Raw genomic sequence first — 286,081 nt, 5'->3', positions numbered from 1 at the left:
GAGGCACTGAGGAAAGATTTTGTCATTGACTCAGGTATAAGCTGAGTTTCTCAGCATAGCTCTGGAGGACCCGTCTTCCCTTGTTGTCCTTTCGGAGCAAAAGTCCTGGCTGGTGGGGATCCCAAACATCACTGTTCTGATCCTTTTGTTCTGTGTACACCGCAGTCCTGGTTGCACCTAGTGCCCTTTACCTCCTGCCTTCAGCTATAGGGCAGTATAGTTGCCTGACAGTCAACAAACTTCAGCCTAGCCCTGGGCAAAATGGTGCTAATGTACAGGGTAGCGCAAGGGTCCTTTCCTGCACCCACTGGCACTGCCCCGAGTACAGGATTTACTAAATCTGACAGGCTCACGGGGCTGCAAATGTGGATAGCAGCCATGAAATTATCACATTCTTTATTAAATCCAGTCGCCACGCAGAATGTTTGAGTCAATGATCTTCTGTGGCACTGAATTATATCAGAAATTCCTTCTCTATCCACTTCATCCTCCTTCAGTTGGCAGGAGTACCAAGTGACATCTGCCATTCTGCAGCCAGGAACGTCTCACACCTGCTTTACTGCAGCATGTCAGTCAAAGAGGTTTTCTCATTGTTCTTGCTGGCCCATTTTCCACATGTCCAGACTGGGCTGGACCCTGTAAAGCTCGTCTTGTCCCGTCCTCCTGACCCCACTACATCTAGGTTTGCTCCCTAGCCTTGGTACAGACTCTTACTGAGTTTTTCCAGAAGCAGCTCTTCACAGCAAGCCATGGTGGAAACGAGTTCTGCACAGCCATGGCAGGGATCAGACTGGAGACAAACCTGAGCAAACATAAACAGACCGCCTGTTCTTGCAGAAACAAACCAACAGCATTTCTGTCCCATTCAGTACTAGCACACATTGACCTCTTGGCTGGCTGCTCACAGCCTGATTAGCTAGAGACCCAAGAACAACCTGAGGCCATGCATGGTGTTCAGCCAGTCTGGCCTTTCAGCTGCATGTCTAGGGGAAATAAGGCCAGGAAGAGTTTCTCTTGTGACTTCCATCTAATGAGAAGAGGCAGCAGGGACTGCCTGTATTTGAGCAAAGTGACATTATACTGGTATGAGCGAAGACTGTCTTTTTAATGTAGGTGCTAACAGATGCTTAGACAGTTTCGGGTTGCCAGCACAATAGTATACAATGGGTTTGTTAAACTTGTTCCTAATCACTTTAATATGGCTAAAAGCAAGCTGCTCCTTTTTGAAAACAAGCATCCACACTACCTATGGCTCCTGTTCAGCTTCAAGTCTCATGTTGTACTCTCACCATCATCCTCACGCAGACAAACCCATAGTCTGCCTTACAAGATCTCAGCAGCATTTGGCCAATCCCTCATCAAGTGACCACTGCCTTTTCCTTTGCTTTCACCCAACCCTGCTGCATGACTTGGTACTGTCACCCAGCCTCCTTTAGTTCTCAGCACTTGAGGGCATACAGTGAATGTATCGTTCCCTCCTTATAAAATACCTTTTAAACCCCAGCAATACTGGCTAAGATGATAAAAAGAACCCAGAGAGATCTGTATGGGAACCACCTCAGATTTTTTTTTGCCCTGTGAGTATGCAGCCCCAGGTAGGAATATTATCACAAGCCACGTTCACAGGAACTGACTCCCTCTACTTTCCTCTTGAAGGGAGCACAGACCTCAGCTGGCGTTCTGCAGTGCACACACAAGTCAGAATTTATAGAAGTCTCTCACAACAACTAAAGCTAGCATTTCTCTGCTTTTTCCTTTTTTTTTTTTTTCCCTCTTCCATAAGAGAAGATACCTATACCCTCCCCGTACTCCACTGTCTTTTTTATTCCCCTGTTCTTTTCACAGTTCCTGTGCTGGTACAAGCATTTGTGTTTGTCTTTTTTGATATCTTCTCCTAAGCTCCTACATGTATAAGAAATAGAAGTTGAAGCTGGATAATCTGCCTAGCAACAAATTCGTTAGGCTGCTGCATTGGGGAATCTAGCTCGGATCATTGATCTTTGCATAGTCACATCCAGCAATACTGAAACCTAGGGAAGAATGCTCTTTTCCACCATATGCAGTCTGATTGCATTATCTGCATTACTTTGTGCACTGAGCCTTACAGGCAAGTGAAGGAAGCCAACAAGCAGAGAACTTCAGGGGTAAGACACCAGCAGTGCAGAGGGGAGAAAAGGCATTGCTCTTTAATCACAAGCTTTCATTTACGTAAAGTCAAAAAAGTGAGATGCTGACAAAACATAATCACTACATTTAGGAAGGGGGGGACGGACCTCTGGGAGGAACCTGCATTTTAAAGCCACCTCTGCTGGCCTTATGGAAACTGGGAGAACAGCCTAGATACCGGAGAACTCTCATTTACAGCAGAAATCTCCCATCACAGCCAAATTCTGAATATATTCTGGACCATCTTTCAGCACTGATACTCATCAACAGGAGTATCAATGTATCTACAAGGCAGGGAAGAGCACACCATCATCGTATATAAGCCACCCCACTCTTAAAGGAAAAACACATTATTCTTCCCATTTCCTTTAAACCAAAGTTTCTGGGGAAATTTCTTTTTGACACAGAAAATAACTTTGACCTTGTGTTTAGCCAGAGTTTATTTTATACCTACATGTATATTTGTGTGTGTGTATATGTATCTCTCAAACAAGACTAGAACCCCATAAAATTCCTGTATAAACTGAGCTTCATTGTGGATTTCAATGCAAATGAAGCATATGGAGACAAAGTAACTATATAAACGTACTCATTTTTTACTAACCTGTAAGTTAAATGAGAAGTAATGAGAGTAAGAACAGCTTTAGCTGAAGAACAAATTTTGCTCACAGAAGTTGGAAATACTTTGAACTGGACTGTGGATCATTCAGAATACTTGCCTGTCCATCCAGGTGAGTCATCCATCCATCCAAACATCCTTGCGCACACTGGCAAATAAACAAATGACCAGCTCCCAGTGTTGCTTTTGCTTATGAACAGAACATTTAGGATGGAAAGAACAATTCTGTAACATCCTGTATACTATACCATGTCTTTAGACCAAGGCTTCTCATTTCAGTTGAGGAGACGCAGTGAACTGAAGTTCTTCTAATTAATCCATACTTACCACTACAGCAACCAGAATTCTCTGCCAGTTACGCACATGAAAAGTATAACCTTTATGTAATAAAAAGGACACTGCTGTAAATCTACACACACACACACAAAACACAGGTTAAAACATCCTGTTTGGGTCTTTACTGCTTTTCTATAAAATAAAAACAAAGAGCTCTGTTTAGGACGAATTAAGTTGAAAGAAGAAAACATTTTCAAACACTCTCCAAGTTTTACCTTGCCACAGAGTAGACTTCAGTACTGATCCTGTATAGGCAAGGAAAACTCTGCTCAAAATACACAGTACTGTGCTTGCTTGAAATGTCTTTTTAAAGACATCAACTAAAGCAGTTCAGTCCTTACAGAATCATCATCTTCCTTTGGCTGTAAATATCCCCATGGTAACAAGCGATGGTATCAGACAGACAAATGAGCAGAAGCAGAGGAGGCTGAATGAAATCCTTCAAATACAGAGTCTCCAGAAACAAAATGGGATAGGACAAGCCAATCAGAAAACATACACTCTGCAAACCTTATCACAACTGCTGCTGGAACTCCCCATCCCCTAATTGTTCTGATCTATTCATTCATTCTCCACAAAATTTTTCCTTTAAGTATTTTTAACAGACAAGAAAAACAGCACAGGTAATTCAGGGATATTAAACATTCCTGGGACCTGAGTATGATGCAATGACCCATTTGGACACTGTCCAGGGCACAGATTGAGCTGGCAGAGGTCTAAGTTTTCCCACAAGGCAGTTGAAACCACAGCCAACCCCCAGATCCCAGGAGCAGAGAGAGGTGTAAGATTTCTTTGGAGGCCGGACTCAACAGACTTCAAGATTTGCAACTGCAAAGAAGTATTTTCAGATATGGACTTGCAGTTTTCAGGTGTGGAGCAGATGCCTTTCAATGTATGTGAGTGTGTTCACTGAAAGAGGTTAAGTAGCATTGCCACATGACTTATTACATACACAGCCAAAATTGCCTGCATAGATGGCTAACACTGCCCTAAATTGAGAGAAAGTACTTAGCACTAACTTCCTGCACGTGCAAAACGACTGAAGTTAAGGAAAATTAGGCAATTCATGTGAGCTGTCAGAGGGCAGTGACAGAATGAGAGAGAGAAGCCAGGAGCTCAAACCTCATTTCATGCTACCTCACTTCTAACATGATGTTTAAAAAGTTGTCCTCACATATCCAAGTATTAAAGAGCACACAGACCTCATTTGCTCCAAATCGTTTACAGGTTCCTTTAACAAAACAACTTTTAAAGATCTTCTCTTGCCTGTAAGCAGCAACACTTTGCCAGTCACATTTTGAATGTCTAATAATTTGATTTGTTTTCACTTTTAACTTTATATCAGTTTGAACAAATAGAAGTCTGAGCTTTTGCTCTGTTTGTATACACATACGCAGTTTCTGGATTTTGAGCCGTGACAAGCATGTTTATTATTGCTGTATGGGAGGAAAATGCTTCTATTCAAGAGATACTTCAGTTAAAAAGTGCTGTAAACTATTTCTATTGACAGTGGAGTTTGCCATTTCTCCCCATCTTCCTTATAGAAGACATAGACACAATTGGCCCTGACTGCTACAGTTACAGCCTCACAGTCTTATTAATCTCACACACAATAATTCAAAAGCAATTAAGATCCCAAAAGATTTCCTGGTAGTGCCCTAATTCATGCAGAGAAAGCAGTTCACTTTACTTCAACACAGGATCAAAAATCATTATGAGCTGCCCAAATACACAGCCTCTCTGAACAAGGGACACAGTTCAGGTCTTTTGATTTCTATCAAGATCTTGCTGTCACTACCCTCTCCAAGACACTTTGGATGAATGAGCGTTCTTGTGCTACTTTAGATACTTTGTGTTTCACCTCACAGAGAACAGTCACACTTACTTAGCTTCTACTTTGAAAACAGACAAACTTACAGGTTTTTCATTTTTATTGGATGCTTCCAACTTTATATCTAATAATATACAGATATTCGTTTTTCATTGTTCCATTCATATCCTCACGTAGTTCAGCCATTCTGTCACATTAAAATAAAAAAAAGCACAACTGAAATAAAATAAATTTGTAAGCTGGAAAAATACATTATAAACTTATATTCAAGAAACATTCTCTTTATAATTAAAAACCTACTTGTAATAATTAAAGTAGGACTTAAAGAAAAACTTGATTTTCATTTTTAAATAGGTGGCCTTTGTGTATACTTCTAATCATCTCATATGTACAACCCCAACCAGTATCTCTGCCTACCTGTGACAGAATACCTGAAACAAAACAAAAAAGACACTGAAAAGGAGTTTTTAAACAAAAAAAGATCAATATTCATTTTCCAGGAAAATACAGTATAATCAGAATTTTAAACACATGCTTCCCTCATCTGTATTAAGGCCTAAGAGACAGATGTGCTTTAATAAAAGCAGACAGTATGAAGAAAAGTCCTTCCACTTTTCTCTTCAAATTCCTGTAACAGCTCATCTATTTCATTTTCCATGTCTTCTGTGTGCTGTATCTAGAAGAGAAAAAATACTAAGCAACTGGACTCCAAGGATATGATGTAGTTTAGAAAACTGCAATAATTCAATGCTTTCGGCTTACTGTGATATCTAAACCAGCAGGCTGTACCAAATAGCGCAGCACTGGGTGCTTTATTGAGATTCCCAGCATTCCCAAATGTACATATATTCTGCATCATGTTTATCTGCATATCCTTCCTTCTCCAACCCACTGAACTGGCACTTAACTAGTACTTTGTTGAGTAGGCAAAATCCATCCTCACTAGATAACAAATGGAAGCTTCAGAATAGCTACAAGCACACTGAACAGATGGCTAAAATTTCAAGTCCTTGAACCCTCTTAGGCTTTTTGAATCTGGAAAGGATTTAAGACCAGAATAGATCACACAGGCTGGAGTAAAAAAAAGCCTGTTGCGACACTGGAATAGGTGAACTCATCAACTTGCACACTGTAAAAGGACACAGATCCTTTCTCTGTTCTCTTCACAGTTACATCGACTGTTTTGAGTGCAGCTTATTTCAGTCTTACTTCAAGGGCTAGGGCCCCTGAACATGGATGACAGAAGGCACCTTTTTTTTCTTCCACATCATACACACAGCAGGGTGGTACTATGAAATACACCAACATAGGATGTTTTTCAAGTATATTGTGATTCAGAATGCAACTCTGATGTTTAAATCCCATGTATTACAACTGCTTTTGAAATGGACGTTTTTGCCGTAAACAGTGTTTTGAGTATGGGCTCAACACGTGTAATGGTTATGTGCAGTGCTTTGCAATACTGCTTTTCATGTAAGCTATCAACGCGTTGGTTTTGAGCACACACACAGAGAGTCCACTCTGGAAACCAGGAACTCAGTTACAATTCATCTGTTTGCAAAACAGCTCCAAAAAGAACCGCAAGAATTTGGAAACTTGTGTCTCTTGACATGGATTTTACTTAAACAACTTTTGCAATATGCAGCACCTTTAAGGAGTACTAAGCAAACCCCAACCCCTGTGCAGTCAGCTGGGTCTAAGGTACCCACAGGCAATGAGCCCTCTCTACTTACACACTGGCAGAGCTCACAGATAAGGAAAGCACCCAGGGTTGCCTCCTCATGGTTATCCTGAATGTCCACATTGATCACATGTACTGGCTGACATGTCTCCTGCTCTCTGGAATTTAAATCTATTTGAAAACAAAACACACGTAACAGCAAAACTTTGGGTGGAATGGTATCATATTTTACACAGAGTATTCATAAGATTTTTAAAAATACATAGACATTGTCCACCTCTGCCTTCTCCAAACTTGTTTTTAGAAAATTGTTTATTTAAAGTTGTCTTAAACAATAGTCCCTCTTATTTCAAAAAGAGGAGATGGATTTTGGAAACAAAAGAATTCAGTTTTGTGAAAGGGTCATGACAGTTTATTTGCCCTGGACAAGAAAAGTTACTGCTCATCTTACTCTGACAGTCTTTAAAGACCAAGATCAAGACTCTCAAAAGTCAAGAATGACTTTGGGCTTCCTCACCTGGAGAGTTTTAATTGCCTGGTTTTTTTTAAAAAGCACTGTACATCCAACACTCTGGAAATTAAACTGCAAGGTGAACTCCTACAAGTTAAACACTGATAGTCACATTAGACAATTCTAGCTTTAATGTGTTCCGCTTATTAACAAGGGGTGAAGGGGGAAAAATAAAACATGTTTTTCCTATTAATCCACCCATATATTATTGTTATGCCTCTTTAACATAACCTTCCTATTACAGACACTGTTTTTAGGCGACAAGTTGTTCTCTTCTAACCCTATTCTGCAATTTCATTTTGGCAAACCTGTTGATGCCTCCATTTTAGAATTTCAGCTTCCACATCTAGAGCCATTTGGTAGCACTCAAGCCTTCTTCCTTTCATTGGTCAATTATGAAGAGCATTACCATGAAGTTAGAGAGATGCAGAACTGGAAAATTAGCAAGTGGTTGCTCTTCACCTCCCTTCCTCAGGATACTCACCTAGAACACTGAAGTGAAAGCTGCTTTCTATATGAGAACATGCTGAACTTGCTGAAGGTCCATTCATGTACCAGGGCAGTTGCTCTCAGAACTTACCATTTCAAACACTTCACTTAAACATCCAGAACACTAATTGCTCAGCTTGCAGAAGCCCAAATGTATCATGTTCTGTATTGCTTGTGACATGACCACTGAGGACTGAAAAGGCAAGGCAACAGCCTTTTAAATTATGTGTATGATACTAATTCAGTTGGCTGGTCTTTCAGCGTAAAGGAAACGCCTTATACCTCACATAAGCCTGTATCCAGCATTTCCAGAAAAAGGCAGGGTTCTCAGCCCAGGAGCTAACTGAGTCATTGCTGAAACCCCATGACTTTCAGTGAGTTCACATCAAGCTTGCTGCATTGTGTTCATGCAGAACCCAATCCCCAACTGAGATTCTTCTGGTTATCTCACTTTGACCCATTTAAGGGCAAAGCTGTAGCATGTCTGCAGTGTTAACCATGCTCAAGAACAGTTTCTCCACCTGTACAGGAGGTATTTATTGTGGATAAACTGCTTGGTAGGTCACAGGAAGTCTTCTGCAGAGAAGAGAAGGGAAGTTGCATAAAGAAGACAGCTTAGACTTTGTTTCTCCATCAACCCAGGGTGAAAAAATGCTCACCACACACAACTCGCTAGTTTTCTAGATACATGAACATTTTCAAGCCAAACATGCATTTGAGTTTCTCCAAATACTTGCTATTTCCTTACGTCAGCCCTTAAAATTGCTATACAAACACATTCTCTTGTAGCTGCCAACACCAGCATCTTTTAGAAATAAGTATTCAGCCATCACTTCTCTGGTACATAAAGTCTACGTCAATGGACTGTGAGCTCTTGTCCCTGCTGGTGTTCCAGCAGCAGTAGTCAGAGGAGAGAGATGTTTCCAGATTTGTGAAGGACTTCATTGAAGAGGGGAAAAAAAGCACTCAAAGTTAACTTGGTTTATCAGTTCAAGGTCCTTACCTTCTACTACTTGATCATAGACTCTTTCTTCACACGTTAGGATCAAATCAAAAACATCTTTGCAGTTCTGGAATCTTTCTGGTCTTGGCTTGATTCTCTTATTTCTGTCCAACATGTGTAAAATCCCATTCTGTGTGTATCTGAAGTTGCTTGAGTTAAGTACCTTTACTTTAAGAGAAGTCATGTTTTTGAGCAAATGACCAGTACAAGTTAAATTATTACTGTATCTTTAAAATAAGATTCTTTCTGTTTGCAAGTATAAAGATCAGTGACCACTAAATAGATTCCTAAGGTGGCAGCATGATCCCCATCAGGGTAATTCATGCAGCTTCTGGTTTTCAGAGACCTGTCACTGTCACGAGTACAATGGCAGAGACAGCTTTAAAAGGCCCTCATAAGAGCTGAGTTCCTCAGAAGGACAACTTCTTTTGGGCAACTATTTTTATACCCATAAAGCTTAGAACACACAGACTTAGCTGTTTGCGTGAGCAGAATGTCCTACATTCACTTAAGTCACTGCCTCTCACTCCAGGAGCCTCTACCTTGAAAGTCAATTATATGGTGTTTCTAGTGTCAACTGCACATCTGCCTGAGGTCCTACTCAGGCCTCAGGTTTATGCAACTGAATTTCAAAAGGAAGTTAAATAAATCACAGAAGCATAATCCCTTAAAAATATCCCAAGATACAGAAATGGGAACGAAGAAAAACACTGATTTATGCCTGTCAGAATTTCAGTCACTGTGTGAAAGGAATCTGTTATGCTGCTTGGTAGCTATATTTATGCTGGTACTGTAACCTTGAGGCTTAAATTTACATCCTGTATCCCCCTTTCAGGCAAGATTCACTAATCCCACTGTCTTCTCAGCCTTCTGGGACATGCAGTTTCATTAGGAGCACACCAGGCTTGACTGTCACGTAAATCTGCTCACTTGACTAAAACCAAACTCCCTCTGAAGGCAAAGTTTTATGGGTAAATTAGGACTACCAGGAAAGATTTGAATTAAGAAAGCCTGGAAACTGATGCATCTCTTCCTTGCTTTGAAGCAGCAGTATTTTTAGCCATCTAAGTATGTATTTTTAAATTAAAATAGCAGTAAGGATAACAGTCTATGATTTCTTGAGAGAACAGAAGAATTCCAAGCAAAAAAGTCTCCATCATTAGTAGCAAGTATGTAAGAGGTCATCTCGGCTTATTTCCTTGTTGAAAAGGTCATATACATACCTAGCAGGTATCCTAATTCTTTTCAGAGAACAGTGCTAATCTTTTTTAAGAAAAGACCAACAACTTTGTCTACCTTTTTGCAGTTGCCCTCTGGTATCTCAAGTTTTACTGCCCTAGGTAGCCAGATCTGCACCTGCTAATCTATATGCTTCAAAGTGTTCTTGAACAGTTTTCAAGCAAATGGCCTCCAAAGCTTTGAAGTCTTTCAAGTGTTTAAGCTATACTAAAAATTAAACCCACCTTTCTACCTGTAAGAGTCTACTTTATATGGAAAATACGTTCAGTTCTCTTCTGTGTCTGCATCGTTACACTTTAACTACTTGACTAAAGAGAATTTCAATTTTGAATCACAAACTGAATGATACATTGTTTATCACAAATATATGTTGTCAATTCTTTCTCAGCCAACTGACTTCTACGGCATTTCTTTTCTTCAGGTCACCCCCAAGCCTTTTACCACTCTTCTTTCCCAAAAGATTTCTCCCTATATAATTAAAGAATTGTCCCTTTATAGCCCAAAGCTACCTCACAAGCAGCTCTTGTACACCAGCACCCACTGCTTCCTCACAGCACCCCTGTAAACTGTCCTTGGGTTTGTCATACTTGGAAAAAAATCCACATCAATATAGCCATTTCAGACCTCTGGTTGTTTGCAAAACATGAAAATGACTGCAACAGCCATTTTCAAAATACTTGTAAACATATGGTTGCATTGCTTTGTTCAGTTTGAAGGTGAGCCCTTTCTGGGCTCTACAGCATTCATTTCTACATCATGCAGTTCAAAGAAAAAAAAAATCCACAACATCCCACACACTTTTTTGGTTGGGTTTTTTTTTTTCCCCCTTTCCAGGATAAAATGTTGCTGGCATCTGTCCCCTAGCTTTCCTGACTGAGCTTGGAGACAGAATTACGCATATTCAAAAAAACCCACACAGTCAAGCTTTCTGCTTCACACAGTCGAGCTTTCTGCTGCCAACTTACAGCTATTTTTTTTTTCCAAGGGTCCATCTGCCTACAGAAGGAGGCTGAAATAAGCAGTTAAGATTCATGACACTTTCATATTTGGTTGTCTGAAATCTTTTTCACCTGAAAAACACCAACATACCATCCTTTCAGCAAGCGGGGGAAATGCGATCTGCATGATTGGTTTCAATGCATAATCATAACCCAGCTTCTTTCTCTTCATGAGCTTAGGCAAACGCAAAAGATATTACAACTTATTAATGGTTTCCACGATACTGCCAGATGTTGAATCATTTAAGTCAGACTTTGCCTTCCTTCCAACAGATTTCAACTCCATGCTCCCTATCCTATGCATCTCTGTTCTTTCTTTTCAGCAGTCACTTCTTCAGAAGGTACTCACAAAATTTTCACCTGGATTTCAGTACTGTTATGTTGTCTGGCCATAGCAGCCTTCTTAACACTACCATGCTCAGAAAGTCAACACCACCACACACACATTTATCTAAGAGGCCTTCACCTACTGCAAACTATTGGTATAGTAAATCCATCACATTTTTACAGTGAGTCCAATTCAGATATCACCTTTATTGGAATAACTATGCTAAACAGATCCACAATATAATGAAATTTATGCATGACAACTCAGTAATGGAAAGGCTTGATATAAAAAGGAGATGTTGCAATACAAGTTGAATTTTTCCAACAGATACAGCATTGTTGCTCATTCTTATGGAGATAGCTATAATCCAGCTATTTCCATTGTTACTGACATTCTCTCCATTTACTTAAGGATATCCCGTAACAATGTACTGATGAAGATATATGTGTATTTTTAAAAAAATAACACGAGTTATGTGTGTGTTTAGATTAAACCCCTAAAGCTTTCATAGCTTCTGCTACCCAAATTTAAAATTCCTGTCAGACACCAGAAACGCCTTTTACCATCCACTCGATATGTCTCTGCCCAATACACATGGCTAACCATCCTTTACCCCTCTAATGAGTTTCAGTAATTTTTTCACTGACAGGACCCAGAAAATACTTTTAGCTATGAGCACGAACCGAAGATCCGTATAGCCAAGACAGTACAGTCTCTTCCCCCCTTCTTCAGCACAGCATAGCCAGCAGTGACTGTACTTAACAGACCACACAGCGCTCAGTCTGGTTTTGTTCAGAAACCTAGATCATTGACAAAGCAACAAGCAGGTTCTACCAACTGCCTGAACATCAGCAAGTAATACTGATGCATTCTCTCTTCTCACATTCAGTGTTCGCTTTTGCAGATGTCCTTTCATGCGAGTGTTTGCTTTGAATTGGGCACTACAAACTTCAAAACCTGTGGCCAATATTACGTGATAAACGGATGGACACAGGAAGTCGTTCACTGCAACAATAACACAGAAAATACCAGTGATCCACAATATCCTCTCTAAATGCCTTTCCCCCCCTCCCAGGCAGTTTAAAAGTTCTAAAATACCAAAATGTTTCTGAGTTAGTCAAGTCCTCTCCAAAAGTCTCTACTGAAAGCAATTTCAATTAAAGATACTGTATAAACTATTCTCCCCAAACACTAGAATTATTCAGAAGTTGTACAGAACTGAAAGTCTATTTGCTGGTTTTACCCATCTTCCACCGCTGCACTGAAGTAACTGTTTTAACAGGTCCACTTCACAAAATATGAGTAAGTCTTGGTAGAAATTGTGAACAGGAGCTTTTGTTGAAGTGAAACTGGCATATGGGAGAACATCCACAGAATAATGCAGATAATCCTGAGAAGCAGAAGTGTTTTCTTGTTCAATATATTCTCATAACTATCTTCACACATTGATTATGATTAATTCCTTGCTCTCACCGCCCCAAACCTGCACTGTATGTCTTAAAACCTACAATGACGCTAAAATTAAAAAAATTAAAATCTTCCCTACCCCAGAATACTATTTTTCAATGTCCATATGCACCACTCCCATGTTGAAGATTACCATAACAACTGCATTGCTTTCACAAGTGTCCAACTTCCTGTTTTGCTGACAGTGTTTCTTGTGTAGTTGAACAGAGTGGCAAAGATTTGGAGGTTACCAGACTATGAAATTCAATAAAATGTAGATTGCTGTTTTTGTTAGGAAATTGGATCCTTACAAACCTGAAAGATATTTCTGGCTATAATTTTGTGAGAACTACTGTTGGAAATTCATTAAGAAAAAAAATCTAGGGGAAAAAAACGCATGTAGCTTTTTCAACATCAGTCAGCCCCTTAACACTGTATGATTATCATCTCTGTCAGAGGTCAGCTGGGTAAAACATGTTAAAAAGAAGTAACAGGCAGACTTAGAACAACGATGACAACAAAAATTTCTCCTACGGATGCTACATGTTATTCCATTCAGGTACTATGAAAATTAACAGAAAAAACCCAAAACACTCAAGCACACGCTCTTGCCTATTTACACTCTCTCCTAATTAGGTCTTCCAGGGTCTGGTCTGTATTTTTGTAATTTTTGAAAGTTGTACTGAATATGCTCATACAGTCATATAAAAAAAATCACTCATGGTGTAATTAATTTTTTTTAATGACTCAAATGTTAGCGCTATCTCCCCATCTATGCCTGTTAACAATACACTCATTCCTCTGTTTAGCTATATTTGAGAACAGTAGTTATTCCAAGTTCTATTTCAGAAGCCAACTTTTTAGGAAACTAAAGAAGGTCTTTAGAACAACTTGTAAATCTGTCTATGAAGGATTAAAGGGAGTCTAGGCATTCTCTTCTTCACACCAAACAGCAGAATCTAGTAGGAAAGTGACATGGAGTTTCTCTGCAGGGATAGACAGCACCTTTTTTTTTTTTTTTAAATAGCTCCTGGATAAAATATGGCATATTCCCTCAAGAACTACACATTGAGACTAATTCCCCCAATACATCAATATTAAGTGGACTGCCAGCACCTGAAAGAGTACTAAATCTGCATTAAAGTAATAGCCAAATGCATCAGATTTGACTTCCCATTAATCAGAATTCTGCCCTCCTTGCCCCCAACATGAAGTGCTATCTATGTGTCACACCTTACCCAGCCTTAGACCTTCTATCACTTCCAGACCTCAAGGTTTTATGTCGAATACACTTCTCAAGTAGAAGCACAACAGGACAGCAAGAAGAAAGCAAGCTCAGAAACAGAAGACAAGATTACAATAACATACTGGCTGGAACTTGAGCATTTTTATCACCAAACAATCTTATAGAAAGTTACGTAAGAAAACCAAGTTTTATTTGCATTAAATAAAAACAGATACTCTTGTTAGGGCACAAAGCATATGGCAAGATACAGGGTACAGAAAGCAACTAGTCTGCACAGAAATTATTATGAATTATGTTTAGATAACCTGTACTTGAAGTTGACGAAAAGCAACAGATTAGCAAAGAAAAAAACAGGAGGCTTTGAAAAATCCCAAGATCAGACAGTTAAAGGTTGAAAGAGGTACACTGCACAACAGTAGACACATTTGAATCTGTCAGAGTACAAGATCACTGCTTCTTTTCCCAGAGCAGTAGGAATCAAGAATAGCTATTAAATTCATTGGGAATAAAGCCAGTTGATGGTGAGGTTTTTTTTCCAGTAACTAGGATGATGGGGCCTCTACCTGCCATCTCAGTTTTGAGATACAAGACTGCAAAATTCTGAATGAGAAATTCAGGAAAACGGGATGGACCAAAATCAGAGTTGGACATAGCCAGATGAGTTCTGTTTCCCACTAAATTATTGTTTTGCAGAGCTCAGCAGCCAACTGCAATCAGAATGCTCCATTAATTCAGCAGGGAGATTTCAACAGTAGTTCAACCTCAGAGCTTGATATTCAGGAATGGATAGACAGGAATGACCATCACCTTAGGCCATCTAAGTTGCATGTTTATAAAGGAATGTGTATTTCAGAACTTGTAAAACACCACCTGGATACCAAGCACCATGTAAGAAATGCAAGCAAGCAAACTAAATTTCACGCCTACTTCTTTACACTAACATGTTTCAGCACATGATGCTGCATTTTAAGACAAAGGCTTCTTTGTTTTCATTTCTTACCGCTACTGCTTACAGAGTGGCATTTTAGTGGTGGCAATCATTGTACCTAGACAATTTACTTTCAGAAGTATTTTTCATACCTTAAGAAATTTAGATTAATTCAACCACGCAGGTTTAGAAGGCTGTATGTAAGCATCTACATCTAAGGTCATCGAGGCAGAAAACTTTCCTTCATAGTGGGTGAAAAAGAATCTGGTGTATCTGTAGCCTAGCTACTTTGTTTCAATTCTTCCACCCTCCATGGAAAAAAAAAAATCATCTAAAACATCGCTTTCTCTCCTCTTGGCATAAGGGCATCCAACCAGGTCCCATCAACACTACTAGTTTGCAGATGACTGAACTTAGGTAAGTGTTGCCTTATACAATTTATATACCAATATATTGACCTATTTAAGTTAAAATCCTGTATGATAAGAGCAAAATGATCTCTTACTGATTATTCAGTAAGTTTCATTTTAACTCCCAGGTGAAACTGAACATGAAACTCAGACATGATTTGAGCTGAAGTTTTTGAGGTATATAAATTAATTACATAGTCATCTAAAGTATACTAGAGACCAATTTATTAAACATAATTGGGCAAGCTATATTTGCTAAAATGTATACACACTTTTTAGGAAAAAAACATCTTTAAAGTAATGGCTGGCACCCAAAGCTTCTACATCTTCAAACAAATCTGACATGCTGATTATTCATTTTGGTGCAGCTGTCATCATACTCAAACACTGCAATTCTTCTTTGTGAAAAAAACAGCAGCAGAGCAGAATACTTCTCACACTAGTATGAATGGCATTTACAGGTCTCTTTTCCATATCATCTTAATTTATTTATTAGTATCTGCATTATAAACAGAAAATACATTGTGTTAAACTCTGCTTGGCAAAATGCCTAGGACCTGTATTTCCTTAAAGAAAGTGTGTGGGGGGGATAAGACTGCCCAACCTTCTTCCACCTTCAGAATCAGTTCCTTTACAGGGAATAAAAGACTAAAAATGGGCATCAGCACTACGAATTCTACTTTCCAAGCAACTGTGATTATGACTGCAAGAACTGCCTACATTCCACATCCAGAGCGCAAATTGCCTTTCATTTGGAATTGAAATTGTGTGGGTTTAGTACAAACCAGAGTTTGTTCACAAGTCTTTTGTGGCATTGTGTAACTTATAGTCTTAACACTGAGGATACGGCATCCCAAAATATCACAAAAATACTAATTTGGGTTAAATAACATTTCTGAGAACATTTGTGCCTGCGTTAATGACTTGCAAAGAATTGAAGTGTCACTTGTTTTTCATTGCTAAGGACAACTACATAGCATTTCTAAGCTACAAGCTGCACAGATAAAATCCAGCTGAGCATGCTCACAGTAGTTGGTCCAAATACAACAACATGCTAGCCATGCTCATTTCCTCAAGTCTGGTTGAGCCCTAAAGCTGAGGGCTACATACCCACACATCACTGAAAGAAGGAAAAATCTTTAGCCTAGAGCTCAAGTGCCAGACTGACTTCTCGGTGCTGAACAGCTGAAACTATATTTGAGGATGAAACTGGACAGATACAAGCTGTCAAAGGGGAAAAGAATGGGAGCAATGGCAAAGTCCACTGCCAAAGAGCTGGAGAAAGGATCTCACAGACATACTGAAGGGACTACCAGAAAGACAAGGATACCAGAGACAGAACACAAGATAACTTCAAAGATGTGGCCTTCAAAGATGTGCCATGTTTGACTATGCCATCAAGCAGTTGACTATGCACTTCATCCAAATGTGTACTTCAAGAGGAGTTTGATTTTGATTGTTGGAATCAACGATGTCTTGGTCACTTGGCAAGACAGCTCAAACTACTCATAAGTCCAGTACGTGTCATGGACATGTAACAACGGAATACAGAAATCATTATCAGGACCAGTAGGCAAGCAAGAGGGAATCGTAAGAGGATTCGTAAGTTTCTTTTGTATTTGAATCATTACTTTTGTATGCTCTTCTCAGGCTTAGAAACAAGTGCCAGATTTCAGATGAGCAGCAAATGTAGGATTGGGTGGGGGGGAAGTACTTTAAGGTAGCTGTGAGGAGAGAGGGCTGTGAGAAAAACATCAGTCATTCCATTTAATGTCTCAGAGAAACAGGGTCTGCAACAATTATTTTCAAATTGGTTTCCGTTGTTGTCATTGCTTTGTACTGTAAAACTCAAAGGTAATTTTCAACTAAATAGAGTTATGGCTGGATAGGGTAACTCAGATAAAGCAAAACGCAAGTATTACAAAACTTAAACCAATTAAGCCATTTCATTTAACACATTTGGGAAATCTGAGAACACATTCATAAAGACAGCAGGACCACTTTTAAACAGCAGCATGCAGAGCAAGAAGCATGCTGGATGAGGTCTGCAGTAAACATTCCTTAGTGCAACACTACAAACAGGATACTGAAGAAGAGAGGGATACGGTTAATCCACAGTATGATTAACAACCAATTTTGCAAAGCTTACATACACACAACTTGTGTGCCTTGGGTAAACACTTCTCACAATAAGCCCTTCTCACACTGGTCATTAGTATGTCTCCATTCTTGCATTAAATTCCAAAGATCCTGAAGACTGCCAATTCTGCCACTGGGCAGCAACAAAGCTAGAAGACCTCCTCCCCCTGACCCCAGCTTACTATCTTCTGAAAATACAGTACTTTAATCACTTTGGGTTTTTTCCTGAAATGTTATCTATGCTATGCCAATTAGAGGTATATGGCAGCAAGACAGTCTGAATTTCTTTCACACATCCTGAAAACGGACTTCAGTAATTCATACGACTTCTGATTTTAATGCTACTTTCACTACCTTGTATCAAATCAGTCAAAAGTAACCAACCCCTAAAGTAGCAGCATCACGTTTGGGAAAGTTAAGCATCTACATGCATATTTCTATTAGATTCCCTCTTTCGCTGACTTTCAGAAGTTTATTGCAGATTTTTTTTGAAAAAAGTTCTCATGTATATGAATTTCTCAAGGCTGACTGAGCTGTATCTGGGATATGAAGCCCTTCAGACACTTCTTGCATGTACACTAGCAGCATACATGAACAAGATCTTCCAACAAGAATTCCATGCCAGCAACTGTTCTCTATATTGAGTGGGATTTTATAAACACAGTTGTGTCAGCCCACTTGTTTCTACTGAGATGGAAAGTAAGAAACTGGCACACACCTCTCCTGCCATTCCTATGCTAGACTTCTAATGTGTGCTGCTAAGTACTTCTTTATATGTTGGTCCATTGCTGAAACCTTGCTATATTTACCCTAGTTGAATAAATCTGGCATCTGGATCCCCAAGTGCCAGAACAATTGTATTTGAAATACATAGAAGGATATATGCTATCCTTCACAAAACACCGTGATCCAAATAATTCCGCCAATGCTTGAAGCACATGCCTGCACACACTCTCGTGTACTCTAAGAGTACAAGGAGTATGACCAGTGTAAAATGATAACAATGGCCATCTTACTCAGATTTCTCTTACCTTTCACATTTTTCTGATCTTCCTTCTATCAAGATGTGGGTTATTGATCACGTTTCCAAATGCATCCAAAGTTTCCAAAAAATCCAAAGTTTCCAAAAAATCTTTCATTTCGATCTGTTAGAAGTTTTCAAAATGCTCCTCTATAAGTAGCTGAAAGATGTTTTATGCCATACTACGTGGACATGGGGCAAGCTACACAGAAGTGAGTTTTCAAAACGCTTCATGGAAGCAGGTGACATATAAGCCATCTCAGATGTAAATTATCAGAAACACTTGGCACAGTTCAGTCGATTTCTACTATTCGTACCTCTGGCAGTATTGAGAAATTTTTAAGATCAGACTCCTTAAACAAAAATGATGAAGCATCAAACTTCCACTTGCTCTTCCATACCCAAAAGTGGTTTGTCTTGCACGAATATAACTTGATCACTCTAGAGTCAAAAGCATCAAAATTAATTGCTAAAACTATGAAGATTTATTTCTTCCCAGTAAACTAAATCGAATTTCTTTCTTCACAGTAGTATTTTTCAAAACCATCTTCTATAACTTAAGCTGTTGGTTTTGCTGCAAGTTTCTAGATGCTTTAGTAAAGGTAGAAGCTGTGATGCCACAAGATTCAATTAGAGCTGCTTAACTTGGAGCTTTAGTAAGAAGCAATGGTGGTACCAAGAGAATGCTAACTTTGCCTAAATGGAAATAAATGTGATTTATACCTAAAAGGTCTACCATTTTAAAAGGTGGCAGACATGACACTAGTACTCCATACACAAAGTTTAAGTAGAAAATGCTGCAAGATAAAATGCTCCTGCAAAAAACTCCCTATCTTTAGTTACAAATACAAGAGCAAAGAACAAGAAGTGGTAATACATATTTGCAAACTGTGTGTGGAAATATGCCTTCAGTCCATCTGTTAAATGTTTTCACTATCTTTCTGCATATCCAAGAAAAATGGCATAAACATCCCAGAAGTCAGGCACAGAGGTTTTACTGTCTTGCAACTAATGCTAGTTGAAGAAATTATAGTCACTACCCTGAAGATGGAAATTGTTTTGGAATCAATATAAGAAAAAAATATGTATAAGCATCCCTTATGTTGGCACAGAATAAATTTTGTGTTAGTCTGAAGCAATCTCTTCAAGGCAAGAAACAGTAGTCTACTGTCACTTCTCTCCCCTCATTCAAGTCCAGGATGAAATTGCCAAACTAGGACCAAACATAGCTATGCTCATTTTTATGCTGCAGACTGCTTTTAAAGTTTTATCAACTACAGATTACAAACAGGACTGAGTAGGATTTAAGCCAATGCCCAAGAGCAGAGGCAGCAAAATTTTTTTACTTACCCTTATACAAAAGTCCCTTACAAAGATGATAGTCTATAAACAAAGAAAACCCATGCTAAGAAGTTAGCTATGCAAAGAGCAAACAATATGAGTGTCTTGCTGCATTTACTGCTAACACTACTTATGAAAGCTTCCTGTGTTATATCACAAGCAACAGAGCCAATGCATTATGATCTGCTTATGCAGCAAAACATTTCTAAGCAACGCTAATTGTGCATGGTGCATTCAGGAGGCCAGCAGACTGCAAGGACATATTTTGGCTAGACATTCAAGTAGCCTTATTTTTAACATCCATTCAAATATGTGAAGTCTCAGATCCAAAGTGTCACCTTTACTTCCAAGAATGCCCTTTTAAAGACACTTAAAGATTCAAAAGTATGTGTTCATTCATAGAGTTGATACATTATGACTGAAACACAGTCAATGAAATCACTCAAATTCTAAATGGATTTTACAATAGTTATCAGCTTCAGACAGGATCCTTTAGGCAGAATTCTTTCATCTGTTCAGGACTCACCTCGGTTAACGAAATAAACCTTCCAAAGACTACCTAGAAGACAGACAGGATGGCAGAGGATGTTTTATATGCTGAAAAACATTTAATATTAGACTGGAGTCTGTAGTTTCTACCATGTCCCAGAAGTTCAAATACAGAGGAAATAATATTTAAATAATGTAATTTATATGTTTTATGTATTTTTAAATAATTTTAAATATTTCCTTTTTAATGTGAATGAAAAGAAGATTAATGGCAGTCTGATCAGAAGCCAAACAAAAAGTACTGAAAACTGCTGCCTCTGAAAGGCTGCCTAAGATTTTGTGAAGTGTTTTGGTCTTATGATCCTTCATGGAGAAAAAGGGATTGGAATTCAGCTTATGGCTGGAAGCGTATAGATTTGCAGAAATGTGCCTCTTAAAAGATTGTTCAAATCCAGTTTAAACACTGCTTTCCATCCTCATCCCTTCCCTCTATTTCTAGGAGCATTAAAGTACTTCAAAAGACATGTTAAGAAAGAAAATGAGACTTGTGCTGCACTGCATTCAAAAGAAGTTTTGCCACTGACATGCAGCAGGCCATGATTTCAACCACTTTTAGCTTTTGCAAGGTCAGGCTTCAAAAAAATGGAAAAAACCAACAACAAACCAAACCCCCAAACACACCTAGACCAAAACATTCCAAAGTGGTTTACAGAGATACAGAAACTATCCCACTGACCACTGGAATGACAGCTCAGAACAGAAGCTGACAACTGTTTATCGGTTCAAAATCCATGAAGAAAACCAAATGAAAACGTAAGATAAATACATGCATGAAGAGCTTACCTGAAGTGGAATTTAATTAAGTTACTCCTCAAGATTGAGCTATATGGCCCCAACAAGCAGGGTGCAGATGCTCTGCAGATCTCACTAGTCCTCCTGTGCACCCATGCAGTGGTAACTTTCCCCATTAAGCAACTCAAGGTTGCTTTGTACAGCCTCCAGTAAAGTGGTCCAACATAAACGCTCCATGTATTAGGGTAGTTCATTAATGTCAGGAATTACTACTCAAGTATTATGGATCCTACAGCTTTAGTTACAGGTGGCAGAAGTTTCTGCAGCAAACAAACGGTATTCAAAAGAAACTGGGGAAGTGGTTTAGAGCAAGATATTCCTGTCACTGCCAACTTTTCCCACAACTTTTCCCCATCAATGCCTGCACAGTCATAAGCTCAGGCCATGAATCATCCGGCTATCAGTATCATATGCCACTTTTTGAAAGTGGGAAAACACAACTAAGCGGCAAGATCCAAGATACCATTCGATACTACACCCCCCTCAAGAAAATGAAAGTTAAGCCCAACAGAAGGAAGGTCTTGCATAAACAAACAATTTAAGAGATGTGAAGTGCAGAAAAACTTCTGGTTTATGCTCTAGATAAACTATATCAGAAATGGAAATCCTTATATCTGGTCCCTTACTTACCAGGCTAAGAAAATGGAATAAAGCCACTACTTATTAACTGGCTTCTCCACATCAGTTTACTCCAATGTTAAGAAGATATATTGGAGCAAACTGATCAGTTCAAAAGCAAGAATTCTCAAGAACCTGACTATATGAAGCCAGGAATTCTAAACAACTAAGACCAAGGCTTCAACAGACAGACGCTACTATGCTCATAGCTAGGAAAAGGTGGTAGATGTAATCCTGGACTAGCTGCATACTTACAGAATTTTAGTTTATTAGCAGGTGTGTTACGACAATTCCCTTTCAGTTTTAGTCCCCGATTTAAAAATATTAATCTCTTACTGACTCCACCCTTCAGACTGAATAGAGAATGACTTCCTATTGACCTGTAAGATAGTCTGACCATGGTCCAACAAGCAATTCTATTTCTTGCCTTGACCAGAACCCAGCAACACACTCACACTACAATGGATGTGCAGTATTTCGCAGCCAGCTTATCAATCCTGTAGCTGATGCCAAGTAACTTTCTACTATAGTTGAGAGACACTGCGTAAGAAACTGATTCCTTTCTTCCAGTACTAGTGTTAAGGGAGAGCAGAGGAAACCTTCTGGAAGGGCTGACTATTAATACCCAAACTGTATTGTCCCATGAAGCTAAGCTTGACTCCCAAGGCAGGAGATGCAGTTTTTCTGCAAGAAAAGCCTAAATGCAGTGATGTCTGACTAAGATTTCAGCACTAAAGGATCCTCCTTCATCACCACCCTACAAAGACAGAAAAATTACTCCTCAATACAGCCTCACTGTTTCTGGATGCCCCCTCATCTCAGCCAGTCCCGATCCTCTTTGTGTTTATTCCTCTTCATGGGCACAGGAGATGGTGTCTCAAGTGGGACTGAAAAGTTTTGGGAAAGGCACAGAATCCTTCTCCTACACAGTTCTACAGTGAAGCCAATTTAGGTCAACAATATACTTCTGTTGGCCTTCCTCATCTTCTGTAGGGAGATAAAGATTTCAGTTTTGTTCATCTAGACCCTGTGAAGATCTTGTGCATGCCAGAACCTGCTTCAGACTTTCTTCCCCCCTTCAATTCTGGAACTGCTATACATAATCCCTCAAGCCCACACTTGCTCCAAAGCCACCACATTTTCCTCTACTGATGTTCTACCACAATGCATCTTACCAGTTAATAGAGCACATCTTCTTAGGCAGATGGAAGACTGGGGGATAAACCAGGGATAAGCGTCAGCTATGGGGAGACCATAATGCTACAAATATTCACTGGCAAAGACGTCTGTATATGGCAGAAGAAACTGGTTCCACTTGTTCTGAATGTGAAGGGTATTATTAAAAAAACCCAACAACCACTACATAGCAGCAATAGCACAAAATGTACCATATGGCCATCCAGCTTAAATATGGAGTTCGGAGAAAAAACTAGATCCCAATCACCTAGACTATCCTTTTTTTTTTTTTTTGACAGAAAAGAATCCTTATGTCTTTGAGTGATATGTACCAAGCCAGTTTTTCTTCTTCATTTTTGAAACATTTTCCTTTCTAACTGAAGCACACCTTCAGTAATTTCTTGAGGACAGGTTCTGGCCCCCCTCCCCCCAATTTTATATCATCATATAACTATGGAGCTAAAACTGGAATCCTATCTACAGTTAGAGAGCAGGTCAAATTAAAAGAGGAGGTCAAAAAAGTAGGAAACAGAGCAGGAGGCCAAGCTTGCAGAGTAGAGGCAGGCTGCCTAGAAATCCTAATAAAAAAAACCTATCTATGGAAATCATTAGGTATCTTCCATCTGAGGGTCACAGATACATCAGTGTTGAGAAAGGGAAAGAAACAATCAATCATGGAGTTAGTTAATATTGATATAAAAACCAGGAGCTACAGCGGCAGAATTTTGGTCAAATTTCCATTTGAACAGTTCCTATCCCTGGGCATAAAAATCAACTGCTGTTGCAGATTTAAATTGGTGTTTAGAAAGTTTCATCCTTGACTAGTTTTTGTGTTCACTTGAAGGCAAGACTGACCAGTTTTCCTCTATTTTTGTTTCATCTTTAAAGTCACCACCATATAATTAGAACTAAGTCCTTAAACCCCTTCACACAGCTGTAAGGGGCAAGTAATCCTAGTGGCCTATCTTTGAGAGGTCCAGTTACACATGCAAATACAAGGTAGTGTATCCATATTATGCATGCATAGCCCCACAGAGGTACCACAGACCATGGTCACGTCTCCTACAGATTAGTAGTAGAACACTCTACTGTTCTCCTAGAAATAAGAGTAATATTTTAAAAAGCAACCAAAAGCCACATTCAGAACAGCCTTAAATGGTTTTGTTGCAGCCCTCTATTAGGACTCAGGGAGTTTAAACACTATATTCTAAAAATGCAATGGTAGATGTGGATACTTATTTTAACTATAAGGTTTAACTACCACATCTTAGAACGCTTTGAAGTACTTCCATTTTAGATATACTGTAACCACCTACTCAACTGAATCTGTATGCCTGGCTCCATTAATCCCTTATTCCTGTGCTTCTGAAATGCAACATATGCCTTCAAGGCATGTGAGCTTGTGCTCTGTATTTCACTAATTAACTGCAATGAAGGTGCTTTTAGTCTCTGCAGAGTGGGTTTTTGATAGTTCCCCCCCCTTCCACAAGTGAATAAGAAAGTTTCAATGGATCTTTTCACTCTAACACATTTGTAACCTTGCTCTGACTGACGTCCCAACACTTCAGAAAGCAGTAGTCTCAAACAGAAATGAGCTTCTGCAACAGGGGTCATTTACTTGGCTGGCCAGAGAACGTTCTAAGTTCCTTACAGCCACAATTTTACTGAGTATCTAGTGTCCATAATGCTTTGGACCCCTGTTGGCATACAGAACTGGAGGAAGGACATCACTCTTAAGTGAGGCAATATTGAATCCTGAGCACTCAAACTTCATGTGTCCCATCACTGAATATGGGAACAAGATACACTATCTCAAACCTCATGGAAAGGCTACAGATGACCGTCATCTCCACTTAGCCGATGAAAGCAAGGCTGGGGAACAGAACAAGCAGCTAAATCATATGAAGAACCACACCTTCTTTTGGTTCCCCATACCAATTACACTCAAAGCCCATCAGAAGAGCAGGCCCTCCCACCCTTCAGCAGGTAATGTCTGCATGCCCATCACCTCTATGAAGCAATGCTCACCCCAAAAACCCGAGAGCCCATGCGACCCTGGTTCACAAAAAACTACTCCACAACTCTGACAAGAGTAGGTCTGGTTTTGGTTACTGTAAAAGTCTTTACCCTCAAAACCCATTTCTGGAAACGGAGTTGCCTTCTGCACTGACAGTCTTCACTCTGAAAATCTTAACTTATATTATCAAAGAATCAAAAATGCAAAGATGTAGAGGTAATTGTTCTTGCCCTATTTCCCTTGCAACGGCTATTGTTTAAACTTGCTTTCTTTTATCTTGAGAAAAGGTTTAACTGTAACACTGCAAATACATTTGAGGAACAAATCTATTTTGTTCCAGCATGGAGCAGAACCAAAATGGTAACTCCAAACTATGCTGAATGGCGGGGACTAGGTAGGCTTTCTGTTGGTTTTATCTTAAAGTATTGCCATACTCAGTACAGCAGCAATGTGGAATGCAACAAGGAACTCGCAAGTCATTAGTGCTTGTTAAAATTACTTCTCAATTCAAGTAATTTTCTTTTGAAGCAATTATTTTTTAATCAAGACATGGCATACCTTGTTAAGATTGGTTTGCAAGATTTTCCTTTTCTCTATAGGCAGAGGGATAAAAAAAACCCCAGCACATCACACGTGATTCATTAAGACTATACCCTACATTTTGAATTTTTTTTAAACAAGGACCTCTAATTAGATATTAGGAAACCAGTACCCCTGCAAGGGATACCATTTGTGTGGCACACCATGCAGAAAGGTATTCCAATGTTTGATCAGTTCTCACTGTGCTGTATAGCTTTAATCAAACAGCCCAGCCCTTCTTAACAAAGTCTTTCAATGCCCAATGCAAAAGAAGCCACCACTCTTGGGGTCTCAGGGAGCTCAAATTTACTATTTCTGGTCAGCAAATACAACAAAGAATTTGCTGAGCAGTAGCAAGCCATAGTATAATCTGTACGACCAAACAACCGTAGAGCTATCTTTCAAAAAGTTGTTGAGTTTGCTGACGCCTTGGCTAACAGCTTGAACTGTTTTCTACCATGTTCCAAGTTTTCTAGTCTCTGACAACCTGTTTAGTCTTATTCCAGTTTTTTCAAAAAGATGCAAGAAAACTGGGCTGTTTGAATAAAATTAAGACATTTAAACCATGTTGACATTCCTGTTGGATCTTCAGATGGCCATATCCAAGATTTTAGGAAAAAAACCTTATACCACTAAAAAGTGCAAAGACTGCTCTATTAAATTACCAAGATTCATTTCTGGGATACTTCACTCTAAAGGGTCCTCTATCTTTTAAGCAGAAATTCAGCATATACTGAATCCCTTATTTAGGGTAAATTTTCTCTTTCATATTTAACATTAAAAAAAATCAGATCCCTTGTTGAGAAAAGAGTATCTAGAATGAGTACCCCAATTTTCTAGGTTTGTGGGTTTTCTCAGAAAGAAATGAAAAATCAACTTTAAATATAGATGTTCTAAAATCATGCAGTTTGACATCAGTCATGGTTTTAAGGAGTGTGCATAATCTTGATCACCTCTGCTCTCCAGGATTAAATATGTTATTGGGCTCTCCTATGTCCATTCTTTATAACATACTATAGGATTTTTATTTTTTTTTTTCGGTGCACAGATCAAATCATGTATCAAGAAATTCTCAGTAAGAAGGGTGAGCTCTTTAATGAAACGTATCCTCTCTCCCAGAGAAAGTATACTGTAAACCTTACCTGTCAGTTTGTCTGAGCTAAATACAACATTAATGTCGAGGTGGTCGCTCTTCGCATATCCATTATCAGGACAGTCCTTGCACTGAGAAAATATGGTCCACAGTGCAGTGGAGGTAATGGACAATCGGTGGTAGTATTAATGTGTTTTCATTCAAGAGCTAAACATGTTAACACACTACAAAAGAGCATTTTGAATGTGTGCATTGTAACTCAATAGCAATTTACAAGGGAGCACTAGAGGCCCATTGTAAAAAAACCTCCTATAAACTTAAAACATTTTAAGTTCACCAGTCAAGCAACTATATATTCCTAATGCATAATGCCAAATAACAAATTACACCTTTCAAGGATGAACCATATTGGATTTTTTAAAAAGGCCATGCCACAGGGATACAGTTCTTTGTCTTTCCTAAGCAGATCATTGTACATCTGATCATATGTTGTTTTGAAATCATAAACATTCGGCTTGTCCGGTGCTGGTCCTGGCAGTTTCACATGAGTCCCCGTTCCAAAGGATCGGACACTGAATCCTCGTTTGCTGAAAGACAGAGGGGAAGGGAGGAGGGGGGAAAGGCAGTTAGATTGGATGGACTTTAAACACCAAAGTGCTGAAGAACACGTACTGAATTTTAAAAACACCTCTTAGCAACCAAATAGTTGGGCAACTCTTAACTAAATTGCCAAGCGTACCCAACAGGCATATTTCCTTGCAGTTCCAATCAAAACTCATACACCATTTCTAAAGGAGCGCTTATATTTTATATGAAATTTTCTTAGAATTATGGTACATAGCATTTTGGATATTTCTTTTGTGCTTTCAGGCATCCTGGATTTGCAACAAGCATGTGTTCTGTATTCACTCTTGGACAATACAGTATAGGCAGAGATGTTTTTGTCTTGATATAAGAAAGTAGGTAACAACACAAACTGATCAATACACATGTATTCTGCTAAAGTTGCTGGGCTAACGACATTATTCCCCTCACTATGTTGCCAAAACTACCTCTAGTGTAATTTAATTAGCCTAATACAAACATTTATGTGCCTGGCACTTGAGAAAAGTGGACTGAAAAACATACTGTGTAATTACCTTTACAGAAGTGGGGCAGATATTCTGCTGGCTGGTACCTAAAACTCTTGGGTAAGCCAAGGATAGCTTCATTCCATTCTTATGAACAACTACTTGTTTAATAATTATAATTAAAAAAAAAAAAGGCAGGAACCTGCTTGTCTTTAGGGGTAATGCCAAAATGTTCCGATTAACCTAAATACACCTACTTGAACCTCAACAAATCCTTCAGTAATATTAAAGAAACATTACAATATATTTGTTGAATAACAGGACCAAAAAGAGATTGCTTTCTGGTGGTCTAATGGACAGAGTTACACAGTAAAATACTGTTGCTACCGTCCAGAATGCTGAAACATTTGGCTTTATAATGACAATCTAACTTCTGAAACAGGCCATGACCACAGCTCAATATAATTTTTTTAAGGATGCACACTTTCAGCTTCAATGATTTAGCAGAGACTGAATAGAGCGAACAATGTTAAAACAAAAAGCAAGTAAAGAACCCAACGCCTGCCCTCCTCCCCCATTCCCCCCCCCCCCCCCCCCCCAAAAAAAAAAATCTGTAGAGCCTTCTTCTGAGAAGAGTGAGCAGGAGACTGGGAACCAGTGCAAGAGTCACACCTTGACTTCTTGGTCTTCACATACAAGATAACAAAGAAATTCAGTAGAACACACCAATTCAAATTGCATGTTTGCCTTCAAATGGTGTCTTCGAAGTGATCCAAAAAGCTTCTACGCAGAGACTAACTGTGATCAAACTTTGTCCCAAGCTCAAACACTGCTATGCCACTATCCATAGTGTTATTTCCTTTAATTCATCCTATTGGAACATAGCACCTCCTTTCTCTTTTCTTGCTTCACTACACTTTTTCTTCCACCAACTATTTATAGGTTCCTATTTCTGTAAACAGACAGGATACATGATGATTCTTTGCTTCTTTCTGCAGGACTAATGACTGAAAACGGATACAAGTGGAAAAAAGTGCAATTCTTTCCCCCTCCCAACCCTCCATCACATTAACAGTGACTCATAACTGCACCAGTTACATTTAGTTTATTTTCCCTGCAATAATTCCAGACCCAAATTTTTATTCTACTGCTTCTACTGGACATGAAGAGAGCCATAACATGTACAGAAGAAACTGCAGTGCTAAAATACTAATGTTTCAAATTTGATCTTTTTCCAGGTGTCTCACCCTTCTTTCCTTTCTATATCTACCACTTGAAGCTATTTTTGCTAAGAATTTTAATACCAACTGAGAAATAGTGGCACCTTGCATTTTCTGCCTTTCTTTCTCTCCCACGTTACTGCAAAGCAGTAACGCTACAATGGAAAATATTTTCTTCTGTACTTTCCTCCTAACTTTTAATTCTTCCTTTAATATTATTCTCTGAAATACATCTACTTGGGTCACACACATTAAGCGGCCCATCTCCAACTGTCGGAAGTGTCCCTGAAGTTTGCACGATCTCATATAAAGCAAAACAGAAATTTTAATTTGAAGTTCCAGACATCAAAAATTTGTGCCTCTAATGCACACAACCCATTGAAAATTACTTCCTTAATAGCTGGAATATGCATTTCTCACATGGAGTTTCATGCTTTGACACCAGCAGTTGCCAGGGTACAGCTTTTACACTATTTATGCATGTGCTGGTTTTGGCTGGGATAGAGTTAATTTTCTTCATAGTAGTTAGTATGAGGCTATGTTTTGGATTTGTGCTGAAAACAGTTTTTATAATACAGGGATGTTTTAGTTATTGCTGAGCAGTGCTTACACAGAGTCAAGGCCTTTTCTGCTTCTCAGAACACCCCACCAGTGAGCAGGCTGGGGATGCACAAGGAGTTGGGAGGGGACACAGCTGGGACAGCTGACCCCAACTGACCAAAGGGATATTCCATACCATAGGACGTCATGCTCAGCTTATAAAGCTGGGGGAAGAAGAAGGAAGGGGGGGACATTCGGAGTGATGGCATTTGTCTTCCCAAGTAACCCTTACGCGTGATGGAGCCCTGCTTTCCTGGAGATGGCTGAACACCTGCCTGCCGATGGGAAGTAGTAAACGAATTCCTTGTTTTGCTTTGCTCACACATGCGGCCTTTACTTATTAAACTGTCTTTATCTCAATCCATGAGTTTTCTCACTTTTACTCTTCCGATTCTCTCCCCCATCCCACAGGGTGGGGGGAAGTGAGCACGCAGCTGTGTGGGGCTTAGTTGCCAGCTGGGGTTAAACCACAACAATGCACCAGGTGTACTACTATGAAATAGTCAGAAAATGTTTCAACACATTTCTTGCAACAATTGGGGGGCGGGGAAGAGGGAAGAATGCCTGCACAGAACCATTATTCAACAGAGCCTGCTTTTACTAAGCAGCTGGACAGATCTAGTTTAGTGAGTCATCGAGTATCTGTTGTAATGTGGCACAGCCTTTTAACAATGAACATTTTCTACAAGACAATGTGTATCGAATATTTGTTCTTGACCTAGTAAAACTACCCAGAAGATGGAAAATAATGAGCTTCAACTTTACCATGAACAGTAAAGGGTAAGATATACTAATATACTATCCTAGCACTGATTTCTGAAAACGTGAAGCTTAAACATTAACAGACCTGCAAATGTTGTGAAATTTCAGGAAGCTGTTTCTATTAATACTATTAAGACCAATGTACATAAACTATCAATATACTAAGTACAAATATAAGCCAGTACATAGATCTCATTTTCAGCAAGTATGCTCACCTCAGTTTAAATCCAAAGCTCATTACAATGAGATCACATACACTACTCATGTGCCCATGAGTTTACAGACTTTTAACTGAAGAACCTGAAAACAGTCATTGCATTTCCCTCCAAAGAATCTCAGAGCTCACTGCAAATACTACTTCTCATCTGGGACACAACTGCTGCTGAAAGCAGAGATCAACATGGGACTACACTAACAAAGCACTAACACATGACAGAGTTGTTATCACTCAGTTTCAGGTACTGAGAGATGATATTAATCCATGCAGATTGAAACATGAACTTTTATCCACACCTTTCTTCTATTCCATTGTTATTTTGGGATCTCACACATGCTTACTAGATTAAGGTATTTTTCAGCTTACTGTAAGGTCATAACAGTACAGCTTCTCTTCTTACAATGGCCAGTAATAAGTATTACTAAACATTAAAGCAAATGCAATAAATCCTGTAGTACCGCTGCAGCTGGTAGTGGTAAAGACTTTCCGGGGACAAATCCCCTGATTTTTAATACCCCTGTAATTTTAATACATCCCCTTCCACAACATGTAGCAGGAAAATAACTAGTGACAGTGCCCTCCTTGTAGACCACTTCGAAAATATCTTATGCCATTCAACCAATATAAAAAAAACCAAACAACCCCCAAAAAATCCCACACTGTTAAACACCAGGAACACAAGCACTGTTAACTAATTTTGATTACAAAATTTTAACAACTTGTTGTAATTTGCATTATCACTGATAAGCTGTCAAATGAAAGTGCTATAATATAAAAACATTAAAACATATCCTTCTTGAGGGCTTATTAATACAATTTAAGATTTCTTAAATGAAGCAATACAAATTTCAATACTTCACTGCATTTGGCTGCTGACAGATAATGCCAGTATTAAAGCCACATCAAAGCTGTGACTAGCAACTTATGTAAACTGCAAGGGTGCAACTAACATCAATATGAAATTTAAGTTTCAGCTAGGAGCGTTTCAATATTTAAATCTGTTTACTGCCACTAAGATATCTCATATTCACACTCCTAATTTCTTAACACACTTAGTTTCCTAAAACAAAGGAACATATATATAGCTTAAGTGCGTATCAGTTCCTGTAAGTTTTCATTATCAGTAGTAACACAGAGACCCTGAACTCAGGAGACAGAGATAGGATATCTATAACGTAAGAGCCTGAAAATACAAAGTTACCAGAGCACCTCCTATACACTGGGAGAGTTTGAAACGATAACTTCCTTTTAAAGGCCATCAGTGTACTACCAAATAAATATACCCAAATGGAAATGTCAAAGTTGCTGCATAATGAAGTTTGGTAACAAGGGAAGTGTTACCCTTCCACCTTCCTCTTCTATGTTTGAAGGAGAACCATGGCCTAAGTCTGCATATTCTATGGCAAAAAAAAAAAAAAAAAAAAAAGACCTATACACAAATTATATTTGTAAAAGCAAGAAATGTAGGAGGAGTAAGATTTGACCTAGGGACTGGTTACACATGAACATCCAGTTTGACAGCTTTTAAGGAAGGATTGTGTCTTTCTGCATAGTCCTTATTGCTTTTCCTCTTTTCCCTCTGCTTTAATGTCTCAACATACCCCTATGGTGACGGTAAGTGTTCTATCAACAAACTTCAAAAGACCTTCAGTCTGACTGCTGTTGGAAGATTAGAACAAAATGTTTAAAACCTGGTTAATTAGAAAATATGCAAGCACACTACAAAGCAAACTTTGTACTGAACCAAGATAACACCAGAAACTGGTAGATTGATTATTCAGATATGAAAAAGATCTAATGGATACGTTTGTTTTCCAGAGGCACAAGTGGCAGCAGAGAGATATCAACTACAGTAAGGATGAATGAGAAATTCAGGTTGGCAACTAAGACTCACTGCAAACCCCTCTGGAATGAACCACTACAATTTAAAAGGACAAAAAGTTTGTAAGTGTCCAAAAAAAAGTAACTCTTACTAGCTAGTACGTTAAGTTTAAAGAAAGAAAAATAAACCCAAACAAACACACACCACCACCATTCCCCAAACCAGTGAAGTGTGCGAAGAAAGTATGCACTACAATTTTGCTTTTCTGAGTCCAAAAGAGAGAACACCAGGATGCTACAAAATGTAAGTACATTAAGATGTTAAATCAAGCCTGCTTAAAGCACTTCATAATTTCATACATTAAAAAGAAGAAACATAAAAGCAAGAAGTGATGGACTGCATGTACTTCCAACAAAAACCTACCAAGTAAATCAAACACTTCACCTAGATGTTATATGTGGAGGGCTAAATTTTATGTTTTACAAATGTATCAGAAGTTAAAATTCAGACATTTCTGCAAGATCATTTTTGCTTTAAAAGGAAGTAGCATACAATTAAGTTCAAGTTTTAGTAGGCACTAGGTAGGCCTAACATCTGGAAAGTAAAATAAGCTTGCCTTACTGATAGATATTTTTCTCTATAAATTGAAGAGTGGAACAAGCACAGTTACTGATAAAAATTCTACATGAAAAATTTGCCTTAACTAAAACCTGTAATTCACTAAAACACTGAATAGACTACAGAAGTTAATTCTGAAACCTGACCTACAGCATTACAAAAATCTAAAAGACTCAAATATAAGACAAACACATCAACAAAAATTTTAGTTTTTATACATTTCCTAGCCGATTTTCCAAAAAAGCCTATATAAAATACTTATGCAAGATCTTAGGCTACACATTACAAAGCGCTATTTATGAATGTTCATTAAGATGTTCAACATTGAAGGCTGGACTCCAGATTTTGTTTCCAAATAGTCACCTACTGTTCTATAGAATCTGTATCCTTCAAAGTCTTGTAATCCCTTAACAAAATACCTTGAAGTTTCATAATACCTCAATTTCTTCCTAACTCTTCTTCCTCTTTTAATCATGTGTTCTTTCAAACTGCAGTGCAACATATAGCAAGACATTACCCTGAACTGGTAAAGCAGACTGGCTTTGAGCCAATGCAGACGTTTTCCTGAAGTTTACTGGCACATGACCATTCTCATTGCATGGGGTAGTTATTTCTTTAGAACAGCATCAGCAATTCACCTCTATTTTGCCATTTATGCTATCGTTGCTATAATTACACAGGATGTTGCTGAAAATAAATATTTTCCAAATACATACATTTTGTTAATTTTTAATTAAAATCTTAAGGAAGAATAGACTTTCAAAAAACATTTCCCTGCCACATTTGCCAGAAGAACATCAGTCACACCGGAAGTGATTTATTTCTTCTGCAAAAACAGAGAGGAAGAAAATGGCTAGACATTAGAAGTAAATTTAACTTTGTTCTTAGTACTCAGATTTCAATTAAAACTCAGTTCCAGTATTATTAGCAGAAAAGCAACAGAAGAATAGCATCCTTCCACCCCAAGCAGCTATTGGCAATAACATGTTTTCATAGAACTGCCACAGGTAACATCTGATGCCAAGTTTAAGCATTAACAGCATCATATGCTGCTCACAGTAAGATGGCTGCCAGACCAGATACTTCTATTATTTATTCCTTTCAAGGCTGTTGTTTTTATTTAAATGTAGCACACAATTTACACATAGTTGTTTGGCTTACTATGCTAGCAATATGTACCTTTTAATGTGAATGTTACTTTGCATAACTTCAACAAAAAAACCCTTTATCATGTTCCTGCAGTGCATAGGGAAGATTTAGGAACATGATTTCAGGCAGATCAGGTCTCTCCTGTCTGTCAGTCCATCCCCAGTCTCCCATCTCCCCTTTTGAATTCAGCCAAACTGAAAATACTTGCAATGCCAAACAGATGAACCCTCATAATCTCAAAGATATTTAACATTCTGAACCAAACACTTTGTCCAGTTTTCCTGCAGCAGGAAAAGGCTCCCTTTCAGTGCATAGAGCAGTTCCAGTCTTCAGATGCATTAAAGGGGGAAAAAAAAAAAAGAAAAAAGAGAGAGAAAAGGAGCATTTAAGTTTTCAGATGCCGAAACACGGGAGCTGTTCTGCGCCTGTCGAATTTGCCAGCTCGTGTTTTGCACCACTGGATCCGGAAGCCCGCCAGCGACGGTGGAACAGACCCCACCGCACCGGCCACTCCGCCGAACCCAGCCTGGAGCAGGGTCCGGACGAGACAGGATGCAAACAGGATGAAGTCCCCAAGCCCGTGGGCCTAGCAGGGTCAGGCGCAGGCCCCGAGCACGGCCTCGGACCGCAGCCGGCGCGGCGCCCCGCTGCCCTGACAGCCCACTTGAGCCCAGCTCCAGGGCAAGCAAGGCAGCCAGTGTCCGCACTACAGCGGCCAAGGAAGGGCCCCTGATGCGGTCCGGAGGGGCGGCCCGCGACGGAAGGCGGCCGCCAGGGCCTAGGACGCACTCGCGGGGCCCGGCAGCAGCGGGCCAGGCCGCGCCGCCGCCGGCCGGAGGAAGGAAGGGGGTCGGGCAGGCCCTGGTTACCTGAGGATGTTGTGCGCCTCCATGCTGCGGTTCTGGTTGCTGGAGCACACCACGGCCACGCGGAGCGGCGAGGAAGGCATGGCGGCGCAGGGAAGAGCCCAGCTCCCTCCCCACGGCTCCGAAACCCTCTCGGCCCCGGCCGCGGCTCGCACAAAATGGCGGCGGGAGCCCGGCGGCGGGCGGTGCCGGGACGTGTCACCAGGGCCGCGCCGCCCCGCCGCGGCCAACCGCGGAGCGGGCGTCAGGGGGCGGAGGCCGCCGCCTACCATCGAGAGAGAGGCGGAGCCGGCGGCGGCGGAGGTAGCGCGCCGCCAGCCATAGAGCTGGAGGCGGGGCGCGCCGAGGGCCCGACCCCGGAGCTCCCCCGCGCCGCCCTCGCCCCGGGCGGCTCTCGCCCGCGGCGGGGCCGGTCCCGGTCCCCAGAGCGGAGCGACCGTGATCCTCTCTGCCGCGCCGCGGAACCGGCTTCTTGGCGGGGTTCACGGGCGGCCTGCGCCGCCGGGTCCCGGACCGCCCCTCTGTGTGTCGCGCCTCTGATACGCAACCTAGCAGCGCTCGACAGGCCCCGGGTTGTTCTTAAGAAACACGGCTTGCTCCGGAGCCCGGGGCTTCCCGGGCAGCACCGGCGAACCGGCGGGCGCGACCCGCAAGGGCTCAAGTGTTTACAAAAGAAAACAGGTCATTTAGCGTGAATTCGTGAATCTTGCCGATTGCTTGGGCTGTTAAACTAAAAATGCCACCGAACTTGGCAGCCGCTTATTGAGAGAGAAGAGCCACCGGGAGAGTCACGGATGTTCCCCTGGCGCTCGGAGCCAAGCTCGGCACAATTTATTTCCTCCCATCCAACTGCATTTCCCAGTTTTCTAAGCAGAGCAAGTGGCTGGAAACAGCGCTGCACGAACGGTTTGTTTCTGACCCAAGTTCTGATTTCCCACGGGACAGCCCGCTATCAGCACGCAGCCTCTTATTCCTAAATGGTAAAGCTTTGTCCTGATGGACTGTTCAGCTAACAGATGTTTTCCTCTGGTGCAGTTCCAACGTTAGGGGAAACTGTGAGGCAGAGAAAGGCACTTGAATGAAACTACCTGAGGGCTAGTGCAAAACAGGGAGTAGCTGTGAGAAAAGGTCCAGCTTTGCTATGAATCACCATTGAATGCTGTGGATTTGTACTACTCTACTGTAAACAAGGACACATATACAATATTTTACTGGATAAACATCCACATCCCTCATGTAAATTAAACCTAGGGATGTAGAAAATGTCCGATGACATAGCCGTCTGGGTTAGCACTTTCACAACTAGCCATGGCCTTGTACTGTTACTGTATAAGCAAGTGGCTCTTTCAGAGTCGAATACAACAGCTAAAAGATCCCAGCAGAGACAACAGCAGCTTCTCTATTTAGTACTTCTATAGTTCTGAAGAGTCTCAGGCACATGTACACGTACGCATGTGCCATTAGGTTTCATCTACACATGCCAAACGGAGAGACAGAAATGTAATAATTTGCTGTGACCTCAACAGCTGATACATTCTAATCATTCCCAGCTCCACGTCCCCTAACTTAGCTGCTAGACAACCCTGTCTCATTTAATATACAGGCAATTTTCCAACATCCAGAAATAAATTACTCCAAATTTACAATGTAAGGTCTTGGGTCTTCCCATCTTCTTCCCAAATACACCCTACTTCCATACTTCACACTCATATAATTCCCATTTGCCTGGCAATGTAAGCCACATACTCCATCATTTTGTTTTCAGAAGAATGTGATTCAAGCAATCACTTTTCTCCTGAAAAGCAGTCTTCTGGCTAGTTGTCTTTTCTCAGCACCAGGTGGCAGCCAAATGTTGCAGTGGGTGCACTGAGCTGGGCCATGGACGAGAGATCCAGAGAAGTGTTTGGATGAAGAGCTGAATCACCCCTAAGAAGTAAATTGGGTCTGACACCCTGGATCAATCCTATCTCCATGTCTGTGCCCAGAACACTCTGTGCTGAGGACTCTGTAGTGAAGATGAGGCAGACATATGCTTTCTGTTATGCTTAGTCATGGAATTCTGCATTTTAGGAGTAAACTCTCATGTTTTTACTGAAAACTGTTCAAAAAAGAATGGCCAAAACTAGGAGTTATTTATGTACCCATGGACTGGCAAAATGCACTGATTTCAGAATTGTTTTGCTTGCACACAAGTCAAAATGATGATGGCACTCCTTGCTCAGCCCAGACCAATTCCATTTTTCTCTGAGGCTTTCATCTTTTCCCCTTTCCATATCATTGTGCTTTTCCACCTTGGTTTACTTGCACTATTTCAGCTGACTCTAATACTCTTCAGTGCTTGAGAAATGAGACAGCTAGGAGAGATGAGAAACCAAGGCTTCAGCAGGACATAGAGGTTTCCTCCTTCATTCCAGAAAAGGTCCTTTTAGAGCAGTGAGAGGACATTAGCAGATTGGTGAGGTGGAAGCCTATCTCTTGGAGTATACAAGGACATTTTTGCTGTCAGTGCAGAATACAAAGGAAACCAACTCCAATTTGAATGTGTATAGACTCCAAGTACAGAAGATGTCTGTTAAAATTTGACACCATGACAATGGCCACATGCTCTAAGCACAAGTCTGGTCCATCTCATCACAGGTCCTACCCTAGCAGTTCCACGGCTGAGTGTGGAGCTGAGAAGCTGTTTGGTGCCACTATGATTAACATAATTGGAGGCAAGTGAATAGTGGTAACAAGAGAGATTGTATTAAGCAGACACCTGCTCCCCAGCTCCTGACAATTCTATAATGTTGAAAGTGAAAGAATGCTCGTACCTAAAAATCTCCCATTGATGCTACTTTGTGCCAGATTTGGTTGCATAGGCCCTGAGCTGCATCACATCCAGGATAAATGCTCGGAAATGACTTTTTCTCATAGCCCTCTAGCCCTATTTATCTGGCCTCAGACAGCTAGAATGAATTTCTTATCAACTGCCTACTATGAACTGTGATCTGAGAGCAACTGTGACAAAATCAATTTGATATTAAAATGGGTGCAAGTTAAATGGATCCATCAAGATGCTAAGTACTTCCTGCCATGGGAAAAAGCATCTTACATTCTTGCTGACTTCAATATAGCCATTGGACAATGAATATTTTACAGGATGGGGTCTTAAAAAGTACTTATGAAATTTGGAACTATATTAAAATGGCAACTGGGGCCTCATCTTCTTTCTACCTTGCACTGAATACAAGATGAAACAACTAGTGGTGTAATTAAAAACTTTTTGATTATCATGTGGGAAGAGCTGTCTAGATCCCTGGTCTGTTCTTAAGATAGTTGCTTACGTCATCACTCCACACAGACCTCAGAAACTCCAAGAGCTCTGGCCCTGAAGTTGGATCAGTTTCCCTCTAGTTCTGAGATGATTCATATCAGGAACGCACAGTTCACAGGGTAGGAAAGGCATTAAAGATTTAGATTCATCAATATCGGGTTGCAGCTGGTGTGGCCTCTGGGGTTACCCTTTTTGTGGCACTGCACAATATCAGGAAGGGAAAGTTTTTATTATTCTGTAACTGTAAGTTTCATCTTTAGGGGTGTCGCGAATAGCGTGGTTTAGATCACTTAAAGAATCACCATCAAAGGTATTAGCAAATGATTTTAATGTGAGTTTGTAAAAGTGCGACTTAATAAAGTTCGATGGCAAGGTTCACTCTATTACTTACTACATGGAAGAAACACACAAAGGAAAATCAAGTTAGAATTGATTTAGAAAGATTTACACAGAGACCGGAGACGCAAAAGGGTAAAGGAGGCCCTCCTGTTGAGTCATGAGGTTCAGAGTGGACCCCCTTGCTTTCTAAACTCCTGATGGAGCTTAGGTGTGGCTAGATCCAACCTCAGTCCCAGACTTTGTCAACCATTTATGTCTAATGGAATTAATACGAGCGTAAGGAAAACCTCGCATTGAGTCACAAGGTTCAGAATGGACCCCCTTGCTTTCTAAACTCCATCTCAGAGAGGAGTCTAGGTGCAGCTGGATCCAATCTTAGTCTCAGACTTGGACAATGGTTTATGCCTAATCGAAGAGATACAAAGGGTAAGGAAAATCTCCCATTGAATTACTATGCCAATTTGTCAGGGAATGAGTGATTATGGGTCCTACATGACTTTGAGGTAGCAGCAATTTAAGATTTATTAACACTGTTATGGTAAATCACAAGATTAGGTTATGAGATTTTTAACAATACTTAATCATCAGCCAATTATCAGAGTGATTTAATAAAGTTTGCTATCAGCGCTACGAAGTTTCCTAAATCAAATCACACACACACCCACAAACACACACACACAGATACAGAGGTTAACCTATAATCAAGATTTTTCTCTCTTGGCCAATTGTAATAAATTATTGGTACCAAATGATCTTTAAAAACCTCATGAAATCTAATTGTAGTGAATTACTCACTATTCTCCTTCGTCAGCATTTGTCAGCAGACGATCTTTGACCCCTTCTTCTTCATCGGCATCTATCAGCAGACGATCTTGGAAAACCTCGTGAAATCTACTCTTTAAAATCCTCGTGACATCTACTACTTAAAATCCTCGTGAAACTACTGTTAAAAATCCTCGTGAAATCTGCCCTGAGAGGTGTCCCAACTCAGGGGGAGATAGTGGGTCACAGCATGCTGTGATCCCGGAGAGCTCAAAGGGTCTCACTTAGGATCACTATTTGTAGTGTAGTATTTGTAATGATTTGCCCACAATCATTTTATAAAAACATTTCCAGAAACCTTGCTCCAAAGACAAAAGCTACAGATATACCGCTAATATTATTGTATGCTGGAATTAACAACTGAAAACACAAAGCTTGCAAATGTGAGATTAGCGAGGGCAGAAGTATTTAGGACATATATATTCCAAAAGCAAGAACCAAAATAACCATCTCCTGCTGTGTTTATCCCAGGAAAATTTTTATTGCAATAGAGCAGAAATCTGGGACACAAAGACCCAAGATAATTAAACATTGGTCCCAGTACTCATATCCCTTTGCTTGCTCTTAAAAAGTACCCCTAGAGAAACAAGGTCCAACAAAGGATATGTGAGCAAAGTACCTGCACATTTATGTGGGGAAATGAAAAAATGACAAAATTCATAACCTGAAAATTCAGAGACAGCTGGAATACAGTGATTAAAGAAAGGAGAAGATAACAGGCCATAAACCAAAATAACGAGCTGAATATATCTCAGGAATTTTTCTCATACATAACCAGAGCTACAAAAGATGCAACATCTACAGGCATGTTTTCACACATATCTTGCAGCTACATTATAGAATAAAAGGAAATACAGAAAAAAAGACAAAGACTAATGACAAATAGAACAAAAGTGGAAGACAAAGGAGACTAAAAGGAGAATAGATCTTAAAAAAAGAAACTGGTGCAGACACCAGCAGACAAATTTTATTCTTGGTGAAAAAGTATTTTATTGTTTTTGATGTCTGAAAATCATAAAAAACCCCTATAGCTGGAGTTAGGAAAAAAATATTAAAAAAGAGACATTAAACAAGAACAAAAACCACATGTCTTCCCAGAAGAGAAAAAAGACCTCGTTGCAGCACCAGCTCCAGCCAATCTCAAACACTAATGCCTCCTGTTCTCCCAAAGGGAGAGAGGTACAAAACTACATCCAGCCTACCGCGAGGTGGCCGATACTTTGACCCTAGAGGCCTTCACAGCTCCTCTCCACGTGCAGCACACGGCACGCACCGAGGCCATGAAGCCTCGGGCCACGCACCCGAGGTACAGGCGGGCCCTGCGGAAATAACTGCCGCCCGGGCATGAAGCCCCGCGGGCAGGCACCTCGACCCCGATTACCGAGCGGGCTCTCGCCTCAGGGTAAAGAGGGCCTAGAAATAGGTAGCTCGCGGCTTCCACCCTGCTGACAGGGGAGCCACGCCACGCAGGCTGGCATCGCGTGGCATAGTGCCACGGGTGCAGAGACCGGGACCCCATTTACTGGGCGGTCCTACGGCCCAGGCCTCTCAGGAGCTCCCTCTCCCCAAGAAGACGGACGGCAGCATGGTGACTTCCACCCTCCTTACAGGGTCGTCACTCTCAGTGGCCACAAAGAGCTGCAGCACAGCAAAACGCCAACTGAGCAGAGACCACAGCCCTCGTTACAGGGAGGCCTCGCTGCTCTGGGCAACAAAAGGGCTCGGGAGCACCAGGGAATGCGGATCTGCATCCCAGGCCCTACCTTCAGAGAAGTGCCACTGTCCAGGGTCCTTCTCCACCATCTTCTGGGACTTGCATCATTGGCCTCGTGAACAGCCTGCAGATTCTTCTCGCTCGTTGCTTGCAGTTTCTCCAAAGCCTTCCTCATCTTGCTCACTTCTGCATGGCAGGAGCGGGAAACCGGGAGCAAGAGAAATACAGGAGACAAGATCAGGACATCGAAGAAACAAGTCTATTCCCCAGCCCAGCTGAACTTGTGAGTTACCTAGTGAGGCAGGGCTTTCCCTGCCCAGCCAGTGCCCGGCCTGGCGCTCAAACTCCGAGGCCCCCTCCAGGACCCTCCCCTTTCCACTTCTCGGGGGGTCTTCGGGCTCCTCTTAAGGCCCGCCGCCGGGATGAGAGACCCACCAAGAAGCCCACCCAGCAAAAGCCCACACTCTCCCCGGGCAAGCCGTTCTGAACGCACCCGGGGAAAAAAACGGAGGCCGATGGCGGGCAGGCAACGTTCACCCAGACCTGCTCCAGAGACCATGGTCTGGTGGAGGTCCCGCCAGGGCATCCCCTCCGGCCTGCCAGACAGGCCGGTCCTCCTGCCCTTACCGGCCCGTGCTGCAGGAGCAGCAGCCTCCTCCAACAGCGTGTCTGCGCAGAAGGCTTGAGGCTTGGCCAGAGAGGTTCGGGTGGGCTGGAGGCCAGCGTGTGAGGGCTGGGGCTCTGGGCACTGAAGACTGGGAAGGGGCCGGGCAACGCACACGGGAGAGTCTCACCCGTCACTTACACAGGGGGCTCACTTTGCAAGAGGGCTTGGAAAAGCGGCCTCTCCTCAAGAGGCTGAAGGAGTCAGCTCGGCCCCTGCACTACAGGGAGCCCATGGTCCTCAGGACAACAGATAGCCGTTGGCGTCTCAGAGAGGCAGCTCGTGGGACCTTCACCCCGGCTACTGAGCTCTCCCTCGGCCGAGGTTGTCGGCAGGGCTCAGCGCCATCAAGGCAGAGGCCCGAGCCCAGGGTAGTGGGAGGGCAGGGCTCAAGAGAGCTCCATGCCCGCCCTGGGGGTCAAGAAGACCACCAGCATTATGCTTGGAAGGTGCTTGGAAGGTGCGCACCCTGGGCGCCCAGCGAAAGCACCAAGAGGCCACTGCGGCATCGACCCACTCCCTGCCTGCAGAGAGGCCAGGTGGGTCTTCCCCTATGGGCCTTTAACTAATGGGTACTCACAGCGCACTGACTGCCAGCCAGGCACGAAGCCCAGCGGGCAGAGACCTCGGCCCCGATTACGGGGAGGTCAGTCAGCTCAAAGACATAAGTCTTGCATGCGCATACAACCCTTAAAGGGAAGGCTCGTGCCACGCACGCTCCTTACAGCGCTGGCACGCCAAGTGTAACGTCAATCGGCCGCAATAGTCAAAGCGGGCTGACCTGCTCCTGGGTTACTGGCAGGTCACGCCTCAGTATCTGCCGAGGGGGCTCATAAAGAGCCTGCCTTGTCCCCAGCAGCAAGGGGATGTGGTCTGTACCCACAGAAATGCCCTTTGGGGGGAACACAGGAGCATCCTCCTTTGGTTCGTGCGCACAACGTTTCTTGTTCTCTGCTTCTGTGAAGCGTCAAAAGCTAATACTGCAGCGATTTCAAACAAAACCATGCAAAAATGCAATCCACCACGCTCAAGTCACCCCATGCATACCAACACACACACAAGACAGCTTCCCAGAAGAGAAAAAAGACCTCGTTGCAGCACCAGCTCCAGCCAATCTCAAACACTAATGCCTCCTGTTCTCCCAAAGGGAGAGAGGTACAAAACTACATCCAGCCTACCGCGAGGTGGCCGATACTTTGACCCTAGAGGCCTTCACAGCTCCTCTCCACGTGCAGCACACGGCACGCACCGAGGCCGTGAAGCCTCGGGCCACGCACCCGAGGTACAGGCGGGCCCTGCGGAAATAACTGCCGCCCGGGCATGAAGCCCCGCGGGCAGACACCTCGACCCCGATTACGGAGCAGGCGCTTGGCCCAAGGTACCCCCGAGGCCACAGAGAAACAGGCAGCCGGGCCACGGGCCATGGGCCACGGACCTGACTTACAGGCGAGCCCCGCTGAACTTTAACTGCCACGTGGGCCTGAAGCCCCGCAGGCAGGCACCTCGACCCCGATTACGGAGCGGGCTCTCACCTCAGGGTACCGAGGGCCTAGAAATAGGTAGCTCGCGGCTTCCGCCCTGCTGACAGGGGAGCCACGCCACGCAGGCTGGCATCGCGTGGCATAGTGCCACGGGTGCAGAGACCGGGACCCCATTTACTGGGCGGTCCTACGGCCCAGGCCTCTCAGGAGCTCCCTCTCCCCAAGAAGACGGACGGCAGCATGGTGACTTCCACCCTCCTTACAGGGTCGTCACTCTCAGTGGCCACAAAGAGCTGCAGCACGGCAAAACGCTAACTGAGCAGAGACCACAGCCCTCGTTACAGGGAGGCCTCGCTGCTCTGGGCAACAAAAGGGCTCGGGAGCACCAGGGAATGCGGATCTGCATCCCAGGCCCTGCCTTCAAGGGGGACCCAGCCTTCAGGGTCCCCTTTACCTTCTCTTCTCTTGTCTGTGACTTGAACCTGTCTCTGGCCTCGTAACTAACTCACAGAGTCTTCTCTCACATTGCTTGCAATTTCTGCAAAGCTGCCGTCTTCTTGCCCACTTCTGCCTTTGCAGGAGTGGCAAACTGTGAGCAAGAGACAGAGACAATACTGTCTCTGGAATTAAAGGCCCACTGAGGAGGAGGAGGACACCTCTGGCCTCCTTCTAATCAGGGTGTGGTCCACCAGCGGCCTCTTGTCTTGATGGTGCTTCCGCTGCGCACCCAGGGTGCGCACCTTCCAAGCAGGATGCTGGCGGCTTTCTTCCTGCTCAGGGAGGGCACGGAGCTCTCTTGAGCCCTGCCCTCCCACCAGGCTGGACTCCAGCCTCTGCCCTAACGGCGCTGCGCCCTGCCGAGGGCGTCGGCCAAGCGAGAGCCCTGTAACCAGGGTGAAGGTCCCAAGAGCTGCCTCTCTGGGAAGCAGAGAGGCCTCTGGTGCCCTGAGCACTACGGGCTCCCTGTAGTGCAGGGGCCAAGCTGTCTCCTTCGGCCCGTTGAGAAGGGGCGGCTCTTCCAAGCCCCCTTGCAGAGTGAGCCCCCCGTGCAAGCGAGGGGTGAGGCTCTCCCGCGTGCATTGCCCGGCCCCTCCCCAGCCTTCAGCGCCCAGAGGTCCAGCCCTCACACACTGGCCTCCAACCCACCTGCGTGTCTCCGGGCCAGCGTCAAGCCTCCTGCGCAGTCACACTGTTGGAAGAGGACGCTGCTTCTGCAGTACAGGCCGGTAAGGGCAGGGGGGGCGGCCCGTCTGGCAGGCCGGAGAGGAGGCCCTGGCGGGAGCTCCTCCAGTCCACGGTCTCTGGAGCAGGCCTGGGTGAATGTTGCCTGCCCGCCAGCGGCCTCCTTTTTTTCCCCGGGCACGTCCTGAAGGGCACCATGGAGCAGGTGCCCGGGGTGCGTGTGGAGCTGGGCTTCTGCCAGGCGGGTTCCTTGGTGGGTGTGTCATCCCAGCGGGGGCCTTACAGGGAGCCCAAAGACCCACCAAGAAGCAGAAAGGGGAGGGTGTTGGGGGGGCCTTAGAGCTCGAGCTCCAGGCCATACACTGGCTGGGCAGGGAAAGCCCTGCCTCACTAGGTGAAGTTTAGCTGGGCTGGGGAATGGAGCTGTTTCTTCGATGTCCTGATCTTGTCTCTTGTCCGTCTCGCTGACTGGCAAATTGCCACCTGGGCACGAAGCCCAGTGGGCAGAGACCTCGGCCCCGATTACGGGGAGGTCAGTCAGCTCAAAGACATAAGTCTTGCATGTGCCTACAACCCTTAAAGGGTTGTAGCACGTGGCACGCACGCTCCTTACAGCGCTGGCACGCCAAGTGTAATGTCAATCGGCCGCAATAGTCAAAGCGGGCTGACCTGCTCCTGGGTTACTGGCAGGTCACGCCTCAGTATCTGCCGAGGGGGCTCATAAAGAGCCTGCCTTGTCCCCAGCAGCAAGGGGATGTGGTCTGTACCCACAGAAATGCCCTTTGGGGGGAACACAGGAGCATCCTCCTTTGGTTCGTGCGCACAACGTTTCTTGTTCTCTGCTTCTGTGAAGCGTCAAAAGCTAATACTGCAGCGATTTCAAACAAAACCATGCAAAAATGCAATCCACCACGCTCAAGTCACCCCCATGCATACCAACACACACACAAGACAGCTTCCCAGAAGAGAAAAAAGACCTCGTTGCAGCACCAGCTCCAGCCAATCTCAAACACTAATGCCTCCTGTTCTCCCAAAGGGAGAGAGGTACAAAACTACATCCAGCCTACCGCGAGGTGGCCGATACTTTGACCCTAGAGGCCTTCACAGCTCCTCTCCACGTGCAGCACACGGCACGCACCGAGGCCGTGAAGCCTCGGGCCACGCACCCGAGGTACAGGCAGGCCCTGCGGAAATAACTGCCGCCCGGGCATGAAGCCCCGCAGGCAGACACCTCGACCCCGATTACGGAGCAGGCGCTCGGCCCAAGGTACCCCCGAGGCCACAGAGAAACAGGCAGCCGGGCCACGGGCCATGGGCCACGGACCTGACTTACAGGCGAGCCCCGCTGAACTTTAACTGCCACGTGGGCCTGAAGCCCCGCAGGCAGGCACCTCGACCCCGATTACGGAGCGGGCTCTCGCCTCAGGGTAAAGAGGGCCTAGAAATAGGTAGCTCGCGGCTTCCACCCTGCTGACAGGGGAGCCACGCCACGCAGGCTGGCATCGCGTGGCATAGTGCCACGGGTGCAGAGACCGGGACCCCATTTACTGGGCGGTCCTACGGCCCAGGCCTCTCAGGAGCTCCTTCTCCCCAAGAAGACGGACGGCAGCATGGTGACTTCCACCCTCCTTACAGGGTCGTCACTCTCAGTGGCCACAAAGAGCTGCAGCACAGCAAAACGCCAACTGAGCAGAGACCACAGCCCTCGTTACAGGGAGGCCTCGCTGCTCTGGGCAACAAAAGGGCTCGGGAGCACCAGGGAATGCGGATCTGCATCCCAGGCCCTACCTTCAGAGAAGTGCCACTGTCCAGGGTCCTTCTCCACCATCTTCTGGGACTTGCATCATTGGCCTCGTGAACAGCCTGCAGATTCTTCTCGCTCGTTGCTTGCAGTTTCTCCAAAGCCTTCCTCATCTTGCTCACTTCTGCATGGCAGGAGCGGGAAACCGGGAGCAAGAGAAATACAGGAGACAAGATCAGGACATCGAAGAAACAAGTCTATTCCCCAGCCCAGCTGAACTTGTGAGTTACCTAGTGAGGCAGGGCTTTCCCTGCCCAGCCAGTGCCCGGCCTGGCGCTCAAACTCCGAGGCCCCCTCCAGGACCCTCCCCTTTCCACTTCTCAGGGGGTCTTCGGGCTCCTCTTAAGGCCCGCCGCCGGGATGAGAGACCCACCAAGAAGCCCACCCAGCAAAAGCCCACACTCTCCCCGGGCAAGCCGTTCTGAACGCACCCGGGGAAAAAAACGGAGGCCGATGGCGGGCAGGCAACGTTCACCCAGACCTGCTCCAGAGACCATGGTCTGGTGGAGGTCCCGCCAGGGCATCCCCTCCGGCCTGCCAGACAGGCCGGTCCTCCTGCCCTTACCGGCCCGTGCTGCAGGAGCAGCAGCCTCCTCCAACAGCGTGTCTGCGCAGAAGGCTTGAGGCTTGGCCAGAGAGGTTCGGGTGGGCTGGAGGCCAGCGTGTGAGGGCTGGGGCTCTGGGCACTGAAGACTGGGAAGGGGCCGGGCAACGCACACGGGAGAGTCTCACCCGTCACTTACACAGGGGGCTCACTTTGCAAGAGGGCTTGGAAAAGCGGCCTCTCCTCAAGAGGCTGAAGGAGTCAGCTCGGCCCCTGCACTACAGGGAGCCCATGGTCCTCAGGACAACAGATAGCCGTTGGCGTCTCAGAGAGGCAGCTCGTGGGACCTTCACCCCGGCTACTGAGCTCTCCCTCGGCCGAGGTTGTCGGCAGGGCTCAGCGCCATCAAGGCAGAGGCCCGAGCCCAGGGTAGTGGGAGGGCAGGGCTCAAGAGAGCTCCATGCCCGCCCTGGGGGTCAAGAAGACCACCAGCATTATGCTTGGAAGGTGCTTGGAAGGTGCGCACCCTGGGCGCCCAGCGAAAGCACCAAGAGGCCACTGCGGCATCGACCCACTCCCTGCCTGCAGAGAGGCCAGGTGGGTCTTCCCCTATGGGCCTTTAACTAATGGGTACTCACAGCGCACTGACTGCCAGCCAGGCACGAAGCCCAGCGGGCAGAGACCTCGGCCCCGATTACGGGGAGGTCAGTCAGCTCAAAGACATAAGTCTTGCATGCGCATACAACCCTTAAAGGGAAGGCTCGTGCCACGCACGCTCCTTACAGCGCTGGCACGCCAAGTGTAACGTCAATCGGCCGCAATAGTCAAAGCGGGCTGACCTGCTCCTGGGTTACTGGCAGGTCACGCCTCAGTATCTGCCGAGGGGGCTCATAAAGAGCCTGCCTTGTCCCCAGCAGCAAGGGGATGTGGTCTGTACCCACAGAAATGCCCTTTGGGGGGAACACAGGAGCATCCTCCTTTGGTTCGTGCGCACAACGTTTCTTGTTCTCTGCTTCTGTGAAGCGTCAAAAGCTAATACTGCAGCGATTTCAAACAAAACCATGCAAAAATGCAATCCACCACGCTCAAGTCACCCCCATGCATACCAACACACACACAAGACAGCTTCCCAGAAGAGAAAAAAGACCTCGTTGCAGCACCAGCTCCAGCCAATCTCAAACACTAATGCCTCCTGTTCTCCCAAAGGGAGAGAGGTACAAAACTACATCCAGCCTACCGCGAGGTGGCCGATACTTTGACCCTAGAGGCCTTCACAGCTCCTCTCCACGTGCAGCACACGGCACGCACCGAGGCCGTGAAGCCTCGGGCCACGCACCCGAGGTACAGGCGGGCCCTGCGGAAATAACTGCCGCCCGGGCATGAAGCCCCGCGGGCAGACACCTCGACCCCGATTACGGAGCAGGCGCTCGGCCCAAGGTACCCCCGAGGCCACAGAGAAACAGGCAGCCGGGCCACGGGCCATGGGCCACGGACCTGACTTACAGGCGAGCCCCGCTGAACTTTAACTGCCACGTGGGCCTGAAGCCCCGCAGGCAGGCACCTCGACCCCGATTACGGAGCGGGCTCTCACCTCAGGGTACCGAGGGCCTAGAAATAGGCAGCTCGCGGCTTCCGCCCTGCTGACAGGGGAGCCACGCCACGCAGGCTGGCATCGCGTGGCATAGTGCCACGGGTGCAGAGACCGGGACCCCATTTACTGGGCGGTCCTACGGCCCAGGCCTCTCAGGAGCTCCCTCTCCCCAAGAAGACGGACGGCAGCATGGTGACTTCCACCCTCCTTACAGGGTCGTCACTCTCAGTGGCCACAAAGAGCTGCAGCACGGCAAAACGCTAACTGAGCAGAGACCACAGCCCTCGTTACAGGGAGGCCTCGCTGCTCTGGGCAACAAAAGGGCTCGGGAGCACCAGGGAATGCGGATCTGCATCCCAGGCCCTGCCTTCAAGGGGGACCCAGCCTTCAGGGTCCCCTTTACCTTCTCTTCTCTTGTCTGTGACTTGAACCTGTCTCTGGCCTCGTAACTAACTCACAGAGTCTTCTCTCACATTGCTTGCAATTTCTGCAAAGCTGCCGTCTTCTTGCCCACTTCTGCCTTTGCAGGAGTGGCAAACTGTGAGCAAGAGACAGAGACAATACTGTCTCTGGAATTAAAGGCCCACCGAGGAGGAGGAGGACACCTCTGGCCTCCTTCTAATCAGGGTGTGGTCCACCAGCGGCCTCTTGTCTTGATGGTGCTTCCGCTGCGCACCCAGGGTGCGCACCTTCCAAGCAGGATGCTGGCGGCTTTCTTCCTGCTCAGGGAGGGCACGGAGCTCTCTTGAGCCCTGCCCTCCCACCAGGCTGGACTCCAGCCTCTGCCCTAACGGCGCTGCGCCCTGCCGAGGGCGTCGGCCAAGCGAGAGCCCTGTAACCAGGGTGAAGGTCCCAAGAGCTGCCTCTCTGGGAAGCAGAGAGGCCTCTGGTGCCCTGAGCACTACGGGCTCCCTGTAGTGCAGGGGCCAAGCTGTCTCCTTCGGCCCGTTGAGAAGGGGCGGCTCTTCCAAGCCCCCTTGCAGAGTGAGCCCCCCGTGCAAGCGAGGGGTGAGGCTCTCCCGCGTGCATTGCCCGGCCCCTCCCCAGCCTTCAGCGCCCAGAGGTCCAGCCCTCACACACTGGCCTCCAACCCACCTGCGTGTCTCCGGGCCAGCGTCAAGCCTCCTGCGCAGTCACACTGTTGGAAGAGGACGCTGCTTCTGCAGTACAGGCCGGTAAGGGCAGGGGGGGCGGCCCGTCTGGCAGGCCGGAGAGGAGGCCCTGGCGGGAGCTCCTCCAGTCCACGGTCTCTGGAGCAGGCCTGGGTGAATGTTGCCTGCCCGCCAGCGGCCTCCTTTTTTTCCCCGGGCACGTCCTGAAGGGCACCATGGAGCAGGTGCCCGGGGTGCGTGTGGAGCTGGGCTTCTGCCAGGCGGGTTCCTTGGTGGGTGTGTCATCCCAGCGGGGGGCCTTACAGGGAGCCCAAAGACCCACCAAGAAGCAGAAAGGGGAGGGTGTTGGGGGGGGCCTTAGAGCTCGAGCTCCAGGCCATACACTGGCTGGGCAGGGAAAGCCCTGCCTCACTAGGTGAAGTTTAGCTGGGCTGGGGAATGGAGCTGTTTCTTCGATGTCCTGATCTTGTCTCTTGTCCGTCTCGCTGACTGGCAAATTGCCACCTGGGCACGAAGCCCAGTGGGCAGAGACCTCGGCCCCGATTACGGGGAGGTCAGTCAGCTCAAAGACATAAGTCTTGCATGTGCCTACAACCCTTAAAGGGTTGTAGCACGTGGCACGCACGCTCCTTACAGCGCTGGCACGCCAAGTGTAACGTCAATCGGCCGCAATAGTCAAAGCGGGCTGACCTGCTCCTGGGTTACTGGCAGGTCACGCCTCAGTATCTGCCGAGGGGGCTCATAAAGAGCCTGCCTTGTCCCCAGCAGCAAGGGGATGTGGTCTGTACCCACAGAAATGCCCTTTGGGGGGAACACAGGAGCATCCTCCTTTGGTTCGTGCGCACAACGTTTCTTGTTCTCTGCTTCTGTGAAGCGTCAAAAGCTAATACTGCAGCGATTTCAAACAAAACCATGCAAAAATGCAATCCACCACGCTCAAGTCACCCCCATGCATACCAACACACACACAAGACAGCTTCCCAGAAGAGAAAAAAGACCTCGTTGCAGCACCAGCTCCAGCCAATCTCAAACACTAATGCCTCCTGTTCTCCCAAAGGGAGAGAGGTACAAAACTACATCCAGCCTACCGCGAGGTGGCCGATACTTTGACCCTAGAGGCCTTCACAGCTCCTCTCCACGTGCAGCACACGGCACGCACCGAGGCCGTGAAGCCTCGGGCCACGCACCCGAGGTACAGGCGGGCCCTGCGGAAATAACTGCCGCCCGGGCATGAAGCCCCGCGGGCAGACACCTCGACCCCGATTACGGAGCGGGCTCTCGCCTCAGGGTAAAGAGGGCCTAGAAACAGGTAGCTCGCGGCTTCCACCCTGCTGACAGGGGAGCCACGCCACGCAGGCTGGCATCGCGTGGCATAGTGCCACGGGTGCAGAGACCGGGACCCCATTTACTGGGCGGTCCTACGGCCCAGGCCTCTCAGGAGCTCCCTCTCCCCAAGAAGACGGACGGCAGCATGGTGACTTCCACCCTCCTTACAGGGTCGTCACTCTCAGTGGCCACAAAGAGCTGCAGCACAGCAAAACGCCAACTGAGCAGAGACCACAGCCCTCGTTACAGGGAGGCCTCGCTGCTCTGGGCAACAAAAGGGCTCGGGAGCACCAGGGAATGCGGATCTGCATCCCAGGCCCTACCTTCAGAGAAGTGCCACTGTCCAGGGTCCTTCTCCACCATCTTCTGGGACTTGCATCATTGGCCTCGTGAACAGCCTGCAGATTCTTCTCGCTCGTTGCTTGCAGTTTCTCCAAAGCCTTCCTCATCTTGCTCACTTCTGCATGGCAGGAGCGGGAAACCGGGAGCAAGAGAAATACAGGAGACAAGATCAGGACATCGAAGAAACAAGTCTATTCCCCAGCCCAGCTGAACTTGTGAGTTACCTAGTGAGGCAGGGCTTTCCCTGCCCAGCCAGTGCCCGGCCTGGCGCTCAAACTCCGAGGCCCCCTCCAGGACCCTCCCCTTTCCACTTCTCAGGGGGTCTTCGGGCTCCTCTTAAGGCCCGCCGCCGGGATGAGAGACCCACCAAGAAGCCCACCCAGCAAAAGCCCACACTCTCCCCGGGCAAGCCGTTCTGAACGCACCCGGGGAAAAAAACGGAGGCCGATGGCGGGCAGGCAACGTTCACCCAGACCTGCTCCAGAGACCATGGTCTGGTGGAGGTCCCGCCAGGGCATCCCCTCCGGCCTGCCAGACAGGCCGGTCCTCCTGCCCTTACCGGCCCGTGCTGCAGGAGCAGCAGCCTCCTCCAACAGCGTGTCTGCGCAGAAGGCTTGAGGCTTGGCCAGAGAGGTTCGGGTGGGCTGGAGGCCAGCGTGTGAGGGCTGGGGCTCTGGGCACTGAAGACTGGGAAGGGGCCGGGCAACGCACACGGGAGAGTCTCACCCGTCACTTACACAGGGGGCTCACTTTGCAAGAGGGCTTGGAAAAGCGGCCTCTCCTCAAGAGGCTGAAGGAGTCAGCTCGGCCCCTGCACTACAGGGAGCCCATGGTCCTCAGGACAACAGATAGCCGTTGGCGTCTCAGAGAGGCAGCTCGTGGGACCTTCACCCCGGCTACTGAGCTCTCCCTCGGCCGAGGTTGTCGGCAGGGCTCAGCGCCATCAAGGCAGAGGCCCGAGCCCAGGGTAGTGGGAGGGCAGGGCTCAAGAGAGCTCCATGCCCGCCCTGGGGGTCAAGAAGACCACCAGCATTATGCTTGGAAGGTGCTTGGAAGGTGCGCACCCTGGGCGCCCAGCGAAAGCACCAAGAGGCCACTGCGGCATCGACCCACTCCCTGCCTGCAGAGAGGCCAGGTGGGTCTTCCCCTATGGGCCTTTAACTAATGGGTACTCACAGCGCACTGACTGCCAGCCAGGCACGAAGCCCAGCGGGCAGAGACCTCAGCCCCGATTACGGGGAGGTCAGTCAGCTCAAAGACATAAGTCTTGCATGCGCATACAACCCTTAAAGGGAAGGCTCGTGCCACGCACGCTCCTTACAGCGCTGGCACGCCAAGTGTAACGTCAATCGGCCGCAATAGTCAAAGCGGGCTGACCTGCTCCTGGGTTACTGGCAGGTCACGCCTCAGTATCTGCCGAGGGGGCTCATAAAGAGCCTGCCTTGTCCCCAGCAGCAAGGGGATGTGGTCTGTACCCACAGAAATGCCCTTTGGGGGGAACACAGGAGCATCCTCCTTTGGTTCGTGCGCACAACGTTTCTTGTTCTCTGCTTCTGTGAAGCGTCAAAAGCTAATACTGCAGCGATTTCAAACAAAACCATGCAAAAATGCAATCCACCACGCTCAAGTCACCCCCATGCATACCAACACACACACAAGACAGCTTCCCAGAAGAGAAAAAAGACCTCGTTGCAGCACCAGCTCCAGCCAATCTCAAACACTAATGCCTCCTGTTCTCCCAAAGGGAGAGAGGTACAAAACTACATCCAGCCTACCGCGAGGTGGCCGATACTTTGACCCTAGAGGCCTTCACAGCTCCTCTCCACGTGCAGCACACGGCACGCACCGAGGCCGTGAAGCCTCGGGCCACGCACCCGAGGTACAGGCGGGCCCTGCGGAAATAACTGCCGCCCGGGCATGAAGCCCCGCGGGCAGACACCTCGACCCCAATTACGGAGCAGGCGCTCGGCCCAAGGTACCCCCGAGGCCACAGAGAAACAGGCAGCCGGGCCACGGGCCATGGGCCACGGACCTGACTTACAGGCGAGCCCCGCTGAACCTTAACTGCCACGTGGGCCTGAAGCCCCGCAGGCAGGCACCTCGACCCCGATTACGGAGCGGGCTCTCACCTCAGGGTAAAGAGGGCCTAGAAATAGGTAGCTCGCGGCTTCCGCCCTGCTGACAGGGGAGCCACGCCACGCAGGCTGGCATCGCGTGGCATAGTGCCACGGGTGCAGAGACCGGGACCCCATTTACTGGGCGGTCCTACGGCCCAGGCCTCTCAGGAGCTCCCTCTCCCCAAGAAGACGGACGGCAGCATGGTGACTTCCACCCTCCTTACAGGGTCGTCACTCTCAGTGGCCACAAAGAGCTGCAGCACGGCAAAACGCTAACTGAGCAGAGACCACAGCCCTCGTTACAGGGAGGCCTCGCTGCTCTGGGCAACAAAAGGGCTCGGGAGCACCAGGGAATGCGGATCTGCATCCCAGGCCCTGCCTTCAAGGGGGACCCAGCCTTCAGGGTCCCCTTTACCTTCTCTTCTCTTGTCTGTGACTTGAACCTGTCTCTGGCCTCGTAACTAACTCACAGAGTCTTCTCTCACATTGCTTGCAATTTCTGCAAAGCTGCCGTCTTCTTGCCCACTTCTGCCTTTGCAGGAGTGGCAAACTGTGAGCAAGAGACAGAGACAATACTGTCTCTGAAATTAAAGGCCCACCGAGGAGGAGGAGGACACCTCTGGCCTCCTTCTAATCAGGGTGTGGTCCACCAGCGGCCTCTTGTCTTGATGGTGCTTCCGCTGCGCACCCAGGGTGCGCACCTTCCAAGCAGGATGCTGGCGGCTTTCTTCCTGCTCAGGGAGGGCACGGAGCTCTCTTGAGCCCTGCCCTCCCACCAGGCTGGACTCCAGCCTCTGCCCTAACGGCGCTGCGCCCTGCCGAGGGCGTCGGCCAAGCGAGAGCCCTGTAACCAGGGTGAAGGTCCCAAGAGCTGCCTCTCTGGGAAGCAGAGAGGCCTCTGGTGCCCTGAGCACTACGGGCTCCCTGTAGTGCAGGGGCCAAGCTGTCTCCTTCGGCCCGTTGAGAAGGGGCGGCTCTTCCAAGCCCCCTTGCAGAGTGAGCCCCCCGTGCAAGCGAGGGGTGAGGCTCTCCCGCGTGCATTGCCCGGCCCCTCCCCAGCCTTCAGCGCCCAGAGGTCCAGCCCTCACACACTGGCCTCCAACCCACCTGCGTGTCTCCGGGCCAGCGTCAAGCCTCCTGCGCAGTCACACTGTTGGAAGAGGACGCTGCTTCTGCAGTACAGGCCGGTAAGGGCAGGGGGGTGGCCCGCCTGGCAGGCCGGAGAGGAGGCCCTGGCGGGAGCTCCTCCAGTCCACGGTCTCTGGAGCAGGCCTGGGTGAATGTTGCCTGCCCGCCAGCGGCCTCCTTTTTTCCCCGGGCACGTCCTGAAGGGCACCATGGAGCAGGTGCCCGGGGTGCGTGTGGAGCTGGGCTTCTGCCAGGCGGGTTCCTTGGTGGGTGTGTCATCCCAGCGGGGGGCCTTACAGGGAGCCCAAAGACCCACCAAGAAGCAGAAAGGGGAGGGTGTTGGGGGGGGCCTTAGAGCTCGAGCTCCAGGCCATACACTGGCTGGGCAGGGAAAGCCCTGCCTCACTAGGTGAAGTTTAGCTGGGCTGGGGAATGGAGCTGTTTCTTCGATGTCCTGATCTTGTCTCTTGTCCGTCTCGCTGACTGGCAAATTGCCACCTGGGCATGAAGCCCAGTGGGCAGAGACCTCGGCCCCGATTACGGGGAGGTCAGTCAGCTCAAAGACATAAGTCTTGCATGTGCCTACAACCCTTAAAGGGTTGTAGCACGTGGCACGCACGCTCCTTACAGCGCTGGCATGCCAAGTGTAATGTCAATCGGCCGCAATAGTCAAAGCGGGCTGACCTGCTCCTGGGTTACTGGCAGGTCACGCCTCAGTATCTGCCGAGGGGGCTCATAAAGAGCCTGCCTTGTCCCCAGCAGCAAGGGGATGTGGTCTGTACCCACAGAAATGCCCTTTGGGGGGAACACAGGAGCATCCTCCTTTGGTTCGTGCGCACAACGTTTCTTGTTCTCTGCTTCTGTGAAGCGTCAAAAGCTAATACTGCAGCGATTTCAAACAAAACCATGCAAAAATGCAATCCACCACGCTCAAGTCACCCCCATGCATACCAACACACACACAAGACAGCTTCCCAGAAGAGAAAAAAGACCTCGTTGCAGCACCAGCTCCAGCCAATCTCAAACACTAATGCCTCCTGTTCTCCCAAAGGGAGAGAGGTACAAAACTACATCCAGCCTACCGCGAGGTGGCCGATACTTTGACCCTAGAGGCCTTCACAGCTCCTCTCCACGTGCAGCACACGGCACGCACCGAGGCCGTGAAGCCTCGGGCCACGCACCCGAGGTACAGGCGGGCCCTGCGGAAATAACTGCCGCCCGGGCATGAAGCCCCGCGGGCAGACACCTCGACCCCGATTACGGAGCGGGCTCTCGCCTCAGGGTAAAGAGGGCCTAGAAACAGGTAGCTCGCGGCTTCCACCCTGCTGACAGGGGAGCCACGCCACGCAGGCTGGCATCGCGTGGCATAGTGCCACGGGTGCAGAGACCGGGACCCCATTTACTGGGCGGTCCTACGGCCCAGGCCTCTCAGGAGCTCCCTCTCCCCAAGAAGACGGACGGCAGCATGGTGACTTCCACCCTCCTTACAGGGTCGTCACTCTCAGTGGCCACAAAGAGCTGCAGCACAGCAAAACGCCAACTGAGCAGAGACCACAGCCCTCGTTACAGGGAGGCCTCGCTGCTCTGGGCAACAAAAGGGCTCGGGAGCACCAGGGAATGCGGATCTGCATCCCAGGCCCTACCTTCAGAGAAGTGCCACTGTCCAGGGTCCTTCTCCACCATCTTCTGGGACTTGCATCATTGGCCTCGTGAACAGCCTGCAGATTCTTCTCGCTCGTTGCTTGCAGTTTCTCCAAAGCCTTCCTCATCTTGCTCACTTCTGCATGGCAGGAGCGGGAAACCGGGAGCAAGAGAAATACAGGAGACAAGATCAGGACATCGAAGAAACAAGTCTATTCCCCAGCCCAGCTGAACTTCACCTAGTGAGGCAGGACTCTCCCTGCCCAGGAAGAGGTGCTTTCTCTCTCCTCAGGGCTTCCTAAAAATATTTTCTGCCCTCCCATTAATACTTTTTTCCCTCTGTGCTTTTTGAGAATTTTTTTGCCCACTATTACCTCAGCACTTCCCGAGAAAAGCTTGTCCTTTCTCTCCACTGAGCACTTCCCACAAACGTCTTTCACCTCTTTCCCTTCAGTGCTCCCCAGCTAACTCTTTCCTCCCTCCCCTTGTGCTCTGTACAAAAGCCTTTTCCCCCCAACGCTTTCCACAGAAAGCCTTTCCCCACTACCCCCTTGACATTTCCCTACAAAACGTCTCCTCCCTCATACACCCGCCGCTTCCTGACAAACCGTTTCTCTCTCTCTCCCCTCAGCACTTCCAGCGGAGCCCTTTATCGCCTGTCAGCATCTTCAGCACCTGCTCACACAACCCGTCGCTCTCCTGTCAGCACCTTGCACAAAAGCCTCGCCCTCCCCCAGCGCGTCCTGGTGAAACCTCTCCCCCTCTTCTCTTGCATTTCCCATTAAAAAACCCTTTCTTCACTATTCCCTCGACTTTCCCGACAAAATATTTCCCTCTCCCTCCCCTCAGCCCTTACGGCAAACCGCTCCCCTCTCCTCAGAGCTTCCCGCCTCACGTCTCGCTCTGGCGCGTGCAGATGAAGCCCTTCTGCCACCCAGCGTTTCCCGCCTAAACGCGTCCCCTCTCTCTCCTCAGCGCTTCCCGAGAAAAGCCTTTCCCCCTTCCTTTCCTCAGCGCCTGCCTCCCTCCCGGCAAAACGTTTTTTTTCCTTCTTTTCCTTCGCTGCTCTTCGGCATAGCCCGCCCATGTTTCTCCCCTCTGCACTCCTCACTGAAACCTGTCTATCTTTCTGCCCAGCCCTTTTTGCAAAAACTTCTTGCCTTGGGTCTCCTGTCAGCCATTCTTGCTAAACCTGCCCCGCTGGCTGCAATGCCTGCTCTTTTGTTACTTCTTATTCTGCAAAGGCACCCTGCAAATCACCTGGTAGTTCTGGGATATCTGGTTTGTGAATGAATTATCTGAATGTGTATGTCTGCTTCTACAACAAGTCTATGGGTCAATGCCCAGAGATCTCCTCTGGAAAAGTCTTCCACCAAAATCACTTTTGGAGGGTTTTTCTTGGCACATTGAATAAATACGGTACTGCACTGTGCCATCATTTACATCTTGGTAAAGCAGGCTGAAAATACTGCTGGTGAATTTTAAATGACAAGCCAAACATTGTGATATGAAAATTTCTGCATCAAAAAACATTCTTTCAGGTGAAAACAAAACAAGGGGTTTGGGCAATTTTTTCCCAGATGAGATCAGACAATGTGTAAAGACAGGAGATGCAGTGACCAGATCTATGATAAAACAGTAGCAGTCAAGGTATATTTGCTCAGGCTAAAACTGCAAGAGACCCCGTCCAAGCATCACTGCTATAATTCCTAAGCCTTTAACAGGAATGTGACACAGTTAACTGTTATCTGCCACTTTTTCTCCTTTCAGCCCACTCTTCCTAGCATTTCTTTTGGAACATACTGGCAAAATAGAGCAGCAGTTTGCAGTCTTGTAAGACTACAACTCCAGGTCTCCATGGAAGCAAAATACCAGCTTTCACTTGCACCTCCAAATAAAGCCAAGCAGTCTTTCCTTTTATGTACCACAAAAAATATCATAATGGAATTAAGAGAGATTCTTTGCCTGAGGCACAGACTGTTTCCTCCAGAAGATTCAAAGTTGGGGTCAGGCTGAGCTTGAGCTGCTTACATTTAAGCAGCTGCCTTCCTCACATTTAGCACAGGGCAAGGAAAAAAAAGCTTGTTAATGAGCATATCACTCTCCATTTTAACTCCTACAGAAATGGATATGGCTTGATACTTGTACTGGAAATTACCAGATAAATGCAGGACCATATACCACCTAAGAGTGTACCATATGGATTTTTAATACCCAGGTACTTGTATAGTAATACGGAGAATGTGTAGTTGCCTTAGAAGCTATTTCCACTTTTTCCCCAAAACATTAGGTGCATAACAGCCAGCTTCTTGGCAGTTATAAATCCGCATACTGCCCCTTCTTTATTGCTGCCTGGACAGGCCAGGATTGATGATAACTCTACAAGGTACTATGCATGTTTTGGGAATTGCTGCAAATACTGGATAAAGCTTTCTTTAACTGTGCAGTCTCACAAAGGCTTGTGGGAGTGAAATTAATATCAAGTCTACATACATGTAATTTTCCCCATTATTGCCAAAAAGAAATGTCTATACTCATGATGGAGGAAATTTCTATACTTACAATGGAGGAAAAAAACCACAGTTATCAATGTGTCAGCAAATGTTTTGCTTAATGTCACATAAAATTAAATAGGGAATACTCTGATTTTCTTTCCCAGACACCAAGATGCATCCAATTAAAGCTTAACCCACTGAAAATGAATGAGAAACTATGAGATATTGTTTCCCACATCCCATTTATAATGCATGGAAAGGAAAAAACTGATAAAAATAATCCTTTAGAGAATTACAGAATTTCCTCCATCAGGATTTACATTCTTGTTCTACATATTTTGCTCTTGCTTGTCTATCCTTGGCCCAGATGCTGTTGCAATGCCATCCACAGAGACAGATGCATGAAGATGTGAGATGACTACAAATGTCTCTACAGTATCTACTAGGTGCTGTTTTAGCAGATAACTCTATCCTATCAATACCTGCAGAGGCGTCTTATTGAAGATAGTCACATACAAAACTGTAAATTAGATTTGGTGCTCAGTTTCCTCAGACTTATATCAGTGTTACTGCAACGAACAGTGCTGGCTGCACACAAAATGAAGTAGCTTGAATCGGTAAAGATGGATTTAGGAGCTAAGAGCAGCTCATTCAAAGGTCAAATAGGGATCATTTATATCCAAAACCAAAAACACCTGGCTACCATAATTAATGGTTTTGGTTCAGTGAGTTTTCATACAAAATTTCACATCAGGCTTCCTATATCTGAAAGACTGAAGTGATCATCTTGAGTATTGCACCTCTTTTCTCCCTGCTGCTGGACATGTGGATCATGAGCTCCTTGTACCAGGTGCTGTGACCTCCTGCTTGATAAGAATATTTTAGGCTGGACCAGATGATCTCTCTAGCCCAAGCCTTTTTTTTTACAATTACAGACAGTACCATGATCAACTTCAGGGAGCAGAACAGCTTGCCCAGAGAGGTTGTGCAGTCTCTGTTCCCAGACGTTTTCAAGGCAACACGGGATACAGCCCTGAGTAACCTGGTGTGATCTCACAGATGATCCTGCTTTGAACAGGAGGCTGAACTAGATGACCTCCAGAGGTCCCTTCCAACCTGAATTACCCTGTGATCCTATAGTCTAAACCTCTAGTAAAAAAAATCAAGTGTTCAGAGAATAAATCTTTTCATTTTCACATTGATGTTGTCATAATTTTACAGTAGGCAATGGAATATCATTATGACCAGTCTTTGGGCAGATTTGCTCACTTTGAGGCAAACAAGATCCTGAACCATTAAATATTTGTGATGTTTTCATTTTTTTCATTATTCTCTTAATTTATTAAGGTCAATGCCAAGGTGGTACAAGGCTCATTATTTATACATTTAATTTTCACATCTGGCAATTCATGACAAGATGAAGAACAAAACAGTAACACTGGTTGACAGAAGCTGACAGAGATATACAAAATCAGTGCCACTCTAATAGTTCTGTGCAGAACGGGCTACAGGAAAAACTGACTTGAAACCTTTAAAAGACCTTTGACCCAAATTTACTCTGTGTTTAAATTCACTGAACTAAACCACTAGATACAATTTGTCTTAATGTTCTTAAAAACTGATTGCCTTTTCTTCGAGCAGTCAATCTCCTTAGGGAGAAAAAAAGAAAAATTATGACATCGTCCTTCAATATCAATGAATGACACCATCTTCCTGTTACTGGGATGGCAGATATTGTCAGGCTGCTTAAATCAAGTACATACACAAGTTAATAAAAAGAGAACACTGTTAAATTTAGAGTCAGCTGCATGTGAGAAAGAAAACAAAGAACAACAAACAAATAAAAGCTATTTCTGCCTGATGAAATATAGACCTTCAGTTTCTCAGCCACTCTCAAATTATTGAAGGGATTATGATTACTACAAATACTGCATTTTATTAAGGATTCCATATACTTTCTATATTTACCCTCTACTAGCAAGTTTATACTTCACAAACTACTTTCACAAAGAAAAGCACATGGGTCATTCACCAGTGATAAACATTTACACAAACAGATCACATATGAAACCGATGTATTTTAATAGCAATACCCCTTTACAGAAGAGCTGTTCCCCTACTTTTGCTTCAGCTGCTCGGTTTAAGTGATATAAAGTCATTTCCTGTTACAGTAGTCGACTACATACAAAGAACACTAAATAAAAACTAGCTCACTAAATAAATACCTCTCAGATGGTAACTGACTCTATTTTGTGTATATATTAAAGTTCAAGTAATGATCAGCCTAAGTTTGTGGGTTTTTTAAAAACAAACAACTGAACAAACAAACCAACAACCACTAGTTTCAGAGACAAAAACACTAGGGGAGATACAGTTGTCTATGAAGACTACAAGAACAGATATACCAATATAAATGGGACAAATTCTCAGCACTAAGGCACAATAGAATTAATACTAGAATATGGCTAAAACCTTACTACAGCATTGAGTGAGCAGTTAACAAGGAGTGTTCCTATGCTCAAAATACCCAGCTACAACATTAGTGAGTTCTGTGTTTAAGACGCTTTTACCTTAGTGTAGCTGCACACAGCATTCCTAAAGAGTGGGATTTCAGAGGGCAGTGATGGTGCTCATCTACAGTGTACTTACTTTGTAATTAAGGATCGGTTCATATTTGCACAACAAAACAGAATTTTCATACTGAATTTGTCCCTTTAGCATTGCTCTTTGTGGAAACTACCGATATGACAGTTCTAAAGGGAGAAAAGCAGGTTTAGTTGGTGCAGGATGTTGATGGTCACTTGAGCCGACCAGAAAACCCCTGTTGTTTTGGACAGTGGCCAGTCTAGGTCCCAGAATCTGTGAACAGCATAAGGCACGATACAAAACCCACTTAAGTCACGAGATTTAGGTGAGCTTTGGATCAAACACACACTTAGCTATGGGTTTTGTGGTTCCACCGGTCTGCTCTCCCAGACTTTAAACAACATTCCCCCTCAGGAAAAAATTCAAGCACACGTCCAAGAGCAAGGGGATTTAGGCATAGGCTTAAAATAAGGGTGTTCTGGAGAGTCTTCTCAAACAGGCCCTCTTTAAGATCTGTCGCTTGCTTTTAAAAACAGACATTTTTCTGGCACTTGTGGACCTTTGCCATTATTTACTTTTAATCCACTGAGATCCCACGAGTTCAGTAACCGTGTATCGCGCAGGCTGAAAAGCCACCCTAGGAGGAAGAAGAGCTCCAAATACTGAGGAAAACCCAAATCCTGGAAGTTTGGGAAAGGCAAACCCAAGACACCCAACGCTTCAAACGAGGCCCTGGGCAAAACCTCTCCCCCTCCCCTGAAAGAGCTAGAAAGACGGAATCGGGCGCGCTGCAAGAAGCGGTCCGGCAAGAGAACCGGGAAAGCCGCCGCTGCCAGCAGACGCGGCACCCCGGGACGGGGGCCAGAGCGCCCTCCCCGCCCGGGACGGGGCCCCGCGCAGCGCACCGCCGGCCAAGCTGGCGACCCGGCCCGGCTCCGCGGCGCTCCCGGGCCTCGGCCGCGGCGGGAAGCGCTGAAGGCTAGGCGCGGCGGGGGGCGGCGGCGCCCGCGGCCCCGGCGAGGGCCGGGCTCATGAGGTTCTCGGTGATGTAGGCCACCAGGAGGCAGATGAAGACGAGCATGACGCAGATGGAGCCCCCCACGGCCGTCATGGCGACGACGATATCCCGCATGGCGGCCGGCTCCACGCGGAACTCCACGCACTGGGCGGGCGGCGCGGGGCGCGGCGGCGCGTAGCGCGGCTGCAGGCAGAGGCGGTAGCGCACGCTGCCGTGCGCCTCGGGCAGCAGGTAGTCGCGGCAGGCGGCGCCCAGCTCCACGCTGTCGCAGGGGAAGCGCGTGTAGGTGCCGTCCCAGGAGCAGTTGAGGGCGAAGCCGCGGAGGCCGGCGGCGGGACGCGGCGGCCCCCACTGCAGCAGCACGCTGCCGTTGCGCAGCACGTTGGCCACTAGGGCGCCGCCCGGCGAGCGGTGGGCGCGGCAGGCCCGTGCCGCGCACTGGAAGCCGCGGGCCGGCGTGCGGAAGCAGAGCCGCCCGCCCGCCGCGCCCTCGGCCTCCACCTTGTAGGGGCACCACGGATCCTCCGCCGCCGCCGCCGCCTCGGCCTCGGCCCCGGCCCGCCGCGCTGCGGAGGGCGGCGCTGGCCCCGCGGCGGCGGCAGGCGACGCTGTCAGGGCGGGCGCCGGCGCCCCGAAGCAGAGCAGGGCGAGGATGGGCGGCAGCAGGCTGGGCATGCCGGCTGCCGCGGCATGGAGCCGAGCCGCGGTGCCGGCGGAGGGCGGCGGCGCCCCGTGCGCCGGTTATAAACGCGGGCTCCGCAGCCGCTCCGCCGGCCGCCAATGGAGAGGCGGCTCCGCCGTTAACTCTCGCTGGGCTGCGGAGCACCCGCCGCGCTGGGCAGCGCACGCAGGACGCGCACCCGCTCCAGACCGGCGGCGGCGGGCGGCCCCGACCCCTCCGTGCCCGGCCTGCGGGGGGGGGTCCGCAGCCCCCGGCGGACGGTTCTCGGGTGCTCCGAGCTCTGCGCCTCCCGGTAAGGGCCGGCAGGGGGTCGGCTCAGCCCCGCCGGGCTTTGCGTGCCCGTCCGGCGTCCCTCTGCTTTGCTCGCCGCTTCTACTGGGTGCTCCGCGCAGGTCCCCGGGCGAGCGGCGGCCCCAAGGGATTAGGCGAACGCGGGGCGCACGCTGGTCCAGGCACTGCTCACAGATGCCGCGCATCGGTGGTCGGGAGGGTGCCTCTGCCACCGGGGTCTGGCAACCAGCAGAGATTTGGTCCAGGGCAGGGTTGTGGAAAGTTACAGAGCTCCCCTTCAGCTGAAGCAGACTTTGTTCAAGGAAATGGGGGTTACGTGGATTTTTTTAATGGTTATGTCTGCAGACCTAGGCTGCTTTAACCCGTTGGGACCGGAAATTCGGAGAAACGCGGCAAGGATGTAACACACGGAGAAAGACGTGAGTCCCCCAGGAGGTCAGCTGAGAGCAGTGACAAAGCTCTGGGTCTTCAGTGCACACTAGCCCGTGAGCCCAAAGAAAAAAAGATACTCCTCTTACTCCCGTCTTTTAACAAATGTCATTTTTCCCTCTCTGGAGCAGGACCAACCCACAATCCATCCGTTTGATCTAGAGCCAGCTGTTTATTTTGCAGCACAGAAGAGGGCAGGAGACAGAGCAGTGCTCTATCCTAGTATTACACCATAATGCTTTCTGAACGACCTTGAAAGATTTACACTATAGAATTGTCCAAGTGTGGAAACAAAAGATCTCCACTGAAACAATAATAAAATTACATACTTAACCTAAGCAATGTTTGAAGATTCTTTGAACAATTAAATTAGTAAAAGCTGCTTTAAGTCCTGTCTTTTGAGTTGCAGATTTCATTCCACACAAAAAAATTGTGGGGGTTGGTTTTTTTTGGTTTGTGTTTTGATCAGGTTTTACATACTGTCCTGTTCCAGTTTTTATAGCAGAACATAAGCATTTGCCTATATTTAACTGGCAAAGTAGAACAATTATCATGTCACATGGTTAAAAACTGCAGAAATGTGCCTAAACACATTGGTGTAGTTCTTCACTGTTTTACCAATTTGGAAATACAAGATCTACAGATTACTCTAAGTTTTCTTTAAAAGTGTTTATTGTCTTATATACGTTTAAAATATAACAAAAATAAGATTCTGAAGCCTATTTTTATTTCATAGCCTAAACAAAACCCAAACCCAAATCATACACCTTGGACTTCACTGAAGGTGTTAACTTGATATATACAAAGTATAATTTGCAGCAATGTGGAACTTGTTTAGTTTTGTTTTCTGATGCATTGAACATCAACATGACCAAAAGGTCTCACATCAGGACACCTTTTCCTGTCTGAAAGACTTGCCTTTTTAAAGTATATGGTTTCTTAAGGAAATCTTTAAACATAATTTAGCAATACTAAGTATTATCTCATAAGTTATTTCCACATCTAATTTTTAAACAAATCTTAGTGTTGAGGGGGAGGGTGTCTGCTAGCCTATAGAAAGTTGCTAGAAATCTCTTTTGATACCAAGAGGTATCAATAGGAATCAATAAAAAAATAGGATCAACATAGAAAAGGATGCTAAAGTTGTAGTAATGGCTGCTCTCCTCGCAAAACACTTCATTATCACAGAACAATAGGAGGTGCTGTGCTGCTGAAGGCACTTCTTGGTGGCTGAGGCAAACTTACCTGTGGAAGTTCCAGCTAGGATGCAAAACTGAAGATCTGACAGCCCTTCCTGAGAAATGTGTGGGTCTTCAGGAGATGGTCGGAGCCAAACCAAGCAAGTTTTGCCTCCTTAAACTTTGTGCAGTTCTCCTAACTATTAAGAGCAGATTGCACTCCAGAGCTGTCATTGTTTCAGTGATCAGAGAAGAGATCTGGCACCAGCCTCTGATGTTGCTTATGATTTGCAATGCACTTTGAGTTCTTCTGTTGAGAGATCCAACGGAAGGGTCTGGCATTTGGTACAGGAAAGGAAAACGGTTGGCACAGCAGTGAAGACACCTGATTGCATTTGCCACATCACTTAGCTCTGGACTTAATTCCGTACTTGCATTTGAAGTTATAGAAGAGGGAAAAACAAGCTAACCAGAGATACCTCATTTCATGGAAAGCTGTGGAAGCCTCCTCAAATGTCTTTCCCAGAATGACTGCCAAAATTACCAGGAATTGGAATAGAAAATCATATTCTTCCCTTGAAGTTCGAGTCCTGAGCAAGGCAGTAGTATACCTGCACACTGACTTCCATTTAGCTGTTTACATATTACGATCAGAATAACTGGTTCTGTGATTATAAGCTGGAACAGGTTTGTTGAACAGAACAGTGAACTGACCCAAACGATCATGAAAGCTGTTGAGTATATCCTTGTGCTATCACTGTCATCCTCAGACCTTTCGGCTTATAGGTGTACCCTTGTACTGGAGACCCACAGTCTTCTTTATAACCACATATTCCTTTGATTTCCAGATTTTCTTCAGGCACATGAACGTAAGGATACAGAACACCCCAACCCCTGTCAGCGATACTTACACCTACCTCATCTTTTCCATGTATATTGAGACTCTCTAACACTAAAGCAGCACAGAGTTCAGCAAAATTGGCAGGCTTCACTCCAGAGGTGGTCAAGTGTAAAACGGCACTGAGAGAGATGTGGGTTGAGGTGAAGAGACACATTATTGCAAGGTGCAAAGAAGGAGTGAGCACTGAAGATGTTCATTCCCTGGCAGGCCTATACTCCATCAGTCTAGGTTAGATTCATATTTAATCCCTAAGTTCTACAACAGCCAGTCTCACTCAAATTATATAGAATATGAACAATAGTCATCCTTCGAAAGAACTGTTACTCTTAAGCAAGTCATATATATATATAATTAGAAATGAGAGGACATTCTTGGTTTGGGAATATGCAGACAGTTCACACCTACAGTATGCAAGGGTTTAGGGCATCTTCTCCTCCAACTATTTCAGATGTCTTAGAGAAAACATCTCATTAAGCTCCTATCAGATTGTCACATTTTAACTCCTAAAAAATGCCATGTAAATGAATGAGCCTAATAATCCTAAACAGGTTGCCAAGTAAGAAGTAGATTACAGAGAAGTAGGCTTCATTAAATAGAGATTTCATTTAACTAATCGATAGACATATGTTTTCCTCATCCATGCTTTTATTTGTAAGGGCACAGAATGTACTATTAATTCTCATCTGGCTAAAGATGTGGCCAAACCACTGAAGACTTTGACATCATGTGAACCCTGGAAATACATTTGTTTACAGAAATCTAATCTACATCATCTTGCTGGAGTCCAACGGAAAATAAAGAGCAACCCATCAAAAAATTTGTAACTACAGGTTAACTACACCTTATCCTGCACTGCATTGTTTCGCCTTGCACTATGTCTCTAAGCAAAAGACAATTATTTATGCAAGAGACAAGCAAACCCACATGCTTTGGCTTGGTCAGTCTGCCAGCACTGGCTTCATATGAATACTTTGTCTCATTGTTTGCTTTCTTAGTAATTCAGCTGTTTCCTAAGACCTTCTTCTGTGCCCCAGCCTGCAATAAAACTCAGCCTGGACTTCTCATGTATATTGCTTCAACAGTTTGCCACTCAGGCAAAACATTATTATTTGCTTTCAGCTGTGAACCCCCAAGCAGCATATCAAAATCAGTAACATCCCATATTGCTTTATAGGCCTTCAGACAGTCCCAACACCACAGGTTTTCTGCTTTTCTGGTTCTCTTCCACTGGGTTTATTGCCTCCTGTTAGAGGAAACAGTGAACCAGTATTAAAATGGGGGCAACTTGCTATAGGCCAGACAAGGAAGCACTAACCACCCCCAGCTAAATTTATGCAACACTGTGCTAATCTTAGTCTTGGATACAGCCAGGGCACACAATCCCTAGAGCAGAGATGCTTAGCTCTCAGCTAAGGGCAGCATGTGACATATGGTTGCTAAAGCATTCTCCTAGCAGGGAGCTTTACATTTAGGGCTGAGTTGCTACAGTTCCCTCCAAGTCATAACTTTGACGATTACTCATCCTAGACGTGCAAAAGCAGAGAATTTGCCTCCTAATTTAGATAGCTCCTGCAGTCTCTCTGAATCAGCATACAGTCTCACCCCCACTGGGGTTCTATTTCCAGCACTTGATTCATTTCCAGTAAGGTCTGAAGTTACATACTCTGACAGTCACAGGCTAAGAGAAGCACGAAAGAGGAGTGAATGAAATTCAGCAGACAGATAGCCGTACTACATATCTTACTGGGGCAACCTGGGCATGCAGGTTTGAAGTTCATGCCACAGACTGTGTTGGTCATTGATCCTGCGCTGAGCTGCGAAACAATGACATCTTACCAGCCCAGCTGAGAATTGGAGGCATTTTTGATCAGGATGCATCTGGACCGATAACTGCAACTCCAGCTAATCTATTCTGAATGTGCTATTTATAGCAGACAGTGGAGGCTGAGAAGCATTGCATCATACAGCAAGGTTGGTAAATATAAAGCACTAACGCAGCATTAACCATTTCAAGTCATTTTGGATATCTTAAACCACATTATAGCTTTGCAGTGAGCTCCTTAGTGGGCTACATAAGCAGCTATGGCACTTGGCTAACAGACCTTTTCCTAGACTCCCTGGAACAGCCTCTGGCTGCTGTTCTGCCTCTGGCACCTTTGCTTATTCTGCTGACAAAGATACCCAGTAGTATGAACAAAGAGCCCCTAGAACAGCATTTGTCTTCTCTGGAGATCTGTGCGCACACTGAGGCCTGGATACCTCTACACTTAAAGCAGGCTATTCCAGGGAGTGATACAAAATGGAAAGATAAGAAAACTATTTATAAATTGGGGCGTTGCTGAAGCTCTCAAAGGAAATAGCTTAATTTCAATAGGAGCTGGACCACTCCTGGATTTCTGATCCAGGAGAAAGCTGGAATAAAAAGAACAAAAGCAGTGTACAGAGAATGCTCTGCAGATTGAATGCTCCTTTCCAGGCCTGAGAAAGCTCTTCTCATCTTAAGTGGTGGGTTGCAGCTGAACTGCTGTTGACAACAGTTCTACAGTGACCATGGCTGGGGTGTTCTGCCTTTGACCTTCTTAACTTAGCTGAGATAAGGTGCCAAGGCATGGCTGCAGATAGAACTCTGTAGCCAGGAGCGCTTTCAACTCATGTCCTCCCAAAAGCTAGTATCATCAGTATTCACCTGTGAGGAGTTCTGTATTCTCACATGGTTTTGGAACACACAGTTCAAAACTGTTGTGATGAGGCTCTTCATGGTCTTGGTGCACAAGTACATCTTGCCCAGTTTCAGCAAGCAGCAGATCAGGTTTGTGAGGTCCTAACAACATGATTCTACTCGAGTCTGTAATAACCAGCAGTACCATCCAGCTGACCTGATGCTGTAGCTCTAGAAAGGGCAGCATCTGGAAAAGCAGAGTTCTTGTTGCTTCCACACAAAGCAAGCAGAGAGCCAACCACATTAACTACTCCAGTCTACCCCAGAGTTTGACTTGCACAGCTGATTGTGCTGGTAAGAAACACAAGCAGAATAAAAACAAAGAACCAAGAAGGCCTATGACATGTTAATTTCAAGGTCCATTAGAACCAGTGGAAGAAAAAAAAACAATCAATACTGTCTGAATGAAAAAGACCAAGCTTACTGGGAGATAAATAGTTTTTCCAAGTGTCTAAAAGTGCTTACAAAATATGCCCCAAAACAAGGGATTAAAAAAGCTTAACTAATTCAAAAGGGAACAAAGATCTCTCCTCTGATCTTTTATCAGGTCACGACATTCAACCACAAGCTGCATTTGATGAGTGAGGTCCCAGAGTCCAGGACTTCTGACATGGCGATGAGGAAGTAGGAGACAGCTCAGATGCATAGGTCTTGCACAAGGTAGGAAATGTGACAGCTCTGCCCTGTTCATATGACTAAACCAGGTCCCAGGCTTTGAGATATCACGATGAAGCCCATTCTCCTTTCAGCTGCCTCCATTTTAAATTCCAGCAACTCCAGCTGACTCATTCCTTCTTTCTATCTGAGGTCAGGCAAGACATGTTTTGAAGACTAAATAAAGCACCGCAGATTTCAATCTACTGAATCAACAGAACACTAGAAATGCCCAACTTTCTGATTAAAAACCAGACCTGTCTAGAAGGAGCAAAATTTATCTTAGCTCCCTATCAAATGTTAGAAGACTGGAAAGAAGCCGAACAGGATGGAATTGCATTAGTCGGGCTCCAAATATTCCTTCATATCTACCATCATGAATACTCTTCCTTACTTTTTTCCCCCTCCTGTGCACGAAATGTCATCCTTAGCAAGCCTTTCATGCTTGCTTGGGAATCCTGAACAATCTAGGGCACACCTAGGGAGGTGCCAAAAGCTGAGCGTATGTCAGGAAGATAGGGAGGGAGGAGGTTATGGGGCCGAGAGGCAGATGCCGGCTGGGATATGCTCTGATACATTCTGCCGATAGCCTGAGGAGGGCAGCGTAGGGACAGCTCTGCTGGGATGCTGCAGCTGCATCATGAATAGTAGTACGGTTTGAGCAAACACACCCATCACAGAAATGGATGTCTGCTCCCATCCTGCTGCTTGCATTTAAAAACTTTAAGCAGTGGATAGTTTGGCCGCTCCTAGACTCTGTTCATGTCCCACTGGGGGCATCCACACCACCAAAATGCTACACAAAGTAAAAAGAATATCCCATTAGAGGGACTGGCAGCTGTGCCATGAAGTGCTTCACTCACCGCAGCTGGTGACCTGCAGAGGTTACTGCAGGGTTGCAGTTGTTTCTTTGTGCGGCAGTCCCTGCCACCATCACAGAAGAGCCTGTCTCTGTGAGCCTGAGCTCAGGCCAGCCCACATCTCCAGGAACCTAGGGTGCAGCAGCAATGTCGAGACAAGATGCACAGCATTAGATGGGGAGGCTCCAAGCCCAGCAGGACAGTCACAGCTCAAAGCCAAGGAAAGGAGAATTCTACAGGGTTCTACTCGAGTCACTGGGAAGGGTCTCTGCACCAGGAAGAGGACCCAGTTGCTCATATACACACATGGACACACATACACTGGCTGGCACATGGTCATTTCTGTTGGTGCTTGTGGTTACCTATCACCCTTGCATTACTCCAGACAAAAAGCAGGCTACCTTCCTCTCCACCTTACTCTGATGGGAGCAAAGGATGTTTTAAAGAAACACTACTGAGCAAAATATTTTATGAAGACAGATTCCTTTGTATTAGCAATCAGTCGAGTAAGTCCAGGGACCAATTCAGGCACCCCTCCACTGCCCAGAGGATTAAAAAAAAAAAAAAAAGAATAACTCTCCAGCTTGGGAGGGGATAGGGAAAACAACAGGGTGAAGAACACAATCAATCAAAAAGTGCTTCTAAGGAAAGCAGCAGGATAAAATCATTCCTACAGTCTGAGAGCACTTCCATGCTATTGACCAGAGAGGCAGCAATGGCTCCACACATAGATGTAATGCACATCTGCAAGCACCCTGCTCGCTGCCTGTGAAGACAGTTATCTCCTCCTGCCTTTGTCTGTTCTGGGCAGTGTTTAATACAGGAGCCAGTTCCCAGAAGGAGTTCCCATCCCCTCGTTCCTAGCATATTCCATTTTCCTTCAGCATCTTTCAGTAGTAGTCATCCTTCTTGCCATCAGCTCCCTGTATGCCTGCATGGTCTTTCTGGTCTTGCACAAGTTCCAGGTCATCATTGTCATCCACCTCACCTCCATGATCCTCCTGGGTGCAGAGGGAACAGCCAGGAAGGAAAAGTCAGCAAGGCCTGGAAAAGGAGACCCTAACTAGCAGCGCACCATACTGCTTCTGAGCATAGCTGTTCTACCATACCAGCCCACCTTGGGAAACTCAGGAAAACAGGGAAGAATCCATCTCTGCCAGGGACCTTTAGGTGCCATTGGCAAGCCACTTAACCAAGACACAGAGGTGAGAAGCCTGTGTTGCCATGATCAGCCTGTTCATTTTAAGCACATTTAATATCCTGGCATTACAATGCCATTTTAACATCTCAGCCTGTTGCCACTGCTACACAAGTAGAAGATATCCTATATCCACCACATTTAAAACTGTGTAACAAATCCCACCCACAACATGCAGCAGCCAGCACAGCCTCCACTGGCACTTTTAGGTCCAACTATCCAGTGTACAAGCCAGGTTCTAAACATAGGGCAAGGATAGCTCCCGACATGAACTTTGCTCTGCCCACCCCTTATTTCCCCACTCCCTTCATTCCCATCAGGCAGCCCAAACCCTCAGTTCCTCAGCAATCACGAAACTGCAGAAAAAGCCAGCAGCAGCCACTCACAAAGGGCAAAGAGAAGATGAACAAGACTGGAAGAGGATCCTTCATTTCTACCTATGTGAGCCAGAAGGCACCAGAGTGATCCTCTCTAGTACTCATGCTCTCAATCTTTGATGGCCTCCAATCTTTCTCCTAGAGGAATGCCACCTTGTCACTGACTACAGTAGTCCTGGGGCTCTGAGACACAGCAATACACCTGTTTTCAGCCAAATAGAGGAGCAGTTGCTTCCTGGCAACTGTGGCCCAACCAACGCACCACCTCCCACACTTGCCTCAGGAGTGGGACATCACATTCTTTTGCCACCCATACTTTTGTTCGACTTGCTGGCTGTAACCCAATGACCCTTCTCAAAGCACAGGTGTAGTTCTCCCCAGCTCTTCCACAGACACAGGCTAGACCCAGTAGGTCCTGTGCAGCAGCAGACTACAGGGCTCCCAGTGAATTTCTCACCACAGGAATAAACCCAGGGCGATGCTTGGAGAAACACATACTGATCTTGCCTAGCTGCACTGGTACATCTTGTAATTCACCCCAGCTGCTGTTTGGTAAGCATCTCACAGCTCAACTGCTGCAGATTGATGCAGAAAGAAATGAGGAGGGGAGACAGAGCATAAAGGGTACTCTGAACACCTGAAAAAGCAAAGGGGAGCAGAGGTAAGTGGGCTCCAGGCTTGTTCTGAAGGCCCACCTCACTGAGTAGGTAGAGACAAAACTGAAGTCAGTGCTCACATCTGGTTTCCTAAAAGCTGAGTCATACTCAGCTCCTGGCTACCAACATACCCAGGTAACAATCACACCAGAGAGGGAAAGAGGAAGAACCTTGGTGTCGTACAATTTCTTGCTCCTGATCTTCTTGGTAGTCATCCATTGGGTCTTCCCTGGGCTTGGCAGGTCTGCCAGCATCCTGAAAAATACAGAAAGTCAGACTGTGACTGTAGACAGTGCCCCAACCTACTTCCATTCCCTGCCAGGGATACAGCTCTCTTGCATTACAGCCCCAGGTCTGGAAGACTGGGCTACAGATCAGGAATCGGGGGGAAGCAGAGAGACAATGAGGCAACCCAAACTCCATTTGTACTTTCTCCATCCAGTCTCTCTTCCTACCTGCTGGCAGCAACTGCCCAGCTCCTTCCACTGTGGAGAGAGGCGCCTCTCCTACAGCAGGAAGGTCCCAGGGCCAGGGCCCTTGCACATGCTGCTGTTGCATCAAGTTCCAGGACTGCAGGGAATCTACAAGTTATTTAGAGTAGAGCTTTAGGGAGCACAGCACAGCCCTATCTGAAAGTCAGGTATTTATGTCACTAATTCTTTCCACATTTTCACTAATCTTAAGGATGTGTTGCTCTGTTGGTGCCAGCATCTTTGTTTGATTTCATTGGTCTGGATTTTTTTTTTTTTAAACCTCACTATTAATCATGATTTTAGAGCCTGACAGATAAAACACTCCTTTTTAAAACAAGCAACACTCAGCTGCTTGTCAAAACAAGCTAACATTTCCCTGATGCAGAGTCTGGCTTCAGACAGCAAGAAGCACTTTGCAAAATAAATGGATTCCATCTGCAAGCAGGCAAACAAGGAGGCAGAGTTCTCACGTGTTGTCACTGCTGCCAGGAGCCTGCTGCATACCCACCAAAGGAACAGCAATGACTGCACTGACCAGACCCCAAGCATAGGCCCATATTGTCTCTGGTTTTGGTCTCTCAAGTGCTTGAAAAGATACAGACCTCTGCAGTAATAGCTGTGGAGCGAGCCATCTCCTATTCAATGTCTCTCCAGCCATGTAGGTGCTGCAAACGCTAGGGCTGACTTCAAGAAGCAGAGAGGACAGGGCTAGAACAAGTTCTGGTACTGACCAACCCACCAATTCTCACTCAGAAAGAGGTTTCTCCTGCCTGCCATATCCTTGCAGTGGGATTATGGATCCATCCAGGAACATGATGTTTTCCTTTGAGTCCTTAAGCTCTCTGCCTCCCCGCGTTCACAGCTAGGGATCTCTCCCCGGCCCCTGCTGGTTGCCCTCATGTCAGTCACCTTCAATGGCTTCTCCTTAGACTCTTCTTTCACGCTGGGCTCCTTGAACTTCTCCAAACCTCCCACCTTCTCTTCAAAGTCAGGTCTCTCCAGCTCAGCTTCCTCAAACTCATCCTCACCTTGGTTATTGGGATCCTGGGCAGGATCTGCAGCATCATCTGGCATCTGGACAAGAAAAGCCTCTTGTGAATACCAGGCAGGATATCCCCTTGGGAGACAGAAGGCTTGCTGCCTTCACCAGCAAGCAGGAAGCGCTGGCTTGTAGCACTTCAGTCGCACCTCTCTTCAAGCATGTTAGCAGTTCTAAAAACAAAAACCCCAGTCTTCGTTATGCCTCAGAATCCCTCCAGAACCAAGGAGTTTGGAGTTGCACATTATAGAAGCTTCTGGGAAAGCATCGACTTAAATGGGACAGCTGGATTCTTATTTAGAGCTAGGGTTGCATCCAGATGGCAGCATTACTTACCATTGGTTCCTGGACAACAGTCTCTTTCTGAGAACGCAAGTTCTCCTCTCTCTCAATCACTCCTGCATCTGCAAGGAAAAGGGACAGTTATCAGTGTACTCTCAAAAGTCAGTGTCACCAGTTAAGATTCCCACTGGTGGGGAGCAGCTGTATTAAGTCCATGCCAAGTAGGGATTTGTCTTGACATTGAAGAAGTTTTCAGAGGAATGCTTCTTCAATGCCATTTGCAAGAGTTCAGGGCAAAGCAGCACTATGCTCCTACAGCTACCAAAACTGCTTCCTTGTCCCCAAGGCTGGGGCATAAGCACGTGTTGAAGCATGCCCGTAACTTACTGAATGATACAAAGACAAAAAACAGCTCTGAATTCAGCCCCTAATCTATATCAAGATGCATCTTTCCCTCATGCCACTGCTAAGTCTGGGCAGCGTCTATAGCAGCAACCCAGCCATGCAGCCAGACCCCAGCCCAGCCATCAGACCATCACTGGGAGCCAAACTAGACCACGGCAGGTCAGTGTGTCAGTGCCACCTTCCCCTTCATTGGCACACAGCTGCTGACAAGAACAAAAGGCAGGCTTCCTGTGTCAGGTAGGGGGACGGTCAGGGCAGCAGGAGAGTACTAATGAGAGAAAAATAGAGCCTTTTAAAAATATAGCCTTTGCTTTCAACTAAGTGAAGGCCTGATCCTCACCCCGAATTGGATATGGCTCTGACATGTCCCAGCTCTGGCACTCACTGCTGTCTGCCATGACCATGGGCTGAGTGCTTCTCCCCAAAACATTAAAGGAGCCTGTGAGACAGCAGTGTTCCAAACTGGACAGCAGCACGGCCAGGGCAGTCGAGTCCTTACTTTGGTTGCTAATTCCAATTAGGACACAGAGGTCAAGGGCTGTTGGTCCTCACGTTCCCTTATATCTGCCATGAGGCTTTTTCTTTTCAGGGCAGAATTCACTTTGATGTGAACCAATTAGTTCTGTTCCTCTAAGGGGACTTACTGAAAATCAGGTCAGCAAAGCATGAAATAGCAGCTAAACATAGCTGTGGGAAAGCACAGGAATACCAAACCTCCTCTCCAAACAGGCATCTGTATGCACATTAGCTGTTACCTAACTGTTGCTGTTCTGGAAGGGAGGATTTCACCTGCACAGAGCGAACTGAGCCAATAGCCTGGGAAGAAATTACCCATCTGGGGTGATTTCAGCCTTTTGATCCAAGATTCAGTTAGAACCACTGACCTTCATTCTCTGCCCCATGACATCCTCCTCTGTTCCAAATCCAGAGCCAAAATCTACTGTCAAGAAACCAGGCTGAAACTGTCTTTATAATGTTTAATAGCATGCAAGTCAGCATTTCAAATGAGATCCTCACAGGAGTCTCAGCTCCCAGCTTCTCTGCCTTACTGCATTCAAGACCGCAGCAAAAAGTTAGCTACATGAAAAGCCACCTACTTAGTCATTCTACCTCAGTCTAGCAACATACAGAATTAACATTAGTCATATCTACATTTCAGTGTCTCTTTTTGACAAAGGTAACTAGCTAACTTCCAGATATTACAGGTTATTTCCACATGTGCAAGAGAAATTGACGGTAGAGTCTGTTTGCAGTAAAGAAATCTGTTTACAAAGTGTTCACACTGTATATCCTGGCCCCTTGAGCACAGCAGAGCATCTCTGCACAGACTCTCAGACTGGCCACCTCTGCTCAAAAGCCCATTTCAGCTCTCCACTGCCTGACTGGCTTACTGCAATGCATTTTTGATGCCTTCTTTATTGGCTTCCAAAGGAAGTTTGTAGCTTCCCTCTTACATGTCGTAGACATACAGCTGCAATTAAGTCAACCTTCCCTTTGTTACTGGACCTACAGAAGTGCTCCAAACCCCAACCAACCAACATAATTTTCTGAAAGGTCTAGTCATTTTACAGCTGTTTTGTGTTGTTTCACACAACACAGTTATTTAATTGTTCCCTCATTTTGCCACTCACATGTGACTACCATTATAGGCCAACTGATAAACCTCACCTGAAAAATGAGGCAAAAAAAGATTCTGCCCTCACATGCATAATCTAATGGATTATGTTCATTAGTTAGTTTCATAGCATGATGATGAACTTTACACCAAGTCAAATGTTTCTCCCAACCTGTTATTAGCTGAGTGAGTCAATGCACAGGGGTCTGAACAGATCCGGATCAGAAGACTGAGGAATTCTAACATGCTGTTCTAAGAGCTGGCCTCTAATTGCTCAAATGCAGTTACTTACTAGACTTCAAACAGCTGTAGGTGCTCTGTTGGCTGACTGACAAATACAGCTTAGCTACCCTTGAATTTATTTGCTTTTCGCCCCTTAAGGACAGTTGTGAAATTTTCTGCCCTGAGTAAGTTAGCAAACCCACTTGTAAAAAAATTAAATCAATTCCTATGGGAGACTGAGATCAAGTCTTGCAAAAAACAGTGACATCTTCCCCATCACTCCCATAGGAAAGAAAGGAAGAATTGATTTAACTTACACAGATTTTGAGTCCACTACCTCGGAAGCGTGTGAGGATGTAGGACAACAGGGAACAAAAATGGAAAACCATCCAGGCTTTTCATTTGACCAAGGACAATAAAAGCACAAGAATTTTTCAAGAGCTGTAAGGTTTTCCTTTAACACAAGCAGAAAGCTTTTCTCGCTCTCCACCTTGATTAGCAATAAATTAGCACTGTATAGCATAGCATTAGCAAAACCATACCCATTTCGAGTTCCTCATCATCTGTCCTTTCCTTCTCGCCTTCCTGATCAGCTATTTGATGCTCTTCCTCTCTCTTCTGATTGTGTGGCTGTGGGCTGCCTTTCTGCATCTCTTGCCCAGGCTTGGAATCAAAATGAAGGCTCTTTGGGTAACTGTGCACTTGTTCTTCATCCATCTGGGCATTCACTTTGTTAACTATGTCTTTCCAGCTGCAATAAGGGTACGAAACAAAACAGAACCCCCCTGCCTCAGTATATCAAGCCATATTTCATAATGGCAAGCAGAGAAAAACTCCAACACATGCAGAAGTTTGTCCTAATTTAACTTTTTGGCAAAACTAGCAGATTGTATTAGTTACTGTGATATCCGCGTGAAACAGAACATTTAATACACCACATAAGTACAAAATAAACTATGCTTTATAAACACAATTCATTGTAGAACTGCTTTAATATCATATGATACAATAACGTATCCACATAGCAATAAACTCCAATTCTAAATAGATACTTACTCATGACTCACACATACCCAAATGCACAAATCTAAGTTTTTGAAAAAATATTAAAAACATAAGTCCTCTTTATTGTTCCAATTTAATTTAAAATTAAGATGCTACTAAAGTAAAACTGTAGAGTTTTGGCCTAAGGAGAAAAAACCTTTCAAAATAAACAGGAAAGCTGCAATACAAAATTGACAGTTTCCATTGTCTGATAATTTTTTTTTAAAGCTACAAGCTCTTTACAAAGCTTTGCAACTGGGATGGATACTTTAACCAGCATCTGTTTATAAGACTCTTCCATAGCATACATCTGTCCTCAGTACAAACCCAAACAGTGAAGATAGAACTAGCTGAAAGGAAACATTCACATATTGTTTTGATTTTTTTTAGGTGAACATGGGAAAAAGTGTTTTGTTTCTTCGTTCATGAGGGAAGCCATGCTGCAATATGATTTACTGCTTTTCCTACCACCACCCCCCAAATGTTTTCATCCATCTACTGACCTGAAAAATTGATTATTCATACACAGCTCTATCTGTGAGAGTTCAGGCAACCCCTTTCAGGTAGTCATAGTCAGGAATTCCTTCCTCTGTAATGGTTCCACCTCAAGTACGCTTCTCCTGATGTCTACATCAATATCTCTCTCTGCTTCCTTCTTAACAGAAGTGCCTCAGAGGGACAAGTACTTGATATCAAGGTATATGCCAAACGCAACACATTTTTCATTAATGCTTCTCTGCCTGCAGCAATAGCACAGCTCACGTGGATACCCATCCAGAGGCTCAGCAGCAGAGTACTTAGTAGCGTAACTGTTCCACTGCATGGAAATGAGTTGGAGGTCAGAGAAGAAACGGAATATTTTCAATATTAGTTTCAGTGAACCCCTGAAAAGCCCAGAAGGCAGGGCTGTCTCACAAGGAAAGTTTTCTTCCCAAATATCCTTACTCAGGGACACCTTCAGAAACAAAGAAGGGTAAAGGAAGAGATGAAATCCCAATAATAGGGACTCTCAAAAGTGATTGAAACAAAAACTTTTAACCTAAGTTACCACCAGTTTCAAGCAGGATTACTGCTTGGTCTAGCCTGTCCTGCTACATGAGCCAGCTGAGATTTAAAAGTCTACTTAAGACATTTAAGTTTTTAACTGCTGAGAAAGGACAAGTGGCCTTAGCTTTAGCAGCTTTTTAAAGCCAGCATACTACCACCGCACAAAACTTTCAGTAAGAAAAATCATAACCCAGCCTTCAGCTCAGATTTCCCCATTATAAAACCATGAAAATGCAAATTGGCCATCAAGAGCTCATCTGGAATCTGCTGGTCTCAGCCACCCAATGCAACAGTTCTTGGCATTGGATGCATGCCCTCTTTTGTACTCTACTGCGGTTTGATATTGTTCTTGGCATTGACACCTTCTGGAGAAAGTTGGTTTATGCACTCCTTATCACAAATCTCACTCAGTGCAAATAACAGCCTCCAGCTGCTCAGTAATTTCTTGATGATAGATCCAGGAAAAGAAAAGCACACCAAACATACCATGATCTCTGTCCTTGCAGAAATCATTTGCCAAACAAATCCAATATTTGCATCTTCTGTTTCACAGAGTAGTGACGGTATCCTCTCTAGGCTCTACGTAGCTGAGGAAAGGCCATTCTGCCATCACAACTTCAACCCTTACCTCCAGTTACACCCACACAAGTCCCTCCCTGTAAAGGAGCAGAATATCCTCTGTGCTGTTACTCTGTGTGTCCATGCAGATGTTATCTATCAGAGCAGTATGGGGAGCACGTTGCCCTTTAAAGACCTGTGCAAAGCAATCTCTGACCTGGGAAGATTACAGGTTAAGTGAACAAAGAAAAATGGCAGAGAAGAGTGGGTAGGATCAGGCTGAATTTAGAATGAAATCCAGAATTCTCCTCTACAGATAAAACAGAAATTAAATCTTGTTTGTTCCAGTAAACTGAGCAGACATGACCTGGACATACACAGGGGATAAATAAGTTAAATGAGGAAGCACTATTTTCAGAGTCAGTTTTTGGATTATAGCCAGACTTTGATGAATTGCAGCCTCATTTTCTTCCATTTGCAAAACAGACTGGTCTTCTGTGAGTGCTGCTGAGACAGTAAACAGTTTCTCCTGTGCCTGTACAGCATCCAGTACAACAGGATCCGGTCCCTGACTAGAGTCCCAGGTACTACAGCCATACAAGTAACATACTGTGGGAATTATCCATTCTGTTACCTGCATGGAATGGGTAGGTTCATGCCATTCTCTGAATCTCTGCCCTTTCCAAGGGACTCCCCTCCCCAGAGCTCTCCTCTCCTGTTTACCTCAAAAACAGGTCTGGAGAACACATTGTGCTGAGGATGTCTGATATGAGCAACAGTCCCAAGTTGCAGGGAATTTTCATACCAAGGTTTCAGCTAAGCTCAGAAGACTGTACCAGTTCCAAGTCTTTTACTGTAAACCCTGATCCTTGTATTGATATGGTTGAATTGGTTTGACTTCTCCAGATGAAGTTGATATAAATTACATCATCTCAAGTGCAGGTATGCAGGAACATAGACAGGACGAAAGCCTGGGCTGTCTGATGGATTCTGGTTGTGTCCTCATTTCTGGCATAAACTATTGCTGTCAATTTTACCCCATTCTGAATAAAACCCATTGATTTGGGATCACAGGTCTCAGACCTATCTGACTTTTCATGTTCTAATCAGGCTTTATGAAGGAAAAACCCTAGCATACCTCAGAAGTGCACTGGCAACAGGAACCCAAGCTCCATTCCCTGGGAGGAAAGAAAACACAGAAGACAGAATACAGAGTTTGGGAATTTGTCTTTGCCCTAGAAGCACAACCAGAAAAAGCTCTAGTACCTAATTGGGGCTGGTTGCCTGCTGCTTCTAGATTACCATATAACCTTGTGTCTTGGTTTCAGCCAGGATAGAGTTAATTTTCTTCCTAGTAGCTGGTACAGTGCTGCGTTTTGGATTTAGTGTGAGAATAATGTTGATAGCAACAACTAAAACATCAGTGTGTTAAGTAGCACTTAAGGATTTTTTCATTTCCCATGCTCTGCCAGCAAGCAGGTGTACAAGAAGCTGGGAGGGAGCATAACCAGGACAGCTGACCCAAACTAGCCAAAGGGATATTCCATACCATGGAACGTCATGCCCAGTATATAAACTGGGAGAAGTTGGCTGGGAGGCGCGGATCACTGCTTGGGCATCAGTCAGCAGATGGTGAGCAATTACATTATGCATCGCTTTTCTTGGGTTTTATTTCTCTTTTTGTTATATTCCTTTTCATTATTGTTATATTTTTTATTATTGTTGTTGTTATTTTATTTTAGTTAAACTGTTCTTATCTCAACCCATGAGTTTTACTTTTTTCCCCAATTCTCCTCCCCATCCCATTGGGAGCAGGGAGGAGTGAGTGAGCAGCTGTGTGGTACTTAGTTGCTGACTGGGGTTAAACCATGACACCTTGGAGATGAGAAGCTTTCAGATCTTCAAGGTCTGTTTGTTCCTGCAGAGCTTGGCAGATTACTGATTAATTAGCGGGAAAAATGAGCAAGTTGCAGCTCTAATATACAACTTAATGCCTCTCATTTATAGAAACTGAAGGAATTTTTAGCCATCCTTGCTGCTGCAGATGGGTCACTCCCATCATGCAGAATTTCTTCAGTTTGCTAAACAAAACAAGATATTTAAGTCACCATCACTAAAAGGGAGGAGATTTCTTGAAGTCAGTTCAGACTCCCATCGCACCCTCTCCTCTAGGTAGTAGGAAATCCATGCTGACCTGATCTCACTCAGCAGCAACTCCTCTTTCTCTCTCCTCCCCACACAAACACTTTACCAAACAGTTCAAATACAAAGGCAGCCTAGAGAGCATGCACCCATAACATAAGAGCCTTTTTTTTTTTTTGCCAGCACAGCACCCACAGCAGTCTGTGCATTCAATCACACAACATTGCCTGCAACACGACTAGTCATCTGCTTCAGCTGAAGTAGAGATCTGGCAGCAACATTCAGTTACAAGAATTAGATGACAGTGGAACCAATAACTAACACTTTCTTCAACCATCTTTCAAGTAGAAACCACAATAAACACAAGGAGAGAGAGATCAGGGATGAGCCTGTATGGTAACTTTCAGCCTGAACATTGAGAGTAGAAGGGAGTTTTGTTTCACCAACCTTTGCATTTGCACCTGTTTGTTCCCTGTAGAGTGGTGGTTGTCTGGCATCTGAGGTTTTTCTGCTGCAGAGGGTTGTTTCAGATCAGACAGTGACAATCCAGGAGCCTGGCTTTCCTCATTGCTTTTCACCTGAATGCGCATCACCATCTTTAGATCCTGCAGAGAAGACACATGCATACGCTTGGGATATACACAAGCTCCTAATCTTATCAGATACCTGCAGATCTCCCTTGAATTTGGGCAGGCTTATGGGCCAGAAAAATCCTTTATCAAAGAACAACAGATTCAGAAGTGCTCCAGAACAAACCTACAGTTCTGTCCAGCCAGCCTGCAGTAAGAGAGGTCCTTCTCCTTCCACACAGCCAAGAGAAAATAATTTGGATCTTATGTGACCCAAGCTTATCTTGGGTAGGTGAATCTCCAAGAAAAGAGGAACAATAAAACCACCTCTAAAAAAATCCACACATGTTGCCATTATAACCACACTGCCATTATTGTCATTTTTCTAGAGATTTGCTTCCCATAAACTCACTCTCAATCACCCCAGGAGGCAGGGGAGCTGCTTTTATGATTTACTCTTTGCAGATCCAGTAGGATCCAGAACAAGAACCCTAGCCTGTTCATCTGAGCCCAGCCACTAAACCACAAACTCTTAATTGTGCACAGGACTCTGAAACCTGAGGCCAGGACAGTTTCCACATCAGGGAAGTGGAATGCACATATGCATGTCATTACAAATGTCATAGTTTTGAGCTTCAAAAGCAAGGGCTACACAAAACAAGCAGCAAGTGTGCAGAACTTACTGGGTTCCCATTTGGTAGACTGTTCATGGTCCGGGTGAATCGGATCACATGGCCATCCCCACGTCTTGCTGGCCAGGCTGGCATAGCATCTGGCAGTGAATTGGCATCTTGCAGCGGGGCTGGATGGGTAAAGAGCACGTTAGCCTGTGGCCTCGGACCATCGTTACTGTATGAGTTCTGGCCCTGCAGCAGAGGGCCATCTGCCTGCTTCTGAACCCCAGAGACTTGTGATGCCAGCGGGTTCCCGACAGGGCGATTCTCCTGATTGACTGGAAAAGCCTGCAAGGAAGAAAGGACAAGAAGCAAACTCTAAAGAAACAAGCTCAGTTCCCTCCAGTTCAAAGCCCCATGCTGAAAACCCACAGAAGCCCTGCAGAACTCTCCTCCCTGGGGTTTCCAGGGAGTACTACACCTTCTGCCTCACGAGCTGCAACTGGCTGTTGGCTGGCACCATGGGCTGCTCCTTCAGCACCTGAAACTGCTGCTGCCCCTTCCCAGCTCCTCCTCCTTTGAAACTTGGCATCTTCTGTAGAGCTTCCTTGAGCTGCCTGAACTCTTCCATCTGGGCCTGAGAAGGGTACAGAGAAACCTCACACAATAACAGGGTTAAACAACTCCTTGCTGAGAACAGCCAGTCTTTTATGGCCAGTTGTTCAGCACAGATACACTACTAAAGAAGATACATATTTTATATATATATGGAAGGCTGGAGATAATCCACAACCATTAATGACAAGCCCAAGCTAGTCTTCAGCTTTCCCTCCAGACTTCATGGATATTCTGTATTCCCCCTTTGCCAGTCTTGCGTCTTATTTTATTGCACACTTTTACCCTGGAAGTGCTGACCCATGATACTGATTCTTTGCCCAATGCTATTTAGTGCATGAGCCACTGACGTAACTCCTGCCTTTGCACAAGAATTGTATCCTGGGTCTTGTTAGGTGTGGCTCCCTCTCCTCCTGTGCCTCACACACATACCTTCAGGTCAGCTGTTTTTAATTCCTGTGGAGGCATTTCTCCATGGATGTGCTCCTCTCAGTGGGGCTGACAATAATTGGCATAATCCTACTTGACAATTCAATTTACTTTGCAAGACAAATGCAAATTGATTCTCCTGGACTGTTAAGCAAATGCAACGCTTTTCTGTATTGCAGCTTATTTCTTCCATCTCCAACCCTGAAAAGTAGGGCTTGAAAAAGCTACTCAGGAAAAGCTCCCCACTCCTACCCCAGTTATTTATAGGAAAGTGAGGGTGGAGAGCTTTTCATATGCTTGCCAGGGTACCTGGAAATGGACCAAATTAAGGACTGGGCAGAGTAGGAAAGCTTCCAAGCAGCAAGGAAAGTTTAGCAGGAAATTAATTTCTGAGCAGGCTCTGTGGATTTCAGTTCTTCCCCCTGAAATCTGACCTTAAAATGAACATTGACAAACCAAAACAAAACCCAACAAAACCACTCAGCAAAGCTAACATAAAAGGAATGAGGAAAGGAAAAGGAAGCCAAGAACAGTTCATGGGATATAGCCCTAGCTAGCAGGAGACTACCTCCAGTCAGAACAAGCCAGATGGAAGCAAAACTTGTACCCATCAGAAGCCTGTTAAGGTGGTCAGCCCAGAGGGAAAGAAGCTTTACACTAGCCTTAATGCACACTCCCACATGCTGTTTGCACCCCGTCACAGCAAGCTGTGCATACATCATTTGGTGCCTCTGTGCCTCATTTTACCTGGCAGACTGACTGATATGACAGCTACTGCAGTCTGGGCTTGTGAAACATGTTAGAATCCTTGGAAAATGAACATGTCTAGAATGCAAATTACTCCTAAACTTTCACCTGCCAGAAGGAAGCAAGATCAACAACAGGATACTCAGTGCAAATTGATACTGCAATGAAGAACTGCAGTGCTGATAAAGAAGCTGGGAGTCTTTGTGGGGGTCTGCTCTAACATACAGCATCTCGCCCCACTGAGGGCAAATGCAGTTCCCTTCACCTTTGTGTTACGAAACACTGATTAGACACTACAAAGGACTGATCAGAAAACCAAACAGAAAACTTTAACACTAGGCTCATTGTCAAAAAGATCCGAAGTATTTTCTGAAATCACTGGGACCAACCACTGCCACTTCTGTAAGAGCCAGAAATAGCAGTCAGACAGATGGTTGGAGCACAACTTTGTTACACGACTGTCTAGTACATTCAGATCAGGGAGCTGAGCCGTGTCTCCCACACCCAGGGCAAAACCTTTTACTCTTGCTCACTCTTAATTTTGGCAAGAAATTATAGTGAGCTGTTTCTTGCAAACTACTTTTCCCATTGGTCACAACACTGAAGGGGCCAAAAGTTAAGGCTGGCAACACAAGAACTGCCACCACGTTTTCCAGTCTGCAAGCGCTTGACTTCATAGCCTCAGCCATCTCTAGCCAAGTTTTTTTTAATGCTGTTCAGCGTATGCGCTAGCTTGCACACTGGAACTGCTGATTGCTTTCTCTAATGCAGCACAGTCAGTCGAATAGCATTTTAAGGGTACTATGCTGAAGAGTAATTCAGGACTACATGGTGTGCCAGATACAAATGCACTCGGCATTGACCCAGCAAGACAAAAGCAGAAATACGTAATGACAAACAGAGGACCTTTGATCAACTAATATTGACCCAAGTTGTCAATGGCAGAGGCCTGTATGATGGGAGCTGACTGGGTCTCAGTGTTGCTCACGAACAAGCTACAGAGCAGTGACATTGGCAGCTACTTTGAAAGTTTGGTCAGGAGGCCTAAAAATGAAGGCTGAGATGCATTTTGATAGCAGGAGGTGTGAATGTAGGCTTGCCAGGGGCACTGGAAAAGCTTGTAATCACATGCTGTTTCAATTCCTGGTACAGGCTTGCTGGACTGACCCCTACAGAGACTAGAAGACTTTGTTTAGTTTCCAACAAGTACACTGCAGGCAGTATCACTGCAGAGAATCCTACCAGTCTGCCTTAGCCACATGGAGGAGCAGGGTAATAAAAGCAGTTCAGTGGTAAGTCACGATTATGAAGGCAGGCAAGTCAAATACACTGACAGCCCACCTGAGATCCCTCAAACCACATCTGACATGAGCCAGAGCTGTCAAATGGCAGCTGCCTGCAATGTCAGTAACCTGGGTTTCCTGCCTGGGGCAGCCAGTTATCTGTGAAGTTTGCGATGCCCTAGAGCCACTTAGCGCCCGCTATTTTGCAGGGCGGATCAGGCCAGAACTCAAGAGCAATCTTGTAGAAGTCAAAACCCACTACACCCCACACCCCTAGTTCAAGTTCAGCATCCAGTTCCAGGGGAACAATCAGTTGTCAACAGCCTCTAACCACCACTAGCTCCTTGCTTCAGGGCTTATCCTATAATCCAAGGGAGTGCTTGACAGAAGGCTGTTAATTAACAACAGAAAAGGCTAATTCAGACTGCGACGTGACTTTTAAAGTGTATTTACAAAGCTGCTTGTGTCTTGGCTCAGTACAAGAGCCTCAGACAGACACTGTAGAGACATTAAGTCCTCCCACTTCTCCCTGCATACCCTGCTTTCTTCCTTCTCCCAAGTCATCTGCGAGCTCCCAGCTTCAGCTGGGTGAGCAGAATTCTGTGAGGTCAGGACTTCCAGTGTGCTGAAGAGGCTCATGCCATCTCCATAGCAGGAACACAACACCATATCAACAAAACTTTTGTTTTTTCACTGCAGAAAAATGCTTTTTTGCCTCTCTAGTCTGAAGTCAACACCACTTGCATGTCTTCCCCAGCCTCCAAAAGCATCGCTCCAACACTTATTACTGAACACTAACTTCTTTTTTACATAGCTGTCTCTCTAAATTTTTTTATATGTCTCCCTCTGTACTAAGGCTTCACAGGGAGATGCAGAAGACCTTTTTGCCAGGGTTGTTGAGTGTCTATTTGTAGTCTCAGCAAGCTAAGCGAGGCACCTCTGCATTGCTATTTCTCTCTGCAATTAATTTTATAGGCATAAACAGAGACAATTCATCATCATTTAGGGTGGAAGTATTTGAGACATGGGTAAGTGACAGGAGGCATTCCAGGGTTGGGAATATGCTGGTTCATGCTCACTTGAACCACAGTTACTTGTGTAGCATACCTGTATTTTCAGCTACTGGGACAGATTCCAGGCTGGAGAATTGTACTTGTACAGAAGGCACTGATACTACCAGCACCTACTAGCACTGTTTGAGGCAACTCACCACACTGAAATACAGTTGATAACTAGATTTATTACTTAGAGAATATTTGATGGCACACCTAGACCCCAGTGAAAGATTGTCCCATGTGGCCACAAACACCCCCTTGTTGATTACCTGGGCATTAAGGAGCTGAGAGTGAACCTCCTGGTGGGCCTTCCGAAGAAGCCTGCTCTCTTCTCTGAGTTTAAAGACTGTGTCTGCGAGAGAAGACGACATTTGCTTGAGAAAGCTATTTTCACAAGTGTAGTAGCTCTCTTCCTTACCATAAACTCATCTTGACCTCATAGATCTCTCCAAGCCCAGGAATTACAGTGAAGCACTAGCTAGGGACTAGCCAAACACACTGACAAACCTGAATCATCATTCCTTTCAGCACTCAGGAGTCCCGCCCATCCAAGGAACTCCCTCCTCTCCGGAGCGTCTCTGCTAACTATTGCTATCAGGGCCAGGCTCTTGCTATGCTTGCTACCAGAATAAGATATTTGTTTCTTCATTTCCAGTGACGTCAGTCATACAGAAGTGCTCCTACAGTATTTGCAGACCTTTTGGGGGCCTGTAGAAGAAACACTGTCCTCTCCTGAACTCAGTTCTTCAGTCCTTTCTCTGCCTGGTGTTCTCAGCTCTCCGTCACACTCACCCTGCAAGTTTGTGACTTCACTGTCCTTCTCCTGCTGCAGCTGGGCATATTTCTGGCTGTGGGTCTCCAGCGTCTTACGATGTTCCAGTTTCAAGCTGTTGTGCTGCAGCTGCAGGTCAAGCAGCTGCTTCTTGACATCTTCATGCTGGTTCTGAATATGAAAAGAAGTGACAAAGAGTCAGTATAAGGAGAAGAAGAGTAATTTAGCTATTGCCAAGTGCTACTCGAGTGCCTCTGTTTAGTAAGTTGTTTGGGGAGGCAGAAGAGATGTTCGTTCCTCCAATAAGGTAGCTAGGAATCCCATATACAATAAAATATTCTTTGTGTTCAGTGGTTCAGGAGGGATGTGAAATGCCAATGAAACTCTGTTTTGTGAAGCAGTTTGGGAGGTCTCCCTGGAAGCCACTAAACTGGAAGCAGAATGTGGTGGCAAGTCCACTCCTGCCTGAAAAAGAGATGGAGACTCTGGGACACAGCCAAGAACTATTCCTACTCCTTCCCAACTTCCCTGCACACCCTGCTCTGACAGCAATGAAGGCTATAATATTTGCTGATATCGAACCAAATGCCTGTGGAACACTGCACAAATCCAAGGTCCTTTCCAGAGTCCCAGACATGCTGAAGGACAACATTACCTGCAAGGATAGTTTCCATGGTGCACGTAGCATCAGTCTGCACATTGCATTACAGGAGTAGTTCACCTTTAAGTAGGGCTAAGGTCTAATTCCCATTGCCTTTCTGTGTGCAGGTATTGCTAGTCACTTAGGACACACAGACACATAACCACTCAGGTTGTTCTCTCTGCTTGGTTTGCTTCCCGATAGCCTGGCTGTTCTCCCGCCCACCACTCCAAGCTGCTAGAACAGGAGGGAGACCTTTTGCAAGGATACCACATCCTCTCACATAGTGAGACTAGATAAAGCCCACATCCCCCATAGTAACATGGGACTCACAGGCATAAAATGCCAGGATAACAAGACTCTCACAAGACCACAGACTATTTCAAGCAGGCCAAGAATTCATCAGATAGAAGCGGGTTGAAGAGCTGTTCTCTTCTCCCCTCTTGCAGAGCCCAAGAACAAAACACACTGAGACATCCTTTTGCTCAGACCCATTGAACCAGAATTCACCTCCTTTTTTGTTCCCATGGTAACCTAGAGAGTCCTTCCATATTCGGTTTGTCAACACCAATTATGTATGCAGATTGATTGGCTCACAGGTGAACCCTGGCCCTTCCACACAATAGCTCCTCAGGACTCAGGCAGCAATTTCAATCAGCCTTCCTGTAAAAAACACATCTTTTAAAAAACCCAAACCTCTAAATGCTATCGATGACTGCATTTTTCCCCAGTAAAACAAAGCATCTGTGGCCCAGGCATTCTCCCCTGAAGCAATTATCCTCCACTAAAAGGAGAGCAATAACTGTGCTCCAAAAATACATGCAATACAGAGGAAAAAGCTGTCGGTATGGAGGGGTCCCAGAGACTGAACAAAAAGGAGAGACAAGGATGTCAGGTTAATCAGATCACAAGATCAGGAGGGAAAATAAAGAGAATAAAAGATTCCTGCTTTGGCTTTCAAAGACATTAGGTACTTACAGTTCTCATCAGAGCCACCAGCAGAAAGCACTGCAGAGGAACCACATCCCTAAAATCATTTTCATACTAAACACCTCAGAAGCCACCAACATTAGCAAGTGAGAATTGATTTTAACTAGAAACTCTAAGCAATTCAAGGCATTTTAAGTCCTCATCAGCTCAGGTCGATTAATTTCTAGCCCATATTATGTCTGGCAGGTGATGTGCATAATGTCTGCCCCCAGACTGCTCACAGTCAGGAAGAGAGGGAATATTCATTCTTTGGTAGCAGCAGGAAGCTGAAGAGAGAGATAAGTGCCTTGACCAAGTTCACACAAAGCACCTGAGGCCCAGTCCAGCTCATTAAGCACAGAGAGCATCCTCACTCTCAGCTGGTTTCTAAGGATGGCTGTGACCAATGTATGCAAACTTAAGGAGGAATCTAAATATGCTGTTTCATTGTGGTTGCAGGACAGGAGGTCTGGAACATGCTATGTGTGATTATTTTTCGGAGAAGCAACTTAACTGTAGGCAGAGCATTCTTGACCCAGTCAGTTCTACCAAAGCTAGGTATGCTGACAGCCCCGAGGAAGCCAGGAATCTCTCATGTCCAGAGCTGCCCATCTGACTGTAATGTCATTCCCTTCTCTCTCTCATAGATACGCTGTTTTACTCAGTCAAGCAGAAACTGCAAGACACAGCACATGAATGTTGTGCAAATCACGTACAAATGCAGCTGGGGGTGATAGAATACAGAGAGACCATGCTATTGTGACATTTCACTCTGTGGCCCTACCCATCATGCCCAGCACTGCAATATGGGGAAATCATATCATTCAGGCAGTCAGCTAATCTTTCAAAAATGAGGAGTCCTTCAACCCAGCTGTATGAATTCAGGCCAGCAAGTCCTCTCATCCCACCTTCCCTTTGCTGTTCAGGCAGCATGTAGTGCATCAGCTATGTAGTAGCTCTATCTCACCAAGGTCTCTGGGGAAATGGGCAGGTGGGGGGAGCAGGCAAAAAGAAAGAAGAAAATAAGAGTACCTCAAAAACATGTGTTTCTGCCATGATTTAGAAAGCAGCTTTGTAGATAGCATTTACAAAATGGAATCAGTAACTGGATGCTTAGCCCACAAGCAAAGGAAGGACACACCTCATTGCAAGTGTCCAGGTTCCAGCAGTTTCAGGAAGTCCATGTCAAAAATATTTTGTTTAAAGCCACCCACCTCCTTGCCTGCCTATTCCAGTGAATGCTAGGATGCGTTCTGCAGAACGATGTTAACAAAAATTGTCATCTCCATTCAAGAGGATGAAAGGAATTGTAAGACAAAGTCTGGCCCCAGCAGGAATCCAGACACAGGCAACTACTGCAGCTGCTGGTTTTGGACAAAGTCAAGCCCCTTGCCCCTTGGAGTCTGGTGTGCCAGCTGCAGATGTTAATCAGACAGATGACTTCAATACAGATCAGAGTGACAGCAGTGGCCAGAAACACCAAAGCCAGATACGCTGATGTGGCTTCATGGAAGTCTTTGGTCATATTTGGGACCTCCAGCTTAACAGTTAGTTGCTTCTGTTCAGCATTACATGTCTACTTCCTAGGTAGTGATATTGCTGGCAGCAATCTTCCTCCTGAGGAAGCTAGTACCAGTGGGAAGCATTTTTTGCCTGTGCTCCAGTAACAGAAGTGTTACTCACAGTCTCATACCTAGCTAGAAGTTGAGCTGAATACTGCTTTTTTTCAGGGTAGGGGGGCTGAAATCTACCACACTGCAGTCCCAAGGGCTGGTCTGTCTTTCAGCAGCTGTAAATGTAGTTAAAAAAATAGATTATTCCCCCCCCATAAAAGGAAGCAAGAGAAAGGGAGCCAGGATGAAATGCTCTCACTGTCCCCTTGAGACAAGCAAACCAGAGCATTCTCCTCAGACTGCAGTTGCTATGAAGAGGAACGTTACTGTTGTGAAGTGTTCCCAGAATCCACAGTGCTGGATAATACCCAAGAGACAGAACTGTACTTCCCTTTTCCCGAAGTTTGAATCCAAAAGCCAGGCAGCTGGAGGTCCAACTCTGCTCAGGAAATACAACCCAGCGGTGCTAAGGGTTGCTGGAACCTAGCCCTCTTTCTACATCCCAGAATTAAATTACCATTTCACTGCCAATGCTCTAACTAAAAACACTTAAAAGCCACCATCACCAGCCACAGTTGCATTGCTCTAACAAAAGCAAACTTTAACATCAAGATACACTTCAGGTAGAGCATGGGATAAGCTATAAAATGCTATAAGCCACCCCCCTCTGAGCCTCTTAGGTGGACTGGAATACATTGTATTAGCCCAAAGGGCAAGCTACAATGAATAGACCCATTTTCACACTAAGAGACCCAGAAAAGAACATGCTGAACAACAGAACTCCTGTGCGATAAACTCCACAAAGACTACCATTGAAATGAGGGATAGGTGAAGGCTGTAATCTGATACAAAGCCCAGCAGAATAAATAGGAAACTCCCATGAACCTTAATAGTCAGGAAGGAATGTAGATCAACACGACTGTGTGGTCTCCTCCCTCTGTGCTGGCACTAGCTGCAGGAAACCCTTGGTCTCTCCTAGGCATTTCTGGTGAGCAAAAGCACCGACTCTCCTTCCAGGGAGCATTCTTTAACATGCAGCAGATGGTGAGTGTGTGAAACCAGACTCCTCCCTTACCTTCAGTATCTTGTGCTGGGAACTGAGGGCCCCGTATCTGTTCATAGAATCTTGCTGGAAAGAAAAAGATTCAACAGTGGCATTAGATCCCAGAGAAACCTAAGGCAGGGAGAAACACACGTGAGCACCTGCCCAGCCACTGCACCAACAGCAAGTTCCCGCTGCCCCTTCACACACACAGGCACACACATGGTAACTGGGAACAAGCCTACCAAGGTCACCAGCAGAACGTGCAGCCTGAGCACATCTGGAAGAGAACCCTTTCAAAACAACCTAGCCACCAGCTAATAAATTGCACTCTTGATTCGCATTGAGTAGTTTTCCCCACTCTTCAGTTCTTTATCTAGGACAGGTCCAGTGCTGAAAGCTTTGCACAGTAAAACTCCCCCAAAGCAGGCTGAGCACTCTTTGCAGCAGCTGAGGGGGAGGCAGACAGCACCAGAGCTAAGGCTTTCGCCTACACACAAAAATTGCACCATTTAACAAAAAATTGATCACTAAGCAATTGAGTAAGCCAAAAGCAAACTCCTGTAACTAGGTACAGCTATCAAACTAAGCTCAACTGACACCAACCAGCAGCAGAGAGGGATTTACGTGTCCCCACAGAGGGGTCTGCACCAGTTTAACAGATCTGCTTATGCCTTACTAAGGGTCATGTTCTTCCCCGTTGTCCCCAGGGTACCATTCTTCACTGTAGCACCAGCATCTCAACACAGCAGGTGTGAAAGCCACCAGCCACCTGTGCTCAAAGGCTAAGTCCCCACAGCAGTAGTGGCACCCGAGAGGGAACATGCTGCAGCTTTTCCCATTACATGCAGTTTTACGAACATCTGCTGGGATCTGTTTGGGTAGCTTAAAGCAACATGGCTGACACACTAAGCAGCACCGTGGAAGTGCACACTAACCACCATACAAAGATTTACACTACAACCCACAATTTAACTTATATGATAAATTCCCAATACAGTATGAAATACTACCAGCAAATGAGCAGAAATTGCAAGGGAGCTGCCCAGCCATTAGAGTATTCAGATATTCATCCATGAGTTTCTTTCTGTAACAGGATGACATTCACCCACAGATGAGCAGGCTAAAAGCAATTCCTTTTCTCCAGCATCTCATCAACAGATGCTCTGAGAAAGGAATGAAACCAGCCTTATAACTTCAAGTGAATGGGACAGACTGTAAACCAGGGATGCATTTCTTCCTAACACTCACTGAAGAGTCCTTCTTTTCCCTGCAATTGAGAAGTCCACAGGCTAGTGGAAATCATTTGACAATCCCTGGAGACAGAAAACAATGGATATGCTTTCCCCAACAACGCCATGGCCTTTCTTCTCCATGTTCCCAGTGGTGTGCCTTGCATTCAATTTCCCCAGGACTCTTCTGTAACATGAAACAGCAATTCCCTTTTCAGACTGCAGCACAGGACTCCCTGCTACACTAGGAGCTGACAATCAAGTCATCTACTCTGCTATCACACATAGGAGAATAGGCACAATAGCTCTAGCACAATACAGTCGTTCCCTAAGATGAAGTAAATCCTCACACACCAACAGCCTTGCAAGGCGGAGTCAGCCAAAGTTCATCTTGTACCATACACACTCATAGTCTTTCATGCCTTCCAGACAGCAGCACTGGCCTCATGACTGTGGTGATACTAGAAAAATCTTTACCATTATTACACACACACTCTGAGGAATAAACCACACCTACCTTCTCCTTGTTGAGAGCTTCCTGAGCTTCTAACTTATACACTAAAAAATCTAGAAATGGAAGAAGAGAAGACAATTTAATGAGCTGGAATTTAACAAGAATCTGGTTTATATTTTGGTGGGGGGAAGGAAGAAGGAAATCAGCCCCCTGCTGAGCAAAAGGCTGCAACTCAGCAAGCTGGAATGCAGATGCTGCTAGGAGACTCCACTCAATGCCCTCAAAGATGGTAGTATTTTCCACCCATCTAGACTGGCCCAAATGTCCTTCCTTTCCCATTCTATAGGCAAGTGCATTGGTGACTTCCTACTTCAGCACACGAACAGCTACATTTTGATGTCACTGAAGCTGTGTAAGGATTTGGGGTGCTCTGAAATGAGATGAGACTGGAAAAGAGAAATCAAAGCTTCTGTGAGACCAAAAGGAACTCGTTGGCTGCTCTCATCTGCACCACCTTCTTAAAATGGGAAGGTCCCATGACAAGATAACATTTATTAGGATGCTTCATTTTCTCAATCAGTCCCTACCAAATAAATGAAAGGAGAGGCAGAAATGCAGCTTCTCCCTTAGCTATGTAGCCACATATCTACAGACAAACCTGGATGCTGTATGTTAGCATTTCCAGAAACACAGTGTATGTAGGAGTAAGGAGTAGTGATGTTACTCCACATACCAGTTTTGAAGATAAAAACCAAGCTATTAAGTCGCCAACAACAGTTGGGTGCAAAGGAGTCTGACATCCAAGCACGCTACTCCACTGAAAGGCACATGAGCTAATCTGTTAGCTTTCTACTTCCTGTTGTATTTCATGGTCTTAAAATATCCTGCATGTGTGTATCTACTTTTGTACATCAGCTTTAAAGGATCTGACAGTCTGTATTGTCCATGTATTATGGAGTGCAGTGATGCTAATATTATTAAGCACTTGTAGAGCTCAGCATCTTCAGATAACTTTTATAAGAAAGTTTACATATTTCCAAGAAAAAAGCATGGTCTAGTGCCAGATTTAGCTATCACTTAAAGTGCTCAAACACCATGTCATGGGTACTCTTACTCACAGATTAGACTGAGGACATATGTAGGAATATGAGAGAACAGAACACGCCCCCCAGCACCTTTTGCCCATGGGCAATGGACAAGTCAATTAACTATTTTCCAGGTACAAACCAGGGATAAGTCTCACCTTGGGGCATTCAGTAACATCCACACATGGCCCTGAAGGCAGAAAACACTTTGGGTACAACACACACATCTCCCCACAGGACAGCTGGAGGGTTGGCAGGCCACTGCTATGCCACCCATGCAAGAAACTCACCTTCCTTCGTCTTCTTGTGTTCCCCTCGCTCCTTCTGCAAGGATCGTTCTAGCCGGGATCTGTGCTCATACACAACTAGGGAAGCAGAAAGAGGCAGAGCGTGAGATAAACCCTGAAATTTCTTCCCACAGATTATTTTCCCCAAAACAGGCCTCTTGCAGGTCATGCAGCCAGGGGCACACATGGACCTCAAATCCTGCCGTGGACTGGGCCAGCAAGTGCCCAAGAGAGCAGACCTGGGCAAAAGAATCTTTCCTGTTTTGAATGGCCTGCATCACTCTGGGTTTCTAGGCTTAAGCACATAGGAGCTCACATGTAAAATCCAGACCAAGCAAATCAAGTGTCCTGAAATACATGCAGATACCTGAAGTCCTAACCAATAAAAGGGTCAGGTCCAGCTACAAGCTGTTTGCACTTCTTTGTCAACTGTGAACAGATAAGGTCTGGAGCAGGGTGGGGACAGTTGGACTAGAGACAATGGATATTCCTGATATAACACACCAGTCTGTCATCCAATGAGTATTTGCACTCAGGTTTTGCTTTGGAGTCCAAGCTGCGAAGCCCGAGAGCTGGCTTTAGTGGCCAGTGGCTAAACTGTGTATTTGCAGGCTCAGTCCACTACCAGGCTCAAGATAGCCAGAGCCTTCCAGGTCATCTGTTCTGTAAACACATCAGCAGCATGCAGGAGAGACATTTTCTCCCCTTCCACAACCCAACCATTAACTGGCCCTCAGGCCACTAAGGAAAACTGAGCCAAGCAGCTCTCTCTCCCATTACACACAAAAGAGCATCTGTACTCTGCACAGGAGCCGAGAAGGGAGAGGGATGAGGCTGCCTCAGGGATGAGGCTGCTTTGTACAGCAGCCACATGACAAATGAAAGCGCCAGAGAAGCTTCCTGATAGATGGTGATTTTAATCCACTCTGATGTCTGAATGCTAACCAAGAGCTTTCCCTAAGTCACAGCACTCAGCTGCAACAGGCTCCTCCATCCCCTCTGCAGAGACTGCCACCACACCAGAATGGCACTGGGCAGCAATTCAGAGGGGAGTGGTGATAAAAGAAACTTGCCTCCAGAGCCAAGATCTTTGGGGGCAAGTCATGCCATGATGCATAGTCTCCAGGAAAATAAACAAAGTGGGATGATATTTGCATGCATAAAACAAGTGCTAACCCATTCCTTGTTGAAATCTTGCCAAGCCAAGAGCCCCAAGTGACTCGTGCTCTCACTGCAAGTCAATCTATAGAGACCGCCAGCTCCACTCAGGTCATATGGGAGCAGCAAAGGCAGTGTATGTCCTGCATTAACAGGTGGTTTGCTGCCTGACAGCAGACACTCCAATCTGGGGAAATAAGACACACAAAACATCCATATATCTAATATTTTACAGTGTTGACCATTAGTGGTACCAAGCCTATAGTAGTGCAGATGTCGCTCTCAATATATATGTAGAGAAGAGCTCATAGGCAGTTCTAGCATCCTAAAAATCAGGCTAGGACATTCTTCTAAACAGTACTAAAGATCATCCAGGAACTGCAAGGCTGAGGTAGGGACTATACAAGAATCAAACTTTGTGATCAGAATAGTCCTTCCTTGCCCTGCCATCTGCAAGTCTGACACCACTGTAGCCCCTGAAGGAAAACAAACAAAAAATGGCCCAAAGAAAAACACTTTTTCTGCTGCCCCACCCATTTCTCCCCAAGCAGGGAATTCAAGCCACACAGTTCTTCAGAACTCACAGCTTCCCTATGCCTCACCTCTTCCTTCTGCATTGCAAAATGGCTACTATTCCTTGCATTTTTAGACTGTCTTCCTCACAGCAGGTCTCCTAATTACACTGAGTGCATGGAAGACTAATTTCACCAGGCAGCAAAGCACTGCTGCCATGACCGTTCTTCAAGAGCTTTTTAATCAAAGCTGGGCATTCAAGAGAAGCATTCCTTGCCTTTATGAGTCACATCCCCCTGCAACTTCATGCAGGACAGACCTGAGAGTACAGTCTAATCATTTTATCCAGCTTCTTTAAAAGCCTGGTTTACTATTGCATATTCCTCTCCTGTTGGATCACAACAAATCCAAGTCTGGTGGCTTTACCAGGACCCTCACAACGACCGGTGTTTTTCTTCCCACCTGGAAATGCCTTTTCCGCACAGAGAAAGAACCTCCACATGGTTTAACTCCATGATTTTTAAGCCAAGCTCGTGACATTGGCTAGGTCCAAGCTTGGGATTTTTGCAATACTTCAGTTTACCAGCAGTGGATCTGTTAATATTTACAGTGACCTCCAGCAACAGCTGAGTGCCTGAGCATATTATGGGAAAAAGCGATAAATGAAGCCAGGCATGGTAAAGTGTTGAATCCCAAGGGTTTTGCCGATTGTAGTACAACTGCTTCCTAAGCCTTCTGGAGGCACTACCCCAGCTAGCCAGGTAGGCAAGCAGCCTAGATACTGAGGGTAGCTGGAGCTGAGGCTCCGGCTTCAAAACACAAACTGAATCCAAACATCTCGGTATCCCATTGTCCCCTGTAGAGCAACTTCAGTGCCTCCAGGCAGTGAGTTTTCCTGTACTGAAATCAAGGCTTCAGCAGGACAAGACAGACAAGTTGGCTTTTCCTGGACTATGCTGTTTTTAGACACTGCAGGTACAAGGACTATGTTTTAGGCTCTGCTAGCCTGGGCTCATCATGTGCCAAGCTCAGTCCCACCCCAGACTGAGGAGCCATTCCCGAGGCATACATTCACATCCAAGCCGTCTCCCCTGACCCACCTAATTCCCTGTGTCACTTTTGACCTCCCTCAGGGAGCAGGAAAGGCCAGTGTCCTAGGTCAGGAATTCCTATTGTCACCAGCCACGCTATCTCCTTCCTTTTTTACCTTTCCTAGTTAACAAAGACAGACATCCCAATGGTGAAGATGCTTCCCCTAGGCTGGGCCACTTCATTAATATTTTCCTCTGAAGTGAGGAAACTACCATATTCTCCAAACCATTACAGCAGAAATCCTTCTTTCAAATCAAGGACTTTTTCCCCTGCTGAGCACATTGGTAGGCAGCAAGCCCATCACTGCAGCTGTCCAAGTGTCTACTTCATGACAGCTTTATTTTTAGAAACACTTTTCCCAACAGACTACTCAGATGTCACCCTGAGGGCTTCCCCAGCCCAGCTAAGCACACAAGAGACTGTGGGTGCTTCTTCACTACACGCTAAAAAGCGTTGCTCAATGAAATTGTCATCTTAAGAACATCAGCCACTTCCCAAAAGATTTGTGAGCTCTGGGCACTCATGTTTCTGCCACAAGCGTCTCACTCTCTTGCAGTCTTACCTAGCAGAGCACCTGAGGACAAGTCTTTGATGTGATGGGAACCTCACACCAGCAATGAAAAGTCATGGCTGCTGGGACTATTAGGGATGCCCAGCAATTCACAGGCTTTACCATGCCCTTTCACATACTCTGAGCTTCCAGAATCGCTGAGGCAAGTGCAGATGGGGCTTCGAGGAATTCCCCTTGTTGGAGTTTCTCCTGCAGGCATTTAATTTTGTTTTCTAGTAACCCGAGTATACTGAAAGCAAACAGAGTCTACCAGGGTTAGAAACTCATCCCACAGGCAGGGTACCCACCTCTCCAGGTCCCTGCAGCTGAAGAACCCAGGGCGACTGAGGCAGTGACCAGCCTCACTGACAGCACAGTTGTGCTCCATCACCCAGAACAGCAGAGTGCACGGTGTACCACAGGAGGCAAGTTGAACAGCTACAGCCTCACTCAAAAAAGCCAAGCACTCTCAGCATAGGACCAGGCAAGTAAATAACAAGTTTGTGTAGAAAAGGTCTGCTTAGATGACCCCAAGCTACCAGGTGCTATTGATCTCACATAGTAAATGGGAAACTAAAGCATAGGAAAGCATCTATAGCAATAGGCTTGTGCTAACACCCATAACCACAAATCCTAATGCAAGCACCACAAAGCAGATGAGTCTTCAGGAACAGCTGCATATCATAGGCTGTTTATTCAGAAATTTAGGACACAAAATCTGGCTCTTCTGACACTTTTTTTGTAAGATAAGCTGAAGTAACCTGCAGTGACTAGGGAAAAAAAGTTATAATCTCTCCTGCCATTCCTCCAGATCTCCAGAGCCCAGAAAAGATGGGTTCAGCTTTACACAAAGCAGCGAATAAGTGCTGCGTAAAGTAGTCTCTCTACTCATCTTTGCGGTGGAATACGGCAACAACTTAGCAGACCAAAATGGCACTGTATAGCTTCAGAGGACAGGAAGCCAGGAAGTCTTTAACAATTTGCAGTTACAAGAGAGAATGGAGGGTGGTCAGTGTCTAAATCCAGGCTGGAATTCAGCCAGAACTCAGCACTAAAGCACTGGTCACCTGCTGCCAAATGAGCTAAAATGCAGAACTTGAACTGCTGAAACAATGAAATCCCTTGCAGTGCCTTGCCTTTGGGAAAAAGGAACAGGTCAGGCCTTCCACAGACTCGTTCTCATTTTAAAGGACCACAGAAAACAGGGTGATTGTGTGAAGAGGTTGCCTCATATACCCCAGAGTACTAAGATAAACATCTGCCAGGGAGAGTTTAAGAGATCCATAAAGGGAGAGTGATTCCAGTCTCGCCAGCAGTCCCAGGTTTTATTCTCCTTCTGTTCAAGTGGTTTCATTTTACCCCTGCCTGGGAAAGCCACGAATGCATGCTAGCTCCCTGCTTTCATGGAGCAAGGCAGAGGCATCAGATTTGCTGCTCTGGTTCTGCTAAAACTACACACGGTGCATAGTTCGTTAGGCCATTTCTATGCCAATAGCACATACTGTGGAAAGAGTCATCATACTGCCCATGGCTCACAGCTCCAAGCAGCTCCCAGCACACAGAGATCAACACTAACTTCCAGACTGCACCGTGCTCTCCTTGTTAGAGGCATCAGATACTCCTGCCAGTCTCCATCCAGTCACATCACAACTAATCACCCATGGCACCAGTCACTCAGGCTCAAGAATCATCCAGAGTAAGGGACAAGGGAAGCAGAATGAAAGCCAGACGACTCATACCTCCCTCTCTGACCCAGAGAGATGGCAAAGGAAAGACAGATTGGGTAAAAGACACCCAATGGTGAGGACAGGAGTGCTGAATTCTCGTGCTCAGCCCCTGTGCAATGGCAGCCTGTTGTGAGAGAGCAAAGTCCTCCATCCCAGACACCAGTTTGATGTGCCATTGTCAGGCCACATCAGGAATGTCAGACAGAAGTGGATGGTACTATAAATGCATCCTTCCTTCCCAGCTGTTCAAAGAGTGCTGTTTGTTAGTGAACTGACCGAAATAAAAGCTCTCTAGTTTCACTTAGAACCATGCATGCAGCATGCTCATACATATACAGGCATACACCTACAGAAAGTGGAAGGTGGCAAAGCAACACTTCACTTAAAGCCACCTGCTATATAACTCAGCATGGCATGAATTAGGGGTGGGGGCTGAGAGAGAACAGATTCATCTGAAGTGCACACCAGGTCACAGCTTGCCAGACTGTGTCTCTAATCCCCTCTGAGCCTTGTGACAGAGCACCAGAGTCCCCCAAATCACAGCCCATAAGGGAGAGCCCAGTATTTGGCAAGGTGTCTCTGTGCACTTTCACACATACCTCCAGCCCCACCCAGCAGAAACAAAAGAGATAGAGGGACAGAAAAGCCAAGCAGATTTTCCTCCTGGATTCCATCTGGACCACAATACGAAAAGAGTGTCTACTGGGTCACAGCAAACACTGCTCTGCATGCAGCAGCAAGAGCTGGCTGGGACAAGGGGTTGGACAGGGTCACACACATGACAATACCTCCCTTTCTTCTTCTCGCACAACATGTTTAACCCTACAGCAAAGTCAGAACCTGCTTTGCTCTTCTTTTAAAAGAGTAGATGAGATCCGTTTCCCTGCGTGCAGCCAGTAGGAGACAGCACATGGGACAGGCAGTGCTGGTTCCAAGACAGCTTCGCTCCCTCCTCCACTTGCTTTCCTTTTCCCTTTCACTCAACTCTTGGCCCAGCCCTACACTTTCAAGCTTTATTTGCAGAGGCTACCAGAAGCATTAACCATATATTGTACTCAAATATAAGAAGGGCAGGAAATACATGGTAGCTGAAAGGAGACACCTGAAGCACTAGTTAAACAGTACTGAATCCCACGTCAGAATAACACATCCTCCTTTCGTAGGGCTGGAAAGACAGAAATCACATGCAGAAGACATGGCAATTAAAGTCACGCAACAAGTCAGCACAGGGGCAGGGATAGAGCCCAGAGCCCTGACTGCCCACTCTCCTGTGTTCAGCACCAAAGCACTGCAGGGAGCAGCGCCGCAAGATGACAGCACAAGAGGCACGGCCATATGTGCAAGATACCTCTGCACTTTAAGACTTCCATGAACATGGCTCCTATCTGCCAGTCGCTAGGCTTCTCCCACCAGCCAAATCCAAAAAGCAGCTTTGCCTTTGTTAAAATTGTTGGACAAGTAAGTGTCTTCTCAAAATAAAAAGGGTATCCATAGCAACAACTGCATTTAGGTATGGGAGGACTGACAGAGGGTTAGAAACCCCAGCAACAGGCTACAGCTCTGCCATTCAAACATATTTGGGTGGAAAAACTATTATGAGCCTGTCGCAGTTGTTTGCCTGAGCCTGCTGTTCCAAAAACTGGGGTTCCCTGAGGCTACCACTGTCATCTTATTCTCTGAAGAACCAGGCCCTCTCTCCAAGGGAAGCAAGAGATGCTGACACACCAGAAAGGAATGTGCGCTAACTTCTGCCCTGCTTATCTTTGCATCTCGGAAACACAGGATGCAGGTGAAAATCGCTGTGGCTGGGACTGTGAAACACATAAGGAGCTGTAGCTGTTTGACTGCCTTGTAACAGAGTAAGAAGAAATGGAAACAAAATGTAAGATAATAGCAGTGAACCTATACACACACTAGATCAATTCAGAAGATTGACTGTTTTTTTAAAGCATGTTTCCTTGAGAAACAAACAAAACACATACACCACACACTGCTTCCCCAGTTTACAGGCAGAAATACACAGCCCTGAGCACAAGAAGCATATGTACAATGTTACATTTGCATCGCAACACTGCACACAAAACCACCAGAAAAGATCTAGCCCTAAAAGGCACATATGGTGAGTCACAGATCTGCAGAATTCCCCAGCAATACAGGCTATAGAAACAATGTCACTGGATATGTCAGAGGTCATAATGGATACTCCGTATTTGATTTTAGCCTGAGGAAGAGCTCTCGATTTAAATACTATAATCTAAACCCACTTGTTAGAAGAAAAAGTGTTAAATTAACCTCTTGACCTTGAGTCACTAGAACCACAGGCAAACAATATTTTGTCCACATAAAATTCATTCATTCATTCCAACCCATCCTCCAGCGTTACACACAACTGCTGGCTACAAAAGAGCGGATTCCCACCAAACCTCTCTACAGGGAGCTCAGCAAATCCCTCTAGAGACTCCAAATCTAGCGACAGGTGCTGGAAACATAGCTTTGGCAGACACAGTAAGGCTAGAATGATAGACTAGACAAAGAAGATAAGAGTTCAGCAATAGAGTAACGTGTCCTCAGCCTTCCCTACTGAGATCTCTCCATGGGCTAAATGTCATTCTCCCACAGTTAGACATTTATGTAAGGAGGACAAACGAGGGGGGGAAGGGAGGGGGGGAATATACATACTATGCTTGTCTTCCGGTCCTCGGGCAGCTCTTGCCAGAGGAACCAAGTGCTGGTCAGTGGGCTCAGAAAAGCCGAATCTTCCTTTTCCTCCCCCCTTTTTAGGGAGCTCTGTGCTGCAGCATCTATCAGCCCCAAACAAGCTGGCAAGACTTTTCTAGTCACAGATCAATCTCTTGATAAGAAGATAGGTTTGTTTCCTTGCAAAGGCAACGGGCAGTAGACAGTACGATGACAGACTTTACTAAAGGACCCCTTGCCTCTCTATTCACTTTCCAGACAGATGCTTCTTGCAGGCTAGAGAGTGGAGCCACATCTCAGAGCCTGCCCAACCAGCCTCTGTAAGTGCTGTTTGCATTTTTACTGCTTCACATTTAGAATGACATAGGACTAGTCTTTACAGCCAAAGGGAACTACAGGGAGAAGAAACGGAATAGATGTGACGCAGCTGAACTCACCAATCCAGCACACTCCGTTCCCCTTGCTGCTGTGAGCAGCAATTCAGAGTCAAGGCTATTCTAATTCTAGACAGCAAAGGGGGGAAGGAAATAGGTGACAATGTCTTCTTAGAGCTTTTTAAAGCCAAAAGCTGAACGTTGCTCCACAAAGGTACCCCGCTTGTCGCTAGGCTGTGCGGCAAAAACACCAGCAGGTAACATTGGGAGAGAGGGAAGTTCAGACAGCGTGCGTGCACACACACACACAGAGCAGGTCACTCACCTTGGAGCTGGGCAGACAGCGCTTCCTGCTGCTGTTTGTATTTCTGGGCCAGGGCTTCAGCGTTCCGCACCTTTTGCTGCAAGTGGTTGTACATGAAAACTCCCGAGCCCAAACAGGCCACAGTCACCAGGCAAAACCCGGTCTGCAGAAGCCCCTTCTGCCTCCTCGAACACATGCCAGTACCCATGATGGGGCCGAAGCAAAACAACGTAGCACTGCCTCTCCGGCGTTGCTAAAGCATCTGATTATTTTTGCCCAACAGCCCCTTTCCTCTGCAAATTCGCAGATCCCTCTGCAAGATGCGGTCAAAGTCTCGCCTTCGCTCCTTTCCAGCCCTCAGAGAAGCGGAAGACGCTCCAGCAACGTTTTATTCCTCATTGCCCATCGGAGAGAAGCGCAGCACAACACCGGTGTCCGAAAGGAGCAGCCGAAGTGCCGGCAGACGCATCCTTCAGCTGCAAACCGCGCCGGGGGACCGGCCCGGGAGACGGCTCGCTCGGGGCTGCCTGGGCGGAGGACGAGGGGAACCGGCGGAGGGGAGAGAGGAGAGGAGGAGGAGGAAAACTTTGGCTTCCCATATGCTGCAGTGGAGGGGGGGGGCGGGAAGGGGGTACCGCCGCGTTTGGCTCTTCCCACCTTCCCCTCCGGAGCACCGACCGGAAAAAATAACCCGGCGGGACGAGAAGCCCTTCTGCCCCCTCCCCGCGGCTTCCCCCGCCGGCAGCCCGCGGCGCTCCGAGAGGAAGCGGCGGCACCGGGGGCCGGGAGACGGGCCAGGAAACCGGCGGCGGCATCCGGGCTGTCCGCGGCGGCGAGTCCGCCCTTCGCGGCGGGAGGGGCGGCGGCAGCAGCGGGCAGGGCCGGGGGACCGCAGCGCCCCGGAGCCCCGCCGCCCCGGGGTGCCCGCAGAGCCGGCGACTCCCCCGAGGGGAGCCGGTGCCCCGCGGATGCCCGCTGCCGGCGTGCGGGGCAGCGCCTGCCCGCCCGACACGGGGCGAGCGCCCTGGGGCACCCAGCCCGCACCAGCAGCGCCCCGGGAGCGGTGCAGGGGTGTCTCCCACCCCGCTGCACCACCTTCCTCCGCTGCCTGCCGACCCCGGCGGGGCGCTGGGGCCAGGCAGAGTTAGCATCACCGTCCCCGACAAGCAGACCTGAGCCACCGGCCTCTCTCACACGTGTCTGTTTTCCCCTCGCTTTTCTAAACTAGCTGACAAACCCACAGCCTCTGCTGCTGGCACCTGTTGCTAACAGGAGACAGATGAGGGACACCTGCATTAATTAACAAGGAGGGCGTCTTCAAATGATTTCCTTAAAACCTTAAGGTTTTTAAGAGCAGTGGTTTCTTCTCAGGAAAATGCGAGCTGATAAAGGTATGAGGACAGTACAAAGAGAAGAGTGTAAGACGAGTTAGGCTTTTTCAAGGTGTTCTAGGCAGCTTAGCCTCCCCTAAGCAGCTGCCCTTAATGTGGGCTGTTCTCTTCTGGCAGAGCCCAACTTGTTTTAGCCAGGTATGTGATGCACAGCTGTGTTGTTAGCAGGCAACAGACAGGAACAGGAGAGAGCAGTCCTGCTTCCCATTCCCTGGAAACATTCAAGGTCAGGTTGGGCAGGGCTCTGAGCAACCTGATCTAGTTGAAGATGTCCCTGCTTATTGTAGGGGGATTGGACTAGATGACTTTTACACGTCCCTTCCAACCCAAACTATTCTATGATTCTATACTTCATGGGACAGACGAAGCTTTCTGGAGCCTTGCTCGTGTTCTGAGCTTAGATCTACTATTTAAGACCCCCAGGTTTATAATGAATCTTGCCTGCACCAACAGCCTGACTGTCAGGTTGGCTCATCTCTTATCTGAGCTCACAAGGATACTTTCTCTGGAATTCTGCCAAGTTCCATATTTCAGGCATCTGGGGAATAAGCAACAATCATAACAATTAATTCTTCAGCAGCAATTCCCCTCCAAGAATCACGCACAGTTTTATGAATGTTAATCAAATGAGCTTTACAGTACTGCTGGGAAATAGTTAAATGGCATTCCTGTCTCCCTAATTTGCAGATGGGAAAACTGAGGCACAGCATTCCTGTAAGGTTATGATTTCTCCAAAGTAACTAAGTTTTTTATGGTGGGTTTTTTTCAAGCATTTTAAGTGGATTTGGTATGTTGTTTGAGGTGTCTGCCAGAACAAGGGTGAGACTCAGCCTACTGGAAATCGGGTGATTTGGCTAACAGTCCTGGCTCTGAGAACAGCTTCCAGAAAACATTATATACTTTCCTTAATGAATTAACTGATTATTCCAGACTTACTGCTTAGCTCTTTCTGAAAACCAGAATAGCACTAAACGTGATGCTTCACGCAGCCTATGTCTGCCATGGATCATTTGCATGTAGGACCAGGGATAATCTTGTTGCTGGTTCACATATCCTCAGTTCAAGAGACACTCCACCTATGCTGCATAGACGCTGTGCATCAGACAGCCTTACTGTCCAACTGTTTCTTTATATAAATGTCCTGGGGGGTTGTTGAATGCTTCAGCATCTCTTCAGGCCATTTGTCAGGAGCTGGAATGTCTTTTGTCTGCATCTTGAGGACTGAGGAGGCAGCCTGTGGGATGAGGGATTTGAGTCTCAGTTTTGCTTCTATTCAGCACATTCTTTTTTTTTTTTTTTAGTCCTGCTCTCATTAATTACTTCCTCATGTGCTGGTTCCTGCCTGAGAAACACTGGGAATTTCTGAGGTTTTGACCGAGAGGACTCTGGAAAAGGTTAAAATCCTGAATTAGGGAATGTCTATCTGAGAAAGATTTGATTGACAAAGTTTCTGCAATTTAACATTTACTCTTCTACACTGTAATAAACTCAGTTATAGATTTAGCTCCATATTTCTGCACCAGATCTAGGGCCAGCTGAATAGTACAGCCCCAGCAAAGAGCCAAAGGGTTTGCTTCTTGCTCGTGCTTTGCCAATAGTTATGTTATGTGGCCTGCTAGTGATAGCCCAGGAAAGCTGATCCCACTTCCCCTGCAGTCAGTGATGAAATCCTCCACTGCGGTCCTGTTCTTCCACACCAAAAAAATATAAGGACCCACGGCTTTAGCTACTCTTATAAGATGTTTTCCAGTTTTCAGGAAAAGCTAAACAACTGCAGGACCCCAAAGAGATCTCAGCCAGGGTATTACTCGTAATAAACAGCCAAAATCAGAGCAAGCTTGTTCACAAAGATGGGAAAATAACAGCAATGAGATTGAACTTCCTTATTCTAGGGAACATTCCCCCATAATTGAAGTCTCTGTTCTAAGACCCATGGCACAAACCCCCATCTTCAGCGAGTTCATTTTTATCGTGCCTAACTTGTATTTAATATTTTAGTCTGACTAGATCTTTATGCTCATCTGACTGGGATAGATCAGAAGTTCTCTTTGCCAAAGATTCTATGCACCAGATGAAAAGGGGACATCTTGATGATTTTGCAAGGCCTAGTTTGGATATTTACCTGCTATTCACTTTTGCACTTTTCTCTTTTGAGTTTTTTCTGAAAAGGGGCTGCCACATCAGCCAGCTCAGAGGGTACTTCCTTGAGTAAATTACTACAACATCCCACATCTCTAAAGGTCTACAGCCACTAGGCACGAGTATTTTCAGGAAGATACAGAGGAGGAGAGAAGCACTCTGAGCTAAACAAATTGACCATAGGTGACAGCTCTCTTCAAATCCAACTCAAAATGCTTTGTGCCTCAGGGATTATCTGATCATCTCCTTTTGCTTCCTCTAATCCAATGGGTGATCACATCTGATGATAGCTTTAAAATAATAATCTGAACAAAACAAGCAATTCCCATGGGAAAGCTCAGACTGTATGTACTTCTAAAGAAAATGCCACTTTTTCCCCTGTAGAGCAAGCCATGAGTATTAACCATCTGCACAAATATTGCAGTCCTGGAAATCTCCATCCTTTTAATCAGAGCTTTGGATTTCATAGCAGGCATTTAATCAGCTGTGGGAGTGTTTTCAGCCAGGTTATGTAAATGCTGTCAAGAAACCAAGTGTCTGAAAAAGATGCATGTAAGAAATGTGCTAGTAGGAGACAGAGGGGAGGCTTTATTGTTTAGGGGTTGTAGTTTCACAACAGTTTTTTAAAAACCTACTGATCAAATTGGCAACATCCACAACCCATTGAAATTGGCTAAGCAGGACACTGTAGCCCTACAGCCTTTATGGGTCTTGCAAGTGCCTTCCAGGGAGACCCACTCTAGGAATCTAGTGCCTAAATGTTGGAGGGCATAGGCTGAGCAGGAGAGGAGCTTGAGGCAGGAGTCTACTGTATGAGAAATGACAGGCACAAATGTTTAAAAAATAAAGTTTTCTCAAGTGGGCATCGGTGCATGTATGTGCATGAATTTACACCTCCTGGAGGTGCCTGCCCTACCACACACAGGAATTCCCAATTAATTTCTTGCAGGAGTGAAAGTGCCCTAAATTAAACAATTCCTAGAGGCAGCTCTCAGTCTCTCCAAGGTTAAGGGGTGGGAAAGCTGAACCATTCTTTCCTTCCCATAACAAGAAGTGACAGCTTCTAATTAGGATCCATTAGAGGGTGCCCCAGGGAACCGATGGGACCATTTTTCAGAACGCATTGTTGAAATTATTTTTTGTCTTAGAATGGCATGTTGGCTCAGCTATCTCAGTTATCTTCTCCAAGCCTACGTATGTACTTTGAGTCATCTCACTGCTGTGTCATGCCTAAAAGTAAGCATATGAGATCTCAGGAAATCTTGATGCTCTCACAGCCTTGTCAGACCTTAGGGACAAGCACTGAGCAAACGGTCGGCATGGCCATAACACAAAAGAATGTGAATGGGGGGGAACGTAACGAGTATAAACCCTGGCTTTTTGAAGTACAAGTTTCTAGGGTCAAACTCATTATCTAGAAGAGTATTCCATAGAAACTGGAGCTCAAGGAGATCTATGCTTACATCCACAACTACTAGAAGATGCGTCAACACAGCCAGCAGGCTGACACCAGTAGAAAGCCACTATCCATCTATATTCATCTGGTAACTTCAAGTTCACAGAACGTATTTTAAGTATAAGGCAATCAAGGTATAGAGCAGATAAGCTACTCCTTGAGGCCCTGAAGAATCATACCTTACCCCAGTTTAGTGTACAGCAGTGTTCCCAGTCCTTCAGTAAGAGCACAGCTGTCCAGTAGAAAGGCCAGAGAAGCATCTTGCACCAACACTGGCAGAGATGCTCCAAAATGCATTCAGGGAGCTCAGATAATTTTGAACCCACCTGATCGAAATCCACCCTGATGATTTTGACTTTAGTACAGGATCCAGGCTGCAAGAAACCTGTCCTCCATGCAGCTGAGATCTCAAATCAATGACACATATGCAAGGCTAACCATATTTGATAATGGCAGACACCCCTTCACAACTTCTTGTAAGACCGTTCCAAGACAACCCATATTCAGCTATTCCTATTGTGAAACACCCATCCAAATTCCAGCAGAAAATGACTGATGTCTGGATATTTTGGCATGTTACTTGGTACTTTCCTTAGAACATCAGCTCCCAGAGTCAAAGCATTATGAGAGAAACTCATTATTCTTTCAAAAAACACTCTATATTCAAAGCACTTATAGTGACAAAAAAGCTCCACAATGCGACCTATTGCATCTTAATTCCTCTGGAAAAAGAAAGCATATTTACTTTTTAATTCCACCTCATCTTTCACAGTTTGGACTAGTAATCTTCCTGCAAAGAAGGTACCTTGCCTTGAGAGAGAAGAAGCTGTTCTGAACCAGTCTATCATTGGGGTTCCTTTTTAATCAAAAGCTATAAGAATTGGTTTCAAAGGGACAAAACAAAACAAGAAGGGGCAAAGAGCATATTCTCCATAGAAAATGCATCACAGTACAATTAGAGCCCTGTGACTCCATTGCCTGTTTGTTTTCAGTGTCTGCAACACATGTGAAGCCGTTTAAAAGGAAGCTAGTGCCCTTTAAATATGCGCAAAGTCTTTACTGCCTTACCAAGGTACGGACATTTTTATTAGAGCCAGGGAACATTCCAGCTTCCAAAGGTAATAAAAATGCAGTTTGCCAGAAAACAATAGAAAAAAACCAAAAGGTTTTTTGGTTTGTTTAGGTGCTGCTAAACTTGCTGCTACTGCCTCTCTCAGTGGGATTCCAGCATCAGCCCCCCCTTATAGGACAAAGACACCTTGTATTCCTAAACTCTCTCAGGGCTGCTGCGTCTGGCCCAAGCCTCCACAGCTTCATGCCTTTGGGACTCAGCTGAGGGTGTAACTAGCCTGTCCCCTAGGGCTTGTGAGCCTCTGCTCATGAACTGAAGGACCTGGGGATTCCAATTCTGCGCTCTGCTCAGCCCCAAAGCATCAGGCGGCCAAGTCCGTGGTGGTACGGGCTCCTCTTCTTTCACTGCATTCTTTTGTCTCTGTGTCATGTTACAAGCAGAGATACCAGGAGAAGTCTTTGCACGTGGCTAACATGGATAAAGCCTTAACTGTCCATTCCAAAGAAGCATTAGTGGAAAAAGATGGTTGAACTGGAGTAAAGCCAGTGAGCCAGTGAGTGAAGCCCTGCCCACCCATGAGGCAGTCGGCAGTGGGAAGGGCTAGGCAGGGGGAGAGGAGGGAGGACTGTTGTTGAGCAGCAGGAGAAGAGCTTGGCGGGACTAATCATAGCCTGCTGGGCTCAGCCACAGAGACGAGTCTTCCTCATCTTAAGAGTGAAGGAATTTGTCTCCAGGATTTCAGTTTCCTTCTATTCCACATGGGCTCTGTTCTAGCTGGAGAGAAATAGTGCCATAGAGAGAGAGAATACTGGCACTAGCACAAAAATTTTTCTTCCTACAGGACCACTGAGTTTTATGAAGTCCAGTGTTAACCATTGATGAATAGCATCTGCAGAGCAGAGTTTCAAACTCACTGTGTTCATATTCACACGTTGTAACACGGCCTGGTGAAGGACTCTAAACATTAGTATGAGCATTTTGCAATTCTTTACAGCACCTCTGTGATGCTGGGGTTTATTTTTTCCTTTTCATAAAGTAAACCAGCAAGGCACTATTCTACAAACTACAACAAAACATTGCTCCCTGGACTTATCTTGTAGTATATATCTCAGAAAGTCTGCATCAGCCACACCATTCTGGATTCTCCAATAGTTTCTCACACCATCAGGAGGCAGGATTCTGTAGGTACAGACATTTTCCTTGCTGTGTGTGATGTGCCACTCGTCATTGTACTCTTGTGCAGGAACTGCTGGGAAAAATAGAGAGGACTTTTTAATTGTATTCCCATATGACTGGTTGGCTTAGCCAAGACCGGAGCCTAATGAGGCAGTCCACTTCTCAGATAAAGAGATAACGGTGAGAGGAGAAGCCAGCAGCACGGAGCTAACACAGCACACTCAGCAGCAGATCTACATGTAGACGTCCAGTTCCTCCTCCAGGATTTTCCGCTACATCATGCAGCATCTTCATCAGCCTCATCAGTTGGACACAGGGCTTTTTTGTTTTACTTTAGGTTTGTTTTTATGCTATCCAGATGTCCATGATACATTTTGAGCATCAAGCTGGAAAGATCATTTATGAGCAACTTAAGCTGGCATCCCTGCATGTTGGATGTCAGCCAGCGAGATTCCAATCTGTTTTTTAATACCCCCATAAGCCAAGAGCTTAAGTCATCTCTGCTTTGCCACTGTCTCTTAACTGTGGCCATCAGCAGATAGGATACAGATTTAGGGTGAGATTTACTAAATTGCTTAATCATTGTTGATTTTAAATAGAATAGACTTTCCTGAATCATGTATTTGTTTTTGCAAATTTCATTCAATGTCCCACTTTTCCTGCACAGAGATAATGGGAACGTAGTCTAAATGTTTTTGCCAGAGAGATGCTTCATTGATTCTGAGGTCCACATCTGTTTGCAGAACAGTGACAAGAGGATCTCATCTACCACCCAAACTGACTATCTGGGAATCCTTCTAAGGTGGTTGTCTTCAGCAGCCTCCTTCCAGGTATACATCTCCAGCTGGCATGGAATGGATATGTTTAATAGTAAGAATTCAACAGGGAGAACAACATGGAGCTATAAAAATGGAAATCAGCTCCTGTTCTATATTAACTTGTCAAAAATTCTCTTCATGGCCATCAATCAAGTTGACACTAAGCTAATTACAGAAAGACCTCTAAATACGAAAAATTGTTACTGCCTGTATTTCCAGCTCTACATGTCTGACCAGCCCAGAAGTCTTTAAGTACTATTGCTCATTTGCCTCCCTGCACGCATACCAAAGGATGTATTTGGAGATAAAATCTGCAGAAGTGCCTGTTACTCTCATAGATCCTGTGGCTGTACGCACAAACAGCCAATCTGGCATGCAGGCACTCAGCTCTTGCACAAAAATGCATGTTCTAGCCAGCACTGCCTGCAAACTCAACCTCAAGGAGCAATTATACTCACATAAACTCTGTTTCTTACATAACACTAAATAACAAGCCTCATGGAAAGTGACTCTCCCGGCCCTCTTTATATGATTTAGACAAGAAAAAAGCCCCTTTAGGGCAAACTAATTCAAGCCCCTCTTCTCCAGATGATGAGGGATTGTTGAAGGTTAGTACACCGCCTGTTGGACTTAGTTCTACAGTGCACTGTCAGATACCCCGAGGAACACAGCACAGGACAATTATGCTGATAGTCAAGCTTTTTATCTCTGAAACTCTGCCAGTTACTCCCCTCTTTCCCTGCTCCTTGTTTATTTGCCTGCTCTTCAGTTACCATCGGCATGTCCTCCCTACCTCCAATTCAGCACAAAGGTACACTGCACTATCTCACACTCCTTGTTGCAATTTGCTCCCACCAGGCTTCGTACCTGGCATATGGATAGAAAAGAGCGATACTTGTAAGCGAATGGCAACCCACCGCATCTCCTTCCCTGGGCACCAGCTGCCCCACAAGGACAGTCAGGAGCGGAGAATGGACTCTTCTGGTAGGGGAAAGAGGGAAGTGGCAAATGTTCAGCATTACAATGTCTCCTTCCTCAGCAGCCTAGAAAACTCAGATGGTCCTATAGCAAAGATGTAATGTCCCTTCTGATGAATCTCCCAGTGTCTGCACTAGCACTAGGATTTCATGGCCTGGGTTTTCAGCTGCTGCATGAGCCACTGTTTGCAAAGATCTCTAAACCTGGACTTGTAAGGGGCTCCCAGCCTTCGTTAAGGACTGAAAGGGTGGGGTTGCTTTGTGCATGTTTTCTTTTAAAAATTAACAGAGTGTTAAGAAAGAATCTGGCAACGTTTACAGCAAGAGAACTATTTCATAAAAAGATTGTGTATACACTACAGCCAGAGAGGCATAAGGACCTAATTCCCTCTTGGTGCAGGGACGTACAATGCCAAACATTCATTTACAGCCACACAGAACTTGACCTCAGGTACATGAGTAAGTTGCTTAAATGATTGCCGCAGCAGGAAAAAGGAGGATTAGTTTCCTTGTCTACTCTGTGGCTGGGACCAGATTCATCACTGGTGTAATCCCACTGATTTCACTGCAGTCACACTCGGGATCACTTTGGGATTTTGAAGGCTACATTAATGCAGCAGGATGCTGCACTCAGAGGCTTTCCCAAGCATTAGTATTCTGATGTGGTAGAAATTCATCCCGTAATACAGCGCTGAGAATTTTAAAACAATAAAGAAGCAAAGATGCCTGCTGTCACCATTGCTAGCTAATTATAGCAGCATGGACAGATTTCCCTTGCAGAATTCCATATGCTGTATTCATCCAGCACAATAAATAAACCATATTAAAGAGGGAAGGCTGAGACGACATTGCTGATTTTGAAATCCTCTAGCCCTAACATTATAAATAGATGAAACTGAATAGCAATTTGCCTTTTTTTTTTTATATATAGCTTATCCTCATGCCTCTAGATGTGCTTCTGCGGAAGTGGGTGCGACAGAGGGCAGGGGAAGAACTCACTATCTGGCAATTCATTAAGAGTTTCCCTATTAGACTCCTCCACTCGTCCCTGGGCTTTAGGCACAGCCATCCCAGAACTCCACCAGTCTTCCACCTGGCACTACTTGGACATTTAGCAAAGGCCAGAAGACTGGATGAAACAGATTGATCCAGTCTGCCTTATTTTTCAGTGATGCTCAGCGTTGGAGGGAGCCTGTCTTCGATATTGTCTAGAGCAGCCATGGTAGGGAAGGGGGACTTCAGAGAGACTTCAAACAGCGGAACTGCTGGCACAGGCAATTAGCACTTGCAGATAAAGAATCAGTCCTCAAGAGCAGGGAACTGGCCACTTCTGAGGGTGAGCATCCAGCACCCAGGCCACGGGAACTTGTATCACCACACTACAGAATCCACAGCTGCCAGGGGCTCTGTGGAACCCCCATCTAGAAAGGAGTGGGGAGTTTCCAAGAAGGTAGCACTGGTGCTCTCAAACACTTGTACATGACTTCTGTAGGGCCAGCTTCAGGCCGTGCATCTCCAGATGGCATCACGGCAGCACAGCTGGCAGACAGGTTTTTGTTTGCTAGCCAGAAGCTGGAGCACTGTTGAGACTAACTACAGCTGTTTCCATGAAAGCAATGAGGCCACCCAGCCTGTACCCTCTCCAGAGGAGTGTAGTTAGAGGAATTTTGCAATGAGGGCACCACAGGGGCTGATATTGACCCCTTACACAGGGAGATGTCTCTGGTCTGTCACCTGCCCAGTACAACTACTCTTAATTATTCTTCTTGGTACGTAGCACCTTTTTTAGGAAAGTATGAAATTAGTCCCCAGTTATCCAGCAAGCCTATTTTGCTGCTGCTTGAACTGGTCAGGCAATACCACCAATGTTAACTCTGAAGTTGCCAAGACAACATTGCTGCTTGCACATGGGGAGTGGAGAGGACATGCTTTGTCAAGATGTGATCATTCCGGGTGGCTGACTTTCTCAGCAGTTCTCAAAGAGTCACTTCCCTTCTTGTCATGCTCTTCTCTTTTTTTCCACACTGAGCTTCTTGGGGTACCAAGTCTGGTTAGTACCTGCTGCAGTAAGGCCTCAGTGTTATTTCAGGTTCAGGAACTAATGCTCCATTAGTTTCTAAATAAAGAACAAGTGCAGGTAACAGCATGAGACCTGCTGTAGTTTTGGGGATTAGTCTGCCCTGGCCCTCCAATATACTAAATCCTGCTAAAGCCTCCTACAATAAACCATGCAAGGATTAATAAGTGCCTCCACCACCCAATGAATCGTGACTATATGAGCGAATCGTTGCAAACAGTAATACTCTCGACTCGTGCACTACACACTGAGTAGAATTGCTTGGCCCTAGTTCCTAGTCAGCACTGGCATTTGCAGAGCCTTTACAGGGTGCTTTGGCATCAAGTCTCCAGATGTGATTTCTAAAGCTCAACCGACACCACATTGTGCAGTGCCATATATCTCTCTTCTGATCATAGCCCTGGCTGCTCAGAAAAAAAATTAAAAGTAAATGGTTGCTAATATTTTCCTGATCCGTTAGCTATTTGAGTCACACAGGGCAGTAAAGTACCTGTTCCAATGTTGCCTGTGCAAATAGTCATTGCATTAAAATGTGTGTCTCTGTAATAGCTGAAAATTGAAATAAGGCTAGACTACATTGAAGGAGAAAAGAACGATAAAAGGAAAGAATTTGTATGTGTGATAACACCATCAAACAAGAGACGTTCAATTATTAAGACTGTTGCATGGTTTCTCCCTGCACAGAAATGGGAAAGGAGACTGGGTCCCAGCTTTGGGATGTAAACCAGCTGGTGCAAGACATACCAGATCAGCTGGCTTACTTCTTTGAAGGAGTGACACTGAAGGAATATCAAGTCTGCTGCCCTGTGCTCTAGCACTGAACGCACACTAGCGCAGTTGGCTTCTCAGATACCCGTGTTCAGAAGAAACAGAGCATGCAGCCCAGGATGAGATGTGCAGTACCTCCACAACTCCCCCTCTCCTACCAGGATTTCTGTAGGACCAAGAGATCACTCTCTCAGGAGACAGATTCATGAATCGTGGAGATCCCAGATCTAGAAATGCAGACTGTACTTGGATTGGCAAGGGTTGGGAAGGTTTCAGTTCACAACTAAGAGACATTTAGCCATCCATCTGTAGTAATTTTATGAAACCATGAGCAGCCAAACAAGTAGCTGAAATAGGCTGCAAACTCAGAACCAAAACCAGATTAAACTAAAGCAGTGAAGCAGGCTGAGGAACTTCCAAGACAGCGAGCAGTAGCGGGATCTCTGCTTCTCTTAGGAAGCCACAGTGGATTAAAAGACCTCAAATGAGCAGTAACTAGTAATGAGATTCTAGTTCGAATCCATCTTTCACTATATTTCATTAGATGGGAATGGATGGAGGTAACTTGGGTAAAAATTACTTTCCCTTTCCCTAAAATAGCTAATCCTCCACGCAGCAAGGCTGGATTTGTACAAGGCAACCTCAGCACTTGTCACTAGACTGCTATTCTACAACATCAAACTCAGTTTTCCTTATACACATCTATGACTACCTGGTCCCTGCTCCTTGTCTATTGGTCACTAACACCGCACTCAGGACAAAAATGCAGGAAGACTACAGTTTGGCACAGCTCAGTGCTGCTATTTTCTGCAGCTTCCAAGGATAGTGTGTTTTCTCATTGCTACCATGCACTCCCTTTATGAATCCATATGGTAACAGGTCTCAGGATTACATCACAAAAATGTTGAGAATTTATCCGACCATGTCTACAACAAGCTACACATGTCTATCCAGGATTTCCAGAGGGCTACACAGCATTCTAGCTTGTTTACTGACATTGCTGATGCATTTCCAGTGGGAGCACAGTGACCCAGTGCATCGCTTCTTACACAGTCATTCATAGCGGTGTAGTGGGATCAGATCCTGATGCAACGTTGGTGCAGTGAAGTGTATGGGATAAGAAGGTAGATCCCCCGCATCTCATTTTACAGAGGAAACTGAGACAGAGGCTGCTTCTTATAGGACTCCAGGGAACTGGGTGAAATTCAGAAGCAGAGAACAGTGCTTCTCTGGACACCACTGGCAGCACGACTACACAGCTGCAGCCCCCAGGCTGAATACATGACACCATCATCTTTATTTGCCATTTGCCTTATTGATGGCAGGCTCCACTCAGCATATGCTTTGCAGAAAATTGTTAGCAAGTGTTTTAAAGTTCCCCCTGAGATTTCAAATTGATGTATGAAGATCCAAGCTGTCCCTAGTACTTTTTGTCACACTGGTTGGGCCGCAAAAAGCAAGATGGCAAAGGATTGTCAGCTAAGTGACTCAGTAGACTGTGCAAACACACATAAGATGGCTCAGAGGAAAAACTCCACTGAATTCAAAAGTTATCAGATGTACACCACTGTAGGTCACACAAAGCTGGACCCACGCTTTGCCTATTATTTATCAGTTACCTCATTTGCTTTTATGTTTATTGGACACAGATGGTGTCCCCAGAGAGACACAAGCCTTTTAACATATACATCTGTTATATAATTGTCATAGTAGCTTTGTCACAACTCCTGGCTTATTTTAAATCTCCTGTTGTTTAGACCAGCTCCTGAAAGGCCAATGGCTCAAGACATCAGGAGACAGTTCAGTTGTTAGAATCTGAAGGATTCAAACCCTAAGGTTTGCATTAACTTGGAGTCATATATTTTTCCAGTAAGAAATGTGGATTAAAAAATCAGGATAGTTGTTTTTCAGTGCTAAAAATTGTTGGAAAGGAATAAAGAGGAATTCCCCTTGGGTTTGGAAGGTAGATCCCTTAGGCTGCGGTTCCATTTGTTTCAGAGGAGAGACCTAGATGTGGAACTGAATTTCCTCAAAGTTAATTCTCAAAGCTGGGTATTGGATGTAGGTCACTTTCTGGCTTGTTCTGAGACTCAGCTGAGCTAGAAATACTGTTCCGTTTTCTCTAAAAAGTGGAAACCACGCATATCCTTTCTGTTCTATCCAGGTCATTGCCTCTGAAGGCAGTGCCACAAGGTGTAATCATAATATCAGTGCACATTTGCAACGTGTGAGCCAGGGAAAGCTGCCATTTCCAGGCTTTGCTTTAAGGAGAGAATTCTCTGAACCAGTCTTTCCACATACAAATTCCTGCATTAAGCATGCAAAATAGGCACTGCAGGACATAGCTGTTGGGGAAAGTGCCCTTCTATATATGACCTGAAGGCACATTTTGGACAACCTGTTTTCCCCTCAGCAGCCAATATTTTTTTTCCATGTACTGTTCAATCACCTTCAAAGAACATCACTAGATTTCTGCTGCTGGTGTTGCCATCACATTGGCATCTACCCTCGTGGCCCAAGGTTCACATGTGCCACGTCTGCAAGCTGCAAGATGTTAAGGAGACTTCCTTTGTTAAAAAATGCTGGTTAATAGGGCTAAATCCATATAGCTTGGCTGACCCTGAAGTGGCCTTCCATGTCTGATAGAGAAGGTGCCTAGAGCAGAAGCCTACAGAAATAGTCCATGAATATTTCTGTGTAACAGCAGCATTCAGTGGGCAAAGAAAGATTCCTAGTAATATATGTGGAAAACCAGGATAGGGCCATGTAAGAGCAGAGGTTTCTCTCCCATATCCAGAGCTATGCAACTCCAGCCCATTGCAGTAAGCATTATAATGTCCTCACTGAGCAAGAGACTGAGATGAACTTCAGTTTACTAGATGCCAGCGAATGCATGTTGTAGAAATGTAGGATCAAAGAACCATAGCAACACAGGATCAGAAGACGTCTCGAGGCCCTCCAAATCATGCCCTGTGCCAAACAGTATCAGTTCTACCTTGTAATTTCAGCAGTGTTTGCCTAACCAGTTCCTAATGCCTGTTCAGGTAGAGATTTCATAGCCCCTTGCCAGTCTTCGCAGCATTTCATTAGCCTTAGAAAGTCTTCCCTAACATCTAACCTGAGTTTTCATTGCTGCATTTTCAACCATTACTTTTTGGCCTACCCCCTAAGCACACAAAACAGGTTATTTCTTTCTTCTCAGTGTCAGCCTTGTGCATGAGGACAGTTATCTTGTTCTCTCAAGTCCGTCCTTCTCTTAGATACAGCACTTCCTATGTATGTCTTGCAGCTGTAAACCTCAAAAGGAAAACTCCTTATGTCCTGCAGGCTGCCTCTGGGTTATACATGCCAGGTTGGCTCATTTCTTTTCACAAATGTTGCCCCACTAGAAAAGATTCATTGGAGCTCAGAGAGGTTTGCCATTTGCAGTATCTTTGGTGTTAAGCACAACCAAAATACCACCTCTCCAAAGTGGTTATATACAAACAAAGGCAAAACCTCATCAAAATAATCACAATAAAGTTTTTATCTTGGCCATGGACTAAGCTGCTGATGCTGTCTGACTTCATGTTTGCCTGAGAAGGTGACTTCACAGACAGTCTAACACAGTTTTCCAATTTTGTTTGAAAAGAAAGATTAGCTGGAAAAAAAAGCCTGACATAACTCAGAGTCTGGGCATGCAAGTTCCCATGTTTACAACAAGCACTGGCAAAAGTAAAGCCTCAGTTATCTTGAAATTTATTGAGTAAGCACAAAAGAAGCTACTTTAAATGTGAATGGATCTTTTCAGACAATTGATATTGGCTGTACTCACCTGTCTCTGTTTATACCAACATACACATTTGCCTGGTAAAAAGCAAGCTGAGGGAGGGAGCATGAGTGCATGCTTAGATCCACTTACCACATTCCCAAATACTTAACAGTACTCATTCTCCATCTTCTGGCCAAAGGGTAAAATGCACTGCAGTTCTGGTCAGAACCGAGTCAGATTCAATTCACTCATTTTCACATTCACATTTTCACAATCACCCCAACGTCTGTGTTTAAGTGGTCTGGCCAACATCACTTTTACGCAACACAGAGGACAAGAAACACTGAGTCCTCCTATTTGGCTTTTATCAAACGGCAATGACAAGCTTGTTTTTGGACAGGTCCTTTGTACCCCGTAGGTATAAAAGTTATGGTAACTGCTACTGTGCTGTGACACTCTTTGTCTCAGAATTTTGCTCTCTTCAGTCTTCATAAGCCCTATGCAACTCAGCTGCCTGGTGTCTTTGTTTCCTCCTTTTGAGTTTTAGGGCTCTAGATAGTATTCCTGATGGGCTAGTGGGAAAAGGAATGGCACGTGTGATTTTTTTGTGACCTTGCTGCCATATTCCTGTTGTGAGTGCAAGGTCTTATGCTGGCAAGTTCTGTGCTGCGGTCTTATCACACTGCAGGCCGCCTGGGTTTGGCACAAACATGTTACTCAATTTTACTGCTGTGAACGCTGTTCTTCACTATCAATGCAGACCACTTTTTTAACCCTTGTTCTGCTATGCCAGTCTACATTAGCAAAGACTAAATGTAAGACAAAATTCCAGTCCATTAGCTTCAACAGAGCCATGCTTGACATGCCACTGAGCAACCGAATGGGACGGTCAAGCTTAAACAGTGTTTACAAGGTGTCTCTGACCTCAGCAGGGGTAAAGTCAGTAGAGTGTGTCCTACGCTAGACACAAGAGATCCACACGAACAGTGTCATTGGTATCACCAGCTGAGAGACTATACGAACTCTTAAGTTGCCTCTGCCTCTTTGAAGAGTAAGTCATTACAAAAGTAGTAATATGTTATGGTCTTAGATTCATGCATTCTGATTCATGCATGATGGCACTTAAACCACCAATGATCCCACGCAGGCAATACCTGAGCTGTGATCTTGCAAAAAAGACATCCCCGGCAGAAGGCTGGCCGGCAGACAGCCGGTAGAGGCTTTCAGAGCCCTCCTGGCTACCTGCCGAACAAAGACGCACGGCGCCTTGCAAGGAGTTACACTGAATCCCCAAATCTCCCTTAGAGTGGACTAAGTTATCCTAAAATCACCGCAAAAACCGACCACTCAAACGTTTAAAAAAGAGCGTCCTGGCGTGGATCCTGCATCCTTTCACGGTCAGCCATTCCCGCGGGTTTCAATGGCCATTTTGCCCGCGCAGAGAAGACAGGAAAATCAGACAGACGATCCCAAATCTTTATTACCCTCGACACCACAAAGGCGTCAGGCGAACACCAAGCACAGAGAGCACGGGCGGGTCGGACCCGCCGCCCCGGCCCGCCTCAAGCAGCCGCGGGGCACTTGCCAGCCAGAGCAGGAGGGCCGCGCCGGGAGAGCAGGAGCCGTGCCCGGGCGAAACGCGTAGCGGACCCGCCGCAGCCCACCCCAGGCCTTGCCCCGGAGCCGCCGCAGCGAAGCCCACCGCCCCCTCCCGGAGGCCCCGCGGGCCGGGGCCGGGGCCGGGGCCGCGCCGCGGCCTCCCGGGACTTGTAGTCGGCGGCGCCCCGCGGGCAGTGAGGAGGGCGGGCAGAGAACTACCTCTCCCAGCATGCCCCGCCGGCTGTCACCAGGTTGCGAGAGGCCTGGGCGGGGCGCGCGGGCGGCCCCGGGGAGCGGGGTCGAGCGGCGCCGCTGCAGCACCCGCGGGGCGGCCGGCCGCGTCCCGGCTCCTCGGCCGCTTCCCCGGGGGTAAGAAGGGGCGCCTCGGAGGGAGCGGGGTCGGGTCGGGCCGGGCCGGGCCGAGGCAGCGTCGCCGCCGGCAGGGCTGCCTCAGCGCCGTGCCGCCGCTGTGGGTGTGAGGCCACCTCACGGCCTGGGCGGCGCTGGGGGCCCCGGGGGCCTGGCGGCCCCGGGGGCGGGAGGGGTCTCTGGGGGTCGCTGCCGAGCAGGGCCTGGGGCGGCCGGTTCCCGGTGGGGCGCCGGGGGCGGGAGGGGGAAGGACGGCCGCGGCGCTGCTGCTGGCGACGGTGGGGAGGCGCCTCCGCCGGGCGGGCTGCGGCCGGGCTTGAGCCCGCCTGTGCCGCCGCGATTGCGGGGGCCGGTGCTGGACTCGTGTCTCGTACGGCGGAGGTTCTGAGTGGGAAAGGAGCCGGTGGCCGCTGGCTGCAGCGATGGTGCCCACCTGAGCTGCTTCTCGTGTTTTCTTCTCTCTCCCTAGGCCACTGTAGTAGGTCTGCTGCTCAGACTCCTGCGCTGAGAATGAATGAGGGAAGGAAGCAAACACAGCCCTTGGCTAAGGACAGTGGCTTTCTGAAGGGTTGTCTGAATTTTGTTCTCTCTCGGCTCTCTCAGGTACGTGCCTGTTTTTTCCTTTTTTCTTCCTTGGGCTAAGCTGGGAATAGGTTTGCTCTAAGTGGCCAGTTTTCTTTCTGCCACATTTAGCCAGGGTTGAGTCTGTAGCGGGGCACGCCTGCTTGCTCCTGCTCCATTTTTATTTCTTTTCTTCTGGATGGCGAGTGCTGGCTGCCCTGGGGGATGTAAACATCCATCCTGTTTTCCTGTTCTGAAACAGGTACTGCAGGTAAGTCTTTACTTGCTGAGGTGAGAGCTGAGCGCTGAAACTTTGGCAGTGATTCCTGCTGGGCATTTTGTGTCACTGGAGCACATGCTGTATGCTGAATATAACTCAGAACTGAAGCACGTGTGGCTTTTTATGTCCTGTGTTTCTATGATACTTGCAATCTTCCTGAACTGAGAAAGAGTTGTGAAAACAAGGGACAAACTTAAACCTAGAGAAGATGGTACAGCTGCATTGGAAGCCCTACATATGTTTGTTCTGATTTCCCTGCAGACACTCAGCTCCGGAACTTACTTTCTGAATGCAACAAATTCTAATTTCAACCTCACGTAGAAACAAGTGAGCTCTGGCTCACCTTCATGGAGGTCACTTGAGCTTGGCTTTATTACTCAACCTTCTCTCTTTTTGGCTAAGAGCCTCCTTACATCCTCTGCACTTCTCTGTTGCTATAGGAGGAGTTTATTTGGCTCAAATGGGATACCATTCTTATTTCTCCTCTGTTTAACAGCTCCTTGGTTTCCTAAAACTACTTCCTATGAAGAACAATGAAGTTGTTCATTCTTCTAGGTCCTTCCTCCATATTTGATTACCTGTTGAATTTTTCGTCCATGGTTTCAGGATATAGATGAGTGAATTGTCAAGGGATGCAGTTACTGTAAATAACCCACATTACCCACTTTGTTACGATTGGAATGGTGTTGTGTGTCGTGTTGATAATGGAAATAAGAAAGAGAAAGCTTCAATAGCCTTGGCGGAGCTAGAGAAGTTCTTGCCCTATTTGGAGCTTTGTTTTCTGCTCTGAGTTATAGGTGTCTGGGTTTGTGTCTGGAGCAGCTAACTTCCATTGGGTGGATGATGGTTCCCTTCAAGAAGTTCTTCCTTAAGGCAGCCACCTAACAGGGCAGTAGATTCGGTGTCAGGTGACTCACGCTGTAGTCCCAGCTCTATCACTGATGTATCTTCAGTACATTATGCCTGTTTTCCATACTGACCTTGTCTGTTTCTGTGGTGGAAGGACATGAGTTCATTTAGGACTGGCAAGTGTGCCTGCAACATGTTAACAGTTACCTAGTCGTCATTTAAGCGTCACCACTGGTTCTGTTTTCTTGAATAATTATTCTCTTTTTAGGCTTCAAAAAGGTAAATATGTTTCCCATCCCTTTCTCTCTGCACAGCATTCCTCTCTGAGTCACTGACATGAGAAGAATCTTAATTGTATGATATTTGGGTTGACTTAATTCTCTGCTTATTATGGTATTGCTGTATAGCTTCATATGTTTTGACATTTATTTTGAATGCATGTTTGAAGCTCTGTGACTGTGAAAATCCTGTGCCAAATTAGCGTATAAGAATCTGTTATTTTCCTGCTTTGGTCTGCAATGGCTGCTAATCCACTGCTGGGATTGTTTGGAAGAATTGGGAGTCCATACATAGTCTCTTTCCACTAAAACTTTGACAAATGTCTTGGGAGTAGCAAAAACTGTGGAAATACTACAAGTATGGTGGTTGCAATTGTCTCCTTCCATTTTTACTTGGAAGGGGGTATGTTCACGGCTTTCTAAGCTACCTTGATCAACAAGCGTGTGGCTACATGACCACCATGGGCTCTTCAGCTGTGACAGTTCTCTCTGAAAGAAGCTCATCTCTTGCCTTGCATTCGTGTAGCATTAGTATTGGTTGCTCGCAGAGACTGGTCTTGGTTGGTTACGGCTTCGCTGAAGTTGAAGGCTTTCTCCAGCTTGATAATTAAGCTCTCCTAGGTCATGTTGCCCCTGCCTGTTCCCATCAAATCTGTTTGCCTTGCTCATCATCTGTGATGCAGAACTGCTCCTGGGCTCTGGCAGAATTCAGGGTCATGCTGAATGTGACCATACCACTTGCAACAGTATTGATCATGCCCTTTCGTTTTGAGTTGCTGTTTTCCAGGGATCCAGGAATAGAATGCAAAGTCCTATGAGCACACTATTGGAGTCCTAGTTGTTTTTCAAGGATTCTGATTCATGGCTTGTCAAGGGCATTTATGGAAGGGCTAGAGTGTTGTAATACAGTGTGCTCAGAGGGAGACCAATGCAACTTTCAGTACACTCTCACTAGAAGCTCTGATTGGAAAGAGAACATTGGATGCTCTTCTCTCCTTAAGCAAAGAGTGAGAAAGTGGAGTCTCTTGTTTCTTGGGAGACTTACAGAATTTAAATATTTCTGTTCCTCTGTAATGAGAGCTGTAGTGGTGTTTGCAATTTCTGAGAATGCGGAACAAGTCTTCTAGCATTTAGACTGACTGTATGTGGAAAATGGCGTCAGTGAAGTTACGTGTGTGCTAGCAGGACAATAAATAGCTTCATCTTAGACCTCAATCCACATTCCTTGAGTGCATTCCCAAGGAATGCAAGGATGCATGCTGGATCATGGGTTGATACTTTCTCCTTCCCTGCCCCCCCGCCCCGTGACTAGTATGGGCCAGGCTGTGGAGAACAGAACTTGGAGCTAGGATATGTGAGCTTTGTTTCTGGCTCTGCCACCAATTCCATATATAACTATGGCTCCATTTCCCATCTGTAAAGTGTTCTTGCATTCTTTGAAGTACTCAGCTATCCAGAGCTGAAAGATGACATCTGTACTTTTAAAATGTACAAACTTGTAAGTGAATTGGTGTACGTGCTGACCCTCAAACCTTCGTTAAGTACCAGGGAGGAAAGCAACAGCTAACTACTCAATTCATTCCACTCCTACGCAGCTGATGTCTCTCTAGCCAAAGGCATGTCAGGATAGATTAGACTTAAACCTTTTGATCTGCTTTCAGAGCACAGAAAGGGCAAGTTCTAGGCTGAAAACTGGCAGGGGTGCAATGTTGACCGTTCTGAAAGCCTGAAGGGGAATCTGAAAGTTGGTTAGATGAGCTATCAAGGCTCATCAGATTCAGCAGGTTTTATGCTCCAGCTTGCTCTATGCCAGAGTCTGAAGTAGCTACTTTTCATTTTGAAAAGTTGGAGGAAGTTGTGTTCCTAACTTGGATGATTTGTAATGCTATTGTATCACCACTGCTGAGGGTGCCAGAGTCTAAATACCTATGAACAGCCATATCACAGAGCCACAGTACTGTGTTTTCTCCAACCCACTATTCAACCACATGTCTACCAGCAGGACTTCAGTCTTAATTTCTCTTGATTTTTTTACTCCTGCAGTAATGTTAGTCTTCTGGTTTTGAAAGTCTTGTGGGGAAACTTACTGCCTTTCTGGACAGACAAGGCAATTGTGTAAATAGATTGGAGGATTATGAACTTTTAAGTGATTTAACCCAGATTTTCACAGTAAATAGGAGTTGATAGCTGGTGTGAGAGATGCGGACCTGAGCTTTACCTAGGGCTCAACATCATCAGCTCTGGGCCAGATGGTCCTGCCTCTGAGAAATATATTAGAGCAATGTCTAAGTAAGAGCACAGTTGAAGTCTGCTGCCAAGACAGACTTCTCACTGTTGGAATATGTTTCTGTGTGGTCCTCCATTTCTAGGTGATTGAGAATAGGTCTGGAAGGGATTTTGATGAGGCCAGCTAGTCCATCCTTTTCCACAAGGCATGATAAACTACATTGAAACCATTCGTGATAGATATGTTGAGCTTGTTCTTTAAGTAATGGAGATTTTCTAGCTTCCCTGGATGGGTTGTATTTGACTTTATTAAACTAATTTTTTTTTTTTATATTGTGACTTTTGTCAGTGTTCTGAACGGGCACAAAAAGACCTGCTAGCCGGTGCAAGGGATGCCAGGTGGTTGACCATTGACCTCTTAATGCCAGTGGCCAGAAAAGCGATGGTGATTCTTGGCAGGAGAGGGGAGGGGAGTCACTCAATGCAATGCTTGCGAGTTTTTGTTTGTTTTCCTTATGCCACAGGGATCTTCCATGGAGGGTATGGGAAAGTTAAAATACCATTCTTCTATTTTTTCTATGTAAAGTGAAAAAGACTTTAATTCAAACTTAGCAAATAATTGCTTTTTTTTTAAACAACATCACCTGGTGGTTGTGTGTGGTTTTGGGGGTGTGTGTGTGTGTTTTTACTGTAATGCACTGTAAATTTAACTCTGAAATCTGCTATTGAGGAAAAAGTGGATTCTCAGCCCCAGCTACTGAGCTTTTCAAGGCTTGAGGCAGCAATCTGCAAACTGTCAGGTCCAATTAAAGCAAATGTCTGGAGCTGTTTTTCTCCCTCCTGGAGAGAACACAGTTCATCAAAAGCCAGAAGGAAATTTCATCAGGCTCATGAGCAATTATCTTGTGGGATGTAATAAGAGAGATCCACTAGATTGCCCAGTGTGAACTTTCACTTATAATCACTCTTAATTCTCCAGTGGGCAGATGAGCACTGATCTCACCCATTTAAAGCCTGAAGTTTTTGCGTTCAGTAGAAGCTGGTAGAGGGAACTTGTTCTTTTGTAGGGTTTGACTGATGTTGAATTGTAAATCTGAATTTTGAACATCCCTGACCTGGCAAAAGAGATTCCACCTTTCTGTGTGTTGTGGGTTAACCCTGGTAGGCAGCTAAGCACCACATAGCTGCTTGCTCACTTCCACCCCAGTGGGATAGGGAAGAGAATTGGAAGGGTAAAATTGAGAAAGCAGGACTTCATCAGGTATAACGGTTCCTTGGAAAGGCAAACACCATTACTGCAAACATCCCCCCTTCCTATTTCTTTCCCCCAGCTTTTATTGCTGAGCACGATGTCATATCGGATATCCCTTTGGTCAGTTGGGATCAGCTGTCCTGGCTGTGTTCCCTCTCAAATTCTTGTGCACCCCCAGCCTACTCACTGGCAGGGCAGCGTGAGAAACAGAAAAGGCTTTGATACTGTGTAAGCTTTGTTCAGCAATAGCTAAAACATCAGTGTGTTATCAACACTGTTTTGGTCACAAATCCAAAACAGAGCACTGTACAAACTACTATGAAGAAAATTAACTCTATCCCAGCCAAACCCAGTACACTGTGGTATACCACAACTTCTGTTGTTGGAAGCCTGTGACAGCTGTTTATTTTTGGCTTACTGTGGTGTTTCCCAAAGGTTGTGTTTGCATTTGTATGGTTTAAAGCAAATATTGAACTACTGTGCAATCCAGTTTATTTCATGGGTCTAGTCCATTAGTTAGCACGGAGCTGATTCATTAAAAATACTGTGCTATATCTTTGCTCCTGGTAGATCGAGTGGCTGATACTTTCTGTTTAACTTATTTTGTTACTAGTCACTGAGAAAAATCCCTTTTCAGTCCATAGAACTTGGTGAAAAAAACAGTTTGGATTGAGGCTACGCAGATGCGTGCTTGGTTTTTGAAGCAGGTTCACTTTTCTGTGTCTGTTGTCATCACAGGTGGGTCGAAGTTTGAGTAAAGTGAGAATTGAAGGTTCAAGGCCAACTCAGTTCTGATTTGATAGCTCTAGAATACTACAAGCTTTCTGTGCATGCCTTCACACCCAACTGGAAGGAGTTCCCTAATTAGTATATTTCTTGAGACTTCAGCCATATTGAAGCTGTGGCTTTTTGAATCCCATCTGTGATCAAAATAAAGGAGAAGTGTCTTCTATCTGAGACTTGAGTTGTGGTGGTCCTGCATCTGAAAGTAGGCAGTACTTTTTGTCTGTTTAGCCTCAAAAGTACAGAGGACTTCACAGTGTTCAGGTACAACAACAAAGCACTCTTGGCCACAATGTTTGTACTTAAAACCAAGAAATTTAAGTTTTGTAACAAGGAAAACAGAAGATAACCCTGCGGAGTTTTTTAAATACCATCTCATCCTTTGGAAGCATATGGGATGCTGACCTCTGGGCTGTGGAGCCAGTTTTTTCCTAGCGCGTCCTCCTTGCAGTCCAGATGATAGTCCAGTACATGTATACTGTTAAACATAGAGGTACTGCCTTTCCCCCTAAAAGGCAAGTGGTGGTGCCTGTGCATTTCATTTTCTTGTTTGCTATGATGCATTTTCTTCTTCTGGTGATGTCTTGTACAGTATGAAAACAGCATGGCCTTGAGACTGAGTCACTCCACTGGGATTATTGTAATCTCGTGCTTCTGGCTCTGCCATGGACAGTCTCAGAAGAATCACTGAGTGTTCCTCTGTCACAATTCTGAAAGCGGATCTTGGCTTTTGTCCGGTTATCTCTTGTGCTCTTCCTTAGCTAAGCAGAGCCCACCTTTGACTGTGTTTCATGCAGCAGCTGGCTCAGTTGGCTTTTGTGTCCACTGAAGCTATTAGGTACTGCCATACTCGCACAAAATGAACTTGAAAATGTAAGATGTGTAACTTCTCTAGAACTTCTTCCATCTTTAGGATCTATTCTGAGATTGTTTGGCATTTTTTAGGAAACCAGAATACTGGGTTCAAGCTTCTCAGAAGGGTTTGCACAAAACTACTGTTATTGAATATTAATAAATTTGCTGATGCTTCTTTTAGGCCTGCATCCTTTAACAAGATGAAAGAATAGATAGTAAGCCAGCATGATAACCACTGAAAGTATTGCTCCTACAACTTGAAAGGGAAGGCAACATTCCCATCTCACCATAACAACTCAGTGCTAGAATACAATCAGTGTAAATTGAATGTAAAATTCAGTTTAGGCAAAACAGATCAATGGGCTGGCATTTGTAAAGGACAAGTGTTGATTGTAGAGATAAAATGCACTCAATGGGACTGTCTTTAAGCATTAGCGCCTGGCTAGTTATTTTTAGCACTTCCTCACTCTGTGTCCCAGTATTTCAGGATGTGTGCCTGCTCTTACACAGTGAAGCTGAAATGACAGATATTAATGAGCTGAAATGCTCAGATATTAATCCTTGAGCAAAGGTATATTAATCACCTGCTTTATTCTGTTTATGTAATACAGTTAAATATACTTTGAGAGCAGGTGAGGTATGGGGCACAAATGGTTTAACCTCATGCAGGCTTTTTCGTGATTGATTGGTTTTAACAGCAGCAGCTGCCCTATTTCTAATTTTTTTCTGCTGAGAGTAATTTGTCAGTAGAATGGCTTAATTTATCTGCTATTGATATTTAAGCCACAGAAACATCATCTGCTCTTCTCTCCCCTTCTGTGCCAGTGATGCCATTTTGGAAAATTTAGACTAAACAGAAATCCTGACCACACAAGGAACAGTGAAGCAAAGTATCATTGAGACGTTGTGGCTTTGCAGTGAAATATTAAACTGTTCACTTCAGCCAATTCTACAAATCCTTTTGGTGGGCTGAGGTGGGGAATTTCATGGGTTTAGTCTAATTTCTAGTGGTTAAGTTTGTCACATAGTGGCTGAGATGGTGTCACTCTTCTAACTTAGAAGATCTGCTAGTGCTGGGAACTAAGAGTCTTTATCTTCTGTGCTCTAATTAGGCACTGTGGATTTGCAATGCGACTGGCTCTCTAGCCATCTTTGTGTTAGCCACAAAAGATCAAGCCTTGGAAACTGCCTTCTCCAAAATTGAGAGTGCGGCCTTACTAGACTTTTAGTCTGAGTGGCTAAACAAGACCTGATCTGACAGTGCTGCTCTTTGTGTGAGCAAGGGCTGTGGAATGAGATCTGAAAAACCGTAAACAACTAAATGGGCCTGACTGCATGTTTTTCCACATCAAGAAGCAGGACTTGTACTAGTGCTGTGTTATGAGGTAGTATTAAAGCCCAGTGTTTGTGAATTAATAATTTATTGAAACAACTATTCTGAAAGCAAAAAATCTTTATCATGTGTAAAAATTCAATGTTAGCCCTTATACTAGAGTTATTTTTCTCATTTAGTAGGGGTTTTATGTATAGGTAATAGAAGGCACTATTGCTAGGGAGCTTTTTAGAAAAGGCCTGCTAAGAAGGCAAGGGTTTTGTTTGAGTAGTGGGGAAGCTAGTTGAAAGTAAGAGAATGCCTGAGTTGAGGAGTAGATGATAACCTCTGTTCTGAAGACATAGGAAAGAATTAGAATATGTATTTCCATGGGAGGACTTTTGGGCTCAATACAGACAGACTGTGTAGAAAGCCAAAGTTCACAGTAGGCAAGGAGAGAGATTTGCAAGTGGTAGAGCTGGGTATTGAACTGGTGTGAACTGGAGTTGAGATAATAAAATGCCATGGGATAGGCAAAAGCCTGCAGACAGGGCCCCTGCTGGAAACTGGAGGCTGGGTGCGCAGAGCTCAGGTGTGGTGGGAGCTGGGGAGGGCCGCCTCTGGGTTTGAAATTGCACGAGGCAGCACACCTGGGGCACCACAGCCAGCTGGCAGCAGTAAGGACTGATGGCTCCTAGGCTCACCTGGGAGCCAGGAGGGGACAAAAGCTACGAGGTGGTCTTCGTGTGGTGGTAAGTCAAAAAGGATTATTTACTGTGTGTTTTGCTGGTTTTCTGGTCCGCTGTCATTTAATAGCGAATATATTTGTGGGAATTGTGTGTATCCATGAGAGAAATTACACTGCATTCTGTTAGAGAGAGCACGTGCGTGTGTCCACTGCTGTGCTGTCCTGGGGTCTTACTGTTTGCTGAGGAGAAAGAAAAGTGAAGGGTAAGTCTGAATTTGAGTTTATTGGCATGAATACTAGCTTTGGTAATTAACTTGGCAGCTTTGAGCCTTGGGCAGAGGTATTTGATCCTAGTTGTTGTCTATTATTAAAGAATACAAAAGTATTTATTTCTGTTTTGCAGGTAGGGAAACTGGGGTAGGGAACAATACTTAATTGTGTAGATAAGCATTGGCCAGGCATTCAGCTGTTCAACTTGTATTGGTTTCACAAAAACACTGTTTGTGTCAGGAAAGGGGAAAGCCCTGCCAAGCGTTACTTCTGTAGGGTGAATGCTCATAGGAGTAGTGTAGAAAGCAGTACTGCTAAAAACCAGCTGCATAGCCACAGCGGAAGCTCTTAAGCCAATATGAGCTGACTTAATTTAGCCGTTACACCTAACTTGTTTGGATCTCTGTTGATGTTCCTAGTGCAAGGATATACAAAAGTAAATCTTGAAACATCACAGTAGTAGTTGATCAATCAAAATGTTTAATGGCTTGATATGACTTTTTAGAATGGCACTGTGTCCCTGAAGTTCCCTTGGAAGCAAGCAGTTAAAATGTGGTGTGTGTGTGTATGGTCTGGGCTTAAAATAAACTACTTGGAGTGACGAGGAACTACTCTGGCAGCTTAAAAATACAGAATGGTTGAAGGAACTTCTCCTGAGTGAGTCAGGTGCCTCTCTGCTGCCTGTTTTAGTTGGGAACAGATCCTTTTGACCCCTGACTTGAACTGCAGACCTTTGCTCTTGTGTAGAATCCCACTGTAATGAAGAACGAGGCCAGCAGGACCACCACCAGTGTCCTTTCGTGTCTTGTTGTTGAACTGTCTCCTGAAGAATGAACAACATCGTTCTGATTGTTTGCTTGTGCTGCAGTGAAATTGTTCTGGATTTCTGCTGTTGCAGGCAGTGGCTGGTGATGTGCTCTGTTCCAGGCTGTCTGTGCTAGATGTCTGTAAACATTTTATGAGATTTGCCAAGTCTGCATTGGGATCAAGGAAGGATAAAGCAAATGACGTTTGTCTTGACAGAGCTCATTGGCTTGCAGTTATTTTGCTGATGTCAAGTGAATAGTGTCTTTATGCACAGTGCCCGAGCTCTGCTTGGTATGTTTACCTCTTCCCTGAGAGAGATGAGTTGAGGATCAAATACGGAAGCACAATTCCACTCATTTGCTAATAAAATTCACGGCTAGAATGTCCCTGGCATCCCTTTGTTCTGCTTGTTAAGTCCTTATGAGCACTGATCTAATCAGCACTGATCCAAAAGGATCATTGTCCATTTCAGTGATCCCTGTAAATGTTTGCATTCATTTCATCTGGTTACTGCCACTTGCAACTATTGATTGTTATGGCTCTGTTAGTTACACTCTGTTTTCCTAATCCTTTCAATGCTTTCTGTTGCTTTTCAATGGAAGGATCTCATCAACATTAATTTACTTTGCTGCTATTACTTCTTCTGCCTTCCCTGTTTCACAGAGAATGAAAGACTATAGAGGTAGCTGAGATGTAAGCTAACTCCCAGTCTGCTGCAAGTTAATTTAATAAACTCAAGCCTGTGTGTAGTTCTTCTTGTGCTGCTTATTCACTGTTTGTATGAGAGGGGAAATCGGGGCAGGAGGCGGGGGGGTCTTAGAAGACAGGCTGTAAAACTTTTAAAATCCTTTTCTAATTAAAATAAGCTGCTTCACCCACCTCTGAGTTGTGCTGAGGATGCCAAAGCTTAATTTTCTTACTCATTGCATTGTATACCATGTGCAAAAGGTCATGTGGAAGAGTGGGTTTATAGCTCCATAGTAGTGTCATGGAGGCAGTGTGAACACAATATGTGTTGAATAAACAAACACTGAGTTTCAAGAAGTGTTGATCTGCCCATTTTTGTCAGGCAGAGGACAGCGTGTTTTCTCCTCTTAGTAATGTTATGTATTTTCTGTCCCCAAATGGGAATTTATGGAGGAAATCTTGACTCCTGTGATGACTGCCCAGACCACCCAGGATTCACCAAGGTGAAGATTTCACCCTCATTTGGTAGTCTCTAGCCCTGTTCCAGTGTACCCTGTTACGTAGTCATGTTCATGTCAGAGGCCCAGCAGTTGTATTCAGAGCATGCACATAAACGAGAGCCTTAAGGAGGATGCAAAATGTTACTGTGAGGGAATTGCACATGGTCTGGTGCTGTGGCTGTGGATGTCTGGGCAGGATTTATGGCTTTTAAAGCATAAAAATAGCGATGCTCGCTGTGGCCATTCTCCAGGGAACCTGACCTAGACATGTCTCTCTCCAGTTGGCTTGAGAGTAGAGCTGGGAGTTTCTCGAGTGCTGTCTTGAGGGAACAAGGTGGCTCCTCGCTCGCTATCGGCCTGATGCAGATGACTGCAAGGGGGCAGATTCTGGCCCTGGGTGACTGCCTCAGCTCTCGGAAGGAAACACCGCTTTTAGCTCAGCTCAGGGCCGTGGAAACAGGCCGAGCCGGTGCCTCAGGGCCGTGGAAACAGGCCGAGCCGGTGCCTCAGGGCCGTGGAAACAGGCCGAGCCGGTGCCTCAGGGCCGTGGAAACAGGCCGAGCCGGTGCCTCAGGGCCGGGCCAGCCTGAGCTGCCGCTTTAGGGGCGAGTGGGGAAGAGGGAAGCTTGCCCTCATCTGGGGTGGATCTGCCTCCGCCAGCAGCCTCTGCCCTTGCAGTCCTGCAGCCGTGGGGCTGAGTCGCTGCAGCTCCCCCGGGGAGGTGCCAGTCGTCGGGGTGCCCTGAGCGTCCCCCCATCCTCTGAGCCTGGACGGGACGGGGCTCTCTGGGGCGGCGGAGCCGCCCGGAGCGGGGACGGGACGGGCAGCGGCAGGCTCCGCCCGGGAGCCGCCCCGCATGTCCCGGCTGGGCTGCGCTGTCGCGGCTGTGACCGCACCGCAGAGCTGGGGACGGGCCGAGGAAGCGAAACCGCCGGCCGGCGCCTGGCCTCCGTCTCGCAGCCGGCCTCGGCAGCCGGCGGCCCCTGCCCAAGGAAGCCCCCGGCGCTGGGGCGCGGCCAGAGGGCAGGACCCCTCCGGGCGCCGGGGCAGCAGGCTGGCGCGACAGCACCCGCTCCCGCCTGCAGGTAACGCGGGGCGGCAGCGCGGGGGCCCGGCCCGGCCCGGGCCGCCCCTCGCCTCGGCTGGAGCGGCGGCCGCGCGTCGCGGGCTCAGGCCGGCGGAGCTTGGACGGGGCTGGGGCTCTGGCTGCGGTGCCGCCGATCCGCCGCGGGGGTAGCGGACAGGGCGGTGTCAGGAGCTGCCGAGGGTTAATGGCAGAAGGCCCGTTGCTCTGGCGCAGCGACGGCTGTCCCAGCAGCCCTCCCGCCGGATCTCTGGTGGGAGCAGGGCTTCCCCTGCTCTAACGCACCTGGGCTGGGTCCAAAGGATCGAGTTGTATCAGTTTTAGGGGTTTGTAGCCCGCGTGTGCTTTGTATTCCTTGGAAAAGCACCTAAGAGCAAGAGGATGAACGTAAGTAGACGGTGTGAGTTCTTTGGTAGGTGCTGGATGCTGCAGATCTCCAGTTATTAGAGATATAATATCCAAAATAACAGACTGTACCTGAGGAGAAGGAGGAGTCAAAGAGAATAAAAATAGTAAGAAATGAGGGATGATGTTATTTTCCAAAATGCTTAGCGTAATAATGACTTCTTTTGGAGCTTATGAATTAACAGTTGGGGAAGCTGGGCATTTCAGGCTCAAGCGAGCTGCTGTGGAAAAGACCCTGTCATAAAAGTTCTGCTGCAGCCATCTCTATGTGCATTCACAAAGGATGTTGAGAAACTAGAGGAATATCAAAGTCTGAGCTTCGCGAGCTTGTGCTGGTCTTTTGAAAACGGGTATGATTTGCATTTGCCATAGCGCTTAAGCAAGCATCCTTAGGATAGGCAAAGCTCTCTAGGGTGGAGTAATTCATCCGAGAAGACAATTCAAACTGCAGAATATGTGTAAAGGAAAAAAACAATGCTGCTTTAACAAAAAAAAACCCAACCCAAAACAAAATCATCTGCATCTTCATCTGTTTACCATACTGTTCAAGTAACTTGATAAACAAGTTACATGCACTGATTTTGTCAATCAGCTTACACCACTGTTCAGTTCTGTTTGCTGTGTATCCAGTACAGCAGCAACCTTTGCCTCTTACGAGACGGATATTAGGTTGCCTCTAGAGCACCTTCTACCAACAGCGCAGTTTGAATACTGGCGGAAAGTTTCAACAATTATTGCAACTAAAATGTTGCGGACTTAAGGTGCTCAAGTATTTTCCCTTTGTTCCAGTTAAGTGTTAGTGCGATTTCCTAAGAATGGACTCATAGATTACACCTGGGCTGTTCTTTCCTGTAGATGAGGTCAGAATGTTAGGTCAGGATTCAGAAATGTGCTTGTGTCTTATAATGGTTTATTTGTTCATAGTTACTTTAAACTCCTGTGGGAAACTGATGTTTTCTCTGTGAGTCATTTCTGGCAACTATACCTATCCTTCCCTGGAATAATTATGACCCAGACAGCGTCGAGGGAGGAGTATTTGTTTCAATGAGTGAAACATTTCCACTTAGGAAGTAAATAATGCTGATTTCTGGCAAGGTTCAGACTGCGTGAGCATTGTAATTCATCTCGCAAAGATTTTGAATGGTTCTTTACTCTTGTTGTGCATCACTCCTGCAGATTAGATGGGAATGCAGAATGCATTTGGTGCCTTCTTGTGTGGAAAATGGAGTATTCACATTAAGAAGACAGCCTTCAGATAGGTGAGCAAGGGATTGCATGAAGGTCATTGCAGCACAGACAACTCCATTAAGTAGTATTCAGCATCACAAGTGTACAGTTGAACTACAGTAGCTTCCTATAGCTGTGGGATGAGTACATGTGCCGCTCCTTTGTGAGTTGTAGGACCTGCAGAACCAGGGGAAGCTTGATGCCTGTGGCAGCAGTAAAAGTCTGTTCCCATCTGGATCCAGCTTATTACGGGTAACTGATTAGATGGATTTTTGTCCTTGCAACTTGGTACCTGTGATATTGACAGAGATTGCTGTCTATTGGCAGTTCTGCGACAAGACACCTGATGTTGGCATGTCATATTGCATCTGTAAGTAAATTCACAGTGCAGTGAAATGATGTGTTTTTCCAGGACTCTTTCTACAAAGTGTCTTCATGTAGCTTTTGTATTTCACTTGCAGTTTGAAGAAGCGATCTCTGTAGCATCCGTGTCAGAAAAGTAGTGGGAGGGTGCACCGAGAAAGTGTGGTTTTGCCTGTATGTAGGTCACACGTTTCTAGGACCAAGGCAGTTCTGACCTGAGGCTGGTACTCTGCTGTTCGACTGCTCTGTTGAGCATGTGTCACGATAGACTGTGTGTCAGCCTGCTCTGTTGTTTTCAGGTAGCAAGGGATCATCCTCGTTTATACTGCAGTGACTTAAATTTTATGGGTTTGTGGCACAGCCGGGAATATTCTTTTATGATGAGTAATTTTTGGAACTGGCATTGCTTTCCTTGAAATGCTGAGAGTTCTGAAGCCTGTCATGTTTCATTCATTCCTAGGGAAAGGGAAAAGGTCCACTGAAATAGCATAAAACTCTTAAGGTTGGGGAGTGGCACTCTATCCTTCATCTAAAAAACCCTATGGTATTTGTTGTTTCCTTCTCTAAGCATGCAATTCCTTTTCCCACTGTTATTACCTCCCCCCACCTTCCACCAGTTCACTTGGATGAAACAGGAGAGGTGGTGGTGGTTGTTGTTTTTAAGGAAGAGCCACGTAGCAATAATTGAACTGTGCTTCTCTTGTACCTTTGTATTGTTGGATGTTTGCATTTGTTTTCTCTGCAGTGGGTTTGACTGTCTTGACTGGTTGATAGCAGCATTTTAAAAAAGTAGTTCTGCCTCTTAGTTAAAGCAATAAATTGTCGATTTTATTCGTCTCTGATGTGGACGAAGAAGGGATTGTACAAATCTCATTGGGCTCTGCAATGCTTTCTAAAAAGGATATTCTTTCTTTTTGATAATTTCTGCTTTCGTAAAGGCAATAAACACCAGTGCACCTAAACTCAGCCATGTTACAGCCACCTCCACAAAGGAAGTCTAAATGAAAGTGTTGCCCAAGGCATCTTTTAGTGATGATTAAAACGAAAGATGACATGAAGTTCACAAGGACATTTGGTTTTGATGTTGCTCTCATGTGACAGGTGTTTGGATGTCACAGTGATGCGTAGCAGGAAGAGTCTGAAGCTAGAGAGATGCTAAAGCTGAACAGAAATCAGGCTCTTTCTGTGCGCTAGAAACTTGATTTTGCATCAGACTACTCCTCCATACATTTAAAAGGGGATGTTTGGCTGGAGGAAGAGTTTATTTTTAGGCCTCAGTGGTTTCAGTTGCTTTATTGGTAGGCAGTAGTGTTAACAACGTGTCACATGGCACAAAGGTGCTCCTGTTGCCATGTCTGAGTACACATCCTATTAGTTTGTCAGCTAAACCGGGTTTGTCAGCCTGGTTTGAACTGGCTCTGTGTCATGGCAGTTGGTAAGATTTGCTGTACTTTTGGCATCTGCACTGTTTGGCCTTTGGCATTCTGTTGGTTTTTTTTTTTTTTTTTTTTTTTCAAATTTTGAGAAAATTTTGGATGTTATGGATAGCTTGAGAGGAAGAGGGAGACCCAGGGATGCCCAAAGATAAAAGGATGCTACAGTAGATTTTTCCAGAAGTCAAATCAGCAGCTTGGCCCTAAATATTGAAAGCCACACTCCTCTGTCTTGTTGTTCTGGTAAAGAGGTAAACCAGGCTTTGACAATCTATTTGATTTAATTCAAAATTGTGGATGTGCTGCATCCATGTGGTATTCGCCTCATTTACCAGCTGTCATGGCAACAGCTGGAAAGGATATCCCAAGCTTTTACTGATCCCAGCACAAAGTCTGCAGTGCTTATTGTAGGTAAGCAATAACTCTTCCCTGTTCCTGCCATAGCTAGCATTGATAAATAGCAGCAAAAGATTGACATTTCTCTGACATAGGCACTTTTTAAAAAACTGCTCTTACTTTTGGAAAACAGATAAACTTTTCTTTCATATGCATCTTTAAAACTCTCTCTATCCCAAAATCAAAACCCAAACTAACTTTCTGGGCAAGTGAAACTCAACACTGCAGTATTATGTGGTAAGATGCATATGAAGAGTCTTCCTGAAAAATAGACTAGTATTGACTTTTTATTGCTAAAATCATGCTGCTGGTGTTTTCCTTGTCACTTCTTTCAACACTATTTACTGTTCTTTTTTGTTTCTGTTGCCATTGTGTCTCTGGTAGCTGTTGCATTATTCCTGAATTTGAAGTCAAGGGCTGGTACTGGAGTTTTATAAAGACTTCTTGCCCAGTTCTCTTCCATCATACCCAGTACTCTGGAATAAGTCTTTTGGATATTATGCAGATGTTTCTGTGCCTTAGAAGTCTGGCTAGTTTGTGTGTCCTTCCCATTGTGCTAAAGCTGTGAGGATCCCTGTTTTAAATAAAGTACAAATTTATCTACTCAGCAGGTCAGGCCTCTTCTGTAGCCAGGTCATTCTGGGGAAAATGTGGTGTGTTGAGTGGCATCACTTAATTGTATGTTTTCTTATTAGGTGTGCTGAACATGCTGATGATGCTGCTGAATGTGTTGCTGATGATACTGCCTGTCTCCAAGAACCCTTACGTGGAAGAATTTTAGGGGTTGCTGTGCAGATCAATGGACGTGGACCCCTATGCCAGCATGCAGGTTGGGATGCGAGTAGTTCGTGGAGTGGACTGGAAGTGGGGCAACCAGGACAGCGGTGAAGGGAATGTTGGGACTGTGGTTGAGATTGGTCGGACAGGCAGCCCAACCACTCCGGATAAGACTGTGGTTGTGCAGTGGGATCAAGGCAACAGAACCAATTATCGGACTGGATTTCAAGGGGCTTACGACCTTCTTCTGTATGATAACGCACAAATAGGTAAGTGTAGCACGGACAAGAAGCACAAACACTAGTGCTGTAAACCCATCTCCTTTAGCATATGTAACACCTGCCTCATGTGCTAGCTGGAATGTAAAGCCTTTTGCAGCTGACTGTGGACTGATGCTGAGCAGCAGTGTACGCTCAGCCAGTTCATGGCAATGAAATTCCCGTTTGCCTCTATGCAAAGGCTTTGCTTTCCTCTTTTATCTGTGAGTCTAACAGTTTTGCTGACTTTGTCATTCTGTTAGATTCTGGCATGACTTTTAGGATGTGAGTCCCTTAAACCAGGAAATGGATACTTCATATTACACATATCACTTCATATTTTATTATTGCATCATCTTCAATGCACGCACCATACGTGATTTTTTTCTTTAAAACATGCCAATGTAGTTCTAAGAGCCCGGTCAGCCTGGTTTCTCTGGATTTTGTGTGGATCTTATATTCCTTTGCTTTTGTTCTCCTAGGTGTCCGTCACCCTAACATCATCTGTGACTGTTGCAAGAAGCATGGTATACGGGGAATGCGGTGGAAATGCAAAATGTGTTTTGACTATGACTTGTGCACACAGTGTTACATGAACAACAAGCATGATCTGTCTCACTCCTTCGAGCGCTATGAGACAGCACACTCACAACCGTAAGTGGTGCTATAGGGCAAGTCCAGTTAACCATGTTGAGATTTATAGGTCGCTATTCTATAATAGTGATCTCCAAAATGGGGTGTGTATGCCCCAAGGGGTATGCAAGATGATCTGTTGAGGTGCAGGAGTAACATAATAGAGCTTCACTAGTACATGTCTGTATAAAGAAATAAAAGTACATATATTGGGGAGTGCTCAAAATTTTTTTACTGATAGGGTTGCATGATGTGCCAAAACATGGAGGTCTGTTCTCCTGTCCTGAGGAAGAACTGAAAAATAGTCTCAACAGTAGTTGCATTTGCACCTCCTAAGGTGGGCATGAAGATGAATCTTGTAATCCTCTTGCCTTTAGGAAAAGTAATAGGAAATCAGCTCCTGTCTCTGTCATTGATTTTCTTTTTTGTTTTTTCCTCCCCTTGAAAATATCACTGTGCATTGCATCCGTCTGTGGAATGAAAAGTGTAATTACTTCGCTAAAGACAGTGGTGTTGGATTTGCAGCTGTTTTTCCTCCCGTATGGGAAGCTCTCTCTGGAGTTGATTACCATAGTTTTGCCAGTGTGGTTGAGCCAGAATTCTGAGTGCTAGCAAAGGGGATAGATGTTGTTGTCCAAAGATGTCCCTTCTGAGCTTTGAGGCTTGTGTTTATCCACCAGATTAGGATGTTTCTTGAGCCTGTGTTAATATGACAAGCCAGCCAGATCCTACTGTGAAATAAGCTTTGTGATTTCATATATATATAAAAAATATACATATTTATAAGAATAGACATTTTTTTCTCTCTGTTTCTATGAATATTATAGTTAGCTCCAGCTAGTTACTCAGAGGTGTCTGCTTGTGTCTTTTATTTGAGCTCTAGGTACACTCTGCTGTTAAGGTACATAATCTTCCTCACATTTAAAGAAAGAAGGAAAAAAAGCAGGCAACAATTACTGTAAGAGGCTGCACTGTTGCAGAGCAGTCCAAATTTTCTGGCCTTTGCATGAGTTATTCATGGCACTGCACAGTGCTGCATTCTCTTGGGCAGCAGGCCAGCTCTGTTGCCCTTCCTGACCCTCATCAGAACACCCCAGAATGCTATCGTTTATCAAAAGGCAGATTGCTAGGCAATTTCTCCCCAGGACTCTTATCCTCTGCAGAAGTTGTTTCCTTTTCTGAGGAATCTGAATGGTGAAAGATGTAAATAGAGCAATTTTTCCTTTCAAGGCTTGTATCTGACCTGTGTCCAGGCTGCCGTTTGAATTAAGCAGTAGAGTGCTTGCTGTCAGTGTGAAAAGAGAGTTTGGAAGACTGCCAGTAAACTTGCTGGACCTAGTACTGTCCTATGTGAGTTGTTTGGCTTTCACAAAACACTGCAGCACCACTCTGGAATGTCACCGAAGCACTGGAGGGCTCTTTGGAGGTAGATGTCTACTAGAGCAGAACTTGATGTCTGATGATGCTTGCCTCCTAGTGGCTTTTTGGTTTGTTTGGTTTGGTTTTCTCCTAAACTCCTTCACTTTTTTCTGCGAGTGTGGTTCATTCAGTGGTTAGAGAAGATGTGATATAAATCAACTTTTTTTGAGTTGATAAAAAGAAGTCTAGACATAGGCCAGAGTTTATGATACCAAGTCTTTTGTTAAAGTAGCAGTATTCTGATTTGTATTACTATGTGTTAGCAGGAGCAGTGATCTTCCTAATACCAAGCAGCTAATTAAAAAAAAAAAAAGAGGTGTGGGTGTGTGTGACATCAGGGACACAGCATGAGCCTGTCAGAGGTGGCAATGGTTTCTGGGAGCCTCAATAAGGGGTAAAGGAAAAAGCAGCAGTAGTTGTAATTGGATAATATAACACTTTTCCTGCTGTTCCTACGTGGCAGGTATTGAATGTAGCCATGCTGAGGGATGGAAAGAAATTAGAAATCCTCAATGAAGAAGCTTCCAGTTGTGGAAAGCTGCAGTTTTAAAGATGAATGAAAGGTACATATTGTGATTCTTAGAAGTCAGTAAGCTTTTGGCGAAAACAAGCTGTCAGAAATGCTTTTTGTTTCAGTCATTTGACAGAGTTGGATGGTAGACTACTGTACTGTAACTGCAATGCATATGTGTTTTATGCAAGAGCTTTCATACAGGGATCTGGCAAACTGAAACAGTTTTACTCGGAAATGTCTTGCAGTGCAGGAGCAGGAAGAAGTAGGAACACCTTTGCTTTAATGCAAATGTAATCCTATGATTTGTTGGTCTGCTGTTCCATAGATTGCTCTGCATTAAGAATTGAATGTTCTGATTAAAAAAAAAAAAAGCGAAACGAGGGGGGTGGAGGGAAATCACCTTTGAACAATGCCGTAGAGAGGATTTCTTTGGAGTAACTGAGGACTGAGCTGTAAAGACACATTGCCTTAGGCAATGCAGCATCCTTTTCGAAGAACAAAAATTGCGTACTTATGACTCACTAGGACTATTGCTTAGATCACTCATCTCAATTTTTTTTGCTTAATAAAATAGAAGAGAAAACCTTTGGCAGTTCCCCAAGGACCAGAAAAAAGCTGTGTATTTAAAAAGACATGGTAACTGCTGTGTGGATTTGGATTTTCTTGAGGTTTTGTTGTTACTGCTGTTGTTTGAATGGCTATGAAACACAGGATGAGTCTCCTTTAGAGATCAAGATTCTCTTACCTCCTTTCTCTGGCAGGGAATGGGTATCTTCTGGTTCTTTACAATAAGCCTCAAGCACAGTAGTGTGTTGCTTTCAAGGCCCAGGCAAAGTGCTGTGATGAGCCCACCAGAGTGTAATTAGTCAGAAAGCTTATAAGGGGAGTGGATGGAGAGACAGCATCCCATAATCTTGGTTTTGCATAGTGAAGGAGGGACTACTTATATATCATGATTGTAGTCCTTGGCTTACCATCAGTGAGATCAAATGTAGAACCGTGGAATGCATTTGTATTACAGAGCTGTCACATCAACTGTCTCTAACCAGAGATCAAGAGCTGAGAGTTTCCAGTCCCTCCCTGTTTTCCATTCTTAGTCCGTTGTGAGAGAGCATCACCGTGCATCCAATCTTGCAGCTGCTACCATTGCTGATCCTTTCACAAAGGAAGCTAAGGCCCCTAGTAGGACAATTTCAGAGACCACCGTGTGATGTCCTTGTGCAGCACCTTGCTACAACCTGCACTGCTGTTGCCAGACCCACCACATGGCACATGTGCAGCTAAACCTAGGCAAGGCCAACGCATAAGTGTTTGTAGCAGCTCACTAATCCTAGGATTTTAGAGGCCTTAAGCCTAGACAGACACTGGGTTTCCAATCAGTTTTCTAAAGAGGCTTTGAAGGCACCTTTACCTGAAGGCTATTTCAGGTCTTAAATGACCTGAGTTTGAACCTCTGGTGGCAGGAAGTACTAATTTTTTTATATTTTGCCATTTGAAGTAATCTCTTCCTGATATCTGCCAATTACTGGTATTTTTTATTGGTCTTGTTTGGTTCGAATTTTATGGCTGTTTTGGGAGAGGCTCTCATCCTTAGATTAGAAGGATGGAGAGCTCAGTTTCACTGAAGACCTTTTTTTGCAATTGTGTATCCATTTGCTGAACATTATGCTTAGTAACTGGAAGATAAATCTGTGTGTGTAAGCAGGATAGCAAAGCAAAACTCATCAGGTTTATGTTAGGGCTGGAATAGTCAGGCACACTCTGGTAAGTTCTGCAAATAATCAAGTCTGAGATAATCTTCCTCTCATACAAAATATTAGTAGTATTATATTCAAGTGCAAAAGCAGCAATGGTGTTTCGCGTACATCACTTTCTCAGGGGTGATGCTAAGTTGAATTTCAGTAGGGGATGTGGTGCATTTTACCCAGGCTATTTTCTAGACTTCACTCACCAATTAATCACAGCCTTAATAATTTTTCAAAAGTCCTATTTTTTTCTGGAGAACAATGGAGTTGGAGGATCCAGCAAACTACACAGGGAAATGTTTTGTGTAATCAAGCTTAAGAAATACAAATATTTTTTCACATTGTGTTTTATACTGTAGTCAAAACAGAGTTTGCAGTTATTTTCAGCCATAATTCTTAAACCAGCTCTGTCTAGTCTAGTTACCAGTTGGATTTCTAAATCAGGTACGTTGCAAGAACAAGTACATGCTATTATTTAGGTATGCATGTGCAATGCAGACCCATTCAAGGCAGCTTTAATAACCCAGCCTTCCATCTGTGACTGCTTATACTGTAAGCCTGAACTAATATAGCAGCTGAGTGACAACTGCTGGGCGTTTGATTACGAGGAAATAAAGGGGACACAGGTTTATTTACTGTAGTAACCTCTGCAACATATGTTATTTATGCAATGTCAGTTTAAGCTGCTAGACTAAGAAATTTTGGTGAGTAACATTTTGAATCAAATCTGACTCTTGTGTGATGATGTGTTTGTTTCCTAACTTTTTTAAAATGCTCATTATGTATTAATGAATTTATTAAGATGAATTTATTTATGAATTCTATTAATGAATTAGTATAATTTTACTGTTTAAAAAAAAAAAAAACAAACCACAACCCCACCATGATTTACTGGATAAACTACCTAACTGTGCCTCCTTAAAAAAATATGTACGTTGCAGAACACTAGGGCATATCCACACACTAGGGCTTCCCTTATTTAATTTGGAATATTCTGTTTGATTTGTGGAATAGGGATTATAATTTCAGTGACGTATTTTATTTTTATCTTTTCTGGAATTACATGATCAAAACTGTAAGCAAGAGAAATCTTCACTAAAACATCCTTAGCCTGTGTTTTGAACTAATAGTCATCTTTAAAGGACGATAACAAGACATTTCACTTCGTATGCTCACCAGTGCTTGTATATCATTCTCAGTACAATATTCTGCCATTAAAGGCTGTGTACAGACATCTCTGAGACCGTAGCTGAGAAAACCACCTGTCTGCAGTACAGTGTTGAGTCTTAAGCGCACACACACATTTTAGTTCACATTTAGTAGCGTTGGTCTGAAATCTTGCCCACTGTGGCTTTCCAAAACTGAGTCTGATATGAGTTAGCTTTGGAGATTAGCAAAAAAGACAGCACGCATTTAGCCCAACTCGGACCTTGCGGTCTTGGTTATAAGCATACAGCTGGTTTTGTAAAGAACTGTGCCTTAGCAAGGAAGGATAGGATTGACAATGGAAATTCTTGGTAAAGACAGTTCCTGAAATAGGTTTCTGTGATCCTGATCCCTCACTTACTAGCGTCCTTGTCTTAGTCTGGTTCATGCTTGAACAATCAGCATCCGCCTGCCATCTGTCAGAGTTTCCTTCCTTTATCCATTGCTGGAAGTGCTTCAGTAAAAGCTTTGCTAGGGAGGATTAGAGAATCTAGAATTTCTTGCATCATTGAGATTGGTTTTACCTGTAATTTCTGTAAGATCTTTGTGTTGGCTTTTCTTGAGGTAGCCTGTGTAGATCTTTATACATCCTAGAAGGAATGTGCTGAGATTCTAGTTTACAGCTGTGCCTTTCTGAAGAGATTAACACAGTATTTATGGCCTGCTACCTTGCAGGATGACCATCCCTTCTGCTTTCCAGTCCCGTGCATTGTGCTTGTTGCTTCGGATAACAATTTTCTGCAGTGGAGAAGTCTCTGTCTTGCAAAATATGTTAGCTGTGCCTGGTATGAAAGGGCTCTGACTTCTGCAGGGCCTCAGATCGCTACTGCAAATTAAAAGTAGTCTCTGTTTAAACTTCTCCAGGTCAGTTGTTTTAGGTCTCAAATCTCTATCTGTAAAGCATGAATGATGCTATTTTTCTAGCTGTCTGGAGCATAGCTCTCAGTAATGTTAAAGGCTATGTAAGCACCTCGTTGAAATTTGAGCACAGGCAGAATATCCACAGGGGGGTGGTTCCCAGCATGCTGAAGAGAGACATAGCGTCATTCTGTACAGTACATGCTCCCAAGTGTTTTCTGGACTCTATAGTAATTTAATATCATTGGAATTTGTAGGGCAGAAATGGCTGCAGACTTTGGCTGTCATAATTAAAATTGTTATTAAAGGTAATATTGCAGTGATTAAATTTATCCCTAGGGTATTTTTGCAACACACTAATAACTTTGGTTGTTATCCACTATTTGGAGCAAAACATGTTGGATTAGATTAAAACCTAAGATGTATTGGCTCAGGACATCTGGTTCTTGCATCATTCTTCGGTGTTGCTGGTCAGCAGTGTGGTTCAAGATGAGGTCAAAATTTTTTGTGAGGCCAGGGAAGGAAGGCAGTTATGATGGGTTGCCTCCAGCATTTAAGTAGAATGGGAGATGGAGTTTCTTACACTTCTTTCTTCTTTAAGGAAGCTCAGCTGTCTGAACTGGTCAGCTTTGTTTTCCTGGTCTCTAGGCACAAATTTCACTGAAAGTGACAAGTCAATGTGAGAGCTGTTGAGATGGGAAATGACTGCTCTTATATGATTATACAAAAAGGGAAATTATGCTAGGAATGTAAGGAATGGTGGTTATTTTGCTGTTCAAACATTGTGCTTAAGCTTAGCTTGGTGCTTTATTTTATTATCACTGAGAATCTTTGCATTGAACCCCCTCGCTTACGAGAGTAGGGTTTGGAGGAGAGAAGTATATTTTTATCACTTTGTCTCAGGGCTTGACTAAGACATCTTTGATAAATTGTTAGAAAAGCATTCAACAAAATACAGTGAAAATAGCATGTTGTAGCTCAGCTGTTTCAGATGTAGTACACAAATCCATGCTGGTTTTTGAAGCCAGTCTATAGTGCATGACACAGTGCAATAAAATGAATGCTGATCAGTGTTTCTTTTTAGCTGAGCTTTTTCCTAACCCTCTTTCATTATATTCTCTTTCATAACAACTGCCAGCCTTGATGGTGTTTAAAACAGACAAAATCTCAACCATTCAAGAAATAGTCTTCACCTTCCTCCTGTTGAGCTACTAATGAACATTCAACGATTGTAAGAACATGTGTAAATAATCTCTCCCTCTTTTTAAACACATTAGGTTGTAAAGCACAGGTGGGAGATCTGTTAACAAGTTAAGAAAGGTAAAAGACTTAGGCTTTTGATGGATAAGTAAACAGTAAGTTCAAGCATAAGCTTTTTATCCTTCTAAGTCTCCACCTTCTCTCTCTAGGTATTAGATGGAAAATAAATACAGCATTCTGAGGTCAGCCCTACCCCCAGTAGGCTTCCCCTCCCCTTCTCCTGTGGAACAGCTGCTGAACTTGGTTTTGCTCTGTCTGGTCTGGTAGTTGCCAAGAGCCTGTCAGGAGGAGGTGCACAATTACGAGTATGGATTGTGGCACCTTTGCAGTCACCTAGAAAAGTGGATTGTACCCTGGGCGAGCAACACAAACAGGTCCCTAAGGACTTTGGCGGCTTGGTATCTCATGAGAAAGCTTTCTGCTAGGAAACAGGGACTAGGAACAGCACGCACAAAAACAGCAGAGAAGCTGCTGTAACATTATGGGAATTGGAAGCTGCTTTAACAGGACATCAGACCCCCTGTTTACTATCACGTAGGTATTTTTTTTTTTCTTTTTTCTTAAGATGGATCGATGTGTATGCCTGTGATGCGGATTGCAGGGCAGATAGAAAGGTCTGTGTTATCCTGGAAACAGTCTAGCCACAGCACTGCTGGTCTAATCTGCTGTGCTTTTCAGCAAGTGAACTAGGCTGTGCAGGCTGCAGCTTAGGTTATGAAATGTGCTGAACTCCTTATGACTTTGAGCTAGGAGACTGCCTGAGCCGTTAATGCTTTCATGTAGTGTACACCCTAGTAATGTCCATAAGCATTGCCTTAAACTTAACGATGGGATACAAGGGCAGCTGAAAGTCAGTTTCATTCTCCCTCTGAAGTGATGTCAGACTTTCTGGAGAAGTTACTAACTTTCTCCTTGCTCTTCTCTTCCCCCCCCCCCCCGCCCCGTCAGAGGCTCTGTTTTAAAGATATGTTTTAATTGTGTGAGACATATTAATTGACTTGGGTGTTCTTCTTTGGGAAGCATGTGGATTGTAAGTGGCACAGCTGGCAATAAAAACTGACATGCCCTCCTGCTATGATGTTTAGGATTGCTTGATGGTATTTCTAGCAGGGCTTCCCCTGCTCTGTGTACACATTGGCGTGAAGCTGTTAAATCCAGATTTTGATGATTTTGGTTTGCAGATGTTGTACCTTATGCTGTAGAATGCTGGCAAATAGTTATGTTAAAAAGTATTAATTTGCATGCATTCGCAGTAATCATACATGGCCCTCGGTGAGCTGCCTTGCCCTAATATAATTTGTGGTGTGTGCGTCTTATAGAGCATGTGGGGAATTTTTTCTTCTTGGAGCTACTAGATTTTATTTTTGCCCTACATAGCCACCTCAAGGCTGTTGAAGTTCTGAAAGAAAGAAGGATGATCTTTTTTCCTTCGTGGCTAAGCGTGCTGTGTGCGAGTGAGTGAATGTAATAGTTTTGAATCTTTGTGTTTATATATGTTCAGCTTCCTGAGTCAGCAAGATGACATTCTGGTGTCTAACAACATGAGAGAGAGACCCCACCACAGTCCTGCTGCTTGTGTGTAGATATGTATTTGTCTCCACAGACTGTCACTGAAGTGTGCCTGTTCCTCCTGCTCACATAGCAGCCTCTATTCCCAGTTATCTGCATCCCACAGTTGAAAGAAACACAGAACTTTTTTAAAGCTCACCATGGATCTTATAATTTTTGATAATGTTTGAAGATAAACCTGGGTCATCTTTAGCCCAATGTATTATTCACTAGTTGTCTTTCTGCCATCAGTGGAACAGTGCCTAAGTATTCTAACCTTCCTGGGGAGACCAGCTTTTAGGATCAAAGACCCTGTTCAGCTATTTTATTGTTTTCTCTCACTTCTTACATGCTCTTCAGAACTCAGGCCATGTTTTTCTGTATGTAAATGTGGTACACTTGGTCCTCATATGACAGACCTCAGTTGGAACAGAGCTTTATAAAGTATGAATAGTAACAATAAATTAATTTGTTTTCTCTTATTTTGTTTTTCCAGGGTCCTAGTGAGTCCTCGACAGAATTTGACTCGCATCACATTAAAAGGGACTTTCCAGGGGGCTAAAGTAGTCCGTGGCCCTGACTGGGAGTGGGGTAACCAGGATGGTAAGCTTCTTTTGAGATGTCCTGTAAAACACTATTCTTTTTTTTCCTTTTCTTTTTTCTTTTTGCCAGATTGCTGGTTGAAAATGCATGTGCTGAGCAGTAGCTTCTAGGAGAGCTGTTCAGATGATGCAGGTTGCTGTTCTTTAGAGTATTAAATATTACTTGTTTTCTTGTATTTGTTTAAAACCATATCTGTGACATAAACTGTATGCATTCATTCAGGGTGTGGGAGGGAAGTTTTGCTGCTCCTGTTTCATAGATGTGAAAACTCATGGGAACCATCCTGGAAGGTCTTGTGTAGAACTATAAATATACACCATGTTACAAGAAAATACAGACCCATCTTTTCCTGAAAAAGCTTCCATTCACAGTGGGAATAAGGTTTGTCTGACTTTGTGTACAGTATCCGTTTTTCCTTTGGAGTTCTTTGGAATATCCCTATTTGGACACTTCTAAGAACAGTGAAGAGAAATGATCTATAAGGAGTGTTTCATGTGGAGCATTAATGAAGAACTGTTTGCTGTGGTTGCTGGAGAATGGTTTCTGCTTTGTGTATGAATTGTATCTTCAGGCTGAAAATACAAAGGAACAAAAATGCCTTTTCTAGATCTGCTCTTGGGGTATAATGACTATGTCTAATTCACTGATACCAATTTCTGTGTGGTACTGCAGAGTTAAGGAAACTTTACTGTCCGTTTCTATTCCAGAGCCTTGTACACACTGCAATGTTTACAGCTTCTTTTTTCCCTTAATAATTCAGTTGTAAGTCCAAAGGTTTCCAGTGTTGACTCCACCAGTTATTGCAGCTCTGAGTTCAGTGGAGGACATGGATACTTGCAGGGTCTGAGAGCAAAAGAAGCTTATGCTCAGTACAGCTTATCCATCTTTTGAGATCAGATCAACATTTACATGTCTGAGACTTGTGTTGCTTATGATGACCGACCTGAAAGCAGTTACCAGTGCAAGGCAAGTCAGAAGAAACATAAGGCCAGCCGCTCAGCTGGTCTCTAATGAGTACTGCCTTGTCTTTGATGGAGCTGCCCCCATCCACAGCCATTTGCTCTTCTGAGCTTAGCTTCCTGGTAGCACTAACACATCAACTGTATTTCTATTTAAGGAGATAACATGTAAGTAGTGGTAATAAATAACCTTGCAAACTCTGTAATAGGGTCCTGGTAAGTTTATGTATTGATCATGTGGTCTTGTGTGTCTGGTAAGGGCAATAGCATCTAGTTGAGAAATCTGATCGAATGGTCTTGCTTTTATTTGCCTGTGTCTTTTTAGTATTCCTGCTGCCTGAAGCCCTTTGCAGAAATTAGCATTGACTGCAAAATTTGCCAATTGACCAAACTTTTTGTTCTGCTCTGGTCAGGGTGGGCCCTGGCAGCTCTTCAGTCGCTTCACCCTTTTCATTGAACACGTATTTTCCCTTACTACCATTTCTCAGAGTCCAAACACCATGAAAGTGGAAGCTGGTGCCCTCCTCAGAGAAAGCATCTGAACAGGGCGAGGAGGGAGATTACTATTTGTTGTTGTTGTTGTTGTTCAATCTGAATCCCTACTGCAACAGAGAAACGTTAAGTTCTTTTGTCACTGGTGCTGAGTTTCTGTCAGCACTAATTCAAGGCCAGCAATACCTGCCAGGTGTCTCATAGACTGAAAGAGTGGGGAGAGGACAGCAATCTGCTACAACGTGTCCACGTTAATAATATAGTCAAAGGAACACAGTGTTGATGCAAGATCACTGTGTTCCCATACTTGACATTGGTACCGTCCAGAGGCTCTCCCTTGCTGTGGTCAGTAACTGCATATTGGATGTAGCCTCCTTTTCTAAGAGCTGTCATCCTGATTAATTTTGGACTGGACAGTTGTTTATGGTTATCTGCAGAAAGGAAGATGAAAATTACTGTTAGCTGCCCTGTTGCTAGGATCTGGGTCCTAACCTGGAAGGCTTTTTTAGGCATAGCTGTGAAGGTTACATCACAGAAATGCTTTTGGTAACTTAAATTGTGTTTTCCTAGATAATATTCATGTGGGTGGATATCTGGAGGCTGATCTGTTAACTGGCTGCAGTGTGAATTGTGTACAGAACTGGGATCCACCTGCCATTACTAGGGAGAGATTTTAGAGGCAGATAGGATTTAAAAAATATTTTTCTTCCAGTAAAAATCAAGAGATATTGGGACTTTCTGATTCTCGGACCAGCCCTCTAAAGGTGTGTTCTTGTCATTGATAGAACTGACAATAAAGCCTACTAGTTTGTCTGTGTTACGCTTTTTAGATAGATATGCAGTTAGATGAGGGAGTTAACTCCTTTAAGCTGTTAAATTCCAGGACTTTGCAGGCAATTAGAAGCTCACTGTCCACTCAGTGAGATGGACAGATGTTGCTGTCCCTGTTTGAGAAAGCACTAGACCAGTGCTGGTACTTGCCCAAGTTCACACAGTGACTTGGCAGCAGAGTGAGGTTAGGGAATCTGCAAATTCTGACTGCCTGTCACTAGGTTCAGTGTTGATAGACTGTTACCTCTTGGATGAAAGTATGTCCCATGTGCCCAGCCAGATTTACCTTCTCACAAATATAACCTCCTGTTCTGGACTGTTTCAATAGTACTCCTCCTTGCTTGGGTAGGTGAAGACAAGTACCAGAACAAACTTTACTTGATGTGCCTCTGCCTGGCTGGTGTTGGGGAGAGATTAAAGATCTTGGGTGGATTTTGCAACGCTGCTGTGTTTTTATCTTGCCACAGTGTGGTGCCATGACACTGTGCGTTGCCTAGCTAGGCAGTGTTTCTGTACACCAGGAGGAATGGCTGCTTCTACACAGAATTCAGCTTTTCCATATTTGTATTTCAAAGTAAATGGCTGGCTGGCTTTCAGTGAGTTTAATGTAGAGATTCTCTCCTAGTTGGTCAAACTGAGTTGTCTCATGGTTTAATTTCCCTAATTAAAAAGGTGACTGAGATCTCTTGTGCATTCGGCAGGACAAGGTGAATCATGCAAGCTGTGAGGAAGTTGTATGAGCTGCCAAATAATTTTGTGTGCGTGTGTGTCATTTCCTTCTTTCATGTATATGAAGAACACTTGACTGGAGGGCATTGCTTCAGGCAGCAGTATGCTGTCAGTGAAGCAAACCTGTGTGCTTCTGTTCAACATGTAAAGCTGGCCTATGATAGGGCCCCACAGAAATCCTTCCTGACAGCAGCCTCTCTGTCAGAGTTTCATCTGCCCCAGCTATTGACTTTTGACTCTGTGCCTGTTCCTCTGTGGTGAATAGTTGGAGAACTGACAAGTTTTTTCCTTGGTTTTTACTTAGCTAAGATAAAAACGTCATTAAATTATATCTCAGTAAACATCCCAGTGTCATGTGAGTTTCTGTATATTGGTCTCAGTGAAAATGCAAGCTGGACATTTTTTTTCCCCTCTCTTTCCATCAGGTGGTGAAGGTAAGACTGGACGTGTGGTTGATATTCGTGGCTGGGATGTAGAGACCGGACGCAGTGTGGCCAGCGTCACATGGTCTGATGGTACCACGAATGTCTACAGAGTTGGACACAAAGGAAAAGTGGACCTGAAATGTACTGTGGAGGCATCTGGTGGCTTTTACTACAAAGAGCATCTCCCAAAATTAGGTGCGTAGAGACAAGTCTTCTGTTGAGAAATTCTGATTCATGCTGCCATTTTGTGACACTGAAGCCATTTTGCTTGGAAGACAGAAAATCAGCAGGTGGTTTTATAAAGTTCCCACATAATGTGTACCATTTTAAAAAAGTGGTCTGTGTGTGAACCTATTGCTTTATTTCAGAGTGGTTAGTAAAGTAGTTTGGCCTTTCAGTGGTAAGATTGCATAAGACCATTAGATGCCCACAACTGTATCCCAAGGAGGGATCTTCTGCCAAGGCAACTTCTTGCTGCTGCAAATGCATGAAACTCCCTTGGCAATGCCTGCATCTGTCAGCAGAGAATTCAACCCAGTGTCAATTTTGTTAATCCAAAGTTTTTCATTCTTTAGGCAAGCAGTGGTCCAGCTGGTGTTCACTGTGCTTTTAGAGAGCAAATATCATTTTTTTGGTGGACCAAAAAGTGTGTTGAAGGGGAATGTGACAAAAGGGAGATTTCTAAGAACGGAGCTGCAAAATATTTGCCCAGCAGGGAGATTAGAAACAGTCAGGGAAAAAGGTGATGTCTATATTGGCAACTTGCTGCAATCCACCTTTCCTCTTAACTCTGATGAAACCAAGGGAACTACTTGTGGTTTTGGACTTGCAGTATTTTTTACTAAGGTGTGATTTAGTAGTATTTTTTTTAATGAGGTGCAGGGACCATCTTTTGCGCCCCTGAAGGAAAAAAAGAGAGGTCTGTTCTTGAGTTTGCAGCAACAGCATCTGGTCTTTCTCATTCTTTTCTCTCTCTGAGCAGCTTGGCCAGAGCATGAGGGAAGGGTTGGATGGGGAGCTTATTTCCAGGGGTACGGCCTCTTGCTGCATAGGAGGGCTAGGAGGGTAAAGCACTCCACAAAGCAAGCTATGTGGCTGCCTATGGAAGAGAACTTATTTTAAGTACTGTGTGGGTGTGTCTGCTGAACAACAGTTGTGGGTGACTGAATTGCTAAGAACAGCTACTGATGTCTGACATGACAGGAGAGGCATCATTCAAAGGCATTCCCCTTTCTGGGAAGGGATAAAATTGGGCCTTGTTAGAACTACCTCATGTTTAACCCATATCAATATCCAGTTAGAGCTAAATCCTCTTGATCTCTCTACATAGTGCTGCCCCATAGAGTGTGTAGGGCATACTCCACAGTAGAAAAAGGGTTTTACACCGTTCTGCCCCAATTAAGCCTATGTTAATTTGCAACCCTTATTACACAGCCAGATGAGACATAAAGTGTATTATTGCATCCTGCATGTGTATGGGTGGTGTCATTCTTCTCTTTAGGAAAACCAGCTGAACTGCAGAGGAAAGAAAGCACAGACAGGCATCCATTCCAGCATGGGGACAAAGTGAAATGCCTGCTGGACATTGACATCTTGCGGGAGATGCAGGAGGGCCATGGTGGCTGGAATCCTAAAATGGCTGAGGTATGCTTCTGCTTGCTCCTATTATCTTGGTAATGTATCAGTCACTATCTCAGACTACACAAGTAGGCACTGGCTAGGTAGTTACCAGAACATCTTTGTGTAATGTGTTACCTTCTACATTTATATTGTGTTGACTGAATCACAAATACAAATTCTTTAGTGATAGGACACTGAAGTCAGATTTATCTTTAGGCTCAGATAAATCTGTGTTGTATGAGAATTGCCTTGTGGAGGCCTGCATAATTTCTAAGAGTCTACAATGGGTCAAAAGAGTTGCTCAAAAGTCTTGGAAGCCAGTGCAAAAAACTAATGACTGGTTTGTTTTTAAATGAGCTGTGGATCTTTTCCTTGGAGTTCTGGATCCATTCCCTGTTTGGCGGCTTTTGTACTGTGCATTACTACTAATGAAAGTTATGTGTTTTGTTAACAGTGGGCTCTATTCCTGGCCAGGGCTAAAATTTCTCGGCCCATATGATGTTCTTGGAGCTTAGCCTGTTGTCTTGTCTTTAGTTTGAAGAGCTATCAGTCTGTTATCACCTGTTGTCTAAAAAAACTCAGATGGTAGAGGAAGTAAAGTTAGAAATTACACCTGTTACTGTAGTATAGCATCTCAGGGGACCATCGTGGAAGTAAGTCTCCAGGGGGTTGTGAATATTTGGTGTGGGCTTACATTCAGACAAAATGATAACAGCTAAATGAATGACTTTGCCATTTAAATTAAAAGGTCTGTGCTTTTGTTTCTCCTTTCTACAGATATTGCCCAAAATAGATTAAATTACCTTCACATATTGAAGAAGGCAGTACTGCTGTTGTGCAGTAGATTTACTGCAAGACAAAATCACATTTTGATACTCACCATTACAATAATAAGACCTGTCTCTGAGTCTGTATTAGTAACTTGTATAAAAGTGGCTTTTTGGAGAAGGAGGGAAGTGTATAGCCACACGTGACCCAAATGCCTGCTACACTTGACTCAGTAAACTGAATAACATGCAGGTCTGATTCTGAGACAGCTGTCTGAAGCCTTGGTATATGAAGCAGTGCTATAAAATTATAAAGATACGTTATATATGTATCCTAGCCCAATCCGCCCTGTAGGTGAGCGGTCTTTTTGAAATCAGACTTTCAGATGTCAAGACAAACTATGTCATTCCAGTTTCAATGTGGAGATCTATTAACTGAGCATTGGTCTCTCTCTTTTTTTTTTTTTTTTTTTTTTTTTTTTTTTTTTTAGCCTGGCAGGCAGGGATTTACCATCTTCTGGCATGAACTTTAAGAAGGCTGTCAGTGGAGCCATGAATTTTTTTATTCCAGCTAATGCCTTCATCCCCAAACCTATAGTTTTTGAATGTTGCTGTGTAGCTAACATAGTCTGCTCAGTTGTTAAACCTCTGCGCTTCTAAATTCCTGTTGTTGGTGAATGCAGGTGTAGAGAGGGATATTAAACAGAGAAACTTAACTTTCTGTCATCTCAGAAATCAGTACTTTTTGTCTCCTTCAAAACTATCAGCTGCTCAGGACCTACCAGAATCAACAGATATAGAACACTGCACTACACAACTATACTTTGTTTTCTGTAGTCTCCTCTACCGTGCCCCCTTTTTTTTCTCTCAGAGCATGCCTTGCTGGTATTATACTGCAGAACAATGTTGCAATCTCTGCCCACCTTTGTCATTTGGAAAGAGGAGGACAATTTGTGCTGCATTTTCAAGGATTTTCACGCTTTATATTCCTATCACGCTCCTCCCCCAACATGCTGCTACTTTAGAGGAGCTTCTTAAGCAGCCTTTTCCTCCTTTTGCAGAAAAACAATGACTGCATCTCATTTAAAGCAGATTTGGGAGCACTGTTAGTCTGTGAAATGGAAATGGTGGGTAATGTAGCCATCTATGCCTTGGATGCCTGATTTTCCCACTTTTAAGCAATGTGATTTATTTAGGGGATTTCCCCTACTTTTTTTTTCCCCCCTGTCAAAAGTTCATTGGCCAGACAGGGACTGTGCACAGAATCACGGACAGAGGGGACGTGAGGGTCCAGTTCAACAGTGAAACCCGCTGGACTTTCCATCCTGGAGCTCTGACTAAGGTAGGTGCTGATAGGTGAGCTTGGCCAGAACTAGAAATGCTGCAGGGAATAGGTGTCAATTTAGCCTGCTGTGTTAGGACACAACGTGTCTCAAGCAAGTGCCAAAGAAATACACTGCTATTCTGAAAGCAGTAGTTCTAGGCAGAATTTCCTGCAAGCCATCAGAGCTAAGACAGATGGTTGCAGACAGTGGGAGTTGGGCTACTAGGCTGTCCAGTTTTATGAACCTTTGCATTTCAGATGTTGTAAGTTCTTAAGGTAAATTCCATTTCTTAATTTCAGCTTCTTTGATAAGAGTGGTAACAGTAGACCTACAGTAGCTCATCCTTCTGCAGCTACATTTCATCTGTGATGAACCTTCTTCCACATCATTTCCATTTGCTTTTGTTTTCTTCCTTATTCTTGTGTCTTCATGTTATTCTCCTTTTTGCATCTTTCTTTATCTCGCTTCTTTCTGATTCTTCTGGATGACCTGAGTCTTTAATCCAGCTCTTCTGATTTTATGTCTGCATTTCTAAAGCTCATAGCTCTGGCTTTCCCCAGAGGTTTGAGGACTTGAAATGTGGATGATTAGAAACAGGGCTAATAGGTGTAGAAGGAGCTGCTGGAAGACTACAAAATTCTGAAAGACCTGAACAAGGTCACAATGCTAAAAACTCCAATACCAATGGAAAATGCAGTGTCAGACTGTTTTGTGCAGAATTAGTCTGCTTTGAAAAGTGTGTTTTGACAGTGCTCCCTTCTTAGCTCAGTGAGCAGAGGGAGCATCTGGCAAATTACCAGTACAGATAAACTCTGGTTTCCCTTTTCTGTTTTAAATAACAAACAGATTTATCTTCCTTATTAAAGTGAATTAAAATCTCCCGTGCCAAGTCAGGTATAGTGAGGAGATGGACCAAGGAAAGTTCCATATGTACTTTATACTGGTATTAATTATAAATGGTTTGAAGAAGAAAGAAAAGAAGAAAAATGTTCTGTCCCAAATTATTTCCCTACTTAAATGTGTGCCTGGCTTAAAACAGAAATACTCCAGCCCTTGGCCTGTGTTTATTTTGCAGTGCAGGGATTACAGATTTCTTGGTAGTCGTACTTGTTTTGTAATGCCTTGTTTTTTGAGTCAATGGGCTTCTTGTTTGGTTGGGTTCTCTGCGGGTGGGGGTGGGGTGGAGGGGCTGATCGCTATTTTTTTTCTGGCTTCGTCCCCCAAAAGCTTATGACTTTCTTTTTCTTGTAGCTCAACACCTTTTGGGTTGGTGATGTTGTCCGGGTGATAGATGATATGGAAACAGTGAAGCGATTCCAACCTGGTCATGGGGAGTGGACAGATGAAATGGCACCTGTGAGTGCGCGCCAGTTCCAGGACAGTCCAGTAACTTCCTGAGTTTTCCCAAGCAATTAGTAATAGTGACTGGGCTTGCATTGCACTCCAGTATTCCTGCTGGTCAGTGAGTGCACCGACCTTTCTGGGACTGCTGAGGCCTTGCAAAATAAATGTTGCCTAGTGCTATTGGTAATACAATCCTGTTGCAGCACCCGAAGCAAAGCGGGTAAATGGGGAATCTGACAAAGGATTTGGCTACCAGTAACTCAGATAAGAAGTTTCACTGACCAAAGTAAACAAGTCCTCTTACACCCTCCCTAATTCTCTGGAACGAGGCAGGAAAGTGTCCAAGTAGAAAAATGGTCTGATCAGACCAGTATGGCTAAAAAGCAGAATACAGCTGTCCTCCAGGAGCAATTAAATGCACAGAGGAAACCTTTCGTAGTCCCAATTTTATCAGTTCTCTCAGGGTTCTTCAGACCATGTTTTGTTGTTTCACCACCTTCCTCTGCAGACATTTGTAATGTGTCTGGGAAACCCTTCTTACGTAAAACCAGTAATGTAGAAACTGCTGAGAACCCTCTGGTGTCCTTGAAGCGGGAGCTGTCTGCGAGTGTGTCACTGTTCAGTGCTTCTTTTCACACAGCAGGAGTGCCGCCTGCGAAACCACTCTTAGAAGCATTGCATTGGTTCTGAGTTGCAAAGCATACTGCATCTTACCTTTTAAAAATAATTTCTTTCTTTCCATTGCAGACCCTAGGGCACATCGGCAAAGTGATCAAAGTGTACGGGGATGGAGATTTGCGCGTGTCAGTTGGAGGGCAGTCCTGGACGTTTAACCCAGCTTGCCTGACAGCCTATCAGAGAGATGAGGAAGCAAACCTCATGACAACGGAGAATGCAAAGGAATCAAAAAGTGAGATAGTGAGAACAGAGATGTGTGATCTGTCAGGGGTTGTGAAATGGTTGCTCTGGTGTAACAACAGCAACGTTCTTTGGACAGTGTTAAACTCCAGCTGTCTGTTCTTCCCCGGGCAGAGCTCGAAAACCAAGCTGTGCCTTACTGGGGAAGCAAAGCTGGCCTTAACAGAAAAACAGAGAATTTAGGACTCAGGAATGCTAACCGTATCACTGCCCTAGGTTCAGTATTTGCTTCAGCCTTGATCTCTCTCAATTTCCTGTTCCATCCTGCTGCATTTCCTGTAGGAGGATACTAATTCTTCAATGCTTGTGAAATATTGCCAGGTCCTTGTGTGGAAGTGTTGTTAAATCAATGATTATTTTGCCTAGTCCACCCTGAAATTCAGTTTGGGATCACATGATATGTAGAGGGGATTTTGTCTGTTTTGCACATCTGCTCATAAAATTTTTTGTAGCCTCGCCATACTTACTTCCTTTAGATGTCAGGACCATGCAGGAGAGAGGACAGACCTGCTGGTTTTTTTTGTTTTGCTATGTAGATGGGTCTTAAGCGGTTTGCTCAAGTTAGACTTCAGGGAGAACTTGCATACGAGCCCAAGCTTTTTAACTTTGCTCTGTCTGGAGAACTGTAACACCTCTGTCCTCTCAAGCACTCGGAAGTCTGTGATTAGAGGGCCCATCTGAAAGGACCTGTATTTTTTCCTTACAGCATCCTTTCCCAAACCGTGCATGCCTCTTCAGATTATTTGCCTTTTAGTAGTGATTTTTCTGTGTTGGTCTTCTGTAGCATGGTCTCATGTCTTTTGGGTTCTCAAAACATCAGACTTGTAAAGCAAAAGTTCTGTGTAAGCCACAAATTTGTAAAGCTGTTTGTGTGAGCTAAGTGTTGGAGGTACAGCAGGCCCATGCTGTGGTTATACAGCTGTACTATGCCAACTGTACGCATGTATACATATGCTCTTTGGTCCTCTTAACCTGTAGCTGTTTCTCATTCCTACCAGGTACTTTGATTACTGTATTGGAGAAACTGCTGTCGCAGAAGACAGAGTCAGAGCATGCAGGCTGCCTGGTCATTTGTGCAGCACTCAACAATGCAGCTAAAGTTCGGGAGCTCCTTCAGAAGTACCCAGACAAGGCAAGTTTTGAAGACATCCTGAATGGTTACTTTTTGTTGCTCTTCTTTAAAACACTGTCATAAAATTTTGCAGTCAAGTGGGGAAAAGGATGGGAGAAAAGTAATAGATTTTTCAGACGTAGTATTAGCTTGTAACAGCTGGAAAATTATTTTGCTGCAATTTAGGATTAAATTTGTATGTTAAATGTGCATATTTTATGGCTCCAGTTTGTGGCATTAAATCTGAACTAGAGTTAAGTCCTTACAGCACATTTCCATAGCTGGCTTTTCCCAGATTTCCTGTATGGACACTGCACCTGTAGAATTAGGGGGAAAGGTATTTATCTATATGAAAACAGCAGCAAGATGGCTGAGTATCTAGCCTCTGTTTGAAAAGAAACCCATGGGTTGTGTCTGGCTGAATGTGTCTGTCCTTAGATGACCTTGCAAAATTGTATTGTTGGAATCAGGAAGGAGAAAAGCTGCCCTGATCCTGATGCTGTGCATGTTTGTGCAGTGTCTTATCTCATGTCTGACTGGAGCAGGGAACTGGGCTTGACTTGTTGCTGAACGATTTATGTGCTTGCAGAGTGCCGCGCTGTTAGGATCACATCTACTCAAATCATCGGTCTTTCAAGCTGCCTGTTTGAAGGTTCAAGCTCCTTCAGTGAGGGGTGCAGGGTTTATAAACAGGTCAAAAAAGGAGAACCAGAGAACAAATTATTTCAGCAGTGTCCTCGGAAACCATTGGTAACAAAACATAAGTTTTGTTGAGGCTATGTCTGCATGGCTGGCAGGAGCAGCTGGATGCGTGAACTGGGAAAACTAGGATCAATTCTGAAGGAACCCCTGTGAAGCTGATTTAGTGGTTAGTTGTCTGGTATTTATTATAGTTCTTTATTTACAAAGTTAATGGGGCCTCTGGAGGTGGGAGGAATAGACAAATACCTGCAATTGTCTAATTTATCCCAGATGAGAAAGTGCCAAGAGTCAGGAATCCATTATGTTATTAGTTATTTTTATTAGATTTCTATTTCTAATCTATAGTCTATTTCTATTCTAATATTTATATTAATAAATTAGTTATTTCTATTAGAGTGTTATCTACAGCAAGAGGAGGCTGGATTTGAGGCTTACTTAGTATTGCAAGTTGGAATTGCTTGCCAAGGCCTTTCCAGCTTATCAGCATTGTCTTTCTTGTGTAAATGGAAGAATAAGACAGTGATCTCTAACGCTTCCTTGCCTAAATGACTCACCCATCATTTTGAGTGAATCAAGGGAAGTCTTGCCTGTCCTGCTCTCCTGACTGCTGCATAGAACCAGCTGCAGGGAAAAAAAAAAAACAACTTTGTTCCCCTTGCCAATCTGCTGAGCCTCCCACTGGTTTCAGTGGCTTCTTTTCCTTTTTTTTTTCCTTGCCTTTCTGTTGTGGTTTAAGCCCAGCCAGCAGCTAAGCACCACGCAGCCACTCCCTCACTCCCCTGGCCCCCGCTCCCAGTGGGATGGGGAGGAGAATTGGGGAAAAAAAGATAAAACTCGTGGGTTCAGTTAAGAATGGTTTAATAACTCAAGTAGAATATAATACTAACAATAATAATAATGAAATATAATAATAATAATAATGAAATAATAATAACAACAAAAAGAAGGGGGTGGGGGGGAACAAAACCCCAAAACAGTGATGCACAATGCAATTGCTGACCACCCACTGACCGATGCCCGAGCAGCGATCCGCCCTTCCCAGCCAGCTCCCCCCCATTTATATAATGAGCATGACGTTCTATGGTATGGAATATCCCTTTGGCTAGTTCGGGTCAGCTGTCCTGGCTGTGTCCCCTCCCAGCTTCTTGCACACCTGCTTGCTGGCAGAGCATGGGAAACTGAAAAAGCCTTAACTTAGGATAAGCGCTACTTAGCAACAATTAGAACGTCAGAGTGTTATCAACATTATTCTTACACTAAATCCAGAACACAGCACTGTACCAGCTGCTAAGAAGAAAATTAACTATCCCAGCTGAACCAGGATACTTTCATACAGCCTCTCTTTGTTCTTCAGTCCCTTTAATTCTTAAAAAATCTCATTGCAGCATTTCAACACTGTGATATACCCTCCAGCAATTGTGCCCAGTAAAGTAGCTGGATTAACACAGAACAATGGAGACTTGGCATCTTCAAAGCCTTATGCAAAGCTAATTTGATCTCCTCACACATTTTCCTATTGGGAAAGGAATTGTTGGCAGAGATGTCAAGAAGTATTCTGCTTGCAGGCTTAGAGGGATTTGGCATCAGAGCTGCAATTAGAGCCCTGGCTTTCAGCTCTGTTCACTTGCTTCTCCCTTCTTGACTAAATGTGCTGTACCCTTCCCCTTTACAAATATTCTGGGACAAGGTCAGCCTTGTAGTTGATGTACGTAAAGCGGAGCCAACGGGGCACGGATTCTGCTTAGCATTTCTGAGCCTGCAACTGTTCTGCAGCTAGTCGCTTCCATCCTGCTGGGCCTGCTCTGGAACAGAGCTAAGGCCTGAACACAAGGCAAAGTCTTTCCTAACCAAGCTGTTTGCTGTGTCTCTGCCCTTCCTGTAGGTCGACGCAAAGAACCAGGGTAGAACTGCCCTGCAGATTGCCTCTTATCAGGGACATCTGGATGTTGTGAAGATTTTGCTGCAGGCACATGCCTCTGTCAACCTAAGGGATGAAGAGGGGGATACAGCGCTGCACTACGCAGCTTTTGGGTAGGATATCTTTCTTCTTGCTATCTCTGATGCAAGACCTAGAGGGCTGCAGAAGGACATTTCTTAGGTATAAATGGGCAGTCTGTGTGACGGGCGTGTGGCTGATGGAGGCTGTTCTCTGATTTTATCTTGTGTTAGAAATTGGCCTTTGAGCTTCAGGGCCACAGGTGCATTTCTTAGTGCACTAATTCAACCTCCACAGCTAGGTCAGTTGCCATGCTAGAAATTTTGGGGGAAATCAGAACAAGTGATGAGGAGGTTTTGGTGATTAAGTTTTTTTCAGGGGGATTGGGGGGGTGGTTTGGTTGGTTGGGATTAGTTTGTTTGGTTAGTTTCTGTAAGTGCATGTGTTTTCCAGAGCAAGATAAAAAGTTGAACTGTGTTGTCAGTTACCAAGGAAGAATTCATCATTAAGAGCAGGAGATTCCTGTTGATTTAAAGCAAAGAGAGAGCAGATTCTAGAGTACAAATTAGGAAGGTTTTGTTGTGTGGTTTTGTTGGTTGTGTTTTTGGTGGTTTTTTTAATACTAAGAGGAGGTGGGATGAGGTCAAGAGGATCCAAAACCCGAGAAGTTCTGTTGCCTTGCAAGGAGGAAGAATTAACTGTCTGCACAGGATTGAATCTAATCTGTCTTACTCCTTGCTTTTAAATCAGAAACCAAGCTGAGGTTGCCCGTGTGCTCATTGGTAAAGGAGCCAGTGCAGACCTGTTAAACAACGCAAAGTGCACAGCGTTGTATGTTGCTGTCAGTCAAGGATTCACAGAGGTGGTGCGGACCCTCTGTGAGCTCAACTGTGATGTCAACCTCCCAGTAAGCTTTGGGTTTTGTGGGATTTGGGGGTGGGGGTGTTTGGGGTTTTTGGTTTTTTGTGGTGGGTTTTTTTTTGTTGTTTTTTTTTTTTTTTTGAGGCAGGGAGATGCTTCTTTATGTCTTACATCATTTGTTGCTTCATAGAATTTGAAGGTCATTCTCTTAAAATGCACTACTGTGCATTGCACAGAGGAAGTATTCCTCTAACTTCAGTACTCTGAAATTCCATGTTTGGGTCTGCCCATTCATCATCGTGAGTCTGCTCAGCTCAATCCAGTAGTACTCTCTCTGCTGTGCTGGACTTGGGCTTCCAGTAAGAGCTGACCTGCTGCTAATGTGTGTTGTTGAAACACTCCTGTTCCCAGCGATAAGGAGTGGTGAGATTTTTAAGACTCACATTTAGGAACTTGAAGGGCAGTGATGGTGAATTGGACCCAGCCCACTTTTAGGGTGTGCTTGTATGATGGTGGGACTGGACTGTGCTGGAGCAGTCTCTCAAAGCTAGTTAGGAACGTTAGCACCTGTATCCTCAGCAACTGGTTTCAAGCCCTGGGGAAATGATGTCACAAAGGCTATGAAACTGCTATGGATGCCAGTGATGTTTGGATGTTTGGCCTGGAGTTGATGTGACCTTGTGACACTATATATATATCTTCTTGTCTTGAACTGTCCCTGAGGGTGAGTTGTTTCATTTGACACTCTGAGGTAGGTAACCTGTATTCTGCTTTGGTATCTTTGTATAGGATTCCCAGGGAGACACCCCCCTGCATTATGCTATCACTGCAGATTACAAAGTCGTTATTGAGATTCTCACTGAAGTACCCAACATAGACTTCACTGTCCAGAATTGTCAAGGCTTCAACCTACTCCACTATTCTGCTCTAAAAGGCAACAAGCTGTAAGTGACCTTTTTTCATTTTTACTGCTTTTACAGATGTTAACTTGTGCTTGCTGTCTTAACAGTAGGAAGGTAGCAGATGTAGTTCTAGACAGCTAGGAAGGAAATGGTTGGTTTTCCATTTCTTGGGTTTAGATATGGCTAGGTATAGCAGTTGCCCTCCTGCCCTCCTTCATGCATTCACAGGAAACTGCTGCCTGCTTTCCTCATCCCATCTTTTTCATACCTCCCTAGCTTGGCTAGGAAATCTGTCTGCTTCTGGATAGTCTCCTTAGATGTTTGGGTTCACACATGGAAGGACAGGAGGAGGTCTGTAGTAAACAGTACTTGAAAAGGCTGTGTCTAACTGAGAGCCTCTGGAATTCTTCCAAGGATAAATCTGCTCATTATTTTCATAGCAGTGTGAGTTTACCCTACTTTATTAAATGATAACTGAGGGCTTTTGTTTTATTCTTATAATTCAATCTGTGAGATAGAGGGAATGCTCTGCATCACAGGTGCCAGCTCATGGTGCTGCCTATTAAAACATGAACATTCATAGTTAGTGAGCAGAAGAGGCAGGCTTGTCTCTTCTGCATTGTTTTTCTTCCTGATAAAGTAACTCTTCCATGTCTGTTAACCTCCAACACTAGAGCCATAAAAAAGATTCTAGCAAGAGCTCGGCAGCTGGTTGACTCAAAAAAGGAAGATGGCTTCACTGCCCTGCACCTTGCTGCTCTCAATAATCACAAAGAAGTGGCAGAAATTCTCATCAAAGAGGTAAGAAACAAAACACCACCACCACCAAAAACTCCCATCTGTCCCACTCCCAACCCCCCACATTTCCTAAGCACTATTGAGTTAATGCTAGGACTCACAAGAATGTCTCTGTCTCTTTGAAGAGTTGGCATTGTTTGCCAGATTTTGAAGAATAGGGGTTGGCATTCCTGGGGGTATTTTCCTTTGGCACTGGCAGTAGAGGAGAAGGGTATCTTGCAGGCTAGAACAAAGTGGGTTGGAACTGGAGCTTGCTGGGAAATGTTCAGTGAAGGGATGGATATGAAGGGAAAAGACTTCAGAATAGCTGGTAACCTGCTCATTAAGGAGTGTGTAGGTCTGTATTCAGAACCTTCCCTACCTCATAGGTACAGGTCAGAGCTCGTTTCCCTCACTCCAGGTGTACGCTGAAGCTCCCCAGCTACTGGTTGTTCTATGGTGGGTTTCTCACTCTTCATTTTCATGAAAGAATATCTGAAGGCGTGCATTTCATTTGAATGCGGAACAAAATATTTTGACATGTTTACTCCAGGTTATTTATCTTTCTTTAGTCTTAAGTAAGTGCTAGACCTGCCGCTGGTGAGCAGCATTCTTTAGCAATGAAAATGACAAACTGAAGGATGGCAATCTAACGGGCATTTTGCTGTTGATTTTTGTGGAGTCAAAGCTAGTCTCTATCTCTGCTTTCAGATGATAGTGGCAATGAAGGTGACAACTGCATGCCAGCACTCCTGAGTTTTGTTTCTGCTTCTCAGTGGTTTGTTGCCTGAGTTTCTCCATCTTTACAAGGGGATCCAAACCACTACAACAAGGCTTTAATGGATTTACAAATGAGTGCTGTAGAGGAGCGATGTCTGTGAGCACTAACTACTTAGTACTACGATTGCTTTATTTCTGGCATAATCACTGTGTTAGCATAGCCATATTTTTAAAGGCTTTCTGTCTCTAACCCTTGCTGCTGCCTTCCCCTGCAGGTTTGGCAGAGAGGCAGAATGATTCAGATTTGAACAGGTTTTCTCCTTGTTGCTTTTGACGAGGGGAAATCAAAGCACAACAGGCAGCAGGGAATCAGTATTGCTTTAGAGGAGCTAGTCCACGACTGTTTGCTTGGAGTAGTTCCAGGATTTGTTTGTGTCTGGGAAGTGATGAGTTGTCCTATCCAAGTCATCACCAGGAAAATGTTAGCTGTGTGTCGGTTGGGCACTTGGCTTCTGATCCTTCCTTTGTTGATATTTGAGGTGTGTGGGTCATATGGCTAAGATAGAGAGCTGGATCACGTAGCTCTCCTGGAGATCTCTATACTGCTGTCCTGACGAAGACGGACTGACTTAAGACTAGGGGCCTCAACAAGCACCACAGCTGCAGCACTCTTCTTCAGCCAAACTCAGCAGCAACAACTCACTCTGATGCAATTCTTCCATTCAAGGGTCGCTGTGATGTCAACCTCAAGAACAACCGTAACCAGACACCGCTGCACCTGGCTGTCATCCAGGGACACGTAGGGATGGTGCAACTGCTGGTCAGCGAAGGCAGTGATGTCAATGCTGAAGACGAGGACGGGGACACAGCCATGCACATTGCCTTGGAACGGCAGCAGCTAATGTCTGTCATGATGGAGAAGCGTGAAGGGGAGATGGGGTTGTCCCTCCTTTCCAAGGTGAGCTGGGAGCAGGAGAAATTCCAGCACCAAGGGCAGGAAAATACTTGGTGTTAGAATGGCAGCAGATAGTGGGATCTAAGGGAGCAAAGGAAGGCAGGGAAACTGTGTAAAGCCCGTCCAGATGGGGAGCGTGGAAACAAACCTTCTTGCTTGCAGGAAAGCAAGAACAGATCCTCTGAGGCCTCTAAGGGTATGCTTGAAATTATAGCATGAAACTTCACATAGTCAGACAACAATTCATACTGTCTCCCCCGACATTTTTATTAGCATTGTGCGCTTCTTTCTTGACATGGGAAAGGTCATGAATCCGGTTGCAGAGCCAAGAGCCTTGGGTTAGTTTCATGCCCCAGAACCACAGCAATTCATTTCTGTCTGATGGCATGGAAAATATGAGGATAGCTAACCACAAACACCCCAGTTATCTGCAGACGTAGAGCAAAATGTGAGAGGTGAGACATATCAGGCTGAAGGATAAAGGCTACGCTGTTACAAAGCCTGAACTGGATGTCACTATGTTGCTCTGTATTCATGGATATGTAAGGCCTTTCAGGAAGGGCCTTAGATCTAGAAATCAGTGCATAATACGCCAAGGACTGGAAGCTTAGTCTGGCTTTTTGGCAAAGATTTTAAATTAGCCCTTCAAAGTGTTCTGCCATTCATATAAATACCAACGTGCACACACCAGATTTGCAGTGCAAATCAAGAGTGCAAACATTGGTTATACTTTATGGATGGAGTGAGAATGATCCCATTGTAGGGATAATTTAGTGCACTGGAAAATCTGACATAAATTTTTGTATTGTAATTTGAAATGATCAGAATAAATTAAACCAACATTCTGAAGGGGGCTGCGTGCTGTGTGCCAAACCACCCATTCCTCCTTTCTACCTGTTGGTGCTTGAAAAAGCCTAGTGCATTGCTGCCCTTCCATTCTGCTTGTTACCAAGCTACCAGTGTTGATAGTATGAGTTGATGGCTCAAGTGCATGGCCAAAGATGCTCCAGCCTCAGGTCCTCAGGCTTGTTCAGCCACTGACATTCCACAGACACACCCCACACCAGCTCAGCAATCGCTTCTTTCTTCTGAATTTCTCTGCCTGCAGATTCGAGCAGAGGGGTCAGCAGCAAGGGTGGGTTTTATCATCTCACTGAAAGTCTGCATAACAACTTTGCTAGCTGTTGGGTCTTAGCTTGTGCTAGGGACAGCCAATAGCTAGTCCTGAATGCAGAAAGTCTTAAAGCAACTTGAGGGATCTGTGCATGTCATTCCCAATACTATTTGCAGTAACATTATATCTAGATGCTGTAGACTCCTTCATGTTTAATTTTACTTGCCCTGATCTACATGCCCTGGTCTTTTAAGTCAGTGGAAAATGTTTGTTGACTTCAAATTAGTTTGGATAATGTACACAAAAACTTGGCTTTTTAAACAGCTGTCACTTAGGGCTCCATATACCAGCTGTTCATCAATTGGTATGTACTGTGGTGTCTTCAGTGTACTTCCTTTTCATTACCTGAAGAAGTGAATGCCTATTACTGATTAGTAATGTTTAGCACCAGTTAGGGCCAGTCTTGTGCACTCTTGTTCCTGGAATGCAAGATTTGAATCTGCTATTTACACACTGAAGGATCTTTTTGTGTTTTCAAAAAAGAATGCTAAATTGCACTTTCAAATTGAAAGTACAAGGATTAAGACTTTGTTTAGAATTTGATACAGATCAAAGCCATGTAACAGAAACTTTTTCGATTAACAGAGAGTGTTTTTCAACATCTTTTAGCTGCAGGCTTCTGGCTTTCTTGGAAATGTAGAGCTGAATGTTGGAACTGCAATTGCATGTTACTTAGCACAAGAAGGAGCAGATATTAATTATGCGAACCATCGAGGAAAGTCTCCTTTAGACCTCATTACAGATGGAAGGATTATTCAGATCGTCAAAGACTTCTCACAGAAATTCAGGTAAACCTGTGGTGTCATTGCATGCAGCTGTTGTTCCAGGAGGGATGAAGCATCTTTGAAACACTTTGGATGTCAGTCTCAGCACCTCCTGTTTCATCTGGAGCTGGTTGCTGACCTTGTGTTTCTGGAGGGGTTATTTAAGGGTGCATACTGCCATTTGAAAGAATTGGGAAAAGCAGATTAATACTGCTTGGTGCAAACTCGGCCTCTTGACTTACGGAGAGCCCTGAGGCAGTCTGAGAAGACTGGCCACTGAAGCCAAGAGCAACTTCTCCCTTGCAGAGTAATTCTGGGTTCTGTTTTACTTTCATTGGATTCTGCAGTGACAGATATTTAAAGTCTAAACAGAGAGGAAGTGCAACAAAAGAGTGGGCACCAGAATCTGCAGAATTTATTCCAGAGCTAGATAAATGCTTGTTTTTTAACTGATAAGAGAAACAGCTGAGAAAATGCCAAAGGGAGAGTAGCAAGTCAAAGATGGCTTTATCTCAGGTTCTGAGAAACATTTGTTTGGATTTTGACTTTGTAAACATGAAAGCAGAGTTCTGTTTGATCTGAGGACACAGACCCACAGTCATGTTACTGCTGGGGGAGGAACCATGCAGCAGCCACAGTAATTGGCCATGCTTCTGGTCCACTGTAAAAACCAGGTGAAATGTGTCCCTTTAAACATCTTCCATAGGAATTTTGTCAGTGGCGTATATGTTGGATTAAGTTTTTTTGCTTAAAGAATGCCAGTTCTTGCAGACTGACATTTCTCATAACGGTGTACTAGTTTCACCTTCTGTGTTGAGGTTTGACTGGAGGATTTGGGTGTGTGTCTGCAGAGTTAAGGCAGCCACTGCAGACTGAGTGCTGCATGCTGGATCATAGGCCTAAGTACACCATGGTGTGTCCCAGCATCGCACACAGGAGCCATCAGGACAGGATAGTTAGCTGTACCTTCTTAAGCTGCTTGATTATTCTGACTGAAATTAATAGGTCTAGAAGAGGAAGAGTATCTGGGGTTCATATGCATTTATAATGAAGCTGTTGCCCCTTTGGTAGGATGCTTGATAGCAGTTTCCTCCCAGAAACTTACTGACTTTGTACCAAAAGATCAGAAAGCACCCCTTCGCAATACTCCTAGTGGGCCAGGTATTTCTTGGCAGTACTGAAGACGTTTGCTAGTAAATGACCATCCTTGTCCCTTCTGTTCAATCATTAATCATTCTGGCAGTTTAGGTAGGTCTAGCTAGCAAATGCCTGGCTGGCAGGAAAAGTAATGGGTGGATTGGATGCTGAGGCCTTTGGATTTGGGGCTCATAATGCCAGGACAGAAGTCTGAATCTGAGCCTATGTTATATAAGAGGCAAACTCACAGAAAACCACCCCAGGCACTTTTCAGGAACATTGCAGATATGGAGGATCCTTAGGGCTGCACTTCTTAAATAGCTCCTAAAAGCTGACTCCTCCCAGCAGATGATTGTACTGTCAGTACCTTACTGTTGCCCTCCAAAAGAGCAGTTTCAGCTTGTGTTAGTCATCGCTGCTCTTTTCCTTTCTTTTTAGATAGGTCCAGTCAGAATCCTGGCTACTAGAGGCTGAGTTGGTCCCACTAGGGTAGTGAAGGTTCACAAGTTTATGCTACCTGAGCATCTGCTGCTCTGTCTCCATGTGGAGTGTTTGCTAGGGATCAATACAATGTTATCTGGTTGCTGAAGGAGGACCTGGAGTATGTGGCTCAAATTTTATTACATGTTCATGGTTGCAGGGAACAGCAGGTTTCTTCAGACAGCTCAGCCATCACCTGTAGCCTTCGCCGTGTGCACACCACCCCCAACACAATGACCAACCTTAGTGTCTCGAGTGTGGCAGTCCCCACAGAGTGCCTGGTCTGCTCAGAGCTGGCCTTGCTCATCCATTTCTTCCCATGCCAGCACAGTATTGTGTGTGAAGGTAAGTCCATTCTGTTGTTTTTTCTTTTTTTTTTTTTTTTTTTAATTTTTCTTTCCTGTTCCACCACATAGCTTCCCTAGCTGGACTCTCATAAGTCGAGCTCTGTTTAGACACGAAGCTATTGTGCTGTTTGTGTCCTGAAACAACCCCAGCATGATTTCAGCATCACCATCTTAGATAAGATGTCCAAAGCTATCTATGAAAAGCACAGAGTGTTCTGACTACCTGCTGATTGGGACCCTGGGCAGCTTTGCTTGTGCTTATAGATGCCCTGGATAATTCAGAAGGAAAGCCAGATGTTTCAGTTCTAGCTGGCAGTGCTTTACGCATCAAAAACCTCCTGAGAAGGATTCCCCTCTTCTCCGGCTTTTGTTACTGGTTTGCATTTCAATTGTTTTAATGGCAGCCTGCTCAGACATGTCAGCGAGTTTGTTATCTTGCAAGGCACTCACAGTCTGACCACAGGGAATTTGGTAAGGACTGTGTGCCAGAGCTGCATCCTTGTCCCTCAGAACAAAGGCCTGTTTTGATCCACAGCGCAGCAGTTCCAGTAGCAAAGAGCATTGAGGACTTAAAGGTGTTGTATTTGCTACTGGCATAGGAAAGACTAAACCAAGAGACTAGGACATAGCTCAAAAAGAAGGTAGTGTCCTCATTTCCGTGCAGAAACAATCTCTTAATCATCCAGGGAGGTCTCAGGTTGTTCAAAGCTGATGTTCTTGAGTCTGTCGTCTTCCTCTTGATTCTGGCATCAGTGGGCTTAATTGTAATCTCTTCTTGTATCATTCATGGTAGAATGCTCCAGGAGAATGAAGAAGTGCATCAAATGTCAAGTGACAATAACCAAAAAACTGAAACAAGGTATGTTTCCTGTTACTACTGTTAAGTGCTCTGGGAAGGGTCCTGCACAGTGTTAGTTTGAGCAGCGTCGATGATTTTCAGTGAAATAAGCGTAATGAAGGGGGTTGATTTTTTTGTTTGGTTTGGTTTGGGGTTTTTTTGATGTATATGTGTGCCTGTTGCATTGATCACCTTTAGAGAGGAAAAGGTAGATTCTCTTAGGTGTCATGGGCCAAGCTCAAGCTGCCTAGACAGGACCAGGACATTTGAGGAAGCTTGTCCTGTGCCTGGCTTATTTTGTGTATTGAAAGCAAATATCAGGTTCTCCATGTGTCAGTCTAACCATTTTCACAGGCGGTGATTTAACAGTGAAAATTTGTGAGAAAGGAAAAATTACATCTTGTGAAAGCCTTGCTTCTCCCTTGGCTGAAATTACAGTGCCTATGCAGGGCTGGCATTAGCCAGCTATCCAGGCATCATCGAGCTGGATTGTTTTGATAAAGCTCTTTAGCCCAGTTTTAAAGAGGTTGTCTTCCGTCCACATTACTCAGCGTCCAGAATGAGCAATGTTATACATGTCAGCAAGCTAGAAGCAGGTTTGCACTTGCCTTAGAATTAATGCAGGTTGCCCGCTGAAGCTTTTTCCATAGCGGTTGTGAGAGTTGATGTCTTTCTAGCTGAGATCACTCTTAGGGCAAGTGCACATGAAAATGAATTGCATGTCCTGCTGCTCATGGCTTAGTATCATGGACTCCTTTGTTGGAGTCAGACTATAGTCTTATGACTTGATGCCTGGACAAAAGCATAGGGGAACCAAGAATCTGTCACATGGCATTGGACATACACAGCTGGCAAAGACAGAAATCCTCTTTGGAACTCCATAATGCAAAAAAAAACCCCAAGTTTACCTGACAGTAGGCAGGAGCATTTGTCTTTTCTACAGACTGGCAACAAAATAATGATGAGAATTCCAGATGAGACATTTGCATGCAGATTTCTGCTGGAGGAGGAACATCAAGGTCCCTGAAAATATCAGGAGGACTTCCCTATCAGTGATGTCTTCAGTGTTTGCCTTTAGCAAGCTCCATGTCCCCAAACTTGCTTCACCTTTATGGATTTGATATCACTTCTTGCACCACTGAAGTGCAACTAATTGCAGAATGTTGGGGAAAGGGACATCTATATTGAAGTCTAAAGCTACCTAATCAAAGATTGAGGAGCAGAAGATGAACAGTGGGATATATTAAGCTGAAACCAGGAGGAGTCTATTTACCTAAGCTAGCAGTTGTCCAGGGTTTGGGGTTCTTTCATTTCATAGAGCTGACCAAATGACTCTAGTTGTGTAGATTCATATATGCAAAAGTCAACATAAATGATGTCAAATGGTTTCTTCTTGTTTTACCGTGTGTGTCCTGAAAGACTTAGCCAGAAATTTGAATCCCAAATGTGAACAGGAGGTTGAGAGAACATAGTACTCATAGCATTGTAAGGACTCCCAGACTAGTATGGCAGAGCATCACAACCAGCTTTGAATGTTTTTACTTGAAGGCAGCAGCAGTGTATTCCAGAACACCAAGGCAGGACATTTCAGACAACATTTTGTTTCCTTTAAAAACAAACAAACAAACTCAAACAAACACACACACACACGCACACACACACACACACACAAACCAGCTGAGCAACTAAACGGAGGAAAGCAACACTGGCCAATCGGTAAAAAGCGTCATCTCAGGCTTTTCATTTGAGGAATCCCTGGATAAGGCTCAGTGAAGAGAGTTTAGTCTGAACTAATTGCTACTCTTGAGGGGCAGAGTCTGAAGAGACACTGCGTGAGGCAGAGCACACTAGTGACTAACTCTCTTCCTGCTCTCCACCCCTGCAGACAGCACCGAGGTGGAGTGCAGCCCAAGCTCTGAATCCACAGATCAGAGGAAGCTCATGGAGGAGCTGCAGAACCGCTACCGGCAGATGGAAGAGCGCATCACCTGCCCTATTTGCATCGATGACCAAATCAAACTGGTCTTCCAGTGTGGACATGGCTCTTGCCCAGACTGCAGCACAGCCCTTACTGTCTGCCCCATCTGCCGGCAGGCTATCCGGGAGAGGATTCAGATCTTTGTCTAAGGATATGCTTGCTTCCCTTCCCATTCCCACCTCCCTCCTTTACGTCCTTTTTGTTTGCATTTTAGATGAGAAGCGCTAGTCAGGCTGATGTGTTTGGCTACCTGCAAAGCCATCCTGAAAGAGAGGGAAGCAAATAACTGATGTGACTTGGGTGGAGGTGGAGGGAGTCCCCTCTACTTACAATGTCATAAGGCCAAGGAGCGGTGCTTGAGGGCAGGCAGCCCCCTCACCATGTGCTGCTGATCCATCAGAAATACCTGAAGTAAAGAACACTGACCTGTCTACTGAAGGCATAAGAGACTTTCAGACCACAGGCGAATAGACTTCCATATGCAGATGTTTTCAGCGGCATCCAACTCCAGTGACTGCATCATGTCTAGTGCCCTGCAGTGTCAGATTTGCAGCCTTGCATTGCTCTGAAAGGAGATGCTGTAGGAGGATGTACCTTATACCTTGGCAGGCAATGGCAAAGCATACGCTTGCACTTCACGTGAGGAGACATCAGAGGAGATCAGTCATGGCGTCAGTTCTTCCAGATGCCTGTCAGTGGTAGGGAGATAATGTCCTAAGACAGCGTGCTCTCTTCTGAACTAGTATTTATGGGCTCAACAAGAACTTGGACTGACAGAGGCAAATGTGGATGTAATGAGATCCTAAAGACAGAGTGTGTGCCTTAGAGATAAAGTAGTGAACACTGATTGGAGAAAATATGTTGTTACAACAAATATTTCGAACCTCTAAGTGACACTCTTCTTCCTTTTTTTTTTTTTTTTGGCACAACAGTGTGTTTAGAGACTCCTGAGCTTTCTATCCATAATGCCAAAGGCAGGTGTTAAATACTCCAATCAAAGTGTAAAGGAAATAAATAGTAATAATTAAGACATGAGAAAAAGGGATTTCATTTTTGTTTCTGTTTTGCAGCAAAACTTAATAAAATATATATTTTCCTGAGCATTAAAATGAATGTACAAACAGTAGCTGAAATATGGATCCAGCTGTATTGTGTTTTCCAACTGTCTGACTGAAGAAATATTCTCCATTGAGTCCATCTTGTAAAGTAACTGTTGGTGGAAGTGGCAACCTGTAGGGCTAGTGTGCTGTGTGTGTATGTATACATACATGTTTGCGTGTGTGGTGTAAATCTTTAATGACGCAAGCATACTGTTTGTTACATATTGCAAGCAATATTTAAAACAAACAAAAAAATTGTGTTCCTCTACTATCTTTGTTCATTAGCAAAGAGATGGCAAATCTTTTAAAGAAATTTTTAACTTTGTGGAATATATGGTAGTTACAGGAATATTTATTAATTCTTCATAATCCCTTGGTGTTGTGAGAAAGTCTTCTGTCACAACCTCTGACTCCTATAGATAATCTTCGTCAAAATATTCACTTGAGGCTGTTACAGTTTCAGTGGATTTTTTTGAGCTATGAAGATGGATCAGATTTAACCCCTAAATTATTTGGTTGAGTTAGATTTAACACCCTAATAACCTAAAGCTGAATTTCAGAATCAGCTTTGGTAAAAATCAGAGGTACAGATGCTCATTTACTTATTTCCTAGAAGTTCATGTTAGTGTAAATTCCTTTGGAATAAACCAGACATTTCCCCAAAATGTTTGCTGTGTTGTGGTAGGGCAGCAATAGAAAAGTACTGTGCAAAAGCTATTTTCGAAAAGCACAAGACTGAGCCATCTGTATAATGTAAGAGCTGCTTTAACTGCTATTTGGTGCAAGTCAATAATTTTCCAGACTATATATTACCTCAACCCCATGCTAAGCGTTTTTTTTGAAATATCTTTCACAAGTCTCTACGTCAAATCCAAAAGCAGTTTACTAAAGGTAAAACCGATCAGTTCTTCATCATGTGTGTTAAATGTATATGTGTGCTGGCACTTGGGGAAGAGGGGACAGATGTGGCAAACTGTTCAGTATCTGTTGCGTTATTCTTATCTCTTACGCCTAAGGTGTCAGTTCATTCAGGAAAAAACAACAGGCAACATCTGCTTCATTTTTTTAATAATTTCTTTGGATACTAAATGAAGAGAGGCTTCCAAGTAATTATTCTCCCTAAAGGAAAAAAATTGTAGGAGGACTGCAGCCTTCGACTTCCAAGCAGTGCAGCTGTTGCAGAAAATGGAGATTTTTTATTTATTTTTTTCCCCCTGCCTAATGGAAAGAGATCTTGTAGGGAAAGAAGAGCTCCCCTCAATTTTATGTTTTAATTTTTTAAAATGCAAGTTCCATTTCGAGATCTCCTTGATCTTGTTTTCATATCTGAAATTCATTGTATGGCCAAATTAGAGATGGAATTTTGCACAGCATAGTATACCTGCGTAAGAACTACAGAAATGGTTTGTAAACATAGTGTTCAGGTTGGGAGTATATTCTTTCATTTCCCTGTTCCTGCTGTGATTGCTTTTGAGGAGCAAGCGTTGAGCTGTTAAGCACCGTTTTGACCCTTTCATTTTCCTAGTAAGAAGAAGGGAATTGCTGCACCACAACGGAGAAGAAACAAGATGGTCAGTGGAGCCACAGAAACAAGAGATAACAGAAGGCAAGCAGATGTCCATATGTGCCAGGTATGTTTTTGGCAAGCTTTGTCCCCTATGACAGGCTCAGCTCCATGGGATTCTGAGGCTTTGGAGAAGTGAAGAAGGTTCTGCTGTTTTATCTTTCCTGATAAGCCTGCTTACCTGGAGGGCCAGGATCAGAGAGGGACTTGTGGCCGATTCAGTGCCACGCTGGGTGAAACAGTTAGCTTTGCATACTTGCTAGTTCATCTAGTTCATGTGTAATCTGGCCTGTACTCTCAGCCGGCCAAAGAGTTTCTCTGCTCCAATCCAGGCTTGAATCTGAAGTATGAGAAGAAAAAGATATCTGTAGTAAGCAGGAAAAGAGCCAAGAGCCTGGACTGAGATTAGGAGCTGCATTAAATTTAGCTAGAGATTACGAGAGAGGAAAGGAGGGGGCAAGGTGGTGGAAGATGTTCCTCCCCTTTCTCCTTTTGCTAACAATTGGTATTCTTGCTGGTTATAGGAACAGCAAGGGGCTAAAGAGAGGCAAGGAGATGTCAGAGCAGTAGGCAAATGCTCCTTTAAAGACAAAAGACAAATACTGTCATTAGTTAATCAGTATGGATAGTGAGTAACTTTCTGCTTGATGTTTATTACCAGTTGGCCTCCCATAAAGGAGACTGACAGGTCTTCCACAAATGAGCTAGGGAGCTCCTTGTTTTCACTGGGGCTTCTGCCGTCTCCTGAAATGCAGCTCTGTACCTTGCAGCAATGTGCAGCAATGGTTTTCAAAGGGAAAGATCTTGCTGAGTCTTTCTGGTGTAAAACTTAACATACAAGATGGCAGCTCATCTCATACTCGGAACCAGGGTTTCTAAAGTGCTTCCTTTGGAAGTGTGGCCAAAACTCTGCGTTTTACAGACAGCATGAGACTGAGGGAGTTGGGAGAGGGTGATTGCTTGTCGAAAGGCGGAGTCAGTAAAAGAACGCATCTCTCCTTTGATTATGTTCCCACTAGTCCGTGCTGCTCCCAGGATTTCAGGAGGATTGGTCCTGAATCCACAAATGGATTATAGATTATTAATATAGCCCACCAAAGAGCAACAACAAAAATATCCCCACCCAGGGAAGCAATTCTTACTCTGTTACAGACACACTTTTATTATCTGTGCATTGAGAAATATTTCTCCCTCATTTCATTCCTGAAATTCTACTCGCTACGTGGCCATGACTGGACTGCTGAGCTTCTGACTAGGGTCAAGACCATGTCTCTTTGGTAACACAAGGTCAGACCAGTCCAGGCACTTCTGTGAGCTGCAGCTCCAAATTGACAGTAAAGCAAAATATTCCGTTTTCTTTGCCAGCTGGAGCAAGCCCTTGTTTTCAGCTCATTTGCTATTCAGCAGACCATGGATTTTTCTAGGAACATCAGCAGAGGCTGATCACGAGGGGCTGCATGATAGAAAGTGGGAGAATGCTTGGGGACTAAAGAACATTCTTATTCTCCCCTTCCCTGGGGAATGTTGCTCCCTGCTACAGCAGATACAATCCCTTTTAGTACATGACCCACTGAAAAAGTACAAATTTTAACTGCCGTTCCCACAGGAACCATGCAAGAATGTTGGGTTGTTTTTTGTTTCCCCCAAGTTGTGAGATGAAGGGATAAATATGTAAGTGCTTTTTAAAATAAGAGCTATATGAGGATTTGCTAATTCTTTTCACATGGGCCACCAAGAAGCCAGTGTGTGGTAAATCACATTCAGCTGTGTGCACTCCCCCTGCCCTGCCTGTGGCCTGGATTTGGACTGGTGCCCTAGAGATGAAACGCTGATGCTCATGCCTTGAGTCAGATGTTAAGTCCTCCTTCTTTCCCTGTCTTCCCCACCTCCACGTAGAACTCCCAGTTCATGACAGGGGAAGCTAATGGGAGCAGTTTGTTCCAATGCTGAATAATATGCACTTAATCCGTGAATAAGAGGTTTCATGAGAGGTGAGATTCGGTTTGGATAGTCAGCTGCAGTTCTAGCACTAATGGTTGTTCTCTGTGTAGCGCCTCTTAGCATGAGCATAGATACGTTGTAATAGATTGTTCTTGCGTCATTTTGGGGACTTGAATGAAGCGGTGCCGGCGTGCTTCCTGACCTGCTGCACCAGGGCTAACTTTCCTCTTAAATGTGGCAAATGTAGCAGAGAGAACCATTTAGAAATAGTGCTGAAAGTAACATTTAACGTTAACAATGCTGAATAAAGGGGAGGAGAGAAATGCTAGGAATAATCCATGGAAGTGAGAAAGTATTTATTTATGAGCTAAAACTTGCCCTTGGGAATGTAGCCATATGTTGTGTGTTATACAGCAGCCCCACTTTAAACTAAACATTGCAGCAATTAAGATTGAAAAGAGCAAAGCAAGACTGAGGTGATTTAGCAAGGAAAGTGTATTGTGTTGTGCAAATGATCCGATCCTTTGTGTTCTCCATAGTCTCTGCTTGACCATTGTAGGTGTTATGCAACATTATGCAACGTTCATTCCCTTCTGACAGCTGTTTAGAGCCTGCTTTTTCATGTGACATTTACTGTCTGCTGAGATCTCAGGATATGCATCCCTGACTGTTTGCTTAGAAAATCCCAGCTCCCTACAAATGGTTTCCAGGTCCTGGTCACATGCTGCTAGCATGAAGACAAAGCAAAGTCAGTTCTGTACCCTGCCTTCCTTTCCTATTCCCCATTACACCATATGGATTCCCTCAAAGTGTAATGTGTTCCATTGCTTTTAGACACTGTGCAGAAGCCAAAGCCAGGAATGTTTTTCTGTCCAAATATAGTCAGGATGACATTTCTCACCTGTAGTCCAAACCAAATACCCGCACTTGAGAACCTGAGACCTCTAAAATTCATCGGAACTCCAAAGTCCCAGCAGCAGTTCTCTGCACTTGTATAAAAGCAGTCCTTTCAGGGGCTCAGGCTGCCTGATAAAGCATGGAGGATAGTTTCAGCTGTTGGAAAAGACAGAGGTAAAACGTCAGAGTTCTGACTAACTTCTTGCCCTTGGCACAGGGCATCATTGGCTCCCAGAAGGGAGTCTGGGGAGTTGTCTGAAGCATCTGAAAGAGGCTTGAATTCTGACAAGTGCTGTAGATTTGAGGCCACTGATGGCTGCATCTGCGAGTCCTTTAAGCACGAGTATCTCTTGGGAAAGCCATGATATTCATAACCCAGGGCAGAGAACAGGGATGAAATGTCAACAGATGTGCACTCTGGTCCTAATAATCCTTAAAATATCTACAGGAGAGAGCTGTGCTTGAAATTTAACAACCACAGTATTAATGAACTAAGTATAAACCTGAAATGTTGTTTTTTACCAGCAGCAACACTGAGGATTCTGGCCAGAGCTTGTGCACCAAAGAATCCAGATGCACAGTGACTTTATCAGAAGCATTGTTCGTGTGCATAGCATTAAGTTCATGTGTCTCCCTTAGCTCCGCGAGTTGCATCTGTAAGTTCTGAATACCTCAGCATAAGAGCTTTCCTCATCTGACTCTCATTGCCATAATAACTGAGGTTTGTCTTGGCCTTACTGCTGAGCTGGTTTCTGAGCAAATATTTGGCTTAAATTTTAAAAGTTTTGAAAGTATTCTGCAGCTAGTGGTTTGGTAAAGTTGGATGCACAGGCACTGAATTTCTATGTGGATGGGCACAGTGCATTCCCAGCATATGGGGGGAAAGTGAACTACGTGCTTTCCAAGAAACCCTGCTCTCTCGCTTCTGATCCATCAAGGTATAACCTGCTTGCTACCTTGACAAGGAAGCAGGATCCTAAGTGTCACAGAGGTCATGAATCATCTCTGCAGCTAAAGATTCCCATTCACCCACCACATGCGGTGCAAGAAGATAAATGGCTAATATACAGTATGGTCTCTTCCCCATTCAGAATACTTCAGTAACTCATGGAAAAAGCCTTGGCTGTGCTAACCTTTAGTAGCTGCATGAATAAGTATTTGGAAACAATGAGGTCTTCAAGAATGTGCTTTTACTAAAGCTGTAGATACTAAGTTTGGAGCGGGGGGAGGGGGGGCGGTCTGAGCCGAGATGTATTTTACAAAAACTTTCTTTACATTGGGACAAAGGAAATTCTTAGTTCCCTCAGGCTATGTGGTTGTGCGAGTTCTCAGTCTGTGCTTTAAAACTCAGGTTCATGTAGTCATCTTCAGAAACAGTAAGGCACTAACTGGGTGCTTGGAAGATTTCAGGTTCCTGCTCTGCAGGATTCCATGCTTGACCTCAGGCAAGTCTTTTCTCCTGCACAGTACTATGGGTCTTAACCTGTAAGATGCAGATAATAGCACTGCCTTACTTTCAAGACTGATGTGAGATTAAATGCTCTGGGGAAACTGTGAGGTGCTCAGACACTCTGGCAAGAGGAGAGGGCATATGTAACAGTGCATAAGTTAAAATCTTTTTCAAACACTGCTGACTCTTACTAGCCGTATGAAAGGCAGATGCACTGAGTGCTGTTATGCAGTTCCATCACTGAAACTGAATGTTCTTCCAGCACTGTGTTTGCTAGCAGTATTTTTCTTTCAAGCCAGTACTGCTTTACTGGAGAAGAGCTCTTGGCTGAAGTTTCTGAGCCCCATTCCAAGGCAGGTTTTTACTTCAAGACTCCCTTCTCAATCAGTCTTTCTGCAGATGTGTTCTCATCTACAGACCCTGACAGAAACTTGTTCAGGGGACTTGAGACACTGATAAGTTTAGAAGTGTGGTGTTACCAGTTTCTCACTTCATGCTGTGGTCTACAGCTTAAACCACAAATGGAGGTGCATTTGCAACACTCTTTGGAGCTCTGAACAAAGCACTTTTTCAGAGTGCTCGTGCACAGGCATGTTTCATTTTGCCAACTGTGCTACTGGGGAAGAGGTGTAACTGTCCCTAGAAAGTTGCATCTAACAGCTGAGATGAGCCAATATCTCAGGCTGCAGCAGTTGACTGGTTTGGTCCACAGGAGTCAGAGCCCTGTACTCTTGCTTTCTGCTCTTTCTCTTCCTCCTAGTTCCAGCTTTCCTTTGTAATTCTATCCATAACTTCCTTCCACGTTACTCTTTATTCTAGCCTTCTCCTGGTATCGGAACAACTGCTGCACTTTGTCCACACTCTGCAGAAAGCATGTTTTTTCTCCAGGGGGGAGCTTGGTGAAAATTGAAAAAGAAAATTTTCATGAAATTGTACACAGACTCATTGGTCATATTTATTCTGAGTTGTTTAAAAGCTCCAGGCCAGCTTTAGTCTGAAAGTACATGAAACTTATAAGCTCTCGCAAGCTTGATTATGAACTAGGGAAAAAAAATTCAAATGAAACTATTTTTCATTATTAAAAGTGCAAGAAGCTTCTGAAGCCTTTCAAATCCTTTGGATATCCCCTAGGAATGTTTTATACTGGCTGGCAACAGAACTACCCCCTCCCTGCCATTTGCTTGTGAAACTAGGAGATTGCACAGTTCCTTTTCCTCTGTCTGGTCAGAACTGTTTAGCTAAGGACACCCCACCTCAGGAGCACTGAGTATCCAGCGCTTAGTGACCAGAGAGAAAAGTGCAGCTATTTCTGAAAACCTGAGAATTTCTGAGTAAGCTTTTTTAAAAAGTCCTGAATTGACTTCATGTCTGCAGCCTGGAGATGCCTTAAAGAACCTAACAGCTTAAGAGAACCTGACCACTTCTCCAAGTCAGTCTTTCTGACGTGCTGAAGCTGAGGTACCCAAAATCAGTATGATTCTGAAAATACTTGTCTTTCTCAGCATGATAACCCCTTACTGGGTAGCTCCCAAGTACACAAGACATTTGCAGGTCACTTGCCAAGTTTCATGGAAGAGGGAGTTGATGTTTACTTTTATCTGAGTTTGTAAACTCCCTGACCAGAATTTCCTAAGCGGAGAAGCCCTGTCTGCTCTCTCACAGCATCTCGTTTTTCATTCTGCTCCTGAAGACAGCCCTTGACAAATGACAGCTCTTCTAGTGTTAAGCATCCCTAATGAAACATTCCAAGGGCATGATGCTGGCTTCTGGATTCCTTTTTCTGCCCCCTCCCCCAATTTTTTCATTACATAAAGCTGACAACTGCAGATTTGTCCTCTTGATTATACAGTCAGTTAAAGAAAAGAGTTCATGTCCATCCCAGCTTGTTTCACTGCTGCTTTTCCTCTGCCAGCCCAACTTTCAGCTGCAGTAATATGATACCATTTGGCAGAGGCTAAGAGAATCTGGCACATTGGAAAGAGTCTTAATGTAAAGTCTACATTTTTTTATTTTTTTAGAGCTTTTTGAAACTCTAGTGGTTCTGCACAACTTTGGCAGTAACTGCAGGGCTACTCACAAATGCTCCAAATGCAACTGTGAGCAAAAGGATTACCAATGCATTCTGTGAAGAGAATGTCTTAGTATCCATTGTATCTCCCTCTAAAAAGTATTAAAGAACGACATGGATCAAGTAGAGCAACTTTCTGCGAACAGAAGAAAGAGCTTCCTCTCAGTTGACAAGAAAAAAAGCAATGGCTGTAGAACCATTGTGGGATTTTTATGCATATTCCCTGTGGTGGCTTTGCTGGCTATTGTGGGAGATCCAGCTGGAGCTGCAGTTCAGAAAAGTCAGGTAGGAGAAAGGATCTAATTCTCAAATGCTTGAAAGGGGAGTGGGGATATCAAATGTATGTGCATGTGTATTCTTTTTAGAAGACGGATACATTCAGGAAGCAATCTAAACAATATATAAATAACTGTTAAGGCAACAAGATCTGTTAATGGCTGTTTGAGTCCCTTTTTGCAAAGGATCCTAAAAGGTAGTTATGCATCCAAGTAGATTCAGATTATTAGAGATGTGTATGCAGCTTGCAGACAACCAAGCAGTGAATGCACAAAAGATTTAGGTTGTTTTCCGTCAGAGCTTTACCTCTTCTTCTGAGTACCTCTGCTTTCCCAGCCTAGTATGATGTGGCATGCATATATTCTGATTTCCATAGCAGCTGAGCTTTCCTAGGAACTCCAGAGGCCGGGCTCGTGGTGTGAGATCTGAACTGGGAGTTAATGCTGCATCTACAGAAAGTGTTAACTGATATTAACTCTCTTTCAAGGTCCATCCATTAGCAAGATATGCTGGGACAGACTGGTATTCAGGCAGAACTGTAGCAAGGCTCTGGGACTCTAAGAAGCTGATCTTAATTTTTGCTTTTAGCTTAATTTTAGCTTTTAAGTTTATAAAAAAAAAAAACCAATCTTCTCTAAGCGCTCGCATCCTCTCCTGCTGTTTGTGTTTATGAATATCCTGACAATAGCACCCCTTGTTTGCATCACATGCTCAGGGCTCTTATTAATTGGTACTAAGTCACAGAGTTATGTTACTGTTTAGTTTATGAGAGGGGAACTGCATGACTAGGAGAGAAAGAGGGGAATGAATTACATTCATTACAACTCAATGAAGTAAATTAATGGAGGTCTGACTGCACAGGGTGAATAATGTAGAGCAGGGATGTTGGCCAGTGTCTGCCTTTATCTTTATATATATTGGTGTCTATTGCGGTTGTCGAGAGAGAGAATTGAAACACGTGTCCTTCTAGTATCTCCCAAGCTTTTTGAATGTTTGAGACCTTAAACCACAGTCGAATGGGTTTCCTCCTGGGAGCAGCTGACCTTTTCTCCAGTTCTGAGTATTCCCATAGTGTTGGTTCTTCAGCATGCAGACAGATCCTTTGATCGAAATTATACTGTGAAATTTTTAACCAGGTCATTCCATTTCTGCCAGAATTCTACATCTGAGCTACAGCATATGTTTGGTACCCCACCCTTCCCCAATTCTTTTTGCAATACATTCTTAATTAAAAGCATCCTGTTGCACCAGTGGTGGGTAGAACAAAGACTAGAGTAGAACAGAGACTGAGCAGAATGTTTGAACAAGAGAACTCAACCCTCTGCACCTTTCTTGATCTAGTGACTGGGACAGATACAGGTTTCAGCGATTGCTGTTGGGCCTGAGTCACCCTTACTTTGTTTTGTATTTTGAGGATAAGCTCGCTAGGGACACATTTCCAACCCCCACCCCACCCTTGCTTGTTCAGCACTTCTGGCCTTAGGGTATTAAGCTCAATGGCTGTAGAAGAGACAATAATTTTTCTCCCTTGGGGCTGCAGGAGTTTTCCTTGTAGAAGGAGAAGCCAGCAGGCTGTTTCTGACTATCTAATTTTCCTCTGCTGATACCCAGGGGGCTTTAAGAAGAGCCTCAGGATTTCACCCTATGCTGGTGTAATTTAACAGCCCAGTGGCAGAGGAGGCAGAATGGGCAGTGTCCATTACTCAGCCTATGCAGCTTACAGCTCAATGTGTTATCACAAACTGGAAATGGCACCAGTTGGGCTGTGAATTATAGAGGCTAGAAAGCAAAGGCACTGCGTGTTCTGCTGGCTTTGCTAAGGAGCAGGAGCATCTATCACAAGCATAGACAGCTGCTGAAGAGTGTTAATACCTTACCTCACCCCATCATAAGTTATCAGGTCTCCTGAGTCAGAGCCCGTAGACTGACTTGAGAATTCACAGTACTAGCAGTCCTGGGCTATTCCTGACTGATGCCAGAATGAATGTATAATCAGCCCCAGTACTGGCAAGGGATCATAGAGAAAACAACAAAGGCAGAAAGGATTTGCCTAATTCTACCCTACTTGACAGAACTGCAAAAAAACAAAAAATATCTTATTATCCTGTAATTATGAGCTAATCTTCTCCAGGCTTCTCTTACAGCTCCAACAGATCATTGATACACAGGCTAGCTGATCCTCCACCTTGTCTGTGCTGCTCAAAAGGATGCAAAATTTTCTCTTTGTATCAAGGGAAAATGGCATTCTCAGAGTAGAATCAGAGGTAAAAGCCACTGTAGATGAAGGGAGAGGGACAACAGCCAGTGTACTCGCATCACATGTGCCTTTGTGAAGAAGGGGCTGGGCCTTGAGCTGAGCCAACCAAACAGTGTGGGTTCCTCAGCCAGATCCCTTAATACAGCAAAGTGACAGAGGCTAAAAGGGAAGAGTGATCCTGTGTGTTCTTTCAAGAGCAAATTGGCGTTTGAAGGCTCCCAGAAACGTGATCAAATACCCTGCCAAAAGCTTGCAGCTTAGAAGGCAAGGTATTAGTTAACATCTCTCTGTCTCATAGGTCATGTTCTATGGCCCTTGCATTCTTTACATTCAAAGACTCTGCTGATTTCAAATTGTGAGTCAGACCCACAGCTGAGCTGGAAGAAAGACTAAAAGACTGTCCTTCTAGGAAAGAAAGATACTGAGATTAGAACAAGATAGAAGCTAGTATGGCTCACAGACACGAGCAAAAGAGACTGGTTTCCTGTTAGGATAGAGTCCCTCAGCCTGTTACCAGTCATGACTAGCTGTAGTCATGGAGAGGTGCTAGTGATTTGGGCAGTATCTGGCAGCTGTTGCTTCGGGCTTCTTGTCTTTTCTTGCCGTTGGCTTGCTGTGTGACCAGGGATATGCTATTTTGACTCTCAGAGCCTCAGCTCTTCCATGAGTGAAATGGAGACAGCTCCTGCTTTCTGTAGAATATGCTGTGAGGCTGAACAAACTTGTACTGGTGCAGCTTTTGTAACATTGCCACTATACGTATCGCTTAGTAAGTGTCTTGGTGCCTCTGGAGCAAAGATGACCCAGAGATACGCAGTGTCTTAGTCCTGAAAAGAGGAGGCAGTGCGGGTAGACTTCCAGAGAACAGTGTTGGGTCCCATTCTTTTACCTCTGCTACTTAAGACTAAAAGGCTTTTATAGTTTGAGTCAGACGTGTCACGAAATTTAATGTCTTTTACTGTATGATGGCTTTAAAAGCACTCCAGAGTTTCCAGAGCTCCTATTTACTTTGAAGGCGTTTCAGATCCACAACTCAGCTTTATAAAGGGCTCTCTGCACAAAGGTTGCCTGTTTTACTCATTTGTCCAGTATTTCATTTCTTCTGTGGTGAGGCTGGCGAGCAATAGCAAAGTGAAAAGGAGATGAAAACTTTCCAGGAAGAGCTGCAGCACTCACTGTGGCCAGAAGCCTACTAAGAGGAGAGCAGAGCGGCTGCAGTGCCCTAGTCTGGAATTATGCAGCAGCTCAAGGGAGCCTACAGCACTGATCCTCTGTGATCCAGCGCTGAGGAGTGCTGCTCCCTTCCTTTCCTTGCATGTCTAAGACATGCCCCAAGAACTCCCCACAGTATAGCCCCTCTTTTGCTCTGTCTTGGTTTTGTTCAGCACACTCGGAACAGGCATACTTTGCAAAGCACTGACCAGCTGATGCACTAGTCTTGTCTCCTGTACACCCACAAGGGAGTACCAGTTGTGCTCCCCAGCCTCCAAATGCCCCATACCTGGGAGTTTTTCTTTTACACTGTTCAGTCCTGCAGTCTCTCCCATCTCTTTCAACCTCCTGTTTTGTCTTTTAAGGAAGATGCCACATCACCTGGTCTTCGTGGAGTGAGTGCCTCTGCTTTGCACAGTCCAGCTTTCCCACCTCGGCCTCCAGCACGGAGAAAACGATACACGATCACACCAGGGCACTTGAAATGGGACCACTTCAACTTAACATACAAGTATGGACTTGCGTTAGCCCTAAGAGTTAGCATTTTCTAAGTGCCACTGGGGTCTGAGTTTTTCCTGCCATGGGTATAGATATTAACCATGTGAATATTGCTAATGTATTTGCTGGTGAATGGATAGCTGCCAAAGCCACTCTAAAGTAGGAAGTATTTCTTCTACAAATGCTACACCTCTCACCTCAGCTGTGGATCATGCGAAGCGTCATCACTGCGTTAGAAGCTAGTAGCACATATGGCTGCGTACTGAGGCTACTTACAGTAAAACTAACTGTTCAGGGACAGATTCAGGCTTCAGACAGATAGGTTTCCCAGAACTAGGGACTTTCCTCAGAAGGCAGTGAATTGAATACTAACTCTGTTACGCTGGTCTTTTTAAAAGAGTTCCATATGAACCTAAATCGTCACTGAGGGAAATTGCTGTTGAAAGGTTCTGTGATTTCAGGAGGGCAGAGCTCTCTTAGTGCCGAGTGCTTTTAGGAATCTCTTTCTCCCTGTTGCCTTCAGGAAAGGATGCCAACTCTTAGATTACTAACAAATAAACAATAAGAAGCCCTTGGTGAGTGAATGTTAACCCTAATATTTTCACACATTTCTGCCAAGGAAGAGTGGCTGTCCAGATTACTGATTTCCAGCTGGGTTTACCACTGCTTAGAACCAGTAACATTTCAGCAGTACCATACAGCCATAGAGTGGTCTGGTTTTGATATGATGGAGCTATGTAAATGTGCAATGCTAGTACTACTTTCAACAAGCAGGCTGTTCAGAACCAAGGTTGATGGAGTCCTATGGATTTTTGCACTGGATTTCTGAAAACACTTGAAAGTGACCTCCGGCAGCAGCAATGTGTGTTGCAGCTTTTTTTTGGCATTGGGCTGAGGACATCACTATGGAGCTGTGAGGGTTTCTCTCACACTCTAGCTCTGGAAAACTGACCGGACTGCGACTGTAATGGGTGGGAGAGTTTTCTGTCACCAACAAACAGGAAAGGAAGGCCTTTTGAGCTATGTTTGCAGTGGGTTTGCCTGAGGCAGCGGAGGTAAGGAGTGAGGAGGGCGAGTGGGTTGGGCAGAAGGACAGCAGCAGTTGCATCTGTCTGAGAGCTCTGCGCTAACCCCTTTCTTCTCCACAGAAGCAGGAGGGGGAGTATCTCAAGGTCACCAAATGCGGGCCAGGAAGATAATTTGCAAGGTGTGGCTGATGCTGCAGTTACCTCTGCTCTCTAGGTAGCTGTTACGCCGTCAGTTACACAGTTTTGTCCTAAACCGTCACTGGCCTTATTTGCTGGATGTGCGGTGGTGATTGTTGCGTTGTTCAGTGGGTGATGCTGCAGTGCTGATCAGTACGTGTTGACCTCCCAGTGGACAGCAGGGGTTAGTTCTGCCTGTAAGCCCAGACAAGGAATGAGTGGGTGGCATGAACCCGACTCCTTCACACTGAGCAGAGAATATATCTCCCTTTATGCTCATCCCAAACAGGCTAAGCCTCATGATAGTCTTAATTGTCCAGGTTTACACTCATTAACAGCCTGGCTTCATACGAAACCTTCTGCTCCCTTTAGGATGTGCTGGGACGAAGGGAGAACATAAACAGCATAGCTAAAAAACAACCAGAGGGGATAGCAGAATATACACAGCTTTTCCCAATTGCTACGCTTCAGGCAATTTCCTGAATGCAGATCTTCTTTTGGGACAAGGTAAGTTTCTAGGAGCCATCTATACATTTCCATGGTTCTGCCATCCTGCACCAGTAGTTTTCTTACAGTTCAGCTGTATTTATACCTGTGGCCTAAGCAAAAACCTCTCTTGAGTCTCCCAAATGATGAGATTTGTTCAAAGGAAATAACTAGTTTTACTATCAAACCTTTGATAACCTTTGGAACCCTCCTTCAAAAGTTCTGCCTGAGAGTATTATAATTCAGTGTGTGCACATACATTGTAGCCTAAGTGTTATGAATAGGAGTTACCTAGTCTGCTGCTGAAATGCAGTTTCCTCTTCTAGCAACACTGCACAACAGACTGGGAGATGTTAGGATAAAAATGGTTTTCCAAGAGAACCTTGTCTAAAATGATGTGCTTGAGGAGGGACAAAAGCTGTAGTCCAGAACATGTGATTGTAAAGAGTATCAGTAATATATTAGTCCCTGTGGGGGTTTCATTAAATATTCTTAATGTCCAGTTCAAGCTACTCCTGTTTTGAACCTACTAGAGTGAATGGAAAGACTTGATTGTCTGATGCAGCCTTGAGAGCCTTCAGCTGATGTTTGAGAAGGGAACAGCATTTTCCTGAAGTTGTTCTGTGTTCCTACAGAATCCTGTCCTTTCCAAGAAACCTCATAAACGCCAGGGACACACGCAAGGGACTAGCGGCTGCGTTCCGAATGTGGAGTGAAGTTTCACCATTCAGCTTCAGAGAAGTGCCACGCCACGTAGCTAGTGACTTGAAAATAGGTAAGACTGCACAGGCTCCTGGACTGACGGGACACTTGTGCATGTTAATTCCACAAGGGACTTGTAGGGTTTTCAGTATGTGAACCAGGAGTTTGGAGGCAGGAGATAGTCGTCCTTTGCCGTATGAACTCAGCAGGGCCTCTTGGACAAGGAATTGGGGCGTGGTTTGTCTTTAGTCAGGTAGAGAAACTACTTTTAGTTGCTCTGAAGAGATGTTAATATCATAATTAACACTTTCTGTGAATCTTGCAGTCAGGAAGCTTTTAGGTATTTGACAAGAATTAACCCTCAAAATCTGCCACTGGGACAGGATTATCTCTATTCCACAGATGGGGAAACTGAATATTGAAAATGTGAAATGACATATCCAAGGTCACACAGAGCAGGTGACGGATTCCAGCTTGTTCATGGTTTTAGTCTCCCTTTTGTTGATCCTGTTGAAGCACCATCTTTTCTCTGTCCTCTCTCTCCTTCCCTTCCTTCTGCCTCTGTATCACTATACAGTAGCTACTTCCTGAGTTTCTCAGGCCTAGAAAAATGTTAGTTCTGAGGCATTATGTGCTCAGTCTCAACCCCAGATGTAAATTCTTCCTGGGATTTATGGTCTGTGTGAAATAATTATTTCCTGTGCAGATGGCAGCAATATCGAGATAACCAGCAGATTTACCATTGTTTCGCAACATGCTCTTCACTCTCGTGTTGCATGACGCTACTTAGAAGCACATGATATGCCTTCCCAGGCGTCTGTCCTGCTACCACGTGAGCTCCAGGTAGCCCAGTCCCAGTGGACGCAGGGTCCGCTGCGATGCTATCATGATGCTAGCAAAAAGACAGCAAGCAGCTATGACTCTAAGGCTATCTGTTTGTTTATGTTTAAAATGGAACAATTACAGCTTGGGGTCATCATCTCACTGTCCAGCTTCTCTCAAAAAAAAAAGAAAATTTTCCATGTGATGTTGCAAAAAGAGCTCAGCATTCCTTTCTGAAAAGTAGACTCATTTGTGTCCATTGGAAACAGCTCTAAATCCAGGGTCATCACAGGGCTCGGTATAGTTTGCGTCACATAGCCATCATTCCGGACAATTGCTTTGCATTTATTTTTCCTTTTGTGGCTCTGTAGGTTGGAAAATATGTGGGATACCATAAGAGATTTTTTTAGTAAACCACAAGTTTGCAGATGTCTGTGTCCTGGATGGGCTCACCTTGCTAGATACACTAAATCTGCTTCTTTTTTCACAGGCTTCTACTCTATCAATCACACAGACTGTCTGGAGTCTCTCATTCACCACTGCTTTGATGGAACAACAGGGGAACTTGCCCATGCCTTCTTCCCACCCAATGGGGAGATCCATTTTGATGACCATGAATATTGGATATTGGGGAATACCCGGTTCAGCTGGAAAAAAGGTAACACATGTCTCAGGGAGCACAAAATTAATGCCTGTAGGATTTGTATTTTAGTCCTTGTTCTGGGCTTTACCTAGTATGGGAAAGAGACAGCAGGAATGGTTGTGATTTTTTGTAGTTTTGGAAGTTGTTGGTCTTGCTGTCACATGACTGAACTCCTGTAAGGGACCACGTTTGGTGGCAGTGCCATTTCTTTCTGAATAGTTCATTGGGCTTACTCGATAGTTCACCCACATACTCAATAATTACGTCTGGCTTCTGCCCAGGCAGGTGCATCTCTGAGAAGGGCCATGTTATATTACTTCAACTTGCTGGCATGGCCGTTTACGTTTTAGTTTTCCTGGGTCTGTAGTCATTTTTGGGTTTGTGGGCACCTAAAAATGTCTGTGTTACTTACAGCTTGGTGGTTTTTTCTTCTTGTTTTTTTAAGCAATATCAAAACTAACTTTTAATTAAAAGCAGATGGTCCCTGACTAACTAGCTAATTCAGTTCATATTATATGACCAACTCGGTACTTTTTTTGAAAGTAAGATATTCTGCTTTTCTCCAAATAAAAAGAGAGGAGGGGAGATTTTAGGTGACATAGAGGGACTTCTCCTATCCTTCTTGTTTTCTAAAGCACAGCAACAGATAAAATCTAGGGACAAAGACCTAAGAGAGATGATTTCTAAAGCAAGAATGTCAATGTGTATTAAGAAAAGAACTGGTCAGTTTACATTTTGTAAAATACTCATCTTTTGAAAAGATGCCCTTCTCCATCAAATTTCTAAAGTCTGCTAGCCATATCAAATGGCAATGTTTGTCAGGGATAATAAAAATCAGAGTTTGTCTGGTAACAAGCCTATGCCTCAAAGTTACAGAGTTATCAGGGAACAATGTATTTTCCTTACCTGTGTTTTTCTGCAAGCAGCTGTTGAAACACGCATAGACACTTGCAAAACTTGATTCTTAGTGAAGTTCTACTAAGATTATGGAATAAGTCAGTGTCCTGAGTGCCAGTTCTGCCACTGGCTCTCTATCGTGGCAGTGTGACTCCATGCTTTTATATGGAGACAGTCATGCAGTTGATTTGCATACAGTTCAGTCACCTTTGTGAAACAGTAATAACACTTCTGACTTCAGAAGGCTGGTGCGAGGCTGAGACAATTAATACGTGTTCACAATGATTGCTTCTCTTTCCAAAGCTGAATTAGCCTTCCTTATTGGCATAAAGAAGGATAGGAACAAAGTAGAATGAAATCATTGTTCTTCCAAGTCACGTCAGAGAGATTTAGCAGAAGTCTTAAAGAAGAGCCCAAAAAAATCCACCCACGAGGGATTCCTGTTTAATGTACTGATAAATTAAGCACATGTGCAAGCTACCCCTTTCAGATGCTTTCTTTCCATAAGCAGTTGGATTTAACACAGGAATTGTGTGAGATTCTTGTGGCCTGTAATTGTGCAAGATATCAAGATACGTGTCAGTAATAATACCTCTTGTGAGTCATCCTTCAGTTAAAATCCATCTCTGCTGGAAGCAGGCTTCAAGATGCTACCGAGAAACTTGAGTTTGGCCTATGGGCTAGGGGGGACGCAGCGGTTAGTTGGAGGCTCTCTCAGACTGGAATATTCCAGCTAGCAATCTCATTCCCAAACAGCCATTTCCAGTTACAGCTCAGGGCTGTGGGCACAAAGGTAGCAGAAAGCTGTCAACAGTAAGTAAGTATTACACAGGGCACTTGCCTTCATTTCAAACATTGCTCTTTCAGAGCAGTCTTCCTGTAGTCTGGCATTGCTGCTCTGTGTCCTGCTGTTTGAAATTAGAAGCATGTGGAAATAATTAGCTCGTCTGTTTGCACCCAAGCAGCTACAGAGAAGATGAAACTGGGGCAACCTTTGATAAGACCATACCGTCCTAGTGCTAAAATATTTCCTCTGGTTTTACACCAGGATTAGCAAATGTACTTCACCACACAATGCCAGCTGTTTTTCCGTTTCTCTTCCAGGTGTTTGGCTTACAGATCTGGTACATGTAGCAGCTCACGAAATAGGACATGCCTTGGGACTCATGCACTCCCTGAACCCCAATGCCCTCATGCACATCAACGCCACTTTGACGGGGAAAAAGACCATCTCTCAAGATGAAGTCTGGGGAATTCACAGACTTTACGGTAAGGAGGGCAGGGTTGTGCCCTGGGCTCCTCTGCGTAAAGAAGGTTTGCCTAAAGCGTCACTTGGATCCTGTGGAGCTCTCATGGCATTAGACCCTCATCGTTTGGCAGGACTAGGCTGTAAGCCAGTGAGCCGTAGGCAGGAGGGGTCTTACTCCTTTTTGTGCAAAGCAGAGCTAAAAGGAGGTGTAGCGTTGTCTGTTTCCAGCACTACTAGCTTCAAATGTGATAGACAGGAGGCTGGAAGTCTTACAGACTTCATGCTCCCACCTCCCCTGATGGCAGTTCTGTGAAAAGGTTTCAGAGGGGTCAGTTGGCTCTGCGTCCTCAGACTGCTCTGAGCTGCTACGGCAGAGGCAGAGGCGCTGTATGTGTTCTCACGTGCTAGCTCATTATGCCCCAGCCCAGCAACTAGCTCTGGGCATGGACTCTTTGGGCCTTCTGTACTGTGCTTTATACAAGAATAAAAGGCCAGTTTTAGCTGTGGAGAGCCCTGACTTGCATTTATACATTTGCAAGCAGCAGGTGCACAAAGGGAAAGGAAAAGCTCACTTGCAAAGGAAGAGGGAAGGCAAACAGTTGTTAATTACTGTTTTGGCTGGACTCGGATGTATTAATACAAGATGACAAAACTCTCCGCAAACCAAACAGGCTGTGGCAAGATGCTCTCAAGCTCTGACATGTTTGCCTGCTACTCTTCAAACATTACCTAGTGTAGGACTTAGAAATAGCAACTGTCTTGAATCACTGATGCTACTGCATGAAAGTAGCTCAGTATCTAGCCCACTGCTCGTGTGATAATGGCGCCCTGCTCTATTTACTGTACTCCTGTTTGATTCTTTCCTGTCCCAGCTCTACCATTTACATTGAACAATCCGATTTAAGTGAAATGCCAATTTGTTTCTCAGAAGGAACAGTCTACCCAATCCCTCTAATGCCTTGTCTCCTTCTCTTTCAGGATGTAAAGACAGATTATTTATGTGCCCATCATGGGCACAAAAAGGTTTCTGCGAGAAACGCAGGAAGCTGATGAAAAAGCACTGTCCATCTACCTGTGACTTTTGCTACGGTATCTAACTTTTCTTCTGGGATTCTTGGTGGGGTTTGCACGGAGGGAAGAGGTAGAAGTTAAGCAGTGTTTGCTGCAGGGATAGGCAGGATCTTAATTCCAGTGGATAAAAGTGACTAGCCCCATCCAGCTCTAATGAGAAGCATAGTAGAGATGGCATCTTACATATCTGAGCCAAGATCAAGGCTTGGAAACAGGAAGCAGCTTTTATGTTTAAACATTTGTGGACTAGAACGTTAAACTGTCCCATTCTTCTCCAGTTTAACTGAACCAATGATAGGGAGTTTCTGAAAACACAACTACTCCACGTGCCTCAGGCTGCTTCCCTTTTGGACCCAGCTGAGGAAGTGAGATGCTGATGTGTTAAATTCAGAGATAAGAGATGCAGTACAGTTCCTGATGCAGTGACGGGACATAAATGAGACAAATGACATCTCAAGCCCAGCTGGACTGGAGCTGCTCCGCAGAAAAGGCGATAAAGTATGTTTATCACCTTATCTAGTCTCTCAGTTTTATGAATTCAGATAAGGGACTCATGCAGGATCAGGTCAAGTTACTGCAGCTGTGGAATTAAGCTTCAGATAAATAGCTACTGACCTTAAGATGTACTGTATAACTAGTACCTCTTTCTCCAGTACAGAGGTATTTTTCTAGACCAGGTTAATGCAAAGATGCAGTCAGATAATTACAAACCCATATATTCTAGGGGAGTGTTCATATACTGAACGTATACTCTTCCATATATATATGAAACGGGCAAGTTGATTTTTATCCATCTCTGTCAGTTTACATGCCACAAAATTGTTATCTTTGCCTATGAATAATGTTACATGTCTATCCAAGAATTGCTCAGTAGGAGGCATTTTTAAATTAATACTTCTAAGGTTCCTTGGGTGATAACATAATTGCGTGAAAGTGTTTTGGAATGACTAAAGCTTGATAATGAGATACGCTAACTTTTGCCATTTCTTTCTCTCACCTCTGGTGGATAGAATTCCCATTTCCAACGGTCCCCCCTACTCTGCCCCCGCCAAGGACAAAAACCAAGACTGTTTCTGAAGGCAGGAATGTCACCTTCCGCTGTGGACAGAAGATAATTCATAAAAAAGGCAAAGTTTAGTAAGTGCTCTATCTTTTATTCCAGTCCTTTAGGACACTTTGCAGCTTACATGCCAAAAAGGATGAGGAAGGATGACAAAACAGCATAAATAAGAATGCAGTTTATCTTCTGGAGCATGTCACTGTCTCATTTGGCACCCAGAGTAGAAAGAGGGGTGGCTGGCTAACTGTGAGAAGGGAGTGTGCAAATATTGTTGCTAACATTGCAAAACATTTAGTCTGAAAGCAGAGCTATCGGAAACGAGCAAGCTGAGTTGAAAAAGGATAAAATCCAATTCACATATATAGCACAAAGATAATTCTTATCATCAAGTCAAATTCCCTGGCCCATATTCTGCAAAAAGCTACAGTCTTAAATTTACCCTTTCAATTAATAGTTTGTTAGCTCTTACTAATGTACAAGCATGTTATTGCTGAATGTATCTAAAATTGAGAGATATGCCCAAGCCCACGATGAGTTAGTTTAGACTGAGGACCCAAATTCCCATCAACTTTCAGTAAGATTCAAGCTCCTAAATTTTTCAGGACAGTGCCATGTTATAACTGCCATCGTCTACGTGAAATATATAGTAAAACTTAACCTTGTTTTGTTCAAGTCCCATCTGTGCTGTACACTTATTCAGCAAAACTTACTAGGAGAAAGAAGAACCACTAACACCTATTGCATTGTACTATACATTTTGTAGTTTAATTTCTATTATTTTTCTTATGACAGCTGGTATAAAGATAAGGAGCTTCTGGAATACTCATATCCAGGTTACTTATCCTTAAATGAAGATCACATGAGCATCATTGCAAATGCAATTAATGAAGGAACTTACACTTGTATAGTAAAGAAAAAAGAAAGAATCTTGACTACTTATTCCTGGAGAATCAGACTGAAGCACTAACAAGGGTCCTGGAATGAGCACTTCAATTACTGCTAGTTCTGTTTCAAATTCAAAATGTTTCTTTGGCATTTTATATTTAATCTCCAGTAGTGCAACTTGAACTTCTAAATCAGCTGTTTCCATACCTTGGGCAAAAGAGACTCAGACTTGATTACTGGAACGTAAAACTTTTCCAAATTAGTTTTAATGATAAAGAATTTATCAAGTATGTGCTGTACAGAGAATTGAAAATTTAAAAAAAAGAAAAGTGTCAGATTTTGCAGTTAAACTATGTGGATCACTGCGGACTGCTGAAAAACAAGAACATAACTCTTCATCAAACAAATGGATGAACAGATTGATGGCTCACCTATGTTGCAATGGAAGGAAGATGACCAGTTATACTCTGTAGGTATTTTGCTGTCATTTTTTTTAGACCCTGGTGCATAGCAATAGACAAACTTACAAAAAAGTGTAAGACCTAATAGAACTTTTTCTTTTACTCGTCAGAAGGAGGATGTAGGGTCACAACAGACCCTTTCTAATTACTCCCTTCCACATTTCAACATGTTCAGTTCAAGTATCCACAGAACATCTTCCCCCCCCGCTCCCCCCCCAACTGCTTTCCTGTGGCTTCTATTTATTACTCATGTAATCTTATCCCAATAGACTATTTACATCCATCAGCAGCTCCTTTAGGTGTCTGATCAATAAGCCTCTCGACTCCTTCAACAGAGATGAGGTAATTTGCATCACTGTCCTGCCCTGGTCACCCAAGCGATGAGGTAAATGTGCCACATCCAACAGGAAAATAGCATTACTAGTATTGGTAGGCAAAGCCTAGCGCACTCAAACGTCTACAACGCTGGAGCATTCATTTGCACGGTTACAAATCCCTGACAGTCATTACATTTAGCAAGATCCTTATCCAGTATTAAAGCAAAGCAGTCTACATTGCTCTTTGCTTAGGTTCATCCTTTTTTAGTTGTCCTCTTAACCTCTTGAAACAAGTTTCTTCCTACTTAGAAGCACCAAGAAAACTGCAAAGCATCTCACGCACTGCAGTACAGGTCAGCAGTCTAGGAAGATCTCTGTATTAGAGCAGAAGGGCTCCATCAGTAAAATTCTCCTCTGTTCTAAGACAGTTTTACCATCACAGTTAGCTGAGAGTACAGCATAGTGTAAAACTTAAAAATTTGTCTTTGCATGGACAGTTAAGCTCAGGATCATAAAAGGCAAGCACTCTATGCAAAAATAGACAATTGAGACAAAATAAAAGCTGAGATGCAGTAACCAAACAATGTTGCACTACTCAGGGAGAGCTGATATTTCCCTTCTACAAAAAAACCCATGGAAGTTACACCTATCTCTCATATCCGTATTAAATTTCCATTGCAATCCAGCATTAGGTTTTCTTTGTTTTACTAAAACTATCCCAACTTAATCTTTTTTGTCAGGAACATGGATCTTCCAATGATGCCCACATTGGCTGCAACAATGCCAAGGAAGCTAGGAAGTAAATAATTTCAGAGTGCAAGGTGCACAGCACAGCTTGAAATACAAAATGTGCAGTCATGTTCTAATCCTTTAGAGCTTAGCACAGGCCATGGCAAAACAGCTCTCCTTTCCTGTATGCTGTGGGATGTTGCAAAAAAACCTGCTTTTCAGTGGGTTATTGATCTCCACCTATGAGGAATCTTGCTAAAATCAGGCATACTTCAGTTAACAGACTAGTAATAGAACTGTTTCTCCTTCAGTACTGGCACTCAATCAGGCCTAAAGAGAAAATAGTTCTGCATTCCTCCACAGAAAAAAAAACAACCCTACTGGTTTCAAAATTTACCACAATTCTAGTACATCCAAATTCCAGTTCCAAGGCCTTTACCCAGAACAGCTCTTAAAATGTACTGAAATTGATAGACTACTTATAATTTAAGTGAATCCTTTTACTGGACTGGTGCCCAGTTCTGATTGCATGAATACCCCAGTATTTTCCAGATCTTCCTGTTCCCAGAAAAGAATGATAGCATTATAAATCAGAGACTCAAAAAGATGTGATATTCCAACATGATTCCTCTGGTCTTTCATCCTGTGAGAAAGGACTGGAATATAGCATTATACAATCAGTAAAGCTGAGCTCTTCTTTTTATGGAAAAAGGGCATATTTAAAAGAACTTTCTGTAGAAAATAAAGTTTCAAGTCTCCATATTAAATCTTTTTGATTTATAAAACAATAGATTACTTCTTTTGCACCAGTGCCATTGTAAGTACATGTATACAACACATCAAACAGTGTTCAGCTCAGTAGTGCACCCAAAAATATTGTGAGTATCGAGCCCAACCCAGCCTAGCTCTCTCCAAGGCACGCGACAGGAAAGAAACCTCAGAACTGTTAACAGTTTTTTGCCCTAACTATATTCAGACACATACAATTTGCTTAAAATAATTTAAAAAAAAGTTGTTTGCCCAGGCTGACACTATGCTGTAATAGTGTCAGCACAGATCTGCGGGCAGCAGGGGGAATAAGTTTCCACTCTAGAAGACTTAATGCCACCAACATCCAAGTTTGCTGCATGTGAAGAAATGAAATCCTTCACACTGCTAAACAATCAAAAATGTATTTTAATTCTACAAATTTACAAGGAAAAAAACAAAACAAAACAAACCCAACGAAAAAACTAAAAATAAAACAGAAACTGTTCCAGGATTGTACTTCAAGTTTTTCTTTGTCAAATTTTGTAATGATCCTTGGCTTTTCAGGTTAATTCCAGTCCTCTAATGGAATGCAGCAGTTGTTACACTCCACACCCAGCAAGAGCCTTTGAATCTGTGATGACATTTGACTTCTTTTTCCCCTGTGAAAAACATCTAGTCTCCCTGACGTGAAGAACAGAACTGGGGCACTCAGCAATCCACTCACATGAATGGTTCTTCCCCCCTCCCCCCCTCACATTGAGTTTAAAACTTGAGGCTGAAACCAGGTCCTGCAGCAGACGCGCCTTGATTTGTGGTGGTCAGATGAAAACCCGTGTCTTTCAGATCATCATCACCCTGTGAAAACCAATCACAATTCATATTTATCAGTAAGTGTCTGTGCAGATGCATTTACCTCTCCTACACAAAAATCTAAACAACAACAAACAAAAAATGATCGAAGTATCTCTAGGAGATGAGAAACAAATGTTTGATTTAGTGGCATCATAGCTAAGGTCGATGCAGAGTGTTATTCAGGATCTTTAAACATTGCTATTTCAAGAGTTATCTGTTCTAAAGGCATCTCAAGTATATTCCTGGTTTGTATACCCACTTTTGACTGCACATGTGAAAGATGAAAAAAAATCTGTGAACACACTGTATAAATAAGTGCAAACTATGCTTATTCAGCATCTGATGAAACACACTGCGTACCCTCCATGTCAATTTTTATACCCTGAAAAATCAAGGCTAAATAAAGTTGTAAGGCTACTTCATCTGTTAAATTGGGTACAATAACTGTACAGTGCCATTTCATCTATGCTGAGACATGGAAATAGTCATAAGAAGTTGATACAATTAAGGCACCTGAGTGCAGCATGCCGTACTTACAAGGGCATCTTTTTCAGCCAGCTTTTTTTCAAATGGGCAGCACAATCTCCACAGATAGATAGAAGGAACATCAGCCTTGCCTTTTTTGAATTCTTCTCCAAATATTGGAAAAAGGAGACTGTTTCTATCCACAAGATATGCGTAACTTACCAGGCTTTGGATTTTTTTCAAAAATAAATTTGCAGCTTTGAAAGCTTAGTTGAAAGTGTAGAACAATGTACACTTTCAAAAGAACAATAGTTCTGCACTGTGATAAAACCAGGCATCATTTCTTTCTCAGATTATGTACTGAAATTATGATTCTGTGAATACAACAGTAATTGGACCTGCCCTTTGAAAAGGAACAGAGGGAAAGCTGGACTTCTATAGTGTCTTTTTCATGCAAGTACAGGTGAGTCTCAGGATCCCAAGCCCCAGAAGGCTAACAAAATGCAGCCCACGTGAACTTTTCCAAAATCAGGATCTGAACACGTCCGAGGACATCAGAAGTCTGTGTCAGTTGCCTTGATCTGCTGTGCTTACCAATTGACTGTATCCGAGGCCTCCCTCAGGTGGTCGTGGGCTAGTGCCACGTTTTACCCTTTGTTGTTCGCTTTTTGCTGGCCAGGTGGGAAACATGGAGGGGTCAATAGGAAGGGGAGTCTCTCGGAAATACTCGTGCTTCAAACCGTCTTCGGCAGTAATTCTTCTGGCTGGGTAGTATGTCAAAAAGCTGGGAAGAATTTAGGAAGACAGTGAAATAGGGAAGAAGAGACACGGGGCAGAAAGAAGAAAAAAATTTAGCCCAAAAATTATAAATTCTTCAGAAACACAATTTAGAACTTTCTGATTTTTAACAAAGAATTCTATTAATGGGTATGACTGCTAACATATGGGCAATCTAACATAGCTAGCTGATTTTAAAAGCATGCTTCCTACACAAACCTATAATTAATGGAACGGCAGGTGGAACTACAGATCACAGGTAGCTTTTGTAGGGATCTGTTTACAGAGGTATAAATCGTTAGACACCTCAGAACCTGTCGGTAGTCAGCTATAGCTCAAAAGGGATCCAGGATGGTTCAATTAAAATACTTTACAATGCTGCTTTGCTTTTTAGAGAAGACAGCTGAGATTATATTGATGCACCACAAAATATTGTAATATAGTGTAACTTAACTGTACAGCCTACGGTTGATTATTTTAAACCTTTCGCAATATAGAAACATGTTTTACGGTACTATTCATCCTACCAAACGGTATTTGGCCCCGACTATGTAAATGCTTCTATATCCAAGATTTGTACATGTAATGAGGTCCACTGACACTTTATGTACACTTACTCATGTTTCTGCAAGTTCCAGACCCACAGGAACACTATAGTATTGTCATTCTTACCCAAAATAATGAAGACATAGCCCTGTCATAACCAAAGCAATTAAGAAGTAGATGACACTGATGTGATATCTGTCTTTATTAAGACAAGTTGTGCTTGGACCTTCTGAAAGGTTATCTAACAACTTCCAATAAATTATTCACAACTCATTCAAAAACCTGGAGCAGCATAATTCTTAAAAATTGGAAAGACTGAAAATCCCCTCTTTTTTAAAGTAATTTTTTAAATTTTAATTTCTTTTAATAGAGGCAAGTTCTAAGTAAGATCTGAAACTCAATCATTTCCACTACTTCATGTAAGGAAATTTAAAGGGAATATTAGGGGAGGGAGGGGAACAAAAATCTCTCAAGCCATTGTCAACCTTTTAAAGAAAAATGAATTGGAATGCAATCAGAATGCACCAATAGAGTTAGTTAAAAGGACTGCCAGAATATCAGATGTGACAGAACTCTCAAACTTTGAAAATCTAGGAAAAACCCAAAGATTGCTATTTTCCTAGTTCTTTAATATGATCTCTAGAATGTACTGCTTTTTTCCCTTTTTTCAATTGAAATTTAATTATTTTAACAAGATCCACCAGCAGACTGCATGATAGCTGACACCACATAATTAAACATGACGTGAATGAGCTAAAACTACTACTAAAACGTTTTTCTGTTCTTCTAGGATATAGGTGTGCAAGAATAATCTTGGACTGAGGTTTAACAGCAGGTGTTAAGAGCATGGTACACTGAATAAAGCTGTTGTGAGAGAGAGGAATAGCGTTGCAAGGAATGTCACAGACAAACTTCAAATGCATCAGCATGTTTTGACAAGGTTAAATGCACTGAAATACCATGCTTCACTACAAGTCATTTTCCACCACTATCATAGCATGTGAACACATTTTCCCAAGGATACCCTAGCAGCTAGCACTTACTTGTTCATCAGATCAAACCCCTGATCAGAGAGAAGTGCTCCAAATCTCTTGCGTAGATTGTTATAGGGATATTCTGTGAATGTCATCTTCTTTACTGCTGGCAGCTCATTGTAACCAGGCCAGATTTTTTCGCTTGGAGTACCCAGATCCTGTAAATTAAAATATCTCCTTAATAAACTCATTCTAGAGTGCAACCCTTCTACTTATTCATTATGTAGCTATAGGAGTTGGTAAGTATCCAGAGAAAACAGACAAAACACAAATCGTGGTCTTAGCCTACCGTAAGTATTGTAAAACAAGAATCAGAGTAATGAGCCTTTTATTAAGGCTGAATCTCTGTCAAAGAGCAGCAAGCACTTTTAATTTCTTACTACTGTAATGTACCTGTCTCTAAAACCAGTCAGTGAGAATCCAAAGGTGTTAAAAACGTTACCTTAAAAACTTTGTTAATCTGGTCAATTTCTGACTTCCCTGGAAACAGCGGTTTCTGCGTTAACAGCTCTCCAAATATACACCCTACCGACCACATGTCTATCGCCGTTGAATATTCCTGAAAAGAAGGAATATATTATACCTTGTAAAAGCAGTAAGATACTTTCACTGAGTTGTTGGGGGTGGGGCTGTTGTTTTGGTTTGGGGTTTGATTCGGGGTTTGGTGGGGTTTTTTTTTAAGGATTCTACCACTCTGAACAGAACACATACAATCATTCCAATACCCAAGGCACAGGTCTCAACTGTATTTATTTAGAAGTTAAAATTACTGTGAATTATGAGTAATACCCATATACAGAAATACTTCAGGATGAAACGTGAAAGTCTCCACAACGCTGCCTTTCTTTTTCACTCACAAACAAGAGCATCACAACTAGCAAAGCATTCTAACTTGCACTCTCTTTCACAGAGATCCTTAGCCCATATTTTGCCACAACAGCAATCTCAGGTTACTGGCACAAAACCTCATCTCCATGGTACACCTCTTCTCTTAAATGTAGCCATTTCTCCTATTACAAAAACATCTTTGAAAGATAGCATAGGGCTTCTTTTACACCCTTTTTTTTTGGTGGTAGTGCAGTATTTTTTTTCTGGCATGGTTCTTGTCACTGAAGCCTTACAGAACCCTACTGATTTCATCCAGATTTCAGTTATGAAAGAGGTAATCAGTAGGGAGCATTGCCAGAATGTTGCCAGTACCTTGTTCTGCTCTCAGGTGTCACAAATTTTAGACTAAGGTTGGGGGGGGGGGGGAAATCCAGCTGCCTAAGATGACAGCGACAGTTTGCACCAATCTGCGAGAAGTCCAGCAGCACTACCGCATCAGCATTCTAAAGGAGAAAAACTCCCTCTGTCACCCACCCACCTTCTGTCTGTGGAAGATGGAACCTTTTTAGCTGTGTTATTAGGAAGAATAATACTGAAGATTCAGAATTTCCACCTCTAAATCAATATACAGAATCAAGCATACTCATACTTTGTTCTTAAATTATAAAATACAGTTAGTCTGAAGAGTTACTCCTCTAGCAGCCAGAGGAAGAAGGAGAAACATACCTTAGCTCCAAGCAACAACTCTGGAGCCCTGTACCAAAGCGTCACAACCACTGGCGTGTAAGGCTTCAGTGGAGATCCATATTCTCGGGCTAGTCCAAAATCTCCAACCTAAAAGAAAACTGGTAATCAGCAACATTTCCAACATTGACCATACTGTCTACTATCAGTGCCAATATGCGTTGGCCGTGTTGGCTATTGCATGGCTTCCAGGCTTCAAAAATAGCCACGCAGAATACGCTGTTTCTCATGTGCCTGCCTTGTCTTTTTCCACTGAAGGGAAAAAACATTTTTCCCTTCCTGAGGCCAAGTAAGAGTTCCTGTTATTGATCACCTGGACAGAAAGCTTTTATGGCACGGGGAAAACAAAACCAAACAACAACAATAGATGCTGACTTCAACTTTGCAAGCAAGAAAAAAAATTCACAGTCCAGTTTTCCTGAGAAAGGGAAAGGCTTAACAACAGTAACAGCTGTAAGATGTAAATAATGGCAATCTAATGTTGTAAATAATTGTAATGTAAATAAGATGTAAATAATTGGCATCTAAAATTTAGAAGTAAAAATTGAAATATTATGTCCTGATCTTATTAGTACTGCTTTTCTCTTAAGAGTTTTGTAAGAAGTCAGTGAAAGGTTAGATGGATTTTTGAAGCGTGCAACTTTTTTTAAAGCCTTTTTCTTTGTAAAGAGAATCTCCATCTCCACCAGTAACTGTACAGTTCAGCACTACTACAGAGATGTATATTCTTTATTAAGCCTCACAGTCTCTCACGTTGAAAGAGCAACCCCAGTTCAAACACTATGATGCCGATATAGAAAAAGTAAACGACGCTGTCACACATATAGTATGCTGCATCACCAGCACGAGAACACTGTTCAGACTTCTAATCACACTATAAAGAATTCAGTATTCACTAGGCCATGCTTATTTGTCACATCCTAGCACAAATCTTACAGTTGCAGCAAGGCAGTCTTTTTACTTTAATAGTAAAGTTCACTCTTTCGGAACTGTATGTTTTACAAGCCACACCTCATACCTCTTAAAGATTAATGCAAAACATTCTATCCAGCTCTTGACATAGCTATAACGCAGTATAATTCTGCAATACGAACTTTTTCATAAGTGTGGTATATTTCATGTGATTCTTACTTTTAAAATGCCTGAATGACTGAGCAACAGGTTGGAAGTTTTCAAGTCTCGGTGAAGTATCCAGTTGTCGTGAAGATGCTTGACTCCTCGCAGTAACTGAATCATCAAGGTTTTCACTTCACCTGAAATGATAAAAAGAAGCCAACTGCATTTAAGAGAATAAATCTCTCTCTTTTTTTCGTTTGGAGAACAGGGAAAGGGGCAGGGGGAAGAAAGGGATAAAAGCACAGTATAGCCTGCACCATAAAAATGTCACAGAACAAGAGCAGTTAAACCCACAGAGCTGCCAATAAAGCAAAATGAATTTGCGTAGCTGGAATGCATCCAAATAATGCTCAGAAATTAATGCCTCTCAAAAACAAAGGAAGTGGCCAAAATGAAAACCCAGTGTTCTTTGCCAGTTTAGCACAGGGGAAACTCCCTCAATTTCACATCTGAACCTCCACCCTAAGCACGCAAACTGGATTCATCAGCCAAATATCACTATGAATATCAGCGCTCCCAGCCTACCATCCTATCTTAACTTGTATCAGTAAAATCAGACCAGAGAAAAAGCAATGAAGTCTCTGTTCCAAAGAACACTCATAGGACATTCCAAGGCAATACACGTCACCGTACAAAGCTAGTTCTCTGATGTCAGTACAGCCCAAAGACACTGAGGTTTGTGCTGGCCAGTTTTCCAGTTCTGAGAATTATAGGAGACTATAGCAAATAGTACCTGGCAGAAATGGTTGCTTCATTGTTTCCATCAGACTCTTGAGATCATGTTCTACATAGTTCATTACAATATAGATTTTATCCATATTACTACCTACAACAATTTCCTAAAACACAGAAACAAATGATCAAAACAAGCACACAGTATTTAAAAAGCATGCAAAAATGAACTTTAGAAATTCACTGGCAAGAGGATAAATGGAGCCTGCCACTGGTAAAATCCACAGAAAATGTATTTTTCTATGGAAAAAAACAACCCAGCTCATTTTTGCAAAACATCAGATTAGGTAGAGACAAGTAATGTCTATATAGTTTTATGGGTAGTATACAACTGTTTACAGAAACAAGCTCTGCTACGAATGCTAGCATTTTAAAAAAGCATTTTAAAAGCCAAAAGGCAATATTTCAAGAACAAAAATACTTTTGAAATAGAAGATTGTGGCCTTACTCTGACAGTGACAATATTTAGATGTTGTGCTTTCAGAATAGTATTTATTTCTCTCAGAGAAGTAATGGGAAAGCCTTCCTTTTCCTTTTCCATTTTCAGTCGCTTCAGAGCCACAATTTCATCTGCAAAGAAAATAGAATTAGTAACTGCAAATTTCCCATCACATAGCTAATAAAATACATGTTAAGAGGTCCCCCAGTGTTCTGTCACTAATTTAATTTATTTGAATGAAAACTGTTACGCAAGACATTATGTTGAACGAAGAAGCAGAGTCAATCTCACATTAGCAAAGTAAAAACAAAAAACGCCAAAGATTGCCAAGTTTAAAGAATAAAATCCAAAACAACAATCCAAAAGCTGCATCATGGATTTTAGTATATTCCAGTATAACTCACCTGGAAAGAAACTAAAGAAAAAGCGTATTTAAACTCCTCACCGTAGTTGAAATGCCTCAAATGCAGTTTACCTCTGCTTAAAGTCCCAACTTGAAATCAAGGTGCTACCCAAAACATTACTGAAGTGAATTATTTAAATACATCTGGTTTTTGCATGATACTGTGGAGAATAATGGTTATGTCAGTCTCAGAGTGGGCCTCAAGACAGAGAAGGAAAAGAAAAACGAGCTCATGGTAGTTGTCCAGTAAACAAGTGAACTCAGAGAAACCACAATGCCAGCTGTATACTTCCACTCCCCAAAGCAGACCAAATGGTCACATTGTTCTAAAATAAACAGAGGAACCAACGCATCCAGAATTTAAACCTGTCACCAAAATCACAGCTTGTCAGTTGGAACCTGAGAATAACCCTAATTTCTGTCTAGGTCTGCTTTGGAACATCGTTCTTTTCACAAGCTCTCTTCGCCATCTGCCAACTCTTATTTAAAACTGCAGATATTTAATTTACTGTGCTACAGGTCCCCCTGAAAATGATCAGCTTGCTAGAAAGTAATATATCACTAGTGACAGCAACGCTACAGGGAAACCGAGGTCAGAGCCAAAAGAGCAGATCGTATCTTGCTGTGCATTATCTTTTTCCAGGAAAAAAAAAGAAGTGCTGCACTAATATCACCATTTTTTGTTAAACTATCAAAGCAAATATTTCTTTCACTTGAGGAATCACCATGGAAGAGGAACATATAAATGACCTGATGGTTGGCTCTTGCACCATTCATAGGAAATGCAATAATTTCTTCAAGACGCTTGCCATTACAAACCAGATAAGCAAAGAGGCGGAGTTTTAAAAATATAAATCCACTTGTATACACAAGAAGTCGTTTTTTGAGAGGGAGCTTTAAAACCGAAAGGAGTGAAATTTCTTTCTACAATAAAATACTGCAGTATATACTTACTGCACACCAACCGCTGCTTTTATGAATTCTCTAGTCGGTCACTGCAGTTGCAGTGACGCCTGGTGGAATGCTTATACGAAATCTTGAAAGCTTCCAACCTGGTAACTATCTACAGCAGATCTCAAGCCAGAAATAACTGCCTTTCGAGCCAGAAACTGAAATCGTGTTAATTGTTCTACACTGTCATGGCCAATGCAGAGATCACTTCTGAACTCAAAAAGCTGCAAGAGAAGCCCTTATGTCAAAGTCCACATCCTATTAAAAAGCATAGATTATTCTTGATAAAGAAGAAAGTATTTTAGACAGATTTTGTTCATCAATGAAAAATGCAGAACCATAATTTGCATACAACTGCAGCCCTAAATACCATGAAGATAATAACTGGAGACCACTTATACTAACCAGTCTTCTTGTCTTTTGCTCTGTACACTACACCGTATGTTCCTTCTTCAATCCTGTTCAAACACTGAAATTCCTCCACGCTACGGCATCCCTGAAAACACAGACAGACGGACAACATTTACTCCTCCAGCATCCGGGGGAGGGTTTTGCTTGGTTTTTTTAAGAAGACATACAGTAAACTTCAGCAACTTCACAGGAATAGTTAAAATTTACCAAGAGAATTCAGCAATATGGCTACGCCATGTGAGAAAGGTATCTTTGGGGTTTATTTTTACTTGGATCTCTAAAGGAATCCTGGACAGAGTCTGTGTATTAGTAGATTAACTAAATTATTTCATTAACTCTTCACTCATTCACTTTTGCACAGAATAAACTGAAATTTCTGCCACAATGGCAAAGGCAGCAACTCAGCACCTTAGACTGATACCTTTCACATAGTTCAATTAATAAAAATATGCTTTCTCTTCGTATTTCTACACTTTGCTGTTGGCTACAAAAAGAATAACCACCCATCAGTTCCTATTCACGTTAACAGAACTCTTCTCTCACAAGCATCTATTTTCAGATAGCAACACCAAGATATCAGAATATGAAATGTATTATTACATTCTTATCTATATCTAAAAGAGTAATCTCGTTTTTGCTCCACGCACATTTCTTCCTTGTCAAAAAAAGACAGCGCTACTTCACACAGAAATGCGCATTTTGTGATGTTGAGTCAGCAAGGCATATTCTGTCCATAAACTCTCTCATGCACAAATACGTGTTTATGATGTTAACAAAGCAGCTAGGGAAATCCATTTGCCTATGATATTCTCAAGCATCCTTTAAGTGATCCTCTACCTGAAGCGCAGGAAGATACTTCGGAAGCTCTTGTTTCAGTTCAATGGGGGAGGAAGCTGGTGAGTCAGGAATATAGTCTCCTTCTGTCATTGCATTGGAATGAGGGGTACCCTCCCCTACTTCCTCCTCTTCTACTTCGCTTCCTGCTGAATCTCGGTCAAACCTCGACTCTGTAACTTTAAAAGTCAGAATCAGTTGTGGAAAGAGGGAGCCATTTGGAACAATTAAGTTCAGCTTTAGACAAATAAGGGTAGTGAAACACTGATCACTACACAAGATAGGTGTGCAACTTACGCAACTTAAGTTACTGTAACAATAAAGATCAACGAGAAGCCTCATTTCTCCTCTTTGCAGAGATGATGCTTTCAAGAACTCGTTTACAGTCATGTACATACAATTTCCAACATTAAAATAATTCTTTACACTAACGGAATGAAAGAGAAAACTGACCCCGTATATCTCATTCTGATTGCAAAGCTTTTTTGATGAGAGGACAGGACAAGAGACCCAAAATGAAAAAGAAGGAAACATTAGCTCATTAGACTAGGATCTGATTTCCTCTAAACATAGACCCTGGAACAGATTTCAAGGAATTTCTGATTCTGATACAAGAATGGCCCCAAAATGCCAACTATACGATGCTTTAGAATTATGGCAAAACTGCAACAAGAAATACTTCTCAAATATTTTTAAATATTTGTAGAAATAGATTTATTTGGCTGCAAAAATTGAGCCAAACGCTTCTTTAAATATTCAGTATTTGCATTGTACCAACTGGGATGTGGTTTCCATTCTCCCGTTCCTCCTCTTCACTCATTTCTTCTTCGCTCACCTCTTCTGCAAAACAGAATCAAGTTCAACTGAATAAACTCAACACTTCTGTAGTTCCTTGTAAGGCCGATCACTGTTGAAATGCTTTTCTAACGCACCAGGCCTTCTTCACCTTCTTCACTATCTAGTTAGTGACCTCGTATTTCTGTTTCACTTGGAAAGCAAATGCTTCCCCTAACTCAACAGAACTGCACCTTTCAGCTTCCAACAGGGAATACAATTCTTACCAATTACCTGGGAATTCGGGGATGGGGGCAGGTGAATAAATTAAGTCAGGAAACTTATGAATATTTGCTTATTAACTGTAATTGACTTTAAAGAAAAAAACCCAGCCATCAGAGCATGCTTTTGTGCCTTTTCTTTACTAATTAATTACAAGAACGGCTGTAAGTAGACTTTTTTACTAAACCTTTTTTTATTATGTTCATTTAGTTGTACTGGCATGAAAAAAAAAATCTGAACTTTGCAACTGAAAATAATTCAAAATGACAGAGACATTTGTATTTCACCACCCCCCAAATAACTGCAGAATTGTTCTCTACAGAATATTTGTTGTTACAAAATGACTTAAATTGTTAGCCTTACACCATTTAAGACGACAAAAACGGCTTTCAGTTTTCTAATCTGGCTTCTTAGACGAATAATTGGTATTACCTCTATATAAAAGGATAGAATATGACTTGTACTTGTTTTTTTTCTTTTTAGTTATCTTGACCTGTGAGGTCTCAGCCTATCCTAGACTAAGAGAAAAGGAAAATGTTCAAATAAAACAATACAGAATGAGAAGCAAAGAAAATCATAACACACCCTCCTAGGACCTGCTTTATGTTACTCACCAGCTGACTGCTCAGACACTTCCTCAGAATTGCTTCCCGTCTCCTCCTCCTCCTCCTCTTCCTCTCCCTCTTCCTCAGAACCTTCACTGCTAGACTCTTCCTCCTCTTCTTCTGAGCCTGATCCAGATTCTGTTCAGGAATAATCAAACACATAATTAAGTAGGCACATGCTCTAACAACAGTGTTTCCTCAACAGACAACTGTAAAATTAATTACATCTACTAAACTGCATTTAATCACCTGATGAAGACTCTGCTGAGCTGGTTTTTCTCTCACTGTCACTGATGTCTTGCAAGTCTGAAAGAGGATCTCTCTCTTCTGGTTTCTCTTCTTTTACTGTTGAGACCATACAAATTAAAAACAGGGTGCTGACTGAGTATCACTTCTACTTATAAGACTGAATACTCAGATAACTGCTTTACTTTCTCTGGTCATTAAATTGGTGCTGAACATTCTGTATTGGAAATACAGAGCACTAAAAAAAATTTCACACTCTGCTCAAAAGACAAACAGCTTTTCTGAATTGCAGTGGTGCAGGATCAACAGCCAAAAACGTGAACTATTAACCTTTTGTTTTTTAAACATGATATATGCCTAAGCCCCTCTAAGTGTAATTAAAAAAAAAAAAAAAAAAAGGAAAAAAAAAAAGGAACATGGTAACGAGTATCACCCCAACAGTCTCACTACTGTGTGTACATACAGCACTTACTGTCAGTGCTTACTATTCTAATGCAGTCCCTCTGGACCACCATGAAATAGCACATGCAAATAACTGTTGACCGATTAGACAGTAGCTTCAGAGGACTTACTGCCTGCCTCCACCTGGAATTTCAGCTGATTAGGTTCTGCAATCAGCTTACTTGAAATAGTTACACTTATTTTTACAGCTACACACATTAACAAGGCAGACACAGAGCTTTTCTTCTTTAACCAAAGACACTTATGTCAGTTGTGCAAGTTCTCTACTCGCAGTTAGGACCTTCTAGGCATGGGAAGGACCATTTTCTGGCTTAGAAAACAAAATTCACCATCTAACCAGAATACTGCCTTAAGCATTTATTTTCTTCTACAAGATGACAATATCAGTGATGCTTAAACTATATCGATCCCTGTAAGGTAACTTTTTAAGGTAGCTTAGTTCCTAACAACAAATCCAACTGGAGCTAGCGTAAACAATCCCTTTTTAATCTGCAAGGGAATTAAACTACAAAATTTTAAACATTCAGTCAGCCGCTTCTTTCATCATTGAATGAAGTAACTCACTTTGAAACTTTTTAAATTACTACTCCTACTGCTAAAAAGGAAAGATTCATTCAATATGTCACTTGCACAATTGCCTGCAAAACCAGCATTGCTTTAGAAAACAGTACATATGTACATATTCATGAATATTCCAGAGTTATGCCACCATGGCTGAAGCGGACAATACTTTCAACAGAGTACCGGGGATATATATTTACTACTAAAAATTAAACACTACCCCAGAACAGCTCCTCCTAGCCCCCAGGCAAAGACATTATAAAGTGGCAAATGCTACCTGGTTTCCTGCTATCTCCTTGCTCAAGCTTGTCTCTTTGCTGTCGTAATGGGCTGCGACTCCAGGGTCTCATTTTTACTTTGTCTCCATATTCTTCCCTCACTGTTCTATGGTGTGCAGAAACTAGTGAAAACAAAACCGGAAGAAATTGTTACATCTCCCTGCCCTAATTAGAATACTTCTATCTGCCACAACCACCTGCTTTGCATACTTTTCATTTTTCCTTACCATCTAAAGGGTAACGGGGAGGAGTGGAAGTGGAACCTAACTAACTGTATCTAGGAGAATAAAGGACTATGATTTACCTCATGCACAATAAAATATGGGTTTGTACTACTTAGAGAAAGGTGCTGCCATGCTTGTGAAACAGAAGCAAGATGCCCTGTATGTTTACTACGCAGTAAACACCCTGAAACTAAGGCATTAATGCCAGAGAGAGAAGTGAACAGACCAGGAAGACACATAAAAGAATAAAACCAGCTAAGGTTTAGAAGGAGCTGACAGAACATTTAGAGCAATAAAAATAACTAAAATGAAAGGCTAGACAGATTGAGCAATACCAGTGTAAATACCAAGCACAAAAAGGAGCTGTTCGGTATGAGTCAAACTAGAAAGAATAGCAATAAATATGGCTTCTTCTGCTACTCTTGAACAATCTTTGTCATTTGATCACAGGAATGGGCTCTAATTTTTACCTCTGAAAGCTGGGAGAAACAGAGATCCTTTAACCAAAAACGATCTGAACTTAGATTGCAAGTATCTGATATGCTATGCAAAGTGGGGGTTCATGCGCAGAAGTTAATTTAAATTGGTCGGTTATCAGATCTTCCCCACTTGACTCCCACTACAGCCTTTTTCATGGTTGGAGTACTTACATGATCTCTCTCCCTCCCGTTGCAATTTATTTCCCCAAATCCTTAAAACACTTTATTTTGAGACTTCAGTCTCTATCAAATTGGGTTAGACTCAGCCAAAGAGTTCAGAAGCGACTGGGATCATGATGGATACACACGCACGCACAGAGACAATGTCAATTACATAAATCTTGTTTCTATAGGAAACCAGACTAACGGAGAGAGGCAAAGAAAGACTTACTACTAATCAATATGCCATGATATTTAAGGCATATGACACTGTTTTATTTCCCCATGTAGAACTTAACAGATTTTTTTTTTTCCCCTCCCACGTAAAAGGCCCCCCCGCTTTAAATTTTTTAAATTCTGGCACTGACCGAAGTAAAAAATGCTTTCTATACCTCCATTCCACCATTGTGTCAGCAGATAGTAAGCCCAAACAACATTTATATAGAGATAGTTACCTTCTCTTCTGGCTTCCCGTTCCTTACGTCTTTCTTCAGCTCGCCTTTCTCGTTCTTTTTGCTCCCTTTGTTCTTTTTGCTGCTCTCTGATTTTTCTCTCTCGTTCTCGCTCAAGTTGCTCCAGACGATCTCTAGAAAAGAATTATTTTTTGTTACGTTATAGTTCACTACAAATTCAGCTTATGAAGTAAGGAAAACTGGTTTGCTGTAACAAACTACAGGGCCATTCAATTTCATTAGCAACAATACCACTGATTGCATATCAGTCAAAAACAGATGTAGCTTTTCAGCTGATCCTTTAAAAACAGCGTTTCAAAGACAAAGACCATGAGCTCTAAAACACATGGGCTTTTGCACCCTTATCAGGATTTAAACAGAAATTAAGTTGAGTTAATAAATCCCCTGATACTATGCAAATCTGGTTCACGCCTTTTTTTTTTCCCCTCATTATAGTAAAACACTGGCAATGAATTCACCTAGAAATATCTGTTGTAAAGAAGTCACTTACAAAGGTAATTAAAGTCAACAACACATTTTCATTAGACAGCACATTCACAGGAACATGGCACTGGCATCAGACCTTACAAGTTTTTGCTCTGAATTTTTTTGTCATTTCAGAACAATGAAAGCTTAGAGATAGATTTAGAGGAGGAAGCTGTTCATCTCTGTTGGTTTGTCACAGGGGAGGGAGGGATCAATGTACCTCTCCCTCCTGGAATGCTCCCTTGCCATTTCTCTCCGTTTCTGTCTTTCCCATTCACGACGGGCTTTATCCTGCTCTTCTCTATGTCTCTTCCTACGCTCATGTTCCCGTTCTTTCTCTTTCACTCTGGCATGTTTCCCTAAACAAACAAAAATGAATTTTCGAGTGTTACTATTCAAAATATTTAGCGGTCCTATTTTTAAAAAGGAAAACTAGAAAGGATGAAACTTATGGCAACCTATTTTCATGTTCTCTGTTATTTTCGTAATGGAAAAATCCTGATCTGAAAGGGTGTTGGAAAATTAAAAGGTCTTGCACGAATACTTGCATTAAAAACAGAAAAAGGCTGTTAGTGACAGGAATACAACATGAATGTTTCTAGAAAGGATATTTTTTCCTTTACAGTCAGGTGCAAAGATCATAGCTCAGCCCAGTCACTCAGTGAAGCCAGAAAGAAGCTTAACAGACTTCAAAGAGTAAAAGTAGACTCTATGTCCCTGTCCCAAAGTGATTACTGTTCTCTCAAACACATATATATCCCTGTCATTCCCAGAGGGCATTTAACATAATCAAAGAAATAACACAAGTTTAAATTCCTTTGTATTATCCACCTGACATGTTTTCTTTAGTTTGTAGTTATTGTTATTTACTCTCTATATAGTGCCTGTTCGGCTTCACCTTGGGAAGCTACCAGAAATGTGATCCAAATGTAGTAATAACAACCTTCTGCTGAATGACTACGATGTCTACGTTTCTCTTTCCTCTTCTCATCTTTTCTATGATGGGTTTTTTCTTTCCGTGACATTTGCTGTGGTGGTTTTATAGCCAAGGAATCATCTTCTTCTCCTCTAAAATACAAGACACATTAATAAACTCAGGAACGTTACATGTACTGTCAAACAGACTGTGTGTTATTTCCTCTTTTCTCCATTTTGAAAAGAATGCATTTTTTCCTATTTTACTAATTTATATTAAAGTTCATTTCCATAATACCCCTGAACCAAGGCATTAACAGTACATTACGGAAAATCATTGTCACATAGATGAGAAGTTAAGCTATTATATGCGCGCTCTTAATACACAAGCAAACTGAGGATGAAGTAAGCACTGAAGAGAACTCAGCAGCCCTGCTTTAACTGCATCTTGAGCAAAATATTTTCTTACTAGGTAGTGGCCAAAATTGGAACACAATACACTGTTAAGCCTTAATCTGTACTTCAAAAAGATACCCTGGCATGTTCTACAAACAGGAGATGGCACATCTGCACGCTAAAGTTAAACTTTTCCCCATCAGATATTTTTAAACCCTCTTCTCAGTACTTCTGAAGGTTAATTTCAGTAACTCTTCCTAAGGTAACCAGGTTATTCTCTTATTCTTACCTGTCTTCCATAGAGTCTTCCCTCCTGTAAGGTGAATTTCTGATTGTTATTTCCATGCGATGATCTCTCAACTCCCCCTCTTCAAGAGAATCCCGCTTTGAATCCCTATCATCTGACTGTGATAGAAACACAAGAAAGGGCAAAACCAAAATGCAATTAATACTTATGTCACAAAATGAAAAAATTTAAATGGTACTCAACTCTTCCATTCCTGGCTCAAAAGCCATCCTCAACTGGTCACACCAGTAAAGTACACTAACGTATGAAGCAGAGATTTCATAGCTGTAAGCAGCCAAATGCAGTTTGATTGCAATTATAGCTGAACTTCTGTAAATTCAATGTAATTAGGCAAAATTAAACAATGATTAAGGAGGATTGCATTAACTATTGTGAGTTTTTTCCCAAAAGAATGTTATTTTGTACATAGTTGTACAAAAACAAATAGTAACAAAAGTTATTCAAGAACAATAATTTAAACCCATTCTTCTATAAAATCTTGGAAAGGTTGTTACTTGAACTGCAACTTCCAGTTAATCACATCAGTTTCTTTACCTTTTCTAACCAATAACTATGAAACAAAGCACAGTATACAACGTAAGGCCAATGAGATCTTAGCAAAGCATCGTATTTTTGTCAAACTTTGGAATTAGAGATCACACACGAAACATGCACAAGAGCACAGAGGAATTCCGCTGACAGGGCAAGAAGCCTTGTTCTCATCAGAAAATGAGGATATAGGCACTGAAGCTCCTCAGGTTTCATTAGAAATGCTTGTATACCAAAGGGTAGCTTACATTTTTCATACGTTTTATCTCTGCCTTCTCTTCTTGCTCCTTCCTTCGTTTTTTTTCCTGAAGAATTTCATCTAAAGTTTTCACTTTCCAAGAATCCTTTTCATCACCCATTTGAGTTAAAAAAAAACTCTGAAAAAGAACGCAACATTAATGAAACCTACACAAACTACACAGTCCGACACAGCTACGTCTATTTTACACTGACTTTTTATATGCAGGCAAACAATATACCATCCTCAAGTAAAGTCAAGTGGGACTTGACTTACGCTGAACCAGAAAAGTCCGTTTTAAACCTAACAGCACACACAGTCTCCGCTATGAACTTAGGGACCTGTTGGAGTAAAATGAAAACGCTGTCTGCAAACAAGGTCTGGTGTTTCACCACTGAGGAAGACGCAGCAGGCGGCCGTACGCACCAGCCTGTCACGTACAACTTCGGTACCGAAAGGCTGACGAGACCCGCCGTTCTCAGCGGGCACCACCACGGCCTCGCACCCCGCCGCTCGCTCCCACCGGACAGACCCAACTCAGCCTGGTCCAGGAGCACACCCCAAGTCCGGAGCCTGCCCAGAGCTAGCGGCCGTGGGGGCGCGGGAGGATACGGCAGCCTTGCGGCCCGCACCCGGCGCGGCCCCCGACGCCCGTTTTCGCCTCAGAGAGCGGTTTCACCTGGGGCCCCACCTCCGCCCGGGCTGGCGGCTCGGCCCACTCCCCGGCCCCCGTTCAGCCCCGCGCCGCGGCCGAGACGACATCGATGCCCCCCCCCCCAACCCCGCGCCGTCCCCCGCGGGAGCCGGGCCCACTCACCGCCACCGCTACCGGAGACTGAGACGACCAGCGCAGGACAAACGCGCCACTTCCGCCTGCCGGAGCAGGCTGATGACGCCCCACGCACGTTGGGTGACGCAAGCGCCCGGAAGGCGGTGGCGGAAGGGCGCCGCCATGAACGGAACAGCGGGGCGCCCTGCGTGGAAAGCCGCGGGAGCTGAGAGAGCCCGCCGTCCCGTGGGCCAGAGCGGAACGTGACAAAAATCGCTAACGAATTGTCAAATCGTCTGTTTCCTGCAGTGCGTCAGCCTCACTGCCGGCAGAAGGCGGTTAATTAACGGCCAAGCTCTGCCTATTCAACAATTAAAAAAACCAACCCGCAACAAACACGTCAGTGGCAGAAAAGGAGAAACTATCACCACGTGCCATTCTTCACGACCATCCTTATAATTACATATAAAAAACGAAGTTAAATTTTATTATTATTCATTTGAATAAGCATGATTCCAACGATCATTTAAACAAGTCACATAATGGCAACAGAACTAATACACCACAAAGGAGAATTCAGATTAATTCAGTGTGAGAAGGGCAATTCCTAAAAAGGAAAATTAGTTGAGACTATGCAGATAGAACCTAACACACTTGTCATTAAAGTGGTGAGGTTACTTAACCATGACTAGAGGCTACAGTGCAAGACATGATAAGAAAGATCATTATGCGCAGCTACTTTATTACCCATCCATCCTTTTAGCTGGGAAATAATGTCATTTTAGAAACATGTTAACAGCTGCAAGTAACACCTTACATTTGCAAGTCTGTGTTCTCCAGCAAGGACTTGTGTTACTTCAGGAATTCACATTTTAAGGAAGATGTGCTGTTTCTATAAGAATGTACTTGACAAAAGTAAAACAAATAATCCATATAGCTCTAGCTCACAGAGCTTGTCTTGATCAGTGCACGAGTATCATGGCTGTGGCTGTCAGAAATGCCAGTGAAAGAAACCCTAGAGTGTTTCAAGAGAGGACTTTCCGGAAGAAATCGGGCAGGACTACTGCCAGCATACAAAGCAATGAAAAGGCAGACAGCTGGGGTGTAATACTGTAATGAACTCTTAACATGGAACAAAATGGTCCTTGTTTACCCAACAGGAACACCCGCAAAGGAGAATTACTACTATGACTGGAGGAAGAAAAGGTCTTACAAGTGGACAGTAAAGAGCTTGGTTTGTTTAATAATAAAGGCCAAGAAGACTGCATAGAAAAGTACATAAAATCAACACTGTGAAAACAAACCCCTTGTAAAACAGGATTATTGTGCTGCCATAGAACAGGTGGGGCTAAACCAGCCACTAATATGCTTAGACATGTGTTACAAATTACAAGTTCCAAAATGCTCCCAGCTGTTTGGTTCACAAAAAGTTTTCCAGCAATAGGAAAGGCAAAAGTCTGCTAGCTTTTAAAATGAAGCTCAATCAGTTGATGAAGGGGTTTACATGAGAAAGGAGCTAGGCAACCAGAAAACCACTTACATTTCTGTCTTCCAACAAGAGTAGAAATACGATGCAAACCAGACTTCGTTTTCTGCCAAATACACTGAGATTTTTGAAAGCATAACTACCTTAAAAAAAAAAAACCAACAAAAAACCCCCAAACCAAAACCCCACAGAGCTCCACCCCATAGTCCACAGCTTTTACAAAAAGTGATAGGAGTCCAAAGAAACACACACACAGACATCACATATACAAGGATGAAAAAACCTGACATTTCCCTCCCGCTCAAATCTTCAGGGAATATGCCCCAGGCAACCAGTCATGTACAGGAATGTAACCTGAAGTAAGCATAAGACAAAACAAGCACACTATTTAAACAGAAGACAGGCTTCTTCAGAGAGACTCTCTTGGAACACATTTTCGCTCTCTGCAGGAATACCTCGCTAAAGCTAACGAATACCTCACATGTGGAAATGTAAGCATGAGCTTAAATTTTGCAGGAACTCCACTGGTAACTTCCTATTAGAAATTATTTTTACCATAAAGACCACTTTATCCATGCTTCTAATGCCATGCTACAATCTTTCAGAAGAGTGGCAATTATTAAAAATCAGCTCATTTTAATTGTTAATTTAATTTTGTTACCAAAAAGTCCATTTAAATGTTTTTGTAGCTACATGTGCTTTTTTGCCAAAACTAATGACTAATACTTAAGAATTTTTTTTTTAAAGGAAAGTTAACTTTTAATCTTTGATCTACCACAAAACAGAATTTCCTTAAAAAAGAAAACTTCTTAAGAGCAATACAAATAAAGATTACCCTCAGTTTATGGTTACTATTCCTCCCTTTAATGACCTCTCTTCCATCTGTCACAGATACCTCCAAGATTCTTTACATAATCAGAAATGATAGAAATACTTTGCACATAGGTCAGAATTATAACCCTGAGTTTCTAAAAGGCAGTATTTTGTTGCACTCTTAGAAATAATACCAAAAATTTATTTATTTCCTCATAACAGAAATACATAATAAAATGCAAGAAATTAAAATACTAAAATGGTTTCTTATATAGAGATCCTGCTTCCTTTATCACCAAAATTTTTCAGTGTTTTTTACCTCTAAGCAACTGCACATATTTAATTCAACACTCCATTTATACAGTGTATGTATACGTGTGTATACTTGCATTTCAATATTGTCAATATACAACCAGGATGCAATATTTCCATGTTAAGTTTTAGTAGAAAAATCACTTTTCATTCCTAGCTTTGCAGTCAGAAATAGCTGCTTATCACTGCTTTGGGGCATGGACTCATTTCCATAGTTTGCTTCAACTAAACGTATACCAGGATAAGTCATTTGTTGGGAGAGGAGAGGGTTCCTTCTTCCAGCTCTACAATGCACGCAAATGATGGAGGACACAGGCAGTGTAGAGTAACAAACAACTAGGAATTTCAGTTATGCACCAATTTCATTCCACTGCAAGCAAGAAGAATACAGTGATGGGTCCATTTTTTCACATTATTTTGATGGGTAGGGAGAAAGGAATCATTTTCCCACAAGACACTTAAGTTCTTTCTCTAATATAGGCTTGTACATTATTTGCAGTCAAGGAAAGACAATAAAGCCCACGTTTACCATGTTATATGACACTAGGTCCTCTGTTTGGTATATCAGTTTCTCAGTAAATCAAGGCCTACTGGATTCTTCCCATTGTCTTCTCTCTGCTTCAAGTCCCAGGCTTGACCTGCCATGAACTCAAAGGAACCAAATCAGCATGAACTGTTGAAGAAACAACCACTTTCAGGAAGAGTTCCATTTTTTTTTTTTACACTAGGTTGGAAGAATAAATGGCCATATTAATCATATGGTTCCAAATCCTTGGAAATTAGTGGCTCAGTATCTTCAGTTGTACTTTGTGCGGATTGCGAGGCTGCAACTGCCAGGCTGTGTATAGCCTCTTGCTGATGCTGCTTTGCCTTGTTATATAGCAGAACTCCAATTGTCACTAGAACAGTCCCAATGGCTGAGAGGCTTGTGATTTTGTTACCAAACACAATAATACTTAGCCAGATTGACAGCGCATGCTTCACAGTACTAGCAACACTGGAAAGGAATATAAAAATTAAGGCCAAAGAAAGCTTTCTCATATGCCACACACAAACATGCTTTAATGTAGCAGCACCTCTCTGTTTTGCTTGCTTTTTAAACACCAACTCAGATTCCATTTTTCCTCCTGAAGCTACTACCAATACCAAATTGCTTGTATATCAGCACTCATATCTTTACGCTCATCTTAATTTTAGAGCTAGTACAAATAATTCACCTCAGGTTTCTGTTTTCGTTGCTTTTAAGTATGCAGTACAGTGTTAGCAGTTAATTTCTAGCTAACACAGACATCCAGAAAATGCTAACAGAACACTAGCAACATAACTATCATTTGTGAGTATGCTGCTACTATTCAGGTAATATAGCCTTATAACCTGAAAAGAATCAATATCTAAATCATACCAATAACATCATAGCAAGTAGTTAAGAAATTTTGTATACATGTAAATATGAATATATGCTTTTACATCCCGTTATGTAGAGAAGACTAACAACTTCAGAATAAGCATGTGTGTAACAGCGAATTGTCACAAGACTGTAGCAGGGGCACCTGAAAGTATAAGACAGCAGAAGCCTTCAGAGTTTAGGACCAAGATTACCCCACAGGCCCTTGGGCTATACAAGCGACCAATTATTGAATCAGAATTGTGTAACAGCCTAACAAAGCCGTCAATAACTGACAATGTAGGGGGAAGCTGTCTTTAGAGAACACGTATAATTCAACAAATACAACTTCACATGCTGGTGTCATGCTTCAGAAAAAAGGAATAGAGAGCTTATTGCTCATATTCTGTACTACACCGAGATGTATATAGGTATTGCCTTATCACTGAAGCAAACGGCAACTTAAATGTTGGATCTAGAGTTTTGGTGAATCTGTTCAGTCTCATTAACCAGCTTTAAGGAATGGCTGTTAAACCTGAATACAATACTCCTGGCTAGTAAATGTGAGCGCCTGTTCCATAAGCTCAACAGCATGGGTCAAATGCTGCTCTCCTCACACAGTGAGGGAGCAAACCACAAAGTTTTGGTGATCCGGATGTGAAAAGTTTTCTTCTTAATTTGATGCATTGATGCGTTTACATTATTTATTTCTTTACACAATACCTTTACTGCCTAGTTCTCAAATAGAAATACTGAGCAAGAAAAAAAGAAAATAAAATAGCGTTCTTGACGTGAAAACAGTTTTACCTGAAAGTCACAGGAGAAATTTTTCCCATCAAGGCATAGGCTGTAACACTTTGTAGGTGGAACAAGACTCCATCTATTAAGAGAAGTATGACGACATCTTGGTTGTAGCTGAAGCTCTTCCCACTTTTCCCAATCACAGGCACATCCTGAACAACAAAAAGAGACTTTAAGGGTTTCGTTTATAAGCAAATCTAAAAGTGGTTTTCCACCCAACTCATTATTATTATAAGCAGATATAATTTTACATTCAAACTTCAGCAAAACAAAACCTAAAACATTTAGATCCTACCAATTTTGCCCTCCAAAAGAATATATTAGACAAACAGCTCTCATCTGACTGAACTTTCCAGTGTGTTCAGCCTGCCTGTGAGATATTTTCTTTTGAACACTGATGCATGGCAATAAAATGCCAGAATATGAAGGATACATATTTAACCTGATACATTATACTTACTTTAGCTCAATTTTGCTTTCAGAGAGTTAATATTCCTGTACACCATGTGAATATCAGCAAAAAGTCAACAAATATTTAAGATTTGGTTTTCAAGTCTTTATCTAAAACTTTAAATGCTCTTAGACAAAATTATGATTTGATCTCAAAAATCCTGAGATAAACTCAGGCTTTCTGGGTCACTTGTCAACTCATGTCGATATTAAATTATTTCTTTGAAAATTTTCTCTTTTTTACCCCCCCCAATCTCTTGCAAACATAAAATGAAATGCATTTCAGGGTGATCTTTAAAAAAATGGGAAGAATGAAAAGTAAAAATTAAGATTAACCTTAGTTGCACATTGTGCTCACAAGTCAAAAAGAAAACATAAACCTGTGTTAGTGAATTCAAATTACCATGAAAAATATCCAAGCTGGAATAAGCATAACCACTGCAGCAGCACTTGTATAGAACTGAAGCTCTGGTGCTCTACAAAGGAGAAAAAACAATGATTAAAACTATTAAAAGCTTCCTCTTTCTTAGAGCTGAAGGAAGGTGCATCATTACTGTATTTACAGATATCAAAAAGTACTAAAAGCCATCTACCAAGCTTTGGGGACAACAAATTTAGCAATCTCTTGCAAAGATAGTGTTTTGCTTTTTGTGTTGGCTGAGATGGACTGAAGATAAAAGGCACATGTTTTCAAGACCAAAACTAGCATTTTATCTTGTGGTAAAATACATACATATAGCTATAGGTGTATTTTACCACAAGATTTTACTCCTGGCTCACATTTCATACTTAAAACATTGAGTGAGTTCTGAGGTTCGTTTCTGCATGCCTAATAATGTTAAGGGATGTTTTCTGATTGCAGAATAAGGACTTATTTCTGTGAAAAGATGACTCATTTTGGGTATGCTGAGAGTTTTAGCCGATTATGAGACTCTGACGTACTGCAGTGGGATCTGAGCATAGGGGAGTTTTCTTTTCCTGATAAAATGATTTAGGTTAAAGCTGTCTAAACAGCCTGAGAAAAAAAAAGTCTTGTTGCAATATAATCATAAATATACAGTTTCCTTATGCAGCCCAAATTCCATCTATAATAAAACTTGAAATATTTTTAATACTTACGAAAATCTATATTTATCTCCACTGAGTAGTTTTTTGGAAAAGACATTTTGCAAACTGGAAAAAAAAAAAAAACACCACCATTTATCTGTATTTTAGTTAAGACAAATAAATCAATCCATGAGAAAGACAGTTGTTTCCCTTAGATGGGTAGATATGTTTTCTACACATTATGCAACTACAGAAAGGAGTTTGGTCTAACTCCTTTAGACTAACAGAGTTGTACTATTTTTTAATCGCATTAATGCTAGTAGATACGATAGAGAAACTGTATCTTCTGTTAAAAATAAATTTTAAATACCAACATTTAAATATAGTGTACAAAAACAACTACAAGCAACAATTTTCTTCAATCTACCAATAAACAAAATTCCTTTATTCCTCATATGCAACTATCATTATGCCTTACCAGTCCATGATATTAGTAGATAAAGCTGCCGAGAAACCTAGAATGTTGAAACTGATTTCAGTAGCTGTACATAGAGCTAGCCCACCCATAACAGGAATTAGAGAGAGATTAACCAGCAATCCTGCAAATGAAAAGAAAAATTTAAATCTGAGTTTAATTACTGTATTTCCAATTGCATGTATCAGATACTATACTTTTTGAAAGTTTAAATTCCACCTTAACTTCTTTAGCTAAAAGAAAGAGCAACTTTTTTGACTGGATTTTAAAGTACAGACGTTCTAAAGTGAGATCTCAGACAATATCAGGGTGCTCTTGAAAACAATACGGACATATACTCACTGATAAAAGTATCTCCCTTGGACAAAGAAAATGGACTGATGACTGTCTTCATTTCATCTTTTTCACCAAACGACAGAAGAAGGTTGTACTCTCCCTGTTTACTCTGTGATTGAATTACCCTTCTTCCTCTGGCTTATTTCAGCCTTTTGCCATTTTGCATCACAAAGCAATCTATACACAGCTTCGTTATTACTCCTATGACTTATAGCTGGTGACAAGCAAAAGCTCTTCAAGCAAATAGCATGCAATTGCAAGTGGAATCGCAAAGAAATTATATTGTGGTAAGCCAGTTGTTTGGTTTTTTGGTTTGGTTTTTTTTTTTTTAATCACAGAGTGAAAACCATGAAGAAATTTAAATTCTGAGCAGCAAGCTGTCCTTATAAGAAGGAACACATGGAACTTCAGTTATTTAAGGCTGCAATAATATCTTCTTGACAGAAAAATAACTTCGGAGCAACAATGCCCTTACACAGCTGCACTAAAATAAATCCTTTTTTACTTATATATACTCTACTTATTGTGTTCAAACAGAACGATTCTTCCAGCTGCATTTGTTATATTTCGGTGGAATTTCCTTGTCCATGGCCAACTAAGTGGCAGTATTATTTAAAAAACAAAAAAACAAAAACCACACACACACAAAAATCACATTTCAACAGTGAAGTACTCACCAGTGTATTCCCCTAGTATCATCCGAGACATGATAACAGTAAAAATAGGTGCAGAGCTTTTAACAGTTTCTGCAAATGAAACTGCCACATTTTTCAAGCTGACAAGACCCAAGACTACTGTTGCAAATCTGTAGTAGAAGAACACATGAAATTAAGCAGAAAATAAAATAATGCTTTACGAGCTACTCTCAGACATCTAGCATAAAAAAAAGAATTGCATTATAATTTCTCTAGGTTTATAAATTTGAGCTGCAGTATCTAAGAATGTGGACAGGTGTAGCTAGCAATCAAGTTATCAAATCATAGTAGCTTGACTGAACTGCAGTAACTAATCAGCTGCACACCTTTACTCCTCAGCACATGGGAGGTGGAGTGTGTCAGATCTATTTCTTTCTGCTTTGGCTTAAACATTATTATTTATTTAGCATAAATGAAGGCACCTTTGGGCAACTGTGCAATTTCTGTGGTTGTACAGTGGACTTTCAGAAAACATCAAAGTTTACTTTTTAATGCACTCTAACCAAGCTAAAGTTTTCAACATGCTCAGCTGAAAAAGTTAGTAAAATTCTGCTGATAAACAGTAATTCACGGAGGAAATTTTATCATTTGCAGTTATCCATCTTTAGTGTAAATTAGGTACGCTACATATTTACCATACTTTAAACCATGAAATTAAACAACAGGGCGGCACAGTTATTACGATAAAGCTACTCTGAATTAGTTTGAATCCTGTTATCCTTTATCACTTTTGCAGTGTAGAGGAAACCAAATAATATATTCTTATTCTCTCCAAGACCACAAACTGATCCTATCCCAGCACACAGCAAATATTTACTTTTTAAAAGATAAATGTTAACAGCCTGTATCACTTTTGAGGCAAATTGCTGGAAAAGGTGAAGGAACAAAGCAACATCATAATAAATACTAGTACACTAAACAAACATCAGCCTCAAAAGAGAACAGGAAGAAAGTAAATGGAAAGAGAAGAGAAGTGTGTTCTGAAAGAAGCTAAATGTGATGGGAAGCCAAGCTAGCCAAAAAACTGACATCTGGAAAAAGAAACATAGCATTTAGCAATAGGAACTAAAAATAAAATTATCCTGTGATTTTTTGGGGGAGAAAGGTGAATACTTCAAACACTTTCCAATCAAGAATGAAAAGGAAGAGAGTCATGAAAATACAGCTTCCGTTCAGAAGAACGCAACAAAGCAACCAAATAGATCTCTAGGAAATATTTAACAATTTACCTCATTAATCCAACAAACAGCATTATCATGATGAAATTGGGTGGATAAGAGATGCGTGTTTTGTGTTGATACAAGCAGCATGGAACAAACATTTTTATACAGCCAATGAAGGTGGTTGAAAGCATTTGAACAGCACCTAAAGAAAGATGAGAGGAAAAAAAAAATAAAATCAGAAGATGATGGGAACATGATGAATCAAGCAACCTAAGAAAATTTCTTAGACAAACTTATGTGTAGTACTTTTAGCAGTTAAGAAACATGGCAACTACTGTCTAGATTTTGTAAGTTCTCACAAGAGCTCTTTACTTCTTTACATCTACCAGCAAGGCAACAGAATAAAACAAAGGTGGCATACACCTTAAAATCTGGTTCACAGATAAAGTGCCCTTTGTTTCCCCCTTAAAAAAAAAAAAAAAAAAGGCAGCCCATTGGATAATAAGAGATCACACAAAGGCAACTTTTGCATTTCTACAGACAAACAAAATCTTAACAGGTCTGGAGACTATCAACAACTGACTCAAGTTTTTTGTGGTTTTTTTTTTTTTTTTTTTTTTTAAAAACCCACACCACCTTCCAACACAGAAAACAAAAAATTACATTTTTCTTTCCAGCTCTTAGTTCTCAAACACCATCTTACAGTTCCTCTATGAGCAAAGTTTCATACCATCTTTCAGCGAGCGGAGGAAAGGACAGTGTCAGAAGCCTCTTTACAGGCCGAGATCACACCTCATGAGTTCCCAGCCCCAAGATCCAGCCCCACATCTCCTAACTAGGTCTTTTTCACTTCAGTTGAAGCATTTTGTCCCTCAACTTTATATAGGAGGATCTGGTATTGTCAAATATCTTACTGGAATTAAAGTGTAAAAGAAAGGTAGCGTTACCTAGCATGCTGGGCTCTCCTTCCAGTAACGAAAGAATGTATTTGTTAAGAAAAAGAGTGCAAAAGCTGAAGAAAAACCACAAAGTGAGGTAGATGAGAGCATGAGAATTCCAGATGCCCAAGTCCGACTCAATGACCGTCGTCTCCGTGATAGTTATTTTCAGAACGTTCTCCTCTGGTACACTATCACTCCTAGCAATCACAAATTTTTCACTCCTGTTAGCAAAGAGTGAACCCAAATGAAATAGTGATTTGCCCTTTGGCTTTTCTTCAAGGGGGGGAGGATTAGGTTCCTCCGGTGTCTGAGCACTTGTCACAGTCGACATGCTGACATTAAGAAATTAGTATTTGTCCTTAACACAAACCAACACTGACTTAGCACAGAACAGCACTTCGACGAAACAAAAATATCATGTGATTAGTCGTTCATCTCCCGTGGCCTGAAAAAGTATACTTGGTCCTCCAAATAACATCTTGCGTAAAAATAAACTTCACATGCTTCTTCATGTGGTCTACTCCATTTTTTCTCCCTAAGAATGAAAAAAAAAAGAGAAAGAAGGAAAAAAGCGTGTAGCTCTGAACGTAATGACATTTTAAATCTCTAATGCAGCAAAGATACCACATTTCACCTGCAGTTTATGAAAGATAAAAAGACTTCTGTAGCTTGTCTTTCAGACTGGATTTTGCACTCCTAATATCATGATACCAAGATTAAGCACTAAGAACTTATCTAAGGGAGATTTTTTTATTCTAAAATAGCATGCGCACACACACTAAAGACTTCATGTGTTTTTAAGTTCGTTCTCCTCTAAAGCATGTCAACACAGCCTTTTCAATTATAATAACTCCTCTTCAAGATTCTACAGTTTCTTTGATGTCAGTCTAAGGCCTTCTTATAACCACTCAACAGAAAAATCTTCACAACCCAGAAAATCTGGGCAGGAGCCTGTACCCTTAGTACTAATTAACCTGTTATCAACTCGAGTTAAAGCAAGCAAGCAATAATCAAGGACTATAACTTCCAGTAATCATAAACACAGTTATCCTGATAAATATGAGATCTAGGTGAACAAAGTAGGAAAATACCTCCAAGAGCTTTGCAAACAGACTTGTTCTCTATTTAATTACTTGTAAATAATGCAACATTACTTACTTTGCCATGTAGTACTGTTACAGCTTGCAATTCAATATCAGTACTTGCAATAATTCTTAAAGCCTTTTTAAAAGATCTGACAGAAAAAGGCATTAAATCGTTTGCAACTACAGCTTTCTCCTTTTACAAATTACATGAAATGTGGCAAGTTACAGTAGAAGAGTACAGAGAGTAACAAAAACACACTGTGACCTTTATTCTTCTCAAGTCACATAATGTTAGTTAGCATCACAATGCTAACAGATTCAAAGTCTGTATTAAGAAAGAAAGAAATTGCACCTGAGCAGCTTATCTGCAACATTAAAACACACTATCAGATTTATTGCTTTCTATTTTGCAGTCTGTGTTTGATGAGCAAAAGAAAACGGGATGAATCAGATGAGAATGAAATGACGGACAGGACCTCTTTTGCTCCTCAATGAACAAACATTAGGGGAAGTTACATTTGAAATACTTTTATCCAGAAGCACATTTGCTGGATAGACAAGATAGTGGACCTTATACAGTTAAAAAGTAATTCTTGTGGGAGAAGTTAATCAGCGGACATCTTGGAAACGCTGTCTGAAATGAGATCATAATACTACAGTGCATCAAACAATGGCAGCACAAGAAATAATCAATGGCAAGCAAAAATACAAGAGTTGTAACAAGAGCTACTGCACCTGCCCTGATTTTGTTAGCATGGGAACAGGTGAATAGGATACACTATTTTCTTCACACTTTTTTAATGTCCAATGTGGCATCCCAAAATAAATCATAGAGGTACTAAAGAGTTAACTGTATCGTGTCAGTTTCAATATCCTAAACAGCAGCTACTTTACACTGAAATTTTCCATTCCTCATGTTCTCTATTTCTGTTATTACAGCCATGCACAGAAGGTTTCCATCCCTATCCCCTTATCTCTTTCCATTTTACCAGGAAATCATGCTAGCAGCACACCGAGGTACAAGACCCTCTGACACACATTAAACCATGTACTTATGTTAATCTAGTTTAAGACAAAACTTTGAAGGAAGATATGCATTCTTAAAGAGAACTTGTTAAGAAAAATGGATTCTTGACTCCTCCTTTTTCAGGTCTTAAAAATAAATACCCCTCTACCTTCAAAATGGTTAGTTATCACAACTTTGTTACTACTTTTTCTGTTTATACTACTCAATTAAAAACAAAAGCAATTAAGCACAATGAAACTCCCATTCTCAGCAAGACTGCAATATCATATTTGGTATCACTGATTCCACACATGGCAGGAAGCAGAACAGCAACTAAGAACAAAACTACTCCCCTAAATTACTGACCTGCTGTCTTAAATCAACTGGGAAGTCTTAAATGGGCTGAAAGAGTTCTCCATCTGCAACTAATTCAGTCTTTCTCCCTTAAGACCAACCAGCAGCTGATGTTTACCAATAGATGAAAACGTGGCAGTGGCTGGTAGACTGTTTCTCTTGGATTACAGACAAACATTCAATCTTCCAGCTCAAAAGAACAAACAGCATGCAGTGCATTTTATGCTCTTCCTTGTATCTCCTCCAACTTTTAACTACGTTAGCAATAAAAATGTTGTATGAAAGGTGGAAAAAATATGGAGTATAAGCTTTGAGAGTCTCAAAACAAATTCTGGCTTACAATAAGTAGCTAATTACCAGTTCAACAACTCCCCAATTTCTTAAGCTTTAAGACATCATATTCGTAAGCTACCTGCATTCAAACTCCTTTTCCCCTTCTACTCAGAGCAGTTCAAAATTTAATTAGAAATACATTCATTTCAAACTTAAAACAGGAGCAGAGAAAAACCTCTTCTCAGAAGACTTTTAAGAGTGAAGAAAATAAATGAGGACATTATCTGCTTGTGCTTTTAAGCATCTAGTTTTAATTAAAAAAATATTACTCTCCCCTCAGTTTTTAACAGAGTAGTCATACTTGGTTCGATTGCTAAATTGCTTACGCTATTTTCTATTGTGTGCAAATGGCCTCCATGGGAATAAACATCATTTTGCTGCCAGGCAGCCTGCATGAATATATAGAAATGACAGCTGTCTGTACAGTGCTTTTCTGGAAGTAGTGTCACAGCTTAATGAACATTATGAATTAGCACCAGCTCACAGCTTCTGAAATAAACAGCACCCCCTTTGCTCACTCCAACTACAACAAATGTTTTTGTGGACATGCGATAGATCAAGCCAGGGAAACTGCTCCCCCCTGGAATTTTAAGGCTGCAGGAAAAAGGCCACTCTTAATCCACACCAGGACTACTAATATCATCTACTCTTAATCCATACACATCATCTACACTTAATTCACACCAGTACAGTTTAACCTCATCACTGTAAAAGCAGTATGTCTACATGGATTGTTTTCTACAGGTCTCAGAAGAAAAGAAACACCAAGTTTTGCAAAAAATAAAATGCAGAAGCAACACAAGTTAACAAGAACATACACCACATTTTTGCATTAGTTGTTTCATAAGAAATGTTTTCCAAAGAAACTATAACATTCAACACTGAAGTCAAATGAATAAGAGAGAGGGGAAAAAAAAAAAAAAAAAAAAGAAATTGACCTCATGTAAAGTTTTACAGCAGTACAATTTTCTAACATAATTTAAAAGGGAGGAAAATCAGTTTTCCTTCTCTGGTGAAGGGGGGGTCTGTGTCACATCCCCCTTCCTCCAAAACTGCAGAGATGCGAGGGGTGAAGCAGCTGGTGAAAAATCCAGTTGCAAACACTCAGCAATGTTGTAACAGGGCCCTGACACATTCCCCATGCCTGGCCTTCACCGAGGTTTTCTGCAACAGAGCTACAGATTAGGTAAGGGCAGCCAGCTGAGCTGTCTTCACCCAACCCTAACACCACCTAGTCACCTTCTTTAAAAGTAAGCATAAAGTGAGAAAATTAAGAATTCTTTCAGAACCATATTTGATAAAAAAACAAAAGACAAGAGATGAAACCAACTTGGATATTAAATTGTTTCAGTGAGATTATCACTGACACCTGTCAAGAATCCTCACAATAGTATTCACTTAAACTTTCTTTTCATGAGAAACTACAGTTTTAACCCTAATTTTTAAGAAATTGTCAAAAATAAAAAAGCCAACAATATAGCCAGTTAAATATAACCAGAGTCCTTCCTTAGAACTGAAAGAATTATTTGAAGATAACACATACAGCAATGAGACAGTCACGTGAAATAGGAAATATAGTATCTTTTAAAAATTACATGCTATACCAAGACACGATTTATCATGAAAATAAAGCAAGCATTTCCATCACTACAGATTCTGTGGTTTTTAACTATCTATTGCAACCCTGGTTATGCACAGAGTCCTTCATGATTCTTCCACAGAGCATACTAAATATTTTTTATGATTGAAATATATTCATTGAGCAAGCATCTATCAGGTACTCCAACAAATTCTTTTGTGATGCAGCTCACCTCAAAACTGATACCTTTTGGTCAGAAGCTCTAATTATTTCTTAAACAGCTAGGCAGATTCTGTCAATCACCACTACATGTATGGCACTGACAGTTTCTTACTGCATTCATTTGCCTAAGACTGGAAGCGCTCTAGACTTTGGAATGACCACCATCTAACAGTGAAGACAAAAAGCCATTTTCTGACCACTTGCTAGTACCTATCTATAAAGACAGATACCTTCTGTTGACAATATCCACCAAGAACTCTATAGAGTCAGCTTTACACCTCGCACAACAAAACAAAAGCTCAAAAATATTGCAAGTGTTAGAGAAACTAAGGCTAATCTGATAGTGAAAAAACAGAAGCTTGGTGTGCATATCTCTTAATCTATTATGCAGCACAGGTCACCCAAACATTGCTTCCAACACAATGAACGCACAGAATTCAACATCCCAATGAACACTGTTTCATTAAATGACAATGAAAGCATTCAAGATGTTTATAAACACAGACAGTAAATACACTCCCAAAACTATTAACATCTCCCATACAGAGAAGAAGATGCTAAAGGATTGAAATAGCTTAGTACTGTCTTGCACTTCAGCTGTATTTCTAGTCACCCAGTCCTAAAAGCTTCCCTCCTCTAATTCAGAACCAGCTACCACGCAGGCAAATCCAGCACGTGTTTTCGCATGCCCCGCAGCATCTCGGAGCTGACCGAGCATCCCAAAAACAGGAGAAGCGGCAGGAGCGCTGCGTATTCGGAGCTGTCTTCCCCATCGAGATTCAGAGACCTTCAAGGCAGCACTACTGTACCGCGTCCTTTCTGACCCGGCTTTCCAGCTCAAGGACTTTTCGGAGAGCACCAGCGTTGCACCAAGGCACAGCAGGAGACAGAACAGACATCTCCCTCCTCAGGGCATGCCGCAGCTGAGCCAGCACCTACGCGCTAAGCGCTTTCAGACAGCGGGCTTTGCATCTTCCTCTACATGAGCGCCAGCAGAGCCCGGCCGCCGATTTTCCCTCCCGCCGGCGGCACCCCGAGAGCCGGTCAGCGCATCACGGCCAGCACCGGGGGGCTCCGGAGCACGCAGCTGCTCGCTGCCAAAGCCGAGGCGCTCCCGTGGCTCCCGGTCAAACGGAGCTTCGGCTTCCCTCGCTACGGCCCTCAGGGCGGCGGCCGCCCCCACCCCGTGGAGCGGAGCAGCCGGCCGGAGCCCCCCCCCAACCCCCGCCCCGCTCACCGGCGCCGCCGCCGCCTCGGGCAGGGGAGGCGGGACCACGCCGCGGGCCGAGCGGCCGCCGCCCGGAGTGGCTGTGGGGGCGAGATGGGCAGGACGCCTTCCCTCCGCCCCGCCGTTCGCAGGAGCCAGCTCCGCTCGGGCAGCAGCCCCCGGGCGGGCAAAGCGCCTCGCCCGCGGCGGCCCTTCTCCGGGAACGGAGGTGCCTCCGCGGAGAAGGGCCTGGGCCTGCACCCCCTTTGTCACAGCAGCCGTTTGTTTCCCTGTCACACCGCGGGAGGACAACGGGAGGCCATTTTACGAAAAAAAAAAAAAAAAGAGGAGAAAAAAAAGAAAAACAAAGGAACAGGGGGCTGGAGGGGAGGCAGCTCCGGGTAACAGCCGATTAAAACCCCACAAAGCCCCGCCAGGCGTTTGACTCGAGGCCGGGCCCTCCATCGAGCCAGGCGGGAACTACCGGGCCGCCCTCCTCTGTCGCAGCGCCTTGACACGGCCCCTCCGCCCGAGGAGCACGGCGGTCACTCGGCAGCGCGGGCAGTGCAAGGGGGGAGCCCCGAGGCGGAGGGGAAGGCGCAGGCCGCAAGCGCAGGGGGACGGGCGGCGGGAGGGACCGCCGCAGCCTCGCCACCCTCCGGCGGCGCTTTCCGCCCGGGACGGGGAAGTGACGTCCCGGCCTGTCCCGGAAGTGCGGGCGTTTGCCCGGAACCCGCGCGCGGCCGCTGCAGCCATGTAGGTACCGTTACCGGAGGGGGACGGCACCGGAGCGGCCATGGAGGGCACCGACGACAGGTAGCGGCGGGAACCCGCAGCGCTTCGCGCCATCGGCGAAGGAGGGAAGGGAGGCCGGGCGGAACCAAGCGCTGAGCGGGGGCGGCTCTCCGTGCTCCCCCGCCTCGTTACCCGGGGGAGGGGTAAGGGGGGAGGAGGGGGGCGTGGGCCGGGGAGGGGCCTGGGCCGGCCCCCCGCCCCCGCCTCTGGTTGGTACGGCCCATGCGGGAGGGGCAGGAAGGCGTCACTGCCGGCCGCGCGAGGCCTCGCTCCGCCCCCGGGGGCGGTGGCGGTGACGGTTCCCCCCCCCCCCCCCCCTTTCTCTCCCCCCTCCAGCGGCGCCGCAGCCCCCCCTCTGCCGAACCTCACCCCCCGGCACCGGCAGCTCATCCCCACGCCCTGCGGCCCCGTGAGTACACCCACCGCCCGCGCCCCGCTACCCCACCGACACCACCGCCGACCCCCCCCCCCCCCCCCCGCCAGGCGCCCCGTTCCCGGGCCGGCTGCTCCGGGAAGGGCTTTTTGGTTTCCCCGGTAAAGGCCGTGTTCTCCCGCTGCGACTCCGAAAGAAGAAGTCGGGGACGCGAGAGCTAAACCGGATTTGTGCCCGAGGTGCCCCTTTGAAACCGTGTCATCTACCGGCCGCGGGGCTGCCGGCGCCGCGCTTCGGGCAGCACCGCCATTCGAGTGCTCCGTTGTTTTCAAATAGTTGGTTTTGCTTAAATAAAACTGTGTTTTCAGATAGCGAATAGGTGATTCATCAAAAGCTCCTGCACACGCAGAAATTACGAGTGACGTTACCAGTATGTATTAAAAGCACGGTGATCCAAAGCTGCGCTGTAGCACCAGTGCCATAGCTCAGCCCTACCTCCAGGTGACTCCCCAGTTCCATGTCCTCTCGGTGAAGCTTTTCTCCTCGCTGCCAGCATCACAGGAAAGTAACGTGATTTTTGCTAGCGTGGCACAGTTTATCTGTCTCCGCAATTTAGACTGGTTGGGATGAACGGAAAAAACATCTCTCGCCCAAATCCTTTGCACGTTGCTCAGAGGAGTGAACCTTTCTTTACAATTTTCTAAAACTAAAAGTCTTGATACGGGGTACTGGGAGGAAGTTACTTGCTGAACATCGCCGTGTTTTCATAGGCGTATCTGTGGGCATTGGCAATCTCGATTTCAGGAGATGAAATTACAACGCTGTGGCCCTTGAGAGGCGCTGAGAAAAGCAGAGGGCAGTCTGTAGGTATAAATCAGAAAAATCTAGGCGGGGATTAATCATGAAATAAAGTTAGACTTCTCCCTCAGCAGTTTTGGAGTTTCAATTCAATTGTAGAGAGTTTCTCTTCCTTTTTCCAAGGAAAACCTTGCACTTGTGTCATTTAGCCGGCTTGCTTTAATGCGTTTCTTAGGAACAGCAAACAGTTTATACTGCATTACGTGTTTAAAAAATTTTCTTCCTTTACAGATAAAACCTTGTTCAGAGCTATCATTTCCTGTGAAGATCTACTTCTGTGTCACTATTTTATCTCTACTAAGTGTAATAGGGCTAACCATAGAGACACTCGTTCGACAAACTGAGGAAGATTTCACCATTTCTCTTATTCAGTTAGTTGGAGTTGGTAAGAAACATACTGTTTGTATCTTAAAACAAATACGTTTTTTCCCAAGGTAGTAATTAAGCAGCAATTGAAGTTTCTTATTTAACTCCATTGGCCTGATATATTACACATAGAACCTTCTGCTAGTTTAGCACTAAACAAGCTAGATGCTTTTGCCATTGTTGCTTTTCCCAGTAGTATTTTAGGGAAAGGATCAGTAACAGATATGGTGTCATCCAAAATATATTCATGTGTGAACAGCATGAAAAAATATTCAGGTTTTAGGAAGTTTTGCTATAATTGGCTTTCCTACTGGTGTTTCATTAGGCAGATGTGGCAATGATTTTGCTTTCAGACAGCTGTCACCTTATGTAAGATATCCTGAATGTTCAGCTATGCCAGAAAGAGCTTACCATTTCGCATTTTAAGGTCTGTGCCGTAATATGCTGGGTAATTCAGAGGTGTCCACACTCCAAGGCTTGTCATAGAATGTACATCTCCTGACGTGAGCCGTGCTTATACCTGAGTTGTAGTTGGTTTCAAGGCACCTTCTTACATTGCAAGAAACCAAACGTACACAGTTTGATCTGAAACAAGAAAATGTTGTCATCTCTCTGTGTTAAGTTCCTGCAAGGATGTTGCTTCATCTGAAGTATTTTAATAAAAGAAAATAAGGACCTCATTTTTTTTAAAGCTCTCTTTTTTTTGTCTAATAATTTGTGTCCTACTGGAAGCAAAATCCAAACTTCCTTGGATATTTCCAATTAGAGCTTCAATAGAAACTTCTGTTCATATTCCTGGGTCCATTTGTATTAAATAGAAATGAAACTTAACATGAAAATAAATACAACTATAAGTATTTTAGGAAAATACAGCTATAAGTATTTTAGGAAGTCTTCTTCAGTGGCTTTAGCAGGTCTTGGCTGTTGGCTCGCTGGCCAAAACAGCGTAGAAAAGAATAGACTCTCTGTGGGTGTAACACTTGTACGAGAAGGACACGCTAATCGTAAGCAGTCATTGCTTTCCAGCTTTCATGCTTTCACTCAGAGGGAACAAAGACAATAGACTTGTTCCAGATTTTATAATTAGACACATACAAACAATACTTTTATTCCAAAACTCGGGTTTGATTAGCAGCTTTTCACATAGGACTCAGCATACCAACAAAAATTGCAATGTCAGAACCGACCATTGGTGCCTCCAGTCTGTCACACTGTTTTTGATAGCAACCACTGTTTTATGCTTCAGAGAAAAATGAAGAACCTTCATAATAAACCAAGTGAATCACATGATGTTATAAACAGGGAAGTTGAAAGCATGCTTGCTAATCTGTTTTTTCCCCTCCTACCTTCTGTTGATACTAATTAGTATTCTATGCTGCAACACACACACAGGAAGAAGTGCATGCCTCTCACAAACCTCTGGTTTAAATCAGGAAAAATAGTGTATTTTTAACACATTACTTCAGATTTCAAAGTTATAATGTAAACAAAAGTTGTTGTTTCAACATATTAGTCAGTAAAGATAACATGATTCAAGGAACATGTTGAAACTACGATTGGCTTACCTTGAGATTTTAAGATGTGTAACCTAACCTCCACAAACATGCCAAAACCATGTTTTCTATAGGGTAGACAAAGACTGACATAACTGATAATAGTTCTTTAAAGAAAAACAGATGCCCTGGCTGTAACAATCTCTTGGATTTACCACTAGAGATATTTACTTTAAAGAGGGTTTGGGATTTAATTTGTTGAAAAATGTTCACTTACCAAAAACAAGGGGATGTCCTTTATTTCAGAAATGTGCGTGTGCTATCTCTGCAAAAATCTTAATGCTCAGAAAAAAGTTTGTTTTCAAATTATTTGTACAGACTTCTGATTTAGCAGCTGAATTTGCAAAACAAGAAAATACTGTCTTAAATCTTTCAGGTCTTCCTGAGGTCATAAGCATGCAAGTTTGTAATTTGCCAATCATTTTCAGTTTTCTCAATCACTTAATAAAAGTGAAAAAGGAAGTTCCTTCACTAGGTTTGTTTAGAGAGACTGCAGTTATTATGTTACTTTGAAAACTTCTATGACACTTTGTCCCCATGTCCCAACCTAGCAAAACTGGATTATTTGATGTGCGGAATCCAGGAAGTAGCCCTCTGGAAAAAGAAATCTATTGTTACTTTGTGTATGGTAAGAATTAACTAGTGTTTGCAGCAGCATCCTATATAAGAACAAAGCACTGATTCCTGTTTTTATGAAAGGAAAGCCTTTTCCTTATTTAAGCTTTGTCAAAACAGTGTAGAGTTCAACAGTGACAGCTAACTGTGGTGTTAAGAGTGGTGGGTTTTGATGTATTTTATAAAAACATAACTCAGAACTTTCCCGAACCAGTTCTTTTCTGGACTACAGTTTGCAGGGTGGGGTGTTTCAAAATTTCCACAACAAAAATAAACTGTTAGGAATCCAGTCTGTCTAAGTTCAATTCAACACACAAGCCATTTGTAGTGGTGAGAACCACACAAACAATACTGTAGAGGTATGTGTATGAGTAGTAAATTGCTTGTTAGTCACTTGAATTACTCTCACTGGGAAGATTATGTAATATCAGTTCTTTAACAAAAATGGTGTTGCATCATTTAATTCAAATATACTATTCAACATAATGTTCAATATAGTATTAACAGAAAAACATACTACAGCTGCCAATTAATTTGGATAGCTAATAAGTTGCCATTTTCAAAGTGTTACTTCACAAGTCATTTAAAAATCTAACAAATTACTTCATTTCTTGTATGCTAAACACAGGGGAGAGTACTCATTTTAAGTATCCGATTCAGGCCGCTTGGTAAGAATCAAGATATGCTCTTGACTGAGGAGCCTAAGTTATACGGTCTTGATACTTCCATTTTGTCACCTGGATCAAGCACATTGAAAAACGGCGCCATGTGCAATCTGTTCACCTGGTAACTGACCTTTCCTTCTCCTTCCCAGTGTTCTGTGTATACTATGTGACTAGAGGAATCCTGCAGGAGAATCGCCAGGAGCTCATCGTCTTTGTTCTTTCCATCTTGCTAGTGATGTTTCGTTCCATTGTCAACTTCACAGTTCTCTCTGCTGAGCAAAAGCCGAAACTCCTGGTTAGTCTCCTGGTTTTAATTAAGTTTGCTTTTCTCCATATCTTGGATTTAAAAATCTTAGAAAGGCAAGACATCTGCGATAAGGGCACTGATAACAGAGAAAAATCAGGCTGAATTATTCCTACCGTTGAATAACAAAATGTGCACCTGCACAATTGCAAATCTGTTTCTCTGAGCTATTCTATGGCTTTCTATGGCAGTACCTGAAAGTAACATAGTATCAAAGAATTTACTTACACAGGATTACTGCAGAAGATATCCTTCACCTACTCTGCTTCAGATTTCCATCTATAAAATGACTAGCCTAAAGTCACGTAAATCTAACCTACGAACAGAACTGGAATCTCAAGTCTATATGCAAGGACACAGCCATTAGCCCCACTGCTCCAGAAATACAGCCATGTGTTTTTATGAGAGTTATGCTAACCTGCTGCAAGGAAACAAAAAGATACAATGTGCTAGGGGAAGTACTGCCATTCCAGATTATCTTGTTTGCATTTTGTAACAATAAAATTTAATACAAGGATTGTATTCTATGCATTACTAAGATTAAACTTCCGCTTGCCGTGCTTCTCAGAAGTCCTTCCCTTTTGTGGTCACACATTCATCACAAATGTGAGAAGCAGGTTCCTTGCTGTGAAGTCATCCAAATATTAGTCTTTGATAGAAGAGATGGCAACCAAGCTAGGAAGATGCAGCAAAGCAGGATTTGCCTATTCAATTTACATATCAATTGTACATTTAGTTAAATGTACTTATCTACAGCAAACTGGGTTGTTAGGGTCAGTAAGGAACTGGCATCAGAGAGATGCAAATTACTTTAAGGTGTGCATCCCAGTCATCAGTTTATATATTAAACAAGAACCCCAAAGTAAAGCCTGGTGTAGAAGATGTACTATTAAGGACTTTTTTTTACTACCATAAAAGTAACTTGGATTACTGTAACTCCTGCGTCCTGAGCAAAATTTCTGAGCCAGAATAAGGCATACTAGTATAAATATTCTCATATCAATGTAATTATGAAGGATGTTTTGCCACTTCAGCCATCTTTAAAGCAGCAGACATTTAGTGTGAATGCCAGCAAAGTAGTGGATACAACCCAGATAAAACCAATGTTTTCCGAAATTGAGTAAGTACAGCATTCAGAATAACATGTTTCTCTTAACAGTTGTAAAACTACTACATTGAGGGTAACGTAAACCAAAATAGCCAATGTGAGTTTACAGTTATTACCAAGTGGTTGTAACAAATGGCAAAAATCATGGCCTGATCTTTGCCACAACAGTGTGGCAAACTGTGGTCTTTAATTGTTGTCTATTAAAATGCTATTAATAGGCAGCCTGGTTCTCCTTACTCCTTTATTCTTTTATTTCCAGTTAGAAGATTTAAGGTTAAAGACTGTCCCTGTTTTGGCATGGCCAGTCACATCCTTATTTCTCTTTCTCATCAGGCCCGCTTCATTCTGATCCTCTTGGTTGGCTCCTTTGATGTGATCTGTGCCATCATGCTCATTCAGAGTCAAAGCATGATGGCCTTTCGAGTGGGTGGTGCTCTAGAAAGCCTACAGTCACAATACTTCATGCTGAACCTCTGTTTTTCCATGTTGACCTTTGATCTTCAGGCACAGGTACAGAACTCTCTCCCCCCGGGTTCCCTTTTTTCCCCTCCTATTGAGAATATCTTAGACTAGCTGAGCTGAACTATTAACTTCCTAGAGCAATCCTGCCTGCGTCTTACCTTTTAGGTAAGATTAGGTTAATAATGGTCATCTCTTCAGGTGTTCGCTATAGGGAAGCTTAGTTAAAATCCATAAAAATGAATCAACATATATTTTATCATTGTCCTGCCCAAAAGGAGAACTGAAACTTATTTTTGGGAAGTTTGTCCGTAAAAACAATTGCATCCAGAAGCTCCAACCCAATATGGCCTCCTAAAATAAGAAAGGTTATCACTGCACAAGATCTCAGCCTACAGTCTCTCGCTTTCCAGCCATCCTAGCTGTCTCCTACATTTGAGAAAATGATACTGGGATGGGAGAGGGGAGCCTGACCTAGCAGCGCAATCAGGGTGAGATAGCAACCTGAAGTTACAGATAAGTGAAGTGAACTCAAGATCTGTTTAGAAAGAGTTTGTACTTCTGTACACTACCCTTCATTCTTACTTTACTACTGTATTACCCTGTATTGCCTTACGCTTTATCTGGAGCACATCTTACTGCCTTCCCTGTTCTTTGTTGTTGCTAATATGGCATACAGGGAAGTACATCTGCCCTTGTGTCCCATTTCATACTGTCTGTCAGTTTCTGAGGAAAAATTTTAGCCTTTAGACCTGTGCCCAACTTACTGTTGCTGGGAGTTTGTGTCAGATGTTTTTTGGTGGGCTGTATGGTCTCAAACTAATAATTTTACCAAATCTTTGCCTCTTCTCTTTCAGCTCTGCTTGTGTATTCTGCTGATAAGCCTGCATGAGATCACACTTCTACATAACATCATCTCAGCAACAGGGGTTCTTTGGGCCTGCCTGAAGGTGACCATTAGCATCATTGCAGTAAGTGTTAAGCTAACAGTGACACTAGCAAGGATAGTCAACTTCTGAGACTGCAAGTTCTCACCCTGAGCAATTATCACAGGCTGGGAACTCACAGCCATCCCATTCTATGTAATACAGCTAAGTGGAAGGGAGCCAGAAGGCATCCCAGCAGAAAACAAGAGCACCAACAATAATGAAGTCAGGTTTCTTATAAATCTGTGTCTCAACTGAGCATACAGGATGAAACAACATCACATATCATTATTCCTTTCTGAGGGACATTGTTTTATTCTCAGTCCTTGATCACCTACTTTAATCAAACCTGTAGGATCACAGTATCTTCAATATTTCTACCTCTCTGACAAGGTTAGGTGAAACTGGCAACAGTCCTCCAAATTATTATGAAGATGGATATACAGACACAGTGAGGCTGCATAGACCTTATATCCTTAGGAAACCACACCAAAAAGATGAGTGGTCCTTTATTGGGGCAGCTTCTTTAAAGGTGAGTGACAGTTCTCCAGTTAACGTAAGGATTTGTGAACTTGAAATGTATCAGTCAGACTTAGCTTCCTCCAAAATCTTGAGAGCTCTGTTCCAAGAATGATTGCCGAATCAGGGCCAAAGTACATCAGATATGCAAGTCTCTTATTACCAGGAAGGAGTTTAGGGGGTTTGTGGTTTGTTGGTTTTTTAGGCTCCTTGGGTGTTTGCTTTAGCCATTCAGACAAATTCCTGACAGCTGAAATACAGCTTTCCAAGTGTTTTGCTTGCTTTCCTTGCTAAAAATGGAGCTACCACCAAGCACTGTGCTTTTAAAATACTTTAGTAACTTCAGGTGAATAATTGCACAGAATCATCTTTCTCCTGGACTTTGGAGTGTCGTGGCCACTAACAGCTATCCAGCAGGGAAAAATGGAGACAGGACTAACTGTGAGTGTGACACAAATGCAGATAAGGATATTAAATAGCTTGGTTTCCTCCTAGGAGCTCCTTATATACCTTTGTGAGGCACTGGATCTTTGCTTTCAGTTAAATTTTATCAGGTGTGGAAAGAAGGGAGTAATCAGAACCATGTCTGTTTTCCTGCTAGGATTAGAAGTGTAAACCTTTCAGCTACTTTTTCCCCACCAAGCTGATCTGACCAGTTGCCGTTCACAGATTACGAGTTCTTTGCTTCTCCTTGATTTGCCTTTAGGCATTAGAAGAGGCACTGTTTCTTTTAAGAAAAAAAAGAGGCACTTCAGTTAGATGGTCTCACGTCTTAACATACATGATATTCCTTATGCTTTCATCAATAGCAAATGTGTTTCTTAATAGTTCAACTAGTAATAGTGAATGTCCTAGGGATAAGTACATATTCTTGCCCTTTGCTCACAACTGCCTACGGTCTACGTTAGAGCTACTTGAAAGCTACTTTTTACTCTGTCCTAGCCGAAACCAGGACACCTGCCTAGGTACATTACTGACTTCTCTACTGGAAGAAGTTAACAGCTTCTTGTCTAGCTAAGAAATAGGGAATGTAAAATTAATGAAAAATAATTTAGTGCTGTATTTCAGTAAGTGGCAGCACTGCAGGGCAACAGCAACTTAGAAAAGGTGGATACATTTCATGAGAGTCTGGTAGCTTTGCATCCAAGGTAAAAATGACTCTGTCTCAGCCTAGAGCATGTAGACAGTTTGACGAGGGGTGACAACAGGAACTCCTTTTCCTTACCCTGTTCAGAGAATTTTTTCACAATCAGCTTCTTGCAGATGATGCAGCAGTAGAGAAACATGTATCATTGTCTTGTTTGGTGCTCTCAGAAGCTGCACCTGCTATGAGGTTGTTATGTAAGAAAGGTATGGAGACATACATAATCCACCAGAAAGTATAAGCATAGTAGAAGGGAAAACTTGGAAATGCCTCATACACAGTTCATTCTGGTAACCGCAGCACCTGAAAGCACAGCTAAACCTCATGCTCCCTTATTTTTGGGTTGATGCACATGCCATTTCACAAGGGGATTATTCATTAATTTTCTTCTATTTATATACATGCTCTCCCATTTACTTTAGTGGATTTATTTTTCCTATCTCCATTATTTATTTTCTCTCTTTTCTCCTGTCAGTTACTAATTCTTTCTTTTCCCCTTCTCTTGTTTCTCAGCCTTTGTTTTCATTTCGCTTTTGGTGTTATCCTAAGAAGAGCACTATGCAGTACCACGGAAAACGGAGACAATAGTAGAGGTGGTAGAGAACAGACCAGCTCCCTTAGGGGAGGGACAGTTCCCTTACTGCTTTTGTAGAGGTTCATGTATTGACCATTGCAGAAGGATCAGTATTGGTTTTGGGGGGAATCTGTGATTGATCAGATGCATCAAATCTTATCATAGCATTGGCGCAGTCACTGCTTTCATTCCCAGTGACTCACCTGTTTTTCTTTCCTTTGCTCAGACCTGCCCTTCCAGTTCAGGACTGCTGAAAGTTGCTACCTGGTGGAAAGCAGTCCATTGTTTCTTCCTTCCCAAGCCCCAAGGTTAATTGTGAAACAAAGTTTTTCTGACAGTTAAATCCTCTTGCTTCTCCCACATTTTCGTTCTCAGTGACTTTACATCTCTGTAGTAGAAACAAAGGTGGAGAAAAAAGTCACAGAGCACTTTCAGTCTGTTAGCTATGAACACATTAATTTGTTAGAGAAAAATCTGAGCATACCCAAAGAAAAAGTACATCAGCTTAGATACAACTCAGAAGAGTCAGCTGCTTCTCCACTTAAGCTAGCTGGGAGTTGTACTGTATTAGAAGGCAGAGCTCAATAGGATGCCGAGATGGCTCAAATACACAGCTGTCAGGATGCACCCATGAAACAGCCAGTTCTGATTTCACCAACATCACTCCTGACTTAGCTTAGTGGAAAACAGAGAACGAATTTCCTGCTAAAAAAACATAGGTAGAGAAGGCAAGTGGAGAGCAAAGTTACAACAGAGAACTCAGCTAGACCAACACTTGAAATGCTATTGAAAAATCAACTATATATAGCCTTTATAGAGTATATAGCAACAAGTTATAAAGCTGTATATATCTCATCTTATTTTACAGATTTTAAAAGAACTGAAACCTCTAGTGTGGATTTTTCTAAGTCAGAATGTACCTGAAGTAGTTTATCTCATCTACCTGCTTTACACGGTAATTCATCAAACTTACTTGCTCAATAATGGGGAGCAAGGCTGGAGGCCTCCTCTTCATTACTGGATCCTTGGGCCCAAAACACTGTGCCTCCTTCCTGAGCATACCCCTTCGTTGTAGCTCCTGTTAGAATCAATGAGAGCAGCAGGCACGTCCTACCTCTTCAGGATCAACTTTTCAAGACAGGAACCATGTCAAATTGCTCTTGAACTGATTAGAGGGAGAGGCCCTGGAAGTCTCTGCAGCTGGCAAAGTGTCCAGAATGGTTAGGGAAAGATGGAACAAAATCTTCCAGTACAAGATAGCACAGCTCCTCAAAAATGCCTCCCCTGCTTCACAAGACGTCTCATGTGGTGCCAGAGCATTTGACCATCTGCAGGGCCTCCAGTCATTATATTTTAAAGAATTTCTTAGGCAGCACCCCCAGCTGTGGATCCTGATGTAGCCAAAACAACAGACAGTGCAAGCCCAAAAAACTCCAGTGTTAGGCATTTTTTTGGCACTATAATAGTGATAAAGCACTTATCACTGGGGCACCCCAGCACCTCCCACAACACATGTGTGAAAGGAGGTAAGGAAGAAGAAGGGCAAGGGCAAAGCAGATTGTTCATCACGTGAAGGGCTCAAATGCTGATAGCAGCCAGTGTTTCTCATACTTCACATAAATAGTCTTCAGATACTGATAAAAGTCCAGTGGCTGTAGTCACCCAAGTCCTTCGGGTTCTATTTATTAAAGAATGCAGTCAAATCAGGCTCTTCCAATTATTTACACGCCTGTTTGATCTGGCAAAGCACAGAAGGACCACACACTGTCTTTGGTGGCTATACTTTACTTGTATTGCAGTTAGGAAGAAAAGTACAGGTGGTGGCTTGTGACATAAGAGTAACATAACAACTTGAAAATAGCTACGTCTCCTTCCATTTTTGCATGGTAACAATGAACACACAAGAGTGACCAGCAAATGAGGGCACAGACATGCAATGTAATACTCCTCTGTGCTAGAGAAATCTGTAATACAGTCACTTCTCCAAACCAATTCTTTTTAGCATCTCTTATCTGACTACCTGAAACGCAAAAAAAAAAAAAAAAAAGTAAACTGCACTTACCATTATATTACTTCAGTTCTGAAAAAGCTGCTAGATTGACTCTATATAGCAGCTGCTTAACAACCCTCTGCAGTGTAAACAGCAAAACTGATAGAACTTAATAGACAAACAAACTAACTGCACCCAAATTGCCCAGGACATCCATAACCTGCCTTGATTTGGGATACACACCATTGGGTTTGTTAACAAATCAAAGTAGTCAAAACTGTGCTTTTTTAAATCTCATCTTGATAATCACTAGGCCTGCTGGGGCAGTGACTCCAACCTGCAGGAAGGGGGAAAAGACTACTGCTAGATCTTAGTATCTCTCCTTCAGTACTGGATTTTTGCAGAGGTCTCTCATCTTAGTATGACCATGCCTGATCGTACTTTGTTCATGGGAGCAGTGATCCTTCTTCAATGCAGCAGATAGCTGCAGGATATAAATATTGTTGCTTTTAATTAAAAGTTGCCATTTTCTCTGTGTCAGACCCCTCAAAAAAGCACAGGTTAGGCAATTACTAATGTCACAAGCACAGTAATCAGGCTAGCCATGAATGAAAATGGGATCATGAAGCTGACCCCCAGACATGCATGACAACAACACTACAATGACAGCCAGGGAACATAACTTCATTCTGTATTTTACAGTGGAAAGAAACTGAGATGTAAGATGGTCTGGTTTCTTTATCTCCAGCTTAATTGTTTTTTCAATCTGGGCACAATACTGTTTTCATATGACTTCAGTGATACACAGATCAGAAGGTATACTGCATTTAGCTAGAGTCAGTGTGCAGCCAGGGAATCATGTAATCAGGAAAGTAAGACAGTTTAAAAGTGACCAGGTTTCCCGCCCCCCCCCCCAATTACTACCTAGTGACTTCTTTCAGAAATTTAGTGGTTGATTGCATTTTATGGCTTCAGGGTTTCATGGCACTAGGTGTTGATTGTTGTATGTCTCCATTTTCCTGCAGGTGATAAGAGAGTGGGGCAAAGGGAATTCGTACACTCTGGAAGCTGCTTTTATTACCGGCTCTTGCATTTCTGTTGCAATAAAATCTGTTTTGTTTTGGGCACTGATTCATGTCTACCGCAGCTTTGGGCAGGGGCTGAGAGAAAGAAGTAAGTACTTAAAAAGGTTAACTTAACTATGAAGGTTGTAGCCTATTGTATCACTGTCACAATTAAGTAGAGAGCTTGTCAAGCCAGGAAAATAGTTAGGGATAGTCAGAATAAAAGGCAGATACTTAATGACATCAAGTACTACTGCAGCCTCAGAATTTACTGGGCTGACAAAGTTCAGAAGCTTGGATGGAACATACATGATTTCTCCCTGAAGAAAACTGACATTAGTCAAAGTTGCTTCCAACCTATGCAAGAATTGCTGCTATCCAGAAAAACAGACCTGTGTGGAAAAATCTCTGTACAAGATACGTGTAATTTTTCTTCTTTATCATGCTGTGTAACTGCCTTATAATAACTAAGGGAGACAGACTAAAGGGATCTAGAGAGCCACTAATCTTAAACTACCCAAACAGCCTTTTACATGAAGGGACATAAATGCTGCTAGGCATTGATGTTGACTGATCTCCCTTTCTTCCCACAGTGTTTTCTTCCTATGGAAGGATCGACTCCTGAGCATCCCCCTTGTGTTCTATCTGCAGCTCTTACAGAGTGAAACCATAGCCGGGGAAGTTCTGATCAAGTATTTGCATTCAGGATGTAAGATAATGGGTCAGTTTCACAGAGGTAGAAGAAGTGGCTCAGAAGGATGTCTATACATTTCTTGGTTTGTATTGTGCTAGGGAACTAGAGCAGTGCAGCTAGTAACTTAGTTTAAAAAGCAAAGTGTGCTCGGGAAATTAACAGTAATCTTCTCAATTCAGTGAGTTTTGCTGACAGGACAATGCATCTTTCACTCCTTGTTTTCCTGATGTTGCTTTGTAACCACAGGAGGTTCACAACATGCATGTGAGTAGAGAACGTTGTTAATATAAATGCTGTTTTTCTGGGTATACACAAACATAATGAAAATAATTTGCACACCCATCTTATATACCAGAGTCTAGAAGTGGATTGCCCTACCATCATTTCTCAACTCAGATCTGTTGCTGAACAGAGGTCAAGCCCCAAAGTTGTTTTGATGACAGCTGTATTCCATAATCTCCACTATGGCTGTGTGCTGGCTTAACCCCAACAGAATGGCTAGGGCTCTTGTTCCTCCTCTGACTTCAGAATATTTCAATATTTTGGGGGTTTTTTTTAATCCCGGCTACACATGAAAACTACACAATGTAATCTCATGCCTTCCTATAGTGTATCTAACCGATGTGCCATTTCATACACCACGGTGACTGTTAAACTAAGCCTTTAATATTGTAATTTAAAAGTTTGGTATTTTATTGATTGGAACCTTTAGCTACTGGCTGTCTATTTTTTAATAAAGTATAAACACAGTTTGCGCATGGATAATTATTTCTCGTATCAACAGCATGAGTTCAATGGTAAGCCTGTTTACAAACTGAGTGTGGAAGAGGCTGGAACTGCAATTCACATGTGCTGTGAACATTGCCATCACGTTCCTCTTCAGATACATCTTTAAATTGCAGGTATCCGTACACTGCAAAAAGTAGTTAAAATAGTTTATTGCAGCTTATTAGGGAAATTTGCAAGGATGATCTCAAAACTTCTATAAAATTTTTTTTTTTCCTCATCCTAGTCTTCTAAACCTGAAACAAATCTACTTTATAGATAGCACAATAGAGGCACGAAGAGGTTAAATGTCTATGGTCAGACTGCATACAGCTGACAATATCAAGAGAAAGCGCGAGAGTACCAGCTGATGACTGTGACTTCATTCCACAAGTCAAAATGTGACTATGAATTGTTGCTGAAATGGAGGAACACAATTAAGCATATTCCATCCTTTTCTAAAACTAGCAAACATGCAGCAGGTCTTGCCTAGAGCACGACCAGTAAGGGAAGACTTCGATCTTGCAGTAGGCCTGTACTTGGTCAAAATTAGCTGAAGAAAGTAGGCTTCTGCTATGCTCCTTTTATCTTCATAGCAAGGAGATGGCAGAAACAATTGTATCATTAGAAAGAAAAAAGTTGTGATTACATTCAAACGTTTATCTCCCCAAAAGAAGAAATGTATTGTTATGCCTTGGAGAATTAACCTTCATATTTTCACAGAAAAATGTTCTTATTCCTGACTAAGGTCTTGTTAAGTTCCTGTGGAAATCTGCCTGTTCTTTTTCACAAGGTCTTGAAGTTAATACTTGTGTAGATAAGAGCTACTAGGCTGAATCTGTGAAAGTTTCCTGATACACAATCCTGTCATAATCTGCAGACAATATCTGGCCTACTCCAAATTCAAGCACTTTATTTCTTTCCCAGCCACTCTAATCCTGGATGTAGACAATCATTAAACCAACTGGTTCAGACAACCAACTTCACATTTTCTATTATTAAAGCAGGAGATTAATCCAGCTAAATCCAAAGTTAACTTTGGATAAATCCAAAGTTACTCATCACATTTTTTATTGGTATTCGCCAATAGAAGAGGAAAACAATGGGAACAAATCACACTATACCAAACAAATGGAAGCTAAGGCTCTGCATGTCATCCAGAACTTCCCCTGTCAAAAGCATTTAGCAAGTTTTACCCAGAACGACACGTAAAAGGAGATTTCAGTTTTAGGTAATTTGCACAAATTCTTTACGTAACACCTGATAAACACACAAACATTCCCCCTTCTTTGATCAATCTTCTTTTCCATGCTATATGAGAAATCTCTCAAAAACAGCATGTAGAGAGGCTACTTTTTCATATGCAGTAAAATAAGTCCACCCAACAGGAAAGAAAAGTCCAAACCACTTATACGCTTCGTTTTTGCATGGTTATCTTCTACTTGTTCTTTGTTCAAGCCTTTGAGTTCAATTTTTTAATTACTGAATTACGTGCATTACTGAAAAAACAAATCAACTTGCTGTTTTCCCATCACTACAAAGTATTGGTAGCTTTAATTGCATTTCTCTGAGTATAGTTTCCTGCTTTTCTGTTTGAGGACAATACATGAGACCAAACTCTTTTTTCCCCTTTGTGCTCATGACTTCCCTTAAAAAAAGCTTCAAGCTGCTACGCACATGTGCAACAGCTGATACTAATCTGGATTCCAGAAAAGTTAAAAGAACACAGCACAGAAAGACAAAGATAATTTGACAAAGTGAGGAAGAGCATTTAGGCCTTGCAATCCTGTGCCCCACAGTAACCAGTCATTACGGCTAGTTCACATTGTCTTTAGAACATCATCATGTTTTTACAAAACAAATCCTAATACCACTGTAAATGCTATATGCTTCTCTACCACTCCTTTCACTAGCAATGCAGTAAGTCATTTTGCAGTTGCACAAGGAGCATGACACTGTCATCAAGAGGTAGGACTGCTGCACAGAAAGGGAGACCCAGATTAAACTAAATTTAGTATTTCAGGGAACAGCAGCAACAAGTACAAGCTGTGTTGACCTTCACATCCACTATGAGATTTTTTTTGTACTTCCCAAGATGGCTGTAACCCATACTGCCACCCAATGCCTATGTGAACAATCTAGATTAAACTACATGTTGGTACCAACAGCCATTTCAGCTTATCATGTAGACACACTGTAGGGCAGGGTAAAACTGGAAAAAGATGGCCTCAAGCTTCACACAGGTTTATGGCCAAATCTTCCTATTTTGGGCTGCTTTAAGTTCTCCTAACTCTTAAAAACCCAGGGAAAATTGATACAGCCATTTTTTAATTAGCCCAGCTGAATTGATTTTGTGCCAAAATTTTGGATACCTCAGCTTGGAAAGACTCTGTGGGGGTGGAGAGTACTTTTTGCTGGTTCAACAAACTATGATGATTACAGCTCTCAATGCTAGAACTGGGCCGTTGAAACTGAAAACAGTAAGAAGCCTTCATTCTGGCAAGACAGGACTAGCAAATTGCATATAAACTATCTCAAAAGAATCATCTGTAAAGTGAGAGTCCAGTCTTTGGCAGTGCTGTTTCCCTGCTTTATGCATAGGCAATAGAGTGCCACTGTCACAGAAATGGTGGGTTATTGTTTTGGCCATGGACAGCAAGAGTTTGTCACCAGCCAGGCATGAGAAGATGGAAAACTCATTCTAAGGTACCTTGTAAAGCAAATGAACTCCATTTAAAAGCAGCTGTATTACCTGCATAAGATATTTCCTCACATTTATCAATCATTTGACCTGCATGAATTGTTGGAATAGGTTAGAGATTAATTATGAAATCATAAAAAGACTCTTAATCATAATCATTAGCCACAAGTTTCATGGAAGAACTGTCTAGAACTTGGTCACAATGTGCAAAGGCAAGGATAGAATGGGCATTTAAACTACATTTTCAATCAAACTTACTAGGTATCCAGTATCTGAGATTATCTCAGATTATTGCCCTTATCTGTTTCTTTCCTCATTTTTCTACTCTTGGGCCTTCAAAAAAGTAGTTAATGTAGCCCAACTAGTTGTACAGAAGATTTGTTTAAACTTGCACAGCAAATCCAGCTTTTATTTTGAAACTTTTGAGAAGACTGGTATCAGACATATACATTCAAAAAAGCCTTACGTATATTTCTAGAAAACAGATGCTACTGTCTCATGAGACAATGTATCAAAAACCCACACTGGACATTTGCCTTCCAAGCAAGTCATTGTGTATACCTAATTTTATATTCTCAACAGTCAGAGCGCTGCTTTACAAATCCAACTTTACAAAAAGATTTTATTGAAAGGATTGAAAAATATTTGTTTTCAACAATATTTAAAACAAGTTTTCAAAGCATTAACAATATGTAACAGGATTTTTCCTCTTTTAAAAATTCAGTACACTGCTTTATTCCATACTACATCAGTTGTTAATACCTTCTTAAACTCTCTACTAGAGAATAACTTTTAAAAAAATTATTAATTTCCAAGCTTCCATTTTGGCCCTTTGTAGACTGGAAAGGATTTGTAGGTACAGTGACATTTACAAACCCTTATATTAGAAACACTGCTCTTAATCAGCAAAAACCTATTTTACTAGTACAGTTTAAACAAGTTACTTTGAGTAAGCTACATCAGCAAAATGAGCTTTTATTGCCAATATAACCAAGTCTGCATTACAGCTTTTTTCGGGTTCAGCTGTGGTTTGAACAGAAGTTACCCACACTTTGAACAGTTAAATATGCAAAACTTGAGTGCTGTTTAAACCTCACTAGCCTGCTTGTGAATTGCTGGTTTGCGGATTAAAGGCCTTGAAAAGGGACTTTGTACAGTTAGAGAAATGTGTAATGTATTAACACGATTTGGGTTGTGTTTTGATATAAAGCAGCTAGTACAATTATAGTCAATGCAGCTTTTTGAAGAAAAAGCAAAGACTAAAGTCATGATGTGAATTTCTTTCCTTTAGTCAGTGATTGTAGCTCTCTACTTGGCTGATCAGCGATCCAAATAAGATTGTTATGAAGCAGGAATAGTTGTACAAGCAAAACTGCAGAAGCCTCAAAGCCAGTAATGCAATTGCAGTACATGATAAATTTAAAGACAACGCCTAATCTAGATCTCATCTAGAGAAAGTAGTTAGGTAAGGTTTGATTACAGATTTCATGAACTATGCACTCTGAAAATTAAAGTTCAGCAATTTAGTCAATAATAGCTTTACTATTATAAAAAGCATAAATAAAAAGTGCTGAATATAGTTTTATCTTTAAAAAAATACTAGATAAGGCTCATTAATCATTTTGCCTCACCTCCGCAAAATGATTTCCACTTCCTAGCGTGCCTAGTATTCTGCTTGTTTTCCACTTAACAATACATTTATATAGCCACTATACCCTGTTCCTTTTCTCAATTATTGCATGTTTAAATAAAATAGTTTCAAAGCAAAAAGTCTGACACTTCTATAGTTCAAAAAGTAAACAGTTATTAAATAACTGAATACTCCACCTAGGAAACCCGTAAGCAGCTTCAAAACAGTGATAAAACAATTACTGCAGATTCAAGTGAAAGATAAATCCCAAAAGCTATCTGGATATTCTCCAAGATATCACAAAATTTGTCTATTTAGACCAAATCAAACCAATATTCTATTTTACAAAATTTACAAACTGAGTATTAATTTATATTAACATATTTTCATTGTAATTTGTATCATTAACCAAGAGTTTGCTTCTTTTTTATGGAAAAGTGCTCTCATCTGGATTTAATAAAATTATACTAGGGCAGCATCCAAAATGGAAGAGACATTATTTAAACCATCAGAGGACAGCAGGTTAGGCAGAGTTCAGAAATTAATACATTTCCCATTACCACTTTGGACCACATAAACAACATAAGACAATCATGAAAAGTTCAACAGAGCTTCTCACTCCACTTTCAAGGAAATCCCACCTTAATCAGTAAATTAATTCCTCCACAATATTATGCCATAGGCTTAAATTTAACAGATAATGTCCGTTCCTTTAATGACCAATGCAGCAAGACTTTGAAAATGCTAAAGTTTGGATAGTATGATCATGAGACTGCACCACAGAGAACATAAATGTAAACATTATACTTGGGTTTGATATTTTTCAGTTAAAGTACAGTACAAACCCTTTTTTCCCCCAACTAGTTTTTTTGTTTTTTGTTTTTTTTCTTTCATAAAAGCACATACAATAAAATATGTACATAGAGAAGTTAGAAACATTTGAAAGCATCTTAAAAAAGTAAATACGAGACACAGAGTATCTTGAGTGTGCTGAAGGCACCATTGCTACTCTATTGGGAATGTGTCCTCTCGTTTATCAGCCTACCAATGCAGTATCCCCTTCTGTGTTACTCAGCACCAAGAGCTGGAAGGTACCTATGGAAGTTGAGGGCATTCAGGGCCTAGTACAGGATATTCTCTTCTTCAAGACAATAGTGGAACTAGACAATACAGTAGTAATTGAAGTCCAGATTCTTCTTGAACACTTGGAGAATTTCTTTTTTTACTTTATAGTCTCTAATGCTACCATTTATTCCAGAGAATCAAACAAAAATAAGAAAAAACAACACATTGATGTTTCCCACCAACAGGAACTGCAGAGCTATAAACTAGCTCAGCTACAAAAACGGAGATCACTGTAATAACCAAGTCCACGCTAATGCTCGTCCATGCTATTTGTGGATATTTACCCAGTGATGACAGCCAAGGGTCAAACACTGTTCAAATGGGTATAAGATATATATATGTATATATATAAAAAAATATATACTTTTTTTTACTAGTTCCATCTATTAATAAAAAAACATTCTTCATGGGTGTTTCTTCACAGTGTGTCACATTCACAAGTAAGGAGAAAGTATTTTAGCGCTATCCTGATGGGGAGCTGTTCTGGGCAAGACCTATTTAAGCTAAGAGAGAGGAGCTTTTTTTTTTTTTTTTAATTTCTTAGAGCCTTTATATGCATAGCAGTCTTAAATGGAATTACAAATATACCAAATTAAACAGAATATTTTAATGCCACTTTTCTACTACCACTTTTCTATTACGTATCTACATTCAGCCTACCATGTTATTGATAAGTTATAGGTTACAATCAAATTTACAGATGCGGTTGTCAATACCAATCAGAAATAATCCATTTTCAGATTGCTCATTTGAAGGAAATTCACATTGGATTACAACAATCAGAGCCTAATTTCTTCCATTCCCACTCTTGGTGGACAGGAAGTAGCACAATAATTTCCAGCCATCAGCAGATCAGACAGATATAAGCTATAATCACTATATATGTCTGAGATGGTGACCACACTTGTCAGCCAAAAACTTAAAAATCCAAGCATATAGAAGGGATACTGCCACTTTCCATTCCCATGAGTCTTGTTAGATGTAGACACTCAAAATTCTTCTTCTTCAACAGCAAAGTTATTTTGCTTCTTCCGAACATTCCAGTGTAAACACTCAGCCAAGCTTTCAAACCAGTCGCTCACAGGATCTCGGAAACAGATTGAAGGAAGGGGATAGCAAGAGGTAGTGATGCTAATACTGCAACAACACAGGAATACCCCAGTCAGTCAAGGGCAATGAATAGCAATTTAAAAAAAATAAATAAATCTTCTATTCACTAGCTAACATAGCGCTATGTTCAGCCAACTTGGTAAAACAGTGAGTTTCCATAATCAAGCAATAACCAAGTCTGCAGGCTCATCTAAACAGAGTGAGCACAGCACTTGTTGACACAGTGAGAATACCGAACCCACTCCATGACATCCTGCAGTCTTTTGCTGGTCTTCACATCAACAACACAGGGACAAAGGAAAATGTAAGTCACCACCTTGGCCTTTAAGTTTCAAGTTTTAACTATAAGCAACAGCACTAAGAAGTCTAGCATCTAACAAAGGGCCAATCTCATGTTTGAATCCTTACCAGCCTCCTGATCTATTCTACAGATCTTTCTATAGATCTCAGAGGAAATACAAACAGTTCAAGATGGAGTGCCATGCCAGCTATACATTTTCCTTCCTGGCAACTTCTATGGACCAAGAAAAAAAAGAAGTCATCCTAAATAGCAAGTCTACCAGTCATATATCACACAGTTGCCTTAAATTACCTCCCATTAGGATAAGCCACCACATTTTGCACATAAAAACTGAGGAAACTTCACACGCTGCATTCTGCTCACTCAAGGCAACAGCATTGCAAGTGACCACAACCATTCACTAAGTTAATACAGTTTAAACCATACGGCATTATTCAGAGCCACTGCTTACATGCAACTCCTGTTGGTTTACATCTTCTCAAACTCCTAAGATTTATCTTTAAGTTAAATTTACAGAATTTCCTAAAGACATGCCCATCTTCCTTGCCAAGCATGCAATGTTTACATGCTTTTGTCTTAACATTTCACTTGCTTTCATAGGAAGATCTAAAAAACTCAAGTTAGAAATTAAATACGTTTAGTGCAGTTTGTGCTGTAAGAGGTGTTGGGGTTTATAAAAGCTTGTTTCTTCACTGCCAGCAACCCTTTTGACAGATGTTAGAGAACAAGAGAAGTGCACGAATCAGTATTTTCTATACTTATAGAGAGATGCTACAATCAAAAAAAGGCTTGACCTGTCTCCATGGCATATTTCCTGCCTCTTCCTTCCATCAAACGAAACCCATGCTGTATTCCTGGCATCCGGGGAGAGCATAATCTGAAAAAGAGAAAAGAACTAAATTTCACGTCCAAAACCTATTTTTCAAGAGCAAGGAACAAACACCATCTCCATTCTCCCTCTGAGTACAGAACTGACTCTTTGCAACTTTACAATTGCACTGAAATTCGTAATCTGCCCATAACAACAGTGCAGTAACATACCACACAAGTTCCAAACCTTCGTTTCGTGTTTGGCATATTGCATATTTTTCTACATGCAATAAACCCCTCTTTGTAAGTACAAGGTCATAAACCAGAAAGACCTTCCAGTTACAGCCAGTGCATGCTTTAATTCAGTTACATCAGTTGACTTAGCATCTCTTTCAAGAAAAATAATAAAGTTAATCCAGAAAAATAGATTTTAATACATAATGAATCTAAAGCTATCAAATTTAGGAAGTTTTGCTCATATTTAACATACATTCCTATTAAGAGAAAAGAATTGACTACCATTGGCCAGTAACACCCACTGACGTGAACGTAATTGTGGACTGAGTAGTGCCATAAATAAGCATTTGATTTATGTTGTAAAACAGGAACAAAAAATCCAATAGACACTTATTTCTTAATGCTAATCTTCTAACATCCCTAGGAGAGCCCTTCTAAACATACTAGCTCTCTTCCAACTTAAGTAGACTGGAAGCTTGCAACGGATACAAGAAGCAGAAAGGTGTTCTTCCTTACACATGGCTATTTGTTAAAAACACACATTAACCAAGTCCATTTTATATTCAGGTATTACCGGCCTTTTGTTCTGCAAGACAGCATTAACAAAAAATAATTAGTGAATTGCAGATAACTGCCAATATACTCAAAATCCGCAGTATTTGTTTTTTTAGCCACGAAAGCAGAATTTTTCATTCCCTTAAACACCACTGATTTACATGCACTTTAGCCGAAATTATGTAAAATTTTATTAGAATGCAAATGTACGTATGCCCATTTTGCAGAACGTTACACAACTACAATCCAGTAGGAAGCAATGTAAAGTATTTTGCTAGTGGGTATATTATTTTAAACAAAGATGCATTCTTCAACCAGGCTTGATCTGGTCCTCCTACAAATGAAAGAATGCAGGAGATACACAGCATTTCCTAACCTCTTCTGCTTTGGTCAGATTCACGTGGTTATTACAGAAGTTTTTAACTTAGAAAGAGAAATAACAGAAGCTAACCTTGAGTTCCACTCCAGCAGGAACAACAATAGGTCTGAAAGACAATGAGTGAGGGCAGATTGGGGTGATCATTATTGCAGGAACATTTGGATGAATCATAGAAGCTCCTGCTGCAGCTGCATATGCAGTGCTACCAGTCGGCGTGGAGACAATGACTCCTGTGAAAGGAGCAAACATTTCACTTACATAAGCATTACAATCAATGCGTTATTTTGGAAGAAGACTAAGAAATAGCACTGTTATGAAAATGAAGCAGAGAATGTATCAACTTGTATTTCACAGGAGAATTGCAGACTAATACACAAAAAGTTAAAAACTCTCTTCTAATCCTAGCACAGCATGTTTGTTCTATGGCTTCATGTAAGTTGCATAAACTTCTAGATCTCAGGTTACACAACTTTGTAACAGTGACATTCATTTTTTTCAGGGTAAGAGCTTTAAAGATGAACTTCTGTATTTCAGGAGTTGAGATCTCAGGCCTTCAGCAAATTCCAGATATCCAAGCAAATTTTTTTCTGAGCTATTTCTTGCCCTTAGCCCTAACGTATCATACCCAAAGAAACTGCCACTTGCCTTCACAAGTCCATGAACAAAGCTTACAACACTTCAATGCTCTGTTATGGAACACATTAGTTACCACTGAATAAACATATCTGTTCTTTGCACACTAATGTTTTCTGCCACCAGTGAACTGAAACTTGAGATTTTGTTTCCATGTGAGAAAATCCTCCAGTAAAATAGCAACAGTCTACACATGAACTGATAAGCAATTCAACTCAAGAAGCAGACTCACCATCTCCTTGCACTGTTGTTATCAGGTGTCCATCCAGAAAGACATCTACATTGGAAAGGTAAGAAGAAGGACCACGATCCACTACAACTTCATTCAGGACCTGCCATGACATCAAATGTTACGCCAGTTCGTTACTGCTGACTTGGCAATGTAATAAATGACAAGCTGAAACATGCTTTCCAGATCTTTGAAAAATTCATGCTGATTCAGTACCTGCCAAATTAGACTCTCTTTACACTTCTGTCTTATCAAGTGCCAGCTGAAGTTTTTAGATGTTAAGAATTATTTCCAGAAGCTGGTTACTAACAACGTGCAGGGTTTTTCTTTTCACTTACAAAAATCTTTGGGATATCCCACTTTAGAACTACTACTTTGTTTTCAAAACAGAAGGAAAAGATTACTACAGGGAAGTACAATATTAGCACTTATGATTGCAGAAAGTAATGAAGTACACCACTTCCTCATTATTTGTGAATATGTGAATTAGAGCAATATGGATCTGGGCTAATGTAAGTAAACTAATGAAAAGGGGAAAGTTACAATAAAACAAAGCAATTTACAAACAGCATATTAGTTCTTTTGCTTATTTTGCCCTCTGACCTGATATTGCATAATTTGCTTGCCCGCTTCTTTGTCTATACTTGTAGACACTACTCCGTTTTCTTCTATACCATTTTGTACTGTCGTTCTCTCTCTGTGCTCTTTTACTACTTTCACTTTCAGCCTGCTTCGTAGAACAAGCGCTGCATTGCCTAGAAGTGAAATATAGGAGAAAGTACACAAAAATGATATGCTAGTATAGTAAATAAAACTCTGTAATGACTAGCAAACTGTATGAAATGCCATCCGTCTACTGCCCATGCTTTCAACATTCCCAATTTCATTCACAAGATAATTGTCTACATTTGGTTAAAGCTCAAAACTCATTTTTAGTAGTAATGAGCAAAATTAAAGTCAAATTTGAACCCAGTCCTTCCTCCCTTTCCTCATGATGTAAAAAGAAAATTTAAGTTTTATATGGACATGATCAAGATTGGAAAACACTGTTAGGCTCATGTGATCTTCACTAAGGCAAAAGCTAAGCTTAAAGAAAATCAGTGCATTAGAAACACCTATTAAAAGACAACATTCTAGTAATGTGAGAATTTTATACATTTTTTTCAGGAATCTACTTTGGATGCAACTCAAATAACCTCATATTGAAGAAACAGAGTATTTCTTTCCTCAAATATTTTATTTGCCTGACTTCTCAGTATTTAAGCACTGCACTGCTTACAGAAACAGACTACCACAGGCTTCAGAGCTACACTCTATTTGTATGTTTATCTGTCATTTAACAAATTCTGCATCATCCTTTACTTGTTTACTCCGCACAGGACAAAGTTATTTTTTAGCCATTTTCCTTTACAGAATAGTACGGAAAGCAGCAGTGAATGGGTCAATGAAATGCAGTACTTTCGTTAGCTTAGTATACATTTCTTGTGACTCAATCTTACGGGACAACCTACATGAGTTGGTTAAGAAAATTTACTAGTCTTGGAAAAAGCTACAGAAAATGTAACAAAAAGAAACACCACACCTTGTTCCCTTAAATTTACCTTCTATAACCTGAGTGACTTGGGACTGAAAATTCTCAAAATTAAATGGAGTAAGAAATCCAAGGGATCCCAGATGAAAAGCCATAACTGGAGGTACACTACCCTATCAATAAAGAAAAGAATTTAAAAGCTACTGAATAAAAGCAATTCATACTTCAACTAATTGCCTGTAAATACTTTGACTATTGATGTAACTTCAACTGTGCATAATAAAAACACTTTACATACATTATTTTCAGAAGGTATAGGGTAAAACAGACTTGATAAAAAAAAGGAATGAACAGCAAATGATAAATGCTGTCCTCAATAACAAAGGAAAAAAACAAAACCAACCACCTTCAAATACTTCAAAACGAAAAGAGGTCTTTAAGTCTATTTCCCATAAAGACCAACCTGGAAAAGCGAAGAAGCATAAAGTAAGGTCCCATCTCCTCCCAGGCATATGATAAAGTCTATCTGATTGGAGATATCATCATAATCTAGAAGCAACATTGAAACAGAAGTTTTGAATTAGGTTTTATCAACAGTCTTAATTTCCTAACACAAATTAAGTGCAGCACACGAACATTCACTCACAAATATAAAAAAACACAACTAAGATGTAACAACAGCTGTTTGCAAGAGACACGTTAGTTTTACAAACTTGACCCAATGACTAAGGAAATACCAAGACAAAGAAGCAATATACTTCAACTTTACTTTCAAGAAATCATTACCATACCTTCTCTGAAGGTGCAAAATTTCTTCTTCACTGGTCCAAAATTATCATCATTAGCTATAGCAGGGTCTTCCAATACTTTTTTTTCTACATATACTATCATATTGTTCTCCTTAAGAGAGGTAAGAGAAGCTTGTTAATAACCTCTTAAAATGACAAAATATTTGACTCTCCCCATAATTTGTGTTAATTTAAAACATACAAATAACATTTTACAGAAGTGGTCTGCACCTGTTGGTTGTGGGGTTTATTCTTAATGTGTGGTGTAATTCTAATGAGAATTTTGCAACACGCACAGACCATCTAATAAATTAAACTAAACTTTGGAATATAGATTACATGATACAGTAACACTGCTGTTTGTTCAAGGTTTAAAGCTTTTTATATCCCATGCCCTGTAGCTTAGAATTGCAAACAGAATGAGGGAAAGTTTTGACTTGACTTTTTTTTTTTTAAGCTCTGTACTTAAAGTACTTAAGTACTGATCTTAAGCTCTGAAACAAGTTTTACTACTTCCAGTGGCAATGAGTAAAACGATGTGTTTGCACTATACAATTCTGCACATTCCACATTCAACAGAATCAGAAATTAAAAACAGTTTAGAGGTAAAATTTTTAATTATGGTAAAAAATAGAATTTACATTTCATTACCTCAGTAAGATACACACAAAGCTCTTTAAAAGGCTGCAGCAGACTGGCATCACGTATCTTTTTAATAACAAGGACGCTCTTGGGAGGTTTGTTCCATGTCAACCGCTGGCTTGCTGGATCCTGAATGTGCCTAGAGAATAGAAAAAAAGACAATGTTACTACAGTTTGCTTTGACAACATTCTGGTCTGTTAAGAATATATCCTTAATTATAATTGCACGCAGTCCTAGAACAATTGAAAGAAGGATGCAATAGTTCATATTGTAATAAGGCTTCTTCCCCCATGAAACCAATTAATCCTTTACTATATTAAGATGGTAACACAGTATTAAGGTGTCCATTCTAGTAACTGCTACCATGCTAGTAACCTGTGCAAACAGGGACTTTAACAGAAGCACTACTCGGGCATCGGTCAGCGGGTGGTGAGCAATTGCACTGTACATCACTTGTCTTTTCTTGGGTGTTATTTCTTTTTTTTTTGTTATATTCCTCTTCATTACAATTATTATTATTATATTATTATTAGTTAGTAGTGTTTTACTTTAGTTATTAAACTTTTCTTATCTCAACCCATGAGTTTTACTTTTTTTTTCTCCTCCCCACCCCACTGGGAGGGGGGAGGGGGAAGCAGCTGCGTGGTGCTTAGCTGTCGACTGGGGTTAAATCATGACAAGTGTTGATCCCAAAACAAGTTTATCTGCTTAAAGTAGCACAACTACTACTTTAAATTTAAAAAAAAAAAAAAACAAAAAACAAAAAACAAAAAAAAAACCACAAAAAAACCCCACCAACAACTTTTAAAAGTATTTTAAAACTACCGTCTGCCTATTGTCAGGACAGCATTCTAAGACTTGAGAACCTCAAGAACTAAATATATGTACACAAATAATTTTGTGGCTTTCAAGAGGGTTCAGTAACAGAACCCTCATGTTGCTCTATAATACATTTAATTGATTCAGGAATACCCAGCTGTATTTTCCTTCTTCATTTATATCTACCTCTAAGCTACACAATTTCACAGTTGTATTCATGTATTACAAGCATCCCATCCTTTTCCATACCATGCAGATATAATCCATAAAGCAAAGCAGATTAGTATATGCTGAACAAGCCAAATTTACAGAGAGATTTGGATTTAGCACTCCAAGGGTTAAAATAAAACAGATTATCATGATGGAGGTGGAATAACCTGCTCATTTTCCTTTCCAAAATGCCTATATTCTACATACAAATACAGCAGAAACTACAGTTTAATGAAGTACTCTAATATCAATAATCTTTACTAACAAACAGTGCCATATCTCTCTCTCTCTCTCTAAATATTACATAACACAGAAGAATACAAACATGCAGTTACACTCAGTATCACATACAGGCTTTCAACATTACGTTTCATCTCATTGTATTTTAAAATCAAGGAATCATAGAATAGTGGAGGTTGGAAGGCACCTCTGGAGACAGCCTAGTCCAATCCCCTGGGTCAGTGTAAGGACGTTTTGAATATACCATACTCGGTCTCAAATATCGTCATGAATCTGAGATGACTATGAATTTGGAAGGCTTCCTCTGACTTGACTAACCAACCAATAGCTAAACTGAAAGTAAAATAAAATAAAGTAGCAAGAGTTGCATTAATGTGTTTATTGCTGCCGAACAGTTGCAAAGGAACTGAAGCTGAAGTTTTATATGCTATTTTCAATACACATGGTGACTACGGAAGCGTTTTCTATACTAAAGTTCATTTCATAAAATTAAATTCTTCTAATTTCAATACTGTTAAAAGATAAAAAATACACATGAAGAAACCACCCCCAAAACCATTTCAAGATGATTAGCCTATCTTCTAAAGCTGGCAAAGAAATAAAGATTGCAGCACTGCTTTTCATTTAATAAACCTAGAACTAATACAGACTTCAAAGACAGTCTGCCTATTTCAACTGTACTCACCAATTCCATGTAGCTCTACTAAATGAAAGATTATTCATTACATGCGTTAAGATCTTCATGTTTCTTTCCAGAAGTCAGGCAAATGCAACAGCTCCAAAAAAAACCAGGCTGAGGCTTTTATCACTTATTAATAAACTGCTACCTCAAAAGAAAACATTTTTCTCTAAAAATTTTTTTCCCCGGTTAAGTATTTCAATCAGTCCCAATAAAAAGTTGTGAGGCTTTACAGAAAAATCCTGTATAAAATGTTTATTACAGATCTTCACAGGCAAGATTCCGTAAGAAAAATCCCTTTTCAAGAAAGAGTTTAAAAACAGGTATTTGACCTCCCCTCTCCTCAACAACACAAGCACCTGATTCTTTTTTCACTGCAGAGTCATTCAATTCATCTGGTCATCTTACATAATGGTCTTCAGAAAGCAGGTTTTTCAATACAATCATCAACACTAGCACTTAAAGAGACACCAAGACCTTCACTAACTTATGCCTGTACATAAAAACTAAAATTTTCTGTTAAAAAATTCTCTCCCGTGAAGAGAGTTTAACAATATTACTGACTGTAGAGAAGAAAAACCCAGACAAAAGGTTTTGCTTGTTTTTAGAAGCCACAACAAATACCTTACATATAGTAAGAACAGTAATTTACAATTTGGTCTTCAAATAGTCCTTTCCTTCAGTGATCTGAGAGCACCCTTTAACTCCCCAGCTATTCTGAACACTGCATAAGCAGTCTTTTCCCTGGCAAGTAGTGTGCGTTTAGTACTGCCTGCAGCCTCTATACTCAACTGATCTTGACACTATCATTATATTGTACCATGCTGGCCCAGCCCATGGGGAGGAGCATGTTCACCACAGTCAGGTGGGTAAACACACAATGCAAGCTGGGTTTTCAGATGAACTGCAGCACTCCAAGCCACCAACTTTAGAACAGACAGAAAGAATGAGGAAGCTAAGAGTTACTGTACACTGCAAGATTTCCGCCACACCTTCACAGGAAAAGTTAGGATACCACCACCCTGTTTTGAGGAAGACTGCTACTATTTAGGTAAAGATTTAGGCAAATAAATACTTAACTCAAATACCTTACATCTAACTGAAAGAACAATGAAATAAAACTTTTTAAAGAGACAAAAATAGGGACCACTAAGTTGGTTAATCTGTAGAACCCTGACATTCCTCATTTGACCAAGTCAAGACACCGTTTATTAAGTATATCATACATGGTGTAAAAAGCAACACTTTTATACCACCCAACCTACAAAATTAAAATGTTTATAGACCTGCTAAACACAAACCAACCCTTATTTTCACATTAAATTTATCAGCAGAGTCTAAAAGCAAACTTGCCTTAATGATATCCATATGCTGAAAGTGCCATAGATCAAATACAAAAATTCAAACTACCAGCTCAAACACATAATACCAAGAGAGGGAGAAGGCTTTCCTCAGATTTCACAGTACACAGAACAATTTCTCCTCCTTTCCTTGTGTTGTCCATAAAAATTTTTGTTCCTCTATCATTCAGAAACACTGCTCTCTACATATTTCAAGTTGATGGAATAAACAAAATGCTGCCAAGAGCTTCGCCGTATCATAGTTAGATTGCTACAAGGCTGTTTAATACACATGGCGAGTTTACTGTCAGTCACGTTGGAAAGTGTTTATTATAGTTGCCATTGTTGACCTCAAACTATGGATTGCAGATTATGCAAAACATGTCTAAACTTCAGTACTTAATACTATTCACATGTCCTGCCATATTTTTATGTGAAACGGTTAAATTTTTTTTCCAAAATAGATATACTGAGCTGTGAAAAAACTCCCATTAGTTTAGGCAGTAGGTAGTGGGCCTAAGAACACCACATGAATTAGTAATGTAAAACCAGTAAAATTAATTTCCTCTTATGTCTGTTACCCTGCAGGAAGTATTCCAACCAGCAAAACCACTATAAATCCGTAAGAGAAATACTGATTATGTCCTGACATCCCTTGGGAGAAAAAAAACAACCATGACATTCAAACCCATATTATACTTTTCAACATGCAGATCAAGCTAATGCACATCTAATGGGGTTTTACTTGAGAATACAGTTCAGCAGTGCTATCCATTCTCCTCTCAGACTGACTTCTTAAATGGTCAATGTGTGATAAAAATGGCAGCCCAATTTTGGCAATACAGACCCCAAGCTGGCAATCAAGCAACACGAAAATCTAAATATCAGGTAAAATACAAACAATACTGATTAGGGGGTGCATAGTGGAAAAGCAAACTTTTTTCTTTCACATAGAACAAGCATAATACCATTCATTTGACAAGTACTTACATAATCGTTTTAGGATTTTGCAGCATACAGGCCTTTGGTCCAAATGTGGTCACTGGGCATGGTCCATGCAAGGAACGTGTTCTCCTAAATATATACATATAAAAATAATCAATAAGTAAAAGACATGTGATGACAAACTGGGTATAATTAGCTCCCCAACCACCAAAATCACTTCTTCGAAAAAGCTGCACTAAGCAATACAGGGCAAAGTACATTTCTTAAACCTACATTTGTGGTTGATCAGCCAATGTAATTTTACAAGTATTAGCTCTCACATTTCAAATCTAAAACTTAACTCCTGTACCCACTCCTTGAAAGTGATTTTAATCAAAGCCTCACCCACAGTTTATCCCCTCCACATACTAAGTAATCACTTCCTAAATATTAGTACCAGGCACATATTCTTTTTGTATTCATTTCATCTTCACTTTGCACAAAGGAAGCATCACAGCCTCAAAGAAAATATGGTCAAGTTTTCTCAAGTTGATTCTGTAAACTTATGTCAAGCCTGCAAAGATTCTATTTAATCTCAACTCTTCTGGACACTACAATACAGAACAGTACATGTGTCTCTCAGAGACACCAAAAAAATGTGTAGATAAATCCCAAATTATAAAAACATAATCCATTTTCAAGGTCTCACTACTGTGAAAAGGAAAATTCCTATGTTTAAGAAACAAAGCACAGATAACTCCTGTTTCAGAATTAGCTATGCAATTCTTCCATATTAAAAAAACTTTAATTTTTTTTTAAAGCTAGAGTAAGAAGGCATTTAAATAACTAAAGGACACATTTTCAAACTCCTCAATTTGTTGTAATCCTAAATAATAGTCAACATAATAGCATAAACAAGTATTTAACACTTCAAGTACTCAACCATGTACTTGAGCAGTAGTTGACTGAACATTTCAGATTTTGTAGGAAATTATTTAATAACACCGAGAAATTACCAAATGAGAGACTTGTGGCAACATTCAAAAGAAACTCAAAATATCACTGTAGTAACAGTAGCTGAGCAAAGGAGCAGCAGCGTTCAGTTTTTGTTATGTAATTCAGTAGTCTCACAACCTTCACTTAACAAGTGTGCCTAATCAATTAATTAAAATACAAAACATAAGCCAGGGCTTTTGTTTATATAGTAGAAGCACTTTCTCTTCCGTAGTATTTTGGCATGCACTAATTTCTGTTGACAGCGAGCAAGCAAATAACTAAGCATACAAACAAAAAAATAAGCCCAAGACTGTTGTTTTCAGGCCATGTTCTCAGCAAAAAAAACCTACAATGACTGTTAGTTGTGCGTCGTTAGCGTGTGTAAAGGATTAGTCTGCATCAATTCCTAAGTGACATCAGCTTCACTGCTGCAGACACAATAACCACGATACTTTCTTTTCTATATTTCTTGAAGCACTACATCTTATCTAAGAGCACACAATTTTAGAACAGGACATGCAGAATGATTAAATCTGGTATAAATACACATAAAATAGCTTAATGAGTGCTCTTCATCTCAATAAGGTACAGTAATGTATATAAATTAGGTTTCCCAGTGTAAGTCTTGACAAGCATTTACAATGAAATCTCCAACACCAAGGCAACACCTTCAGATTTTTTTGCCATGGTCAAGTCACAGTAATGGTGTCCCGATCATTTAAACACTTTTTTTGTTGTTTAAATCTTTGCACTTAATAAATTAATAAAACGCAAATCCTTCCATTCTAAGGTATATGGAGGAGTAAAACTTACTCAAGTCATGTAACTGTTGAAACATTATGTAAATGCTATTAGAATTATTCCATTAAAAAAAAGGGGGAACTATGCCTTTCCTGTGCTTAATTCAATTAACACAGGAACTGGTAAGTAACCTATTGCTTGGGAGTAACAAATCATTACCGCACTGCCTTCTATTGTGTATATTATAAAGCAGCTCAGCCCAGCCTGATGACTCAACTCTTAGTACTAAAAAAACCCTCAGTAATCTAATAAAAATCAAAACCAGATGACAAGTTAAAAAGATATAATTAAGGAATAACAGCAACATCTTATTTGTTCCATGTCTAATAAAATATGTGTAAGATTTGAATTCCAATAATGAAAATGAGTATTTAATTTCCTGCATCAACACACAGAAGTGATATTTGCTTTTTAAATAATTTTTTCCCATTTGTAAGTCCAGGCATGACTAATCCTGTCAGATAAGAGTATTGCTAAGTGTTTTATAAAGTTTACCTTATTTATATTAAAACAGAAAAATGAGCAAGGACTGACATAATTAGAAATTAGTGTGTGTACCAATACATGTAAAGGAACAGCAAGTCTCTATCTACTTGTGAACAATTACACTTGAAATCAGGATAGTTAAATAACATCCTGGCAACATCACCTCCCACTTCTTGCTCCACTCAAATAACTTCCTTCTCCCAAATAACTGTCTTTTTTGCCTTCTTTCAACACAGGTCGTTATTCCATGCCACTCCCAGTAACTGGCTAAACTCTGCTCCTACAAGAGGCATTAAATATCCACATCTGACCTGCATGACATTCAAACAAAGTTTTCTCTGCAAGCTCTAATTAATAATTGTTATACATTTTTGTTGAGATTTTACTTGGTTTTATTAGTACTCAATCTATGCACTATTCAATCAATAGAAGGTAAAATGTTTGAGTGAACAGAATTTTAAGTTGTTTGTAGTAAGACTGTCTTTGCTAAGAATGAGCAGCAATGCACTGGAAATATTACATCTTTTAGGAAAATATATTTGTCAGTTCAAAGCAGATAGGCAACTACTTCAATCTGAACACTACATAGCAAGCCTGAGATCACTTCCTGACATTCTGCAAAATGCCTTGTGACAATTTTGCACTAAATTGAAGAAAGCCAGTGAATGAATGCAGAGCGTTTTAACGAAAAAAATCTCATAAACAATAACTCTAATTCAAACCCACGATGGGTAGGGTCTACAAAGATCGCTTCTAGTTTAAAAAGAAAAAGTAGTTATTTAGCTAGAAGATAATACACAAAAATTTAGCCCACATGCTCTTTTACACAGGTTGACTGAAGTCTACATTCTTGAAGGCTTAAGCGGAGAAGGGAAAACACACCAGTTTTACAGCACGCTTTTAATGTAAAGTCTTCCGTATTGACTATGACACACAACATAGTAGCTAGAACAGTAGTTAGAGCACAGCCCTTTGTGCTCCTTTGTGTCCTTCCAAAAGCATTGAAGTACACTGACTTTCTGAACTACGTATGCAAAGCAAGTATTTTCCTAACCTTTTAGCCTCTTCAGATAAAGGCTTTTATCATGCCTCCCTTCACCAGAAAGCTTCCCCCTGCAATCTTCACCCTCACCCATATATGCTCTGCCTTGCAAGAGCATTCCTACCAGCAAAGCAGTAACTCTGGACGAGAATTTCATCTGTTGAGAAACTCCTCCGTGATTCTGTCCGTGCTTTACTAGAGGGTCACAATGTAAGTAAGGTAAAGTTCTGCTATGCTTCCCACAAGATCAAGACACACTGCTACCACAGCATGCTATTCAATATTTACAATGGGTTCAAAGATCACAAAATCAAAAGTTCTGTCCAAGCTGTCCACATGACAAGAGCCTTGCAACTAGATTAGAAATTTGGCTCAAAGAAAAAATGGGCGTTTCGCACTGCTGTGGAACAATCTGCAAGCACAAACTTATTTTGTGCTGCCTCACATTACCATATAACCTAAATACTCACACAGGTTTTTAATACACAGCACTAGAGCTCTAGCTAGAGCATTTGTAAAAATTTGCAGAAGTGTCTCTACTGTTGATTGATTCTTTTTTGAGACTATCAACTCTGCAGATACCTGTTTTGACAGCCATGCCATTTTGATTACAGGTCTGCTCTTAGTCTAGCCCGCACCTTTAACCTCCTGCCTTCATTTTGGACTAAAAACCATTTGAAATGCATTTTAAGAATCCCTTAAAAGCAACTTGTTGAGCAAGAGGTAAAGTTCTGCCTACTAATTAAAGATCTGGAACCAAGAACAAAACTGTTCCTTTCCTGTGACCTGAGCTACTATCAAGCTATGACTTAACATAGCTCAGTACAGATGCATTTGTATTTTATTTCTGGAAGGTACTTAAAACTTCCGAAGCTAGGTTGAAATATGACAAATATCATAGTATTCAAAGTTCAAATCTACTGTCAAAACCTGGAAGTACTTGGGCACAATGGGTTCCTCAAATTTGAAAGTTAGTATTTTGTGTTTATCTGCCTATAAACAATAACCTTCTAAGCTTTTATACCCTAAGAACTTCTCCTAGCCAGAAATATACCCATACTTTCTTAACTAACTTTCTTACTAAGAAATAATTTCAATACATGATGCTACAGATGGCAGTTTTATGCGCAGTTTGTCTTCAAAAAAAGGATCTATTAAATTTCACATAGCCATTTCTAAACGCACTTTATTGAATCCAGACTCTGACATACTCACTTCAGACAGCATTTAAATAGCATATACAAAGCAAATAAGTAACATGTTGTCTTGCTGAAACTGTATATGCACACATAGAATGTTGCCAAAATATCTACAAAAAGCAGTTTAAGATCCCCCAAGAAACACTGAAACAGAAGGCAGGCCCCACAACCAGCCAGAACCTATTTACATGAACATCAGTTTAGAGATGACCACCTACATGGCTACTTCAGAAAATCAAGTTCTTTTCACAGCATAGACCACAACAGGATGGTTCACTAATCATCTCCCTCTCTATTTATTATCACAAAACACTATTTTTATTTCTGTTCATTATCACTTGTCACAGCTGCAAGACTATGGTTATATAAAAAGAGGAGTGAAAATTAAAATCTAGATAACTTCATTTTTTAATTTTTTTTTGTTTTTTTTCTTAAAGGTAGCAACAATAGGAAGAACCAAGAGCCATACCGGAATTCTTTGGTGCTTCCTAGGGCTGGTGAAGCGGACAAACTTCGTGACTTAGCTCGTCCCCGGCTAGTATTACTCCACTCCTCATCATCATGACATGTTGAGCAATGATAAGCAGAATCTGAGCTCACATCAGCCTTACTGGTAGACAGTTTTTCTCGATTCATCTCCATACTGGAAGTGAAGGAACCTCAGTGAGGGAGAAATTCAATTCCTGTGAAAAAATACCAGGAGAAAGGGGATAAGGAGGAGAGAGAAGAAAAATCTCAGTATTATAGCAAAGCTAATAGAGTAAGTATTAAACACTGAGTTTACACACTTTGATAAAACACTTCTCGAAAGGATCTGGGCAATTGAGAAGTTCTTCAAGGTAATCAGAAGACACTGGAAGGAAAAACCACCAGAATTAAAACACATATGTCCCCAGATTTAGAAGAGGCTCAATACAAAGTTGTTTCAAGACCAGCACAGATTCATGTCTCCAGTTATATATGGGATAAAATAAATTTATTTTATATACTGAAGAGGAAGAAAAGCTTTAAATATTTGCCAAGGAATCAAGACTCAGGAAAAACTATAAAGTCTCCTATAAGGTGATACCTATATTGAACAAATAAAACTAGAATACTTTAAGCTATAGAAGGAAAAAAACCTGTCAAAGTAAGCAAAAAAATAATGCAATAGAGATAACCTTAATAAAATTCAGGTCTTCACAAAAATGAGATTAATACCAAGCTGAGAAGAGTCAAAAACAAGTTGGAGGACGATACCAAAGTTCTTAAATCATTTGTGACAAACTGGGGAGATAGTCCAAAACAAACAAAATGAAATAAGGACAAATGTGAAGTATTTCACTTCCACAAATAATCAGCACAAATAAAAGGTAAACAGCTGGCTAGACAGCAATTTTGCAGAAGTAAAAAAACCAAACCAAACCCCAAACTTTAAACAACCATCCTTCCCCAAAAGTACTAGAAATCCTGAATGTAAGTTCTCATCGTTATTTGAACCAAGTAGAAGAAGCTTTATCAGAATATAAATAGAAAGCAACTTTCAGTGTATGAATAAACACTAAACCATAAACAAATATTATCTAAGATAATGCAGTCTAGAGGAACAGTACATTCCTCAAGTCAGCTGATTTCAACACGGGGAAAAAGTTGGTTCTTTAAAAATTTGCAGACGTTTTAAAAACAGTTTCATCACTTCGGATGCGCTTCCCACTATATCCCGTAGAGAATGCACCTTAACATTATTGTAACCATTAAAATGGACTATGGCTCTGGAAAATACTCACAGAATAATGATATTTGGCTGTAAAGTTACCAGAGGATGACAATCTCCACAATTTTACAAGTACTATGTTTCCCAGCATCCCAACTTTCAGATAACAAAAGCATCAATAAAATGAAGTTGTAATTTTAGAATGAGCACTGGCTCATTAGTAAATTAGACAGAACCACCACCTAATCAAATTAGAAAATACTTTTGCTCCTGCTGTAGATTAGGCTTACCCTAAGAGAACAGCACTACAAAGAGGTACAATTACTGTCATCCATTAATAATTTATAAGATCCTGCACTTGTAAATATATCAATATTTGGTTGTTGGTTACTCATTGCTTAGTATCACCTGTGATCATGACTTGGGAAATAGTCATTTCAACACATTTATAATTTTTTACAACTAAAATCAGAAAAAAGTAACTCCATTTTTAGACTACTTTAAGCTCAGTATAAATTTTGTGCCAGTTAGTTGATTTATGCACATAATTACTCTGTGTGCCCATGAGGGAAGTTCTTACATTGTTTTTTCTTTAAATCATAATCTAAACTAGCCCACCGTTTTTACTTCAGAGATTCCAGATAGACTTGAACAAGCATTTCCAATGGATTCCCACCCTGACCCCTCCCATGCAAACTGGATTTTGAATTAACAGTCTTCCTCATCAAACACAGAAAGATCTCCAAATTTTAATTTCTGAATTTTAACAGAGCGCTTTATTCAATAGATTTAAAAATAATATTTAAAAAAGCCATAAAGTTAGAAAACTAGACATTCATTTACCACCTGTTTGTAGCTACTCACGCTTGTAATGCACTTATTAAAGGCCTATCAATCAACACATCTTAAAAAAAAAATGTAATACCTTAATTTTTACTTTTAAATCTAAGGATTATTCTTTATAAGCTGAAATCATTCTTGTGTTTGGTATATCTATTTCATAGGGTCCAAACAGGCTTCTTCAGCGTCTTTATATACCCAGACTTCCACATACTTTACCATCTTTCTGATTTTTAAAGAATTACAGATCTGACTATATCTTTACTGGAGTACCATGCTCTTTGCTAATATTAACCAAAACTATTATAGTGAGTCAAAGTTAATGCTTAGTATACATGAATACATTCCATTTTGTAGAATTAGCCAATAAAATTGCTGCAGATAATTATTAATCAATGGAGGAAATCAGCTCCTCAAGAATAATTCAGACAGGAAAAAAATACACTGGAACTGGTGGAGGAGAAAAAGCACGTACCAACAACCACTGCAACTGTGCTTTATTATCAAATTTAGAAACCAAGTATTTAAAAAAAACCACCACCCTGTCCTCACAGAATTACCCTAAGGAATTATACAAAATAGTTGGGTTTATCTATATCATTAGTTAGCTCTTAATACAGACTGCTGCTAAACTATTTCAGAAGTACTGAGGGTGAAAATTAGTAGTAAGCAGTCTCTCATCTCCTCTTACCTATCCCCAACAGCATATTTCTCAAAGATATTCATATATCCACATATATGCACTATGCCTCCACTCTCAAAAGTCAGAATTATAAATAATTATTTCTTAAAAATCTGCACTGCAAAGTAGGCACACACAAAAATTTGACAAGCCCAGATAGTTATTTTCCTTTGCTTTCCCATTACATAGGTGATCAACTCCTCATTCCTTTTTATCCAAACACGGAGAGCTTGATCTGGGCGTAGCAAAATAAAAATAACAACAGTTAACAAAGTGTATGGAATGGCAACATCTGTGAAGTAGTTCATGGAGAATTAGTTCTCAGTAACTTAACAGTTGATACATACGCATCCTATTCCACAGCATCACCCTTAACTAAGAGGTGCAGAGAACAATAATTTATATAATAAGCAATAAATAAGGTGCGTTTCCAAGTGACTTTGTTTGAAGTATCTTCATCTGACAGATGCCGCCAGTAAAGAAAATCAGATTAGCACAAAACTGGAAGTAAGACGGTGTACAGACCTACTAAATACAGCCTAAGAACTTGATATTCCTTCCATGTAATACTTTCCAATTCAGGATGTTTTAACTACAGCTTACACCATGTACTGTTTAATTAACATTCCCTCACAAGACCTTTATTAAATAAGCAGATTTGACATAAGGACAAAACTATCCCTGAACAGCTTCCAGGACTGGATCCAAAAACTTTAAGTACATGTCAACAAACTAGGGAAAAGGCAACTCTGGTCTAAGTCATGCCCAAAATTTTAAAAATTCTTCTACGTATTCATATTCATATGTATCCAACCTTTTACTGTAGTTTCCCATCTTCAACTTCTGTCATTATAAGTGAACGCTCCCATGAATCAGAACTTCACAGAGGTTTCATCAAACCATCTTTACATAGAAGGACACAGTACCATAATATCCCCAAAGCTTTACTACACTGTTAAACTGTTACTAAGAAATCACACTCCAGGTTGACTGTAAGAGTCCTAGTTACAAAGGAAGTCTGAAACAATTCTACTAAGCTTTCATAAATATGTAATCCACATCCAGGTGGCCAAGTAAAGAGTTATGCGTACTAACATCTTAAAAAACCATCTTTTCCGCTATTTCATTGCCCTGGACAGCATACAAAGAAATATGATCTTTCGATGAAAGCAGCTACACAAGGAGCATAAGGCTGCAAATCATCAAGCGATTTTTTTTGAACAGCTTGTAAGCTGTTATTTTGTAACAAACTTTTCCTGTCAAATGTATTGCCCTAATCATCATGATTAGAGGATTACTGCAGGGTCCGTCCTGACCAAATACTCACACTACTTTTAACACACTTTCAAGACTGCAGCATTTCTACTAATTTCTTAGAAATTGCATCAGCCATTCAAAACTCCTCATTTTGTACCTTATTATCAACCTTCCATTAGGACATAAGAGGACAGTGTTATATCCAAAAACAGTATCACTTGCCCCATTGCTACAGAACCCTGTTTGCTTAATCACTTAAACCTGTGAAGAATTTTTTTATTATTATATTTTGCTGAAGAAAGCACTCCAATAGATGTTACATGCGTACAACTCCATCCCTAAGGCACTAAACCCCCTCTCACCCAAAGAAGAAGGAACAACTGTATCGGGTAGACAAAACTTCCTTTTTGGTTTAGTTTAGAACTTCATATTCTAATGTGCCTGAAGAAGAAAATCCAAAATAGTAATCCATATTGAAATTTAGCGGTCTGACGGCAGTTGAAATTTAGAAGCAAGTTTTTTGATTACATACTCAAGTGCTATTTCTACTAAAAACCAGATAGTATGACTATCACATGTTAAATACCCAGGGAAAACAAGTCCGTTTGTTAACCCTTCCGCTTCAGAAACACCAACGCACTCACCTACACCACCAAGGAACGGGCATTAATAACCTAAAACTCATCGCCATCCCCCCAGTCAGAATCGTGGATGTCAAAACAAACAAACGAGGAGGCAGATCGCACACACTTGATGTGTGACCAGGAGATCGCGGGCCAGATTAAGTGGTTTTACTTGTTATTCTTTCGGGAAACTATCCTACCTCAGGGCTCCTTACCGCTCACGTTACTAGAGCGCACCGACGGTGTATTCCCGTTGAAGAGTCCTCCTGGCTTTGCAGGCGTTACCTGGAAGCCCGCGGAGGGACCAACAGCCCGCGGTTTCCCCAGGGCCGCCCGACGCGGCTGCCGGCGCAGGAAACAAGCGCCTCCGGGCCGGGCCGGGCCGGGCCGGCCCGCGGGACCGGCCGCAGGGGATGCGGGCACCGCGGCTCCCGCCCGCTCCGCGCTGGCGCCAGGGGACGGAAGCCTCAGCGGCCCCGTCGCCGCGGAGGGGTCGCCGCGCAGCCCCCCGCGGGGACACGCACCGGGGACACGCACCGGGGACACGCACCGGGGACACGCACCGGTCCCCCCCCCCGCGGGAGGCCGCTTGGTCCGCCCGAAGCTTCTCCGGGGGCTCCCCTCAGCGTAACCGCTCTGCCAGCGCCCGCGCCCCCGACTCACCGCGCCCCCGGCTGCTCCCCGGCCCGGCGGAGCGTCCCGTCCCCTGCCCCTTCAGAGGCCGGCACGTCGACCCCGACGGTGGTGGTGGTGGCGGCGGCCGCGGCTGCTCCCGGGCAGTGAGCGGGGCCGGCAGACCCTGCGCGCCTCCATCGTCCTTCTCCCCGCCTCCTCAGGAGCGTCGGCCCCGCAGGCGGGACAGCGCACATGCGCGACAGTACCGCCCTCAGGCTCGGCGCCCCGCCCCTGCGCAGCCCGGGCGGACTCCGCCGGGCAGCGGGGCGGCTGCGGGCGCATCGTTGCGCATGCGCGCCGGGGCCCGCGGGTGTGGCTGTGGCTGCGCGGTGCCGGAGCGAGTGGCGGGTCTCTGTGCTTTTCACTCGCTTGTTACTTTCAATTAGAAATTATACGGAGCTAGAATGAGACCCCAGCAGAAGGCTGCAAAAAAAAAAAAAAAAAAAAAAAAAAAAAAAAAAAAGGAGCATGGACCGAACGTTAAGAAAGGGGCAAACCCTTCAACATCCGCCACAAAATCCATTGTAGTAGCATTGACCAAGTGACGGTCCAACTGAGGAGAAGCGATTACATCCTCCTCAGACTAAATAAACTGCAGACTTCTCAAGGCCAAGCGTTACACTGCTGTGGTTTTGGGCTGTCCCCAATACTGTGACTTCGGCAGTCATCTCCCAGATAGCCAGTCACAAGTACAGGACTGGACACAAATTACAGCACATTTTAGAAGGTGCCAGGTGTGTAACATATGTAATCTCACCTCTAACGTGTAATCTAAGGACAGATACAGATTCGTACATTCAATTGGCTTTGTCCACTCTCTGCCCTTTAGTTCATGCCACACTTTTTAATCTCTTTGCTATGGCTGTAGTTGTTTGCACACACTTCACTCACACCCATCTACCCTGCAATAACCGTCATGAACTTTTACCTTAATCTTTCCTTAGATCATCGGTTAAATACTCTGATAGAAAATTCCATTTGGTTACAGTGTGCATGCTATCTTGAAATCATCAGGAACTTTGTCACAAACTTCAGCAGAGGTAGGATCAGGCCCCTAGATGCCAACAAGAAAACAATCCTTCACAGTTACCAAAACCAATCAGGTTTTCTAATTTCTAAATTGCATTTTCAACCAATACTACTTTAAAGAGATCATAGACTCATACATGTAGCTCACTGGATTCTATATCAAGATAAATCCACAAAGTGAGAACAAGTTACACCATTTGAGAATGTGGCAATTTGGGATTTTTTTTTTTTCTTCTTCTTCTGTGCAGAAAGTTATGTTTTCAGGAAACTGTGGAGCTGCAAAGAAGTGACAGTCAACAAATGATGAGGCAAACTTGAAAAAGAGGAAGCAGTTGCTACATATGGGGAAATACCATAGGCAATGTTACACCACTTTCTAAAAAGTGCAGTATTCTGAGTCACAATTTCTCTTTAGTCCTTCTTCCAGATAATGTTAAGAGCCCAGTCTGCAAGGAATTACGGAAACAATACACAGTTCTATGAAGTTAATGATATCTTGGAGACTCAAATGTCTTTCAGGTGCTGAAAGAGATATTCAAACTGTAAAGGGACAACACAACGTGACACTAGGAAGGAATATAGCACTAAGTTTTAGAGAGTCAAAGCATTCATCTTAAAAGCTGCAGTAAAACAACACATTCCAGCAGAGAGGAACCATGCTCGGACACAGTGCCTTTGTTAACCATGCCTGTCCATACCCAATTACTGACTACAAAAGCTAACCAAGGAGTACATTTTCATTTGAGTTGGCTCTTGGGATAGATTTTTCCAAATTCATTAAGATGAAAGTAATAAATCACCACTAGAACCATTTTCCACAAGAATATATATTGGCTGTTAAAAAAAAAAAAAACATTTCAAAGTGGCAGGGTTTTTTTTCCCACGCACAGTAACTTCATGCAGTTGCTCAACATTTTGCAAGAGGCATGAACTCTGCAACATGATGAACGCTTATCCTCATTAATTGCTGGAGCTAAGACTGCTAATCAGCTGAGCCTATCCTATTTATAAAAGAGCTACAGTTACAACAGCATCTCTGAGCTGCCCAGGTTCAGCAGCGACCTTGGAAGCTCTGCTTGCTGGTCTGGATGAATATAAGAGACAGACTGGTAACACCTCTTCCCTCCTCTACAGGCTGAAGTGCCATGAGAAGTAGAAGAGTCTTACGTCACTTTTGAGCATGTCCTCCCTAACACCACGATCAGAACAGTGTAGCTCAGCACTCTAACCCAGGTTGTGCTTCCTTTCTCCCAGGGAAGACACTGGGGAAAAATAAAGAGAAACGTTGGCAGTAACACTGAGAAATAAGCATAAAAACATACTGCTTTTTTCTACTGAGGCTCTCAGTCTGTGAAATATAATTTGACTGGCTTTAGATTAACAAAAAAGATAAGTTAACAAAAATGTTATTGCTTGTTTGACTAATTGCGCAGAAGACTGGTGCCTGATACAGAGAGGCTCTGTTCAGTCTCCATCTACAACCCAAACCTACCTTCGGTGGAAGGTATTTCCACTGAACAGGAAACAATTAACAAATTGTCTCTATTAACACCTAACAGGGTTGAAGAGCATAGTTCTTACCTCTCAAACTTCATTTCAAACAGCCTCTGATGACTCAAAATTCCTGAGGAATCACGAGAAATAAAAATGTACCACAAAGTTTAAATTCTGATGAAAATGGTGGCACGTGAGTGTGACAAGTAAGCTATTTATCAATGGTCACAGACTACAAAGCCACTGACATAAAGAGAGAGAAATGTATGCCATGCATTGCATTCATCATTCAGGCCGATTACAAACACCTCCAATTGTTACGTAAATGTCATTATCCCAATTTTAAAGACTGAACCAGATTAATTGACTTGCACAAGCATTGACAAATCTGTGGCACAGCTGAGATAAGCAATCAGGAATGTTGGCATGTAGCCCCACGCTCAATCCACTTGACAATACAGATCGTCTTTGATAATGTCAGGATAGGATTGAGAGCTGTTGGCAGACAGTAAAGAAAACTTAGGTAATAGGGAGCAGGGAGATTTTGGAGGAATCTAACATGTGAAGAGTAGTATCAAAATAGGCACCCAGGACTTACCTCCTATCTCGCAGCAGGATATAGAGAAGAGACAGACCTATGGAGAATGGCTTGGGATACAGCTTGGGGTGTTTTGGGAGGTGTTCCTGTCTCTCCCTGCGTGACTAATGGAGTCTGTTTTTCTGCCTTCAATATAGATAAAACCAGTTACTTCCCTCTTTATCAATCTTGTCAAGACTGTAATCTCACTGATACAGGAAATGCCTCTCTCTGCATGCATCTGAGAAGCAAGCAGTCCATATTTTATGGATTTCCAGTTGCTACCCTAATATAAGAATTAAAAACCAGGTCTGCTTATTACACCATTTTACTGTTCACAGGAAACCTGGTGATTCTTTTTAGGAAAGACCTTGATTCACAGGAGACTTCGATTCTTTTTAGGAAAGCAGCTTGATTAATTGGAAAATTTAAGAGCTAGTTGCTTCAGTTTCCCTGGAGAAGACAGAATAAGGTGTTTGATAGGCAAGCACACTGCTGCAGCACTGAATTTCAAGCCAAGTTACTAGCTAGATGTGCAGTCCAGAGGAATTAATTCTGTTTTCTGTAGGATCCCGCTAAAGTCAAACACCCCTTAAACCTTTACTAGGCTAAACTTTCACATTGACAAAGCCAACGTTGTTTGCAATTCCAAGTGGAGAGACTAAAGGGAACTCTAGGGAAAAACTTCTCTTGGTTTTCTATTAAATACCTTCACCCTGACTGTTTGGGGAGGTCCGGGTAATTGCAGTTGCTACCTGCCCCCAAGCCACCAGTGCTTCCAACAATTACGATAGGAATATAGAAGAGATGTCAGAATCTGGCCTTACGGAATTCTAGCTCTCTCAGTATTTCAAGGAAACTGGCTTATTTGTATCACCTAGGCTACCATCAGAACACACCCCATCACTATAACAAATGGCTAAAAGATACTGAAATTGCAACTTCAGCTACTCGTTGGCTATTGATAGCAGGGGAAGCTGGTTGTTCTGGGTCCTTTACTTGCCAGAAGCCACCCAAGTCAAGCGAGTAAGATAAACAACTTATTGTAATAATGGAGGAAGTTGGGTCACAAGCTTTCATAACTGCCCAAACTTTGAAAACAGGCTGATGAGCAGCAGCAAAGAAACAGAGTAAGATGGTTCCTTTACATTCAATTCCTCTTTGTTATCACGTTATCAGTCACATTGACATCTGGAGACTGTTATGCAGCTATGGAATGATTTTAAATAGCAAGAGGCACAAGTTCAACAGGTGACGTGAAAAGTAAGATGGCCAAACCCTGTTCTTGTCACTAGCAAGGGTTAGCAAGTGAAAGATTTACCACTGCAGGCTTTTCTTGCTTAAGTGCTGTACAGGTATGAATTACTGTGTTCTTGTTCCAAAGAGAATGTAGATGGAAGACTCATTCTTATGTCTAGGTTACCACAACAAAATCTTATCACATACTAGCTGACTACAGTAAGTACCAAGTAGTCATGCGATGCACTGCAAACATGCACATTCATTACTGCAATGCAGCTGATGCTTGTTAATTCATTATGAGTTAACACAAATTTCTGCTCTGAAAGTCAGTAGGGAGCCAATTTGCAGCTTGATCATTAACAAAAATTTCCTTGCAGCCCTAAGACACTACAGTTCTAAGTCCAAGAGCTTTGTTGTCCACAATCAGCAAAGTTATTGATATCTTCTTACTATATGGCTCTAAAGTCCTCGGAACTAAGTGCTCCTTTGCAGTGGTTGGCTTATGAGACAGAGTGTACTCTTGTATTAAACACTTAAAAATACCCAACAGTCCCTGGATTAAAAAAGTTACTCCTCCTCTGTTATTTTTTCTTGTAATTGAGGCTCTTTGTTCCTTTGACCTTTAGGTTTGTGCTGTCCCATGAGTTATCTAATAGCACAAGAAAGAATTCTACCCAGTGACTTGGTATTACCATAATGCTTTTTTTCCTTTTTTTTTGTTGACAAACCTAAACTCTTGATGGAAGAACTTCAAAAGTAAGTGTCTGGATCCTGATTTGCTGATGAGGGTCATATGGAGCCAGCTTGCTTTTCACCAAGAGGTGAGCCAAACTAAGGCCAATGCCAACACAACATGGACTTGAAGAGACAGAATTAGTGCTTGGAAAAAAATCTATGCAAAGGGAAAACTTAAATATAATTCTGAAAACAGAAACATAAAAACAGTTGATGTGATCAATACAACACAAATGCAGAGGAAAGCAGTCTGGAATCCAAAAACTTCAATGTAAGATAGGATTAATTCTGAGTATAAGCCTTACATCCCACCCTTCTAACTGTCAAAAACAGAAATGAAAAGAGGCCAGTCTCTGCCAACTATTGGTTCATTTGCATTAGAATTCTCTATACCCCAGCATTATTAACATTCTTCTTTTCATGTATTCTTGTATTTTGCAGATGCTCAGATCACAGATGCATTTGAAAACCTTCCCATTCAAAACCTTTGTTCTAGGTCTCAGAAAGCCACAGAAAGGTGATGAAGATATCCTTTTCCTTTGCACAAAAGGAAATATACCTACCAAATACCCCATATTAAAAGAACAGCCAGCTCTATAGTTAAATGATCCTTTTCTTCATAGAAAAGAGCAAGATAATTTTTCAGATAAAAGAATGACACACTCAGGAGATCTGCACCTGCATTTACAATAGCTTGGGTAAAACTACTGGTCCTACTACCTCAGACAGAAGGCTTAGCATAACTGTGGACCCCAGTGAAACCTATCCTTTCCCTAAGACATTTGCACTAGAAAAAGTACCAGAAAGAAGCACTGGTCTGTTTTTGTAGGACTGACTTGTTCTCATGATTACTAACTAGCTACACTTAGGCACCAATTTACCTTCCCTCTTCATTCACAGATGATTTTTCTAATTCAATTTTAAAAAAAAAAAAAAAAACACAAACAAACAAAACCAAAATATCATCCATGCATATTGCCATCTCCCACCAGACCTATGTCTCTGCCTCATTCCCACAGGTAACTATCTCTTCCTTAAAGACTGTGTTTCTTTTTAAACCTAACAGATACATTTTAGATTCCTGTGTTTGCCGATTTCTTCCTCTATTGCTGGAGAACAAACTTTCCAGCATTTCCAGTTCTGGCAGTGTTCCCCACTAACCCTCAAAGATTTCCAGTAAGCGTGGCTGATCCTGAATCATGTTTTCACTTCCTGTTTTGTCTCTGAAGTGTTCACCTGTTGTGAGACAGCAGGTTAGTTATTCAGAAAACATTTCAGTAACAAGGTCAACAATGTAATGTTTATAAGTCTATTATTGAACAACTCCTAATCATAGGAAAATAGGACTTGGTGATACCTCAAGAAGTCATACATTCCTCTGCCCCAAGGCAGGATCAATTTTATCCACGTCACATCTAGCAGACATCTACCAAAACTGTTCTTAAGGTTCGCTAATGGTAGAAACACTACAGCAACCTAAGGCTATATATTTCAGTGTTACTCGTAACTATTACATTAATAAGCTTTTCCTAGTGCAAAACTTCCTTGATACATTCTGAACTCCCATTACTTTTTGCTCTATTCATCAGGGACATGGGGGAAAAAAAAATTCTATTAATTCCAGCAGCCTTTTACACAGAAACTTATGTTTCTTCTCAGTCTTCTTTAGATTGAAACACCTCTATTCTTTAAACAGTCCTTACATAGCACGATATCTACATCTCTGATATTTTCATTGCTGTCTTCTGGACATTTTCCAGTTTATCCATGTTTTCTTGCAGAGCAGCACCTGAAATTGCAAGCATTACACTGTCTGAGGAACTACCGCTGCACTAGGAAAGTAAGTTACTTTACAAGGCTTGCAGGGATAATTCCATTTGTACAACCTAGTATGACGTTAGCCTTTTCTGCAGTGGCAGGACATTGTTGACTCATATTTAGCTGGGGATCTATTTTAATTCTGTGATCCTTGTCTGAAGCACTGCTGCTTATCTTTGTCTTCCCTTGTTTGTATTTTTGTTTTTTATTATTTCTCCTAAGTGAGGCAGTACTTTTTCCTACCAATTTTCATCTGTTTTTTCTGGACCATTTCTCTAATTGACTTAATCACTACAGATTTCAGTGTTCTCCAACATATTCATAGTCCCATTCAATCTCACATTATCTACTCAGAGTAAATTATAAAGGTTTTCCTCACATATTTTGCAAGTTTAGTTTTAAAGCAACTGATTTTTTTTTCAACATTTATTTACTAAAAGACTTAAAATACACGAGAAATTCTGAAGTCAATAGTTCCCTTTTCAAACACGTGGAGCAAGAGTTTTTAGCCAGTTTGACTTGTCATGTAGAACTTTCTTGGGTACAAAAATTGCGTCAGTTACAATGACCGCAGCAGAATGTGTACACATTGGCAGAGCAAATGCAATGCTATCAGCCTATGAATATGGCTGTAACTGCTTCCCCTTACCCTGAGCTTGTGCATGCGAATGAATGCAGAACACTATAATCCTATATGTAACCCTGCACACATTTGCTTGGTACCAATTCTCATTCTTTACTTGTTCTGGAGTTTCCCTGTGGCTTCTAGTATTGGAATTCCTACAGTCTGCAATCACCTCTCAGAGCCTGTCAGGTATTTCACAGGCTCAAGCAATGGTATACACTGTTCTTTGTGATGTGGGACTCTGTCACCCCAGGACAGAAGCAGCAGGCGTCTCTCTGCCCCCAGGGGAGGGGTACCCAAACAAGTCTGTGACACAGGTAGTGGCAGAAGGTGCAATTGCTGCTGCTCCTATCGCACCGCTACACCCTGCTCCAAAACCTGCACAGAGGTGGGCAGCGAGCGCTAAATCCTAGAAACCAGGAAATAGCTGCTGTAGAAATTGCAGCAGTGCCCTCTAGCGTTTATGAGGTGGTGCAAAGTTCTTAATTGAACATTTTAATTAAGCTCAGCTCAGAAAGGCTACTTACACAACCTCTGTGACAGCAGACTGGCCATCAGCCAGATGCAACTCGGTTTTGTGTCTTTCCCAGACAGTTCCCTGCGAGTAATTTTTAGGTCAGCCCAGTTTGGAACATGCAAAAGGTTGGCTTTGCTATTCCTTTACACATTGGCTGTAAAGATTGAGAGTACAGAAGAAATAGTATCTCCTCATCATACTTCATGTCTGTAAATGAATGTAGAAGATTCAGGAAAACAGCATGTTTGGCTGTTGCATCTAAGAGAGACAGAAGGATGCAGTAAGAGTTTGTATTGTAGATTTTACAAAAGAGTATTGTCTGTAACTATTCCCTAACAATAGCAGTTGTATATCCCCAAACCACTATGAAATACAAGGGTCTCTGGAAACATGCAGTGGGGCATATTTCCTGGTATAAAACATGTATGGGAAAAATTATGCTGGCCTGAGTGTTTGCTTGCCACATTTCATCAAAGTGGCATCTTACCATGCACTTTAACCTACTACACACACCATAAAGTCACTAGCAACCAGTAAATTCCTAGTAGGTTTTTTTATAATTGCTGGCACTCCTATTTTGGAGTAAAAATCTGTCCCACAATTTAAGATTTTATTCATAGGGTTTTGTTATGCATTTTATTTCTCTACTGAGAATATAATCATATGACTCATTGAAGTAATGTAATAAAAAATACAGATGATCTTTGACAACATGAAGACCCTTAACAGCATACTAAACTTAAATGTAAGTCTGTTTACCTTTTTGTGTGTTAGTAGTTTGTCATGTTTGCAACATTTTTGTGGGATCCTCTTGGAAGCTGTCAGCCCTTCTGATCCTTAGAATTGGTGGGAAGAGCCTGTTGTGGAAAAAGAGGGTCCACCTCTCTCCAGGGAGGTATGGGTCTACATAAATCAGACCCTAGCAGGAAAAATAAGAGGAAAAAAGCTGACAAGGACAGGGGATCAAGGTTAGAATGATAAGAAAGAGCAGTGCAGGAGGTTCAGACAATATTAATGAGTCCATGAAAGGTTTATGAAATTAACAGCTGGTCTCTAGAGAAGCTTTGCCCTACTGGATGAGTAGACCAGAGAATGGAAGAAGCCCCAAGTTTCAGAGAGCTTCACCCTGCTGAGCTTTCTTCTCTCAGATTGACAGGTCTGAAGGACAGGTTTTACAGAGAACACATCATACCCCTTTGGAACAACATTCTTATAATCTGTAAAGTGGAGCAGGAGAAATAAGTTAGGCTTTCTCCAGGGACAAACCACAGTAATAGGTACAAAAAAATCCCAGATACCTTACGCTGCATGCTCTTTGGTGCTGTATTAGATGCATTTCCAAGGTGTTTACCACAACAGGGCTAGGGCATATAAAACATTTCCTACTGCTGAGCTTACCTCATTGTGAAGCTTTATCTTCACATATCATTAAAAGATATGGCGAGTGTTCTCACAGGGTTAATGCAACAAGGAAGACCATTGGTGTGGCCCAACTACGGCAGGGCAGCCAGCCATAACAAGGGAATGGCAGTTGCCATCCCTATCTTTTGGTACCTCATTTGCCCTTGGGCCACACCCTTGACACTGAGAAAGCCCTTTACTCTTGCAAAGCATTATGGATCACTCTGGGACAAGTTCCCAGGCTAAACTGGGCATCAACACCAGGTGGCAGTAGAAGCTGCAGCCTGGTACTTTCAAGCCCACAAACAGACTAGATTCAGTGCGAAGTCAAATTTTGTTCCATTGTACAGCACCCCAGATACAGCGGACCTAGTGTGGTTTTCATGCTCATCATGGGAAGATATCTTGCAAAAGATCATATGGAGGCAAATACATCAGTTACATCAATTTGCAAGGTCGTGCCCCACTATATTCTGTTTGCGCATAGAAGTGTGTCAGTACATGGGTGTCTATAGGAATACTTTACCTCACCAAGAGACTTGCAGAATTGAGAGCCTCATGTTACTCATATCAAAACTGCTATTTTCTCCACATTTTAAACACATTCTCCTAACATGGTCAATTACATGATATTAAATCACAAGAGCATAATCTTTTTTGTAGATAAGAGTTTAAGTTTTAGCTCTATTTTAATACATGTCCATAAAATTAAGAAATACCCTCCACTAACCTTCACCTGTGGCAAGACAGCATGTATAAATGCTCCCTACTTTGGCAATTACATTAGCAGTGTGAAGCTACAGGGGGATCAAGATTTAGTTATACTGGGTTCTGCATAAAAAGTAATAGGAATCAAAATTCATAGCTAAAAAGCTTCTGATGAACTTTAGGGTCTTGTTGCCTTACATCTCTTGTATTTGTTTCCTTTCATAAAATACATCAGGAAATTCATGCACATTCTGTCAGACATCACATTGAAACCAAAATTTCAAATTTCAACATAAGTGACCAGAAATCAAACTACTTAGATATAATTAACATGATAGTTAATTATACAGTTATGACTACGAGGTCAGAAGTCAGACCCCAAGTGTCATACAAGCCTAGGAAAAGCGGTATTTGGTGTTCACATACGGCATAATCCTCAGTTCCCAGCAGCTGAAGAGTCTGTACCTGACCACTCATGCAAGCAAAGCTCCTAAATAATGCATGGCACTACTATGAATTAGTTCTTAATGCACATGCTTTCCATCAGAATCACCAGTCTTTTGATTTCAGTCAGCAATAGTGCAGGTAGCCATTCTGAAAAGGGTAGGACACAAATTAGAATCTCTTACAGACTGTTTTACCAATAGATCCTAAATAGGCCTGGACTAATAATGAAAGTTGCTGGCTTTGTGACATGGAACAGGGCGGGGAGAGCGGGGGGAAGGACAGATCCAAGTAACTTTCAGATGCAATGCAGCTGCCCAGTTATATAACTTTTCAAAGAGCCCAGACAATTATTTTATGGTCTGGTCTTCCTCCACAGAGCTGAATTTCCACGCTGCAAAGCATTAAAGCCTCTCAAACAATACCAAGAAAAACAGGGTTATCATCTAAGTAGGAGGAATAGGCTCATAAATCCCCTTGATAAAATTGCAGAGGATGTCCTGTGAAGAACTCAGCCAAACACAACTCCTAAGATTATCTCTTTCTAATAGAATAAACTGTAAAATTAAGAATATTTGTGCTTTATCTGGCTTGCACTCAAATGTATTACAGTTGAGACTTCCTCCAACAATATGAGAACGTCAAGCTAATCCCACTCCGATCCTGTTGCCATCATCTTTTGCTGCTCACTAGAGTGATTCTGCATGGCGGAAAATGATGGCAACTGCCAAGATTCATCAGCCTGAGCAAGCGGATGTCAGACAGGAAGAGCAAAAGCAAAGGAATACTTTTCTCGCTGAACACAGAACTGCAGGTCAGGGAGCCAGTCTGTGTTCCCACTCGGCCATTACATGACAAGAGTAAATCACAAGCATCTCCATACCACAGACTCCCTGTATACAAAATGGAGGAAACTCCTTTCTCACAGGAGTGTGATGAAATCTGCTGGGAGTTTTTTTGCCTTTTTAGCTGGAGACGCATATGCAGGCATTGCATTATCAAGGTGACAAAGTAGTTCAAAAGGGCACATACAGGTTTGGCAAGGGATTTCTTACTTGATTTCTTAAAAAAAAAAATATTGAAAATGGTTCAGATAAAGAGGCTTCTTTGCAAACATCATGCTACTGCAATATAGCTGCAAAAGAAAGCTAAACTGCCTGCTATTGCTAGCACCGCTGCTTGCCGTTCAAAATGTAAACAGTAAAGCATTAGAAATAGTATATTAATAAGTTAAACTATTCAGAACCAACATGAGGACAGAAAGGTTTTCAGGTTCTTAGCAGTTGTACTGCTAACCTTAACTGCACATTTTCCATCCAGCGTGCACCACAAATTTTAATTGATGATGCTGGTTGAAGTGCAAAGAACTGACAGAATGATTTGGAATCTAAGGGTGAGTAGGATACAGCTGCCACACTGTAAAAACAGGCCCAAGAGTTCTAATTTATGTTTTTAGTAGAGAATGAGAAGCTAGCCCTGTTAATTTAAGCTCTACAACTTAGTGAGGAACTTTCACTTTTACCAGCATCAGAGCTGAGGTCAGAAGACTGCCTGGCTCCCATCTGGTATTTCTGGTTAAGTTACTCTTTGCGTATAGAACTGTGACAAGCTTCAAAGAACAAGAATGATCCTTTTGCTTATGAAAGTTTAACCTTCAATTCTGATAAGCTGTTCCTTGAAGTCTATCTGTAATTGCTCCATTTCCTGTCACCATGTCTGATGCTATCACTTGATTGAAATAAGCCATGGGAGGAGGAAGACAGAACTGCTCAACAGAATAATTTTTTAATTCCAACATCGCTTTTCAGAACTGCCACTGACACCAGCCTGACCAATGCATCTCACTCATTTTCCTCCACACTGAATGTTCTTAGCTCTTTGGCCTTCCTTTATAATTCAGTAATTCTTTCACATTACTTGACAGCATGAACCTGGAACAAGATTTGACAAGCTTTTCAGAATGCAGTGGGTTAAACACACATCTGATGCAAGTAGCAGATGAAATATAGGATTGTTCAATTAGGTGATGCAGTCATCCTTGGAAAAGCTCCCAGATCTCTCATTAGTGCAAACTGGTGTCCATCACTTCCAGAGCTGTCACTCCTTGAATACTTACTGTTCATTCAAGAGCTCAGATCCCCACTAGGCAAAGAACAGCAGCTGTTTAACAGTTAAACAGCTCCTATGCTCTACAAGAAAACTTGGAGGGGCCTGGAGGGGCCAGAGGGAAGGTGGAACTGATACTCCTAAGGGGGGCTCAGTGTCTCACCTTAAGACTCCTCCCTTCACCTATTTTTTGCTGCTTTCAGAAAGAGGAAACCAGGGTGAAAGGAACTGTTAAATGCTTAAACACAAGAAAAATACAAATCAGTATAAGGTTGCATTTTCCTTGACTCAAGCAGATGGATGGCCTTCAGCTCCAGCAAATACCGTCAACTTGTCATTTGCTTTTTTCTATTGCCAGAAGGTGGGATGAACTTTGTCTTCCCAAGCCCTTCTGAAGAAGATAAGGTGAGGTGAAAGATACTATTTGAAGAGGTTTTTATTCTCAGGCTTTCTTTACTTGATGCGAGTGAATGCATTCATATTTATGGTCTCAAACTATAAATCATACTTACAACAAAATAAACTAAGCCCACAAAATATATCCTGCCCCTCCTGCTGCAGTTGGAGAGGTAGAGGTAATACGTCTTGACCTAGGTGATGGAAATGAAATATCTAAATACATTCACAAGATACACACTTTCACAGAGAAGGGTCTACAGGCAAGAGTTTATGAATAAATGCAGGCATAGAACTATTAATGCCACAGGAGTAGAGATGTTTATATCAATATGTAAGACTTTTCTTGTTTGTGACTGGTAAAATTTTTGATTGCTCTGGGGGTTAGAACCTCTTAGAAACATTTCTGGTAGTTTTCAGTACATATATGCACCTACAGGCTAAGGGAAGTGTAACAAACTTGCATGTTTCTCTATATTGCCTGCAAAGTACAGCCCATGTCACAGGTGGTACAGATGCTGATGTTCTCTACTTTTCTGAAACAGAATTGTTTAGAAACTCTCACAGCTTCTTGTATTATTTGATTTAAATAGAGTCAGTGCCACTAAGCATAGAATTAAATAAAGGTATTCCCCTATTTAATTGCAGGAAAGGGACTCCTGTGGTTGGTTCTGAAAATGTAAAAAGGTCCCTAGTTACCTGGTTTCTGATGTACTGAAGGACAACTGAGACAGCAACTTTAGCTAAGACTCCAATTCAACAGCCAGACTTCAAGGTAAGTAACCATGATACCATCAAATGGGTTAGAAATGTAGAAGCTCAGTAATATTTCTAATTTCACACCATGGGTTTGTAGAACTTGTGTAGGTCTGCAGACCATCTTACAGCAAAGCATGCATGCTGGTTCACAGCAAAAAACAAACAAACAAAAAAGAAAGCATATTCCAAACATTTTTGTTTGGTGTAAGGAGGAGGCTGAAATAACCTTCCATGAAGTGAACTGTAAACTGTACCTAGACCACTTCATCCACTATTTGATGTCTGCTGGGTACTAACACAGTATT

The 286,081-nt window shown here is 42.9% G+C and overlaps 9 protein-coding genes and 1 long non-coding RNA gene across 26 annotated transcripts; 3 read left to right on the top strand and 7 right to left on the bottom strand.

The window, feature by feature from the left end:
- Positions 1-5,034: 5,034 nt before the first annotated feature.
- Positions 5,035-34,988, bottom strand: SSU72 (SSU72 homolog, RNA polymerase II CTD phosphatase). Its single transcript, XM_050909324.1, has 5 exons — positions 34,884-34,988; positions 27,000-27,143; positions 8,637-8,776; positions 6,686-6,804; positions 5,035-5,628 (listed from the first exon to the last, which is right to left on the bottom strand). Exons 1-5 carry the CDS (start codon positions 34,961-34,963, stop codon positions 5,527-5,529), a joined length of 585 nt encoding a protein of 194 aa, XP_050765281.1. The 5' UTR covers positions 34,964-34,988; the 3' UTR covers positions 5,035-5,526.
- A 9,854-nt stretch (positions 34,989-44,842) lies between these two features.
- LOC127024710 (uncharacterized) lies at positions 44,843-56,189 on the bottom strand. Its single transcript, XR_007767590.1, has 3 exons — positions 56,003-56,189; positions 51,096-51,232; positions 44,843-46,323 (listed from the first exon to the last, which is right to left on the bottom strand). It is a non-coding gene; the product is annotated as an uncharacterized LOC127024710 (long non-coding RNA).
- Positions 56,190-61,998: 5,809 nt separating this feature from the next.
- Positions 61,999-62,774, bottom strand: FNDC10 (fibronectin type III domain containing 10). The gene has a single exon (XM_050909619.1). It carries the CDS (start codon positions 62,772-62,774, stop codon positions 62,061-62,063), a length of 714 nt encoding a protein of 237 aa, XP_050765576.1. The 3' UTR covers positions 61,999-62,060.
- Positions 62,775-70,279: 7,505 nt separating this feature from the next.
- LOC127024755 (Golgi integral membrane protein 4-like) lies at positions 70,280-103,284 on the bottom strand. 3 transcript variants are annotated; one of them, XM_050909414.1, is made up of 14 exons: positions 102,714-103,284; positions 94,281-94,355; positions 92,969-93,018; positions 91,253-91,306; positions 86,976-87,126; positions 86,453-86,535; positions 82,536-82,691; positions 82,124-82,402; positions 81,319-81,476; positions 76,623-76,831; positions 73,893-73,960; positions 73,427-73,591; positions 72,228-72,299; positions 70,280-70,814 (listed from the first exon to the last, which is right to left on the bottom strand). In XM_050909414.1, exons 1-14 carry the CDS (start codon positions 102,898-102,900, stop codon positions 70,704-70,706), a joined length of 1,818 nt encoding a protein of 605 aa, XP_050765371.1. In that variant the 5' UTR covers positions 102,901-103,284; the 3' UTR covers positions 70,280-70,703. The 3 variants fall into 3 exon arrangements, with proteins under 3 accessions (XP_050765371.1, XP_050765372.1, XP_050765373.1); XM_050909415.1 differs by having other exon boundaries at positions 70,721-70,814; positions 72,215-72,299; XM_050909416.1 differs by lacking the exons at positions 70,280-70,814; positions 72,228-72,299; positions 73,427-73,591 and adding an exon at positions 73,671-73,729.
- Positions 103,285-129,499: 26,215 nt separating this feature from the next.
- On the top strand, positions 129,500-172,477 carry MIB2 (MIB E3 ubiquitin protein ligase 2). Of its 2 annotated transcripts, XM_050909337.1 has the most exons (19): positions 129,500-129,632; positions 137,237-137,587; positions 138,058-138,229; positions 147,255-147,361; positions 150,798-150,992; positions 152,299-152,441; positions 154,419-154,526; positions 155,761-155,865; positions 156,601-156,763; positions 157,770-157,903; positions 160,467-160,615; positions 161,271-161,427; positions 162,171-162,325; positions 162,958-163,084; positions 164,508-164,738; positions 166,519-166,697; positions 168,451-168,635; positions 169,431-169,496; positions 171,361-172,477. In XM_050909337.1, exons 2-19 carry the CDS (start codon positions 137,341-137,343, stop codon positions 171,600-171,602), a joined length of 2,865 nt encoding a protein of 954 aa, XP_050765294.1. In that variant the 5' UTR covers positions 129,500-129,632; positions 137,237-137,340; the 3' UTR covers positions 171,603-172,477. The 2 variants fall into 2 exon arrangements, with proteins under 2 accessions (XP_050765294.1, XP_050765295.1); XM_050909338.1 differs by lacking the exon at positions 155,761-155,865.
- A 1,684-nt stretch (positions 172,478-174,161) lies between these two features.
- On the top strand, positions 174,162-199,755 carry MMP23B (matrix metallopeptidase 23B). Of its 2 annotated transcripts, XM_050909356.1 has the most exons (9): positions 174,162-174,184; positions 180,424-180,758; positions 184,584-184,729; positions 187,043-187,182; positions 188,422-188,589; positions 190,576-190,740; positions 191,699-191,809; positions 192,802-192,928; positions 193,644-197,913. In XM_050909356.1, exons 2-9 carry the CDS (start codon positions 180,588-180,590, stop codon positions 193,816-193,818), a joined length of 1,203 nt encoding a protein of 400 aa, XP_050765313.1. In that variant the 5' UTR covers positions 174,162-174,184; positions 180,424-180,587; the 3' UTR covers positions 193,819-197,913. The 2 variants fall into 2 exon arrangements, 1 of the variants encoding a protein (XP_050765313.1); XR_007767591.1 differs by lacking the exons at positions 174,162-174,184; positions 184,584-184,729 and adding an exon at positions 199,424-199,755 and having other exon boundaries at positions 180,646-180,758; positions 193,644-197,773.
- On the bottom strand, positions 196,742-213,644 carry LOC127024712 (cyclin-dependent kinase 11B). Of its 7 annotated transcripts, none has more exons than XM_050909347.1 (19): positions 213,528-213,644; positions 212,734-212,849; positions 212,074-212,201; positions 211,354-211,492; positions 210,651-210,781; positions 209,333-209,455; positions 208,036-208,131; positions 207,796-207,924; positions 206,900-206,965; positions 206,129-206,304; positions 205,286-205,376; positions 203,536-203,657; positions 203,089-203,194; positions 202,371-202,492; positions 201,222-201,329; positions 200,110-200,226; positions 199,677-199,825; positions 197,905-198,094; positions 196,742-196,848 (listed from the first exon to the last, which is right to left on the bottom strand). In XM_050909347.1, exons 1-19 carry the CDS (start codon positions 213,636-213,638, stop codon positions 196,756-196,758), a joined length of 2,313 nt encoding a protein of 770 aa, XP_050765304.1. In that variant the 5' UTR covers positions 213,639-213,644; the 3' UTR covers positions 196,742-196,755. The 7 variants fall into 7 exon arrangements, with proteins under 7 accessions (XP_050765304.1, XP_050765305.1, XP_050765302.1 ...); XM_050909348.1 differs by having other exon boundaries at positions 209,330-209,455; positions 212,077-212,201; XM_050909345.1 differs by having other exon boundaries at positions 212,077-212,201.
- On the bottom strand, positions 213,634-230,803 carry SLC35E2B (solute carrier family 35 member E2B). 4 transcript variants are annotated; one of them, XM_050909354.1, is made up of 9 exons: positions 230,746-230,803; positions 224,196-224,724; positions 223,315-223,450; positions 222,068-222,195; positions 221,058-221,178; positions 220,652-220,705; positions 219,936-220,008; positions 219,089-219,234; positions 215,505-217,894 (listed from the first exon to the last, which is right to left on the bottom strand). In XM_050909354.1, the coding sequence occupies exons 2-9, from the start codon at positions 224,518-224,520 to the stop codon at positions 217,648-217,650; spliced, it is 1,230 nt and encodes a 409-aa protein (XP_050765311.1). In that variant the 5' UTR covers positions 224,521-224,724; positions 230,746-230,803; the 3' UTR covers positions 215,505-217,647. The 4 variants fall into 4 exon arrangements, with proteins under 4 accessions (XP_050765312.1, XP_050765311.1, XP_050765310.1 ...); XM_050909353.1 differs by lacking the exon at positions 230,746-230,803 and adding an exon at positions 230,006-230,154; XM_050909355.1 differs by lacking the exons at positions 215,505-217,894; positions 230,746-230,803 and adding an exon at positions 213,634-213,656 and having other exon boundaries at positions 224,196-225,030.
- Positions 230,769-244,734, top strand: LOC127024716 (uncharacterized). Of its 2 annotated transcripts, XM_050909358.1 has the most exons (9): positions 230,769-230,791; positions 231,107-231,179; positions 232,233-232,386; positions 235,350-235,495; positions 236,946-237,122; positions 237,929-238,042; positions 241,103-241,189; positions 243,250-243,397; positions 243,882-244,734. In XM_050909358.1, exons 1-9 carry the CDS (start codon positions 230,772-230,774, stop codon positions 243,911-243,913), a joined length of 951 nt encoding a protein of 316 aa, XP_050765315.1. In that variant the 5' UTR covers positions 230,769-230,771; the 3' UTR covers positions 243,914-244,734. The 2 variants fall into 2 exon arrangements, with proteins under 2 accessions (XP_050765315.1, XP_050765316.1); XM_050909359.1 differs by lacking the exon at positions 236,946-237,122.
- A 6,056-nt stretch (positions 244,735-250,790) lies between these two features.
- Positions 250,791-272,049, bottom strand: NADK (NAD kinase). Of its 3 annotated transcripts, none has more exons than XM_050909512.1 (12): positions 271,914-272,049; positions 266,625-266,838; positions 261,698-261,781; positions 257,428-257,557; positions 256,780-256,888; positions 256,452-256,537; positions 256,059-256,161; positions 255,061-255,212; positions 254,461-254,560; positions 253,668-253,825; positions 252,409-252,491; positions 250,791-251,340 (listed from the first exon to the last, which is right to left on the bottom strand). In XM_050909512.1, exons 2-12 carry the CDS (start codon positions 266,795-266,797, stop codon positions 251,193-251,195), a joined length of 1,326 nt encoding a protein of 441 aa, XP_050765469.1. In that variant the 5' UTR covers positions 266,798-266,838; positions 271,914-272,049; the 3' UTR covers positions 250,791-251,192. The 3 variants fall into 3 exon arrangements, with proteins under 3 accessions (XP_050765469.1, XP_050765471.1, XP_050765470.1); XM_050909514.1 differs by having other exon boundaries at positions 256,780-256,885; XM_050909513.1 differs by lacking the exon at positions 271,914-272,049 and adding an exon at positions 266,944-266,988.
- Positions 272,050-286,081: the final 14,032 nt, after the last annotated feature.

The sequence above is a fragment of the Gymnogyps californianus genome, chromosome 21 (assembly GCF_018139145.2).
Source record: "Gymnogyps californianus isolate 813 chromosome 21, ASM1813914v2, whole genome shotgun sequence".
NCBI lineage: Eukaryota > Metazoa > Chordata > Aves > Accipitriformes > Cathartidae > Gymnogyps > Gymnogyps californianus.
Note: the sequence above shows the minus strand (reverse complement) of the source record. Positions and strands in the feature narration are given on the sequence as shown.

What these genes read in the sequence shown, in the direction of transcription:
- SSU72 (XM_050909324.1), bottom strand. Translation starts at nt 34,963, where the DNA reads ATGCCTTCCTCGCCGCTCCGCGTGGCCGTGGTGTGCTCCAGCAACCAG. An exon ending in GAGGCGCACAACATCCTCAG is followed by an intron (nt 27,144 to 34,883) that starts GTAACCAGGGCC and finishes TCTGTCTTTCAG; the next exon opens with CAAACGAGGATTCAGTGTCC. An exon ending in TCTGTGAGCTCTGCCAGTGT is followed by an intron (nt 5,629 to 6,685) that starts GTAAGTAGAGAG and finishes TTTCTCTTCTAG; the next exon opens with ATACAGCACACAGAAGACAT.
- FNDC10 (XM_050909619.1), bottom strand. Translation starts at nt 62,774, where the DNA reads ATGCCCAGCCTGCTGCCGCCCATCCTCGCCCTGCTCTGCTTCGGGGCG.
- LOC127024755 (XM_050909414.1), bottom strand. Translation starts at nt 102,900, where the DNA reads ATGGGTACTGGCATGTGTTCGAGGAGGCAGAAGGGGCTTCTGCAGACC. An exon ending in CCCAGCACAAGATACTGAAG is followed by an intron (nt 87,127 to 91,252) that starts GTAAGGGAGGAG and finishes TTTCATATTCAG; the next exon opens with AACCAGCATGAAGATGTCAA. An exon ending in CTCAGCTCCTTAATGCCCAG is followed by an intron (nt 82,692 to 86,452) that starts GTAATCAACAAG and finishes TACCCTTCTCAG; the next exon opens with GCCCAGATGGAAGAGTTCAG.
- MIB2 (XM_050909337.1), top strand. Translation starts at nt 137,341, where the DNA reads ATGGACGTGGACCCCTATGCCAGCATGCAGGTTGGGATGCGAGTAGTT. An exon ending in ATCCTGGAGCTCTGACTAAG is followed by an intron (nt 154,527 to 155,760) that starts GTAGGTGCTGAT and finishes TTTTTCTTGTAG; the next exon opens with CTCAACACCTTTTGGGTTGG. An exon ending in GCTCTAAAAGGCAACAAGCT is followed by an intron (nt 162,326 to 162,957) that starts GTAAGTGACCTT and finishes CTCCAACACTAG; the next exon opens with AGCCATAAAAAAGATTCTAG.
- MMP23B (XM_050909356.1), top strand. Translation starts at nt 180,588, where the DNA reads ATGGATCAAGTAGAGCAACTTTCTGCGAACAGAAGAAAGAGCTTCCTC. An exon ending in TACCTGTGACTTTTGCTACG is followed by an intron (nt 191,810 to 192,801) that starts GTATCTAACTTT and finishes TCTGGTGGATAG; the next exon opens with AATTCCCATTTCCAACGGTC. An exon ending in CATAAAAAAGGCAAAGTTTA is followed by an intron (nt 192,929 to 193,643) that starts GTAAGTGCTCTA and finishes TTCTTATGACAG; the next exon opens with CTGGTATAAAGATAAGGAGC.
- LOC127024712 (XM_050909347.1), bottom strand. Translation starts at nt 213,638, where the DNA reads ATGGGTGATGAAAAGGATTCTTGGAAAGTGAAAACTTTAGATGAAATT. An exon ending in TAGTCATTCAGCAGAAGGTT is followed by an intron (nt 211,493 to 212,073) that starts GTTATTACTACA and finishes TTGTTTGTTTAG; the next exon opens with GGAAACATGCCAGAGTGAAA. An exon ending in TGGAAACCACATCCCAGTTG is followed by an intron (nt 206,305 to 206,899) that starts GTACAATGCAAA and finishes TGACTTTTAAAG; the next exon opens with TTACAGAGTCGAGGTTTGAC.
- SLC35E2B (XM_050909354.1), bottom strand. Translation starts at nt 224,520, where the DNA reads ATGTCGACTGTGACAAGTGCTCAGACACCGGAGGAACCTAATCCTCCC. An exon ending in AGGAGAGCCCAGCATGCTAG is followed by an intron (nt 223,451 to 224,195) that starts GTAACGCTACCT and finishes ATCTTTCTTTAG; the next exon opens with GTGCTGTTCAAATGCTTTCA. An exon ending in TCTACTAATATCATGGACTG is followed by an intron (nt 220,706 to 221,057) that starts GTAAGGCATAAT and finishes TTTTTTTTCCAG; the next exon opens with TTTGCAAAATGTCTTTTCCA.
- LOC127024716 (XM_050909358.1), top strand. Translation starts at nt 230,772, where the DNA reads ATGGAGGGCACCGACGACAG. An exon ending in TCCCCACGCCCTGCGGCCCC is followed by an intron (nt 231,180 to 232,232) that starts GTGAGTACACCC and finishes CTTCCTTTACAG; the next exon opens with ATAAAACCTTGTTCAGAGCT. An exon ending in TCATCTACCTGCTTTACACG is followed by an intron (nt 241,190 to 243,249) that starts GTAATTCATCAA and finishes ATTTTCCTGCAG; the next exon opens with GTGATAAGAGAGTGGGGCAA.
- NADK (XM_050909512.1), bottom strand. Translation starts at nt 266,797, where the DNA reads ATGGAGATGAATCGAGAAAAACTGTCTACCAGTAAGGCTGATGTGAGC. An exon ending in ATTTTGCACCTTCAGAGAAG is followed by an intron (nt 256,538 to 256,779) that starts GTATGGTAATGA and finishes TGTTGCTTCTAG; the next exon opens with ATTATGATGATATCTCCAAT. An exon ending in AGCAAATTATGCAATATCAG is followed by an intron (nt 254,561 to 255,060) that starts GTCAGAGGGCAA and finishes ATGTCATGGCAG; the next exon opens with GTCCTGAATGAAGTTGTAGT.